Genomic DNA, 281,164 nt, shown 5'->3' with positions numbered 1-281,164 from the left:
AGACTATGCTTTTGAATCACCTGTCGGTTGCTAAATCCACAAAAAGGGGATTTATCAGATAGCTGTAGCATCCAGCTGCGAATGGCTATTCCCTGGATTGTATAAAGAGAGACATTCAAGTATTAGCAGTTCCAAGAGTACCTGAGCTTCACTACCCATACCCACTATTCCCTACTGAGAGACTGTGTTGTGTGTTCAACATTTTGCAAATAAAAATCCCTAAAGTGGATTTAAGTGTCGGTCTCTACAGTTTATTGGGCCATCAACCTCGGGAAACCCCTAGACGAGCACGAGGAGGAGAAGGTAACGGTAATCCCAAAAATAACCAGCCGCTCCTTCGGGGGTCAGTGCTACACTTGATATCCCTGGAAAGCATAAGTTAGCTGACTGGCGGAAATCCCAGCCCTATGTTTTCTGGAAGCAGTTGCCCAGATTGCCAGTATATCAGATTCGCTCAGAAGCAAGAAGGGGTCCGCTGAAGCTCTGGAACAGTAACCACCTCCTGCCACTAGCAAAAGCCATCTGTGTGCCTCCGCAGACCCACAACCCACTAAGACTGCTTCTCCAAAGCCAAGATTAGTGACTAGGTCTCAGTTTTCGCCACCAGACGCAGAAGAGAATAGTAGTGAAGAGGAAGGTATCTGCAAGGATTGGTTGTGGCCATCTACACTCTCAGATGTCACCCACCCCTTTCTCCTGGACACCAGAACCTTCAAGCCTGAGGCTCCAGAATTTTTACTCCAGAGTCACCAACTGGAAAGTCAGGAAAACCCTCCTTCTCCACTGAATGCTGAGGGCATTGAGACTGTTCAACCACCCCTAGAGTTAGAATGAGGGTCTGCTGAAAAAGGGACATCCAAGCCGAGACAGCAAAGAGCCAAACAGACAATCCAGCCTCCCAAGTGACAGACTTATGATACATTAGGTGAGAGACTCACCAAAGGACTCATGAGGTGCCAATCCCTCCCACTACAGCTTCAGTGGAGGGCTAATTTAACTCAGTGGTCGCCAACCTTTCAGACCTCATGGACCACTAAGCTCACAATTTTTAATCCCGCAGACCACTAACATGACTTTTACATGCCTTATACACACAATGCTCTGGCTGTCTGCCCCTCCCCCTGGATAAAACTGCTGCCTTACACCAGTCTTGCCAACCGTCAGTAATTTTACTGGCAGCCAGTAAAAAACAGCCACATTTCTCCTGCCAGTGACAGGAAAAGGTTGCCAGTAAAAAATACGGCTGTGACACTCGGCTCAGAACTACACATGTGCATTTCCGGTGTGGAGCCAGCCGAGACCATCCAAGTGCCTGCTACAGTGTGTTTGGGCTGGTCTGGCGTATGCGGTGCTAGAGTGTGTCATGTGATGTCATGGTGCAAGGGAGCGGGAGGAGCTTTGTGTGCGGGTTTGTGGGACTGTCAGTTCTGTTTAGACTGGAATGGACTGAAGGGACCATCTGGCATGAAGAGAGACTGTCACTGACTCAGGAGGGGACGTGTTGTGTTGCTGAGGTATCAACATCATCTGCAGAATGCTGTCAGTGTCACTGTGAGAGTCTATTTCATGTATATATGCCTGCCCATTTTAATTTCTTGGCCTCCTGTCCCTGTGCTACTTACTTACTATATCAAAAATAAAATAGGAAATCGTTTTTTTGCCTTAAAATATACCTTAAATCAAATCGCTAATTGCATATCGTACTTGTTTGTAGCCTAAATACTGAAATGTGTACATAAAACTGTAGTTTTGTAACTTTTTGAAATGTCACTAAAAACGTGGCTGTGCTAGTACATTTCTGGTCTTGCCAATGATGGTGAGGTTTGCATCAAAACTATATTAATAGTGTAGGCATGGGACTTTAAGGCACAGCATTTTTCGTAAAAAATAACATTTATTTAAATTTGGTTAAAATAAGACAATGTTTAGTCTATATGACAACAAACTACAATAAAATGTTCCCTTAGGGGCTACAATGCATGGGCCTATACAACCCCATAAGCACAGTGTAGCCAACCGTCAGTATTTTTAGCGGCAGCCAGTAAAAAACTGACACTTTTCTCCTGCAGTAAATGCCAGTGACAAAAAAAGGTTGCCAGTAAAAAAAATAATGCTGTGATACTCGGAGACCATCCGAGTGCATGCTACAGTGTGTTTGGGCGGAGCCATTGAGGGTCTGGCGGAGATGGTGCCTGAGCAGGTCATGTGATCTCATGATGCAAGGGAGCTGAGCGGAACAGCCAAAACCTCATGTGCGGGTCTGCAGGATAGAAGCGGGACTGTCAGTGCTGTTTGGACTGGAGTGGACTGAAGGGATCATCTGGCATAGAGAGAGACTGTCACTGTGATTCAGAAGGGGACGTGTTGTGTCGGTAAGGTGTCATCATCATCATCTGTGCTGCTGCACACTGCGACACTGTGTACAATTTCATGTATGTGTGCCTTCCCATTCTAATGTTTTTCCCTCCTGAGTCCTGTCCCTGAGCTACTGTATGTACTTACTATATTGAAAATAAAATAAGAAATCATTTTTTTGCCTTAAAATCTACCTTAAATTAAATTGCTAATAGCATATTGTACTTGTTTGTAGCCTAAATACGGAAATTTGCACATAAAACTGTAGTTTTGTAACTTTTTGAAATGTCAGTAAAAACTTGGCTGTGTCTGTAAATGTTTGGTGTTACGTCAGTAAATTTCAGTCTGATAGGTTGGCAACACTGGGTCTATGCTCTCTTCACCAGTATTCCCACAATGTTTTGACTTCTTTCTGTCAAATAAATCACCCACATGACCAGGGAAAACTCACCAGATGGCCATGACGCTCTTGCTAAATGTAGGTCATAAAGCGCTTGTTCCCCTTTAAGAGAAGGGGTTCCTGGATCACTGCTACTTTCTCCCTTCTTAATAGTCTACATTCATAGCCCTTGTACACATGGTCAGACATTCTGACAACCAAATCCGTTGGATTTTGTCTGACGGATTTTGTCCGAAACTGTTGCATACACACGGTCGGACAAAGTTGTTGGAAAATCCGAATGTACATAACGTGATGACGTTATTTCGACGGGACTACGTTCAGGCTAGTAGCCAATAGCTTTGGTCTAGGAATTTGATCTGAGCATGCGTGGCACTTTGCCCGTCGGAGTAGGCTACATATGATCGGAGTATGTCCGATCGGAGCATTTTGTCGGAAAATTTTACGGACAAGTTGGAAAACTTGGTCCGTTGGATACTCCGACAGAAACAGCCTGATGGAGACCACACACAGTCGGATTATCCGACAAAACGGTCAGATAGGACACATTCCGTCGGAATTTCCAACTTTGTGTACAAGGGCTCAGGCATTACCATAGAAAAGGAAGAGCTCATATAGTGTGAAAAAACATCCACCAAAAATAACATGTACACTAACATTTAAAAGTGTATAACCTTGCATCAGAAAAGCATTGCATAATCACATCAAAGCGCTGGCCCCATCATCCAAGTACTATCAGCGAAGATCTCAATTCCCTCTGGTTGTATCTCAACTTCTGGATGCATGTAGCAGGATTACATCACTTCCTGTGTGCCTAGATACAACAGATTTAGATAGCGATGCCTAACAAAATAAAATCAACTCCAGTTAACTTTTTTTAAAGAGGAAGTAAACCTTCCAGTATTGTCTGTACCTATAGATAAGCCTATAATTGGCCAACTTTTTAACCCAGGAAAATCTTCTCAAAAGTTGGGGGTCGTCTTATACGTCGGGTGTCATCTTATAGGGCGGACTGGAGAATCTGTGGTCGCCGTGGGGGGATCACCAAAACGCTGGGGCCGCCGTCGCATCCGCCCTGTATGCAAGCTACAAGAAGTGAACAAGCTGCAGGCGTCCGGGATCCCCATGAAAAAAAGAGAGGGAGCGGCCCAGAAAAACATGCCTCTTTCACCCATCTGGCCCGCCCTTGTATCCTATTACCATATCTCCTTCTCTGACTATCAGATATTTCTCTCCTGAGGACTGCAGTGAAGCGGCGCAGGCACGCATGTGCGAGATCTGAGAGGCAGAGAAGGTGGTATGGTACAGTAATAGGATACAAGGGTGGGCCAGACGGGTGAAAGGGGCATGTTTGCGCTAGTCTTGGAGACAGGGAGGGCTGGGCAGGCAGGGAGAGATGACAAATCCAAGCATGATTTGTTTACAACAACCAGCAAATTGCTGGTAAGGTGGCTGTTAGACTGGGTACCACATACAGTACAGCACCAGTATCTATATCTGTTCATACAGTATAGCACCAGTACTTACCATACAGTACAGTATACAAATGTCCAGAAGTCAAAACCCCACCATGGCTCCACCAGCAAGAAGAAAGAAATATGAAGCCAGTTTCAATCTTAAAGTTGTAAACTTTGCCATGGAACATAATAACTGCGCTGTTGCAAGACAATATGAAGTAACAGAAAAGATGGTTCGGGACTGGAAAGCAAATGAAAAAGCATTAAAGAGTATGCCAAGGGGTAAGTGTGCATTAAGAAGGGGCACCCCACATTGGCCAAAACTTGAAAAACATGTAGCAGACATGGTGACTGAGCATCGCCAAAACGGTTATGTAGTGACACGAAATAAAATACGTTTGTTTGCACTTCAGTGGGCCAAATCTAACCCAGATCACAGAAACAGATTTAACGCCACTGTATCCTGGTGTACTAAATTCATGGGCAGGCATAATATGGTACTGAGGCAAATGACGAAAATTGCCCAAAAATTGCCTGCAGATCTTGATAGCAAAGTAAATAGTTTCCTTCTATATGTTATACAACAGTGCACTAAAAATGGCTATGCGTTAAGTAGTATTGGAAATATGGATGAAACTCCAATGAATTTTGATATGGTTGGAAATAAAACTGTCCATCAAAAAGGTAAACAAAACTATTTTAATTAAAACAACAGGACATGAAAAGTCCAGTTTTACAGTGGTACTAGGATGCACAGCTGATGGCACCAAACTGAGACCAATGATTATTTTTAAAAGAGAAACAATGCCGAAACTCAAGTTCCCCGTTGGTTGTTTTGTACATGTGAATGAAAAAGGCTGGATGGATGAAGAAGGCAGGCGACCAGGGGGACTTTTTTTTAAAATGTAGTCTACTGGTGTGGGATATGTTCAGGGCTCATTTAACTCCCAGCACCAAGCAAAGGCTTGCAAGACTAAACACAGATGCGGCAGTTATTCCTGGAGGATTGACATCGTTGGTACAGCCACTGGATGTGTGCCTAAACAAGCCATTTAAAGACCGCAGAACAGTGGAATGAATGGATGGTTAGCACCGAAAAGGCATTAACAAAAGGAGGAAACATGCGTGCTCCACAGTTGGATGTTCTGTGTAAGTTTGTCATAAAAGCCTGGAATGATATTGATGCAGAAACAGTAATCAAGTCTTTCAAGAAGTGTGGCATATGAAATTCATTAGATGGTATGGAGGATGACTACTTGTGGCAAAATGAGGTAGAGGAAGCTGAAGCTGAGACCACTCCATCTGATACAGAATTCGATCCATATGATGACTGTCTTACAAATGTATCACAAGATGTCATTGATGTAATTATGATATCAGATGACGAACAGGAGGATTTTAAAGGCTTTTAAAGGGAAACTGTCATGCCAGCAAAACCTGTAAAAATATTGTAGCTTGCAGTTATGATAGGCTTTGCTAACTCGCCAGGGACTTGCCCGACACTTGCTTTCTCTCTATTGTTTGATATCTTTCTCCTATCATCATCAGTTCCAGTTTGGTTGACAGCTTAGAAAACAAACAGTATGGCAGCTCCCATGGGTTTATTGTCTTATCCTTCCTTTCAGCTTTAGAGTGAATTAGGAAAAGTTTCATCCACTTGCACTGTTTTATGTTTACATGTTTGATGACAAACAGCCTTATGTTTATATAATTTTCCTGCTAAGTACCTGCATGTCATAAGTATTTGAATACAAATTACCATATTGAAATCAAATCTGATGTTTTTTTTCATTTTTATTTTGTGTGCGTTGGAAGAGGGGTAGTTATATATGGCGAGTATATCCCAAACTCTATATTTTAACTGGAAAAGTTAGGGGTCGTCTTATACGCCGTAAAATACGGTATATATAATTATAATAAGGCTTACCTATAGGTACTGTAAATATCTCCTAACCTTGCACCATTTAGGAGATATCTACTGTATACTGTGGCAATTATGTCATCGGTGCATGCGCGGCCCCGTGCCGTTTCCTTTAGGGCCTGTGCCATGACACATGCTCGGGATAGACTTTTATCGTGGCTCCAGCCAATCACATCGCCATAGCCTGCGAACCTGGAAGAAACACTGGGGAAGATGTCGGCCGTCTCAGCGCAGGTGCGGCTGCAGGACTTTGTCCAAAGGTAAGTATTTCATTAAGTCTTTGTCTTGCATGTTTGCTTTTTTAGCACGGGTTTACAACCTCTTTAACCACTTGCCAACTGCTGCCGATATACATCAGCACAATGGCAGCTGTGGGCAAATGGATGTCCCTTTTAAGAGGTGGGGATAGCAGGTGCCGCGTACAGCGTGACCGTGCAGACTTTATGTCCGACAGTCTCCCGGCGATTCGAGCCGCAGAACAGTGAAGTGCCTATGTAAAGAAGACATTTCCCAGTTCTGGCTTGTGTCATGACAGAGATCACTGCTTTCTGTCATCGAGAGCAGTGATCGCTGTCATGTGAGTTGAAGCCCATCCCCCCACAGTTAGAATCACTCCCTAGGACACACTTAACCCCTTCATCGCCCCCTAGTGGTTAACCCCTTCCCTGCCAGTGTTATTTACACAGTAATCAGTGCATTTTTATAGCACTGATCGCTGTATAAATGCCAATGGTCCCAAAATAGTATCAAAAGTATCTAATGTGTCCGCCATAATGTCGCAGTCCCGATAAAAATTGCATATCACTGCCATTACTAATAAAAAAAAATATATAATAAAGATAGAAACTATTTGGTCCAAACTTCCCAGTGACACCTTAATGAAATAGGCACCTCATCCCCTAATATATCTGAGATTATGTAATTGAAAGGAAAGGGGAAAAGGGGGAATGGAACAGGGGATTTTTTAACGGTGCAACTTATAATAGAGTAATACCAAAATATAAAAAAATTCAAGTAGTTTTATTTAAATATATTAAAAATAAGTAAACATTAATATACAGTGCACAAGTATACACAAGACAATGAGTACATAGCTATTGAATTATGGGGATCCCAGAGGTATGTGTTTTTTAAAACGATCGCACTTCTTCCCAACATGTTTCGCAATGAGCTTCTTCAGGGGAATATGCAACTAGCAATAAAAAAATATTATTTAACGTTTGAAGAACAATTACTTTAGAGTACAATTCATAATATATTGGAGAAATATAATTTTTACAAAATCACAAATTATCCCAGTGTGCATGATTCAACACATCATTACATATAATAAAGATGCCATAAAACTATCCTCTATTTTGTAGACACTGTAACTTTTGCACAAACCAATCAATATACGTTTATTGCGATTTTTTTTTACCATAAATATGTAGAAGAATACATATTGGCCTAAACTGAGGAAAAAAACTTTTTATATATATATTTTTGAGGGATATTTATTATAGCAAAAAGTGAAAAATATTTAAAATATATAAAAACATTTTTTCAAATTTGTTGCTCTTATTTTGTTTATAGGGGCAAACAATAAAAACCGCAGCGGTGATCAAATACCACCAAAAGAAAGCTTGATTTGTGGGGAAAAGAGGACGTCAATTTTGTTTGGGTGTAACGCCGCACGACCACGCAATTGTCAGTTAAATCGACGCAGTGCCAAATCGCAGAAAGTGATCTGGTTAGGAAGGAGGTAAAATCTTCCGGGGCTGAAGTGGTTAAGCAATTGAAGCAAAACATTTTTTTGTTTTTCTCTTTTGAGATAAAGGTTTTACATGAATAAAAGCTGAACATTGTAAGCACCACTGTCAGTGTTAAAGGGTTTATCTCAACCCTCTAACTGCCATTTTTGCTGGACAGCTTGGTCTGTTAAAAAATAACAGACTTAATAGCCAGATCACCAGGTAAATAAAAGAAAAAACCCCAAAAAATTCAATTTAATACAGTCACCTCATCCAAGAACTGTTAAAGTGGTTGTAAACCCTTACAATCCACTGTTGACTACAGGTAAGCTTTATAATAGATCTTACCAGTAGCTACCCCGGATCTCTCCTAAACCTGCACGGTGTAGGCCTAACTTTCGACTTTTGTCAAACAGACATGCTGAAAAACAAGCAGCTGATCGGCATCCGATCAGCACTTTCAGCCAATGTCTGAACCCGTTCCCCCTGTCAGAACACAACAGCACAGTGGGGAGACTGCTGTATTAACATTGCATTGCTCTTCAGTTTTTTTGCTGGGCTGAACAAAAAAACTTACAGTGTGTACCAGGCTTTAGATTCATAGTTACGTCACTTCTCCCCACTTATTATACATATTATTATTATGAATATTCCAAGTCAGAAATGTTAAAATGATAAAAACAGAAATAACACTGGAGGTTAAAAACGATGGTGCATTAAAATAAGGCTGGGGCTTTAACTAAAATTTATAGAGGAGTTTCGAATGTAAGATTGTGAATTCTGCCTAAACACTTTCTACAGCATTTTGGCTTGGCAATAAATTTATAAGCAATGGCGTGTACACACGGCCGGACTTTTGGACAGGAACGAATCCGTTGGACAATTTGATTGTGTGTGGGCTTCATCGGACCTTTGCTGTCAAAAAATCAGACGGACTTTAGATTTAGAACATGTTTCAAATCTTTCAGACGGACTCGAGTCCGGTCGAAAAATTTATTCGTCTGTATGCAAGTCTGACGGACGAAAACCGACCCTAGGGCAGCTATTGGCTACTGGTTATGAACTTCCTTATTCTAATCCGGTCGTACGTCATCACGGTGGAATTCATCAGACTTTGGTGTGATCATATGTAGATAAGTTCGATTTGACAGAAGTCCGTCAAAAGTCCGTTGAAAAGTCAGTTGAAAAGTCCGGTTGTGTGTACACGGCATTAGATCTCAAGCATACTCAGTACATTGAATATTATCACTTTAAGGCCTCTTGCACACGATACTCCTGTTTGAGCATCTACTTTTTCAGCTGTTTTTTTTGTATGTATGTATTTGCATGCATTTTGGGCGCATATGCATTCATGCAATATTCTCACGTTTTTATTCTGCACAATATGTGAATGTTCATTTGTGGGCATTTGCATACATACGGCGTAAATTACTTACCAAAAATGCACATTTTTCAATTATTATTTTTTTACTGAAGAATGCACAGCGTTTGTTTGTGCGCCTGTGTGCCTAGGCATATTACAATTAATGGATTGTATTTTAGCTCACAAAAAAAAAAAAAGAAGCTGTACTGAGCTTTTTTCAAGCTGCAGCGTGCAAGAGGCCTAAATCCTAATCTTGAGTATTCATCCCCAATAAAAAATGTCAGAACAAATAATCTATTCAATTGTCTGCTCAGTTATTAAACATATGTTGAAATAAAATAATTTTGTAATAAATTTCTCAAGTTTACACATATATCCTGATTCCATTCTGGGTATGGGCCAAAAACATGGATAAAATCATCTGAAGTTCCTGATTTTATACACAGCCAAAAATGAGTTCCTCAAGATCGAGTGTATAGAGATGAGGTTCTCTGAGGTTTATATGATTATGTTTATGATACTGCCTTCATTTTCCCTAACACAATGGAACAATGTGCTGGATACTGCATGGAGATCAGACAATATAATAAAAAAAAATCATCTAAATGCCCTTATTTGTCAGTACAGAGTATTGTAAAATGATCTTGTTCCAGTGAATAAAGGCAGTTAAGTCTTCCAGTGTGCGGGGTGTTTAATGATCTCTGTCTGTCCCACATTACATTTTGGACTATTATGTTAACTGTTCTCTGAAGGTGACCATAGAATGGGGTATTCTTGGAAATACAAGCAATTAAAATCCTGCGAAAGCATGGAATCCATGCTGGTGAATAACTGCAAGACCTGATACTGGTTTTATTGGACTAGCCAACACTTATAATATACCCGACCTCCTTGTACAGGGCCTGTATTCTTCAGTACTTTTAGTCTATTGTGTACCTGTTTTCCCATTTTTTATATCTTTTAAATTTGTAACATTTTCACCATTTTTTATACTTACCAGAGCTCTGTGTAAAGTGTAGTGTTTAGAGCAGGAGTCTCAAACTGGCAGTTCTCCAGCTGTTGCACAGCTACAAGTCCCATCATGCCTCTGCCTGTAGGAGTCATGCTTGTAACTGCCAGCTTTGCAATGCCTCATGGGACTTGTAGTTTTGCAACAGCTGGAGGGCTGGCAGTTTGAGACCCCTGGTTATTAGTGTCATTATATCTAGGATAATAAAGCTAGAAAAAAAGCAAACAACCTGTCCCTATATATATATATATTGTGGCAGCACGCAGGTAAAATCACCTGGTTGTATTCAGGATGGGAAATATGTGTGTCCTAGATTCAGGCTTTATGCAGACTTTTACAATTAGAGGGGAAGAGTTAATGAGCCCAGCTGTAGTAAGTGGGCTCATTAAGACCTCTACAAAAAAACCCCAGCATGCATAGGGAGATGCTCCATCCTGGAACCAGTTTTGTGTGTATAGACTGGGGAGTCTGAGATCTGTTCTGTGCGGTGAGTTAATGCCTGTGTGGCAAACCCCTACAATAGGGACAGGGACTGGGGCAGCACAAGGCTGCACCCAGTTGTTAGACAGGGAGTCTACGTGTGTAGTTAGAGGTCAAGCTGACCAGGATTTATTTTCTTGTTTTATTTTGTTTGGCTGTTATATGTATCACTGCATGTAGCCTAAATAAACCGGATCTTTTGTTTTTTTCACCTACACCGCTGTCTGCTGTGCCTGACTTTGTGTTGTGAACCCATCCAGGGGGTCACAGTTGGTGGAGAATTTTGGCAGTTTTTTTTTTTTTTTTTTTTTTTTTGTTGTTAAGGTCAGCATGGAGGAGATACTGAGACAGCTGGCTCTAGCAAATGCAAACCAGCAGCAAACAAATGCAGCTTTACAAAAGAGCCTTGCAGCTTAACAACAAGCCCAGCAGCAGGCAAATGCAAATCAGCAGCAGAGTTTGGAAGCCCAGCAGCAGGTAAATGCAAATCAGCAGCAGACAAATGCAACTTTGCAGCAGAGTTTGGAAGCTCAGCAACAAGCCCAGCAGCGATCTGAAGCCCGCTTCATAGACCTGTTGCAGAAGCAAGAGCAGAATTTTCAACAGCAAATAGAGACATTGATACAGCAACGTCCGCAGACCAATGAAGCAAGTGGGTACAATAATACCGCAACCTTTGGTGTGAGCCGTTTACTGACAAAAATGACTGGAGAGGATGATCCGGAGGTGTTTTTGACCACATTTGAAAGGACTGCTGAAAGGGAAAAGTGGCCTAAGGAGCAATGGGCTGGACTGGTGGCCCCTCTGTTAACTGGGGAATCGCAGAAAGCTTATTATGACCTAGAGCCTGACCAAGCAAAAGACTATGTGGTGCTAAAAGCAGAAATATTGGCACGGCTGGGTGTCACCCTGGCAGTCCGGGCTCAGCGTGTGCATAACTGGACTTTTCAGGTTGGAAAACCTCCCAGGTCTCAAATGTATGATCTCATTCACCTGAGCAGGAAGTGGCTGCAGCCAGAGATTTTGATCGCACCAAACATTGTGGAACGTGTGGTTATGGATCGTTTCCTGAGAGCTCTTCCTACTGCCATCCAAAAATGGGTAAGCCATGGAGACCCAGAAAATGCAGATAAACTTGTGGATCTGGTTGAGAGGTACTTGGCTACAGAGAACTTGACCACCTCTTCCAGGGACTCACGGACTTTCCCCCCTAAGACCAGATCATCCCCAGTGGCGGGTAAGATGACTCCAAGGGGTGAGGGTGGAGAGAGTGAGAGGGTGGGAGTTCTACCTAAGGTCTGGCGGGAGCAGCCCAGGAAGCCCATGCTGCAAGAGGCAGCGAAAAAAATTATTTGCTACCGCTGCCGGCAAGAGGGACATATTGCAGCCAATTGCCCAGTTGTGGATGAGCCTATGCAATGTGACTTTATAAGGGAGAGACGTCAGTCGCTGTTTGCGACAGTTGCATGCACTGCCATTCAGGGACCTGAGAAACATTTATGTAAAATGTGTATTAATGGTAGACATGTTGATGTGTTGCTAGATTCAGGTAGCCTGGTAACATTGATAAAAGCTGAATTAGTTACTACAGAGGTCTCTGGGAAGAACAGGGTGGCTGTTATTTGTGTGCATGGGGACACCCGAGAGTATCCTGTAACTTCAGTGTTTTTTGAGACCCCCAAAGGTAACCTCTCTCATCAGGTGGGGTTAGTGTCTCATTTACCACATGATGCTATTGTGGGAAGGGATTTTCCAAAATTCTGGGAACTCTGGGATTGTCCTGAGGCCCCCATTGGTGCCCCTATAAACCAGGAAGATGACCAGAATTCCTCTGGGAGTGGTGAGGACTCTCCTGAATTTCCCTTGTCGGTATTGGCGGGGGAACTCGAGAAACTGGGGAGGAGCCAACATCCTCAGATGAAAACATGCCGTCTGTGGAGTTTTCGGATCTTGAGGTTCACAGGGAAAATTTTGCCACAGAACAGTTAAAAGACCCCACCCTAATAAAGGCACGGGAAAATGTGGTGAAAATAGATGGCGAGTTAGTGAACCCAGATAAGACTTGCCCTTATCCTTACTTCACTATGGAAAGGGACCTGCTATATCGAGTGGCTCAAAGGGCAGAAGAAACCATTGAGCAACTTGTAGTGCCCAAACCTTACAGGAAGTTGGTGTTAGAATTGGCTCATGGACACATTCTGGGAGGTCATCTGGGGACAGAGAAAACCAGAGAGAGGGTATTGCAGAGATTCTATTGGCCTGGGGTCATGAAGGAAATAGAAAAGTATTGTTCCTCCTGCCCTGTGTGTCAGAGGTCGGCACCTATGCCACATTTCCGTAACCCACTGGTACCTCTTCCTATCATTGAGGTCCCCTTTGAGAGGATCGCAATGGATTTGGTAGGTCCGATAATGAAGTCTGCTAGGGGGCATCAGTACATTTTGGTTATATTGGACTATGCCACCCGTTATCCGGAAGCAATTCCTCTCCGAAATACCTCGGCCAAAACCATAGCCAAAGAGCTATCCCTTGTTTTTAGCCGCGTGGGTATTTGTAAGGAACTGCTTACGGACCAAGGTACACCCTTTATGTCCCGGGTTATGAAAGAATTATGCAAGTTGTACAAAGTGAAGCAATTGCGTACATCTGTGTATCACCCCCAAACAGATGGGTTGGTTGAAAGATTCAACAAAACCCTAAAACAAATGTTAAAGAAGGTGGTGGATAGAGATGGAAAGAATTGGGATTGTCTAATACCCTATCTGATGTTTGCCATTAGGGAGGTACCCCAATCCTCTACGGGTTTCTCACCCTTCGAGTTGCTCTATGGGAGACACCCAAGAGGGCTGCTGGATATCGCCAAGGAAACTTGGGAAAATGAGAGTTCTCCTCACAGGAGTGTGATTGAGCATGTCGCCCTGATGCAAGATAGAATTGCACAGGTAATGCCAATTGTAAAGGAGCATTTAACCCAAGCGCAGTTAGCACAGCAGAGAGTGTACAACCGTGGGGCCAAGACACGTACTTTTTCTCCGGGGGATAGGGTCTTGGTGCTAGTCCCTACGGTTGAAAGCAAATTTCTGGCCAAATGGCAAGGTCCATATGAAGTAATTGAAAAAATTAGTGAGGTGAACTACAGGGTTAGACAGCCAGGAAGGCGAAAGCCGGAGCAGATCTATCACGTCAATCTGCTGAAAGCCTGGAGGGATAGGGAATCCCTAGTCGCAGAGACTTTGTCACAAGTACAGCCTGATTGCTTAGTTCCTGAGGTTGGAATAGCAGACACCTTATCGAAACCCCAACAACAGGAGGTTAAAGAGTTTGTACTTCGTAACAAAGAGATTTTCTCTGAGCTTCCGGGACAAACATCTGGCGTAGAGCATGACATTATCACCCCGCCAGGAGAAAGGGTAAAACTAAAACCTTATAGAATACCAGAGGCCCGACGGGAGGCAATACGTGGGGAGGTTCAAAGGATGCTGGAATTGGGTGTGATAGAGGAGTCCCAGAGTGACTGGTCCAGTCCTATTGTACTAGTGCCCAAACCTGATGGGAGCTGGCGGTTTTGTAACGATTTTAGACAATTAAATAAAGTTACAAAATTTGACACCTACCCCATGCCACGTATAGATGAGTTGGTTGACCGGCTGGGAACAGCCCGATAATGACAACTCTTGATCTCACCAAAGGGTATTGGCAAATTCCCCTGGCCAAGTCGGCCAAGGAGAAAACTGCGTTTGTAACCCCAGATGGGGCATTCCAATATAAGAGAATGCCGTTTGGGTTACAGAATGCACCGGCAACATTCCAGCGGAAAATGGATAAGATTCTGAGGCCCCATCATAAATATGCTGCAGCTTACCTGGATGATGTGATTATCCATAGCACAGACTGGGTCTCACATTTGCCAAAAGTACAAGCAGTCCTAGACTCTATCCGGGAAGCTGGGTTTACGGCCAATCCAAAGAAGTGTACCATTGGACAGGAGGAGGCCAAATATCTTGGGTACACTATTGGGAGGGGGGTGATAAAACCCCAAGTCAATAAAGTCGAGGCCATACAGAGTTGGCCACGTCCCAACAGCAAGAAACAGGTACGAGCCTTTCTGGGAATCGCTGGCTATTATCGACGATTCATTCCCCATTTTGCTTCTCAGGCTGTGCCCCTCACCAACCTGACAAAAGGGAAAGAGTCGGTTATGGTTAAATGATCCCCAGAGGCTGAGGAAGCATTTCAGTCCTTAAAAACAGCCTTATGTAGCCAGCCAGTGTTGTACTCACCAGACTTCTCTAAGGACTTTGTTGTACAAACTGATGCATCAGACGTTGGGTTAGGAGCAGTGTTATCCCAGGTCTGGAACGGGGAAGAGCACCCAGTCATTTACCTCAGCAGGAAGTTAAAGTCCCATGAGGTAAATTACTCCATGATTGAGAAGGAATGTTTAGCAGTGAAGTGGGCTCTAGATTCCCTTCGGTACTATCTGCTAGGTAGGCACTTTGACCTGGTGACTGATCACGCTCCTTTAAAGTGGATGGCTCAAAACAAGGAGACCAATAGAAGGGTAAATAGGTGGTTCCTGGCCCTACAGGAATTTAACTTTACAGTTAAGCATCGCCCTGGTGTTAAAATGGGGAATGTGGATGCTTTGTCTCGGATACATGCGTGTCTGGCTGCTTGTGTTACAACCCCAAGGTTGAAACAAGAGGGGGGGGGTATGTGGCAGCACGCAGGTAAAATCACCTGGTTGTATTCAGGATGGGAAATATGTGTGTCCTAGATTCAGGCTTTATGCAGACTTTTACAATTAGAGGGGAAGAGTTAATGAGCCCAGCTGTAGTAAGTGGGCTCATTAAGACCTCTACAAAAAAAACCCAGCATGCATAGGGAGATGCTCCATCCTGGAACCAGTTTTGTGTGTATAGACTGGGGAGTCTGAGATCTGTTCTGTGCGGTGAGTTAATGCCTGTGTGGCAAACCCCTACAATAGGGACAGGGACTGGGGCAGCACAAGGCTGCACCCAGTTGTTAGACAGGGAGTCTACGTGTGTAGTTAGAGGTCAAGCTGACCAGGATTTATTTTCTTGTTTTATTTTGTTTGGCTGTTATATGTATCACTGCATGTAGCCTAAATAAACCGGATCTTTTGTTTTTTGCACCTACACCGCTGTCTGCTGTGCCTGACTTTGTGTTGTGAACCCATCCAGGGGGTCACACACACCCGCTACCGAGCGAACCCCCTCACAATATATATATATATATATATATATATATATATATATATATATATATATATATATATATACCCATTACACATGCTCTGACTAGGTTCAGAATGGATTGTTAAGCAGAAGCATAGGTAAGAGGCCGGAGGGCCATAGGGTAGGTAAACTTTCTAGCCCATTTGCATTGTTTGAAATTTGATTTAAATGTATGAGATTAACAAATGTAAAAACATGCTGACAGGAACACAACCAAATGTTAGAGAGGCGAATCTCTAATGCACAAGGCTAACTATTATGCCGCGTACACACGGAAATTCGGGCCAGCAAAAGACCGATGAGAGCTTTTGGTCGGGAAAATGCGATCATGTGTATGCTCCATCGGAATTTCGGCCAGCAAAAGATTGAGAGCATGTTCTCAATTTTTCAGTCGGAAAAGGTTCCTATCTGAAAATGTGTTCATGTGTATGCAATTCCGATGCGCAAAAACTCACGCATGCTAAGATTCAACTACAAGACCGAAGCTATTGGCTACTGGCTATTGAACTTCCTTTTTCTAGTCCCGTGTTGTATGTGTTGTATGTCACCGCGTTCTTGGCGGTCGGAGTTTGGTGTGAAGATGTGTATGCAAGACAGCTTGAGGAAAATCCTGTCGGAATTCCATCGGCAAAACCATCAGAGCTTTTTCCAACCTAAATTCCGATCGCGTGTACGCGCCATTAGGAATCTAATTTTCTGGTCAGTCGCCCAAGAAAGAAAAAATAGACAACTCCCTGCTAATAATGGTGCCCATCTGTTAAAGCGCACCATCAGTCGTTTTTTCTTTCCATCTATTAAATCTTCTGCCCTTGTTGTTTTCAGTGCTCTCACATTTTGAATGACATTTACTCATTAATGCAACACTGTACCCATATGACATTTTTGTCATATTTCCCAACACAAAGAGAGCTTTCTTTTGGTGGTATTTAAATTGGAACTTCAGTCATTTTTTTCATCTCTGAATCTATTAAATCTTCTGCCTTTGTTGTTTTAAAGAGGAAGTAAACCCAGTAAGTTATATATATATATATATATATATATATATATATATATATATATATATATATATATGCTGTAATATTTGGGGGTTATTTTAGCTTAAAGGTAGAGCTTACCAGTGAGCTGGATCCACACCAGATGTCGTTTAAGGGCTCGTAGGCCCACTTTTATTAAAGAAAGAAAAGTCAGATAACAAAATAGTTGCCCACACAGGGGTTTCAGCTTTCCACAGCAGTAATGTATGTAGAACCAAAAATACCAAGCCACCTGGCTCTCTTTAGCAGCACTGCTGCTCAGACTTCTGCTGCAGCCCTCTTGGCTCTTTAACAGAGTTCCCGTACACCCAGTACCTCAGCACTCTTTAACAGCTTCTCTTTCAGCCCACAAGCTTGGACCCTCTGTCTACTCTGACAGACCGACCTGTGCAGACATGCACACTTCTTCTCCCTTACACGCCTGGACTCCTCGGGAGGGTGGAGCCCAGAACCATGGTGTTGGCTTTGTTTTAAGCCCAAGACCCACCTGTGCAATCATGCAGCCAGACTTCTGGCTGTTCCCAAAACCCGGTCCCAGGATTGGAGATTCCGTACTACCACAATGCTTTAAAGTATTGCAAAGCGATACACATCAAAATCAGCAAAAAACAAGCTTTGAAAATACCTTATTTCTCTTTTATATTATTTTGTGACTTCCGGGTATTGGCCGCACCATTTTAACTCCTGTATGTTGAATAGTTTGTGTATGTAATTTCCCCACTTCCTATTTTTCCTTGTCCAAATCTCGCGCATGCGCCATAGCGCCAAAACCGAGCCTCTAGCTCGATTGCCGTTACTACGGTAACATAGCTAGTCCACTGATGCATCGCGAGACTGACCTCTGTGCCATTCTCAGAGGAAGCTAATGACATGGCATGCAGGGGAGAGACATAATGTGCCATAAATCAATATACCTAATGCGCAAACACGTCTGGCGTCACTAAAAGCTGCAGGATGATTTTTATGGCAACTAAAACAGTGAGTGCACTTCAGCAGGCAGCGATCAGCTGTCTGTGCTATCAAAATTCAAAGAGCTTACGTTGTATTGGAGGGTTTACAACCACTTTGACTTTGGATAGTAAAACAGTTTTTTTCTGCCAGTAAACACCTTATACGGCCCACTTCCTGTTTCTTGTCTGGTAAAAAGCCTAGGCTTATGACATCATGCACAACTCTCTCTCTCACTCTCCTGACAGTAAGCCAGGAAGGGAGGGGGTGATAAGAGGGCCAATGAGAGCTGCAGAGCTGGAGGTGTGTCTGTGTAAATCCTGGAAGTGAACAGACAGCAGCTTCAGCTGCCCATAGTTAAAATGGATGCAGCCAGACTCCGTGGAGGAGATTTCTACAACATATTTGTCAAGTACAGAATCACAGTATATATAAAATAATATGCAAGGAGGGAAGGAAGCTTCAGAATGGCAAATATTTTTTATTACAAATTATGTGAGCAGACTGTAGTTCCTCTTTAACATTGCCTTGACACTTTAGGGGAGGTGAAGAGGCCAGGAATGACAAAAGCAATCTGGACATCCACAGTTGCACTGGTCTGGAACACTGTGAACCTGAATAGTGGAACCTGCGAAAATGTTCCACTATTCTCTGAGTTTACTCAAAGGGAAATAAATACAAAGTTATAAAAAACCTTTTGCCCTAATATACAGTTTGTTTATTGTAACCCTTATATGTTTCTCTCTTTCTCACTACGACCTAACTTCCTGCCAAAGTGGAGCTCTTAACACTTTATGGTGCAACCACAAACACAAGCTGATGCTTTTGTATGTGAAGTATATCCGTAGTACAGAGAGTTTAAAAGCCGAACTTCAGGAAAACCAATGAATACCAAGTTGAAATACATATTGTTCAGACAGTCAGTTGGCAGAAAACACAGCTAGGACATGGAGTGTAGGAGAGCGAGGTGGACTGGTCCAGAACACACTGCAGACCTTCTGGATGAACATCTGATCTAATTCTAAGGCACTGCGGACACCCTGGTTTGGGAGAAGAGCAAAACCCTAAGCACTTTTTGACCTTCTTAAGGCAATGAGGTCAAAGGGGTTGGTGAATTGCTGGCCATTTTGAGTTGGTGGTCACTTACACATATTGTACCAAGGTGGAGATGTTTTCAACAACAACCTATAAGGTTTCTTCTTTTATTTTTTGGATATATAAGACAAGACAGTTATGATTGGCCCTAATGGGGAAATACTCAGTTTTTCTTTTATTTTCTTTGCTACTGTTTTATTGAATCAGACCCAATATATATCTTGTTGTAAGGAAGATTGAGGCTAACACATTCAAAGCCCGAGTAGCTAATATAAAACTATATAAAAAGTTACTCACACTTTAAATTATCAATGAATCTCCTGTTTGAGGCCTTTTGCCACAGTAAGAAAAAGAGGTATATGGATGACCACCACCTTCTGTTCTTGATTATTGGGCTAGTTTTATAACAGTAACAATGTCCTCGCTACTGGATTCTCCTTTCTTGGAGTTTGCTATATAGTCAGGGGACAGAGGTTGCCTGTTCTTATAGTCAAATATTGTGGTATTTTCTATGTCATTTGCCTCGTGATTATACACTTATGTAATTTATTTTGTTCATTTGTTGTGACCATATGAATGTCAATGCATTCTCGCTGACTAAATAAAAATATGAAAAAATATTTATGCTGACTAGGATATTCTGTTAAAAAACAATGTGTTAAAACATTTTCTGTCATAAATATTATTTATTATGAATTTTCAATTTATTATAATTTTCATCAATAATGCAGTTGAACATAATGCCACTGTAAATATTCTTTATATGTTACCGATGCTTGAGTATAATATATGGCTTTATTATTGTTGAGCTTGCTTTCATCAGCGTGATAACTGAGTACAATTTGCTTAGTTCAGTAATTTAATTTTTTTTTGATATGTCATGTGACTGCTCCATCTATTACACCTTAGACCAGCCTCTCTCAACCTTTTCAACACAGAGGAACCCTTGAAATAGAAAATAGGATAATTAGAAATCTACAACTCGTGATATATTAGTATGATGATCAGTTGGAAGAATGGTCTTTACACCTGTGGTCATTGGGAAGAATTGCTTCCTTACACAAAGCTAAAAAGATCAATGGTGTCGGTGGGAACTTATCTGAGAGGCAGAAATTGCCCAATGCTGAAGGAACCCCTAGCAACCTTTGGAGGAACCCTAGGGTTTCACGGAACCCTGGTTGAGAATCACTGCCTTAGACCTTGACCCACTATTTAATGTGGCTCCAACAAATCTTACCTTTTAGTGTCGATATGTAGCATTTGTTCAAAAGGTGATGTTCAGCGGACCATGAATAAATAAAATAAAAATCTTTATTCCATCTTTTAAAAGCAAAAAAATCATACTGTTGTAAAGCATACTGGTGTCAGAAGACTGCATTCCTATGGACAGTCTTCTGACACCAGTATGCTAAACTTTATTTATTCATGGTGTGGTGATCATTCCTTTTTAAATGACCTTTGTACATGTGAAAGAGGATACTGATCTTGCATTTAGCTTGGATTTCTGAACGGAGTGTATGGAAGGTGATCTGGCTATGCTATGATGAAGGTTCTTTTCTATCATTCATTGAGGGGCACAGCCATTAACTGACGATCACTTGGAGCCAGTGGGTATAGTGCAATCCAGGACTGCTGTTAGAAATCATGGGATCCTGTAAAGCCTATCTGGCAGGGCCCCCTCTTGGGCACCCAATACAGAAATATGAGGTGACCATTGGGTGTGGCGAAATTGGGCTAACAGTGGGAAGGGCTCAAAACCTAAAGTGGTTGTAGCCTACAGGTAAGTCTATAATAAGGCTTACCTGTAGCTACCATAGATATCTCCTAAACCGTGTAGGTTTCGACACATTGAAGCACGTTTGTGCCGTTGCTTCAGCTTATGTGCCGTTACCAGCACTCCCGCATGCATGCGTGGGAGTGGCATCATCGCGGCTCCAGCCAATCACAGAGCCGGAGCCCTCGATACCTGGAGATAACGCTGTGAGAGATTTTGCCGGCTGGACCAGTGTGCAGAGACCGCAGCAGCGGCTTCAATCTGAGGTGAGTATTTCATAATGAGCTAGTATGCTATGTATACTAGCTCATTATGTTTTTGTCTTAAAAGGTTTTTTTTTGTTTGTAGTGGGTTTACAACCACTTTATACCTAGGTATAAAATGTGTGTCAGGTGTATGTACTATACATAGTGCAGATGTATATAATGTAGAGTGCAGGGCTCATGAATGGGTAACATACAGTCTGTACAAAGTGCAGGGGTCAGAAATGCATAAAACATGTGCTTTCAGACAGATAATTATTATTATTATAATTATTTTTCCCGTTTAAGACTTCTTTTCAAATGAGCGGTCAGGGGGTGGTATAAATAGGCAGCTGAGTTGAAGTTTTATGGTCCATGGAGGAGGCCATTCACATGTGCTGCAGCTGCCGTTCAGGTCAATGGTACTGTGCCACAATCATAAGCCAAACACTTTGCTTGCGGTTGTGGCTCATTAGTCCCATTTATAAACTGTCACTCAGCAAAAAAAAAAAAAAAAAACAGGCATTCAGGAGGTGGCAGAAATATCTACCTGGTGCCTCACAGCAGATGAATTCTCATAGCGATCCAACACAGATCACTTTTCAAAACATTGGCTAGTGTGAATCTAATGTAGTAACAGTCATTTTTGAACACAGCACAGTGTCATCTGCATCCCACACACAGTCATTTTAGACTCTAATTAACCACACCCCTTTAAGCCATGACCAATAATTAAGCATAATTTAAACCACATCTGTTTTTCAGCTCCGTGTGGTGCATCTTTTTAAATTAGCCACGTTAACAATTTAGCCTTTATGAGTATACCCTAGCCTCTCTGTATAGAGGCGGGCCAGGGTTGGGGCTGAAAGAGGGACCAGAGGTGGGGCTGAAAGAGGGACCAGGGGTGGGGCTGAAGGGCGCCCCGTCAGGTAGGCTGTACAGGGCCCCATGATTTCTATCAGTGGCCCTGTGCACAGGTATCAGGTTACTTTTACCCTTTTAGGGTGAATATAAGTGGCATTACAATGACTCATTAACCACTTTCCGCCCATGCTATAGCTGAAAGATGTCTACAGTGCAGGCTTCCAGTGCTGGGAGGGTTTCAATAGACATCCTCCCTTGACTGTGCTGCTTGCGCATCCCCCCCAGTCCTTTGGACTCAGCTGATCACAGAATAGGATAAAGGGCCATTCACATCATGGCCCTTTACCACGTGATCAGCTATCAGCCAATGACAGCTGATCACAGAAGTAAACAGAAGCCGGTTATCGGCTTTTTTTCTCCTCACGTTCAGCGTGAGAAGAGAAGACGGAAGCCGGTAATGGGCTTCTGTTACAGGGTCATCGGCCCCCACAGTGCCCATGAGTGCTGCTAAGGACAAACCAGTGCCCCCTATCAGTGTCCACCAGTGCCACCTATAAGTGCTCACCAGTGCTGCTAATCAGTTCCCACCAGTACTGCCTGTCAGTGCCTTATCATCAGTGTAACCTATCAGTGCTGCTTGTCAGCGCCACCTATCAGTGCCCATCAGTTCCACCTATCAGTGCCCATCAGTGCTGCCTATCAGTCAGGGCCGGACTGGGAATAAAAACCAGCCCTGGAAAAAAATTCATACCAGCCCCACAGCATTATTATACCAGCCCAACAGCATAACATCATTATTTTCTTGTTCATGAAAAGGAAAACCATACATTTTAAAGCACATTTGATGAAGAGTGTATTATATATAGATATGAAATCACATAGGGATATATATATATATATATATATATATATATATATATATATATGTGTGCAAATTCCAGTTAAAAGTGGTAAGTGGACAATCATCAAGGGGGACCCCAGGCACTCAGAATGTGGGGGGGGTGGGACCACCTTCCACAGAAAGAATACACTAAGGTAAGGGGGGTGGGTGCCCACCAAATGCAGCTTTACTCTGCCCGTGAATGCAGTCTCACTGTGCCCACAAATGCGGCCTCACTGTGCCCACCATTGCAGCCTCACTGTGCCCATCAAATGCAGCTTTACTGTGCCATGAATGCAGCCTCACTGTGCCCATGAATGCAGCCCCTCCTGTGCCCCATGTCCCAGTCTGCAGTCCCTGTCTGTGGGAAGGTGTGCTGTTGATGCTCGGTACGGTACCTTGCATGCCAGCAGGATATCCATGACGGGCAGAAGCAGGCAGGGTCTGTTCTTGTTTTGGATGGGGACGTTGCTCCTTTCAGATGATCTGTTTGCTGTGAGATGAAGTGGTCTCTGGCCACCTGCACCTTCAGCCGTCCTCATTTTCTGGCCCCAGTCAGCCTGTCCTCTGGTCCTGGGGAAGTGGAGAGCACTGGGTGGGAGCTGGAGAGAAGGGGGAGTAGAGAGTACTGGCGGGGTTGGAGAACACATGGGTGGGGACAAAGAGCAGGGGGAGTGGAGATCACAGGGGTGGGGAGCGGAGAGCGCTGGGGGGAACTTGAGAGTACTGGGGGGCCAAAAAGAACAGGGGTAGAGAGCATAGTAGGCTGAGAGCACTGAGGGGGCTAAGAGTTTGGGGTGGCGAAGAGCACTGGGGGGCAGAAAAACAGGGGTGGAGAGCACGGGGGCTGGAGAGTACTGGGGGGGTACAAAGAGTAGGGGAGAGTGGAGAGCAATGGGGGGGAGCTTGAGAGCACCAGTGGGGGCCAGTGTCATGGTTATGCAGTGATCTTCCTGTGTTCGATTACCTCCCCTCATGTGTTCAGACTAAGAGGCCAGCCACTTCCACCTGGTGGTTTTTATAACCTCTCCTCTAAGCATGGCTCCACCCCAGGCCCTATCAGGGAGCCCTATATTAACCTGTGCACTGCAGGCCATCAGTGCTGATCAACAATTGTGTATACCTTTGTGTGTTAGCTTCCTGTTTCCTGCCGTGTGCTCTACTGGTTTCCGTTACCGACTTTGGCGTGTTTTTGACTATCCCTGTTTGCCTGTGATCCTGACCTTTTGGCGTGTCCCCGAATATTCTTGTCTGCTTGTGGCCCTATCCTTGGCTTTGTCCCTCACCATCCCTATCCTCCTGTTGCCTACTGTGGGTGTGAGCTGGGGGACCCTGGGGGTCGTGACCTGGAGCCAGTTGCAGCCAAGTCCATCCTCACCACTAGAGGTGCTGGTGAACACCTGCTGGCTCTTAGACTCCGCGCCCCAGGGAATCTTACGCTCTAACCCAAGTGGGATCTGTCCCCCATCTGCAGCAGTCAGCCGTAGGGTCCACAACCTTGTGGTGCACTCCTGATCCCTACGATGTGCATCTGTCACCTCGCCTCAAGGTGACCTGACAGCCAGAAAGAACAGGGGGAAAAGCATGGGGGACTGGAGAGCATTATGGGAGATGGAGAGCATTGGCAGGGTTGGAGAGCACATGGGTGGGGGCAAAATGCAGGGGGAGTGGAGAGCACAGGGGTGGGGAGTGGAGAGTGCTGGGGAGAGCCAAAAAGAACAGGAGTGGAGAGCATGGGGGTAGAAAGCACTGGGGGAGGCTGGAGAGCGATGGGTGGAGCTTGAGAGCACCAGGGGGCCAGAAAGAACAGGGGTGGGGAGAATGGAGGGCAGGAGAGCACTGGGGTGGGGGCTGGAGAGTGATGGGGAGAGCTGGAGAGCACTGGGGGGTGAGAAAGAAAGGGAGAGCACTGGGGGGGAGTGGAGAGCACTGGGGGGGAGTGAAGAGCACTGGGGGGGAACGGGGGGAGCACTGGGGGGCATGGAGAACAGGGGGGGAGTGAAGAGCACGGGGGGAGGAGAGCACTGGGGGGAGTGGAGCGCACTGCAGGGGAAGAATGGGGGGAGCACTGGGGAGAGTGGAGAGTACTGAGGGGTGGGAGAAGAGCACTGGGGAGAGGGGGGAGAGCACTGGGGGGGTGAAGAGCACTGGTCGGGGGATAGCACTGGGGGGATAGCACTGGGGGGAGAACGGGGGGTGGAGAGCACTGGGGGGGGGAGAAGAGCACTGGGGGGAGCACTGGAGGGAGTGAAGAGCACGGGGGGAGGAGAGCACTGGGGGGAGTGGAGAACGGGGGGAGCATTGGGGAGAGTGGAGAGCACTGGGGGGGGTGGGAGAAGAGCACTGGGGGGAGGGGGGAGAGCACTGGGGGGGTGAAGAGCACTGGGGGGTTGAAAAGCACTGGGGGGGGGATAGCACTGGGAGATAGCGGGGGGTGGAGAGCACTGGGGGGGAGAAGAGCACTGGGGGGTGCACTGGAGAGGGTGAAGAGCACTGGGGGGGAGAGCAGGGGGGTAAAGAGCACTGGGATGGTGGCTAGAGAAGGCTGGGGAGAGCAGGTTGGGGGGGCAGAAAGAACAGAGGTGGAGAGAACTATGGGGGGGGGGGCTGGAGAGTGTGGTGGGGGAGGAGAGCGGGGGGGCAGGAGCACAAGGTGAACTGTGGGGGGCAGTAAAAGAAGTTGGATAGGAGGATCAGCAGGGGGGCTGCATATAGAGGAAATGATCTTTCTATATTCCTCCATGCAGCCGCTGAATACTTGGTTCTCCTCTCCCTCCTGCAAGCATTCAGCGACTGCATGGAGGAATATAGAAAGCTTATTTCCTCTATATGCAGCCCCCCTGCTGATCCTCCTATCCAGGCACACACGGCGGGCTGTATGGGCAGCATCTAAGCCTCTTGATGACAGCGTTGGCTGGCAGTGGCTCTGTGTTCGGCGGCCGCTCTGTAACATGGCCCCGCCCCCTCAGACCGGCTTGTGTGATAGGTGGAACATTCATTCTCTCTACTATCACACGAGCTGGTCTGGGGGGGCGGGGCTGTGTTACAGAGCGGCCGCCAAACACAGAGCCAGCGATGTGATGCGCAGTAAAGAGCGGGGGATGCAGCCGCAACTAAAAGTGGCCCCAGGGCAGGCGGCCTACCGGGAAATCTCCCTGTATCCTGGTAGGCCAGTCCGGCCCTGCTATCAGTGCCACCTATCAGTGCAGCTTCATCAGTGCCTCCTCATCAGTTCCCACCAGTGCAGCCTATCAGTGCCCATCAGTGCAGCGTCATCAGCGCTCATCAGTGAAGGAGAAAAATTAGCTGTTTGCAAAATTTTATAACAAACTATGAAAAATGTTTTTTGTTTTTGTTTTTTCAAAATGGTCGGTCTTTTTTTGTTTCTTTAGCAAAAAATAAAAATCCCAGTGGTGAATAAATACCACCAAAAGAAAGCTCTATTTGTGAAAAAAATAACAAAAATGTTGTTTGAGTACAGTGTTGCATGACCGCACAGTTGTCATTCAAAGTGCGACAGCCCTGAAAGCTGAAAATTGGCCTGGGCAGGAGAGGGATATAGGTGCCCAGTAAGCAAGCAGTTAAAAGGGGGAAAATAGTGATGAGGAGCATAGCCTGCACATGAACAGGTACTTCTAGCAACTCCCCAGTTTTTCTTTATTACTACTGGGCCCAAACACTCCCCTCGCCTGTTCCTCCCTCACCTCAGTCATGTGCAGGCTGCTCAGGAACTCCACTCAGAGCCGCTCCATCTCACACCTGCTCCAAGACAGGAAGACCGCAGGATGAAGATTTAAAGTATGTGATGGACAGCGCTCTCTGTCCATAGTTTACAGGCTGCACTGCCTTCTGCTACCTCCCCAGCCAATGGGTATTTGAGGTTCCCTCAGTCGCTCTCTCATGACATAACCTGTCACGGCTTGCTAGATTATTATGTGGGCGGGTGGGAGAACATGTAGTATATTTGAGGGGGTTGTGATGACACTCATGTACATCTTTCTTGCTGGGACCTTCTGCTGACCCAATGGGACCCGGCTCCCCTACAAGAGGGCCACATGTATCTCTTTATCAGTGGCCCTGGGACCATCTGCAGGTATAGGGTGCTAGGCAAAAACAACACACTGGTTCTGACTGATCTTTATTCAATTTCTGTGTCTCTCAATAAACAAAGAGAAAATAATTTTACAGTAAGGGTAACAGGACAGTCCCCATTTTGAGAGGGTTGTTTGCAGTGAATGCATAATAATCAAACAAGAAAAGCTGCTCCTCCAGGCTCCCACTACTAACTGCTTATTCAGTTCACTGTTCATAGAATGCAGAACTGTTGGTAATGGTGCCAACTCCTAAATTATTGAAAAGACACATATCCGAGAGATGTTATAGCTGCACACCCCGGAAAAAATATGGGAAGGTTCCCCCAATGGTTTTTTTAACAACAATGTAACAAAGTCAGAGAAGGGGATGACTATAGATTAAAAAAAAAATATTTATTTTGAGAAATATCCAATGTCATGTGCAATTAAAATATGAGCTCTGGTTAAACAGTACATATTCCATAGTGGACAATGCAAACACCCATATATACAGCATTACATTACATAATGTTAGCTGTGTGGATGCCCCGACGTCTTTCGACCTGTGCAGGCGTGGCCTTCTCCTGGGGGATAGTTTGCTCTAAGACAATACATTCAACATTTCAGATTACAATAACATTGCAGCATGCACCAAATTACATATACAGTATCTCACAAAAGTGAGTACACCCCTCACATATTTGTAAATATTTTTGTATACCTTTTCATGTGGCAACACTGATGAAATGACACTTTGCTGCAATGAAAAGTAGTGAGTGTACAGCTTGTATAGCAAAGTAAATGTGATGTCCCCTCAAAATAACTCAACACACATTGAAAGACTAAACCACTGGCAACAAAAGTGAGTACACCCCTAAGTGAAAACATCCAAATTGGGTCCAATAAGCCATTTTTCCTTTCCTGGTGTCATATGACTCGTTAGTGTTACAAGGTCCCAAATGTGAAAGGGAGCATGTGCTTTGAATTTGGTGTTACGGCTCTCACTCTCTCATACTGGTCACTGGAAGTTCAGCATGGCACCTCATGGCAAAGAACTCTCTGAGGATCTGAAAAAAAGAATTGTTTCTTTACATGAAGATGGTCTAGGCTATAAGAAGATTGCTAAGACCCAGAAACTGAGCTCCAGCATGGTGGCCAAGCCTATACAGTGGTTTAACAGGGCAGGTTCCATTCAGAACAAGCCTCTTCATGGTCAACCAAAGAAGTTGAGTGCACGTGCTCAGCGTCATATCCAGAGGTTTTCTTTGGGAAATAGATGTATGAGTGCTGGCAGCATTGCTACAGAGGTTGAAGGGGTAGGGGGTCAGCCTGTCAGTGCTCAGACCATACACCACACACTGCATCAAATTGATCTGCATGGCTGTCATCCCAGAAGGAAGCCTCTTCTAAAGTTGATGCACATAAAAGCCCCCAAACAGTTTGCTGAAGACAAGCAGACTAAGACATGGATTACTGAAACCACGTCCTGTAGTCTGATGAGACCAAGATAAACTTATTTGGTTCAGATGGTGTCAAGCGTGCGTGACGGCAACCAGGTGAGGAGCACAAAGATAAGTGTGAATGGCCTACAGTCAAGCATGGTGGTGAGAGTGTCATGGTCTGGGGCTGCATGGGTGCTAATGGCAATGGGGATCTACAATTCATTGAGCGAACCATGAATGCCAACATGTACTGTGACATACTGAAGCAAAGCATGATCCCCTCCCTATGGAGACTGGGTTGCACGGCAGTATTACAAAATAATAACGACCCCAAACACACCTCCAAGACAACCACTGCCTTGCTAAAGAAGCTGAGGGTGAAGGTGATGGACTGGCCAAGCATGTCTCCAGACCTAAACACTATTGAGCATCTGTGGGGGATCCTCAAATGGAAGGTGGAAGAGTGCAAGGTCTCTACCATCCACCAGCTCTGTTATGTCGTCATGGAGGAGTGGAAGAGGACTCCAGTGGCAGCCTGTGAAGGTTTGGTAAACTCCATGCCCAAGAGGGTTAAGGCAGTGCTGGAAAATAATGGTGGCCACACAAAATATTGACACTTTGGACCCAATTTGGACATTTTCACTTTGGGGCGTACTCACTTTTGTTGCCAGCAGTTTAAAGTGGAGGGCCGGTTATAAAAAAAAAAAAAAAAGTCAGCAGCTGCAAACACTGCAGCTGTTGACTTAATAAACACACTCACCTGTCCAGGGCGCCCGCGATGTCGGCCGGCCGAGGCCGACCCGTCCCTCGGCTCTCGGGTCCCGGCGCCGCCATCCCTTGTAAGGGAAACAGGCAGCGGAGCCTTATGGCTTCACTGCCCGTTTCCTACTGCGCATGCGCGAGTCCCGCAGCGCTTTCTGAATGGGACGCGCTGTGTTCTGGAACACACAGTTCCCAGAACACAGCGCGACTCATTACCCAGAAGACGCTGCGACGAAGACAGAAGACAGAAGATCTCCGCGGAGGAGGAAGAGGAAGATTAGGAGAAAGTGCCTAGCAACAGGCATTTCTGGTAAGTAAAAAAAAAAAATTTTTTTCATTTTTTTTTTTTTAGATTTTTTGTAATTTTAACATTTTTTTGTTTTTCAGGGTGGCCCTCCCCTTTAAACATTAATGGCTGTGCGTTGAGTTATTTTGAGGGGACAGCACATTTACTGTTATACAAGCTGTACACTCACTACTTTACATTGTAGCAAAGTGTAATTTCTTCAGTGTTGTCACATGAAAAGTTATAATAAAATATTTACAAAAATTTGAGATTTTGTGAGATACTGTACATAGTAGTGTTATATTTACTGCTGAAGAATGGAATGAAATGATCTGAGATTGTAGGCCACACAGCCTCCCACCTTAGCCACTTCCTGGCTACTGCTAAATAACCAAAGACAACACCACACCATTTTAGCAAAATATTTTTCCGCATCACCTTTATTGGTTTTTATAGATAAACACCAAATTGTATTTTCTTTTACTGCTAAAAATAACTTTGTCACAACTTTAATACCAAATTATTAAACAGCCCAGTTTTCAGAACTTGAACAGCAAGTCATCAACATTCTACAAATAGCAAACAGTCCCCCCCCCCCCGAAATCCAGGGTGACCCCACCACATAAGAGGTACATGCGACTGGGGGAGAGGGAGTTCTTCTGCTGCTTGCTTCAGTCCAGGGGAAAAGGAATAAGCCTCACCGCAGCTGCCCTTTATAGACTACTCCATACTTCCAGCACCTTCCCACTAATCCTTTTGGATCTTCCGAACCTGTAATACGGAACTCTTAAAAAGACAGTATCCTAACTCTGCCTAACTATAGACTCTACCTTACCTAATATAAATGCCTACCGTAGGTGTGCTGGCCACAATCTCACACAGATGGGCCCAGAATATGTGCCTCCCTTTTTCATTATAACCATAGATTTAAAAGCAGTTGGATGAAGGGCTCCACGATTGTCCCCATCTCCCCCAAGGATGGAACTCAGCTCAAGAAGGCTTGCAAGAAGCCACACAGGGGAAGAAGAGGAACAGCACCAACTCCTAGCACAGAAAAATATACTTGTGGCATTGGTACTGAAACAGATCCTATAATACTGAAGTCCAAGTTGCCAGCAACCCACTCAGACAGCTGAGATAGCATACCTTCTACTGACCAGTTTGATGGATGCCCCACAGAGAGTTTACCCACAGATGTACCCTTCCTTGTCTACCTAGATGTAAGTTACTATGTGTTTTTAATAATACACACTTTTACAGTCTAACTCAGAGGCGCCTATATTTGTTTTTCCCAGCACAGATCCTGGTCTGCTGGTTATTTTAGGTCCTCATAATTATCTTATTTTTAAGACTGAAGTTATTTCTAAGGTACTGGCTAAAGAGTACCCATGGCACACATCAAAAACAACATTTGAGGATTTAATAATAAGCTCTGCATAGATAGTAATTCTATATGTGTCTTCAAAAGCATGTGTTCTGCAGGCTAATTCCTACTGGCATTTATTTGGTGAGGATGCTGCTATATTGCTGGTTTCCAAAGATATAACTTCTACAGTCTTAGCAAAGGGAGAATCTTCGAGAGTTAATGTTCATTTTAGTTACTCCAATGTGCTTGAGGGGAGTAGAAAGGGAAAAAGCGGCCCTTGGAGGGATGTTGCAGAGCAAGTCAGAGTCCTCATCACAACCCTCTAGGTCAAATGTGGCATCATCCAACATCTCCTTATGTCTCTCACAGGTTTGCTCTATTTTCAGTTGTGACATTCGAGACCTGAGCAGCATCAGTTGGCGAGCTAATTGGTGGTCCACAGCCTGCATTTCGTGCTGTTGAAACAAACAAAACACAGTAAGTGCATGATATTAAATGCCTTTACTATAACATTGTGTAGCATAGCCCCTAAGGAGCCGAAAATAAACTGCACAGCCATGCACACCAAATTTTCACAGTCACTCAAGAGTCAGATAACAGTCTGACTTTGTTTTTGTTTTTTATTGAGGGATAATAACTTGGATAGGGATGGCTGGGAGATTATGGGATGCCCATTCGACTTTAACAACAACTTCAGGGATCAATATCCACCTGACTGCCCCTGCTGGCATGATTAATGTCTATTTATGAGATGGCCTGCCCCCATCCAGCCCCTTTTTGCTGGGGATTGGTCAAGGACTTCATGAATATGCATGCCAGCCCCTCCTTACTCCCATCCTCTAGTTTTTGAAGTTTCTACCAACTTCCAAACCAGGGGGAAGTGCCAGAGAGAGCTGTCTGATGAGCAGGGCCGGTGCAAGGATTTTTGACACCCTAGGCAAAAATCTAATTTTGCCCCCCTTGGCTCCACCCCTGACCCCACCCCTTTGTCCTGCCCATATATACCCCACCTTTTCAATAAAGTGCCCATCAAATGCAGCCTCACCAGTGCCCATCAATGCAGCCTCACCAGTGCCCATCAAATTCAGCCTACCAGCACCCATCAATGCAGCCTACCAGTATGCATCAATGTAGCCTACTAGGGCCCATCAATTCAGCCTCACCAGCGCCCATCAATGAATGTTTGCTTGCTTCCATTCATTTGGGAGTCGGGACACAGACACAGTCCTCTACTGCCGCTGCACCTCTGACACTATGTGCGAATAGAGCGGCAGCTTCCTGCTGATGCTGAGACATAGTTGCTTGCTGCAGAGAGAAGAGAGTAGGAACAGCAGTGGACAGGCGCCCTAGGCAGTAGTGCGTCCTAGGAGGCTGCCTAGTTTGCCTAGTGGTAGCACCGGCCTTGCTGATGAGTCATCAAGCCCCTGAGTCACTGAACCTTGACCAAGACTCACATCCCAAGCCTGGCCCTCAGCCAAGCTAAATTTGGCTAAAGCCAAACAACTACTTCTAGCACACACTGGAGCAGGGGTAGGCAACCTTAAAGAGCTGAAGGTCTACCTGAACAACCGGAACAAAGTGGGAGAAGACAAAGGTCACCGACACAGTGTCGTCTCCTCACACCTGATTTAAGGCCTCTAATAGCAGCACTACTGTGTCGCAAGCAGCAGACTTATACTACCCATACACCGCTCACATTCTCTTGTTCAGCCCCATGGACTGAATAAAAGAAAAACAGTAAATTCTCCCATCCACACTAAAACAGCTTGGATGGAGGAATCTCCACTGCTGGCTAATTGTAGTCCGGCAGTTGTGGCACTTGCAGTTGCGTGAATCCCTGCATCTGTTAGAATTCTGAATCTCAAACCTCAAATCTCCCAATGGACTCAATTATGTCTTCTGGCTGCCCGCTAAAATATACTTAAAGTGTGGACATCCTCTTCCCCACCAATGATTACTGCTGTAAAAAAAGATCTCACAACACGTCTTTATAAAAAAAAAAATAGATACAGAGCTATAGAACTATGTCCCTACTAATAATAGATTTTTTTTAAGATGGTGCTCCTTTAGTGAGCACACCTTCTCTCTGACCAAAGCAGAATCATTAATTAAAATATACCGAATGGTATCTCAAAGCCAGCTTGTCAAACACCCTAATGCCGCGTACACATGGGCGGACTGTATGGCGTACTTAGTCCGTCGAAACACATTTCGTGTGTGGGCTTCAGCTGACTTTTTCAGCGTGCAGTCTGGCGTACTAAGTATTTCGGATTTTTCGAAATTCTGTCCGTTGTACTTTGGTTTCAGCGGACAATCCGCTCGTCAGTAGGCTAGTTCGACGGACTAAGAATGGCGCATGCCCAGAAAGGATTTACACGGCGGAAGGGTGCTTTGCTGTGTATTGGACTTCCTATTTCTAGTCCCGTCGTACGTGCTGTACACGTCATCGCGCAAGCTTTCGACGGACTGTTTGGGTATCCGTGTGTGGTCAAGTCCGTTCAGTGGAAAGTATGACGGACTGTCCGTCGGATTGTATGACGGACTAAGTACGCCATACAGTCCGCTCGTGTGTACGCGGCATAAGAAAACCCATAGCTCAACTCAACAGTACTATAGCCCAGCTATCCCTCCTTTCTCTAGACAAAACCTGTGGTCCTATGAAGGACAAATCACTCCTTATTCAATATTCCCCCCTCCATCTCTTACACCCCCCCCCCAAAATTTATTGTGTTTAAGTTATTCTTCTTTATTTTGTTTAATTTTCCTAGTTTAGGAAAACGTTCAGAATCTTAGTATATTGCGTGGAAATCATCTCATGTGTAGTAGTTTATGATTATGGGTATCCAATATAACGCCGTTCACTGAGAGTCATCCACCCCTTGCATTGCTTTCTCTTCACGTACCATGCGAGAAAGCCTATTAGGATGTTTTGAAAAGCGTTAAGCGTTGATTTTTATTTAATTTCTTAAATTTGTTTACTATATGTACAGTATCTCACAGAAGTGAGTACACCCCTCACATTTTTGTAAATATAAAAAAAACAGGTGAAGTTGTTTCTTGTCCCCCTCGATCTTCCCTTTTTTCCTTCTCCATCCCTTTCCCATTGCACTATTTAAAGGGCCGGTTCACATCTGTGTTGTGTATTTTTGATGAGTTGTGTTTTAAGCCACGTACACACGTAGCCGTCTGTCCGACGTACTTAGTCTGGCGGACTTCCTGCCAGACTGTCCGCCTTCCATTCTTCTTCTTCTTCTTCTTCTCCTGGAGATGTTGACTCGACGTTCTCTCCGGCCGCAATGCCAGGGACACGCTAGTAAAAGAGCTACAAGAAGATAGCGGAGGATACTCCTCCGCTAGTAAAAGAGCTACAAGAAGATAGCGGAGGAGTCCGGCGAGAAGACCCCCGAAGACGGAAGACCCCCGGAGCTGTGCAATAAATTATTTTATCTTGTATGTTGTTTTTTTTTCTGTACTTTATTTTACAGGTGAATGGGTAGGGGTACATTGTACCCCATACTCATTCACATAGGGTGGGGGGCCGGTATCCGGGGGCCCCCTTATTAAAGGGGGCTCCCGGATTCCGATAAGCCCCCCGCCCGCAGACCCCGACAACCAATGGCCAGGGTTGTCGGGAAGAGGCCCTTGTCCTCATCAACATGGGAACAAGGTACTTTGGGGTGGGGGGATGCATGTTGAGGGCACGCAGCCTGGTGCGGCTCAGGAGGGGGGGCGTTCGCTCGCCCCACCTTTCCTGGCCGGCCGGGTAGCGCGCTCGGACAAGGGTCTGTTGTGGATTTTGGGGGGACCCCCACGCCGATTTTTTTCGGCGTTGGGGTTCCCCTTTAAGTCCATACCAGGCGGCGGGGCCTCCTTCGCGGGCCCCGCCTACCTGGAGACCCGCTCGAAATGAGCGGACTTTTCTCCGGGCGGGAAAAGTCAGTTCATTTCAAAAGTACGGCGGACTGGCATACACACGGCCGGATTGTCCGCCGAAATGCGAGTCCGGCGGGAAGATTGGAGTGTAAAACTACATTCTAAGTCTGCCGTACTTTCGGGTCAAAAAAGTATGCCGGAGGCTACACACGGGGGGATTGTTTGGCGGACTTGAGTTTGCCGGACTTTTCCACCCGCTTGTTTGATCGTGTGTAAGCGGCATTAGGAGCATTGAACTCTGTAGAACTTGTTTTTTCATGATCTTTTGAACAAAGATGCAGCATACAGGACTTTTTTTAATGCACAGTCTCTAAAATGCGCAGGAGTGAACAGGGCCTAAAACTGAACTGTAAGTGCTGACTCTTTGGCCTCGTCCACATGTGCTATACAATACCATACTCCCATGCATCCATGTGGGTGTAAGTGCATGCGGGTGCACACCCCAACCACTAATCAACAAAAGATTTCCAGTGTGCCCATTCAACAGATGTCGATCTAATGGAATTTCAGCCTGTCCCTGCTAAACCAGGCTGAATTTCAATCTCTCTTTACCCAACCATAGCTAATCAGGCCACATTGGGTCCTGGAGTTTAGCTTTAAAGGTAACCTGATTTTGTTTAAATTGTCTCAGTAATATCTGTGCTGTCACCTACAAGTGCATAGGTCTAGGAATCAAGGGGCTCCACAGTAAGTACTTGCAGGCGACAAAACAGTTATCAGTTTAAATATTTTTTTTTTATGCTAAGTTACTTTTAAATAGAATAAACAATATACAAACTGTTACATTACTCATTAATGCCCCAAACACATGGTCAGAAATTCCGACAGAAAAAGTCAGATCGGATTATGCTGTCAGAAAATCCGATCGTGTGTGAGCTCTATCTGACTTTTTCTGTCAGAATTTCCGACGGAAAAAGTTTGAGAGCTGGATCTAAAATTTTCCGACAACAAAATCCAATCTGACTTTTTCCGATCGTGTGTAGAAAATTCTGACGCACAAAGTGCCACGCATGCTCAGAAAAAATTTGGAGACAAAAGCTATTGGCTACTGGCCTCTACCTAGTCCCGTCATACATTTTGTACGTCACTTCGTTCCGAATGATCGGATTTTCCGACAACTTTGTGCGACCGTGTGTATGCAAGACAAATTTCGGCCAAAATTAGTCAGAAAAAATCCGATGGATTTTGTGGTCGGAATGTCCGACCGTGTGTATGGGGCATTATACAGGAGTCTCCAAACTACAGCCTGCAGACCACATTCAGCCCACTACAAGGTTTTATCTAGCCCACACCTAGGATCAGAGGCATATCCTTAAGGCTGGGTTCACACTGCTGCGGGGGGAGATCCGGATGTGATTCGCACCGCAAATCACATCCGATCTCCGTAGCGATGCGAGTTCAGCCATACAGATAGTATGGCTGAATTCGCATCGCTCCCGCAGCAAACTCGCACAGGACCCTTTTTTTGGTCCGCAACAGAATCGGATCGCATGGGTGTTCACACCATGCGATCCGATTCCTGTGCGAGTCGGCAGATCGCACTGCGATATGCGGACGGATCTGGGGGTGTCATTAACATATCATTGACACTCCCAGCCGTCCGCATAGGGCAGTGTGAACTGCCGGCGGGAGGTGTGCGATGCGGGAAAACGCCGCTGATTCGCGGCGTTCCCGCATTGCAGCGGTGTGAACCCGGCCTTAAGGATAAGTTCACATAAAAACATTTTTTTTTTAATGCACTTTTTATGCATTTATTCTTTTTATTCTAAGAAGCCTACAGAGCATTGCACCCATGATCAACAGATCAAGGGTGCAATTTCCAGCTCCTGCAGACTCTCAGGATAGCAGTCTGCTTATACGATGAACGAGCGGGATGCAACCTGGGAGTAGGAAGTCCAAAGGATTATGAGGATGCTCACCAGCACCCTCACAGCTCATTGAAAACTACAAGCCGTCAGCTGCAATGACTGACAGTACTTGTAGGCGTTTCCTGTGAATGAATGATGTGGCTGTGTGGTGCAGGGAGAAGATCCACGGCCCGCTGTCACAGGGAGGGGAGGGAGAGGGGAGAGAGGCTGCATATGCTGGAACATTTTACATGTTCCATCTTAAAAATGGATGGAACATGGATGGAACATGTAACACGTTCCAAAAGTGAAATTATCTTTTAATGTGTACAAATTGAGGATCACGGTCAGCAGAGGCTACCTATGGTCTCCACTTAAAACCACTTCCATGTAACGGGGGATTTTAATGGGAACCTTGATGTAAGGAGGAGTCTGGGGATGCTAATGTAATGGGGGGACACCGATATTTTTTGCTTCATAAATATTTATAAAATATACAACGTGGAGACCTTGGAGACCTCGTGCTCTAATAAATACAGTATGTTAAAGTTCTTCTCATATGAACAGTACATTTTTTTAGAGTTGGCTTCTACAGTGAGGGAAAAAAGTATTTGATCCCCTGCTGATTTTGAACGTTTGCCCAATGACCAGTCTGTAATTTTAATGGTAGGTTTATTTTAACAGTGAGAGACAGAATAACAACAAAAATATCCAGAAAAACACATTTCAAAAAAGTTGTAAATTGATTTTAATTTTAATAAGTAAAATGAGTATTTGATCCCCTATCACTCAACAAGATTTCTGACTCCCAGGTGTCTTCTATACAGGTAACAAGCTGAGATTAGGGAAACTCTCTTAAAGGGAGTGCTCCTAATCTCAGTTTGTTACCTGTATAAAAGACACCTGTCCACAGAAGTAATCAATCAATCAGATTCCAATCTCTCCATCATGGCAAAGACCAAAAAGCTGTCCAAGCATATCAGGGGTCAGGGACAAGATTGCAGACCTACACAAGACTGGAATGGGCTACAAGACCTTTGCCAAGCAGCTTGCTGAGAGAGTGACAACAGTTGGTACGATTATGCGCAAACAGAAGAAACACAAAATAACTGTCAATCTCCCTCGGCCTGGGGCTCCATGCAAGATCTCACCTCGTGGAGTTTCAATGATCATGAGAACGGTGAGGAATCAGCCCAGAACTACACAGGAGAATCTTGTCAATGATCTCAAGGCAGCTGGGACCTCTGAACAATTCAGAGGAGAACTCTATGGCATCAACTCAACTTGCCGTGTTTGGAGGAGGAGGAATACTGCCTATGACCCCAAGAACACCATCCCCACCGTCAAACATGGAGGTGGAAACATTATGCTTTGGGGGTGTTTTTCTGCTAAGGGGGCAGGACAACTTCACTGCATCAGCCCCAAAACCTTAATGACGGGGAGAGGATCTGAAAAGAGGAATGGGACAAAATCTCTCCTGAGATGTGTGCAGATCTAGTGGCCAACTACAAGAAACGTCCGACCTCTGTGATTGCCAGCAAGGATTTTGCCACAAAGTACTGTCATGTCATGTTTTGCAAAGGGGTCAAATACTTATTTCATTAATTAAAATACAAATACAAACGTATAACTTTTTTGAATGCGTTTTTCTGGATATTTTTCTTGTTATTCTGTCTATCACTATTAAGATAAACCTACCATTAAAATTATAGACTGACCATTTCTTTGTCAGTGGGCAAACATACAAAATCACCAGGGGATCAAATACCTATTTCCTTCGCTGTATTTATTCCTCCACATTCTGCCATTTCAGACAGGAAAGACAAGGTCCTCCAGGGACCAGGGACCTGGTAGGGATTCAACTTTGTGTACAAAAACAATAACATCAAGTTATATTAAGCATCTGAAATTTTCACTCACATATTATAAAATTTTTAGGTTTCCTTTCTGCTGCTGCCTTGCATTCCTACTTGTAAGGATCTTGAACCACTATCATTCAATCACTGCATTACCACCAAACCTGAATTATGATTTCAAGGAAACGAAATGTGTAACAACTGCACACAACATGGGCTTACAGTAACTTGTAAATAGTTGTGCAATAACCAGTCAAATTTAAACTTTTATCAGCCTGGAGTAGATGATCACATATAAGCGTATAACTGATTGGCTAATGGGCACTCTACCTACCACTTTTACACTATATTGTTAATTTAATGATTTATGGGGTTACATCCTGGAGTAAAATGGAAGATGGTCCTTCTCCATGAATCTTGTTTTACCAGAACATTAAAGTGGTACTGAAGGTAAACTAAAAAAAAATAACATATATAATGCAGTCTGTCGCCAGCATTATTTTAGCTGTTATTTTTCAACTTCCTTTAACAAACCAAGGTGTGCGGCAAAAGTGGAATTTAGAGAGTTGAGACAAACTATTTAACACTGACTAGGTTGCTTACAATTGTCAGCTTTTTTTTTTTTTTTAAATTTATTTTTATTGAAAGTTTTCAATACATTAACAACAGATAAACATACCCAACGGTCCAACAACCTCCCCAAACCCCCCCCCCCTCCCTTCCACCCTCCCCCCACCCAACCTACAATTGTCAGCTTTAATCCATTCAGCTAAAATCTTTATCCCAAAAGAAAAAAAAACTGTTTCTGTAATGGCTTAAAAAGTGTTACCTGGAAATAGACTTTAGATTTTAAAGCCTAGTACATGCACGCCGAATGTCGGGCAGCAGGCATGACATTCGACCCGTGTATACTGCAGACGGTCCAACAGAAGCCCGGCTGTTATGTTGAAGGGGTATGACCAAAAAAGGTCTGCTGATTGTCTCCCGATCAGCCTGGAATGTTCTGATTGGGAGGAGGGGGGGGGGGGGTCTGTCCCCCTGTCAGAAAACAATAGGACAGCAGGGGAGATCACTCTACTAATGTCAGATAGTTAGTACAGCGGCTGCTCTTGGCTGCTCTTGAGCAGGAAAGAATATCACACAATTCCCCCATCAACACAGACAGTACTGACAGGGAAATCCCTCCAGCCAAGCAATTGTCTAATCCCAGAGGGGGCGGGTGGGGAAGCCATCCCTACTGGGAGAAGACAATGATTATCGCTAGTGGCTGTAGCAGCCGCTAGTGATAATTGCAAGTGAATCAGACAGGCTGGTTGTTCCCAAGTTGATCGATTGATCAACTTCATACATTAAGGCTGCTCACACATTTTTTCGAACCTCGGCCAGTTCCTGCTGAACCAGCTGAGATTTGAACAGTGTATGGCCAGCCTAAGGTTGACTCCTTTGCTCCTGGTGAGCTGAAGGAAAAAAATAAATAAATAAAGTATTCCTCCATCCACACAAGTGAGCTGGATGAAGGAATCCCCCACACTGGGACTTGCTTAATCTGCTGTCATGCACTGTTGACAAATGTTTTCCAGCACTGTTTTTTGACAGAAGCCGATCATCAGATCGATTTCTGTTCAACAGGGAAGGCCACACAGAAATTAAAATTCGGCCAGTCCCTGCGGAAACCAGACACCTTTTTGATCCATTTATGCCCAGCTTCAGACGGGAAGTGAGTTACTGGTCAAATCCCTAGGTGAAAATAAAATAATAAAGAAAAAAAGCTTAAAAAGGAAAAGTAATGCATTTATGGATTTTAAATTGCAATATATATATATATATATATATATATATATATATATATATATATATATAAAATTTGGGGGGGGAGGTTTAATACTGCTTTGCGATAAAAATATAGAATTTGCTAGATGACTGCAGAAGGAAGGAATACGTGTAAAGGGTTTGAAGGGAAAATGAGTACACCCATTTGACAAATGATTCCATGTGAAAAAGCAAATCAAAACAGCATTATCTTTTAACAATCATTAACAGATAATGCAGAGAAACCAACAGTAAAATAGAACATATAATAGCTAAAATTCTATTAAAATAATCAACATGGTCAAGACCGGGACATCAGAAAAATCGTCAGTGAAAGGCGACTGCTTGTTACAGCTCCACTGCACTTTTCACATTAATGTTTTCCTTGTATACTTAAAATAATATCATATAATAATAAAATAATAATGTGCAATTTCACTGAAAAATAACAGCAATGTTATACTTTGTACTAAATATATTCAAATATAACGTAAAAATGTATAGGATTGCAGTATAACACAACAGCAAGAAAATATGTTAGACTGCAACTACTGACCTGGAATTGCTAGTTACCTGGCTACCATGTTATCTGACTTTAGCACTTTCTTAGGCACATACCTGGATCAGTGACTTTTGAAGCCAGAGACAGCTAAGCATCTATTATTTTTAGAAGGTGGTCAATAAAAAATCATGTATTTCGCTCAGTACGGATGTTTTTTAAGTAATTTTTTTTCCTTGGGATAATGCTGTCCCAAGTCTTCTCCCAGTCTTCACTCACCAATTCTTTCCTAAGCCATTCCAAGGCTTCTTCCACAGAGCTGAATCCACACACGCTGTTTTTAGGGGTGTCCCTCTTTTCCTGGGTAACTGTCTTCGTTTTAGCCCATGGCCGTGCTTGTACTCTTTGCGCCCATTCATGGTAGGATGGTCGACGGGTCTGCAGCTTTAGCCGGGCTGCCAAAGCCTTTACAGACTCCAAATCAGGAGCAACATCGTCTTCCCCGTCTTCACAAAGCTCATTGAATCTTACCGGGGTGAAAGACATAGCTGAAGAAAATTAGAAGCTAGAATGGTAATAAAAGGTGGTGTTAGTTGTAAGAATGGGAAGAAGTGCTTTGTTGCAAAATGAGCGTTAATGCCAAGTCATGTGAAGAATTAAGCATGAGAACAGCTAAAGAACTTAAAGACTTTTGTGAGTGCACAGACTGGCTCCAGTTTCATGTTTCCTAAAGCCACTTTGCTCTAGAAGTACGGCCTTTTACTTTTATAAGTCGCACTGTTTTATTATTATAACTGCATGAGCCTCCCACATTTGCAGGAAACTGCACCCTGTAGATAAGTTTATCCAAGGTTCAGGAGAACAATAACAGAATCTCCTGAGTGGCAGCATACAGAGGAAAGGTTATTAACACTCATCAACTATGATCTATTTAAAGATGACCCTGTTCTCCTTTATACACTTATACAGAGGAAAGGGAAGGGATGGGGTAGGATGATGTGTGTAGAACATTCCAAGGTTATCAGAATTTGGAATAGATGTTTAAAAGGCGGATAACCGAAACATAAAACTGTCTACCATTTTTATATGAAAGATACTGGAATACAAATGCTTGCTCAAGGGACAAACCAAACCAAGCTGGTACTATTTCTGGCAGGTGAGGTGGTTTCCAAATATGAATACAATAATACAAATGTTTATGTCTTTGAAAAATGATTGGTTATTCTAGCGGGCACGGCCCAGAGAGGGATGATCTCAGACATTTACAAAATACTTAATGCATTTCCTATGGGCTCCAAAGGCAAACATGCATACATGCTTAAATGGGAGGAGGCACTGGGTGAGGTGTTCACGGAGGAGCAATGGCGGACGATATGGTAACAGGCATCCAAAAGCTCCATGTGCACACTTTATCGGGAAAACGCATACAAAATGTTATTCTTCTGGTACATGACCCCGGACGTTCTTCACGCCATATACCCCTCTGCAACAGACAGGTGCTGGCGCTGCCGGGAGCACAAGGGCACCCTTCTACACATTTATTGGCAGTGCCCCCGTATAGTCCCTTTTTGGACGGAGGTCCTACATCTCCTGACCAGTATTCTGGACCGCCCGCTGGACTTGACTCCTAAAACTTTTTTACTTGGTGTCCCCATCCCCAAACTGTCAAAATCCCTGCAAAAACTAACTCGGCACATCCTGACGGCAGCGCAGTGTCTTGTGGCCCTGCACTGGAAAAAGACACAGCCCCCTACCCCGGACGCACTACATGCCAGAATCAGGGACGTGGAACTAATGGAAAAGATGACCGCCAGGATACAGGACCGGTTGGAGGCGCATGATGTGGTTTGGAGTCTCTGAAACCTCAGGGAAGGCCGGACCTGACAGACATACAGAATGTTTACGATGACTACCCTCCCCTACTTCTCTCTTTCCCCTCTTCTCTTTTCATTAACACTCTTTCAGTATCCCTCTCTTTTCCCAGCTTCTGGCTCTTCTCTCACTTCTCTCTTTCTTTCCAAACTCTCCCAGGAACATATGTTTAATAATGTTATATACTAGTATACAGCACTTTAAGTCGACACCTGCTGTCTCCGCAAGTAATTCTTCATTAGACAAAGAGTTTCGGGGATCAGTTTATTGTTGCTTGTTCTTTTTATTCACGGTTGAGGATGATCCTAATGTCTGCGGACAGCACTACCTGGCCTGGTTCGTACCTGCTCCAAGTGGCTATACCCCACAGGCCGGTGTGCACTTATTGTTTGTTAACTTTTTGTTTTTGGTTCCGCCACTGTCGCATTGAAGTGTATGACATGTACTGCTTGATACTATACAAATAAAATGTTATTTGACAGAAAAATGATTGGGCCTGGAAACCCATACGCCTGCATTTCTAAAACTGGAAATTTACATCTTGCCTACACTCAATATGTTAGCAAAGGGGGGTAGAGTGATGGGATGGCCATCACGTCTTCCATGTTTTCCCTCCTCGTTGGGCTCAAAACGAGGGTCACATGAAAGGCCTACCACAGGGTGGGTTCTTCTGGGCTATGCTAGGCACTTAGTACAGGTTCGCTGCCCTACACATGGAGTACCTTTACTTGAAGATGACTTCAGAGGACTGAATTTTAATAAACTATCTTGATGCTACTGTACATGACCACGGTCACTTGTGCATTTAAGAAGGACACACAGAACCAATGCACTCTCCACCTGTCCAGCGTATAACCACTACCTCACTCCCAGTAACGGTATGTAGCCCGCCATGCACCTGGCGCTGACTTAATGCGCGCACATTATTTAAACCTTCTTCTGCCGTACCTGTGTATAGCATGAGGGCCCCGGTGGTACAGCTCTGCTCCTGTTGCCATGGGAGACAGATCGCTGCAGAAGGAGTGCTGACAACATCTCCTAGGCAATTTCACCTGGCACATGTACACACTTACGGCAGGCCGCTAAAGAAACCTTTGTTATCCTTGGTAACCACTTGTGTCTTCACACTGTATGAACTCTTGTACCATTATCTTTATACCCCAATGTGATTAGTGCCGGTTTCTTGCATTACATCCAGTGATTTCTGACCGGGCAAAGGGAAAGTTTCAAATGCTTTACTTGAATAAATTAACATGGTGACATATACGGACAACAGTCCAAAATAAAGTGCAAACATTTCTTTACTGCTCCTAATCCCAGGCTTGTGGCTGCTCCAGCACACTTGCATAGGAAAGAGTCCATCTTTGGTAGCATCCATGGTTGGTGTATTCAGATGGGACTGCAAGTCCCAGCAATCTTCCTGTGTAGTTGGAACTCTGACTTTGGCGCATCACTGAAAATCCGAATCCGATCCGGACCGAACCAGCAGAACAGCAACAAGAACCCCCCAGCAACCATAGGTTCCGGGCCTCTATCCCCTTAATAGCACACAGGACCAGGGTTGTTGGACTCTGGAAAACCCGCTAAGAAAACCCGGGAAGCACAATTAACTCCTAACTTCCCAATTAGGGTAGCGCTAACCACTACCTGCCTACAAACATACAGCACACTCACTTCATGGGTGAAATGATTTACACATGTGATTTACACTTATTTTCTGGTCCTATCATGAACAGAATGTTAACTCAGATATCAGGCACACTTTCATGTGTAAGACATAACTATAGCCAGAGCAGCCCATGTGGCTGTCATGGGGCTTGGGGGACAGAGGGGGACTGGTCTGAAAAAAGGTTAGTAAAAAACTCCACCTCTTGGTATGTTCATTGTCTCCCATCTCATCTGCTTCTCACTTTTAAAGATACCATTCACATTTGATGACTTTGAAAAATGAGCACTAATTTATCTGCATCAGTCCACATACACAAAGCAGAAAGCTTAGCTGCATGAAACAAGAGGGGAGAGAGGGGCGCCAAACAGCCACATTGTGTAGTACAATTGTATTCAGTGGATTAAAAAAATATACAAAAGTATGGCACTCACAAACATGGCGAAAGCCATGTTTATCGCTATGCTATAAAGAGTCTGTCCTAATATGGGTGAAATCGTGTTGTATTTTTTTTAACTCATTGAATAAAATTGTACTACACTATGAGGCTGTCCCCTCTCTCATCTTGTTTCTTTTACAGAATTTGGTGTTCCTAGCCCAGTGAGGAGGCAGCACAGCACTTTGCTTTTATGCTTTTGAAGGGGTTGTAAACCCTCAAGGTTTTTTACCTTAATGAATTCTATTTATTAAGGTGAAAAACCTTCTGTAGTGCAGCACCCCCCCAGAGCCCCCCTTTTACTTGTCTGGACCTGATCACTCCAGCGACGGGGGCGAGCACAGCAGCTCCAGCCGCTGTCTCGGGTCCTTATTGGATAGATTGATAGCAGCAGGAGTGGTGGGCAGGGCCGCTGATAGAAATCATGGGACCTCGTACAGCCTACCTGACGGGGCCCCCTTGAGCTCCACCCTGGCCCCGCCCCTGGTCCCTCCTTCAGCCTCACCCCTGGTCCCACCCATTGCCCCTCCCCAGACCCCGCCTTGAAACAAAGTGTAGGTTTGTCTACAAGTGATATTTGTTTTTCTCCAGCCAGTTATAGGTTTGATTATCCAAAAGAAATACTGTTTCAGATGAGAATTGAGTATTGGCAGGGTATTTATTGCAGAGTATTGGCAGGGTATTTATTGCAGAGTATTGGCAGGGTAAGTATTGCAGAGTATTGCAGAGTATTGCCAGGGTATTGGCGGGGTATGTATTGCAGAGTATTGGCGGGGTAAGTATTGCAGAGTATTGGCAGGGTAAGTATTGCAGAGTATTGGCAGGGTAAGTATTGCAGAGTATTGGCAGAGTATTGGCAGGGTAAGTATTGCAGAGTATTGGCAGGGTAAGTATAAAGTATTGCAGAGTATTGGCAGAGTATGTATTGCATAGTATGTATTGCAGAGTATGTATTGCAGAGTATGTATTGCAGAGTATTGCAGAGTATTGCAGAGTATGTATTGCAGAGTATGTATTGCAGAGTATGTATTGCAGAGTATTGCAGAGTATGTATTACAGAGTATGTATTGCAGAGTATTGCAGAGTATGTATTGCAGAATATTGGCAGAATATGTATTTCAGAGTAGTAGTAGATGTTGAACTTCAAGCCCCCCCCCCTGCCCCCCCCCCCAAGCAAGCATACACCTCACCTGTGTAATTGTTAGCTCCAGCAGAGATCACTTAACTCCCTCTTCCTGAGTGTCCACAATAGCTTGATCGCCCGGCCCCTGCACTCTCTGCTCCTCTCACTCTGCTACTTCTTCTCACGTGGAGAGAGAGAGAGAGAGAGAGGAATATCACTCCGCAACACCATAGGATATGCTGGCCGGGACTTGTGTGGTGTGCGGAGCAGGAGGACGATGATCGGTGGAGGAGAATCTTTTTTTTTATTTTTTTTTATTTGCTTTGCAGTTCAGGTTGCCCGGGCCCCCCCCCCCTGCTGGTCAGGCCCGGTACAGCAGGGCCAGTTGTACTGGGCTATCAGCGGCCCTGGTGGTGGGCTTCTGCTGCTGTCAATCAAATCCAGTGAAACAGGAGCCGGGGGTGGGGTCCTGCTGTCTGTGTCAATGGACGCAGCAGTAAGACTTGGGAGCTCACCAACATGAGTGCCCCCATGGAATGCATCGCTCCATGGAGGCACTTGATGTGGGGAGGAGCTATGGGGGCCGCCCATGAGGGACCCCAGAAAAGGAGGATCGGGGCTGCTCTGTGCAAAAGGAGGAGCAGGTAAATATATGATGTTTTTTGTTTTTGTTTTTAATGAACCTTTACAACCCCTATAATTAATCTTTCCCATTTGTGCACAGTGTTTACAACTGTGGAATAGTTGGCAGGGTTGTCAACCCCATGACTTTTATTACTGACAAAACATGAAAAATATACTAATGGAGCACAGTTTTTACTGACACCCTAAAATATGACAGAAACTCCTATTATAAACGAAGACAGGATATATGATATGTAAACATTAACAATACTCGTAAAAAAGTACCCTGTCTAACTTCATAATTAAAAACTCAAATTAGAGTGGCAAAATGTGAGCATGACTAGGATAATGAATTGCCTGGGGCATTCTAGGACAAAACAGAATACCGGTAATAAGTTCTAGCAAATGGCCAGATTTTGCTGAACAGTAAAGGGGCTTAAAGGCAGATCGTTAAACAGAATTTGTACCTAGTCACTATTTACACTGCACACATATACTACAGTCCTTTTACCCCCCCCCCCCCCCAAAAAAAATACTCCTAATTACTGTACCATAACTGACAGCTTCACAGGCACATACATACGGCAGGAGAAATGATCATTCGAAAAAAATAAACGCCTCCATTACATATGCTTTTCTAAACACAAAAAGGAGCCTAAAGAACTGAATTAAAACCAGCAACTGTCGAGACAATGAACACCTTGGTCAGGATTATGTAAAGTACAACATAATATATACAGTGCAGGGGTCAGGAATAGGTAACCTACAAAACAGCATATAGTGTGCAGCAATCAGGATGAACTCTCTGTTCACAGTCTTCAGTATTCCCCTATAGGTCAGGGTTCACAAAGTCCTTCCTTTCATCAGAGTCCTCAGTTTTCCCCTTTACAACAGAGTGCCGCCTTTACATAAAAGTTTCCCTTTATATCAGAGTCCCAAGAGCCCCCTTTAGAGTCCAGAGAATTCCTGTTTACATTAGAGCCCCCTACCTAAATCAGGGTTCCCTTTTACGCCAGAGCCCCCACAGTTCCCCTTTATATCAGAGTCCACAGAGTTTCCCTATACAATGTAAGGAGGAACTCTGCAAACCTGTGATTTTGTGGACTCTGGTGTAAAAGGGAACTCTGTATGGGGGTCTGTGGTCACCATAGCTCCCCCTTGCATCAGAGTTCCTAACCTTGCCCCTTAAATCAGGGTTTCCAGAGTCTGCAGAGGTGGCCCTTACATCAGGGTTCACTGAGTTTCCCTTTACATAGGGCAGCACAGTGGTGTAGTGGTTAGCACTTTCACCTAGCAGCAATAGGGTCACTGGTTCAAATCCTGCCCACTAACACCATCTGACTGGAGTTTGCATGTTCTTCCTGTGCCTGCGTGGGTTTCCTCTGGGTACTCCGGTTTCCTCCCACACTCCAAAGACATGCTGGTAGGTTAATTAGACCTTGTCTAAAAAAAAATGGCCTTAATATGTGTATGTGTATGTCAATGTTGTATGTGTTTGTAAGCGTGTCAGGACCTTATGGGGTAAAGGACCACACAAAGCTGCAGATGGACTCTGGTGGCAAGAAAGCGCCCTGAGGCAATTCAGTTTGCATAGGTAGCACTATACAAGTCACTCACTCACTCACATAATAGTCTGCAGAGTTCCCCCTTAGCCCTTGTACACACAGTCGGAGATTCCGACGGAATGTGTCCTATCAGACTGTTTTGTCGGATATTCCGACTGTGTGTGGTCTGCATTGGACTGTTTCCGTCGGAATATCCGACGGACCAACTTTTCCAACTTGCCGGTAAAATTTTCTGACAAAATGCTCCGATCGGACATACTCCGATCATGTGTAGCCTACTCCGACGGACAAAGTGACACGCATGGTCAGATCAAATTCCTAGACCAAAGCTATTGGCTACTAGCCTGAACGTAGTCCCATCGTAACGAAATAACGTCATCACGTTATGTACAATCGGATTTTCCGACAACTGAGTCCGACCGTGTGTATGCAACATCACTTCCGGACCTCTTCCGGAATTAATTAGTCGGAATTAATCCGACGGATTTGGTTGCCAGAATCTCCGACCGTGTGTACGGGGACTTACACTGCCATTCCTCAGTCTCCTACAGAGGGCACAACAAGTCTCAACATAGCAGACTGTCATTCCTCAGTCCCCCACAGAGGGCACTACAAGTCCCAGCATAGTGGGCTGCCCTTCCTCAGTCCCCCACAGATGGCACTACAAATCCCTGCATAGCATGCTGCTATCAGTCCCCCACAAACAGCACAAGGAGGCATCACTGTTGTCACTACAGTCAGTGGTAACCACTTTAAGACCGGGCCTCTTTTTTTACACTTGGATTTTACAGGTTTTTTTTTTTTTTTTTTGCTAGAAAATTACTTAGAACCCTCAAACATTATACATTTTTTTCTAACATCCTAGAGAATAAAATGGCGGTCGTTGCAATACTTATTGTCACACTGTATTTGCACAGCGGTCTTACAAGCCCACTTAAAAAAAAAAAAAAAAACTTTTTTTGAATGAAAAAATAAGACAAAGTAGCTAAAAAAAATGTATTTTTCTTATTTATTTTACTGTTTATTTTTTTTTTTTACACTGTTTTAAAAAAAAAAAAAAATTGTGCATAACAGGACCTCTTAAATATGAGATCTGGGGTCAAAAAGACCTCAGATCTCATATTTACACTAAAATGCAATAATTAAAAAACAAAAAAATGGGGTCATTAACAAGAAAAAAAAAGGAAAAAATGGTCGTTTAAGAGCTTATGGGTGGAAGTGACGTTTTGACATTGCTTCCGCCCTGCAGTGTCATGGAGAAGGGTGTGGGCCATCTTCCCCTCACTTGTCTCCATTTCAGCCCAGGGAACACACCCGATTGCCTCCGTGGCTGCCTACGGCTTTGGTAAGCGGCAGAGGGCACCGGATCGCGGCAGGAGGGAGGAGGCCCTCTCCCACCGCCGATAAAGGTGATCTCGCAGCAATTCCGCCGCAGAGACCACTTTTATCTTGTACCGGACCACCAGCCAAACACAGGGATAACGGGGTTATGGCAGCGAGCTGCTGCCATAGCAACGATATCTGTCCTCAAAGTAGGGAAGTACATCGGCGTACGGCAATCCGGAAGTGGGTAATTTTGGCAGCAAATTTATTTTTAGTTTTTCTTTTGACTAAAACGCCATTTTAGTTTTAGTCCCATTTTAGTCATCTGCAATCGTTTTACTTTTATTTGTATTTAGTCAACTAAAATCTCCAGTAAATTTTAGTCGACTAATTTTAGTCGTTTAAAATATAATGGGTTTAGTTAAGTTGTGGTGCATTATTTAGGCATTTCTCTACAACTTTTAAACTCATTATATACTCCTGGAGTCAAAATAATCTAATATCATGGTATTATTTATGGTATTAAGATTTGAACAAGCTCACAGCCACAGATTTAGCTGCTCTGGATGGTCTGAGGAGGCCTGTAATGCACACAGTGCTCTGGGCAGTGGTCTGAGGAGGCCTGTAATGCTGCACAGTGCTCTTGATGGTGGTCTGAGGAAGCTTGTAATGCTACACAGTGCTCTGGACGGTGGTCCAAGGAGGCCTGTAATGCTGTGCAGTGCTCTGGCTGGTGGTATAAGAGGCCTGTAATGCTGCACTGTGCTCTGGATGGTGTTCTGGGGGAGGCCTGTAATGCACAGTGCTCTGGGATGGTGGTCTGACTCTGAGAGGCCTGTAATGCTGCACAGTGTTGGATGGTGGTCTCAGGTCTGAGGAATGGCCTGTAATGCACATTGCTCTGGATGCCAGTGGTCAGAGGAGGCATGTAATGCACACACAGTGCTCTGGACAGACGGTGGGTGAGGCCTGTAATTGTAATGTACAGTCTCACAGTGCTCTCTGCTCTGGATGGTCATCGTTGGGAGTGGGACTCTCGTCGGGAGGCCTGCAATGCACAGTGCTGCTCTGGATGGTCGTCGGGAGTGGGACTCTCGTCGGGAGGCCTGCAATGCACAGTGCTGCTCTGGATGGTCATCTGAGGACTCAGAGGCTTGTAATGCTGGATGCACATTTTGTTTTCTTTCATTAACAAAAACGGAAATGGTTTTCATCATGGTTTTTGTCAGTGGACAAAAATGTGGTGTACTCAGTGCCATCTTAATAGTGTAATAGGCTCCTGGGCAAACAAATACACTGGGGCCCTGGCCAGGCAGATTGCTGAGTTAGTGGCCATGGCAAACAGTGGGTGGGGCTAAATGATGCTACATGTTGGGCGTGGCTTTTTAGTCTGATTAGAAAATCTTAGAAATGTTTTACAAATTTTTTTCTATTTTTTTTCTAATACATTTTTTACATTTTTTTCATAATGCTGTTAGGGATCTTTGGTGAAATATCAGGGGTCTAAACACATTGAATGAACAGGAGACAGATGCCTTGTTTATTCATAAACTGAAGCATAGCAAACACAGTTTACTATGTTTAAGTTATGAATGAACACATTAAGTCACTGTGTTCATTCAGAAAAGGAGGGGACTAGTAAATTACATATTTACAGGCCCCTTCTCCTGCTCTCCATCATAAAGATTCCCACAGCTGCTGGCTGAGGAGGAGAGAAGGGAGGCCAGCAGCTCTGCGGGGGGGGGGGGGTGCACACAGGGGGCCTGGGCAGGGGAATCCACTAATGGACATAGTGGGTGATCAGTGCGGCAGGTGGGAGGAATAACATAAATTGATCTTTGTGGCTCTCCTTGCAGCAGCTGAAAGCTGGCATCTCCTACTTCCTCCTGCCGGCTTGCAGCTGCTGCAGGGAGAGCCACAAAAGATCAGTTCCAGTTATTTCTCCCATGCACCATACTGATTGTCCACTCTGTCCAGTGGCCACATGCGATTTCCCCTGCTGGGGGAAGAAACTACAGGAGCCCCCATGCACCTGGAGCCCCTGGGCACTGCCAAGGGGTGCCCGTGTGGTAACTCAGCCATGCTCATACCGTCACTCCCTCATTACCATACACTATGCCCCTCCCCTCTCTGCGGCAGGATTTCGGAGTGTAAGCTGCCCTTGAGACTATATTGGAAGCAAGCCACCATTTTTTTAAGGACATTTTGTTCCATCCACCGACATTTAAAGATGGGAGAAAAAAGGGTTGTTTTTATAAACTGTCTGAAAAATTAGGGATGGTTGGCAACCCTGATAGTTGGATACAATTTGTTTATTCTAACAACCTTATTGCTTACAAAGTATCCTTTGAATTGCAACATTTATTTGTTGGTCTGTTACTGAGTCCCCTCTGACACAACCCCACCTGCCCCCTAGTGGTTGGCAATAGTATTCTATTTTTGTGTGCACTAAGGGTTTGTGAATGTGTGCCACAAGCAAATCTTTTCTTTTTTTTCTAAGTTTAGCTGCATAAATTGTTTTAGTTAGTCAGTGGTCATTAATGGTTTTAGCTACTATATAGGCCACCAGACCCTAATGTTGAAGGGGTTTAATTTGCGATAAGGTGTTAAAGGGGGTTATAATAGATGTGAAATGGGGGCTGTGATGTGAAATGGGGGCTCTGATGTAATGATGGGGACTCTGATGGGAAATGGGGACTCTGATGTGATGGAGGGGGCTCTGATGTTAAATGGAGGCTCTGATGTGTTAATTGGGGTTCTGATGTGATGGAGGGGGCTCTGCTGTGATAATGGGGGCTCTGATGTGATCAGGGCCGCTGATAGAAATCATGGGGCCCCATACAGCCTACCTGATGGGGCCCCCTTCAGCTCCACCCTGGCCCCGCCCCTGTTCCCTCCTTCAGCCCCACCCATTGCCCCTCCCCAGACCCCGCCTTGAAACAAAGTGTAGGTTTGTCTACAAGTGATATTTGTTTTTCTCCAGCCAGTTATAGGTTTGATTATCCAAAAGAAATACTGTTTTCAGATGAGAACAAACCTTGTTAATATCTATATGTAATACAAACCATTAATGAATAAATAAAATGGTATTTTGAAAAAATTAGGGAGATTAAACAAATTACAAAGGTTGAAAAAAACAACAAGCCAGGTCTCGTTAAAGATTGTTTACTGTAGATAGTTTTTAGGGTATTGCAGAATATTGGCAGGATAAGTATTGGCAGGGTATTGCAGAATATTGCTGGGTATTGCAGAGTATTGCTGGGTATTGCAGAGTATTGGCAGGGTATGTATTGCAGAGTATTGGCAGGGTAAGTATTGCAGAGTATTGACAGGGTATGTATTGCAGAGTATTGGCAGGGTATGTATTGCAGAGTATTGGCAGGGTAAGTATTGCAGAGTATTGGCAGGGTAAGTATTTCAGAGTATTGGCAGGGTAAGTATTTCAGAGTATTGGCAGGGTATGTATTGCAGAGTATTGGCAGGGTAAGTATTGCAGAGTATTGGCAGGGTAAGTATTGCAGAGTATTGGCAGGATAAGTATTGCAGAGTATTGGCAGGGTAAGTATTGCAAAGTATTGGCAGGGTATGTATTGCAGAGTATTGGCAGGGTATTGGCAGGGTATGTATTGCAGTGTATTGGCAGGGTATGTTTGGCAGGGTAAGTATTACAGAGTATTGGCAGGGTAAGTATTGCAGAGTATTGACAGGGTAAGTATTGCAGAGTATTGGCAGGGTAAGTATTGCAGAGTATTGGCAGGGTAAGTATTGCAGAGTATTGGCAGGGTATTTATTGCAGAGTATTGGCAGGGTACGTATTGCAGAGTATTGGCAGGGTAAGTATTGCATAGTATTGGCAGGGTAAGTATTGCAGAGTATTGGCAGGATAAGTATTGCAGAGTATTGGCAGGGTAAGTATTGCAGAGTATTGGCAGGATATTGGCAGAGTATTGGCAGGGTAAGTATTGCAGAGTATTGGCAGGGTATTTATTGCAGAGTATTGGCAGGGTAAGTATTGCAGAGTATTGGCAGGGTACGTATTGCAGAGTATTGGCAGGGTATGTATTGCAGAGTATTGGCAAGGTGTTGCAGAGTATTGGCAGGGTACGTATTGCAGAGTATTGACAGGGTATTTATTGCAGAGTATTGGCAGGGTAAGTATTGCAGGGTATTGGCAGGGTATGTATTGCAGAGTATTGGCAGGGTAAGTATTGCAGAGTATTGGCAGGATATTTATTGCAGAGTAGTAGTAGATGTTGAACTTCAAGCCCCCGCAAGCACACACCTCACCTGTGTAATTGTTAGCTCAGCTGCCTTGGCCCCAGCAGAGATGACTTCCTCCCTCTTCCTGAGTGTCCACAATATCTTGATCGCCCGGCCCCTGCTCTCTCTGCTCGCCTCTCACTCTGCTACTTCTTCTCACGCGGAGAGAGAGAGAGGAATATCACTCCGCAACACCATAATAAGATATGCTGGCTAAGACTTGTGCGGTGTGCGGAGCATTAGGAGCGGGCGCAGAAGACGTATTCTTCCATGCCCGAAATATAGCAAATAGTCCCTCCCCTGCAGCCGCATACTGAAAAGATTAAAGCACATCTTTAAAAAAAAAAAACTTTACGGAGGGGGGCCGGGGGGGTTTAATGGCATACGATGATCGGTGGAGGAGAATAATTTTTTTTTTTTTTTTACATAAAAATTTACTTTGCAGTTCAGGTTGCCGGGCCCCCCTGCTGGTCAGGCCCGGTACAGCAGGGCCATTTGTACTGGCCTATCAGCGGCCCTGGATGTGATAGAGGGGGCTATGATGTGAAATAGGGACATTTGTTTTATTCTTTCTCTCAGACCCCTTTCTCACTGAAGACAGTTTTCAGGTGTTTTAACGCTAAAAATAGCGCCTGTAAAGCTCCTGAAAAGTGCCTCTCCTACCTCCCCAGTGAGGCGGTGCGCTTGCGGGATGGTGAAAAAAGTCCTGCAAGCAGCATCTTTGGGGCAGTTTGGGAGCGGTGTATACACCGCTCTCAAACCACCTCTGCCCATTGTATTGAATGGGCAGTGCTTCCGAAGTGCCTGAAAAGCACTTTGGATGCGCCGCAACACAGACATTTTTAACCCCTTCTTGGGGATTAAAAATGCCCGCTAGCGCCAAAAAGCGCAGCTAAAACAGCAGTTAAGCACAGCTAAAACAAGCAGCGGCCCCAGTGTGAAAGTAGCCGAAGTTTAACCTAATATTAGGTTGGGCCTTGCTGGTTAATTTCTTAAATAAGGATGCTGAACCCCTGGAGATCTTTGATAACATTCATATTATTCAGGCAGGTCTCCACTCCGCAGAGTTTGTCTGCTCCAGATTACACTGTGTCAATGGAGGAAAATGCTCGCTGTGTCACCTTGTGTAGGTAACTCAGTAAACGCAGGGGCCCGCCAAGGCCCATCCTGGGCACCATGAGTGTCCAGTTTCACCTAGATAGAGTGATGGGGCAAGCGTGATGTAAAAGCAGAAGATGGTAATGGGGGGGGGGGGCAGTTCAGCTTTTGCATCGGGGCCCACAAGCTTCAAGCTACAGTCTCTGGATGGGATTGGCCAGCCCCAAAAATAGTAACAGAACAGGATTTTAAATGCTTTTTCTCTATGTTTCTACAATAAAATGTATTTTTTTGTATATTATGCTTTGTCGTGCCTAATGCCGCCTACACACGATCAGACTTTCTGGCGGACTTAGTCTGGCGGACAAACCTCCGGACTGTCCGAACGAGCGGACCTGCCCACACACGGTACTTTTGCGGCGGACTAGGTACAGCTGACTTAGTCCGCCGGACTATCCGCCGTACTTTTGAAATGAGCGGACTCGCCCACACACACGGAGGAAAGTCCGTTCATTTTGAGCGCGGCTCCAGGTAGACGGGACTAGCGAATGAAGCGTCACTGGCCCCATCACCCGGTATGGACTTAAAGGGGAAGCCCTCCCCCTCTAGGTCCATATCAGACCTTTATCTGAGCACGCTACCCGGCTGGTCAGGAAAGGGGGTGGGGACGAGCAAGCACCCCCCCTCCTTAGCCGTACCAGGCTGCGCGCCCTCAACATGGTGGGGTGCTTTGGAGAAGGGGGGCCGCGGGCCCACCCTCACCCCAAACCACCTTGTCCCCATGTTGATGAGGACAAGGGCCTCTTCCCAACAACCCTGGCCGTTGGTTGTCAGGGTCTGCGGGCGGGGGGCTTATCGGAATCTGGGAGTCCCCTTTAATAAGGGGGCCCCCGGATCCTGGCCCCCACCCTATGTGAATGAGTATGGGGTACAATGTACCCCTACCCATTCACCTGTGATAAAAAAAATTTAAAAAAACACAACACACAAGGGTTAAAAATAGTTTATTGCACAGCTCTGGGGGTCTTCTTCCGTCTTCGGGGGTCTTCTCGCCGGACTCCTCCGCTATCTTCTGCTAGCTCTTTTACTAGTGGAGGGTCCCGGCTTTCTTCTTCATCACCGCCCTCTTCTTCCGACTTCGGGGGTCTTGTCCCCTTCTTCGGGGGTCTTGTCCCCCTCTTTGGTTCTTCTTGCCGGGCCTCCGCGCCTTCTTCTTGCTCTTTTACAAGCGGTGGCCCAGTCTTCTATCGCCGCTGTCTTCGTCGCCGGCTTCTGTTCTTCTCTTCTTGAGGTGTTGACTCGTCGCTGACTCGAGTCCGCCGGACTTTTCCACCGGATTGTTTGATCGTGTGTACGCGGCATAACACGTCCCAGCTCTATTTATACAATTTCCTCCTCAATCTGAATGGGATGTGGTAGAGCTTTATTCCCAAATTTGCCCAGATTGCCGCTCCTGTCACATACAGCGCCTTGAAAAAGTATTCATACCTCTTGAAATTTTCCACAATTTGTCATGTTACAATCAAAAACATATTACAGTATTTTATTGGGATTTTATGTGATAGACCAACACAAAGTGGCACATAATTATGAAGTGGAAGGAAAGTGATAAATGGTTTTCAATATTTTTTACAAATAAATATGTGAAAAGTGTAGCGTACATTTGTATTCAGCCCCCCCCCAATTTTCAAGTCTTCAAGATTCTCAATTGGATATAGATCTGGACTTTAACTGGGCCATTCTAACACATGAATATGCTTTAATCTAAACCAGGGATATGCAATTAGCGGACCTTCAGCTGTTGCAAAACTACAAGTCCCATCATGCCTCTGGGTATCATGCTTGTGGCTGTCAGTCTTGCTATGCCTCATGTGACTTGTAGTTCCGCAACAGCTGGAGGTCCGCTAATTGCATATCCCTGATCTAAACCATTCCATTGTAGCTCTGGCTGTATGTTTGGGGTCGTTGTCCTGCTGGAAGGTGAACCTTCACCCCAATCTCCAGTCTTTTGCCGACTCTAATAGGTTTTCTTCTAAGATTGCCCTGTATTTGACTCCATCCATCTTCCCATCTTCTTGACACTCTTCCATAAAGGCCAGATTTGTGAAGTGCCCAACTAATAGATCTGCTGTGGACACATTATCCCACCTGAGCTGTGGATTTCTGCAGCTCCTCCAGAATTACCATGGGCCTCTTGGCTGCTTCTCTGATTAATGCTCTCCTTGCCCGGCCCATCAGTTTAGGTGGACAGCCATGTCTTGGTAGGTTTGCGGTTGTGCTATACTCTTTCCATTTTCAGATGATAGATCGAACTGTGCTCCATGAGATGTTCAAAGCTTGGGATATTTTTTTAGAATCTAACCCTGCTTTAAACTTCTCCACGACTTTCCTGACCTGTCTGGTGTGTCCCTTGGCCTTTATGGGGCTGTTTGTTTACCAATGTTCTCTAACAAACCTCTGAGGGCTTCACAGAACAGCAGAATTTATTCTGAGATTAAATTACACACAGGTGGACTCTATTAACTAATTAAGTGAATTCTGAAGGCAATTGGCTTCACTAGATTTTAGTTAGGGGTAGCAGAGTAAAGGGGGCTGAATACAAAATGCACGCCACACTTTTCAGATATTTCTTTGTAAAAAAAATTGAAAACCATTTATAACTTTCCTTCCACTTCACAATTATGTGCCACTTTGTATTGGTCTATCACATAAAATCCCAATAATATACATTTATGCTTTTGATTGTAACATGACAAAAGGAGCGGCAATCTGGGCAAATTTGGGAATACGTCTCTGGTAGTACGTTACCAGTCCCAGAAAAGAGCAGGGTTCTGTTACTAGACAGATACTGTATCATCACAGAGTGGTACTGTGGATACTCCATAAAATAAAAGGTGCCACGTCCCATTCAGATTGAGGAGGAAATTGGATAAACAGAGCTTGGACTTTTTAGGCACAACAAAACATAATGTACACATTTTTTTTTATTTTTATTGTAGAAACATAGAGAAAAAGCATTTATAATCCTGATCTGTTACTATTTTTGAGGCTGGTCAATCCCACACTGCCATGTCAGAGGGCACCCTTCCAGCATCTATTAAATGCTCTAGATCATAGGCATGCACACAGGGTGTGCCAGGTGTGCCTGGGCGCACTCTAATCAACCCCCTGTGCATCGCTCTGCTCAGACCTGGCAATTCAACTCTGCTCTGCAGCTATTTAAAAAAAAAAACTTCCCAGGTCCCATTGTTTAGCTAAGGACCTGGAGGCAGAAAAAGGGACTATTTAACCACTTTTGGGTGCAGGCGGAGTGATCTACCGCACTATGGCTCCTGACAATTAAATTTAAGTCCTGGCCCCTTCTATATCAATTCGCTGAGGCAGGCTAGGACTTTTATTTAATTGTTGGGAGCCGCAGTGCATAGATCACTCCACCTGCACCCGAAAGTGGCATGCGGTAGGCACCTTTATGCCCTGGACCGCGTTGCCCAGCTCGGATGTTAAGAGGAAGGGACACCACCGGTCCCCGGCTCTCAGGGGATCCTGCAGAAGAAGCACTGCACCCAGTTCCTGGCCCCCAGGTAGGAGAAGTCAGCTGGACTGGGTGCGGAAGGAGACAGGGTGTCACCTGTCTTGATTCACCCTGTGATGACTCCCTGCAGCACTGATGGCTTCCCTCTGTCCTCTCCTGTCGGCTGAGGAAGTTTGTGAATGATTGGTAAGCTGCTCTTCACAGAGCACTTCCCATTCTTTCACTGTCCAGTGCAGCTGAGGAAGAGAAAGGGACTGGGGAATCTCTGTCCTCATCCCCTTCCTCTGTCTCAAAAGTGATATATTAGGGAGCTGTTAAGAGCCCTGATATTTCACCAAGGCCCCCCAAACAGGGCTGTTAAAAAAAAAGAAATGGTAAAAAAAGAAATAAAAAACAAAACAAAAATCTACTGGCACCGTCCACTGGCCTAGTGACATCATCAACTGCCCTACTGACATTGTCCACTGCTGTACTGACACCATCCTCTGCCCCTCTGAGACCAGCCACTGTCCTACTGACACTGTCCTTTGCCCTCATGATACTGCCCACTGCCCTACTGACACTGTCCACTGCCCTACTGACACTGTCCTTTGCCCTACTGACACCGTCCACTGCCCTGCTGACACTGTGCACTGTCCTACTGACACCATCCTCTGCCCTACTGACACCGTCCTCTTCCCTACTGACACCGTCCACTGCTCTACTGACACCATCCTTTGCCCTACTGACACTGTCCTCTGCCCTACTGACACTGTCCTCTGCCCTACTGACACCGTCCTCTGCCCTACTGACACCATCCACTGTCCTACTGAAAACATCCACTGCTCTACTGACACCGTCCACTGGCTTAGTGACATCGTCAACTGCCCTACTGACATCGTCCGCTGCCCTACTGACACCGTCCACTGCCCTACTGACACTGTCAACTGCCCTATTGACACCATCCTCTGTTCTACTGACACCATCCATGTTTTAACACATTTTAAAATGTTTGTTTATATTTATTTATAAGGGCCTGTTTACACTAGACTGTGGTGTGGGAGAGCCGCGTTGCCGTGCAGCTTCTCGTACCACATTCCACTTGCACTACCCTTTGCGATCTGCTGCGGGGATCAGTGCATTTGGCCACACTGAATTGCATGGTACAAAACTACCATGCGATGCAGTTGAGGTGCATTTCAAAAAGTAGTGCATGCACTACTTTTAGTGCAGTGCTGTTTCAGTCCATTCAAAATGAATGGGACTCAAATCACACTGCAGAGAACTGCATGTAATTCGCACAGGAACCACACAGTGTTCCTGTATGATTCACATGCATTAGTGTGAACGGGCGTGTGTGTGTGTGTGTGCATATATATATATATATATATATATATATATATATATATATATATATAGTATACAGTATCTCACAAAAGTGAGTAAACCCCTCACATTTTTGTAAATATTTTATGATATCTTTTCATGTGACAACACTGAATAAATGACACTTTGCTACAATGTAAAGTAGTGAGTGTACAGCTTGTATAATGGTGTAAACTTGCTGTCCCCTCTAAATAACTCAACAGACAGCCATTAATGTCTAAACCGCTGGTAACAAAAGTAAATACACCCCTAAGTGAAAATGCCCAAATTGGACCCAATTAGCTATTTTCCCTCCCTGATGTCATGTGACTAATTAGTGTTTCAAGGTCTCGGGTGTGAATGGGGAACACTTGTGTTAAATTTGGTGTTATCGCTCTTACTCTCTTATAATGGTCACTGGAAGTTCACCATGGCAACTCATGGCAAAGAACTCAGAGGATCTGAAAAAAAGAATTCATGCTCCACATAAAGATGGCCTAGGCTATAAGAAGATTGCCAAGACCCTGAAACTGAGCTGCAGATCATGCAGTGGTTTAACAGGACAGGTTCCACTCAGAACAGGCCTCGCCATAGTTGACCAAAGAAGTTGAGTGCACATGTTCAGCGTCATATCCAGAGGTTGTCTTTGTGAAATAGATGCATGAGTGTTTCCGGGGGGAGGGGGGGTTATGAATGCTTGAAGGGGTGGGGGGTCAGCCTGTCAGAGCTCAGACCAAACACCGCACACCATCAAATTGGTCTGCATGGCTGTCATGCCAGAAGGAAGCCTCTACTAAAGATGATGCGCAAGAAAGCCCACAAACTGTTTGCTGAAGACAAGCAGACTAAGTTCATGGATTAATGGAACCATGTCCTGTGGTCTGATGAGACCAAGATAAACTTATTTGGTTCAGATGGTGTCAGTGTCAGCTCCGTGATGTCATCATGGAGGAGTGGAAGAGGACTCCAGTGGCAACTTGTGAAGCTCTAGTGCCTTAACCCAAGAGGGTTAAGGCAGTGCTGTAAAATAATGATGACCACACAAAATATTGACACTTTGGTCCAATTTGGACATTTTCACTTAGGGGTGTACTCACTTTTGTTGCCAGCGGTTTAGACATGAATGGCTGTGTGTTGAGTTATTTTGTGGGGACATCAAATTTACACTGTTATGCAAGCTGTACACTCACTACTTTACATTATAGCAAAGTGTAATTTCTTCATTGTTGTCACATGAAAAGATATAATAAAATATTTACAAAAATGTGAGGGGGTGTACTTACTTTTGTGAGATACTGTGTGTGTGTGTGTGTATATATATATATATATATATACACGCACACACACACACACACACACACTTGTGTTTTTAAGCTGTGGGGTGCACACCCTAATGCAATAAGCTGCGCACACCTATGCTCTATATACTGTGTCAAAACTGCGGTCCCCCAGACACCTCCATCAGCCTGTGGAAGGTGCTAGGGGCATTGGTTAAGCTAAAGGGCATCTGACTGAATTCATACAGTCCCATGGGAGTGATAAAAACATTTTTTTCTGTATGCTCCTCTCTTACAGGCACTTGCCAGTAACCACTAGCTATGTCCAGTGTTGAGAAATAACAGGGACATCAAGGATTCCTCCACCTGGGATAAAGAGTAGGCATCCCTGTGGGTTCATACATTCAATTGCGATAGTCAACACAGCTCAAGCTCCCAGACCAAGGACATCATTCCGGACCAGGATGATAGGGACAAATCACAGACTCCTTTTCTCCTCAACAGCACCAGTCTATAGTTTATTGCAGATTAGAGGACGGAGTTATATACGATATCGCTCTTGAATAGGAACAGCATCTCCAGTAGGAAAAAGTACATTCATAGTCTTCTGGCCCCCCCACCCAGGGAACATCTGCACATGTTCCTCCAATAACTGAGGCAAAACCCTTTGTTGTTCGAACAAAAACTCATGCCTAGGCAAGACCAATTGTTCCAGCAACTGTCGGTACTGAAAGTCCTCTTGTGCAGTCAAAATAGTAAAATAAAGTCTGCGCTCTTTCAGTGAAATTTAAACAGCAATAAGTGTAAATATATAGTACACCAATAACCAATTATAACAAAAATGCAGTGCTAAAATTATAATAAATTGCACGAAAATGTGACCATAAACTGAAGCTTGTCAAAATGACAAAAATAAACAGTTCATATTGTTTTGGGTGTAAAACATATAAAAGCACTCCATTTCAGCCTTCACTCAACGCTTGGAAACACCCATAGTGCCAGTACTTCACCAATGGTAAAAATACACACTCACGAGAGGGATATGCTGTCTATTACTTTAACAGCATTAAGCGCTTTGTGTAAATGGCATCCAGCATCACCACTCTCGCTCCACAGATGGCAGGACCAGACTGCTCTATTCCACTCCACCAGGGGATGGTATCAGAGTTATCAGCATGCAGTCACCAACCAAAAACAATATTTTTGTTCATAGTGTAGTAGTTTAATATTTCCAAACATACATCATTTACATACATACCTCTTGTGCAGTCATTTCAGCAGTTAGGAAGGCACAAGCCCCCTCAACCCCAGGCAAGACATCTCAACACATTTTCTTTTGGATGTATAATCGTCTGTAACACCTAACTGAGCCTGTAGCATTACAGGTAAAGTTCAGAGATTGACCATTTAGAGCAGCATCTTACTGCAATGCACACTGGGCAGAGTCATAGCTACCAGCCAGTGAAACTTCACCTTTATGCCTCTTCTGGGTTCAACCATGACAGTGAACCCTGGTGACTTCTTTGTAGCTCCAACGGCAAGGGGACACACCACCTCTTGTCAGGGTAACAGCTGTATCCTATGCTGTGGGGGTAACTGCACTCTAACCACCTTTTCTGGCTGAAATTTATATTTTTGTATTGAGCCTAATAAGCACTAACCAGAAGCCAGGTTTGTTCCCTTGGAGAAACGACTGGTCGCATTGTGATGTTCCTGAGCAGTCTGGTCAAGTCTAACTCTCGCAGAGCATTCATACCCAGTACAAACCGAAACATCAGTTAGGGCAGAACACTCAGATGGAAATCCAGTTGACCCCTTCCACCGGCATGCAGAGATTATTTGCAGTCTTCAGTGCCAACCATGAAGGGTCCAGGATGGAAGTTTGTCCAAATTTCTGCTTTTAAAAGGCATAATCCATAGAAGTCACCTCAAACTCCATATCTAACAAACACTGGGCCCGATGGCTGTTCAACACTGTGGTTACTGTGGGTGATGAAGATTTTATCTTGGAGTCAAGCCTGAGACTTGTTGAGGTTATTCCCAATGGTTGTCTAGGACACCTGAGGGACACCTAGTTTAACATAAAAAAAAACAGAAGGGAAGCACACAGCTAGCGCAATAAAACACTTAATAAAATGTTTTACCGCACTAGTTGTGCGCTTCCCTTCTGTCTCCTTACGTTTTGAAGCCAGTGCATTCCTTTGTGCATGAACCCAAGGAGAGCTGCAAATCAACTAGTGTCAGCGTTTTGTGAAACTGATCATAATGACATTTCAAGTGCAATAAGTGAAAAATATTGTTCTTTGTTTGGTGAACACCTAGTTGAACAGCTTACGTGGATAGGCTCTGTCTTCCTTTGGGCCAAGGAAAACATATAATTTCACTGGCCATGTCCTTCCTGGCCACAGAGCCAGCACTTCCAGTCCGCATAGGAATCCCACTGAAGAGGGTTACCAACAGGCGAAGGCCTGCCCCATTCTCTCTTAACAGTAGATACAGTACTTCTCCCAACAAATCTCAAACAGATGTTTCTAATGCAGAGAGCAGGGAGGGGACAGCAGTTTCCTCCTTCAACAGTAGCTGTTTATCTCCCCCTTTAACTGCTACCTGAGCTTCCATCTCCTCCTGCTCTCATTCTACTGTGTCTACTAATATAACATCAAACTTCACATCCACCTTTGCTGTCAGCCTCTGAGCACCTCTTATGCATTCATCTGTGCAGATGAGAGAAAGGAACTGAGGAATCAATGTCCTCATTCCCTTTCCTTGTCTCAAAAGTGAGAGATCTGGGGTCTGTTTGGATATTTCACCAGCCCACTCACCCCAACAACAGGGCAGTTAAAAATGTAAATAAATTAATTAATTTAATTTAATTGAAAAAAAAATCTAAAGAATCATTTTTAAAAATGAAGGCTCTTTCACATGTGCTTTGCTTTTTAAAGAGCAGTCAGTTTGGATTGCTCTTGAGAGCACATGACAGGCAGTGAGGAGGTATATTGCCTTCTCACTGCCTGCTTTAACCCCACGCTAGTGGTTGCGTGGCGCTTGCAGGGCAGTGTGATTTATTTGAATAGGTCTTGTTCAACGGGGGAGTATAAGTTACTGTACTTAGCATTATTTAATGAAGAAGCCCGTATAGCTTGCGTGTAGTGCATTATAGGAAGGCTATTTAAAAAGCATCTCAAAGTGTTTTAATTTTTTTGGAGTTAAGTATTCATTTGTGCAGATATGCACTTTAAAACACTTGAATGTTTGACAAGTATTTACACAGGATTAAGAAATTCAAAGTCTGTACCACTTGTTCCTAACAAACTCAGTTCACATGACGAATTTGCAAGCAAATGGATAAGCAATGTTATATACTAGGAGACAGTGTACTGAAATTACATTCAGGACCTTGAATCAAAGCTTGTAGTTGGTCCCTGTCTTTAGGTCCCATGATCACCTCATGTGCGCAAAGTTCAGATCCTAAGCCAGGCCATAGACTAGGCATTTTTCTTTCAATCCACCACAGGTTGGTGGAAAATTGCTCAGAACACAATAATTTGTGTTTCCAGCAATAGCTGGCAGTACTAATCATTTGGGAAAAACCAGACAGGCTGGTTGTAGATTGACTTGTGTACAACCAGGGTGCCCATACTTGGATCTATCTAGGTTTGTGAGTTAAGTGCAAAGCTGTCTATAGCTATCAATAACAATTCACTTTACTGCAGTTAAATCATTACTTGTATTTGTTTTATTGGTTTAATTTGACCTAAAGTTCATCACATTCAGACATTAAGGCCCTGTAAAAAAAAAAATGGAAGTATCCCAGCACTGGAAGGCATATTGGAGATATTTATGAAGCAAATTAGCGATGCATTTAAACACAAATCTGGCAGTCTCTTGCTACCAAAGTCTATGCTACAGTTTTACTGTGTATTTGAAAAAAAAGCACTAAAACTGCATATATGTTAATCCAGCCTTAGTGGCCAGGGTCAGATTTTGCTCTTTCACAGTGCAGCCGAGAAAACCTAAAAAATCAGACATGCATCACTGTTCCTGTTTAGAACTGCCTTGCTGTATAAGGTTGTATTCACATAGGAATGGACAGCTGCTGGAGCGATTTACCGCTTCGGCAGCTGTGTACACTTCATTCATGTCACTGTACAGCAGCTCAGTGTGCCGCAATGCTGTGCAGTGACATGCGATTCTGTACAGTGTGTTTTGATAAAATACAGCATGCCTGCATTTTATTGCTCAGGCTGCTTTGCAGTGTGAATAGGACACACAGAAAACAATTGTACGTTCTAGGGGTGACTGGCGTTTTACAATGCAGTAAAACGCTGGTCGCCACACATGTGGGGGAATTACTAAAACTGGTGGACACAGAATCTGATGCAGCTGTACATAGTAACCAATCAGCTTCTAACTTCAGCTCGTTCAATTAATCTTTGACAATAAAACTTGGAAGCTGATTGGTCACTATGTACAGCTGTATGTACCAGATTCTGTATGTACCAGTTTTAGTAAATCTCCCTCGGTGCGAATGCAGCCTAAATAATGAATAGATGCCCCCCATTGAGCTTTGAACTGTATAATTGTTAGTGATATCAGAGAGTTTAAACTAACAGCTAAAGTAAAGTCACCACAATCACCATTTTTACACTTTTAAAGTAAAACGATGGTCAAAGGAAAAAACAACATACTGTATATGACGCAGTCTGTCAATTGTATTAACAAAGCATTTGATGTTTATCTGAGTCCTTCCTGTGACATAGTTTAACTCAGTTTTGAACCTACCAGTAGATCTGATAAGTTTCATCTTTGGCAGGGTAAGGCCTCATGCACACGAGACGCAGATGAAACCTCTGTTAAAAAAAAGCTTAAACGCACGTTTAGAAACGCGCGTTTTGCCGCGTTTGCATGTCGCGTTTAGACGCGTTTAGACGCGTTTAGACGCGTTTGCGTTTAGACGCGTTTATAAAGATAACATCATGTAGACCCTCCCCAAGCTCTCAAAGCATTTTTTTTAACTATTTCTGCTATTTTGATCAGAGTGAGCAGCAGCAGCATAGAGAGCAGTTGTACACTTGCATTTGCCATGTCACTTGCCACGGCACCTGCCACAAGTTGTGGATTGTCCACTTGCCACGTCACTTGCCACAAGTTGGGGATTGTCCACTTGCCACATCACCTGCCACGTCACCTGCCACAAATTGTGGATTGTCCACTTGCCACGTCACTTGCCACATCACCTGCCACGACACTTGCCACGAGATGTGGATTGTCCACTTTCCACGTCATCTGCCATGCCACCTGCCACAAGCTGTGGATTGTCCACTTGCCACGTCACCAGCCACATCACCTGCCACAAGTTGTGGATTGTCTACTTGCCGCGTCACTTGCCACATCACCTGCCACGTCACTTGCCACGTCACCTGCCACAAGTTGTGGATTGTTCACTTGCCACGTCACCTGCCACGTCACCTGCCACAAGTTGTGGATTGTCCACTTGCCACGTCACTTGCCACAAGCTGTGGATTGTCCACTTGCCACATCACTTGCCACGTCACCTGCCACATCACTTGCCACGTCACCTGCCACAAGTTTTGGATTGTCCACTTGCCACGTCAGCTGCCACGTCACTTGCCACAAGATGTGGATTGTCCACTTTCCACGTCATCTGCCATGCCACCTGCCACAAGCTGTGGATTGTCCACTTGACACGTCACCAGCCACATCACCTGCCACAAGTTGTGGATTGTCCACTTGCCACGTGACTTGCCACATCACCTGCCACGTCACTTGCCACATCACCTGCCACAAGTTGTGGATTGTCTACTTGCCGCGTCACTTGCCACTTCACCTGCCACGTCACTTGCCACGTCACCTGCCACAAGTTGTGGATTGTTCACTTGCCACGTCACCTGCCACGTCACCTGCCACAAGTTGTGGATTGTCCACTTGCCACGTCACTTGCCACATGCTGTGGATTGTCCACTTGCCACATCACTTGCCACGTCACCTGCCACGTCACTTGCCACATCACCTGCCACAAGTTTTGGATTGTCCACTTGCCACGTCAGCTGCCACGTCACTTGCCACATCACCTGCCACGTCACCTGCCACAAGTTGTGGATTGTCCACTTGCCACGTCACTTGCCACATCACCTGCCACGTCATTTGCCACGAGATGTGGATTGTCCACTTGCCATGTCACTTGCTACGTCACCTGCCACGTCACTTGCCACGTCAGCTGCCACGTCACTTGCCACAAGATGTGGATTGTCCACTTGTCACATCACCTGCCACATCACTTGCCACATCACCTGCCACAAGTTGTGGATTGTCCACTTGCCACGTCACTTGCCACATCACCTGCCACGTCACTTGCCACAAGATGTGGATTGTCCACTTTCCACGTCACCTGCCATGCCATCTGCCACAAGTTGTGGATTGTCCACTTACCACGTCACCAGCCACATCACCTGCCACAAGTTGTGGATTGTCCACTTGCCACACCACTTTCCACGTCACCTGCCACGTCACCTGCCACAAGATGTGGATTGTCCACTTGCCACGTCACCAGCCACATCACCTGCCACAAGTTGTGGATTGTCCACTTGCCACGTCCCTTGCCATGTCCCCTGCCACGTCACCTGCCACAAGTGGATTGTCCACTTGCCACATCACTTGCCACATCACCTGCCACAAGTTGTGGATTGTCCACTTGCCACGTCACCTGACACAAGTTGTGGATTGTCCACTCGCCACGTCACTTGCCACATCCCCTGCCACAAGTGGATTGTCCACTTGCCACATCACTTGCCCCATCACCTGCCACAAGTTGTGGATTGTCCACTTGCCACGTCACCTGACACAAGTCGTGGATTGTCCACTCGCCACGTCACTTGCCACATCACCTTCCACAAGTGGATTGTCCACTTGCCACGTCACTTGCCACGTCCCCTGCCACAAGTGGATTGTCCACTTGCCACGTCACTTGCCACGTCACCTGCCACAAGTTATGGATTGTCCACTTGCCACGTCACATGCCAGTCACCTGCCACAAGTTGTTGATTTTCCACTTGCCACGTCACCTGCCAAGTCACTTGCCGCGTCACCTGCCAGGTCACTTGCCACGTCACCTGCCACAAGTTGTCTATTGTCCACTTGCCACGTCACATGCCAGTCACCTGCCACAACTTGTTGATTTTCCACTTGCCACGTCACCTGCCAAGTCACTTGCCGCGTCACCTGCCAGGTCACTTGCCACGTCACCTGCCACAAGTTGTCTATTGTCCACTTTCCACGTCACTTGCCACTTCACCTGCCACGTCACTTGCCACAAGTTGTGGATTGTCCACTTGCCACATCACTTGCCACCTGCCATGTCACTTGCCACAAGTTGTGGATTGTCCACTTGCCACGTCACTTGCCACAAGTTGTGGATTGTCCACTTGCAATTGCAATTGTTTAAAATATTTTTCTAATGGTTTTTCATCATTTGCAATCATTTTTGAGATTTTTAATGTAAAAAAAAAGGTCACCTTTAAAAACGCATATAAACGCAAACGCGGCTAAACGCGGTAGCGGCGTTTTGCCGCGTTTTACCGCGTTTTGCCGCGTTTTGCGTCTGAAACGCAGAAATTTTTGTTTCTGAACGCATTTTTTTGCTTCTGGAAAAACGAGATTAAACGCAACTGCATATAAACGGAAAAAAACGAGACTGTGTGCATGGACACATAGGATAACATTGAATGAGTTCAGGTGCAGTTGAAAAAACTGTCCAACTGCATCTGAACGCGCGTTTAACTGCGTCTCGTGTGCATGAGGCTTAACACCTATGTTCATTCTACAGTGAAATTATTACAGTGTTGTCACCTTATGGATGTATTGTTTTAAATTAAATTGGATGTAAACCCTCACATATACCCAGTGAAGTGAACAGCCTCAGCTGATACACAGAGGTGAAACAAATCCTGCTACATACATTTTACATGTATATCTGCTGTCTTCAGCTTTATATATCCTTTAGAAAATGCTAATGGTGTTACAGATTTTCTCTTCCTGGTCAGCACTGGGAGTGGATTATTGGCATACAGCCAAGACAGCTGATTGGAGGAAAGGCACACACCCCCACTCCACATTGGCAAAGGAAGGATGGAATGCGCACAGCTCTGCTCTGAGACGGCAAGCTGTCTGCTAATCTATTTAAAGCAACCTCCTCCGACACACACTTCAGGCTGCCATCTCGGAGAACTTGTCAGAAGGTATCAGGCTGATAACAGAGCTACTGATCAGGAGAAAGCTACAAGACTTGGTGCTAAGAAGAGAGATAAGAAAACACTACAGATATATGTGCTCAGCTAAAATTTCATGACTAGGGTTTACATTCACTTTAAGTACAGTTACACTGCAGGTATCTGTAATCCCTGTATTGATGATGGCATTGTCAGCATTGTACTCCTTAGAAGGCCAATCAATGCATTGGCTTTAAGCCCTCTGAACCCAGCAATGGTAGTTCCCTGTGTAGCACCCTCTTATGTGTGCTACTAGAGTGAGAATATGCAAACTATACTCTGTGTCATGCTTAGCCTGTGAGTCTGTAAGTGGGTCAGGGTTACTAGAGATTACGCCAGCATGACTCATACAGACAGCTCTCTGGTGCTTCCCCCTGGATCCATAAAGTTGGAGAACATTCTAGATGCCAGTGGGTGGAGGTTAGGAGGGGCTGTTCTGCATATTCAGGGGCCCTGAGCTAATCCCCAGAAGTTGGACCTGGCAGGGACTAAGTGGGCCCTGTAATAGAAATGAGTCATGCTGGGGAGTTAGGTGGAGGATGGAGATGCAGTGCTAAGGGAGGCTGCCCATGGCCCTTGAGGGGCCCCTGCCAGGGGCTGGCCTGGAAGGATCCTACCACAAAAGAAGTTGTAAGGAGGCTTTCTGCAAAGGCAGAGGAAGCAAGGAAGGTCATTGTGAGTACTACAGCATGGTGCAGGGACAGACAAGGAGAAAGACTGCCACATACAGCAGGTCTCTCTTGAAGACAGCAGTGTGCTAAGTCTTCATCAAACCTTGCCCTGGGAGATCTCCAATTTCAGTTGGGTGAGAAGAAGCAAGCCAGATGGGCTGGTGAACAGGCAACCAGGTGGGCTAGAATTTCCTGCAATGGTGGAGCTGGGACCAGTGTCTACTGGGGAGTTGGAGGTGTTCCAGGATTCAGTTCATTCCACATTTGCTAATTTTCTAAGGGACTGAGAGTTCCTAGCCTGTAAGGGGCTTTTGCTGAGCTAACAAGAGACTGTTAGTTTCCAAAAAGAATACATCAGTTGGAGTTCTGCAGAGTAAGTTAAATGGAGCTTTACAGAGGCTCAAGTCAAGCTGTGCAGGAGGATCAAGTGGAGCTGTAAATAGGGAGGATGTTGTCTGGATGCAAGAAGGAAATGCTGTGTGACTGGTTGTGCAGCAGTGGGAAACTCTGATATTTGCAACTCCTACAAGGGTATTGCTACACCTGTGTGGGCTTTTCAGTTTTAAAAAGATAGTTAAAAACAGGCGTCCCCACATGACCTAAGTCCTAAACTTAGTGTACCTCTTAGACTGACTCTAAAATATAACCTTCCCCTCACCCAAACTCTAAAACCAAGCCTAAGGCCGCGTACACACGGGTGGACTGTTCGCCCAACTTTGTCCGCTGAACAGTGTTTCAGCGGACAGTCCGCTCGTGTGTGGGCTTCAGCGGACAGTTTCAGCGGACAGTCTGACGAACAAAGTTTTTCGGAATTCCCGTAAGACAGTCCGCTGAAACTTGGTTTGAGCGGACAGTCCGCTCGTGTGTAGGCTTGTTCGACAAACTAAGTTTCACGCATGCTCAGAAAGGATTTACACGGCGAAGGTTGCATTGCAGTGTATTGGACGTCGAATTTCTCGTCCCGTCGTACGTGCCGTTCACGTCATCGCGCACGCTTTCAGCGGACTGTTCGTTCATCGTGTGTGGTCAAGTCCGCTCATGCAAATTTTGAGCGGACTGTTTGTCGGATTGTTTGACAAACTAAGTTGGGCGAACAGTCCGCCCGTGTGTACGCGGCCTAAGACCTCAGATAAACATTTAGGCATTAAACTAACCTAGAAAAGTAAAACATTTAACTAAACTTTATCCTGACCTTAACCCAAACCTTAAAATGTAGCTTAACCCCATAAATCCTAATCCCAATTTTAACCCCTGACCCTATTATTAATCTTAGTTTAAACTTTAACACTAAATTAACCCTGGCAGATCCATACTTAAAAAATATGTCAAACCAACATATATTTCTGATATGTGCCTGCTGTACTGCGTACTTTTCCAAAAAAGCGTCCTATTCTATTTGTATTGCTTCCTTTGTGTGAAATACCTGGTGTTCCTGCCAGTCCCTCTGCTTTTCAATTAAAAACGCATGTGGTCAGTTTTCTAGCTGTGCTGGGAACTTGGCCTGCTCTCCTCCAATGATCAGCCATTCACTGGAAAGTTCAGTGTGCTGCTGTTTCTCCTCCCCTAGCTCTTTGAACTCCTTATGCAGCAGAGAACAGAGGTCGTGTGATCACATAAAAAAAGGAAAAAAATCTATTTATCATTTTTTTTTTATATCTGTACACAAATGTTTTGCCTTTAATTTCTGTTTTACACTGAATGGGTTGTATTAGAAGCTGTGGGTTTACATATAATTTTAATTATTAGGTGGCAAGAAGTATTGTGTCATCCTGCAAACAGATTTTTTTTGAAAAACCTCTGTTTTGAGCTCAGATTTTGCTGCAAATAACAACCAAATTGTCTAAAGGCCTGTGGTACTCATTGGGGCTCCTCTGCTTACTATAGGAAGGTCTGCCCTGTCTGCCAAACATTGATAAACTCAAAATAATTAATACTTGCAGCTCCTAGTAATGCTTACTTATAAACTTAAAACAAAAAAAAAAAATCAACAGTGGTCTGTGAGCTGTGTTCTGTTATTCTGTCAGTCATTTTCTGTCTGATCTGTTGTGCCGCGTACACACGATCGGAATTCTCATCAGAAAAAGCTCTGATGGTTTTTTCTCATCAGAAAAAGCTCTGATGGTTTTCCCATTGGAATTTCAACGGAATTCTGCTCAAACTTGCCTACACACGGTCACACGAAATGCTGACCGCCAAGAACGCAGTGACGTACAACACGTACGTCGGGACTAGAAAAAGGAAGTTCAATGCCTAGTAGCCAACAGCTTCTATCTCGTAGTTGAATCTGAGCATGCGTGAGTTTTTGCGTGTCGGAATTGCATACACACGATCGGATTTTACAATAGAAGGTTTTTCCATCGGGAAAATTGAAGAACATGCTCTCAAATTTTTGCTGCCGGGAATTCGGTCAGCTAAATTCCAACGTAGCATACACACGGTCGCATTTTCCGATGAAAAGCTCTCATCTGTCTTTTGCTGGCCGAAATTCCGATCGTGTGTACGAGGCATTAGAGTTGATGTAGACAAGACATTAGCTGGAAATTATGGGCACAGAAATGGCAAAGAAACACAATTTTTAGCAGACTGGGACAGGTAGATATTATCTATTAGTTTTTAATTGCCATTTGTGACTTCTTCTTCTGTAAATGTTGTTCCCTAAATTCTTCTTCCGGTTTGACAGGGATAAAAAAAGAAAGGGTGCGTTAAAAAAACAAGAGTGTCATAAACAACAAAAAAAACAGAAGTACCACACATTTTATGGTTTTGTAGAAAATGTTGTAGACCCTTCAAGGACAGAGATTTCACTCGTACAGTGACTTCGGTAAACCCAGGAGCCACACATCTCATACTTTGGAACCATCACTCCATTAGTCAATACAAACTCTCCCTTTCTGTATACCTACTCAGTGCTGTGATATCCTACATCCCTGCCAAATGGAATCAAACATCATCTTCTAAATCTACCTCTATGGCTCAACAAGGTCAATTAAATCATACATATGGAAGACCTCATTGCTAAGTCTTTATAAAAAGGAAGACAGCTTTAAATCTACGCGGCCATCTTGGATACAATAAATGTATTCCCTACAATAAAAAAAAAAACATTCTGACAAATGATGAAACATCCCCTTCTGGACAACGCAGCCTATACATGGAGCTAACTTCCAGGACTGTCCCTACTAGACCCATCAATATACCATGAGTTGACCCATATTATTTCCATATTGTGACAATACAACTGATCCACCACTCAAGTCATCCCAGCAACTCCACTTATCTTCCTCCTTTTTTCCTATTTTCCCTTTCCCCCTTGCATCTTTCCACTTTCCTTCAACCACAATCTTTTCTGTTTTTCATCACCCTTTCATTGATAAATCACCAAATGCATTACTTTATCCTTACCAGGACTACATTAGGTCTCCTGCTCTTGTTCCATCCAATAAAGATTCTACGATGGATCTCACCATCCTGTAACATAGTTTCACAACAAAATAGGTTCCAACGCTTGAATCTCAGATCTAGTTATACCTAGACACATCCCCTGAACAACATGGACAATTCTGAATATAATTCCTCTGTATCTGTCTTTGTATGTAAGATGGATATTATATAAAAAAATGAAACACTCCATGGAATGCTGTGTGAGAAAACAAAGCATTAAAAGAAAACGTTTTTTTTCCCCTTCCACAAGCTATACAAAGTAAAAACAAGTTTTAACTGGTGTTGGGCTTGAAAAAAAAAAGAATGTTTTATTTTTATTATTAAAGGGTAACTCCACTTTCGTGGGGAAAAAAATAACAAATAAAGAAAAAATAATATAGCACATATAATTGCGACACTAATCATATTGTAATTAAACGTTATTAAAAATTACCTTTCCTTTTCAATCTGCAGTCACTATAATTTTCAGAGAATACATTGTAATATGGCTACCTGGAGTTGTGCTGTACAGAGTGTGTACTAACCAGTCCCCAGAAACATAATTTCCTGCTTGTGTAATCACACCAATCACACCAAGGCTCACCAATTTTCTCAGAAGTCTCCTAAAATAGAAAGTCAGATTTCAGGCATCCCCTGCAACAAAAATATCATTTGTGGAGAGATACTTTCAATAGGAGCACGTCTGAAGGGATGCAGGCCCAGTAGATTTCCTCATTTAGTGCCTTGCAGCTGCACACCTGACAGTTAATTATGAATCCACTCCCATTAGACCCACTCGGTACAGAGGCACAGACAAACACACATGGATTTCTTCAGAAAAACGAAAGGTAGGAATCTGCAACAAAGGTTGTTATAATCCTTGCAATGCACATCGATCACCCAGAGGGGAATGTTTTTTTTTTTCTCAACAAAAGTGGAGTTATGCTTTAAGTAGGCTTTTGGCATCACTGGCTAGCAGGATTACCTGTGTACTTTCATAGGCAGCAGGAGGCAGAGCTAACATGAAATCTAATCTCAATATTACTCTGTCCATCTAGTAAAAACATGATTGTGCAAGGGTTAATTCGGAGGCTGTTTCCTTTACCATCTATGTCACAAGAACCACAGCTTCCTTCTTGCAACAAGTGACATTCCTCCCCCTTCTTATATGCAAGAGTTTATATGACAACTCTATGCTTTGCTTCAAATAAAATGTCCCTTATCTGCTAAAGGATATTCCAATGATTTACTTCACTATTAACTATTCCTGAGCCGTCTTTTGATTTTCCGAAGAGATTCACATTGAACAGGTTAGTAGGAACAAAAATTCCTTCTATGATTTTTCTGTTTCTGGATTCTCACATTTACACTAAGCTGTCTTTATTTAAAAGTGTACAGGTTTTGAACTATAGTTTGCAGGGGTCTTTTTTCCACCACCACTACATGGAGCTTTCACATCTTATTCAGTGTTCCCAAGTGGAAAATGTACGAATGTACTGCCCGCCACAACCTCCTGTCACTGGGACTTTGTGTGTGACCAGCCATCACCTGCTACTCTCTGCCCATCTTCTGGAGGGCACAAGATTGGAGAAATGTGAACTCTGGCTTCTGCACTGTGCTGTGGATTCTGTAGAGAAAAGGTACATATAGAACATAAGAGATTGTACATTACACAAGTAAGGAGAAATATCCATTTGTGCATTTTATTTAAATATTTCAGTGTGTATTATATGTATATGTTTATATACTGTGTGTGTATATGTATATATATATATATATATATATATATATATAGATAGATAGATAGATAGATAGATAGATAGATAGATATATACCGGTGTATATATATATATATGTGTGTGTGTGTGTGTATAGATATCCATATCTATATATATGTATAGATATATATGTATACAGTTTATATATATACTGTATATTTGACTATTTTCTACTATTATCAACATAATATGTAAAGCTCGGTCTCTGTAGTGATCCCTATTACAAAACATCATCCTTTTCATTGAAAAAGTGTCATTTGTGAACGTAACAAACAATAAATTTTTTTATGTAAATATAAAATTACTGTAGAGCTGATTTGGGTTCATGATGAGGTAGGACAGATTACAGCTTAAGCTTTATATTGTTTCCTTTTTTTTTTATAGTGGTGTTTATGATCAAATTACTTTCATTTACAACAACTCTATAAGATAGTTGGGTAGATTTACTAAAACTGGAGCACTCAGAATCTGGTGCCGCTGTGCAATGAGAGTCAACCAGCTGCTAACATCTGCTTGTTCAATTATGCTTTGGCAATTAAACCTGGAAGCTAATTGGGTTCTGTGCAGAGTTGCATGAGATTTTGCACTCTCCAGTTTTAGTAGATAACACCCAACACTTATTTCACTTCAAAGAGATTTCTTTTGACTTTCAGTTGTGTTTACTGAATAGGAAGTGAGCGAAGATCTCCCCAATAGGACACAGATGGTAGTAAGGAAAATATAACCAGGCAGAGTTTTTTTGCCATCCCCTACTCTATCCAAAATGAAAAAAGTTTATGTTTTAAACAAAGGTGTCTTAGCTTCTTGAGCAGGAGTCTCCAAACTCTCTAAACAGAGGGCCAATTTACTGTCCTTCGGCTTTAGGGGGACTGGACTGTGGCTGGTGGGAATAAAAAGGCCATTCGGTCAATGGGAGTAAGTAATACCCCATCATCAGTTTTAACGAGGGAAATAGCTCCCCATTGTTAGTATCGGTGGAAGGAATAGCGCCCCATTGTTGGTATTAGTGGGAGGAATAGCGCCCCATTGTTTTCTTCAATTCTGTATTTTAGATTCTATTATTATTAAATTTTGTAGTGTGCACAACATAGCAGTGTTAAAGAACAAGGAGAATGGCCAAGAAGGGGAAAGCAGCACCAGTTCAGGAATTGTCACTCTTAGGTGTAAAGACTTGAGGGTCATCCAGCTGGAGATACCTGGCATGGAGGAGACACTGAATGTTGCCCGCTCTGTGAAGGTCAGTAACATGGTGGCACTTAAAATACATTAATACATTTTACAATGTTGCACTATTATATTAATTACATTATATTATTTTCATATAACAATTCTAACAGTGGATACAATAAACAAATTTATTAAACCATCACTGAAATATAGTAGTGTTCCTCTTATCAACTATTCAACCTTTCTTTTTAAAGGTGCACTAGGAAAGCCACAACTGGTTTTTAAAAGTAGAATTGAAGGTATTTTTTTAAAATTTCGGATAAAGTAAAGGAAGTCTGTAACCAGTGGCATCGGGGGGGGGGGGGGGGGTGCATTGATGGGAACTGGTAGGCTGCATTGATGGGCACGGGCACTGGTAGGCTGTATTTGTGGGCACTGGTAGGCTGCAATGATGGGCACTGGAAGGCTACAATGATGGGCACTGATAGGCTGCATTGATGGGCACTGGTAGGCTGCATTTGTGGGCACTGGTAGGCTGTATTGATAGGCACTGGTAGGCTGCATTGGTGGGCACTGGTAGGCTGCATTTGTGGACACTGGTAGGCTGTATTGATGGGCACTGGTAGGCTGCATTGGTGGGCACTGGTAGGCTGCATTGGTGGTTACTGGTAGGCTTCATTTGATGGGCACTAGTGAGGCTGTATTGATGCATTGATCTCTTGTATCATGTCTGCAGTCTCTGACCATCTCTTGTATCATGTCTGCAGTCTCTGACCATCTCTTGTATCATGTCTGCAGTCTCTGACCATCTCTTGTATCATGTCTGCAGTCTCTGAGGGGGAGTCTGGAGAGGAGTCAAGAGTGGGAGTGCCGTCGGGATGGGGGTCATGGGAGAAGTCAGATGTGTGTGGACTGTGGAGAGGAGACTATAGGATAGAACCAGAGCCACCAACCTGGAGCTATCTGACTGAGCCCTGCACGGTGCACCTGAGAGGAGGTCAGTGACAACCCTGCCAGGCCAGTCTGAGGGGGGGGCACTGATGTAAGGGGGGAGTGAATAAAATAATGCAAGGGGGCACTCATATAAAGGTTTCCCCCTTATATCAATAACCAACCCCCCACTTACATTACTGCATTCTTTCTGCGGAAGGTGGTCTCTTGTCACCAGATTCCCCCTTCCCCTCATATTCCAAGAGTTCCTTGGAATATGGGGAACTCTTGCTCCTCTTTTACCACTTTTAACCGCTCTTATATATATATATGTGAAGCCCCATGTGCTTTCATATCCGTCCTATCTATATATATAAAATACACGCTTCAAAATGTGCTTTAAAATGCATGATTTTCCCTTTTATGAACAAGAAAATAATGACGTTATGCTGTTGGGCTGGTATGAAATTATTTCCAGGGCTGGTTTTTATTCCCAGTCCGGCCCTGCACACATCACCATTCACTCACCAGGCAGATCCCAGAACAAGAATGGCAGAAACCAATAATAATTTATTGAGGGGGGGGGGTGGTTACACCGGCTTTAGTGTGGCCTCCATATAGTTACGGTTACCCCTTCCAGGTCTGTTCTAAAGGCCACCACTCCCCTCCGCATCTGCTGTGTTGCGGTCTGCCGCCCGCGGGACAGCACAGAAACAGGCCGCAGCAGCACACAATCCACAGCCAGCTCAAGTGAGCCCTCAGCCCAGACTCAGTGTGCTTTTACTGAGGCATGCTGGACAGCACTGGAACAGACTGCAGCCCATTGGGCAGGTGTGGGGGGGGGGGGCATTGGGTGGAGCTTGGGCCGGACTTACTTTAAAATGTGGGGTTCTCAAATTTACCTTCGAGCTTAAGCCCCTGGTCTTTTTCACACCTAGCAACACCCCTCGCTATAACCCCTGTCAAGAAGTGGGAGGAAATCTTAGTAGTCAGAAAGGTCACCAGAACTAGTGTCTTCACTGGCAATTTTTCATTCTATTCCTGTTCTGGCGGCCACTGAAAATTTTGGCATTTCCTTTTACTTTTACTTTCACTTCCAGTAAAAGCGGTCCCCAGGACAAGTAGAGAGAGTGGATCACCCTAACAGGAACACAAACAGCAAAAAAAAAAAAAATCCCTGACAGGTCTATCCAAAACTAGAAAAAAAGTTTTACCTTTAGTTTTACTAAAGGACCTAGTGTTAGATATATTTTTGGACATATTTTTCATACAAATTATTGCAAATTTTTTTTCTGACGATGAGTTCTCTGTAATGAGAGGATTAGGAGGACTGCCATTGCTGACTTCTGTCAATTAAACAAAAACATTTGAGTACTGTCCTTGACGTTTTTTTTTTTTTTTTTGCATTAACACTCAAATTTTCAGGATAAGCTTTTGGGGTGTATCCCCTGTTCTAACACCCCTTTCACAATGAAGTGCTAAAACAGCCGCTAAAGCGCGGGTCATTTTTGCGATGCTTTAGTGGTGCTTTAGCAGCGTTTTAGCATCGCTTTTGTGGCGCTAGTGGGGCACTTTTTTTAGGTCACATGACAAAGTGACCTTACAAAAGAAAAACGAAAAAAAGACCAGGTTTGCGGCCCTTCCAAATCGCTTTCAAGGAGCTTTTGAATTGCTCGAAGTGATCAGACGCCGTGAGAACCGGAAGTGTTGTAAGAGGCGCCTGTAATGCCTTTGTTATTACAGATCTGCCGTTTTTTCATTATATAATTGTAAGCGCCCACTTGGCCTGTTTTTTTAATTAATAAACTTTCTTGTTCTTACGTTAGTATGCTATAAGAGATTATTTTTCATCCCCTACATATACCGGCTCTGTGTGAACATCCATGTTGATAAACTGGGAGCCAGCACTTGGAACACAGGACTAGGAAAGGCACCATTCATTATTATTGAACCTTGGAAGGCCCCCCAGTCGCATTAACCTTAAAGAGGAAGTAAAGACAAAAAAAATAAATAAATAAAAAACACACCCTGTGAGGCAAAGGCATAATGAGCTAGTATGCATAGCATACTAGCTCATTATGAATAACTTACCTGAGAACGAAGCCCCTGAAGCAGTCCTCCGTCTTCCTCCTCGCCGCTGCCATGTATCCCAGAGCGACTTCCGGGTCTCACTGCTCCGGCGCTGTGATTCGCCGGAGCCGCGATGACGTCACTCCTGCGCATGCGCACAGAAGCCGGCACGATCTGCAGCCTGCCCAGTGCACCTGCACGCCGCTGTCTACGGTGCATGCACCGTAGACAGCGGTGGCTGTCTTCGGGTAAATATCTCATAAACTGTATAGGTTTAGGAGATATTTCTTGGACCTACAGGTAAGCCTTAATTTATTCCCAAATAAGCTGCGCTATACTGATCCGATAAATGCTATGTGAAGCAAATGAGTGAATAAATAAAGCATGAAATCAAAAAATATTAACAAAGTGCAGACAGGGAAATGCATATACTAATGTTCAAATATTAGTCCATCATCCCATCAACAAAAAACGTTTTGCTTGTAATCTCCAACGTGTTTTAAACACACCACACCGATATAGGAAAAGTGTCATCAGAGTTTGCAGGAAAAAAGAGGACTTCCACCACCAACACTACTGCCGCTTACCAGCTACACTGATCCCATCTCAGAGACCAGATATCGCCAAATCAAAAACGCTTCCTCTGAGTCAGGACTGCATGGAGGGTGTATCCTCTTTAAGCGCTTGGTTCAAATGGTTAGAAGAATCCTACGGCCACACCGCTTATTCCAATGGTTAGAAAAATCCTACGGCCACACCGCTCATTGCCCAGCACATATAATAATGAAAGGAATCGCCATAGTGTGATATAGTCACGAAATTTAATATAATAAAAAATATTGCACTTACATCAAGTAGAAAAAACTTTGCTTTGTAAAACAAACAAATTCGCCGGCCGGCTTAGTAACGCTGCCCGTCGCTTCCGGGTCCAGCGTAGATCGCGGTGACGTCAGTACGTCGCTCCTCCCTACGCCGTTTCGTTATAGGTAACGTCTTCCAGGGGCTTACCTGTAGGTCAAAGTTGGTTGTAAGGGTTTACAACCACTTTAAAGCTTTATACCATATGCATGGAGGTAAGAGTGTAGAGACCACTGTGTGGGACACAAGTAGATCCCACATTGGAGATTATTCACTGAAGATATCGATTGAATGCACTTTATGCACTTTTTGCATGTTTGCACCTTTTCTCCTTTTTTCCACTTTTATGGATTAGCTGGCTACAATCCTAGCCATTTTGATAGTCTCTGATTTTGATTGTGATCATCTGGGACTGAATTGACTATCCATCTGTTATTGATTCACTCAGACAGATTATTCAGTAACAGTCATTTTATTTGTCATACACATTATAGTAATATGTGCACTGTTTAGAAATTTTGCACAGGATTATTGAATTAGATTTTTGCACAGGATCATTGGACACTGTTAAACATATTTAGTCACTTTATTATATTGTTCGCTAGCATTATTTGCACAGTGATTATATTTATACCTCATGATTGTAATTTAGTTTAGTTTAATTAGTTGTGCTGATCACTTTTTATATAATTTAGTTTTTGAATCTCTGCCCATTCATTTCAATGAAAAGGGGTGTTTTTGAAGCACTATTTATAGCACTCCAAACACGCCCCAAAGATGCTGCTTGCAGGACTTTTTCTACCGTCCCACAAGTGCACCACCCCAGTCTGAAAAAACTCATTCTAATGAATGGGAGCCAGTTTTCAGGAGCTGTTTTTAGCGCTAAAGCACCTGAAAACCGCCTTAGTGCAAAAGGGGTCTTAGGCCCAAGCAATACTTAGCCCTTGTACACACGGTCGGACATTCCGATGGAAAATGTCCGATCGGACCGTGTTGTCGGATAATCCGACTGTGTGTGGGCTCCATCGGACTGTTTCCGTCGGAATATCCGACGGACAAAGTTTTAGAGCTGGGCTATAAAACTTTCCGACAACATGATCCGATCGGACTTTGTCCGATTGTGTGTAGAGAATTCCGATCAGACAAAGTGCCACGCATGCTCAGATCAAATTCCTAGACCAAAGCTATTGGCTACTAGCCTGAATGTAGTCCCATCATAACGAAATAACGTCATCACGTTACATACGATCGGAAACACAAGTTTCGGACAAAATCCGTCAGACAAAATACTACTAAATTATCTGGCTGTTATGTTAACATTTTAAAATGTCCTGGGCCGGCTGCCACCATGAGCTTGGTGTCATTTTTATCAGCTGAAAATCGGCTGTTCAGTAAAAGTGATCTGGGCAGCTCTACAGCTGATCACTTTTGCGATAGTGAAAAGCTTCCTATTTTAGTGTATTTTAGCGTTTTGTTTCCTAAAAATATGTTTTTGATATATAGCTGTGAAAATATTGTTCAAAATAAAAAAAATGCAACTGCCACCATTTGTTTTTTACAGGGTCTCTGCTTTCAACAATATATAATTGTTTGGAGGTTCTAAGTTATTTTCTAGCAAAAAATAAAAAATAAGAAATAGCCCTGGGCGATGTTAAAATTGTTCCTGGTTAGTGATTCACAGTATTGGAGCAAGGAAACTACAATGACAGCCAGGGAACTTGCATCTTTGTATATAGAAGTCAGCAATGGTATCCTCCATTTTCATGATGAGTATCCTTTACAGGTTCACTAACATGTAATCACTATACCTTCATATACATCCACAGGCTCTTTCCTCCTTGGATTCTGTTACCCTCACCTACCCATTTTTCTTTAGACCTGCTGGATGCAAGTTGGGTAAAGGATGGCCAAGGGACACCATGGAAACATTTTACCAAAAGCTAAAAGCTGAGGTGACAAACTCTACATTTTTTCCTGCAAGCTGAAATTGTAAAAGTATGCTACTTACAGTATGTTTTTTTTTTGTATTTCTTTCCAGACAGACTCTTGGAGATTGAGTCATGTAAATGCTGGTTTTAGACTTTGTTCTAGTTACCCAGAAAAGGTTATTGTGCCTGTGTCGTGTTCTGATGATTCTCTGAGGAAGGCTGCATCTTTCAGGCAGGGACACAGGTTTCCCGTATTTAGTTACCGCCACCGGAGCAATAAAGCGGTATGTTAGGCATGGTATTATTCTTAACTATCTCTAGACTGCAGAAATTCTATCTTTTTCCAATGTTTTCCCTATCATTGTGTATTAGATGACAGGAATACTTGATGATTTGAATTATATTAGAATCCCAGCAAGCAGGTGCTCATCGTACTCTTTTGGGTTATGTAGTACTAGATGTCTTGTTTGTCTGCATCCTGAAATGGTATGTAGCGCTCACTCCCACAGGAGACCACAGTTTAAGGTCCCTAGTGTCTTTTCCCATAGTTGCACCCACAGCCAGGCACAGTCACAGTAACTCCTTTGACTCAATGAACACTAGGGGTATGTTTTTCAGATGCTTTATTGTGGAACTTGAACTTGGCTAGGAGTAGAGAAACTGTGGGACATTCCAGCAACTTTAGTAGCAACTTGAGGACACTAATCTTCCTTACATAAGTCCTTACACAAGCACTTCGTGGATTGAGCTATACCAGGACACCAAACACTTCCCTTTGAGCAGTGCTGACTTTAGCACCCAAGAGATAGCAGCAACATACAGTCTCAGGGATCTCTCACTCCAGTATGTACTGACTAATGTCCTTGGATAGTTGGACACCTCCTTCCAATATCTTCCAGACACATTTTCCAGTGATACTAGACCCCGATCCCCAGTCTGCTCTTCTAGCAGAATTGACCCCCAGTAAGTCTAACTGGAACCTCAATTAACTGCAGACACATGGCAAGTATGCCAGAAAAAGCAGCAGCCTTCCAGGCTGGTATCCTCTCTAGGACAAGAACCTCTCTGCTCCAGGTCTCATTGTATTTATACACTCTCCCAGCCACCATCTGGGCACTTCGCCCCAGGTATTGGCCAAGGCTGCATAAATATCCAGCTGCTTATTTGACTCTCCCAGCTCACTATCTTTCAGAACCTTTCCATGCAGATAGGGGGAAACAGTCACCCCTACAGCCAGTGAAACACAGAACAGACCAAAACAATCACATGCTCAACTGATTACAGTAACTAAATCTATGTAACCTAGCACCTATCTAACAAGGTGCTACGGGTATATTAGATATGTATTTCAACTGCACTGGTATTTCTTGGCGCTGTGCTTTATGCTCTCAAAATACTGCGTAATTCCTTATCTGTCAATAAATTAAGTGTCCCTAACGCTAGAGCAGCTCCTAAGGCTAGGTTCATGCTGTTGCGTGTAAATTAAACCTATTCCCGCACCCGCAACTGCTCGTAGCCAAAGCAAACACATAGGTGTAACCTAGTATAGCACTTAACTGTCCCCTATGTTTGAGCCCTTAACTGTTAACCCTTTTCCTCCAACATTTAAAGAACTATAGGCAAAACTTTTCTTTTTCATTTTGGATAGCGTAAGGCAGTGTTATAACCCCTGACAGTTTTTTGCAATCTTTATCCCATCAGGAAGATTTACCTTTACTTCTTTTCCCTTTGCCAAAACAGGAAGTGAGAGGAAATTCCCTGAAAACTAAGGGAATCGCTTGGGGCCCCCTAGGCCACCAGAACTAGTGTCTTCATTGGAAGATTTCCCCTCTATTACTTTTCTTGAGACAGCCCAAAATTTGACTTTCATAATGGTAAACATGACAAATAGAGAGGGGTGAACAAACAGCAATAAAAACCTAACAATTGTTGTAATCCTTGTCCACTCTATCCAAAACTAACAAAAACAAAGTTTTGCCTTTAGTTGTAGTTAAATCCTTCAAGCTGAATCCTCCCTTAAAGTGGAGCGGCCCATTTACTGCAAGAGATAAATGTATGTTAGGTCTAGGAGACAGGGAAAGGCAGGGAGACAGCCACACTTAAATCCTTTGTATCCAGGTCAATTTCCAGGTAAACTAGTAAACTAGATGGAGGGATGTGAGGTGACTGTATATGCAAGATATGATACTTGGGGTGTGTGGGTCTGAATTGCATATACCCTCATATAACGATACGCTGTCTAGAGACGTGTGTGTGTGATTGAGAAAAATTATCGATCAGAAGATGCCAAAAACACTCTTTGGGAGGGAGTTGTGCTTGCTCTTGAAAGGCAGGGAATGTTTTCAGGGTGCTGCTGGTGACAAGGTCACATATACGAATCAGTTCTGATGAGGACCAGGCTTGAAAAAAAGCTGGGTCATTAAAAGCAGGGTAAACGTTTGGGTGGTTGAAGAAGGAGAGCAGTGGAAAACGCTAGTTTAAAAGGGCCCCGTAATTTATCCCAAAGTTGAAGGGAATGTTGGGTTATAGGGTTGAATAAAGTCCCACAGTCAGAGCTAGACATCCACAAAAAAATAGTCACTGACGTGGTGAAGATCAATTGCTTCCAAACCCACCCACAAGGGTGTCTCGGCTTTCGCGTGGTATAATGTAAGCTGGGCTAGTTGGGTAGCGTGCTAACTGCAGATCACATTCTAAAATGATTGATAGCTGCCTTGCTTTCATGCTGGTCTAGTTTGTTTAATTCTTGTTTAAGTCAGTGGCCTAGAATAAAGATGCAGATCAAGACTTCTGATTTCACTTTGACTTTGCTCACTGTTGGATCAGTGATAGGAGTGAGTGGATGTTCTTTTTATAGTGATCTGTTCATCTTTGCTTGAAACATACCTCTGAGATGGGAACGAGGGACACCTATTAGCAAAAGTATGTAGGCATAGGACACACACCTTGCCACGCCACCTTAAAGGAGAATTATACAAAAAAAATATTAGTTTAACCCACAAGTGCTTTTCTACCACTACTATTCCTTGATACTGGCTTTTGAAATTTACAAATGCAGCAATTTAGAAATTGGATGAAAGGTTTAGTACTGGCAAACACTTTTTGAAAGATAAATAGTGCATTTTATACATAACTATATAGATCAGACCAAAATGGGGGACACATGAGGAGGAATGAGGGACAGAGGAACTTTGTTCCAAATCAGGGATAGTCCCTCAAAATCAGGGACAGTTGGGAGCTATGCTTTTAAGCTGAACTCCAGGCAAACATATATAAAATACATATATGAAAGTTCTTTTGGGATTTACAAAGCTCTGACACACAAAACAGACCTAGATGATAGGACAGGAAATTTGATTTTCTCTACTGTGGTTAAAGCGGATTTTCAGCCTGTACAAAAAAAAATTATTAAAAGTCAGCATCTACAAATACTGTAGCTGTTAACTTTTAATATAAGGACCCTTACCTGTCCAGGGATCCTACAATGACGGCACCCCAAGCCGATTTGTCCATCGGCTTCAGGTGCAGGCACTGGCAATGCAAGTAAGGGAAACCGGCAGTGAAGCCTTTAGGCTTCACTGCCTGTTTCCTACTGCGCAAGTCGCGCTGCGCTTTCTGAATGGTCCTGTAATCTACTGGGACACAGACAGGTCCCAGAAGGCAGCAGGGGAAGGAGGAGGGGCCAGACATGATGCAGATCACTGTACGGCATTCTTACCATGAAGGGGGTACCTGTCAAAACAAAGGTGCCCGCCCCCCCCCAAAAAGTCGCAAATGTGGCAGTGGGGGGGGGGGGGGGTCCCTTTTGGGTGGAGCTCCGCTTTAAGTAACACTTGCAGGTCTAGTCCCTCTCATAGGCTGTGAATGTATCATGAAAGGAGAAGCAGCAGACTAAGCTCTTCTCTTTCCTCCTATCAGCAAGCCTCTTGCATTGCAGCACAACTGATTGACTCATTGTGCCATTTCTCCCTGCTCCATTCTGAGCTCTGAGGAACTAAAAGAGGCTGATTTAAAGTCATATGCAGACTCTTACACTGCTTGCATTTGAAAATATACATTTATTTATATATTATTGAATAGGGAGCTGAATTATTCTGTGCCTTGTATATCTATCTGAAGTTAAGGCTACTATTTTATTTTATACAATTTGTACTTAGCTCTGGCTAAAATCAATTGAATTGAACCGGATGGTTTTGTATATTAAGGCAATTTTCCTCTTAAGTTAATGTATAATGGAAAACATTTGTTGAGAGTAATACAGAGACCACCATTGCTGGCTTTTCCGAACATGCTAGTCCTCTTGATGTAATGTTGAACGCTATAGTTACCCTTTTTTGCGCTCTGTCAAGTTAAATTACACTTTTTTTGTCAACTGGTGCAAAAAAATCAATAGCACTTTCAAGATGAGGTCAAGTACTGTGCATGTGCATAACATATCTACTGTTCTTTTTGCCTCTTCTTTATTCTCTTCTCAATCTTTAGGTTATGTTACGCTCTGCTCAGCCTCTGGTTGGTCCAACACATCGTAGGTGTGAAGAAGATGAGATGCTGCTGAATGTTACACTAGAAGGGCATTTATGTGGGTATATCATTGACATTCGCAGTGAGCATGATGCCAGACAAGCACGAAGCATGGGAGGTGGAACTGAGAACAAGAATAGGTACCCTGACTGGAAGGTGCTCTACCACCCATTGGAAAGGTGAGTCTAAGGATATACAGATACCTACCTACAAAGATGGGCAAGTAGACACCTGTCTATTGACTGTAGCATCATAACCCACCACTGTTTCTAGCATAATTCCCCTTACGGACTAATATGGCCTATACGCAGGTATCGTCTTTCTTCCTTCTCCAGATTCAGAGAAGGGAAAGACTGGCCAAGTTGCATATAGATCTAGAAAATCTCCTTGAACAGTAATGAGCACTTCCAATGATTGGTAGCTTTAGTAATTTCCCCTGAGGTAGTCCTAAACAGCCTGATTTTTGGACCATTGATGACCTCCCCAACAAAAGTAAGAACCTGTATATGAAATGAATACATTTTTGTACTTTTAGGGGACGTGCTTTGCAGACTAGCCTGACACGGCTCGTTGCTGCTTGTTATGAACCTTGTCTGGGGATAAACCGTTGGCTTACTAGGTTACTGACTTCCCGCTGGATGACCCACGTCAAAGAAGCTCTGGGCACTGCAGGTCTGGCTGTTGAATGTTTAGAGAGGTGAGGTGGTTGGTGCATGAAGTGTAAAGGGATAGATAAGGGATGAACATGGAATAGCTATGGTTAAAAAGACAGAAGTAGAATTTGGGAATAGAAACGGGCAATAAATGATCAAAACTTAGGCTTTAAGCTACTATGCTTGAAAAGTATATGTATACAATGATGTATGCATGTACCATAATTATAGCAAAGAAACAAAAATGTGTGCTTTAAATTGTTTTCTTTTATAATTCTACTGTATGGGATGGGCATTTAGGAACCTAAAGTGTGTCAGTTTCTAGCCAAGGCCTTGTATATTGGAAGTAATCGTTTTCTAATAATTGTGCTATGCTTCTGAATAACTAGAAAGAAAAACAATCTGTTTGCTATTGTAATTTATGAAAATATAATCTGTCATATTGTGTTTAATTTGTCAAGCAGGCATACTCTCTGAGATGAATAGTACACAAATACAGTAGAAGATATTATCATAGAGTTCTAGATGCAGAGCACATCTATATCGTCTACATCATTAAATCATATTTTTAATCTGCAAAGACAATAAAATGCATTATATCATAGATTGAATTTGGCTGCAAAATCAAACAGGTTGGATGATCTCCTTCTTACATTGATTCAATAGTTTACCTTTTAAAATATTTTTTATTGTCAAATAGTAAATATTTTAAATATTATTTTTTTATTTAAGACTTTTCAATAGATATACAGAAGAAGGGGAAAAAGCAACAGAGGGCATCAAATAACAACAGGGATCTTTGTCTCAGATAGAGTACATTTTAAAAACAACATTTTATATATCTATCCACTTATAGAAATTTGTGAAAGGGAATGCTAATATTTAATTTAGCTGACCAATACGGTTAGCTAGTGCTACTTTTTCTAAGAATTACCTATTTTGCTACAGAGTGGGTACCTGTGTACTTGTTCATGGTGATGAAGGTACTGACAATACCCTGCTGGTGACTTCCCTTGCTCAACTGATTCTGTCCCCTAACTGTCGAACCTTGGCTGGTTTCCAGGACCTTATCGAACGTGAATGGTTACAGGTAATATAGGCTGTATTCCTCCATATTTTATACTCATTAGGGTGGAATTTCAACCAAACTTATGGTTTTGAAAAGAGTGGGATAGAATTAGAGCCTCAATTTTTGGCTTTTATTGTTCTCTGTGTCTCTATTGGGCAGATCTTCCCTCATTTTTTGCAACACGCAGAGAAAATCTGATTTTTGGTTTCACTGTAAAATACTTTTCTTCTAATACATCACAGGAGGTATCCATTATGAGAGGGTCATGTTGCCACCTTTAGATCATTGGACACTGGCAAAAAATACAGAAAATTTCCTTAAAGGCATAACTCCTCCCAGCCAGGCAAAGTCTCAGTTATTTAGTAAGCCATTAACAATCAGGAAAAAGGAATGGAATCCATGTCTCCTGTGATGCAATCCATGAAAACATTTTTACTGGTAAACCAAAAATCCAATTTTTGTATTGTATATACCAGGAGAAAGGGTATCTTCCTATCCATTACAACAGTGTTGTCCCAAAGCACTGAATATAAGGGGATGGCAACATGCCAATAAATCAAAAGGCCCAAAGAAACCAAACCAGAGCAGGTTAGAACCTCAACAAGCAGACTAAATAACTCACTGACCAAATGTTGCATCCTCAGAGGCTCAGATATCCAGTGTATGAACCTAAGACAAGGTAGCAGCCTTACAAACTTGAGCTACCAAGGTCTGGTGTCAATTTTCCACAACACTCCTAGTATAATAAGCCATCCCTGAAAATGTGGAACCTTAACTTTTAGACCATAAGCCTGAAAATTAAGCTGATGTATCTATCAAGAAATAGTAGATTTGGAAGCTGCCTGACCCTTCCCTCAGGAAGCACAAAGAGGGAATCAGACTGTTCGATTGCAGCAGTAAACTTAAGGTAACATTAACAAGGTACAGTCAACAAGGTAAATCTTGACTAGACAAACCACATCCAAGGTATGTGGAGCCATACCCTTTGGCGTCTGAGGCTTAGGACAGAAAGGTGGTAACACAATTTCCTGGTTAACATGGATCAAAGAGACCACCGTAGGTAAAAAGGATGTCTGAGGCCGAAAAACCACCTTGTCACAGTGGAACACCAGAAACGGTTCCTTACATGCAAGAGTAGCCAATTCAGAAACTCTACAAGCCGAAGTAATGGCAATCAGAAATATAGCGTTCCGTGTCAGAAGGACTAAAGAGATATCCCAGATGGGTTCAAACTGAGATTTGACCAATACAGGAAGTACCAAGTTGAGGTCCCAAAGAGTCAAAATTGGTGGAACAGTACAAGTGATCCCTTGTACAAAAGCACACACCAAGGAATGCACTACACAACATCTCTGAAACAGGACTACCAAGGTCGAAACCTGACCTTTGATTGTAGGCCAGACCCTAGTCAACTCCAGATTGGAGAAATGCCAGGATGTAACCCACAACATATTTACGAGTATGAAATCTTCAAGCCTCATTCCTGTGATAAATCTCCCTTGAAGTCGCATTACTAGACTTCAGCAGGATAGGAATAACTGAATCAGAGACACCCCTTGCTCTCAGGGCCCTGGCTTCAACAGCCATACCGTTTAAAGCCAGCAACTGTAAAGAAGGGTGTCAGGAATGTGGACAACAGACAGGATGGGAACATGAAGTTTCAACCAAGACAGGATGAAATTCTGAGCAGTATGCCCTCTGGTGCTTCCCTGATGGTATATGAATGCCACATTGTGTTGTTGTCCAACTGAGCCCTTACAGGGAGGCCCTCCAGCTGCACCGACCAATAGTGCAGGTCCCCCTGTCCTATGGCGAATAAGTCCTGGGACCGAAATATTGTCCAGAACTCCACCCCCGCCCACCAGGCTGGCATCTGTCCTCAGGACTCTCCAGGACAAAAGGAGAAATTATTTTTCCATTTCCAGCATTCACGAGGAGATCCACCAATCCAGACACAGTCTAGTTCTGGGGTGTAACTGCATCAGGGGATCCTGAACTACTGTGTTCTCCTGTCCCAGGAGCAGTTTGGAATCAAACTGGGCAAAGAGGACTGCCTTGAAAGAAGCTAGAATCTTTCCTATGACCTTCATGCAAAGCCAAATTGAAGGATTTGCCAGAGTTTGAAGAAACTCCACCTAAGTTCTTAGAGCCAGACGCTTGTTCTGGGGTAGTATCACTCTCAAGTGAACCGTGTCCAACAGACCTAAATATTGCAGTCTTTGGGTTAGGACTAAGGCTGACTTCTGAAAATTCAGAACCTATGCAAACCACTCAAGAGTTTTCACCATTCGTGTCACATTGAGCTCCAGAAGTGAAGGAGACTGCTTCCTCAGAAGCAAGTCATCCATGTAACCTATGACAGGAGCACCATGAGTGTGTGGGAGGCCCAAAACCAGGGGCTAGCATCTTGGTGATTACACTGGAAGCAGTGGACAGAATAAATGACAGGGCCACAAACTAAGAGTGGCAGTATTCCCCCGCAAATCACAGGAACTGTTGATGAAAAGGGAATATTGGTATGTGTAGATAAGCATGCTTGATAGCCACAGATGGCAGAACATCTCCCTGCTGGAGGTAGGTAACCAATTACTGCCCCAATTCCATCTGGAACTTTTGCATCCAGAGAAACTTGTTGAATCTCTTGAGAGCCAGGATTTGGTGGACATTGATGTGAGCTTTGGGCTTTGGGAATCCTGAAAGTTTAAAGTAGAAACTCCCTGAGGTATCAGGTGATCAAGTGACCAAAAAAGGATAACCTTTTTTTGCAAATTCAAAGAAACATTTGAAAGTATAAAGTATGGAGGAGAAAGCTGTAAAATTCAATTTTGGAACTTCAAATGACTATGTTGTGGACTTAGTCATTCCCAATATCCACTTGCCAAACTTATGCGAACAGCCTGCACACGTTCCCCCCCCCCCACCTGAATGAGTAGAGGCGCCCCTTCATTACAAAGGGGACTTGGTCTAGAGGTCCTGGAAGTCCAGGTCTTCTTACGGAACTGGGATTGGGGCTTCGGCTTTGAACCCCAGGTTTGTGTTTGATGAAAGGAATGCTTTTTGGCAGTGGAAGGTGTAGCAGAATTTTGTACCGCAGGCTTCTTTTTTATGTGGCAGTGTACATTTTTGATGTAATAATAAAGAGCAGGACTAAATAAACACTCCACTTGAAAAAAATAAGTGCTCAACCTGTTTCTGCGCATATGCGCCAAGTCTGGTAAAGCATCCACTTAGAAAACTGGTATTGCTGAAGTTAGGGTCTCTGTCTCTTAACATCTGACAAGCCCAAAACTTGAGGCTTTAACGAACTCCCACAGCTGCAATTGCAGGTTGTAAGGCTGCTCCAACAAGAGCTTAAGAGGCTTTAAATAAAGCTTTCACACATTTTTTCCTAAGCATCCTTAAATATCGGGACCTCAAACACTATGTCTTTGAGGGTCTTGCAGAAGTAAAAACTGCTGAATCCACCACAGGCATACTCAATTTTTTAGTGCGCTCACCTTCCATGGGGTGTTGTTGAGCTAATAGTTTTGGTGGAAAGAACACCTTTATCAGGATGAACCCAGTCTGCCCATAACACATCCTTTAAGTGAGGATGTACAGGAAAAGATTGGGGATTGCCCTAATCCCGTGCAAAAGTTTTACGTTGGTCCAGACAACTTCTGTGACAAAGCCCACAAAGGCTTTTTGGATCTGGGATAACACCTAACCCTGGGTCAGGAGTAGATTTCACTGAAGAGGAATGCTCTCCAATTCCCTCTTCCATAAAAGTTGTTTCCCCTTTCACTCTTGTAGGTCCTTAGTAATCTCCTCTTCTGTTAAGAGGAAGGGAGGAGAAGAAAGGGAGCATTTCCATTTGCAACCAAGATGGTCCAATCTGCAAAGGATGCTAGAAAGCTGGTGATGTAACCCACTAATAGCAGACGAGAATTCCTTGCTTGACACAAAGGAACTGGAGGAAGATGCCCCAGAAATAGTAGAAAGACCAGATAGGTAAATGGAATCTGAGCTACAAGGAACTGACACCTAGGGGATTTAGTGCAAGGGGGGCTATATGGAGGTTCCTCTCTACCAGATAAAGAGATTTGGAAACCCTCTTCTTCCTGATACACCTCTCTGTTGTCACTGAGCCATGGCTGGGGCCCAGATACCATTCCTCTTAGCTGTTTTCTGTAGGCAACAGATCTGTGCAAGCCAGTCTCCTAATCCCATACAGATTCTTGAGAAAAACTAGCTGTTGTAAGTACCAATTTTTGTCCAGAGGCTGCACAGACATGACCATCACCTTGAGGCTTGCTGGAGGAGTTATGCATGTGAGGGGATTTACAGTCTTTTTTTTTGCCAGTGTCTGTTCATTTGAAGGTGGCAGCAAAACCATATTGTAATGGATATCAAGACCCTATATGTTGGGATATATGATAAAGAAATGCTGTTTTTAGCTTTAGTTTTCTTCTGCATTAGTCATAGATTTCTTTGAAAAATCCAAAAAGGACTTAAAGCATGGTCACTGGCTTCCTAGAGCATTCTGCATTGGAATAGATGGAAAATGCACTTCACAGAGGGAAAACAGAGGAGCTGACACCTGGAAGCTATGCCCAATAACAATCAGGCAGAGGGCAAAGTACTAGTGATTAGTACTGCATGTCCCCATTACTGACTTACAATACCTTGTTATGTACTGTGTCTTTGCGTAGAGGAAACTTTCTTGGTAGAGGCAGGACTTTCCTTTCTCATGTCAGAGCTTTTAGCAAGGACACCATTGGGCAGCACAGCAGTGACATAACAAAGTCTCACTCCAAATCTCCTGAGATTATCAGTCAAAGGCAACAGTGACCAAGATTCACAAAGTAGATATACAGCTCTGAGGCTGTAGGCACAGAAATGCTTAGGCACAGAAATGCTTAGGCACAGAAATGCTTAGGCACACTCACATACCAAGAAGTGTGCTGCTAGTGTTGGAGAGGATAGAAATTTGACCGAGGCGCTAACCTTCCCTAATCTATTCAAAACCTAAGGTATGGAGTAGCACCTTCAACTGTATTCCATTTGAATGCTGAATAATGTTGATTCACTTTTCTTGGTTTCAGGCAGGACACCCATTCCAGCTGCGTTGTGCCCGATCTGGGTGGTCACAGGAGCGGGCTCAGCAGGAGTCACCCACTTTTCTGCTTTTCCTGGACTGCTGCTGGCAACTTACTCGGCAATTTCCTAGGGCAATGGAATTTAATGAGACATTTTTGTGCGTGCTGGCAACCCATGCATACAGTTCAGAGTATGGAACTTTCTTGTGCAACAATGAAAAAGAAAGGTGGGTAAGGATTCATAGCTAATCGGTTTTTATTTTCTTCAGAAAAGCTCAGTTGACATCAATGTTTACCTACCACATCTGCTTTTCAGTAAAGTGGGGAAACCTCTTCCCAAGGCTTAAATTCAGTAAGGCTCTATTCACTTTAATAATAAAAGCATAGCATATGTTATTAAAATCAGTATGTTGTTATACTGCTGCTTTATAAGTCATGTCCTTAGTAATCACGTTACAGCGTTGTGTCTCCTGTAGTAAAATTAGCACTGGCTGTAACTGAGCTGTTTGGACACGACAGCAATCAATCTATTTTTGGCCAACAATGTACTGTACATCTAAACTCAAATACGTTTCTTTTTTTTGTGTGTGTGTTGAAACTCGTATCACATTTTTTATTGATGCCTGCCATAGAATAAGCCACCCTTTTTATCTGTCCTGGTGACCATTACCACTGGAACAGAAAGCGATGGGAAAGCCAAGATTTTAAAGTTGTCACTGGAAAAGAAACAGGGGGAACATTTTCTAACAGAGACATCTGCTCTATGAAACTGAGAGGGGACTTTCCTTAATTGTGGAAGGATTATACACCCACTGACAGGTTAAAGCGGTTGTATACTCAAATGTTGCACTTTTACCTACAGGTAAGCCTATAATAAGGCTCACCTGTAGGTAAAATTAATATCTCCTAAACCTGTAAGGTTTAGGAGATATTCCTTATGCATGCAGCCGTTGACATCAGCGGCGGCATGCCCTCTGAATGCCCCAGCTGAAGGTCCGGCAGCGTTGCTGGACCTTGCCGGGAAGAGAACTCCTGCGCACGTGCGCGGGAGTGACGTCATAGCGGCTCCAGCCACTCACACCGTCGGAGCCACGAACCCGGAAGACATGCTGAGAGCAAGATGTCAGCTCCCTCGGTGCGGACTGGGGACCGATATGGGGGTCTTCGTTCTGAGTATTTGAGAGTATTTGATAATGAGCTAGTATGCGCTGGATACTAGCTCATTATACCTTTGCCTTGCAGGGTTTTTTTTTCTTTTTTTTTAATGTGCGGGTTTACTACCGCTTTAAGTTAATAACATTGATTATCTCATTAAAATGACATATGAAAGTCGGTGGGATATAGCATGGCAGGGGCCCTAACTCTTCGCAATGCTAATTAAAGTGATTGTAAAGCTTTTTTTTTTTTAAATAACAAATATGTCACATACCTCCACTGTGCAGTTCATTTTGCACAGAGTGGCCCCGATCATCCTCTTCTGGGGTCCCTCAGCGGCGCTATCAGCTCCTCCCCGAATCGTATAACCCTTCTAGGAGAAGCACTCTCCTGCAGGGTTACCTTGCGGACACGCTCCTGAGTCCAGGATTTGTGTCCATAGACACAGAATGTAGGACACTGCCCCGCCCCCGCATCATTGGATTTGATTGACAGCAGCGGGAGCCAATTGCTGTGCAGCTATCAATCTATCCAACCAAGAGCTGAGAACCCCAGGCAAAGGAAGAGCGTGTCTCCGCCATCGGAAATACAGGGCGTAAATGAGTAAAACGGGGGGGGGGGGGCTAGGGGGCTCGTCACTGTCAGAAGGGTTTACCCCTTTATGTTTTGGTTGTAGATATACTTTAAGTATTCCAGCACTGTGCCTCAATCACAAACCCATATCAGAGGTGTTTTAAGCTTTTGAGACAATTCAAGTCTAACTGGTTGCTCTTCTGAAACTACAGTTTCAGAAACTACCATACTATGAAGGATGGCTTATCAGAAAGCTGTCATAGGAAAAAATTTGGAGACTGCCAGTTCTCCCTCTGAAAATGTTAGTTGACTTCCTATTGTGGTCCACGATTGTGCCAGGGTCATGACTCAGAATGTATTTATGCCCAACTCAAGAAAGGAGTATAACTTCTGTCAGGTTTTTATTGTAATCTGTGTCACTACTAAGAAGGTTTCACTTTTTTTTGATTTTCTGGTGACCAAACAGAAAGATGTCTCTATTGGAGGCACAGACAGCAAAAGAAGCTGAGAGGTTCTCGCCCGTTCTCAATCTTCTTTATAAAAAAAATGTTATTACTGTATGTGCCTCTGGTGAATGGATTTTGCTCACTTCATGTCTTAGAGCCCACACATAAGTGATGAAGAATCTCCCCAGTAGTTTCAGAAACAGTATTTTATTTATTACAGACATTGATGCAGCGCCCACAATTTACGCACCTCTGTACATACTCTACATTCAGATCAGTACCTGCCCATCGAGAATTAGCTCTCATTCACATTGGAGTGACTTGTCAAGAGATTTGACAGGTCTAATCACATGACAAGTCACACCCTATTGCCACTGCAACAGTTCTCATACTCTGTTTGATGGACATGAGGCACTTGGCAGCAAAAGCGGAGCATGCGGGAACGTCAAATACCCTTTTAAAAGAAGCCACAAACTCTGTGTAACTCAAGATAACAGGTTTTTGCGTCTCCCATAGACGGTTTGCCCAGGCCAAGGCTCTCTCTGAAAGCAAATATATCAGGAAACCTACTTTGCTTCTGTCTGTGGGAAACACCTGGGGCAGCATTTCAAAGTATATCTCAATCTGGCTGAAAAACCCTCTGCATTGAATGGTTTGCCCCCAAATCACTGGAGAAGCGGAGCGGACCAGACATACCTCTTATCGAGGTAATACTCGAGGCAGGTGCCTGCACAGAGACTAGAGAAGCAGCAGAGATGGCCTGCAACACAGGTTGTACCGGAGCAGCCACAGTGGGAGATTCCAGGTGGGACGTTCGATTCAGCAGCGTTTATAACACCATGGCAAACTGATCCATGCAGTGATCCTGCTCATCCAATCTAGAAAAAATATTACCAACAAATGGATTGACTGCATCTTCTGAATTCATGGCCTTCGCCTACTGGCAGAAACTATGAATCAGACTGAGATAAAAGCACAGTTACATCACACTTGTTTAATAATAATATAAAAGTAAACAGAGTAAACCTAGTCGAAACATAGCCAGAGTTCAGGAACCGGAACGGATAGTCAAACAAGCCAAAACATCAGGGAGCCAGAGATGAGCGTAGTAGAACAGCAAGCAGGATCTGGAGCCAGAAGGAATGTCAGCCAAGCAAGTCTTTAACAGAAAAACAGGAGAGCGTCTCTAGAGATGTGACCAAAGTGAAGGCAGAGATCTTCTGGGCTGGATGGCTTAAATAGGCAGGACTGACAAGCATGATATCATCAACAGGCGAGTTACTGTGGAGAGAAAGGAGCTGCCAATTAGCCGATAGCTGAGCAGCCAGCTTTGAGAAGAAAGGGCTGAGCCCAGCCCTGACACGTCTTGTATAATAAATTAAATATTTCCAGCACAATAGGGATCCTAATCATGAAACATTTTTAAGACTCTAGAAGTACCAATATATTTAGGTTGTTTCTGCTGTGCACCCAGCAATCTTCTCACTTGTTATGCCATTTCCTGTGCAGCACAAAAATCACCTAGTTGTACTTTTTTGTTCTTTAGACAGCACACCACAGAACGGTCTCCTCCCAAACCAGTCTGTGAACTCTTTTCATGGTACAATACTTGATGTCCAAAAACATTTTTTTTTTCCTTTCTTCAAACTTGCTGCAGCAGGGGAATACTATACAACATCCAAAGCTTTGCTTGGTAGCACGGTGCTCAAAGGATGATGGGAGGGTGTTTAGTAAAACAATTGCAAGGACTTTGCTAAATATATGCTCTTTGATTTCCTCAAAGGTATGACAAAAGTACAATTGTCAGGCATTTTGTAACACATCTCAGGTGACTGTAAGGCCTTAAAATGTCTTAGTTAAAATAATAAACATGTCATACTTACCTGCTCTGTGCAATGGTTTTGCATAGTGCAGTCCCGGTCCTCTTCTTCTGGGGTCCCCGGTCGGTGCTCCTGGCTCTTATACCACCTTCCGCAGAGTGCCTCCATAGAATAGGGGCACTCATACATATTAAATCCCACCTCCAGCTCTGTGTGTCCATTGACACACACAATGTGGCTTGGCCCCGTCCCTTGCTCGCTGCTCACAGGTTTTGACTGAAAGCAGCAGAAGCCAATGGCTCACCTTGCTGTCAGCCAAGCCTGTGAGAGTGGAGAGAGGGGTGTGGAGAGCTGCTGCAGACATGCACAGTGCTGGACCGAGATCAGGTGAGTATTTTGGAGGGGGAGGTGGTGAGCTACTATTAAAAGGTTTTTACCTTAATGCAAAGAATGCCTTTTACCTTTACAACCACTTCAACAATTAATGTTTGCAGCTTTTGTTCATGAAGTCCAACTAACGCTTAGTGATACAAGTGCAGTAACTTAAAACATACCTCTCTGCCCAGTTCTAAGATAACTACTTGAACACTGCCAGCATTAACTGGTTCTCACTGAACGTGCCCATTCATTTGCAAGCACTACTTTTGCAAATCCTGCTGCACCAAAACACCGGGTACTTCATTCCACGGCGGTTTGGTGGTGGCAAACGCAGCCTGTGGGGTGCCATTAACAGTTACTGGCATCAACTCAAGTCTCACAAGGGCATTGCGTTTGGTGCAGGAAAAGCACACAGAATGCGCCTTTTCCACACTGCATTCCAGTGTGAACTGGCCCTCAGTGTACATGAAGGCAGAATGGTTGCAGCACGGAATTAGGATGAAAATCTTGATATACACAACTGTTCTACAAAGAGTTAAATTGGTAGTAAATTCCACTTTTTATCTTGTACCTACAGCTAAGCCTATAATAAGGCTTACCCGTAGGTACAGTGAATATCTCCCAAACCTACACATTTAGGAGATATTCCAATGTGTAGCAGCTGGGGATGTCACTAGCGTATGCGCACTTCGCTCTACGTCATCGCAGGCTTGGCCATAAAAAACAGCCAGAGTCTGCGAACACGGAAGGAAGACCAGATGAAGGTAGAATCCCTGTAATCTGTGACAGGGCGCCACTGGAGGGATCTGTTTTATAGGCAAGTTTGACAATGTGCTAGTATGCGTTGCATACTAGCACATTATGGCTTTATGGCTTAAACCTACAGGGGGACTTTTTTTTTTTTTTTACAGTTTACTGCCACTTTAAATGGTTGATGATCTAACAGTTTGCAGTGGCATCATTTACTATCCATAGTTATCTGAAAATATGATCCCTCAAGAGACAATTTACACTTCTATATTTTGGTGTTCCCCTAATGGAAATGCTGTTTGAGTCACACTAGTGAACAGTTATTACAAACTTCCAAAGGAACAATTTTGTTACTATGTATTTGTTTGTATTGTTTCATTCACCTGCATTTTTAAGGGGTGAGCTTCTAGCTGCATATGATGTAACTTAAAGCAACATGACAAGCAAAAAAGCTTTTTAAAAAATATATATTTCTATCTAACCCATTCTTAACATTAGTTAAAGTTATACTAAAGCAGGGCTTGACAAATTTGCTTGGAAGCTAGGAGCCAGCTAAAAAAGTTAGGAGCCAGGTCCGTAAAGGTAATCCAGACCTGTCCCTGGCCTGACATGGAGACGAGTGAGGGGAAGATGCCCCCACCTGTCTCCAAGTCATTGCCCATAGCTCTTAGAGGGACTTTTTTTTTTTTTTTTTTCAAATGACAATTTTTTTTTAAATTGCATTTTAGTGCAAATATGAGATGTGAGGTCTCTCTGACCCTAGATCTCATATTTAAGAGGACCTGTCATGCCTTTTTCTATTACAAGGGATTTTTACATTCCTTGTAATAGGAATAAAAGTGACAATTTTTTTTTTTAAAAGAACAGTGAAAAAATTTAAAATAAAAGTTAAAATAAATAATAAGAAAAATAATTTTAAATGCGCTCCGTAACGCCAAGCTCGCGAGCAGAAACGACCGCATACGTGAGTAGCATATGAAAACGGTGTTCAAACCATGCATGTGAGGTATCGATGCGATCGGTAGAGCGAGAGCAATAATTCTAGCCCTAGACGCTCCTCTGTAACTTAAAACATGCAACCTGTAGAATTTTTTAAACGTTGCCTATGGAGATTTTAAAGGGTAAAAGTTTGTCGCCATTCCACGAGCGGACGCAATTTTGAAGCGTGACATGTTGGGTATCAATTTACTCGGTGTAACATTATCTTTCACAATATAAAAAATATTGGACTAACTTTACTGTTGTCTTATTTTTTAATTAAATAAAAAAAAAATTCCCCAAAAAGTGCACTTGTAAGTCCCCTGCGCAAATACGGTGTGACAGACAGTATTGCAACGACCGCCATTTTCTTCTCTAGGGTCTTAGAATAAAAAATATATATAATGTTTAGGGGATCTAAGTAAAGGGAAGGAGACGGGCAGGCAGTGAAAACAGGCAGGGGAAGCTCCATTAACATTGCTGGTTGTCATACCAACGGCCACCACAAGAGGGCACCAGATTTCAGAGGAAGCATAGGACCGCAGAAGGCCTCAAAGCCACGGCCTCAATTACCGGCCGGCGGTGGTGTGGCCCAACACGATCACGACGGAGGGGTGCACTGAGACAGGATACCCCCCAGCTGTGCCGCCCCAGGTGCCAGGTCGCTAATTCTAGTCGCAAATGCGACCTGACGCCCGGGGTTTGTTGAGCCCTGTACTAAAGCTTTGTTTTTTTTCCTTAAATAACAAACATGTCATACGTACCTCCAGTGTGCAGCTCGTTTTGCACAGAGTGGCCCCGAACATCCTCTTCTGGTGTCCCACGGAGGCTACATACATAGTTACATAGTAGGTGAGGTTGAAAAAAGACCATCAAGTCCAACCTATGTGTGTGATTATATGTCAGTATTACATTGCATATCCCTGTATGTTGCGGTCGTTCAGGTGCTTATCTAATAGTTTCTTGAAACTATCAATGCCCCTCGCTGAGACCACCGCCTGTGGAAGGGAATTCCACATCCTTGCCACTCTTACAGTAAAGAACCCTCTATCTAGTTTAAGGTTAAACCTCTTTTCTTCTAATTTTAATGAGTGGCCACGAGTCTTGTTAAACTCTCTTTTGCGAAAAAGTTTTATCGCTATTGTGGGGTCACCAGTATGTTATTTGTATATTGAAATTATATCCCCTCTCTTCTTAAGGTATGGGCCACGTGATGGTCCTTTGCACTCCCTAATCTAAATTTGACTAGTCTAGGTCTCAAGATTCAATTTGACCCTGCCTCCAGCCTGGGGGACCCCCCTTTCTCTTCCCCACTTTCTCTCTGTCTCTGGGCCTCTTGCTCGTCGCTCTGTTCTACACATATCATCCACCTTCCCCACTCCCCCTCCCTTTTACCTGTTGTTTTATTCCTTTTTTTGTTTATTTTTCATTGTTTTTCTCTTTCCCGTTCTGTGGACAACCCCGCAACCCCTTGTCTGCCTTAGCCCCTGGGTCTCAAGACTCGGGCATAACGCACTGGTCCCCGACTCCAGCTGGTGGGTTGGTGTCAGTCTATAATCTATACCCTCATAATATATATATATGTTTTATGTACTTTTAAGTGAATCTCTTTCTTATGTTTTATGTTCATATCCCCTGCGTGGGAATTTGTTACCTGGTTTTTCTTTTTTCATATTTCAATAAAAACATTGTACCAGAAATCATATCCCCTATCAAGCGTCTCTTCTCCCGAGAGAATAAGTTCAGTGGTCGCAACCTTTCCTCATAACTAATATCCTCCAGCCCCTTTATTAGCTTTGTTGCCCTTCTTTGTACTCGCTCCATTTCCAGTACATCCTTCCTGAGGACTGGTGCCCAGAACTGGACAGCATATTCCAGGTGCGGCCAGACCAGAGTCTTGTAGAGCGGGAGAATTATCGTTTTATCTCTGGAGTTGATCCCTTTTTAATGCATGCCAATATTCTGTTTGCTTTGTTAGCAGCAGCTTGGCATTGCTGCTACTAGGACCCCCAGGTCCTTTTTTCATCCTAGATTCCCCCAGAGGTTCTCCCCCCAGTGTATAGATTGCATTCATATTTTTGCCATTTGCCAGTGGCAAGGATTTGGCAACTCACCTCCTCATAGAAGGTTATTAGATTGTTTGGCAGGAACGATTCTTCATGAATCCATGTTGATTACTGCTAATGATACCGTTCTCATTACTAAAATCTTGAATATGATTGATGTTAGGCTAAGTGGTCTGTAATTCTCAGGGATGTATTTTGGGCCCTTTTTAAATATTGGTGCTACATTGGCTTTTCTCCAATCAGCTGGTACCATTCCAGTCAGTAGACTGTCAGTAAAAATTAGGAACAATGGTCTGGCAATTACTTGCCTGAGTTCCCTAAGTACCCTCGGGTGCAAGCCATCTGGTCCCGGTGATTTATTAATGTTAAGTTTACCAAGTTTAATTTTAATTCTGTCCTCTGTTAACCATGTAGGTGCTTCCTGTGATGTGTCTTGAGGATAAACACTGCAGTTTTGGTTACTGAAGCTCCCCTATTCCCTCGTGAAGACTGAGGAGAAGAATAAATTCAATATCTTCACCATCTCCCCATCTTTTGTAACCAGATGTCCTTCCTCATTCTTTATGGGGCCAATATGGTCTTTCCTCCCTTTTTTACTATTGGCATACTTTTTTTTGCTCTCCTCCGATCTGTGTCTTTCATGTTCTTTCTTAGCAATCCTTATTGCACCCTTACATTTCTTGTTGCATTCTTCATAAAGTCTGAATGCTGATGATGATCCCTCAACCCTGTATTTTTTGAAGGTCTTCTCCTTTGCTTTTATATGCAGTTTTACATTGGAGTTAAGCCATGCAGGACTTTTGTTCGCTCTTTTAAATTTATTACCGAAAACGATTCATTGGCTAATGCCCTTATTTAATATGCTCTTAAAGCAAACCCATCTCTCCTCCACGTTCTTTGTTCATTTGCTCTCGCGGCTCCTCCCCGCATTAGATAACCACCTAGGAGAAGCTCTCTCCCAAAGAGGTGACCTTGCAGGTGAGCTCCCGAGTCATTCATTCTGTGTCCTTAGAAGCCGAATGTATGACTCGGCCCTGCCCCGGGTCACTGGATTTGACTGACAGCAGTGGAAGCCAGTGGCTGCAGCTGGGTGCAGCCCTGCACAACTGAAGTTTTTTTTTTAATTGTGACAGCAGGTGTGGATAGAAGATTCCTGATCTACTGTCACAACAGTGGGGCTCAGGGAGGGGCGAGAGGCTGCCTGTTTTGTGACATGGTAAACCTTGGATACGGGTGTAACATGTTATGAAAGGTGAACTTAGCCATTCATTTTTTTTTTTTGTGTCCCAGTAGGAAACATTTTTTACAATACTGAAAAAAGCTTTAATTCACTTATACATGTCTTTATAATGATTTCTACTAGAAACATAATTGTGGTGTTAGGGAATGTAAAGTGAGTACTCCTGCGCTTAAATATATACATAATTGTGGTGTCATTATAAACTAGAAAAAAATAGAAAATGTATACATTTTAGCAACAGTAAGGGCCGGTTCACACTGCGGGCGATGCGAGGCGACACCGACTTGCCTCGCCGCGACCTGCCGCGACCTCAGCGGCGACTTGCAAATGACTTCTGTATAGAAGTCAATGCAAGTCGCCCAAAAGTAGTACAGGAACCTTTTTTCTGAGTCGGAGCGACTCGAGTTGCTCTTCTCAGAACGGTTCCATTGTACAGAACGGGGGCGACTTGTCAGATCGCGGCGAGGCAAGTCGTGTCGCCTCGCATCGCCCGCAGTGTGAACCGGCCCTAATACAATTTTTAAGTGGTTAAAGTAGAAAATGGCATAGTTATTTATAGTTAGAGAGAAAATATTTTTTCTTGCAAGGCAATATTATCAGAATTGTGCCTTATTTGTCCCGAAAAAAATAATAATGGGATTTTTGGTTTGCCTGTAAAATCCTTTTCTTGGCGTACATCACAGGACACTGAACATTGTTAGAATCATTACAATAGGGTATGCTGCCACCTTTAGGTGATTGGACACTGGCAAAAAAACAAGACAGAAAGTCCCCCCCCAGGCATAACCCCTCCTCGTTAGGCAATGCTTCAGCTTCTGTATCAAGCCATGAACTACAAGAAAGAGGAGAAGGGTCATTGTGTCCCGTGATGTACTCCAAGAAAAGGATTTTACAGGTAAACCAGAATCCAATTTTCTTTATCATACATTCTTAGAATCATTACGATAGGGATGTCCCAAAGCACTGAACATGAGGGGAGGGCAACATGGCAACTAGCCTACTGGCCCTACACAACTAAATCATAAACGGATTAGAACCTCATGCAACAGCCTACAAACACGCAGATGAAAGGTAGCATTTTCAGCAGTTTTTTTTTTCCAACTACAAATTTTGAACTACCAAAGCCTGATGTCCAAAAGCATAGGAAGCTCCCACATTCCTGGCAAAAGAACCATCACCAAAACAGAGGAACATTCTTTGTAGATTAAAAGCCTGAGAAATAAGACAACAGATGCTACAAGAAAAGGAAGACTTGAAAGCTGTATTGACACTTTCTTGGCCTTGAGTAAGCACAAAAAAGGGATATCTAACTAACAAATTGCAGCAGTCAACATGAAACAGCAGTCAACAGGAAACCCCCAATAGCATGTACCACATCCAGTATGTAAAAAAACTTGTCCCCCAGCATCTGCTGCTTAGGTCGAAAGAAGGCTACACACTGAGATGTTTGACATGGTATGAAAAAGAACAGTAAAACTGACAGCTGAGGCTGAAACACCACCTTGTCATGGAAAAGTGGCAAGGACCTTCCCACAGGAAAGAGCAGCAACATTCAGAACACTGTGAGTCAAAAGTAACAGGAATGAAAAATATAACCTTTCAGGTCGCAAGGATTAAAGGAATATCCCGGATGGGTTCAAATGGACAGAATCCTGACCAGCGGAACAATACATAGGACATGTGGCACAAGGACATACACAAACAAATGTGAAGCAATTACTCTTGAATAGGACCACCAAGGCTGAAATCTGACCCTGGAGTAAACTCAAAGCCAGAGAAAACTTCACATTGGAGAAAAGCCAAGAAGCAACCCCTGACTAACTAGCAAGGAAAAAACCTCTAGCCCCACATCCAACTAAACAAAATTTCAAGATATGTCCTAAATCATCCTTAGTAGTAATGCCCAGATCAGAAACTTCCCAGTCTCTCAAGACCAATGCCATTAGGCCAGCTACAGTAAACAAAGGAAGAAGTGGACCTTACAACAGAAGTTTGGGTCGATCTAGAGATTCAAGGGTTGTCTGCCGACATGTTCACAATGTTTGTGTACCTAGTTCTTCTGGGTTAGAGAGGAGATAGAAACATTGGAATTTATTACACTCTAATCCTGCAAAGCAGGCATGGTAGACGCTATAACGGCTGAAGACATAAAATAGGGAGAACTGGTCCCACGGCATCACCAGAGCATCCACCACCAAACATGATGATCCCTAGTCCTAGAGAAGAACCTGTCCAACATGCATAGAAACTGGACACCAGAAAGTCATGCAGTGTGGATGATGGACATCATGGTCATATGGAGATCTGCCCAAACAGGAAGATTCTCTGAACTAGAGATTCAACTCCAGCCCAGCCTGTAAGGCTAGTGTCAGTCATTACAGGATAAAGAGGAACAAGTTTCCCTTCTCCACATACGCATGGAAAACCACCAGTTCAAAGACAGGCTTGTGCTGGCATTTAATGACACAGAGGAATCACAACTGCATGCTCCTCTTCCATGCCACTTGGAGGGGTCTGAAATGAACACTGGGCAAAAGGCACTGTCTTGAAGGAAGATACTAACTTTATGCAAATATAAATGGAGGGAATTTTCAGAATCTTGAGCAAGACCACCAGGGAGGAAAACTGTAACCTGGAAGTATCCAGGGTCAGGTCTAAATATTTCAACCATTGCATTGGGACTAAGACAATCTGTTAAAGGGGCCTGGAATGAACACTGGGCAAAGGGCACTGTCTCGAAGGAGGCTACCAACTTTCCCAGACCTGTTCATGCAAATTAAATTGCGGAAATTGCGGGAGTCTTGAGCAAGACCGCCAGAGCCCTGAGTGCAAATCATTTGCCCTGATGGAGGAAAAATCTAACCTGGAAGTATCCGGGATCAGGTCTAATTATTCCAAGCATTGGGACCAAGCCAATTTCTGTGAATTCACATCCCAACCAAACCTCATCAGAGAGTGCTACTTTTGTCTCCAGTAGGGAAGCAGATTGCTCCTTTCAAAGTAGTGCAGGTACCCTATAACAGGAATTACTCCAGGCATGAACTAGCCCCAGAAACGGGGCCACAATGCTGGTTAATGCCCCGAGGGCAGAGGACAGTTTGAACATCCGGGTCATAAACTGAGGAAGCGATCCTCCCCTGTACCCACAGAACGTACGGATAAGGTATGTTTGAAATTCAAAGTCAGAAGACTGTTGGCTGTTGGCAAGTGGTCACCACAGATTCCATCTAGAACTTCTGCACTCTCAGAAAACTTGTTGAGTTTCTATAGATTGAAGATGAGATGAACATTTCCCCTTTGGTTGTAGAACTATCCAGGTACCATTTTCCTGAGCATCGATAAGCCATAGGATATGGCTCCATTAAAACGTAGTCTACTAACCCCAGATGGAATGGTTAAGAAGCTAGCTATTTTTGTGCAGAGGTGTGACCATCGCCTTCAGAAGAAAAAAACAGAAGCCTTGCCTAACGGGGAGGGGATTTTCTGTCTTGTTTTTTGCCTTTATCCAATCACCTAAAGGTTGCAGTATAGCCTATTATGATTTTAAGGATGCTCTGTATCTGATGATACACAACATTATTTAATTTGTGCTGGACTGACTGGATCAGCCGATGACAATGGTTGAGTGATTGTGTGGGCAAAGAGGAACAGATTCCTTGCAGAAGGTTGTGTCCAACAGTGAATGCTGGTGGTGGACCCACTTGGGGGCGAGGGCTGCCTTATGGTCTTTTCAGCAAAAAGTCTTGGGTAGGATAGAAGGAGCACCCAGTGTCCAGAAAACTGCAACTTTTATGTATGGTTCATGCGACATTTAAATAAAGTACATATTTATACTTTTAATAAACGTCTCATGAATCCTACATCAAAGTTGAAGTTTTCTGGATACTGGACACTCCTATCCTACTCCTTATATACCACAAACTATTACTTTATGTTATGTAATGAAGTTATAATCCAATAAACAAACCCTTACAGGTGTTAAGCCTCGTACACACGATTGGATTTTCAGCAGATAAAACCTCTGACTTTTGTCCGAAGGCGTTGGCCAGGAACCTATCTTGCATACAAATGGCAAGGAATTGTTGGCCAACAAACACGAAAGTAGTGATGTACTACATGGTTTTTCAGCTCTTTAGCGCCACCCTTTGGGCTCCTTCTGCTAATTTTGTGTTAGTAGAATTTTGGTGAGTGTTGAGTCTCGCTTTTCAGTTAGTTTCTGAACAGGCATTCGTCAACCAGCCATGTTACAGATTCGGAGGAGATAAGGTGTTATTTATTATTGGCCTTGGAGTTATTGCTTTGACCTAAGTCCAGTCCAGGAACAGGAGGGTTTCTTGGACCAAAAATTGGTTGCTTTATTAATCGTGACCAATTATGTCATATGCCTTTGCTGCGGGAGGTCCAGGAGAATAATCCAGATGATTTTTGGAATTATCTCAGGATGACAGACTACTTTCACCTACTCTTGGCATTGTTAACCCCCTATACTAAGAAGCAGGACACATGCATGAGGTTGTTATTTTATTTTTTGGTTGAATAATGATTTGATTTGGTATATTTTTGGATGCATAGAATGCACTTTTTGGTTAAGTTCTATTGGCAGATATAATTTTATTTGTTTTCTTTTTTTAATGCACAATAAAAAAACATGTGTTTTACTTCAAATGACAGTTTGTATTTTTTTAAATGTAACTGCCTACTCCCAATGTAAAATTAACAAGGGAAACCAACATAGTTGTATCTTTAATCTTAAAAATGACAGAATAATGGTGTTGTGGTAACTTGCACCAAAAAAAACAAAAAAAAAAAAAAACAAGCATAATAATATTATTCTTGATATCACTAGAAAATAAAAGCCTTTGAAAATGTGTTTACAATAACTCCATGAGTATCACCAGCAAAGCAGCTTCATTATTATCCCTTTCAATAAAGAAGAAGAGAATGTGCGCTGCATTTTGAGATTTCATAATTTGCCATGTCACGAATGTTAATTCTCCATTACGAACGCTAGTTTACAAGACCGACCGCTTCCAGCTCATCTTTGCTTCTGAGTATGAGTGTTTGTACCTTGAACTTTTGTCTGACTGACTTATGTGCACATGCTCGGAAAATCCAACAACAGACATTTGTCCATGGAAAATTTTAAAGCCTGCTATCCAAAATTTGTCTGCGTAAAATCCGCAATTGTCCGATGGAGTGTACAAACGGTCAGATTTTCCGCCAACAGCCTGTCATCACACAATTCCTGTTGGAAAATCCGATCGTGGGTACAAGGCTTTAAAACCAAAAGTATAACTGAAGGCAAAACTATTTTTTTGTGCTATATAGAGTCGAGAAATATTAAACACCTGTCAGATTTGTATTGCTGTTTGTGTCCCCATTGGGGAAATTCACCCTCTCTATTTGTCCTCGTGTCCCATATCACCACAGGTGAAAGAAAAATACATTGAGTGGTCACCAGAACAGTAATATTAGTGAATTCATCTAGTGGGGACAAGGGATTTCTTCTCACTTCCTGGCTATGGCACAGGAAGTAAAAGAAAATCTTTCCAATGGGACACGGATGTCCAAAATGGGGGCTATAACCCTCTATTATGTTATCCAAAATGAAAAAAACAAAGTCTTTTCTGGTTAATAAAGCTGAGCTGCAATAATGTGTATTTTACATCTGTCTGGTGTTCAGTTTTAAGTATCTATATAATAATTTTTAAAGCAACATGAACAAACGGTGCCTACACTGCACTGGCCAAACTGCAGTCTGGAGCCAAGTGGAAAACCTACGGGGTTACGCACCTTAAAGTGGAGGGCCACCCTGAAAACCCAAAAATGTTAAAAATGACAAAAAAATCTAAAAAAAATAAAATGAGAAAATTTTTTTTTTTTTACTTACCAGAAATGCCTGTTGCTAGGCACTTTATCATAATCTTCCTCTTCCTCCTCCGCGGAGATCTTCTGTCTTCGTCGCGGCGTCTTCTGGGTAATGGGTCGCGCTGTGTTCTGGGAACTGTGTGTTCCAGAACACAGCGCGTCCCATTCAGAAAGCGCTGCGGGACTCGCGCATGCGCAGTAGTTCCGGGACTCGCGCATGCGCAGTAGGAAACGGGCAGTGAAGCCGTAAGGCTCCGCTGCCTGTTTCCCTTATAGGGAATGGCAGCGCCGGGACCCGAGAGCCGAGGGACGGCTCGGCCTCGGGCGGCCGACATCGCGGGCGCCCTGGACAGGTAAGTGATTTTATTAAGTCAGCAGCTGCAGTGTTTGCAGCTGCTGACTTTTTTTTTTTTTTTTTTAAACTGGCCCTCCTCTTTAAGCTAATATTTCAGGGGTGCTCTGGACCTTCACAGCTCTACAGACTGAATATAATCTGCCGTCTTCAATGCACTTTTACTATATACATCTCCTGCATGCAGTTGCTGTGCAGAGTATGTCTTCGGAGTAGCATCTATCCGCAACCCCAGTATTTAGTCTTCTTAGGGGTGCTGACTCATCTAAGGGTTTTATTTTACAATGCTATGGCATAGTATTGCAATCCTATTTGAGGCAGCATCCACTAAATGTACGGTAAAAATGGGAGAGAGATGTGGGCCAGATAGATGGGGAGCAGGTATTTCAGCCGGTGGGAATTTGTTCACTGAACATATCACAAAGACTTACTCAGTTGTATATAATATTACGGGTATACTACACACCTCATAGACTCCAGTTGATGAAATTACAAGCTGAGTCCACATGCACACTTTGTAAACGTGATCATGGTGACCTTATTCATCTCTTGTGGTGGTGCACCAAATTGTACACATTGGGCTGGAGTGGTGAAGACTGTTACTTCAATATTTAAAGTGTCGCTACCTTTAGACAGGAGATCGTGTCTGCTGTGTGTACTAGAAGAACATGATTGGGAACCACATACTGAAGAGGCTATTCATAGAGTTATTTTCCAGGCCAGGAAACAGATTATGATTCATTGGAAATCGGAGGATCCTCCAACGACTAAGGAATGGATCCATAATATTGGGGAGGTATTATGAATGGAGAAACTTTTATATCAACATAGGAGAAGTGCACTTAAATATAAGAGGATATGGGCACTGTGGTTGGATGCCCTGGGGCTTGCCCCGGGGGATCTAATCATGGATAGTTTTCTGGGACTTAATGCGGTTTGAGAAAGATTTTAAGGGATATTATTGGGAAAACAGATGCTGTCTGGTATTTCTTACTGCTGTATACTTGTGCTATATGGATACAATGCAATGCACGTTATTGTAAAGATGAACCTGACTGTATATCAATCTTCCATAATAAAAACTTTTTGGATTAAAAAAAAAAAAAAAAAGCATCCTGAACAGGTGATTGTGTCACAATATCAGAAATTACTTAGGTGAGGAAATAATTTGCAATCTGGATACATGTATTTTTTTTATGAAGCATACAAATATCTAGATACTAATTTGACCAATCTTTGACGCATTGTATGATTAGGAAGCCTAAACTATTATTTTACACAAACCAGAAAATGTGCATTCACCTGCTCAAGAAAAGTTAAACTTTGTGAAACAGCAAAAAGGAGAGATTTGTCCATCTTTAACGAGAAACATTATTTTCAACAGGTCTCTGTGTAAAGTTCGAGAACAGACTCATTCTCTTTGGGGATATCTCAATAACTTTGCAGTGAGGCAAAACCTTTTGAATCCAGTCTACGAAGAAAATCCACTGGTCATCTGGCCATCGGTCGCACCACAAAGCTTACAGCTGTGGGAAGGTGAGAAGCAAAGCACAATGGCAACTATTTTATGAAAATATTCTTCATATGCACTGAATTATACTCTCCATTATGTTTATAGGTTTCTTCCTTCGCCATTTAATGCCTACAGAACACAAAGAAATGGCCTGGCAAAGAATTCAAGAGCTTTTAGGTGAACAACACAAATAGGTCATTTTCTCAGACCTAAGTTGTCAACTTTTGTTAAAGTTCTAAATTGACACTGATGCTGCTGACATTTCTAGGAAAAAAAAACAAACAGTACAAAAGATTGTGTTTACCGTTAAACTTCGTTGTTTTCTTTTTTTCTCCACACCAATGTAGATATGGTCACAAGAGTGAAATTTCTCTCAAAAATTTAAATGTATATATATATATATATATATATATTTTTTTTAACCTTGAACTGCGGTCAGTAATGGATGAAAACTGCTGTCTTTATAGGAAAAGAACACCAAAATGTATCTAAACTCAAAAACAAAAATGCAATATAGTCCAGCTTACCACTCTTCAGATGTATTAGCTGCATTCATTTTCTTTTTCAGGCTTTTTTTTCTCACGTTAACCTGTCAAGACTTTCTGTCCTAGTGTGACAAGGCTCACTCACTGTACCACTGGAGAAGCAGAGTTGTCATTTTAGGCCGCTCTCTTGATTTTGACAACAAACACCCCTCTCTCTATTAGAAAAGGGGCTTTGCAATTCACAGGGCATGGCTATAAAAGCTGGGAACATTGAGATCTTAGTTCAGTTCACAGGTAGTTACATGGACACTAGATATGTAATTGTATCAATCTGTATTTTTCATCTTGGGTGTTGATTTAATCTAAAGGAAACATAACCTGTGTTATAAAAAGCATTTGTACTATTAGTTGGAGGTAAAAGATTAATCTTCTGCTGCCCTTTGGGCCCAGTAAACAATAAAGCCATCTTGTCAATGTTAAATGGCTTTCAGGGTCCATGCCGAAAGAGCAGCAGTAAGATAATATTTTTGTTTTATAATGTTTTACCTGTAAGTTACCTATGGGTTTTTGTATGTCAACTACCTCATTTAGTTAAAGCATTTGTTACCCAAACGTTTTATATTCCAGATATGTGCCTTCTGTACCGTGTCCGTGTATGAAAAAGTATCCTGTTCAATATGCATTTCTTCCTTTTGTGAAATCTCCGGTGTTCCTATTGAAAACTACCACCACACAGTGGTCAGTTCTCTAGCAGCTTGGAGCTGACTGCTCCTTCTATTGGCCTCCAATAGAAGGAGCAGTCAGCTTCGAGTGCATAGCCTTTCATCAGTGCAGCCCTGATTGACGAGATTCCAGCCCTGCCTAGGTCCAATCAGATGCCGGTGACATCACTTCCTGTTCCATGGTCCATTCTGGTCTGTGTGGAGCTGCTTGGTTCCTTTGCTCCTGGAGAAACACTGTGATCCTTACCAGCTATCCAGAACAGCGGTGGGACCCACAGAGCCATGTGGAATGCCAGCACTGCACTTTACTTTGACAAGCATGCATCTTCTATCATCTTGTAAGTGTTTTTAATCTTATCCTATTAAAGTCATCATTTTAATACTACACTCAGGTCGGCGCCTCCCCCCTCCCTGTTTTTTTTTTTTTTTTTTTTTCTTACAAGTGCTGCCTTTCAGTACCTGCTCATCTGTGCACATCAGTTAAGGAGAAAAAATACTTAATTAGAAAATTTACTGAGAAACTAAGAAAAACTTTTTTTCAAAATGTTTTTTTTTAAAAAAAAATAAAAACCCAGCAGTGATTAAATGCCACCAAACGAAAGCGATTCAAAATTAATTTGGGTACAGTGTTGCATGACTGCGCAATTGTCATTCAAAGTGTGACAGCTGAAATAGGGCCTGGGTAGGAAGGTGGTGAAAGTGCCCCATATTGAAGTTGTTAAAGAAGCCATGTGTACAGTTGGCCATAGATGGATAAAATTTCAAATAAAAATGCTAAAGAAAAGTCTTTGGAAAATGAATGCAAAAAATTCTTAGAACATTCTCATAACATACCGTATAACACGCACTTTTTTAAAATCAAGGGAAAATTGCAGATGCGTGTTATACGCCGATCCTCCACCATTTTGGAGCCTCTGGGCGGCTTTTAGCCGCCTTCGGCCCTTCTCAGCGGCCGAAAACCTCCGAGAGCCGCCGAGAAGGGCCGAAGGCCGACGGAAAGGGCCGAAAGCCAACGAGAACGGCCGAAAACTACCGAGCGCCGCCGAGATAAACAGGACATCTCGGCGGTAGCATTTTTAAAAATAAAACTGACAAGGCTGAAAATGACACTGACAAGGGGACAAGGCTGCATATGACACTGACAAGGGTGCAATGATGGACAAGGAGACTGATAAGGTTGTATTGATGGGCATTTAAATGCAAGTTTTTTTTTCCTTAAAATTCCCTCCTAAACTTGGGGTGCGTGTTATACGCCGATAAATATGGTATGTTTGATCTTTTAACATTTGATTTTGGAATGAACGGACTTTAGCTCATGAAAACCACACACTGGTTACCACTTCAGTCCCGGAAGATTTTCCCCCTTAAAAGCGGAGTTCCACCCATAATATTTTTTAATTTTTTTTCCAATGTAATCTGTTCTCTTAAACTAGTTAAATAGTATTAACCAATGTTATGAATGCAATAGCAGCTCAATTCCTGTTTTTAGATCTTACTTTTGATTATGCTATGTAGAATACTTCCATCTCTACTTTCGGCATTTGAAGCCCACTAGCAGTCTCTTCCGGGATATGGTGATGCTGTATACCCAGCATGCACCTTCCGTTCTCGCATATGCACCGTATACACAGGGAAAGAAATCTTATCTTGTTGCCATAACAACGGTTGGCAAAGGAGGAAGTGCCCATCCCATTGTTATGGTTTCATAGATAAGCTATCTACAGAACACACAAAAAGCATGCAATGGAATCATTTGCAGCACTGGTTTGAGGTAAATATGCTTTGCTTTTTTTTATCGTACATTAGCTTGTAATATATATAGTAATGGCAAAAAGGGCTTTGTTTCCTTTTTAAAAACGGCGCTTAAATCCACCTTTGCTCACGCCACTTACGGTTTCTTAAAAAAAAAAAAAACACAATGCTAGCCCTCAGCACTGCCCACTGAGTCCTGGGAAAGGATGACACACATCTCCCAGGAGCACTAGCGAGCACAGACGCCAATGGAAATTACATCAATTGCCGTAGAGAGGAAGTGGCAGATTACAAGGGACCCATAGCAACAATGCAGAAGGGATGAGTAAAAAAAAAAAAAAAAAATTTCCAAATGTTGTTGCTGAAGGATAATGCTGTTTATTTCTGCAAAGCACATTTTATGGGTGGAACTCTGCTTTAAGGACCAGGCCATTTTTTGCAATACGGCACTGCGTCGCTTTAACTGAAAATTGTGCGGTCGTGCGACACTACCCAAATAAAATTGGCATCCTTTTTTTCCCACAAATGGTGCTCTCTTTTGGTGTCTGTGATCACCTCTGCAGTTTTTTTTTTTTTGCGCTATAAACAAAAAAAAGGCAGAAAATTAACCCCCCCCCCCCCCCCCAAAAAAAAAAGTAAAATAAAAATTCTTCATAAATTTTAGGCCAATATGTATTCTTCTACACATTTTTGGTAAAAAATAAAAAAAAGTTAGAGTCTACAAAATAGGGGATAGATTTATGGCATTTTTATTAATTTATAAAATTATAAATTTATTAAATTAACTTTTTTTTTTTACTAGTAATGGCAGTGATCAGCAATTTTTAGGGGAATTGCACCACTGTGGCGGACAGATCGGACATGTTTTTGGTACCATTGACATTTCTACAGCGCTTAGAGCTAAAAATAGCCACTGGTTACTGTACAAACGTCACTAGCAATGAAGGAGTTAACACTAGGGGAGATCAAGGGGGTTACATGCGTTTCTATCGGGGGGGGGCGACTGACTGGAGACATATCGCTGGGATTTGTGCGTTTATATACACAGATGCCTGTTCTGGCTCTCGTACCTGCTATTGCGGTTAGCCAGACATTGCACCCGCCAACCACGTGCATTGGGTCCCTGCCGTACATTGGGCAGGTGCCTGCTATGGCTCTTAAAGGAGCCAACGTACAGGTATAACGATTCGCGGGAACGAGCCAACCTGCCGCCGTAAATGTGCGTGAGCTGATCGGCAAGTGTTTAAATATGAATTCCTATCCCCACGAGAGAAGCTAGAGACAGCACAATTAAAGTGATGAATCTAATAAATGTCGCCAATCAGACCCATACACCCTCAGTCTTCATAAATACAGACGCAGAAAAAGCCTTTGACAGGGTTAATTGGGATTATATGTTCACAGTCCTTCAATATATAGGGCTAGGAGAAAAGATGATTAGATGGATCGCCCAAATATACACTACCCCTACGGCACAAATTAAAGTGAATGGAATTCTATCAGACCCCCTCCCAATCAAGAATGGGACTAGACAAGGCTGCCCATTACCCCCCTCCTTTTTGCACTATCATTGGAGCCATTTTTGTGTAAAATTAGGAATAATCCAGACATCCAAGGCCTAGTGGTTGGAGATACCCAGTACAAGGTGTCCGCATACGCGGAAGACCTACTATTTTTCCCTTTCAAATCCAGCAATCTCCCTCCCAAACCTTCTCCGGGAATTTGACGAATACGGGAAGATCTTCAATCTTGAAATTAACTACAATAAAAACGGAGGCCATGGGCATAGAGATCCCGCAAACCGCATTGCAAGAACTTTGCTCCAGTTTCAACTTTAAATGGACATCTTCAGCTTTGACATACCTGGGTACTTCCGTCCCAGCCAATATAAACCACACCTTTAAATTGAATTTCCCCCCCCCTTGCTAATCAACACCCGGACCCTACTGGAATCATGGCATAAAGGTCACCATTCCTGGTTCAGCAGATGTAATAAGATGTGCATTTTGCTCAAATTCCTCCATTTACTGCAGGCACTCCCAATTGCGATCTCCACATCATTCTTCAGACAGGTACACAGTCAGTTCAATAGATTAATTTGGGCAAATAAGAAACAGAGATTACACCGTACCCTACTCTCCTTACCCAAGATTAATGGGGGTCTAGCTGTCCCGGATATGAAGAAATGCTACCAAACTGTACATCTAGGTAGAATTATAGACTGGTGCCGTCTTCAAGACCTGAAACTGTGGACGCACCTGGAACAAGCTCAAGTGCAAGTACCCTTGCAAGGAGCCGTTCGGTGATATGAACATCTTACAGCAAATTTAGAGAGACACTTACTGATAGGGATGACACTTCACGTAGGGTCACAAACCTATTTCACGCAGTCACTATCCACACCTAACTCTCCGATATACTCCCAATATAGGGAACCAGCAATTTCCTCCAGGACTGGACCCCCAAATTAAGAACGCACCAACTACCATAAATTGCACTCAAGCACGACGCTTTCTGATAAAAGACTCTTGGCCCTCCGTAGAGACACTAAGTAACTGAAAAAAAAAATTGAATAGGTCCTTTTAAACTACCTTTCTGGTCTGCCGTTCAGCTAAGACATTTCCTTACATCTATACCTAATCTGCAAGGGTTTGCCAAACCCGTAACTATTTAAGACTACTGCTCCGAAAACGGTACATTCCGGCGAACACTGTCCATAATGTATAACCTCCTTATGGCCCCGACCGATAACACACACCTGACCTTCCAGAAAAAGTGGGAGATTTGAATTGTACATTTACTTCGAACCAGATTAAACCTATTATTATAACGTTTGCCCTAAAGTCCTCTATCTGTACCGAAAGTACAGGAAATCAATTATAAGCTCTTTACAAGGTGGTATTTAACCCCTCAAGCTTTACATACTTTTTACCCAAACGCCTCTGCACTTTGCTGGAGATGTCGGGCGGAAAGGGGCACGATGTTGAATATATTTTGGTCCTGTTCAAAACGATTCAATTTTTTGGTCTACAGTTAGGACAACTATCCAGAAGTTTACGGAATATAATATCCCGGATGACCCAGCCTTCTTCCTCTTGCATGTAAACACAATGTTCACTAAAAGATACAAAAAGTCGGTTATACGCCACTTAAATGCCGCTAGATCCTGTATCCCACTTCAATGGAAAAGCCAAACCCCACCATCGGTGGCGACCTGGATCCGGAGAGTAGAGGACATTAGTAAAATGGAAGACCTGGTGCTCACTGCGAGACAACAGGGAAAATATGAAAAGACATGGGCACTTTGGCGCCACTTAATTTTCTCTTTGGAGGGTATCACCCTTAGAACCTCTTGATGAGGCCAATTTTCCAGTGCACGCAGAAGCCAGGGCCATCCTGAATCAACCAGAACCCTTCAATCCCCTTCCATCCGTGTCCCCACACCCAGTCCACCCCTCCTTCTTAACCCGTATGAGTTCCCTTGCCTCCTGCCCACCCCCCCCCCCCAGCCTCAGGCAATGAGGTTTTGCCTGGGTGGGATGGGGGGTGATCGAGGGATGAAGGCAGGAGGTAGAGGATAACTGAGGCTTTTCTTCATTTACCACCTCCTATTGGAGGATTTTCTGTTCAGGAAGGCTTCGGCCTCTCAACGATTAGCTAGGAAGTAATTGCCACTTGACGTATATATCGATAATCAATTTGAAATGTATGTGAACGCTGCCTCTCCTTCCCTCCATATGATGAAGTCAAAACGTTCCTTCCCTCCCCAGTTGTTTCTAATATGTATATGTATTGTATTTCTAAGCCCATGATGGGCATTTATAAAATAAATAAAATGTATATTTGAAAAAAAAAATTGAATTCCTTCAAGAATTTTTTTTTTCATCCTGCTCCTTCGAATTTTCTCAGAACTGTTGTCGAAAGCAGATGTCGATTTGACCCACTAATAATTAGAAAAAAACAAAACAAATGAACTTTCTTAGGATCTTATTTTCCCCAAGAATTTTTATTCAATCAGCTTTATATAGAGCATGTAGAAACCTTGAGCTACTGTTCAGTATTTTTGTATGTTAAATAAAAGGCACATGACCAAGTCAATATTTGTTTTAATTAATCCATGCTATACCATTTGTCCTGTGTATTTTACATATGCGTTTTTCTTCTGATGTCACTTGGTTGTTATGTGTAAATATTTTATTTCACCAAGTTTTAAGATAAATAGTCATGGTGCATTAGAAGTCATGCTTGAACTGATCAAGAATCCCATTACATCATGAAAGGCAATTGCCTTCTGGTTCTCAACCCAAATTGTACATTTTATTTAGGACACAGTAAAATACAGATTTTATTGGAATAACCCATTTAGGATACCCTGTATGAATGGTCATTGTACAGGAAAAGATAACATAAGAAATCTTTCTGGTAGCTAGGTATACAATCCATATATTGAGAAATCATGAAAAAACGCTGATACAGCAAGGAATGATACAGAAATGTATTGCATGAAAACACTTTAGGGTCTATTTATCAATGTTTTCACTCAAAATGCACACACTATTCATTTGTGATCATAAATAGATACCTTCGAGAAAAACTGCACTTTCGGGGCAAATCCTTTATTTGCCCTTACTCCTGAAGTCTGCACAAAAACAAATAGGGAGGGGTATTTGTCTTGAACTTAACCTGGTGGGGAGGAGGCCACTCCAATCTGACAATGGAGGGTACTAATGAAGATGAGCCAATTAGAGCTTTTTCAGGATACTGTTTTTCATGCTTTCTCCAGGGAATAGGAAAAAAAAAAAAAAAGTGAGAGAGGTTCTGCACTGCTAGAGCAGTTATCCTATAAAGTGTATTTTCACTTTTTGCAGCCAAATTGATATAACCTACATTATATTTGTTCTCATTCACATAGCAAAATACCTAAAGCAGAACTTCAACCAAAAGGGTAAGTTCCACTTGTTTGCATCCTCCCCCTTTCCTCTTTAACAATTGGCAGTTTTTGGGGTGGGGGTTGTGAGCGGGTACCTGGTTTCGACAGGTAATGGCTACCATTAGATTGCAGCAAAAGTTCAGCCACCGCCTTCTGGGACACATCACAGGTACAAGACGACTGCGGGACCATTCACAATGTACAGTGCACCTCACGCATGCACAGTGGGAAGCCGGCCATGAAGTCGCAAGGTTAAGATGCCAGCAACTGGACTCAAAGCCGTTTGAAGAATTGGCTCAGGTGAGGACAGGGCGGGATCCCTGGACAGGTGAGTGTCCTCATATTAAAAATCAGCAGATACAGTATTTGCAGCTGCTGACTTAATTTTTTGGGGGAGACTGGAGTGCCCTCTTTTTTTTTTTTTTTTTAAATGCAGTTTTTTAGATGTTCCTTTTCAGAAACTCCAGCCTGAAAAATCCTACTAGTACTCTTTATGAGGGGACTGAACAGCCATATATGCCATAATTAATCATGTCTATAATGCACAGGCAGAACTTCATTATCTGTTAACTAGATTTGAACACTTTCTGTCCTAAAAAAAAAAAGGCTAAAAGGTTTAGAAGCTAGGCTAAGCATTATGTTAGGGAGGAAGTTCAACCAATCCTTGGGACAGACTTACTCCGACATGGTTCAGTGAAAGTCTTGTGGCTGACACTAAGGGTTTCTCTTGAGAAACATCTAAAAAAAAGGTAGGAAATATTTTTTCAATTTTTTTTTTTTTTTTTTTTTTTTAGGTATACTGTGTGATCGGCAACACAAACATATAGTGGCATTTTCTCAAAATTCACTATAAAAGTGGATATACACTTTAAGGAAGACCAACTTTTAAAGAAATTATTTTTTTTTTTAACCTGTCGAAAACATGATACGATCACTTTTTCATTGAACTGCTTTCACTTTTACATCTTCTCAAGATTCAAACTCAAAGTCAAAATAATTTTGATCGAAGTAATGTATTCTAACATATCCATCCTCTCCACCGCTGCTGTAACTGTGAAAAAGACAGACATTTACATATTAGTCTGCTGTTTAAAATATTTTGTTGTAATGAAATTTTTCCTGTAACAGATAAAAAGATAACATAAAAATAAAATGTTGGAGTAGTAGCTGTGCATCAATTCATATTAGTATCGGGTAGGCAGATGCCAATCCACTGGCCACTTCAGAATAGACCTTCAGCAGTCTGTCCCCCTACCTGTTCAGTGAAAGTTGAACTTCCTACAAGAATATGAACTGTATTGCTTAAGGCCCCATGCACACTTGTGCGACTTTGGACCCCAAAGTCACACCCCACGTTTCCTAATGAGTACTGTTCACATCTGAGCGACTTTAAAGTAGTTCCTGCACTGCTCTGGTCTGACTTGATGGCCATAGACTTCAGTGTAAACCCTAAAAAGTCACATGAAAATCGAACCTGCATATGCATACGAGTTGTGTGCCACTTTGTAGAGCACAAACAATCACATTGGTCAAAGCAAAAGTCGCACTCATCCAAAGTAGTATCAAGTTGCAATGAAAATCGCACAATTCTGAAGTCGCACAAGTGTGACGGGAGGCCAGTCAGATCTCTCCAAAACCTATAATAAACCTGGTTTCTGGCTGGCCAACCAAATTACATGTAGCGTAAATATCTGCTGCAAGGAGAACCAGCTCCAAAACCTCACGCTGCAATGTGCATCGTGGTTCTTGGACCTTGCTTGGTCCCACTTCAAAAAACATGCATAAATCAATAGGTTTATTTCACGAGCAGAAGGTATGGCACATAAAAATCAATAAATCACCTTAATGCATTTCGCATGTTACATGCTTATTAATAAGGCTTGGCCTTTTGAGTGGGTATCCAGCATGCACAACACGTTAAGGTAGTTTGTTAATGCTTTATTGATGTACTTTGTAAAATATACCCTATCAACTTATGTATGTGAGCAGTGTGGGCCTGTTCATATTATGTTGAATCCAAATTACATAATGACTCCTAATGAAACTCCATTAGTATATTGGCGCGTTATTAGCGCCTGAACTCTATTTTACCAAATTGTACAGATCATTACAAAAGCCAAATTATGTCAGGTAGGCATAAAATGTATAGTCTATAGAAGGCATTACAAGTTTTACTGTACGGCCTGCAAGTTTGAAGCAGATTCATCTGTGCATGTATGTGCTTCTATTCTGCTCTACCCTTAACTTTTACAGTAGTAGTTCTTCCTTTCCTTCTATATCGTGGATTAAGCACACCCACAACCTTACACAAAACTCAGCACTTAAGAACAAAAGCGCTTATAACAACATAACCCACCACCTATGGTGCTGTACCTATATACATAAAAAATTGGGTAAACCCACCACAGCATCTGATCCTCCCATAAACAGCACTTCCACTATTAGCAATGGATTTATGTCACTCACTGACACCAGTGTGCTACCACATCTCCTGCATACAGCAGCAGTACATATGTGCACCTGTACATGAGGGTACAGCTTGGAGACATGGCAGGCAGTCAGCGCCTTCTCACAAAATAGATCTGCGCCCATAGACCACCTATTGCAGACCTTGGCAGCCCCAGGGTCATTTGTCTCTTTGGCTGTCCCTATCCGACCCTCCATTCTCCCACCGTCAGCATGCCCCTCTGAGCCCGTCAGTTCAAATGGATGGCCAAGGTGAAGGCAAACCCGTGACTCAGCCACCCATTTTTACCACTTCTGTTTGCCCATCTAAGAGACCTATTGTATAACCTATTTCCTACCTATTATTGCCAGGTGTTTGTTTTCTATGTTTATGTACTTGCAGACCTTCCTAGGTCCAAATTTAATAATGAGCAGAATTAGGTTCTGCCCTCCACAATAGTTCCAGCTTCTCATGTGGCCCCTTGAGAAAATGAATTGCCCACCCCTGGTCTAATGGACCGATTCTCCATGTTACACCCATACAGCATCTCCAAAATGATAATACCAACTTTCCCTATCCCAGACAAAAGGTCTCATGAACACCCTTCCCAAATTGCCGACACCTGCAGATGACCTTACCCTTTAGATTTTTTTTATTTTTTTATGCTTACCTTTTACCATCTGGGTGGAAAGCTAAACTGTTGATAGGTCCAAAATGGCCCTTCACTCTCCCAAATTCCTCCTCAACAGCAACATGGAAAAACCTGTAAAAAAAAAAAAAAAAACTATTAGCCTCCACTTTAAGCAAAATTATCTATCTTCTCCTTCAAAAACTCTGCTTACCTAGCTTCAAATTTACCAATCCTGGTTGAGGTTGTTGTCACATCCATGGCTTCCTGTCCTCCTCCCAGAACAACCTGCAAAGATAACTAGATTGAAGACTCAAAAATGTATTTTAAACTTTATTAAATTCAACACTTAATAAAAGGGGATAAACAAAATGAAATAAAGATCAATTGTTAATACAAAAGTAGTATCATTTCATCTTAAAAATCTGTATCAAATACCCCAGGGTCCCACCTGTGGTTGCTGAGCAGCATGGTCGGAGCAGTATGCCCCTCTACTAGCACTTTTGTCCAACCATGCTATTAGCAAGGAGACAAATGCATAATGAAGGCTGAGTTGGAGATTATCACCAACATCCCAACACAAGCAAAAGATCAGTCAATGATGCAGGACATTGTGCTCTGATTGTAAGGCTGGGTTCACACTGCTGCGGCTAGGAGAACCGGATGTGATTCGCACCGCACTGCAGTGAAAATCACATCCGATCTCTGTGCGATGCGAGTTTAGCCATACAGATAGTATGGCTGAATTCGCATCGCACCCGCCACAAACTCGCACAGGACCCTTTTTTTGGTCCGCAGCAGAATCGGATCGCATGGGTGTTCACACCATGCGATCCGATTCCTGTCCGAGTTTGCAGATCGCACTGCGATATGCAAACTGATCTGGGGGTGTCATTAAGGTTTCACTGACACTCCCAGCAGTTCGCATAGGGCAGTGTGAACTGCCGGCGGGAGGCATGCGATGCGGGAACCCGCCGCGGATTCGCGGCATTCCCGCATCGCTTCAGTGTGAACCCAGCCTAAATGTTTACTAGTAGACAACATATCTATTAGGCTGGGTTCACACTGAAGCGATGCGGGAACGCCGCGAATCCGCGGCGGGTTCCCACATCGCATGCCTCCCGCCGGCAGTTCACACTGCCCTATGCGAACTGCTGGGAGTGTCAGTGAAACCTTAATGACACCCCCAGATCAGTTCGCATATCGCCTGTTCTGAGTGAACCTGTCCTGTTAAACACCTGTCCTGTTAAACCGCTGTATGGTCTTGGTCACCATGCTGCAGCTCAGTTTCAGAGAGTTTTTTGCCATGAGGGGCAATGTTGAACTTCCAGTGACCAGTATGAAAGAGTGAGAGCAATAACACCAAATTTAACACATCTGCTCCCCATTCACACGTGAGACCTTGTAACACTAACGAGTCTCATGACAACGGGGAGGGAAAATGGCTAATTGGGTAAAATTTGGACATATTCACTTAGAGGTGTACTCACTTCTCTTGTCAGCGGTTAAGACATTAATGGCTGTGTGTTGAGTTATTTTGAGGGGGCAGCAAATTTATTTATTTTATATAAACTGTACACTCACTACTTTACATTGTAGCAAAGTGTCATTTCTTCAGTGTTGTCACATGAAAAAGATGTAATAAAATATTTATAAAAATGTGAGGGCTGTACTCACTTGTGAGATAACGTATGTAATACATGATTATTTATGCAATCCTCCAACCATTAACACAAGCTCGGTTCATTAAAAGAGAAGCATGGAAAAAGGTTTTTTGGTCAAACTGCTTGTGGGTCACAGAAGTGCATTTACTTGTGCTCCCCTGTGACCTAGAATCAGCTAAAAACCCGCTGTTAGTTGATGTTACAGAGCCGCTCCAGGCTCTGGATAGATCAAGATCATATTGTCAGGATCCATCCAGCTGCCTGACTGGCAGCTGGCTCTCAGTGCTGAGGCCAGCTGCACCCGCCGCCTCTCCAGCCCAGTGAGCGCTGAAGGGGCAGAGAGGAGAACAACGACTGACAGTTACAGCTCTCTGTTCAGAGCAGTCTGAGAGCCAGTCAATCGGCAGTCATATGATTGCTTAGTTCTCAGTCTTCGAGCTGACGGGGGACAGCTCCAGCATTAAGGAGAGTATGGATGTTTATTGTAACCCAATACATATTTCCTTTAACCGATTCCCATCCAGACAGTAAATAAAGAGCCGGACAGGAGCAGCACCAATGCAGGTTGACATACCCATACATCCTTCTGCATTGGCAGGAGCAGATGACGGATCATTGTACTGGGCAGCTGTGAGCAGCCCTGGTACCATGCGATTGCTGTGGCCATACAGTACAGTAATAAACATAGCTGTCATTGTTTACTGTGCAAGCTCTGTGATTGGTCACAACTTTCTTATATACACACACATCATACGCTGTATATATAAAAATAAAATTACACTTTTTTTTTATATACATATTTTCATCAATGTCCCTGATCACTACACTAGTCATATTGTCTCCGTTCACCGCCACACCAGTTACAGCATCCCAGATCACATCAGTCATATAGTCCCTAATCACTGCCACACCAGTCAGTGTCCCTTATCACTGCCACACCAATTTCCTCTATTTGGAAAATGTCCTCCCAATACCATCACTGTGCAGTAGAGATCTTCTGTTCTGAAAACCTTCTATATCTGAATGTAAGCAGTCTAAAGTTAATGGAATGATGCTTGAAGAGATTGGGTTTCAGCATCAAAGATCTCTCTTCACCACTGAAAGGGTACCAAAGGATGCACCCCATAGAGTTTTGCCAAGTTTATAAAGATGGCAATGGAACAGGATTGGAACTGAAAAAAATCCTTTTAGCATGCCCCGCAATTTACTTGGGCCTTGGCAAGCGTCACGATACCCTAAAGGTCCAGGTGTCCACCTTGTCAGCATTGATCAAAACACGCTGGGCTTTATAAAAATTAAAAGTCAGCAGCTACAAAAACTGTAGCTGTTGACTTTTAATAAACAGACACTCATCTGTCCCAGGATCCAGTGTTGTGCTCACCTAGGTCGTTTTCTGCACAGGTCTTCAGTCCTCCACACTTTAACTGCAGGCACCTGGCTGTGACAGCTTGCTGCCTCACAGCCAGCTGCCCACTGTGTATTGTGTATGCTCCCGCAGTGTTCTGGAACCTGTGACCCCCCCCCCCAAAAGTCCAGCCAGCCACCAATGTCCTAACATCCGTTGATGTCACTGATTAATAAAGAGGTCATCAGGCACCTGTAAAGCATCCTTGTTTGATCCCTGCCTCTCTGTCAGCACTGGGGTCACGTTAGCTTTATGGGGGACAGAAAACGAGGAACAAGAAACCCTGGAACACTAGTCAGTACCCATGTGCAAAAGTGCATTTTCTTTGAAAGAACAAATCACCTTCAATGTTGGGTGTCTAACGCATAAGGATTCTGCTGCAGTACGTAAAACGATTGGTTTAGTTTTTACATTTTAGAGTGGGGTACCTTGATATTGACCATAATTTTAAAGGGGGACTTGACAGGAAAAATGTTGAGAAACACTGGGATAGCCTTTTTGGTCCTCTGACCAAAAGGAGAAGCTTCACCTTTTGCAAAAGATTACCTTGGGATGGATTGTAAAGGTGATTCAGGTTCTGTTAACATTACTACTAAATTGCCCTAAGTATGCTGACACAAGGTGATCAAATATAGTTGAAATGCTTATCCTTACATACTGTAATTTTGCTTTCTGGCCTGTTCCCATGTAAACAATGTCCCTCTCTGGCGCATGTAGCAAGTTTAGTTGTTGAACATTGGGAGGGGAGGGGATTGTAATTGCTAAAGGTTTGCAGAGAATGCCCTTTATGCGGCCCCCCTACTTACCCGAGCACGATCTCGATACAGCAATGTGCCCTCTCACAGGGGCCATTGGCTCCTGCTGCTGTCAATCAAATGCAGTAATGAGGGGTGGGGCTGAGCCAAACCATCAATAGATGCAAATAGTGTGGCTCGGCATCAAGCCCCCACGAGTGCCCCCCTAGCAAGTGGCTTGCTATGGGGCACTTGGAAGGCAGGAAGAACTAAGAGTGCGACCAGGGGACCCCAGAAGAGAAGAATCGGGGCTGCTCTGTGCAAAATAATTGCACAGGAGCAGGTAACGTATATGTTTTTTATTTTTTTATAAACAAAAAAGAGAGAGAAGAGAAAGAACCCTTACAATCACTTTAAGTACGGGTAACTAAACAGCAATAGGGAGAGCATAATACTAAATACATTTCACGTAAAACAAAGTTCTTCATTCCACAACTACATAAAAATGCAGATGTTTTAGATTTTGGAAATGTAGTTGGAAAATGAGGATAACCCACACTGGAAACATAAATTAATGGTAGACCCTTGTACTTCTCAGAATAAGAATGTAGACAAATACCGTATTTATCGGCGTATAATACGCACTGTTTTACCCTTAAAATCAGGGGGAAATCGGGGGTGCGTGTTATACGCCGTTCCCCCGCCATTCCTAACCTTCTCTGCCACTCCCGGCGGCTTTCAGGTATTTGCGGCCGTTCTCTTGTATATTTGGCCACATTCTGCGGCTTTCAGAAAGCCGAAAGCTGCCGAGAACGGCCGAAAATAAGAGAGAAGAGTCGAAAATAGCAGAGAACGAGCGCCGCCAAGATACACAGAACATCAGCTCTATCACGGCGGCGCCATTTTTAAAATGGCAAAGACACCGACAAGGCTGCATTCGACATGCAAGGCTGCAAATGCAAGGCTGCAAATGACTGACAAGGCTACAATGCAAGGCTGCAAATGACTGACAAGGCTGCAATGCAAGGCTGCAAATGACTGACAAGGCTGCAATGCAAGGCTGCAAATGACTGACAAGGCTGCAATGCAAGGCTGCAAATGACTGACAAGGCTGCAATGCAAGGCTGCAAATGACTGACACTTGGCTGATAAATACGGTAAAAAAATAAATAAATAAAAAATAAAAAAATTCCTTACATGGTCATATATTGGAGACACTGCTGCAGAGTTCACTGGTCTCTCAGTGCGAAAGCTCTTTTGGTGCTCCAATGTTGTGCTGTCAAACAGCTGTAAAGAGAACAAAAATTTTAAACATTAGCATTAGAAATATTTGTGTACCTATGTATACAGCATTGTTTATTCTTGTCTGTAGATAAAGGGCATTCAAAAGTCAGTTGAACTAAAAATTGGTTCAGGTGCAAAATTCATTAACTATATACACTTAATGAGCACTTTATTGGCAATACTAATACTAGGTAGAGCCTCCCTTGGCGTTCAACACGCATTCATGTTGCAAATCTCCTGTTCCACCAAATTTCAAAGGTGTACTATTATATACAGTGACTGGCCTATCATCTATGTGCCGCAGCAGAAATCAAAATTCAACAGTCTATTTATGGTGAACCTGTGCCCTATGAAGCCTCCGCTTTCTGTTCATGGATGACAGATGTAGAACCCAACATGGTCTTCTGCTGTTGAAGCCCATGGTTTCAAGGTTCAGCATCCTGTGAATTCTTTGATGATGTTCTTCTCACCAGGCTGTGAATTGGTAAGGCACCATTCACACCTTGGCGGTCCGTTTTGTGGGTGAAACAGCAGCGATTCTGCCTGTGATTCAGAAACGCCGCAAATCGCAGCCCTTGCGATCCCTGCTATTTTGAATAGCACCAAATTTTGCCACGATTGTCACCCAACGAATCCCAGTAAAATTGTGGTTAAAAAACATGCACACAGAATCGCAGGACACCCAAAAGAAGTTCTTTTGGTCTGCTGTCCGCATATGCATATCAGAAAGTCTTGGTATTGACGTACCTGTTCCCCCCTCTCTTACTATAAATGCAGCGCTCTCCCTTACCTTCTCAATGCTGCAAAGCACCTTATACCACTTCATTGGAAGAGCCCGCAAGCTCTGACCGAGCAGGACTGGCTTGGGAAGGTTACAGAGATAATGGAAGCAGAGGAATTGGTGGCCACTTGCAAGGAAAATCGTGAGCGCTTCGACTCAATCTGGGCCTCATGTCAGTCATACCTCTGGACAGGCCCCAGTTTCCTCTAGTCTAGATATTTCTTTGTGAACCTTGGCAGATCCTGCATTCGGGCAACTTGTCCAAGCTGGCTGGAACCTGAATCAGGTTCAGAATCAGATATAGATCTAAAACTGGTGTTCCTAGTTTAGTCCTACCCCATCAGCCAATGAACCAGGTGTGTTTGTGTCTGCAGATTCATAGGGTCCTTAGTAGTACTTGTATACTTTTCATGTTTTATATGCTCCTACTTAATTTTTTGAGCTCTTAGGATACAGATTTTTTTTCCCAGTGATTTATTATGCAAGCCCTTTCCCCTTCCCCCAAAGTTTGAGGGGAATGTCCACTTAGATCAAAAAAATCACAGGTTTAGGCTCATAATGGTTATGGTGTACTGACTTAGTGCACTACTTATATCGGTGTTTGTTCTTGAGGCGAATTCTGCCTTTCCTTATCTCTTTTTCTTTCCATTATTTTGTATGGCTTTAAAAATTTAAAATAAAAGATTATATAAAAAAATAAAAAATAAAGCAACATGGAAAAAATCCAAGATAAAGTCATAGCACTATAACAACAAAAATAACCAAAGAAAAAGCATATGCTTACCTTTGCGCTACAATCCTTGGATGCTGTGACAAACATGGTCATATCCCTGGAAACCTGAATATCATTGATCTGCTTTGTGTGCTCTTTGACATTGCTGACTATCTCACCAGACTGCAAAACAAATATATTAAAACCACTTTAAAATAAATCTATTTTTCTCTCCAATATGATCAATATTAGCCCATTTGTACAGAAACATCATACTGTGGTGGATTTTTTGTTCACCATCTGACATTGTACAGACTTCAGACACAGTGGACGGAACTTTAAAGGACAATTAAAAATTTAAGTAAACAGGAAAGTTTTTTACAAGTTATCTACTAATATATATATATATATATATATATATATATATATATATATATATATATATATATATATATATAGACACCAAATATACAGTACATGATAGTAATATGTATACTAAGCAGAGCTTTATGGGCTATTTTACAATAAGTAATGCCAGAACAAGCACATAAAAATTCATCCCAGAAAATGATATACAAACTGATTTGTGTTCAACAATAAATACATTTGGCTCACCTTTGCACTGTACAGATTCAATTCCCCATTTTCATGGCCAGCGATGACGTTCTCACCCAACGGCCCCCAGACAGCACTGGTAATCTTGGACTCACTGCAGCTGATCTTCATGTATGGTTCATTATCATCTGCCAAAGTAAAATAAATTACTAAAAACGTAAAAACAGAAAAATGCTGTGAAAAATAACTTGCTCTGTGAGAATTGAAAAGGATTACCAAAGGTAAACATGCAATACTCACATGCTCTGTGCAATGTTACGAGAACGAAAAAAAAAAATTCCCTGCATTGCATACTAGCACATTTTGAGATACTTGCCTTAAAATAAAGCCCTCTATTGGCACACTGTCACCGCTAAGAGGGGTTCCATCTTCCCCCAGTCTACCTTCCAGCTATACAAGTGGCCAGGATTGCGATGACGTCATGTGTGCGGGAGCCGCCGTTTACGGAACGGGCTCTGAAGGTCCGACACTGTATGCCAAACTTTCAGAGTGCACGCAATGGTGCACACACTCTGAATATCCCCTAAACAGTGCAAGTTTAAGAGATATTCACAGTACCTACAGGTAAGCTTTATTATAGGCTTACCTGTAGGTACAAGTGATAGAACAGAGAGTTTAATACCACTTTAAAGGTAAAAAAATATTTTGGCTTTGGAACCACTTTTTAATAAAGAGAAAATATTTTAGTAATATGGTATTTTAGCTACCTTTGTTTTTAAAACAAAACCTGACACCCATTTGGTAAATATTGCAGGCATTATACAAATTCTAACATAAGATCCAATTCAAACAAACCACTTAAAGATGCAATACCATACTATAATGGAGCGGAAGGTGAATATAGGGGTGGAGAGGGTACATGTGCTGGCTCTGCAGGCCACCAATGGCAGCCAAGGTTCAGCTACAAACTTATGCTATAGAGTGCTTTACAAAATAAATATCTTCAGGATTTCCCACTCCAGCAACAGGTCACTGTAAATACGATCACTGCTTGCACATAATGAGCAAGTATAGTTGACCCATTTCCAGAGATGTATACACTTTACCAGTCTGCTACTCAATATAAAATTATATTCCTGCAATAATCTAGTAATCAGATGATTGGCAATTGTGTAGCTAAGGGAAATATAAAAAAAAAAATACAGTAATTTCTTCCTAACTAAAAACACAATTACAATATAACCATACATATGTATTTAAACCTGCTAACATATTAAAGCCCTTTTTGTATTTCTGAACCCTTTCTGTACCTGCACAAAAAATAATAATATTTGAAAGCACTGCTAAAACTGTTGGTGCTATATAAATCCTGTATAATATTATTTTAGGGCTGGTCAAAAAAAAGGGAAAGTCACAAAAGGACACCTCTGAGATAAAGGATGATAAATTCTTGCACCACATCTTACAATCTACTTAATCAACTAAGTACCAATACTTATTTAAAGAGGGATTCCACCAAAAAAAAAAAAAAAATATTAAAAGCCAGCAGCTATAAATACTACAGCTGCTGACTTTTAATAAATGGACACTCACCTGTCCCGGGTTCCAGCGATGCCGGCAGCCGAGGCCGATCGATCGCTCGGCCCTCGGCTGCTGCCGCCGCCACCATTCTAGGTGAGGGAATCAGGAAGTGAAGCGAATCGGCTTCACTTCCCGGTTCCTTACTGCGCATGCGCGAGTCACGCAGCGCAATAGGAATTCTCTGCGCTGTCACTGGGACCCGTGTGTGTCCCAGCAGACAGCGCGGCAGGACAGGAAATGGCGTAGACTCCCACGGGAGTCTATGCCCGGAAGTGGGTGTAAATACCTGTGTCTTTGACAGGTATCTCCACCCCCTTCCCCCCTGAAAGGTGCCAATTGTGACAACGGAGGGGGGGGAGGGATCCGATCAGCGGAGGTTCCACTTTAGGGTGGAACCCCGCTTTAAGCTCTTCTTTACTAGCTTATATTGTTGTAAGCAAATAAGGATCCCCTTGATCCCCATAATTATAGGCTAATCTCATTACTCAACATCACTTTTAAGATATTATCTGAAATATTACCTACTACAGGTTTATCCCTAATAGGCAAGCCTCGGATAACACCTGCAAAGTGATTTACCTGATGCATTAGAAGAACATTCAAGGGCATGGTATTGGGACTTGATATACATAAAATCTTTTATTCTCGGTCGTGGACACTACTGTATACACAATATATATAGTGCAAAAATGAGGGTTCCCACCCCACTTTCTTTCCTGGATAAAATATATTCTATTGCAATTTCCATTGCTTTAATTTTTCCCTTACAGCTTTCAGAGTTTGTAAACCATATATGTTCTGAAAGCACATGACCAGTAGAATAAAAAGAAGGCGCTACTGATTTTTAAGGCCCCGTGAGATTTGCAAACGTTTGCAAAAATTTTGCAAAAAAAACAAAACCCCTCATTAAAATCATTGTTAGCAGATACAAACAGCAAATTTTACAAAATTCCTGCTAAATTCATACTAAATATAAAAGCTTAACCTGTACTGGAGTAAATACACTCGTACATTCAAAATTGTGGCTTTTTGCAAAATGGTGAAAATCAAATGTACAAAAAAAATGTAAATAACCAAAATTTATCTAAAAATCTGGAGGTTTTAATTTTCCCTTACAGCTTTCACAGTTTGTAAAAGACCATCCAAACCATATATTTTCTAAAAGCACATGACCAGAAAAATAAAAAGTAGGTGGTACTGATATTTAAAGCAGAGTTCCGCCCAAAAATGGAACTTCCGCTGTAAGTGCAGGTGACCCCTGACATGCCACATTTAGCATGTCAATTGGGGTGGGGTGGGGGAGAGCAGGTACCCAAGCTCCCACTTCCTTCACTCACGCTGGAAGGAAGATCACCTCTCCCCTCTCCCCCCTCCCTCCCTGCAATCTTCTGGGACACATCACAGATCCCAGAAGATTATCCGGCCATTCACGGCATAGCTCACGCATGCACAGCGTATGCCCGGCTGTGAAGCCACAGCTGGGCGCCCACAGTTAGAATGTCAGCGAGGCTTCCTGCACCTGCATCGCTGGACTGTGGGACAGGCGAGTCTCTGATTATTAAAAAAGTCAGCAGCTACACTTTTTTTTAGCTGCTGACTTTTAAATGGGTGGAACTCCGCTTTAAGGCCCTGCGATATTTGACCAAATGTTTATCAAAAAATACACTAAAATCATTATTAGCAGATACCAACACAGCACATTTTAATAAATTCCTACTAAATATAAAGTTTGAACCTGTATTGAGTTAATAAATATTTGTCAATTTTAAACCTTCTTACGAAAATGGTAAAAATCGAACGTACACAAATATTTCTCTAAAAATCTGTTTTTAATTTTTAACTTACAGCTTTCAGAGTTGTTAAAATACCCATCAATCATATATTTTCTAAAAGTGCATGACCAGTAAAATAAAAAAGGTGCTCCGTTTTTTTTTTTAGGCCCCACAAAAGTTGCGCAAATGTTTATCAAATAGCCATTTTAACAACAAAAAAAAAAACCCTAAGGCTACTTTAACACTGAGGCGGGCGGGCGTTGGCGGTAAAGCAGCGCTATTCGGCCGCTAGCAGGGTGGTTTTAACCCCCACTAGCGGCCAAACTGCCCACAAAGCGTCGCTTTGCCGACTGGTTTGCAGCGCTGCCCCATTATTTTCAATGGGAAGGTGGCGCTTTAGGAGCGATGAATACAATGCTCCTTCAGTGCTCCAAAGATGCGGCTTGCGGGACTTTTTTGACCGTCCTGCAAGTGCACTGCTCTAGTGTGTAAGCCCTCGGGGCTTTCACATTGGAGTGAATTGAGCGGCTGTTTTAGGGCACTTTGCAGGCGCTATTTTTAACACTTTAGCGCCTGCAAAGCAGCCTTATTTGCACACAATGCCACAAGATAATGTGCTAAACAGTATGTTTATGGAGAGCTGTATTTACCCCCGCAGATGTTCTGTGCATCCCTGTGCAGGTAGACCTATTCATGTCAACTGGAATGCAGCAGCCGCAAGGGCTGATCTAACATCCGTGAGGGGGTAGGCGATGGCCCCAAATTTAAACATTGTGAGTTCATGGACATAGACCCACGTGGATGTCAAGTTGGGAGCAGTGGCTGTGTTGATGCAGCCACTGTATCCCAACTGATATGGATGGGCCTGCCTGCACAGGAATGCACAAAACACCTGTGCGTTCCTGTGTAGCGGCTGTGTCCCAATTGACATCAATGGGATTGCCATTGTAACCTGCAATATATTACATTTCTGGTTTTGAGTTTATTACCGCTTTAACCATTCTTGTTAGAACAAAATTTGATAGAGTCAAATTGGAGCCTAAAACATAAAATTTGCCTTTTCGCTGATGATTAGTCTTCCTAACCAAATTCTCTAGAACATGCCTGTGTCAAAAAAAAGAAATCATCAGCTCCTAATATAAATTATATTAAGCTAATTAGATTTCAACCTTTAGAATTCTCCAACACTTACTTTTTATGTAATCAAAATTTACAATTTGATTTGGCAGAATCAATGCTATTAAGATGACTATTCCCACAAAAATTCTTTGCTTATTGTGCATGCTACCTAGTTCTTTGTCGGTCAAACTCAAACATTTTCAAAACTGCATTACAAAATTTATACCATCACGAAACACATCAGGCAGCACAACTTAACCCACCAAATTCTCTTTTTACTTACAGCAAAGCTCCCCTGTGGGTAAACCTGGAAACATTTTGCTGCTCACCTGTCAAGCTCTCCCTTGGTTTCTGGCACCATTAAGACCTCAATCTATGAGTCCCTTTACAAAAGCTCACCATGATGATATAGGACTCTAAATTAATTTGCTAAAAACTTTTTTGTTAATCAATTTACCTTTTCTCCCAATATAAGTAACCCGTTATTTATACTTGGCATAGAATCACCTAGGACGATTAATTTGTGGAACGCAAACTTTTTATATATATATATATATATATATATATATATATATATATATATATATATATATATATATATAATAGACACACACACAAAATTGTGCTCATAAGTTTACATACCCCGGCAGAATTTATGATTTCTTGGCCATTTTTCAGAGAATATGACTGATAACACAAACATTTCTTTCGCTCATGGTTCGTGTTTGGCTGAAGCCATTTATTATCAATCAACCGTGTTTACTCTTTTAAAATCATAACGACATTAGAAACTACCCAAATGACCCTTGTCAAAAGTTTACATACCCCAGATCTTAATACTGTGTATTGCCCTCTTTAACATCAATGACAGCTTGAAGTCTTTTGTGGTATTTGTGGATGAGGCTCTTTATTTTCTCAGATGGTAAAGCTGCTCATTCCTCTTGGCAAAAAGCCTCCAGTTCCTTAAAGAAAACCTTCACTTGGCCTTGTTTTTTGGATAATCGTCATGTTGGAATGTCCAAGTTCATCCCATGCACAGCTTCCTGGCTGATGAATGCAAATGTTCCTCCAGAATTTTTTGATAACATACTGCATTCATCTTGCCATCAATTTTGAGCAAATGTCCTGTGCCTTTGTAGTTCACACATCCCCAAAACATCAGCGATCTACCTCTGTGTTTCACAGTAGGAATGGTGTACCTTTCATCATATGCCTCGTTGACTCCTCTCCAAAATCCAAATGTAGCGTTTATGGTTGTGGCCAAAAAGCTACATTTTGGTCTCATCACTCCAAATGACTTTGTGCTGTTTGGTGTATTGTAAGCGGGATACTATGTGGCATTTGCGTAGTAATGGCTTTCTTCTGGCAACTCGACTAGGGCTGAAACAACGAATCGATTAATCAACTAAACAATTATGAAAATAGTTGTCAACTATTTTCATAATCGACTAGTCAGCCAGAGGATTAGTTGGTCTGCATACAGAAATGCATTGCTTACATATCAGGAAATACAGTGCAGCATACATACAGTCCAGTACACCATCCATACATGTCAGTAAGTGCGGGAGAACTTGTGAATGTGTGAGGAGCAATGCCTCATGAAACATGTAGTCCTGGGCAGGAAGTGAGTGGATCTAAAGGCAGAAGTTTTTTTACCTTGCTATAGGGGCACGCTATGCTAGAATTTGCAGCTTGCCATCGGGGCACTCTGAAGGCAGGAGGAGCCAGAAGTATCTGTGGGGGACCCAGAAGAGAAGAATCGGGGCTGCTCTATGCAAAACCATTACACCGTACAGGTAAGTATAACATGTACTTTAAAGACTGTGCAGGGAAGATCAGCATCTGAACCCAGAGAAGGTGGAGGCCGATAGACTGGAGGTAACAGAAGGCATTACAATTACATTTAAAGTAAACTTTTACATGGAGGCAAGTCACATTATGTGGGAGCAGGGCACATCACAAGGAGGAAGGGCACATTACATGCACCTCAGCGTGAAAGGGGTCTAAATAAAAAATGTGATCTCCAAGTCTGATGATATTTACCATATTCAACCTCCAATAGTATATACAGTATCTCTCTTCTGTCTGTTATTCTCAGAATGGATTAGAGATTTTGCTCCTAACCATATAGTTGGTTATTTATGTTTACCACTGCATATAGATTTTTAAGAATAAATTGCCCTTTTTTTATTAACTTTACATATTAAATTATATACCACACTTTAGGTTATTATCGGATCAAAACAATAAATCGGCCAACTAATCGATTATGAAAATAATCGTTCGTTGCAGCCCTAGACTTGACCATGCAGCCAATCTTTCTTCAAGTGCCTCCTAATGCCGCGTACACACGATCAAACAATCGAGTGGAAAAGTCCGGCAAACTCAAGTCCGCCGCACAATCCCCCCCATGTGTAGCCTCCAAGAGGATGCTGGGACTGTGACATCATAATAGGCGGGGACATCATCCAGTGATGTCCCTATATAAGTCGCCGCGCGTCGGTGCCATTGTGAGTGGAGGATGCGACGAGGCAACATCTGAAGAGAAGAAGAAGAACAGAAGGCGGCGGCGGCGACAGAAGACCGGGCCACCGCCTGTAAAAGAGCTAGAAGAAGGTGCAGTGGCCCGGCAGAAGAACCGAAGAGGGGGACAAGACCCCCGAAGTCGGAAGAAGAGGGCGACGGCGAGGAAGAAAGCTCCTCCGCTAGTAAAAGAGCTAGAAGATAGCGGAGGAGCCTGGCGAGAAGACCCCCGAAGACGGAAGACCCCCGGAGCTGTGCAATGAACTATTTTAACCCTTGTGTGTTGTTTTTTTTGTACTTTATTTTACAGGTGAATGGGTAGGGGTACATTGTACCCCATACTCATTCACATAGGGTGGGGGGCTGGTATCCGGGGGCCCCCTTATTAAAGGGGGCTCCCGGATTCCGATAAGACCCCCGCCCGCAGACCCCGACAACCAACGGCCAGGGTTGTGGGGAAGAGGCCCTTGTCCTCATCAACATGGGGACAAGGTGCTTTGGGGTGGGGGGGGCTGCGCGGCCCCCCTTCCCCAAGGCACCCCCCATGTTGAGGGCACGCGGCCTGGTACGGCTCGGGGGGGGGGGGGGGGGGGGGCTCGCTCGTTCCCCCCCCTTCCCTGGCCGGCCGGGTAGCGTGCTCGGACAAGGGTCAGATGTGGACCTGGGGGGGACCCCCACGCCAATTTTTTCGGCGTTGGGGTTCCCCTTTAAGTACATACCAGGTGGCGGGGCCAGCGACACATCCTTCGCGGGCCCCGCCTACCTGGAGACGCGCTCAAAATGAGCGGACTTTCCTCCGTGTGTGTGGGCGAGTCCGTTCATTTCAAAAGTACGGCGGATAGTCCGGCGGACTTAGTACGCCGTATTAGTCCGCTGAAAAAGTGCCATGTGTGGGCAAGTAGCCCGTTCGGAAAGTCCGCTGGTGCATCTTGAAACAACCACACCACATGTTTTCAGAGAAGTTATTTGTGGGTTTTTCTTTGCATCCCGAACAATTTTCCTGGCAGTTGTGGCTGAAAAGAAAAACGGCCGATAATGGAGCCGAAAATGGGGCGTGGCCAGGGTGGGGGAAGTGAGTGGTTTTTGAGTGGTCAGAAATTTTTTTTACCTTGCAATGGGGCACACTATACTACACTTTGTAGCTTGCTATAGGGGCACTCTGAAGACGGGAAGAGCCAGAAGCGCCAGTGGAGGACCCTAGAAGAGGAGGCTGCTCTGTGCAAAACCTCTTGTTCGTCCAGCTTCAAGATAAAAGTGGTCTCTGCGGCGGATTCACCGCAAGATCACTTATCGACGTCAGGAGAGCCCCCCCTGCCAGTGCCCGCCACCCATCTCCGGGAGCAGCAGTAGGGGTGCAAAGGATCGCCACCGATCCGTAATCCGAACGGGTCACCCTGCTCGGATCGGCACATGCCGCGATCCGCTCCGCGGTATTGGCCTTAGGAAAGGCCGCGGCCATCTTTCTACACCCAGGCTGTTTACACTGTGATCGCTCCGACGGATCGATCACTTGTAAACAAATCGGCGCCATGTCATGACGCTGGTTCCCCTCTCCGCTCTCTGTACAGTGGAGGGGAGAGATCCAGTGATGGAAGCAGCCATCCCTCCATACCCTGCAGTACCTAGCCAATACTCTAGCGGTACCCAGCCGCACCCAGCCATGCTCAGCCAATATTACAGTGGGGAAGATTGTGGATATTACAGTGGGGACTATATGCTGGTGGAATTTTTACAGGTTTTTGCAAATTAAATTATTATTGCTGATCCGAAAAATTATCCGATTCGTGAGTTTTTTGATCTGTTGCACCCCTACACAGCAGGGTGGAAGCGACATCAAAACATCACTTCCACTCATTACTCTTAAAATGCCTTTTTTTTTTTTATTGCATTTTAGTGTAAATATGGGATCTGAGGTCTTGACCCCAGATCTCATTTTTAAGAGGTCCTGTCATGCTTTTTTTTTCCCTATGAGATTATATATATATATATATATATATATATATATATATATATATATACACATACACACACACACGGTAGGAAAAGCACATTAGAAACTCTGGAGCCTTCTCAGTTTCCCTCTAAATCTTTACTCTTCTCTCATTACCCCCAAGGGGCATTCCCTCTTTTTGGCTTATACATAATACCCCTCAATATCCTTGCTCCTCCTCCCTTTAAGAACAGTAAGAATTGTGCGCTGCACAGTCTCTCTGAAATAATGCTCATTAGGGTTGTCGACTGTGATACTTTACAAATACTCTTTTCTTATGTAAACTTATTAATAGCGACAATGATCAAAAGTTAGGATTTGGGGAAACCTTTCAAATAAAAATTATTGAAAGGGAAAAGGGGGTTGGAGTTTACAGTCCTGAAGTGGTTTATTTATATGTCTAAAATAATAACTTAGTGAAGAAACAGTGCTGACAGGAGAGGGAACCATTTCCAATCAAAATCTGTACACAAGAATAAAAAAATAAAAAATAAAAAAATCACTGCAAGCATTTATATATTTTATATATTTTTCCTCAGGCTCTCAGTGGTTCCTAAATTCTCACCAATTTGGGATGGATCTCTTAGGTCAAAGAAGTTGACAAAGCACTGATAACCCATTTGCTTGTCTGTGGAAAACATGATGATGTTGCCTCCGAAGTCAAATCCACAGGTCCTGACAGCTGAATTAGTCTCTAGGAGGGCTAGCTGCTTTCCTAAAGTACAAAAAAAACAAAAAAAAAAAAGGCGATGAAGATGACAAGCAGACAAAAAAGTAGGCAGGTTTAGTCATATTAGTAATTAAAAATAAACAAAAATATAATCAGAACTGAGCACATCTCCTTTCTTAAAATGATGGCTGTACTTTGTGAAATCAAATATTCTATTGTGTTGCAAGTCCTCACTTAATATCTGTAAATATACAATTGTGGTAAGTAAGAAAGAAAAAAAATAAAAATAAAAATAAAATAAAATAATATAATAATATATATATATATATATATATATATATATATATATATATATATATATATAGTTTTTTTTTTTTATATACGCATGCACACACAGTAAGGTCCATATATATTTGGACACGGGTACAAATTTGAATACCGTATATACTCGAGTATAGGCCGACCCGAGTATAAGCCGAGGCCCCCAATTTACCCCCAAAAAACTGGGAAACCTATTGACTCGTGTATAAGCCGAGGGTGAGATATGCCTGTCCATCCCTGTGTGTGTGTCCATCCATCCATCCATCCCTGTGTGTGTGTGTCCATCCGTGTGTGTGTGTGTGTGTGTGTGTGTGTGTGGCCTTGTGTGTCCAGCCTACCTGTGTCCCCAGCCTCCGTCCGGTCCCGAGCCTCCGTCCGGTCCCGTCCCGTCCCGAGCCGAGCCTCCGTCCGGTCCGGTCCGGTCCCGTCCCGAGACTCCGTCCGGTCCCGTCCCGTCCCGAGCCGAGCCTCCGTCCGGTCCCGTCCCAGGATCACCGCTCTTCGTCGGCGCCCATTTTCCTGTTCAAATGCCGCGCCTCCCTGTCTGTGATAGGCGGAACACAATTTCCCAGCAGTCTGTGTTCCGCCTATCACGGCCATCCTTTCATCCTCGTCCGTAGTACGAGGATGAGCGGATGTCCGTGATAGGCGGAACACAGGCTGCTGGGAAATTCAGTGTTCCGCCTATCACAGGCGAAGGCGGAGCCGGAGGCGCGGCTTTTGAATTAGAATAGAATGGCCGCTGTCTGTCTGCTCGACACGCTGATCGAGCAGGCAGACAGCGATGACTCGAGTATAAGCCGAGGGGGGCACTTTCAGCCTCAAAAAAGAGGCTGAAAATCTCGGCTTATACTCGAGTATATACGGTACATTTGGCTCTGTATGCCACCAGAATAAAAATTAAAACAAAACGATCCAAATTAATTAGAAGTGCAAACGTTCAGCTTGAATTCAAGGGGTTGAACATGGATATCAAAAAAAAAATTTTAGGAACTGCAAGTGCAATTATTTTTATACACAGACACCCCCCCCCCCCCCATTTTTCAGGGGCTCAAATATAAAATTGGACAAATGAATATCATAAAATAAAATGTTAAGTTTTAATATTTTGTTAATCATTACTGGCAATGACTGCTTGAAGTCTGGAACCCATAGAAAATAGCAAAGAGTTTTCTCCTTTCTGATGCTTTGCCAGGCTCTAACTGCAGCAGTCATTTGTTGTTTGTTTGTGGGTCTTCCTGACTTTAGCTTTGCCTTCAACACGTGAAATGCATGCTCAATAGGGTTGAGATCAGGTGATTTACTCGGCCATTGCAGAATATTCCACTTTTCCTCCAAGAGCTCCTGGGTTGCTTTTGCAGTGCGTTTTGGATCATTGTCCATCTGTACTGTGAAGCACCGTCCAATCAACTTTGCTGCATTTGGCTGAATCTTGGCTGACAGTATAACTCTAAACACTGCAGAATTCATCTGGCTGCTTATGTCACATGAAAAAAATAAAAATAAATGAACCAGTGCCACTGGGAGCCATGCATGCCAATGCCATCACTTTGACTCCACTGTTTTACAGATGATGTTGTGTGCTTTGGATCATGAGCTGTTCCGAAACCTTCTCCACATTTTTCTTCCAGTCATTCTGGTACAGGTTAATCTTTGTTTCATTTGTCCAAAGAATGCTTTTCCAGAACTGGTCTGGCTTTTTTTTTTTTTTTATGTTTTTTGGCAAAGGCTAATGTGGCTTTTCTGTTCTTCAGGCTTATGAATGATTTGCACCTTGTGGTGAACCCTCTGTATTTGCTCTCGTGAAGCCTTCTCTTGATTGTAGACTTTGATAATGATACGCCCACCTCCTGGAGAGTGTCCTTCACTTGCCTGGCTGTTGTGAATGGGTTTTTCTTTACCACAGAGAGGATCCTGTGATCATCCACTACTGTTATCTTCCGTAGATGTCCAGGCCTTTTTATGTTGCTGAAGTTCACCAGTGCGTTCTACTTTCCTCAGAATTTACCAAAACTATTGATTTGGTCACTCCTAATGTTGGTGCTATCTCCCTGATGGATTTGTTTCATTTTTTTGAAGCCTTACAATGGTCCGTTTCACTTTTTATGGACAGCTCCTTTGAACACATGATGTAGGTTCACAGCACTAGATTCCAAATGCAAATACCACACTTAGAATCAACTCCAGACCTTTTACCTGCTTAACTGATGAAGAAATAAGGAAGGAGTAGCCCATACCTGGCCATGAAACAGCTTTTGATACAATTGTCCAATTAGCTTTGGTCCCTTGAAAAAAAAAGGGGGGGGGGGGCTATTCTTAAGAGTTGTAATTCTTAAACCCTTCCTCGGATTTGGATTTACATACCCTCAAATTAAACCTGAGAGTGTGCACTTTCAGCCCATATTCATTATAGAACTATAGCTGGAATATGTTTTGGTAAATCCCTGAAAAAAAAACAGATGTAGGCTATCCTCCACTCTTGGCTACTTAGCCTGACGTTGCAGAACTTTCCCTACTTGCGCTGCTCCTCACTACTCTTGTAAGTGCATTTATTCACATTTAATAAATCCTTATTTTTAACTATTACACTATGGGGGCCCATACGCCTGTCTTTTCCTCACCTTTGCATGCATTTTAGATGAAGCATTCACACAGGACTACAGGCTGCAGTGTCCACCTAGTCAATTTAGTAGTTATTTGTCTAGAACTCAGCTACTCACTCATCATGGTGATATAGTTCATTATTTGGTTCCTTTGCTTATGGCACATGATGTGATACAGAGCTACCATGCGTAATCCATTTTCCCTTGCCTAACCATCCAGGTCCTGTTCAGCTGTGCGCTGTGTCTCACAGTGGGCACCCAACTGGGATTTTTTTATCTTAAGGTTATGCACATGCGCCTGGTCACTCACATGAAGTAAAAGAAAACATGATTCATCAGATCAGGCCACTTTCTTAAATTGCTGCGATGCACCGTGTGTCCTGACACCTTTCTATTGAAACCAGCATTCGCTTTTCAGCAATTTGAGCTATACTGGGTCTTCTATTAGATCAGACAGCAGGTCAGCATTCTCTCCCCATGTGCATCAATGAGCCTTAGTTGCCCATAACCCTGTTGCTGGTTTTCCTTCCTTGGACTATTTTTGATAGGTCCGGACCACTGCAGACTAGGAATATTCCAAAAGAGCTGCAGTTTTGGAGCTGCTCTGACCCAGGTCTTCTAACCATTACATTTTGGCCCTAATCATAGTCACTCAAATCCTTACACTGGGCCTTTTTTCTGCTTTCAGCACATCAGCTTCAGGGATAACATGTTAACTCCCTGACTACTATATCACACGTTTTCAGGTGCCACTGTAATGAGATGGTCAAAGTTATTCACTTTACCTGTAATGGTCATAATGTTATGACTGATCGGTGTACAAATTTCTTATTATATTGCAGTCCCTCCCCCATAATTCCTAGCTCTAATTTTACTGTTTAACTTTCTTGGGGGACAGCAAACCCCCCTCCAGGTCCCCTGGCACCCAGCCTCTCCATGATGAGAGTCTTCCTCCTCCTGCACTCACCCCTCCGCGGTGACGGTCTCCCCCTCCCACACTCACCCCTCTACTGTGATGGTCTCCCCCTCCCGCAATCAACCCTCCACAGTGACGACCCCCCCCCCCCTCCTGCACTCAACCCTCCGCAGTGACAATCCCCACCTCCCGCACTTACTCCTCAATGGTGACGGTCTTCCCCTCCCGCACTCACCCCTCTGCGACTTTCTCAGGACAAGCCAGAAGACAATAGCGAATACTAATTCGCTATTGTCACAAGTGGGTGGTTTTGGGGCACAATACCACCAAAAAAACTTATAAAAATGTTGTTATTGTAGAGCAATGCATGACCGCGCAATTGTCAAAATGTGACGGCACTGAAGGCTGAAAATTGGCCTGGGCAGATAAGGGGTAAAAGTGCTCTGTAGGCAAATGGTTAAATAAGGAAAGCTCTGTCTCAAAAAAAATGCATAAAATTCATTAGTTTCATTAATGTTGTGTGACAGAGTTTTTGTCAGTCAAACTATCACAACACAGAAAAATGAGCCGATAATTAATAGTTATTACAGGCTGGAAATTAAGTGCTTAATACTGCTATATCTTATAGATGCTGGGCATGCCTGTAATGAATACATTCTTCCCCACACATACAGCCCCTTATGCCTTTTAATCATAGGACAGCAAAGTCACATAACAGGAAATAGGAAGCCGTGTGTGCAGTAACTCAGGTCGCCCATCTAGAAATCTAAGTGAAGGGGCTTAGGAGCATAAAGTCTCTATCACCAAATGGCTTTTTCCTAATTGCCATGGTGGATGGGATCTGCACAGCCTTGCCCTTTAGTTAACGTAATCATGCAAGATGGCTGCATGTTTGCATACTGGATACTGTTTGGATACTGTTGGCATATGACACACTGAGGGTTATTTACTAAAGGCAAATCCACTTTGCACTGCAAGTGCACTTGGAAGTGCAGTTGCTGTAGATCTGAGGGGGGTCATTCAAGGGAAATAAAGAACAGCATTTTTGCTTGTACATGATTGGATGATAAAATCAGCAGAGCTTCCCTCATTTTAGAGCTTCCCCTAAGATCTACAGCGACTGTACTTATAGTGCAAAGTGGATTTGCCTTTAGTAAACAGACCCCAATGTTACAATCAGTCACCACAATGATTAGTAAACTAAAGCAGCAGTCATCAAATTAGGACTAAAGCAGGTCAAAATTGCAATGGCTGCCATGCTTGTAGACAATTGACCAGACAACAATTACTTTTAAAGAGTTACTGCAAGAATGTATTCACTCATACTGTTTGAAGGATTGATGATATCAGCAGCATCAGCTTTACTTTAGGGGACAACATTATGGAAGCTTAGAAAAGTCAACAATGTCTGCTGGCACCCACAAGCACTATTAATGATTGATTGATCATCTTACATATGGGTACCTAATAGTGCAAACACATTCTAACAGCTAAATCATGATATGCTCAAAGTATATTGACTGAAAAGACAACAGATTTGAGTGTTCACCATTCAGAATAAGCAAAAGGACTGTCCCTTCAGTAGGTTAGTACTGCTGCTTGCTCATCGCCCCTCTCATCACTGGGCTGCTACTACCTCACCAACATTGTACTAGCTATTTTTTTTTTTCACAGACATCCCTTATATCATTACAATACATTGCGATGGTGAAATATTGTAAATGCCAATTCTTCTAAATAATAATAAAAAAAATAAAAAAAAACAATGACCAGAAATAAGTCACTCTCAACAAGATGCCCAGAAGCACTTACCTGTTTCACAGTCCCACAATCTGCAGGAGTTATCTGCTGATCCGGAGAGTACATGACGTGTATCCCCTGAACAAGCAATTAAAGAATTCAACATACAAAGATGTAGAGCTCATTTCATACAAAAAACAAAGTGGTAGTAAACTCTGTTATACCACTTATACCTACATGCAAGTCTTAAATAAGGCTTACCTGTAGGTAAAGAGCACATCTCCTAAACTTGCACCGTTTAGGAAATATTCGTCTCCAGCGCATGAGCTCTGAAGGTCTGGTATACTGTGCCAGACCTTTAGCACCCATGCGTAGGAGTAAAGTTATCGCACCCCCAGCCAGTCAAGTAGCTGGAGGCCATGTACCTGGAAGGAGGACCAGTTGATAATGGAAGCCCTCTCAGTGGTGACAGTGTGTTGCTGGAGGGCTTCGTTTTAAGGCAAATCTCTCATAATGTGCTAGTTAGCAATGCATTCTAGCACATTATGACATTTCCTTGCAGGGGATTTTTTTTTTTCTTCAACTGCAGGTTAATACAGATTTAAAGAACATGTACACCCTAAATGAATGACATTTACTATGCTAAAGCAATTTATACAACATTGCACTGCTGAACTCCTGTAGCCTCTTATGAGCCACTTCCTTACTATATATACACACCAACAACTTCTGCATGTCCCTTCCCAGGGAAGGTTTCCTGATGGGGACAACAGTGAAACATGTCTGTGCAATGTGTATTTCTCATTTTGGATAGAGAAAGGGAGGATTATAACCCCTATAAGGATTATTTTTCCATCTTTGTCCCATTGCGGAGATGTACCTTCACTTCCTGTCCCATAGCCAAACAGAAAGTGAGAGGAAATCCCTGCAAATTAAGGGAATTCCTCTGGGACCCCGGGTAACCAAACCCAACGTTCCCATTGGAAAATTTCCCCACTATTACTTTTAATAAATAAAGAGGGTGAATCCCTCTAAAGGGGGCACAGACAGACAGCAATAAAAACTGACTGGTTCTAATCCATCTCCACTCTATCCAAAGCAAAAAAAAAAAAAAAAGTTTGCCTTTAGTTATAGTCCACCTTACCACAGCTGGTTGGATCTTAACTTTTACTTTTCACTTAGGGTGCTCATTGATGCATTGCAACATATTTGAATGGCCTGCCAAAAAACTAGAATGAACTAGGAAAAAAAACAAAACAAAAAAACAACAACTTACCAGCACCTTTTTCAGATACAGAGCACATCATCACAGGTTGATTTACTAAAGACAAAAATACTATGCACTGTAAGTGCAGCTGGCTGCACTAGATCCAAGTGGAAACTAAACTGAGGGAAAGCTCTGCTGATTTCGATCTTTTTTTAATCATGTGCAAGGAAAATACTTTTTTTTTTTTTTTTACTTGCATGTTCCCCTCAGATCTAGAGCAGGTGCACTTGCAGTGCACAGACTATTTGCCTTTAGTAAATCAACCCCATAGTGTTGTTGAGGAGGTGCTTTTGTGTGCTATTCAAAATGAATGGCACCGCAATGCACAAAAAGGTGTGTTTCGTGCGATGTACTGCAATGCTTAGGTTTGACTCTAGCCTAATCAATTTTTAAAACTCCAATGATCTCATTCCTACTCAAGCATTGCAAACAATGTATTAGACCCCTTGCACATTGCGGTGCTTTTCAGGCGTTTTATCACTAAAAATAGCATCTCTAAAGCGCCTCTGAAGCCACCTCAGTGTGAAAGCCCAAGTGCTTTCAAACTGGGCGCACCACTTGCAGGATGGGAAAAAAAAGTCCTGCAAGCAGCATCTTTGGGGCGGTGTGGGAGCGGTGTAAACACTGCTCCTTCACCTCCCCTGCCATTGAAATGAATGGGCAGTGGCGCAAAAATGAACCCTTTCCTCGGCCGCTAGCGGGGGTTAAATGCGACACACTAGCAGCGCTTTACCACTAATGCCCGCACTGCCACAGTGTGAAAGGGGTCCTAAAGTGAACCTGTGTTGACAGCCAGCAAATTAAAAAAGAAGCTGTACAGGAAGGTGCCCATTTTGACAGCACTGTCTTCATGCCCTCTTCTGCAGAAGATTCCTCAGGCAATATACTTAAAGCACACAGCTAAGCACACAGGTATATTGCATTTGTGAGCTGTGGTAAGTGTGTGTGTATACACACACACAGTTTTGAGTTTGGGATGATCTATACCAGTGATGGCGAACCTTGGCACCCCAGATGTTTTGGAACTACATTTCCCATGATGCTCATCTACACTGCAGAGTACATGAGCATCATGGGAAATGTAGTTCCAAAACATCTGGGGTGCCAAGGTTCGCCATCACTGATCTATACACATGAATAAGGTTTTTTTTTTTTTTTTTTACTATTCACATTTTATTTATTTCTTTGCCATGGAAACATTCTATCCAACCAAAATATTCGGATGGGCCTTCAGTAATTTAAAGGATACAGTCAACATCAACACACCACACTGCTCCAGTGTGGCCATTGTAGGTACCAAGTCGCTCTCCATTCAGAGAATAAAAAGCGTTTACAACCTAGAAGTAAAAACACAAATATTAAACATGAGAAGTAGTCTTTGAAGGAGAACTCTAAATTATATGCAAAATGTGTGTATTATTAAGTACAGACCTTAAGTTCAGATTTGTGGCCTAGCCAGCTCATTTCTGGCAGAGGCGCAACTAAACTTCAGGGCCCCAGTGCAGGAAACCATGAAGGGCCACCCTGGCCCCGCTCCGGGGGCCCTTGTCACTGATCCAGGCCCTTTACTCCCCATTGCAGGGCACTTTATTGCAGCAGGACTTTCACATGTTCTGCAGTTGGACCCCTTCCTGCATGATTTCCTACCTTCCCAAAAAACATCAGGTAGACTTTTTTCCCCCCATGTGTTCAGCCAGCCATGGACGTGGTTCTACAAGAACCTTCTATTGCCATACCCCTTTGCACATCTCTATACCCCCCAGAATGCCTCCATACCCCCTGCACATGCCTGTACCTCCAAAATAAGCCCTGTACCCCAGTACACTGCTGCACCTTCTACACACCTGCATCTCCCAGCATCCTCCATACCCCCCCTAGCACAACTCTGCACCCACAAACAGCTCTGCACCTCCTAGAATCCTCTTTATCCCTCACAGTATGCCACTATAAGCCCAGCAAGCCATTGTAACCCCCAGTACACCTCCGTACCCCCCCCCCCCCCCTACACACACACACACCTCTGCATTCCTCAGGACACCCCCCCTCCCCACACCTCTGTACCCACCCCCCACATACACACACCTGCACCTCTGTATCCCTCCATCACACCATTTCACGCTGCAGCAAATTAACTTTGCACCCTGAACACCCCTTGGCACCCTGAACACCCCTAGGGCCCCTTTCACAAGGGGCAGACCTGTCCTGATGCAGAGCCGACATGGACACGGCACACTGCTCTCTATGGGGATTTTGGATGGAAACAGACCACCTGTCTATTTCCATCTGTTATCCAATCTGATCCACCAGATGGATAGAGAATGGATCTTCCCATCTGTTTTTAGCAGACAGGATCGAATGGCAGCGGGTGTCCGCTGACATTCACGGCTCCATAAAGTGCTATGGATGGTCTGATCGGGTCTGCCTGGAAACGGACAGGTGGACCCAATCAGTCTGCTAGTGTGAAGGGGGTCAAACACATCTGTGCTCTGTACCCAAATTAATGTGCACCTCCAATGTCGAGCACATCTCTGTACCCCCACCCCACTTTCATCCCATGGTCACTTACCCCAATGATGCCAGTCTGTAGTCAGCATCTCCCCCTGCAGCTCAGATTACTAATGTTGCAGTTTACTTTAGAAGTTTTCCCCTTAAAGAAGGCGGGACTTTTTAGGCATAGACTGTGACACCAATTGATTTGGTAAAAATATATAAAAAAATAATTTTATTTCAACATAGAAAGAAAAAACAAAGAATAATATATTAACATACATTTCCGAACAGGAGAAAGGGACACATTACTTCCTCCATGTGCATATATTTATAGAACCAGAAAACATTTGCTTCCTACATCTTATTCCAAAGGAACAGACTTCTATGACATTGTATATAGGCGTATTCAAAGCATTCTACAAACAAGGTCAGATTGCGTTAATATTGTGCATCCAATGTAACCTACGCGTTACGGAGTTATCTTACTCCTTCTTCAGGGATGATCCATTTTAGCACACTTAAATTTACAAAATAGTAGAATCTATAAAAACATAATTATTTCTTATGTTTTTATAGATTCTACTATTTTGTAAATTTAAGTGTGCTAAAATGGATCATCCCTGAAGAAGGAGTAAGATAACTCCGTAACGCGTAGGTTACATTGGATGCACAATATTAACGCAATCTGACCTTGTTTGTAGAATGCTTTGAATACGCCTATATACAATGTCATAGAAGTCTGTTCCTTTGGAATAAGATGTAGGAAGCAAATGTTTTCTGGTTCTATAAATATATGCACATGGAGGAAGTAATGTGTCCCTTTCTCCTGTTCGGAAATGTATGTTAATATATTATTCTTTGTTTTTTCTTTCTATGTTGAAATAAAATTATTTTTTTATATATTTTTACCAAATCAATTGGTGTCACAGTCTATGCCTAAAAAGTCCCGCCTTCTTTAAGGGGAAAACTTCTATAGTATTTCATGTTGGGATGTTGGCTACTATTAAGCGGATCTTAATTTATACCTCGCACAATTCTGATTTTTAATGTTGCAGTTTAGTATGCAGTGGGGGAGGTGGAGGGGGTGATCAGCAGCTCTATGGTGGCCACAGCCTCTTTCTGGGGCTAGTAGTTCTCTTCCCAAGTGTGTGTAGTGCTGAGTGAAGCCGATACATGCCTGGGTCTGAGGCCCCTCCCCTCTCCACTGTATACACTCGGGAGAACTACTAGCCCCAGGGAGATCCCGTGGCCACCATAGAGGTGACAATCACCCCCTCCCACCTCCCCCCCACTGCATACTAAAGTGACAACCAGAGATGCAGGGGGAGATTCCGGGTCTTAGGGGCCCCCCACAGTAGCATAATACCTGGGCCCAGTAACAAGCATGACTGCTGCGACCCTGGTAGTTCCGACAACTGATTTCTGAGCAAATCAATTTTTGATTTTGTAGAAAAAAAAAATGTTTAAAGCTGAGCTACAGGCAGATAAAAAGGTATTCATTAATATATAATTTTTAGATGCAAGAAATACTTGAATTTGACCTCCTGTAATCGCATGTACAGCAGAGCTCAAACTGTGAGAGGGAGAAGTTCTGTAGCAGTGTTCATGTGCTAACAAGGATCATGATAATAAGAGGAGACTGCAGAATGCGAGAGATAAGCTCATCAGTCTGCTACTTTTCCTTTCACTGCCCAATCAAAGGCCGAGGATAGAGACCTGCAAATGTTGGTGAATAGCAGAAAAAAATAAAAAAACACCACACACACACACAACAGTTGCCCTGCCGAACAAGACAGGGCCGTGCTGTGTGGCAGGGTTGTATAAATATCAGGACAGGATGAACAGAAATAGAATGCCTTTGGCAGGTAAATCAACTCCCTTATATGTGTGTATTTAACCATTGGCCTGACGTCCAGCTTACACTTCTGCTCAAGCGGAAACTTCTTGTGCCCTTCAACAGAATATGGGAAAACAAATTCTCCTAGTTTACTTCCCATATTTTGGATTTCAAACATACAATTACAATCCAGGGAATTTACCCATGTCAATATACATGAAAAGCCATGCAATTTAATCAAGCCCGTGCTCCTTTATGCCATAAGCAGCTGTAGAGAAACCCATATGAATGGCACTTCATTCTTATCAGCCCTTGAAAGTTGTAACTGTCCTAAATAAAAAATAAAAAAAAACACAGCTAAACCTGACACTTTAAAGCATGAGACTGTAAACCTTATGAAAGGGATGGCGCTACTTTTTAACCAACAGTGAATAAACAGTCCAAATGAATATAAAATATCATAAAAATGTGTTTATAACTTATAAGTCCTTCACAGCTTTTTCAAGCATCATGCTTCAAAAAGAACGTGACTTGTAGATTCTTTCAAGTGCCCCACCACAGCGAGGAAAAAATGCACTAACTGCAAATGGCCTTTAAGGCTGGATTCACACCTATGCATTTTTAGTGCTTTTTGCATTTTTCAGATTTGCACAACAGAACGTGTTCCATAGGAAACCATGGTGAATGGACTGTAGTACAAATCTGCAAAAAGCACTAAAAATGCATAGGTGTGAATCCAGCCTAAAGGCCTAAGTCGCTTTTCACACTATTACAACATAGTTTTCCTTTATCACCTCCAACAGCAATAATGGATTCAGCACACAGGTACCCCAAAGAAGTTCTCTCACTTGATGACAATGAGCCAGTCCCAAATAGATTAATAGGTAATATAGTGTAGCATTTTATAAAAAAAATTGCCAGGAAAAAAAAAAAGTATATATTGCACTTACAGTGCCTTGCAAAAGTATTCGCCTTGCCCCCCCCCCCCCCCCCCTTACCCATTTTGTTACATTACAGCCTTTGTTTTTTTTAAATCTGAATTATATGTGATGGATAGGGATGAGCTTCGTGTTCGAGTCAAACATACGTTCGACTCGAACATCGGCTGTTCGCCCGTTCGGTGAATTCCGAACGTTATGGGCCGTTCGCGCCAAATTCGTGTGACGCTCACGGCCCACAATGCACTGCGCCATCGCAGTGCACTGCTGGCTCACGATTGGCCAAGCATGCACTGTGACCCCGCATGCTTGGCCAATCACAGCGCCGGCAGTGAGGAGAGCCATGATTGGCCACAGGCAGGATGCCTGTGGCCAAGCATAGCTCAGGCTGTGTAGTACACGCCCCACACTATATAAGGCCGCCAGCGCGGCGGCCTTGTGTAGTGTGTTGGCGTCTGTAGGAGTTAGTGGGTGTTCTGTGTACCTTCAACACAGTATACACCGATCGTTATCGGCCGATTTTGCATTCTTGCTCTTCTGTAGTGGTTGTTGTCTGCGTGCCCTGACCGCAGTATACACCGCTATATACACCTATATTTCAGTTTTTTAATAGAGCTTGCAGTCAGTTGTAGGAGATTGTGCGTGCTGTCCGCGTGCCCTGAACCCAGTATACACCGCTATATCCACCTATATAGCTAACTATCTTGCTCTTTTTAAATAGAGCTTGCAGTCAGTTGTAGGAGATTGTGCGTGCTGTCTGCGTGCTCTGAACCCAGTATACACCGTTATATCCACCTACATAGCTCTTCTCTAATTGAGCCATCTGCCAGAGTTAGTGGATGTTGTGTGTGCCTCCAGCACAATATACACTACCCAATTGCTGGTTTTCCCATCTCCCTTCAGGCCATTACCATGTCTGGAAGGCCAGCAAGGAGAGGCAGAAAGGCGTGAGTTGATAAAAGAGGGCAAGCAGGCTCTGTGTCTAGAGACAACAGTGCTGGTCATGGACGCGGTGCATCGTCATCGGCACGTGGCCATGGGACACGCTTGTCCTTTTCGGCAGCTGGACATGTTGAGCCGCAACATGCCAACGACTTGGTAAAGTGGATGACCAAGCCCTCTTCATCCTTTCTCACCCAGGCTCAGGGTACTAGCAAAGCAGCTGCCAACGCATCGTCTTCCCTCCTCTCAATGTCATCATCAGTGACTCCTTCCCTAGACCCACCACGTCCTCCTGAGGAGTCTCCTGAACTCTTTGAGCACAGTGTTGGGTACATGCTCCAGGAGGATGCCCAGTGTTTTGTAGGCTCTGATGATGATACTCAGCTAGAGGAAGGCAGTAGCGTGAATGCAGAGAGAGGGGATGCTCAAGAAGGACAGCAATCTGTCAGTCATGTTCCACAAGCTGCAGCATACTGCCAGGTTTGCTCTAGCGATGAAGAGGGAGGGGATGATGAGGGCACTGACTTCACGTGGGTGCCTGGTAGGAGGAGGAGGAGGAGGAGGCACATGTCCAACGAGGCAGGATGCCCTCCGGGGGCCAGCTTAGGGGCAGCACACCGACTGAATCACACCGCAGAGCTCCGCCTGTGCAGGGCGCTGCTGCCTCTGCACGTTATTCTAAAAGTTCTTTGGTGTGGGCCTTTTTTGAGACGAGTGCATCAGATCGCACCGCTGCTATTTGCAACATATGTCTCAAGCGTATCTCGCGTGGCCAAAACATCAGCCGCTTGGGCACCACATGCTTGACCAGACATATGTTGACCTGCCATGCAGCTCGTTGGCAAGTGTACCTCAAAGACCCACACCAAAGAATAAAGCAGACCTCTCCTTGCTCCTCATCAGCTGGGATCTCCAACCCCACTAGACCTTCAGTCCTCTCTGAAACCTGCTCTGAGAGGAATGAAGGTGTAGAATTAGGTGTGTTACAGCCAAGCGCTTCCGGGCACTCTGCTAGCAGTACACCCACGTCCGATTATAGCAGGCAAATGTCCCTGCCCCAGCTGCTGGACCGGCGAAAGAAGTTCACTCCCAGCCATCCACATGCCCAGCGGTTGAATGCTAGCTTGGCTGAATTGCTAGCACTTCAACTGCTGCCTTTTCAGTTGGTAGACTCGGCCCCCTTCCGTGAGTTTGTACAATGTGCGGTTCCTCAGTGGCAGGTCCCCAAACGCCACTTTTTCTCACGGAAGGCGATTCCGGCTCTCTACCAGCATGTGGAAGGCAATGTCCTTGCCTCACTGGACAGGGCGATCAGCGGTAAGGTGCATATTACCGCTGACTCATGGTCCAGCAGGCATGGACAGGGACGTTACCTGTCTTTCACGGCCCATTGGGTCACTCTTCTGGCAGCTGGGAAGGATGCAGGACAAGGTGCAGTAGTGTTGGAGGTTGTTCCGCCACCACGCCTCCAAAATGCTACTATTGGTTGTGACACACCTCTCTCCTCCACCCCCTCCTCTTCTTCCTCCATGGCCTCTTCCAGTGCTCTGTCCTCAGAACCAGCGGTGCCCTGTAGGCGTTCCAGGGGCTACGCAAGTACGCAGGCAAAACGATGCCATGCCGTGCTTGCGCTGGTTTGTTTGGGGGACAGGAGCCACACTGGGGCGGATGTTTTGTCAGCTCTGCAGGGGCAGGCCGAGAGGTGATTGACGCCATGCCAGCTTAAGCCAGGAATGGTGGTTTGCGACAATGGCACCAACCTCCTCTCCGCCCTCCGACAGGGACAACTGACCCATGTGCCCTGTGTGGCTCACGTCCTTAACCTGGTGGTGCAGCGGTTCTTGGGCAGGTACCCGGGCTTACAGGATGTCCTGAAGCAGGCCAGGAAAGTCTGTGTGCATTTCCGCCGATCATTTAATGCCTGTGTTCGGCTGGCTGAGCTCCAAAAGGAGTTGAACCTGCCCAAGAACCGCCTTATATGTGACATGCCCACCAGGTGGAACCCATGTTGGCCATGCTGCAGCGGCTGCACACGCAGCAGAGGGCCATCAATGAGTACCTGTGCGACTACTGCACCAGGACAGGGTCAGGGGAGCTCGGTTTTTTCTCACCACGCCAGTGGGGCATGATCAGGGATGCATGCACTGTCCTGTCACCGTTTGAGGAGGCCACAAGGATGGTGAGCAGTGACAATGCATGCATCAGTGACACTGTACCTCTTGTCCACCTCTTGGAGCATACGCTGCGTGGAATAATGGACAGGGCACTTGAGGCAGAACAGAGGCAGGAAGAGGAGGACTTCCTTGCCTCTCAAAGCCCCCTTTATCCAGACAGTGTTCCTGCTGTGCCACCCATCACACAGGAAGAGGATGAGGAGGAGGAGGAGGAGGATGATTGTGTCAGCATGGAGGTGGAGGCTGGCACTCAGCATCAGCAGCAGTCTTGTAGGGATGATTTACAGTCCCAAGAAACCCGTGGACTTGTACGTGGCTGGGAGGAGGTAGCTGAGGATCATGTTGTCCTTAGTGACCCAGAGGACTCCGGACCGAATGCCTCAGCTAACCTACGCTGCATGGCCTCCCTGATCCTGCAAAGCCTGCGGAAGGATCCTCGTATTCTTCGAATCAAGGAGAGGGACCATTACTGGCTGGCCACTCTCCTTGATCCACGGTACAAGGGTAAGGTTGCCAACCTTATCTTGCCGTTGCAGAGGATGAGACATGTCCGGGAGGCCTTGCAGAAAGGTCTGTGCAACGCGTTCCCAGAGACTGGGAGGTTACAAACTCCTGGTCCTGGACAACGTGTTGCTGAGGCATCGGTCAGAAGGAGCGGTGGAGAAGGTGGCCGTCTGACCGATGCTTTCAGACAATTTAGTCCGCAGCCCCAAGGTATGATCGGTTCCAGCAACCATCGCCAGCGTCTGATTTACATGGTGCAGGAATACCTAGGGGCAAGGTCAGACTTGGACACCTTTCCCACCGCAAATCATATGGCTTACTGGGTCTTGAGGATGGATCACTGGCCAGAGCTTGCACAGTATGCAATTGAGCTACTGGCCTGTCCTGCATCCAGCGTTCTTTCGGAACGCACCTTCCGTGCTGCTGGTGGCTTTGTTTCCGATCACAGGGTGTGCCTGTCCACCGACTCAGTTGATCGACTGACCTTCATCAAGATGAATCAGTCTTGGATCACCCACAGCTACCAAGCACCTGAAGCTGATGTAACCGAATAATTTTTTTAGAAATATCACATCCCTTCAAGACTGCCTATGCTGATGCTGAGTGACTGACCTGTTATGTTGATTGTCTATCCTCTTCCTCCTCCGCTGATGAGAACATTTTTGGTTCTGGGTGATGCCACCAGCCCAATTTTTCTGCCCCTGTTTAACAAGGGCGTTTAATTACAATTTTTGATGCAATGCTTTGCAGCAGGGCTCATTCCTGCACTACAACTAGAGTATATGGGAGAGGTTGCAGTATCGTGGCACCAGTGCCAGCAGCCCAATTTTTCAGCCCCTGTTTAACAGGGGCATGTAATTACAATTCTTGATATAATATTTCACAGGAGGGCCCCTTCCTGTGCCCACCCAGAGTAACTGTGAGGACTTATAGTGTTGTGGCACCAGCACCACAACCACCAAAAGGTAAAATTTTTCTACCACTGTTCAACAATGGCATGTAATTACAATTCTTGATATAATCGTTCACAGCAGGGCGTTCCAGCGCCCACCAAAAGTCACTTTGAGGGCTTACAATGTTGTGGCAAAACCAACACCTTGTTCGGCCATTTCTGCAGAGCATATAGGGCAGGCCCCTACTTTCAAACATCCAATTTACAAACATCTCCTACTTGCAAACGGAAGGAGACAACAGCAAGTGAGAAGAAAAAAGACGGATGGCAAAACAAATTATACAGGGGTGATAACCCTTCCCTATGTTTTCCAAAAAGCTTAAAAATAGATTTTTTGACTGGAGCTACACTTTAAAAATGTACCAGTTGAAAATTACAAACAGATTCTACTTAACACAACAAACCTACACAGTCCCTGTCTTGTTTGCACCGCCTGTATACTGCTGTTCTGAGTATATAGGGCCTGGGGGCCACACGTATTTCCTTTTTTTTAATATGGGTACGGGGTTCCCCTTAATATCCGTACAAGACCCAAAGGGGATGGTAATGGGCAGGGAGGGCTACCCATGCCATTTTTCTCAATGATTTTCAACCATATTGCAGATACAACATTAAAACCGCAAGCAGTTTTAAATGACGTTATTTACGTTAAATGTCATTTTGTGCAGGGACTGTTCTAAACACAGGAAACACATGGCACTTCACAGGCATACTATAGACACCCCCCAGGCACGATAGTTAAAGGAATATTTCACTTTTTTTTTTTCACTTTAATCGTCATTAAAATCAGTGCTCCCGCCAAAACTGACATTTTTAAAAACATTTTAGGCATTGACCCATGTCCCCTGGGGCAGGAGCTAGGTCCTCAAACCCTTTTTAGGACAGTATCTTGCATATTAGCCGTTAAAATTAGCACTTTTAATTTCAAACGTTCGAGTCCCATAGACTTCAATGGGGTTCTAACGTTCGTACGAATTTGGGGTCCGTTCGAAAGTTCTGGTGCGAACCGAACCGGGGGATGTTCGGCTCATCCCTAGTGATGGATCAGAACACAATAGTCTAAGTTGGTGAAGTAAAATTAGTAAAATATATACATAAAACTAATTTTCAGAAATAAAAAAATGATAATTGGCATGTGCGCATGTATTCACCCCCTTTGTTATGAAGCCCATAAAAAGCTCTGGTGCAACCAATTACCTTCAGAAGTCACATAATTAGTGAAATGATGTCCACCTGTGTGCAATCTAAGTGTCGCATGATCTGTCATTACATATGCACACCTTTTTGAAAGGCCCACTAACCAAACACTGCCATGAAGACCAAGGAACCCTCCAAACAAGTAAGGGACAATGTTGAGAAGTACAAGTCAAGGTTAGGTTATAAAAAAATATCCAAAATCTTTGATGATCCCTAGGAGCACCATCAAATCTATCATAATCAAATGGAAAGAACGTGGCACAACAGCAAACCTGCCAAGAGATGGCCGCACACAAAAACTCACAGGCCGGGCAAGGAGGGCATTAATCAGAGAGGCAGCACAGAGACCTAAGGTAACCCTGGAGGAGCTGCAGAGTTCCACAGCCGAGACTGGAGCATCTATCTGTACATAGGACGACAATAAGCTGTACGCTCCATAGAGTTGGGCTTTATGGCAGAGTGGCCAGAAGAAAGCCATTACTTTCAGCAAAAAACAAAATGGCACTTTTTGAGTTTGCGAAAAGGCATGTGGGAGACTGCCAAAATGTACGGAGATAGGTGCTCTGGTCTGATGAGACTAAAATTTAACTTTTTGGCCATCCTAGAAAACGCTATGTCTGGCGCAAACCAAACACATAACATCACCCAAAGAACAGATGGTGGTGGCAGCATCATGCTGTGGGGATGTTTTTCAGCAGTCGGGACTGGGAAACTGGTCAGAGTTGAAGGAAAGATGGATGGTGTTAAATACAGGGATATTCTTGAGCAAAACCTGTACCACTCTGTGTGTGATTTGAGGCTAGGACAGAGGTTCACCTTCCAGCAGGACAATGACCAGAAACACACTACTAAAGCAACACTTGAGTGGTTTAAGGGAAACATGTAAATGTGTTGGAATGGCCTAGTCAAAGCCCAGACCTCAATCCAATAGAAAACATGTGGTCAGACTTCCAAAATTGCTGTTCACAAGCACAAACTATCCAACTTGAAGGAGTTGGAGCAGTTTTGCAAGGAGGAATGGCCAAAAATCCCAGTGGTAAGATGTGGCAAGCTCATAGAGACTTATCTAAAGCAACTTGGAGCTGTGATAGCTGCAAAAGTTGGCTCTACAAGGTATTGACTTTAGGGGGGTGAATAGTTATGCACATTGACTCTCTTTCTGTTATTTTGTCCTATCTGTTGTTTGCTTCACAATAATAAAAATAAATACATCTTCCAAGTTCAAAAACAATCCATGTTAATTCCAGGTTATGAGGCAACAAAAAACATGAAAAATGCTAAGGGGGTGAATTCTTTTGCAAGTTACGGTACATTATAAGGTGCTTTTAGGTAAGCACAGAAAGCCTCTACGTAAAGCTGCTCCGCCACTTGCACTGAGCCAGGGTGCATTCCAATAGCCGGAAGTGATGCAGGTTCCCCACTGGATGTGACGTCAGATGTGGCAACTGCGCAGCCACAATGCATTTCGCAGAAAGTGCGCCATTAGGAAGCTTGTTCTTCTTGGGGTAGGCTGGGGAGCTCGATATGGTTCTTTCCATTCCCCCTGTTGCTGTCGATAGGGTCTAAATGAGGTCCCGTCCCTATTGTGCCCCCTAAACCTTCCTCTTTGTGGCCTAAAAGGGGGATTCTCTCTATACCTATACTGAGTGTAACTTGGGGGTGATCTCTCTCATAGTGGGAAAAACCTATTGTAAGTTGGAACCCCATAACCATATGTAGGATCACTCCTTCTATAGTTCTGGCAATTACCTACATTTCTTCCATTTGTAGGGGGTTAAGCCTCCACCTCTCTCCGGTAAAATTGTGCCTGTTCTTGATATGCACTCGTGTTTCTAACACTAAGGTTCTGCCTTCAAGTAACATTAGGGGTATTCACGTTTCAAGAGATTCTCTCCTTACCCTTTTGTAGTACTGGTTCTTTTCAACTGACGTTTCTCTAGACATAAGAGCATATTATTCTCAATCATTGATAAACTTTCCCTTTACACTCCTTAGAATCTTGTTGATATTTCTTAATTTTCTTCTATTTGATCTCATTGCAAAATTGAAATAGCTGTGAAGGAGTTATAAGTTATACACACATTTTCTGACTGTTTATTCACTGTTGGTTAAAAAGTAGCACCATACCTTTCATATGGTTATTGTTTAAAAGAGATGTATGTTTTTTTTTGGATTCATACTTACCTAGGTGGGTGCAGCATCTGTCCTCTGGCGTCTCTACACTGAGAACCGAGCGATCGAACACCGATCGCTCGGTTCAGACAGTTCTCTGCCCCCCCCCCCAAACACACTGGCGCGCTAGATTGTGGCGGGGGCAGGAGCAGCCAGCTCAGGCTCTCAGTGTTTAGCCGGGTGCCAGGCAAGGGATCTGGGTAGATCCCAACTCTATGGCCGTGATGATGCCAGTGCATGGGCCGACACTGTGATGTCAGCAGAGAGCGGACTTCAGCTTGCTCTCTGCTGAAACCGGGTCACAGAAGTGCAAAACGAACTGCACTCCTGTGATACAAATTAGCTTTGGCTGTACTTCTCCTTTAATTGAAGTGACCCTCTCACTTAAAGGGGCAGCTTTTATTTTCATGTTCATAAAAAAAACTGTTTATTTCTATATAACTTTTTCACTGAAGAGTTGATTGTTTGGCGTCAATGTTATCACTTTTTTTGGATGACTGTAACAGTTTATCTCATTGTGCCCATACTAACACTGCATACTAACATATAAAAGGCAGCCACGTGTAAGTGGCTCACAGAGATAAACTTTAGCATGTATATCGAGCTGTATACTTACTGGGTCCTTAGCAACTGTAAACAGCAAGTCCCCATCACGATTGTACTTTATCTGAGTAATAGATCTCTCATGGCCCTGAAGCAAGATTGGTCTCTGGTAATGAAGAAAGGATTAATAAATTATACTTTTCAAATATCAAAATAAACTTTGGTTAATGCATAAAAGTATTTCTGTGTAGGACTTGTACCTATCTAAAGTAGCGCAAGAGTGCATTATAACCACATGAGCATCGAACCATTTTATTTAATGGTATACATTAAATGTGCACACCCAACCTCTTGCATGCAGCAGGCAGGATGTGCTTTAAATGCAATGGTATGTGTCTCCTTAAAGTGACACTGGAAAGAAAGAAAAGAAAAGAAAAGATTACCTTCTACCTGACTTATTCCTTCCTTTCCCCCCCCTTTTCTCTTTTTGCAATACTCAATGCTTTCATTGCTCTCAGCCTCCTCAACATCTCAAGTTTTGTTTTCTTTGCTTCTCAATCCAACTTCCTGTTAAGAGGGTGGCTACATTTGGGTTCCATGGTCCCACTGTATTTGGAATCAAAGCCCACCTCTCTTGCTCCTACCGGCATTTTATACCCTAATGCAGGGAATGCAATAAGGTAAAAAGAGGTTTGGGTTTAGAGGTAATTTAAAGAGGAGCTTCAGGCTCCTTCATAGAAAATCAAAAGTCAGCAGCTACAAGTTCTCCCTGGCTGTCTCTACAATCTCCTCTGTACCTGTTGTCTTTTTTCAGGCATTAGCCCAATAATGCAACTCCTGTACATGCGCACAAGAGTGTATCCTGCACTGCATGTGCCACTGCTGAAAGATTCCCCCTCTGTTCTTATTTTGGTGAGAGCTTACAATCTCCATTTACATCACTGCAATGACTTAGCAAGTTAACATGCGCTGCATTAAGGCTAATGGCATCCACAGATGGAGAGAGAACTTCTTTCCTGCAATCATGGGAATCCCTCCCACCACGCCATTATATTCTCCGTGCGGGGGAAGCCCATGATTGTAAGTGGCTATATCAGCCACTTGCAATAATTGCATGTAAAATACAGCAGGCTGGTTGTATCCAAGTTGATTGATCGATATACTTGGGCTCATTTAGCCTGTCCATACATGATTCGAATTTCTGCCGGTTCCTCCTGAACCAGTACCAGTGAACAATCCATTCGCTAATCTCCCCTACCTAGTAAGAACTCGGAAGTAATGTGCAAGTCACTTCTGGGTTCTGCTGCTGCCATCTTATCTGGCTGTTGTGGCCAGGGTAGAAACGAATGAAGGGCAGGCGAGACATCAGGGGTCAAAAACCTCTTCTATTTCAATAAAGAAAGCCTGTTACAACAATATACCAGACAGGGAATTTCTGGTCCCTGATGTGATAAAAAACAAATCTTAGTGGAAATAAATGTTACACCTACACACAAATGTATGCATCAGGATGCCCATGTATTAAACGATTGATTGCACTATACATTACATATCGCCACACACACTGGCTTAAAAATTGTATCTTCTACAGGAGTTTTGTGTTCTGCTTGTAGAAGCAGCTTAATGTTATTCTGTGTCCATGCAATTAGGACATTTACAGGCAGATTTTGAGCTTAGTGTTTACAGGCAGAAAAAAAAAAAAAAAACCCTTCGGGGCTTGTGCTCCCGATTGGAGCCTGCTGGCAGAAAAAGCGCAAAACTTTGTACAAAAATTAGCATTTTTTTCTGCCAAGGGAACTGGCGGTTTTTAAGACCAATGTGCATGGAGCCTTAGAGCAATAATTCCAGGGCCACTGTTCACATTCAACTCTAAACTGATGACCTATAAAAGCGTCACCTATGGAAAATAATGTTGCTCTTTCACAGGCACACAAGTTTTTGGCTATCAGCACAATCTCGTGTTTTATAATTTTACAAAACATTGAGAAATGCATTACACCTATATTTCCTAACATGAACTTTATTGTATTTTTTTTTTTTACTATTTTGCGCTTGATAAACTGTTGCACTAATACTGTACAATATAAAAAAATGGAACTACCACCATTTTATTCTCCAGTATGTATGCTTTCATAAAATGTAATGTTTTTAGGGGTTTTAAGTAACCTTCAGGTCTAAAATGTTTTAAATGCATGTGCAAAAAGGCTCTGGTAGCCAAAGTACTATTCCTAATCCAGTTTGTAGCAATCTGAGGTCAGGAAGGTGAATTTGGTCCCTCTAAATTACTGCACTATTCTGATTAAGAAGGTAAGGGAAAATACTAAGAGTGGTGCTGGCACTTAACTTCTCCAGGCCGCCTGGGCACTCCAATAGGAAAGCTCATATATATATGTGGCATGCTTGGTCGCTTTTAAAAGAGCGTCCTGCTAAAACAACAATTAAAGGGTGCTGGTCTGAAGCCAGAGAGCCAGCCATCACGGTATTTCCAACTACAGTGAAAACTATGGCTCGTCTTCTTCCGGTCTATCAATCGTGCCACTGCCGCCGTAGTACACCGCGCCCAAAACCCCGATCCCCTTTACCCACCATGTTGAGATCAGCTGTCGGCCAGGCTTAGCGCGTGTAGAAGGAGGCCGGAAGTCAGAACAATAGAGTATAGGAAGGCCGCTCTCTATGGTTCCAGGTAGCGGAAGTGCTGGGAGTCAGGAAGTGTGTGTAGAGCGCTGTGACTGGTGTGTCTGAGAAGTGGAGGGAGTTGGATTTGTTAGTTGTGATGTCTATGGCCGTAGTAGATGTGTGCTCGCTTCTGCTGGTGGCACTACTGTGGGGAGTTACCAACCCATTCCTGCGAAAGGGAGCAGAGGGGGTAGAGAGAGTGAGAGAAGACAGGACAGTGTGGAGGCTGCTGTCTGAGGCCAAGTTCCTTATCTCCAATTACAGGGTGAGAGAGAAGACAAACTCTTTACTGTGGACTTACCCACACATTGTGTCTTATAAAACCAAATCTCAGCCCATTCTTTATTTAAATTTGCACAAGGGATAGTACTTTCATTGAATAAGGATTGCACCTTGTGCTGGTGGTTGCATTCATTGTTTACAACTTTGGTCCCCTGCCCCCTATTCCCCTTCAGCAGTAATCTTCTAGCTGCCCACCCTTTCTGCTCCCTCCTCCATTCATGGAAATTGTACTATAGCTTCCAGCTATGAAAAGCACTTTATGAATGGAGGACAGGTGGATGAATGAAAGGTGTGCCTCTCTCATTCATAGATTGATTTTTAGTAAGGGTGAGCTCCAGCGTGGTCTCAAAACCCACATGCAGAGCCTGCCAGTAAGTCGGCGCTGCGCTAATTGCAAGCAGTGAGACATTGTCCCAATGCGCAGCTGCAGAGATCAGGAAATGTCTCACTGCCTGTGATTAGCGCAGCCCTGGCAGGCTCTGCATGTGGGCTTTGCGAACACACCGGAGCTCATCCTTACTTTTCAATGATGACAGCTATAGTATTCTTTTATTTATTTCAGGTACTTTTATATAGCGCCGTCAATTTACATTGGGGGTCAGCAAACTGTAGATCGTGATCTACCAGTAGATCTTGGACAGGTGACTGGCAGATCACAGTTTGGGCTTGCTGACCCACCATTGTAGAGCATCAAACAGAGTGCAATGCAGAGGCACTACTTATAAAGTTAAAGCTGTGGAAGAGAGCAAAACCGATGCCCCTCTGTAGTGTTGGCTCCTGTTCCATGCAGAGGGATACCAACTGCACTCCACTTCTTATCCCGGCTAGCGCTCTCCAGAGTGGAGCCAGCAGCAGGAAAGAAAAGATCTTCTTCAGGTCAGTGTGAAGCAATACATCAGGCATAATATTACAGGGTTGCTTTCACACTGATGGGCTGTGGTGTACCTGCAGCTTTCCTGCAGGTTTGCTGCGCTTGGCCATAGACTTCTATTATAATCTGCTGCTTTACCACCCCCTAACTTTACGTGTGAACAAGCCCTAAGGGTGCCACTGCCAAATGCAACCAAGGGCTCGTTCACAAGTGCAGCAGGCATGTTGCTCCCCTGAAAAGCAATGTGAATGTGTGTTGACAGGTGTTGAGGTGATTTGTTGCCTCCCTGTAACCTTATTTAAACCCGTGATTGTTGTGCAATGCACGTTACTGCGACAAAGTAGTACAGCAATTAGAGGTTTAAATCGGGTGTGAGGAAGCGACACTGCCTGGGGATCTTTGACTTCTCCCATGTTGTTCAGGTAGATCTCCACCTCTTCTGGATTCTGTAAGGTGAGCCAACAGAGGTCCCCCTCCTCGCCCTCGAGTAAAGGTGAACTTACACTTTAAGGTTGCCTACCCCTGATTTACACAATAGCTTTACATATACATTGTACGTTCACATCAGTCCCTGCTCTCAAGGAGCTTACAGTCTAAGCTCTCTAATGCACATTCATACATACACTGGGGCCCATTTAGACAGGTACCAATTAACCTACCAGCATGTCTTTGAAGTGTGGGATGAAACCCACACAGGCACAAAGAGAACATGCAAACTGCAGGCAGGTAGTGTTGTGGTCGGGATTCTAAACAGCAACCCTTTTTCTTCTAGGCAAAAGTGCTAACCACTACATCACTGTGCTACCTGTACAATTTCTGTGGATGGTGGAGGAATGAGACATCCACCTCCCATAGATAATTTTTCATTGATGGAAGTTATAGTACCGCCTCTATGAATGGAGGATGGGTGGATAAATGAAAGGTCTTCCTCCCCCACTCATAGACTGCATTTCAATGATGGCAACTAACAGTACAGCTGGTGGTGAATGGTGGATGAATGAAAGGTCTGCCTCTCCTATTCATATATTGCATTTCAATGATAGCAGCTATAGTACAGCTTCTATGAATGGTGGATGAATTAGAGGTCTGCCTCCTCCAGTCATAGATCATTTTTCATTGATGGAAGTTATAGTACAGTTTCTATAAATGGGAAATGGGTGGATGAATGAAAGGTCTGCCTCCCCCATTCATAGATCGACTTTTAATGATGGCAGCTATAGTACAGCTTCTATGAATGGAGGATGGGTGGAGTAATGAAAGGTTGGCCTCCTCCTATTTATAGATAATTTTTCATTGATGAAAGTTATAGTTCCCCCTCTATGAATGGAGGATGGGTGGATAAATGAAAGGTCTTCCTCATACATCCATAGATCGCATTTCAATGATGGCAGCTATAGTACAGCTTGGAGGATAGGTGACCGAAAAGAAAGGTCTGCCTCCTCCATTCATAGATAATTTTTCATTGCTGTAAGTTATAGTACTGCCTCTATGAATGGTGGACAAATTAAAGTCTGCCTCCCCATTCATAGATTGCATTACAATGATGGCAGCTATAGTACAGCTTCTAAGAATGGAGGATAGGTGGTCTAATGAAAGGTCTGCCTCCTCTATTCATAGATCACTTTTAATTGATGTAAATTCTAATACCGCCTGTATGAATGGAGGACGAATAAAAGGTCTGCCTCCTCCATTCATAGATAATTGTTTGTTGATGGAAGTTATAGTACAGCATCTATGAATGAGGATGGCTGGATAAATGAAAGGTGTGCCTCTTCCATTCATATGTTGCATTTCAATGATAGCAGCTACAGTGCAGCTTATAAGAGTGGAGGATGGGTGGACAAAGGAAAGGTACGGTATGTCTCCTCCATTCATAGATCATTTTTTGTTGATGGCAGCTATAGTACAGCTTTTATAAATGGAATGTCTGCCTCCCCCATTCATAGATTGCATTTCAATGATTTATGTTCTAGTGTAGCTTCTATGACTGGAGGATGGGTAGACAAAGGAAAGGTCCGCCGCCTCTATTCATAGATCATTTTTGGTTGATGGAAGATATAGTACAGCTTCTATGAATGGAGGACAGGTGGATGAATGAAAGGTAAAGGACTGAAGATTTCAACTAAGACAGCAGCCACCAGCACAGGGAATGCTTTGTATTCAAAGTACCATCTCTTGTTCAATAATAAAAAAAAAAAAGTGAAATTAACACAGGCTTTAAGTTGTGTTTACAGTGGAGGAGGTTAGAACATCTGTCAGGTTTTTATTGCTGTCTTGGCCCCCATTGGTTCTACCCCTCCATAATCTATTCCAGAAAAAAAAAAAAAGCTGAAGCACAGCTCAGCTTGAGTGAGAGCAGCAACTACAGATCTTAAATTACAACTAAAGGTAAGACTTTTTTATTTTACATATAGATACAGCCCTGGCCAAAAGTTTTGCGAATGACACAAATATTATTTTCACAGAGTCTGCTGCTTCAGTGTTTTTAGATCTTTTTTGTCAGATGTTACTATGGTATACTAAAGTATAATTACAAGCATTTCATAAGTGTCAAGGACTTTAATTCACAATTACATTACGTTTATGCAAGAGGCAATATTTGCAGTGTCGACCCCTTCTTTTTCAAGAACTCTGCAAATCGCCCTAGCATGCTGTCAATCAACTTCTGGGCCACATCCTGACTGATTGCAGCCCATTCTTGCATAATAAATAGTTGGAGTTTGTCAGAATTGGTGGGGTTTTTTGTTCACCCGCCTCTTGAGGATTGACCAGTGGCGGCTCGTTCATAGGGGGCACTCAGGCGCCGCCACCCAATCTGTTAAAAAAAAAAAATTGTCACGTTAGGAGTGACCAGGTGCTGGACAAGTAGCGGTCTGTGGGAAGCTTCCCAGCCTGCAATCAGCTGATTGCAAGCTGGAAAGTTGATTTGCCCATGTTTAGGGAGTGTCCGGGGCGCAAGCGATGAGCTCACAAACACTCCCCCAATCTCTATTGATTTGCCATTGCAGCTCCTCTTTTATTTTAATGGCTGAGAGCGGAGGTCGTTGGGTGGTTCTTTTCGTGGAACTTGCGGTGTCTCGGCTTGCTGTGTGGAGTGAGTGGACTGAGTCGGACCGGTGGCGTGTGGTGACTCGAGTGAAGAAGGCCTGACTGACTCCTGAGCTCTCTCTCCCCCTCTCCCTCTCCCTCTATCTCCTCGCTAGCTTCTAGCTGACTCAGTCAGTTTGTCTGTGGCCCGCGAGCTGCCCCTCTGCTCCGAAGTCCACACACTAATCCCTGGAGGCCTGGACCCTTACCTCACTGTCAGTTGGTTCCCTTCCCTGTGCTTCTCTGCAGTGCCCTGCACCCTCTCATTCTCTCCACTGACTCAGTGAGTGACTGGGGGGGTCTGTGCTGATGATGGGGGGGGGGTAATTGTGCAGACTGGGGAGGGGGTAATTGTGCAGGATTTGTGAGACATGCTATAGACCAGGCTTTGTGCGACATGCTATAGACCAGGCTTTGTGCGACATGCTATAGACCAGGCTTTGTGCGACATGCTATAGACCAGGCTTTGTGCGACATGCTATAGACCAGGCTTTGTGCGACATGCTATAGACCAGGCTTTGTGCGACATGCTATAGACCAGGCTTTGTGAGAAATGATGGGGCAGGAATTGGGACTGATCTCAGGGGTAAAAGGACAGGAATTGGATTGATGGGCACAGTGAGACTGCAATTGATGAGGTTTTTTTTTTTTCAGAATTTTTCAGTTTGTTTGAGCCTCCCCCCAAAAATTTTGAGCACCAGCCACCACAAGTTCTCAATGGGGTTAAGGTCTGGTCATGGACCCAAAAGTAATGCCGCATACGCATGACAGGACTTTCCGTCAGAAAAAGTCAGATGGAATCATTTCATTTGATATTCTGACTTTTTTTTTTTAATTCTGACGGACCTAGAAATAGAACATGTTTTAAATCTTTCCGACGGAATCAATTTCTATCTGGAAAACCATTAGTCTGTATTAGGGCTGCATCTAACGATTATTGTTTTGATTAATCTGTTAACATCCTTAAAAAAATAAATAAAAAAAAAAGTGGGTGAAATTGACGCTCATTTTCAACCACAGTGATGGGAAAATTTTGGAAATAATAGAAAACTTCTTGGTCAAAGGAATTTGCAGACAGTGTATGTGGTTTTTGTTCAGAAATGAAGTGAAAATTTTAAACAGAATTCTTTCATTCATTGTACAAAGATTTTTCATTGGAATATTCTCACCTGAAAATTGATCGGTGAGGCCAGCGTAAGGCTCGGTACACACCTATGCAGTTTTTGCTTTTGATCTGTTTCTGCAAGGCTTTTTGCTGTGCGTTTTGATTTGTGCGTACGTGATTTTACTGCAATTTGAGTTTTTTACATTTTTTTGGGGCAGATTGAAAAACACAAATTGCTGCAAAAACACATTACATTCTTTTCTGCAGCTTCTCCATTGAAGTCTATTGAACCAAAAAAGCACCCTTTTGGATTAAAAGTCCCTGACCCTTTCCAAATATTGCGCAGCTGAAAAAAAGCACAGATATGAACGTGTCCCATAGGAAACCATGCAAATGAACTGTAGTACATTTCTGCAAAAAGCACCAACAAACATATAGATGTGAACCAGGCCTAGGACATTTAGTAGCATTATGGGGTTAAAAAGACTAAAATTAGCCCTTTATAGTACAAAAAAGCAGATAATCACTACTGATTAATCGATTATAAAAATAGTAATAGAATAATTTCACAATTTATTAGTTGTCGATTAATCGATTAGTTGTTTCGGCCCTAGTCTGTATACTATTCCGATGGACCAAAAACGACACAAGGGCAGCTATTGGCTACTGGCTATTGAACTTCCTTTTCTAGTCCCATTGTACGTCATCGCGTTCTAAACAAACTGACTTTGGTGTGATTGTGTGTAAGCAAGTCCGTTTCAGCGGAACTCCGTCAGAAAGACCATCAGAGTTTATTCTGTAGGAAAGTCTGGTCGTGTGTGTGTGTGTGTGTAACATTAGAGGCTTTGTTCCCTAAGCCACTTGGTTATCACTTTTGCTTCATGGCAAGGTGCTCCATCATGCTGGAAAAGGTATTGTTCCTCACCAAACTGTTCTTGGACAGTTGGGAGAAGTTGCACTCAGAGAAAGTTTTTGTACCATTCTTTATTCATGGCTGTGTTCTTAGGCAAAATTGTGAGTGAGCTTACTTCCTTCAGTTGAGAAGCAACCCTACACACGAATGGTCTCAGGATGCTTTACTGTTGGCATGACACAGGACTGATGGTAGTGCTCACCTTTTCTTCTCCGGACAACATTTTTTCTGGATGCCCCAAACAAACAAACGGAAAGGCGATTCATCAGAGAAAATGACTTGTACCTTTTGCAGAATATTGATCTTTCCCTGATGTTTTTCCTGGAGAGAAGTGGCTTCTTTGCTGTCCTTTGTGACACCGGGCCATCCTCCAAAAGTTTTTGCCTCGCTGTGCCGGTGTTCTGCCTAATAGAGTCCGGCCATCCATATGTGTCCGCTCCGTACTGCGCATGCGCAGTACGGAGCAGACGAAGCTTCGGAAAATCTCCGAAGCTGAACGGCGCCTGCGCCGTGAGTGGAGGAGGTAGCCCCACTATCCAAGCGGACATAGGGTTTAGAATTTTAGAGGGCCCCTCGCGGGCGAGCTTCGCTCGCCACGCTTCGGGCTCGGCCTCGCTGCGCTCGGCTCTTTTTTATTCTAACTCTATGCCCACTTGGATAGTGGGGATAGAACCTGGACTCACGGCGCAGGCGCCGTTCGTCCTCGGCAATTTTCGGAATCTGTGCTCCTGTGTACTGCGCATGCGCAGTACGCAGAGGACAGCATCTGATGGAGGACCCTATTTGACAAGACACCGGCAGATGCACTCACACCTGCCTACTGCCATTCCTGAGCAAGCTCTGCACTGATGGTGCCCCGGTCCTGCAGCTGAATCAACTGTTGGAGACAGTCCTGGTGCTTGCTAGACTTTCTTGAGTGCCTTGAAGGCTTCTTCACAACAATTGAACCTCTCTCCTTGAAGTTCTTGATGATCCGATAAATAGTTGATTTAGGTGCAATCTTAATAGCAGCAATAGCCTTGCCTGTGAATCCCTTTTGTGCAAAGCAATGACTGCATGTGTTTCCTTGCAGGTAAACATGGTTAACAGAGGAAGAACAATGATTTAAAGTACCACCCTCCTTTTAAAGCTTCCAGTCTGTTATTCGATCTCAATCAGCATTACAGATTGATTTCCAGCCTTGTCCTTGTCAACACTGACACCTGTGTTAATGAGAGAAACGCTTAGATGATGTCAGCTGGTCCTTTTGTGGCATGGCTGAAATGCAGTGGAAATGTTTTTTTTGGGAGGGATTTAAGTTCATTTTCGTGGCAAAGAGGGACTTAATTGCAATTTACCTGATCACTCTTCATTACGTTCTGGAGTATATGCAAATTGTCATAATTAATACTGAGGCAGCAGACGTGAACATTAATATTTGTGTCATTCTCAAAACTTTTGGAAAGGGCTGTAGAGTCACCAATGTCACCAGGAACAAACATGAGTAAATCCACCAGAACAGCAATAGAGGGAAAATGTTCCAAGTCTGACACTTGTTCAGTGACGGCTATGAAAGGGGGGATATTCCTCACACTGGAAAAATATCCTCTCACTTCTTGTTGCGTCTATAGGACAAGAGGTGAAAGAAAATCTCCCTAATGAGAAACAAATGGCAGAAGTACAGCCGTTTTACCTATTGTATTAAAAGTGAAAAAAAAAGTCTTGGCTTTAGATACACTTTAAACCAATAAGCCCCCGTTCATACTGGGGTGACTTGCCATGCAATTTGACAGATTAAATCACATCAGAAGTCTCACCCTATTGTCGGCAATGAAACCAAAATCAAATTGGTGCGACGCTGACTTTACAGTGCCACTACGATTTGAAAAGGAAGTTCCTACACTACTTTTGGCAATTTCAGGTGCGACTTGCATAAACATCTGTGCATAAAGTCGCACAGATGTCAGTCAATTCACAGCTGAAGTCGCACTCACATGTGGCTTTGAAATAATGCGATTTCAAATCCGCATTCAGTGTGAACCTAGACTTAAGAGGGGCGACCCCTCCCACTGTTTCTAAAAATGATCTCACATGGAGTAGATCTGCTGGATGGACTCCGCTAGCTTAGCGGGGGATCACTCCGTTGGTGACCGCTCCATCTCTGCTCACTGTACAGGGACAGACTGTCAGAGACCCACTGTTCTCTATGGAAGATAAGATGAAAAAGGATCGGGCTTTCTGTTTTCATCTGATTTTGGATCGAATGGCAGGCGGGTGTCAGCAGACACATCTTTGCTGATCTCCACCTGCCCATAGAAGTCAATAGGTGGCCCACTCAGATCCACCTGAAAAATGGACAGGTGGATCAGAGCGGGCCGATTGTGTGAAAGGGGCCTTAAGTAGGAATACACACATGCCTCTATTATTTAGACAATATTTGCTTTTGATGGAGATTATCTTTAACAGTATGTAAATACGTCATGGTCCATAGACAGCACTAGTGCCTATCTGTCGTTCTGATACAGTGGTGTTCTGACTACTTTGATACTTTGCATCCTTGTACCCCAAAAAAAGTACTCAGATAAGATTTTTTGTTCTCAATGGTTTTTATGCTATTTTCCTGAACTGAAAATATAATAGCTCCAAGTGATGCTTCATTCACACAGAATTGGATGCACAAGATCACTCTCATAGCTTAACAGTAGGCAGCCACAGAAGATGGAATTCGGTTTACTACAGCACCCCAAGCCCACAGGCTGTAAGGCATGAATTGAGGCTCAGAACCCAACTATAAGACCTACATTTTTCAGGGTGCTTAGCAGAGGCTCACGACTACCTGGCAAGCATCTGCAAAACAACCACAATAAAAGACAGGATAAATGAGCCCTATCGTTCACCTGGATGAAGGTAAACATTATGGCAAATAAAAAGTGCATTGTAGTTGTAAATTGACCTTCATATTCCCATCTTTTATTTTTCAGTATATCATACCCTTTCTTCTTAACCAGAGTGGTTCAGTGTTTTTTTACCTTACATTGGCATCAACAGGTATGTGCTCATTTTTAAATCTGTACTGTTATAGGACATGTTTATTTTCTTTCATTGCTGACATCCCAAAATGCTACTTTGTCTGTCTACCAAGCTAAAATACATGTAAACTCTAACTGAATGACATTTAGTTTGATAAAACACTGCTTATATCCTAAACAATTTGCATGTTTAAAATACTTGTTGCCTTATAACCGGAAGTGCTGGAACATTTTTTAGCAGGAACAGCAGGTATTGATGGTTAAATAAAAATGGAAAATTTCAAAACATTGATTTTGCTTATTTTTTTTATTTTACATTAGCATGGTAAAGTTTATAAGAGATTGTTGTGGCAGCAAGTGAAGCCAGAACTGTGGATCTGTATACCTTTTCTGGGTCAGTTACACAAACTATTGAAGCCACTGGTTCAGCATAGCAGCAAAGCATTTAGAGGAGGAGGTCAGCAATGGCAGCCCACAAATTTCTCAAGTTTCCTTAAGCCCACTTTCACATTGGGCTGTTTTGCCATGTGATTTGACATGTCAAATCACATGCCAAATCGGGCGGCTATTGCCGACAATAGCACTGTCCGACTTTGCGGCACCACACTGATTCCCAAAAGTAGTTCCTGCACTACTTTTGGCGACTTTGGGGGTGGTTTCAATAGACATCTGTGCAGGAACCCACACAGATGTCTCTGAAATCACTCCTGAAGTCGGGCTGACATGCGGGTATGAAATCGTACGAGTTGAGCTGAACGATTTCTGACCCACAGTCGGTGTGAACCTAGGCTACATAAAAGATTCATCCAGTCTCATTTCTTTTCTTTTTGTTTTTGCAGAGCTGTCCTTGGCTGTCCCAGTGTGTAACTCTCTTGCACTGGTTTTCACAGTGGTGACTGGATGGCTTTTGGGAGAGGACATTGGTGGGAAAGGTAAGTCAGTGGAGTTTAGTGAGAGGTATACTATATTGGTCAATAAAAGAATGTACTATTAGTACCAAAAATCGTACAGTGATTTTATTTTTATTTTTTTTAAACTGGGTTAACAAACAGGTTTATACTTGCCTGCTCAACCCAATTTTGTATCCCAAATACAGGGCTTCTTCAAAGCCTGTTGTGCATTTTTATTTGGCTGTTAACCTGGCCTTACAAATGGAATATAGAGTCAGATGCAGATGCAGTAATTGTGTGGATATTCAAGTAGCTGCAGGTGTCACAGCTGCTTGAATACAATAGTTTGCTGCAGAGAGTACACCATCCTTGCTGTTTACTGTGGATGGAGAAATCTATGTATTTATACATAGCTCCCACCCGTCACTGATTTCGAGGCACTGTGCCTGATTTGGAACAAAGTCCCTCTTTCCCACATTCCTCCTCATTTGTCCCTCATTTTGGTCTGATCTATATAGTTGTATATAAAATGCACGTTTTATCTTTCAAAAGGTGTTTCCTAGTGCAACACCTTTTAGCCAATTTCTAAATTGCTGCATTTGTAAATTTCAAAACCAAAATAAAGGAATAGTAGTGGCTAAAAACTTGTGGGTTTAACTAATCGTTTTTTTGTATAATTCTCCTTTAAGGGGGCGTGGCAGGGGTGTGTGTCCCATTCCTACATACGTTTGCTAATAGGTGTCCCTCATTACCATCTCAAAGAGTTGGGAGGCATGTGTATAGCTAGCCTAAAAACAACAACATGATCCAGGTATGCAGAAGTATATGCTTTGTATTGCCTGAGAATGCTGTCCATTGTTCTTTGGAACAAAGCTAGGGCCCTATGTAAGCCGAAAGGGAGGATCATGTGCTGGTGCATCTCATCTGGTGTCGCAAAGGCCATCTTTTCCTTTGTCCTGCCTGTTCAGGGAAACTGTTCATACCCTTTATTAAGATCCAGGGGGATCCCAACATTTCTATTAAACCCAACCTTTCTTTCATCCCCTAGCATTTTTTTTGTTAACCCTTTCTTAGCTGTTATGTAGGTAGCGTTGAAAGGAATTTACATACCTGCCCAGCAGATTCAGTGGTGTCCTGCTGTAGCCCATTGCTCAGGTGTCACAGCCAGGTCTTGTGCCACCATCTTGGTTCTCCCTGGCTGGTTGCCTCTTCCAGGTGTAGGCAGCCAGCCCATATTGACGTGTGAAAGTTCAACCCACAGTGAGCGCGAGTCCGTACTTCTACCTCCTGAGATGATTGACGAGGTAATCCCATTAGTCTGTGGTAGCAGTATACATCATTCTCGCTTGAGAGAGAATGGCAATGGAAGGTGGGGCTGGCAAAACATATAGAGAGGGAAAGCAAAAAAAAAGGCAATTTTGCATTGCATTGGGGGCAGAGTGCAGGAACCTTAAGTCAAGCAGGAGAGTAAGGCCCCTTTCACACTGAGGCGTTTTTCAGGTGCTACAGCGCTAAAAATAGCGCCTGAAAAAAACGACTCCTTTCACTCCAGTGTGAAAGCCGGAGGTGCAGTAGCAGGACAGTAGCGGCATCTTTGGAGCGGTGAAGGAGCGGTATATTCACCACTAGTAACCGCACCTACCCATTGAAATCAATAGGGCAGCACGGCTGTACCGCTGGCAAAGCGCCACTACAGCGGCGCTTTGCCAGCGGTTTTAACCCTTTTTCGGCTGCTAGCGGGGGTTAAAACTGCCCCGTTAGCGGTCGAATACCGCCGCTAAAACTATGGTAAAGCGGCGCTAAAAATACCGCCGGCTTTAGCACCGATGCCTGCACCACCCCAGTGTGAAAGGGGCCTTAAGGTCCATGTTAACTCTTCCACCTGGGGCATGGCATAGGCATCAAATTTAGATATTTTGTTTTGTTTCCTTTAGTTGTTTCTGAACCTCAGGCTGCCATCTGACCTATGGATGAGCACTATGGGACTTGACCACTTGCTTTTAGGTTCCTCTTTGACCCAAGGTCTTATATTTTCTGCACCTTTTCTGAAATTGCTTTTCTGTGAGCCTCAGGTACCCAATAAGTTCTTAAGTTTACTTTGATATTAGGGTTAGTCACAATTTCATGATAAATAATTATGTTAGTTCGGCCAGATAATTCTGAAAACCTCTATATTTTTCTGCAAGAACTCTCTCACCAACTTAATCTGAGATAGGGTCTTTGACTTCCTAACCTCTATGCAAGGAAAAAGCATGCAGTAGAAGTGCAGTTTCTAGTGTGGATAGGGTTACTTTCTGCAGAAGGTGTGTCATGATTCTTCCAGTGTTTTATTAGGTTAACATTAGGTTAACATGATATATTTAGAGGGACTTTCTTTTTCCGGGGTGGTATATTTGGTAGTTAACTTAATTCACTTTCCCGAGTTGTACTCTCTCTAAATTAAGCATTTTACAAGACTATGCTTCCTGCGTAAAGATAATAATTTTGGCAGACCTGTTATAAACTCTGGTTTCCACCTTTTGAGATTGCTGCATACATTCCTGAACTATGGGCATGACTATCGCTTTCATATCCTTCCCGTTAGCAATGTGAATGATTTATACTTTTGTGAGGTGCAATCTTACTGTCTTGTTTGTCAAGAAAGTCCCCAAGGTCATCTACCTTACAAAAGTTCATATTGGGAAGACCCTGTGGAAGCCTGTGACACTTGCTTTATTGAAAACATTGAAGTAGAACTAAAGGTAAAAGGATTATAACCCTTGTTAATGTTTTTGCAATCTATAGCCTATTGTGGAAATTTCCAAATAAGTTCCTGACCTATAGCCAAAACAAGAAGTGAGAGGAAATCCTCCAAATTGAACCATGTATCGTGTTTTTTTTTTTTTTTTTTTTTTTTTTTTTTTTTAGCCGGTGTTCGGCTTTACTGTAAAAGTGATCAGAATGGCTTTACAGCCGCCCACTGCCATTCTTTGGGTCTCCCAATGCACTGTGGTGCCCAGGACGACTGCACACTGCAAACATCCATTCCACTATCACTAAAGAAACTGTAAGCGATGAAGATTTTGTCACATTTTCGGTGCTGTTTCCCTGGACAGTACAACCAGGGAAACAGCCGATCAAATAGAGGAGGGATCAAGTGTCTAATAGACCCCCTGATCTCTTCATAAAGAGTTAATTCCTTGAGATAACAAAATTAATTGAAAAAAAAAGTGTAACAAAAATAAAATAAATAATAATAACCTTAGTCCCACCTCGCACACAGCAATAATTATTGCACCAGAGCCCATGTTTAACTCTAAGAGCTCTTTCATGCTGAAAGCGCGGGAGCGTCGGCGTAAAACGCTGCTAGTTTTACCACCGCTTTACTGTCATTTTAGAGGTGCTTTTCGGCCGAATAAAGGGTTAAAAGTGCCGCTGCCAAGGTGTTTTGGGCAGGGGCGCTTTAGGAGTGGTGTATACACCGCTCCTAAAGCACCTCAAAGAAGCTACTTGCAGGACTTTTTTTGACGTCCTGCCAGCCCAGTGCCCTAGTGTGAAAGCACTCAGGGTTTCACACTGGGATTGCAGATGAGGCATTTTTCAGGCGCTTTACAGGCGCTATTTTTAGCGCTAAGGGCCTGAAAAACGCCTCCAGTGTGAAAGAGGTCTAAACTGATAATCCTGTAAAGGCTTTTAAAACATCGCCTGTGGACAATTTTAAGTACTGTTTTCCCAAGAATCTTGACATGTTTGGTATCTATTTACTTGACACAGCATCATCATCTTTTATGTTATATTTATATTACCAAAAAAAAAAAAATTTGAGTATTATATTGTGTTGTGCACTAAACTTCATTAACCACTTACCAACTTTATAACTTGCATATACAGTGGCAAGGTGGCTCTGCTTCGCCAGATCATGTACTTAGTACGTGATCCGACACTTCTGGATAGGGGGCGCACATGTGATTATACACAGAAGGAGCTGATCTGCAGGTACCGTGGACGCTATGGCAGCCGGCACCCATTTATCATTAGACAGAGAGCCAGAATGGCGGTTTGCCTATGTAAGCAAGTCAGATCGTCATTCTAACAGGAGGGAAAGCATGGATCCTGTGTCTCTGCAAAGCAGGGACTAGGATCCATGTCTTCCCCTAGTAAAAGCACCTCCCGCAGTACACGAAAACACTGGCTATGAACACCTTTTGATTGCCCCTGATGTTTAAACCCTTCCCAGCCAGTGTCATTAGTACAGTGACAGTGCATATTTTTAGCACTGATCACTGTCAGTTGGTGTCCGACTGTATCGCAGTCCCGATATCAGGGGCAATCAAAGGGTTAACTGTGTTCCTAGCCAGTTTGTTAGTATACTGTGGGTACTTTTACTAGGAGAAGATATGGATCCTAGTCCTTGCTTTGCAGAGACACAGGATCCATGCCTTCCTTCCCGTCAGAACGGCAACCTGCCTTGTTTACATAGGCAGACCTCCGTTCGTGCTCTTTGCCTAATGATTGCCGGGTGCCACGGACATCGAGTCCACGATACCCGCAGATCAGCCTCTGCTGGGTATAATCACAGCAGGTGTGGGCCAACGGCAACACGCATGCGTGCCCGCCACCCGGAAGTGTTGGATCACGTAGTAAGAGCCATCTTGCTGCTGTTTATGTAAGTTATACAGTCGGCAAGTGGTTAATGAAGATTAGTGCACAGTACAATATAATACCAAATTTTTTGGGTAAAATATAAAAGATGATGTTGTGGCAAGTAAATATATACCAAACATGTCAAGATTTAAAATTGTGCACACTTGGGGAAAATGGTACTTCAAAATTCCATCCCTTCCCTCCTGTCAGAACGGCGATCTGCCTTGTTAGTTACATAGGCAGATCGCCATTCTGTCTCTCTGCCTAACGATGGGCAGGTGCATGGTACACAATGTCTGCCAGCACCCGGGGATCGTTGGACAGAGAGACAGAACGGGGAACACGGCGGAAGCGAGCCCTTGGCAGTGTGCATGCACGCCCCCTACCCGGAAGAGTCGGATCACGTATACATAAGACCCCTTTCACACCAGGGCGTTTTTCAGGCGCTATAGTGTTAGAAATAGCGCCTGCAATTCGCCCTAAAAAAGCTGCACCATTGTCTGCACCATTGTCTGCAGTGTAAAAGCCCGAGGGCTTTCTCACTACAGTGGTGCGCTGGCAGGATGTCAGGGAAAAGTCCTGCCAACAGCTTCTTTGGAGCGGTGTGTTTACCGCTCCTCCACCGCTGCTCCCCATTGAAATCAATGGGGCAGCGCTGTAATACTGCCGGCAAAACGCCGCTATTTCGGCGTATTTCTGGTGGTTTTAACCCTTTCTCGGCCGCTAGTGGGGGTAAAAGCTCCCTGCTAGCGGCCGAAATGCGCCGCAAATCCGGCGGTAAAACGCAGCTAAAAATATCAGCATTTTACCACCGACGCTATGGGCGGTGTGGTGTGAAAGGGGTCTTAGTGATCCGGCACACAAGTGCCACCCTGTAGCAATAAAACTGCTATAGGGCAGACCTTGAGTAAGTAAAGCTATTCTAAAGACTGACGTTTTTTTACCTTCATGCATTCTATGCATGAAGGTAAAAGACCTTCAATATGCATCTAAATGCAGCTACCCGCACCACCCCTAATACTTACCTGAGCATTGATGTGAACAAGAGTAGCTGCTCTCCTGGCTCTCTCTCTCCAAACGGATTGCTATGGGAGCATTCAGCAGAGGGGAGGAGCCAGGAGTGTTGGCAGGGGAACCTAGAAAAAAGGATCTGGCTGCTCTGTGCAAAACCATTGCACAGAGCAGGTAAGTGAAATATTTGTTGTTTAGAAAAAAAAAAGACATTTTAGTATCACAAGCTCCTCCATTTTGTACAATTTTATACAATAGGTGTGTTTTTCTAAAGCACTGATCTCATCTGAGCACCAGATTGCAAGGGGAAAAGATTCAACTTTTAGTGGCAGCAGTAAACTATGCATGAGACAGGAACACCCAGGATCCATCCATTTAGGTTTTCTGCACTTTAATTCAGCAAACGGTTTAATTGTAGGAGGGCTTTGTACAGCAAAGCTAAAGATTAAAACAAACTAAACATCTGCTTGTCTGAGACACTAAACCAATATTAGTTCCTGACTAGAGCTGCACGATTCTGGCTAAAATGAGAATCACAATTTTTTTGCTTAGAATACAAAATCACGATTCTCATGGTGTAACATCTTCTTTCACATTATACAACAAAATTGGGCTAACTTTGCTGTTTAATTTTTTGTTTGTTTTTTATTAATTAATGTAAAAAATAAATTTAGGGACCCAGGCGCTACCTACAGTGGATGTATTTGTAAACAAAAAGATCCTTGCTAAATAGGGTGATCTAGGTTTTGTTAACTACTTAAAGAGGAAGTAAACCCTAATGAGTTTACTTCCTCTTTTATTCCCTGCAAAGGCAAAGCATAATGGACTACTATGCATCGCATAGTAGTCCATTATGTGTCACTTACCTGACACAGGAGCCAGCGAAGTCACCGCTGTCCCCTGTAGTCCGCCGCATCCATCTTCTTGGTGGGGTCTCGCAGCTTCGCCGCTGTCATTCGGCGAAGCCGCGATGACCTCACTCCCGCGCATGCGCATGGGAGCCGACACGCGCGGCAGCTCCATCGTTGAAAATGCCACGCTCAGTGCGCCTGCGCGCCGCTGTCTACGGCGCATGCGCCGTAGACAGCAGTGCCTGTTTTCGGGCAAATATCTCCTAAACCATATAGGTTTAGGAGATATTTCTTGGACCTACAGGTAAGCCTTAATCTAGGCTTACCTGTAGGTCAAAGTGGTTTGTAAGGGTTTACAACCACTTTAATGTTCCATAAGGGAGCGAGAGAAGAATATGCCGCAAACAAGTGACAGAGAGACAAACAAGAAGAGGTGGTCCTACCATATATATATATATATATAATATATGCCACTAGGGGGTCCCTATGTTTAGATTATGTATTCCCAAACCCTAGATAGGTTATCTGCTACCCCCTACTTAGAATATAGTATATATTCCAGCTGTTGATTGCAGGCGTGCTATATGAAGATAAGAGGATCAGGCTTGATACAATATCACATTATAAAGCCATGGTCAGTAGCTAACAGCCAGTAAGAGTCCAATCTAGAAACAAACTTAAAAGACAACAATATATAAACTATATACTAATAAATAATTAGAAGTGACAGTTGTCACTATCTAGCTATATTGTAGGACACTGACCCAACTGCAAAAAAATCTCCACCACAATATCATAAATACACCAACTAAAGTATTATACAGTACCGTATATACTCGAGTATAAGCCGAGATTTTCAGCCTCTTTTTTGAGGCTGAAAGTGCCCCCCTCGGCTTATACTCGAGTCACCGCTGTCTGACTGCTCGATCAGCGTGTCGAGCAGACAGACAGCGGACATTCTACCCTTCAAAAGCCGCGCCTCCGCCTCCGCCTTCGCCTGTGATAGGCGGAACACTGAATTTCCCAGCAGTCAGTGTTCCGCCTATCACGGACATCCGCTCATCCTCGTACTACGGACGAGGATGAGACGATGTCCGTGATAGGCGGAACACAGGCTGCTGGGAAATTCAGTGTTCCGCCTATCACAGGCGAAGGCGGAGGCGCGGCTTTTGAATTTTAGAATGGCCGCCGAGGCGCCGACGAAGAGCGGCGATCCTGGCAAGGCACGGGACGGAGGCAAGGCAAGGCACGGCACGGGACGGGACGGAGGCAAGGCACGGCACGGGACGGAGGCAAGGAGGCAAGGCACGGCACGGGACGGAGGCAAGGAGGCAAGGCACGGGACGGGACGGAGGCAAGGAGGCAAGGCACGGGACGGAGGCTCGGGACACAGGCTCGGGACACAGGTAGGCTGGACACACACACACACACACACCACACACACACACACCACACACCACACACCACACACCACACACCACACACCACACACCACACACCACACACACACACGGACACACACACACACAGGGATGGATGGATGGATGGAGACACACACACACAGGGATGGATGGATGGATGGAGACACACACACACAGGGATGGATGGATGGATGGACACACACACACACAGGGATGGATGGATGGATGGATGGACACACACACACACAGGGATGGATGGACGGACACACAGGGATGGACGGACACACAGGGATGGACGGACACACAGGGATGGACGGACACACAGGGATGGACGGACACACACACAGGGATGGACAGGCATGTCTCACCCTCGGCTTATACACGAGTCAATAAGTTTGCCAGTTTTTTTGGGGGTAAATTGGGGGCCTCGGCTTATATTCGGGTCGGCCTATACTCGAGTATATACGGTATATGATATGTGTAAACACATAAATATCGTCCACAAGGGGAGACCTAATGTGCAAAAATTCAAAGAAATAAATTATGTGCAATAATAGGAACATGTGCAAAATCTTGTGCAATAGTGCAAAAAATATATATATAATATATATATTATGTGTGTGTGCGTGCAAAATATGCAAAAGATATATATATATATATATATATATATATATATATATATATATATATATATATATATATATATATATATATATATATATATATATATATATATACAAAGAAAACAAAAAATATGTATAATAATATTAGCCAAAAAAAGGTAGCCAATAAAGATAGATGCAAAAATTACAAAAATAGCAAAGAATCCACAAAAACCTCAAGATACACGTGAAAAAACACTAAGTGTGCAATAAATCTATAGCTCTCATGTAGAGTCCTGAAAAAATAAGTCCACTTGACAGAAATTGTTATATATGTATTAAATCTTCAGGCAGGTAGATCATAGGATCGTTAGTGCTCATGCAGACAATCCGTGACTTCTGTGCTCACAGTTAACAAAACCTAGATCACCCTATTTAGCAAGGATCTTTTTGTTTACAAATACATCCACTGTAGGTAGCGCCTGGGTCCCTAAATTTATTTTTTACAACAGTTGCAGTTCACAATCTCTTCCGGGAGTTGTGAAGCATAGGGACGGCAGGAACCTAGTATAGTAGAGTATATCAATTACCAAAGCGCGGTTTGGTCTCTTTCTATTTTTTTTATTAATTAAAGTGTATTTTTTATTTTTTTTTAACCACTTGGCGCCCAAGCTACGTCATATGACGTCGTGGGCTTTGTGGTGTTATATCTGAATGATGCCTGAGGCTACAGACATCATTCAGATATCGGCATTTTCAGCCGGCGATTCCCTGCACCATAAGAATGATCATAGCGGCTGTTCCACCGCTTGATCGTTTTTACGGGCGGCGGGAGGGGACGCCTCCCCCCTCCCGTCGCCCTCCAGTGCTTCTGCTGACTCACCGCTTAAATCGCCAAGTCAGTCACAGGACTCCCTGATGGAAGCGGCGAGCCTAGGAATGGTATCAGAGATTTCCGGTGGACCAGATGGTCCCAGGAGTCTCTATGATCGTTTGGAGGCCGGGCGAGATGTTATTGCGTCACGCCCCGGCCTCTGCATTCAAAATAACTGCGCCACCTTGGCTGGGAAGCCATGATCAGTTTTTTTTGTTTTGTTTTTATTTTAGGCTTCCTCTGTAACTCAAAACATGTAACCGGTAAAAAAAAATTAAGTGTCACCTATGGGGATTTTTAAATAACAAAGTTTGGTGCCATTCCACGAACGTGTGCAATTTTGAAGCGTGACATGTTGGGTATCTATTTACTCGGCGTATCTTCATCTTTCACATTATGCAAAAAAATTTTTAAAGCATGAAACAGTTTTTTTCTGAAAAAAACGTGTTCGAAAAATTTCTGTGCAAATACCATGCGAGATGCAACGACCGCCATTGTATTCTCTAGGGTCTATGTTAAAAAACATATATAATGTTTGGGGGTTCTATGTAATTTACCAGCAAAAAAAGTTATGAATTTTACATGTAGGAGAGAAATGTCAGAATTGGCCTGGATGCGAAGTGGTTAAAAGAAAATATTGCGTTAGAAAAACTGGGTCCACCCTGGGTGCCTCACATTAGGGGGGTGTCAGTCGGAATGTGCAGTGTGATCTGGAAAGGAGATCGCAGCAGGGCCGTCATAATAAGTGGGCACCCCTGCACTTTCCCACATCAGAAATTCATCAAGTCTGCAGGGGACCCAGTGGTGCGAGGGAGGGTGGCTGCCTGTTACCCCAGTCATCCAATCAGGCAGGCTGTCACTCGACAAACTTCAATGTCTCCCGAGGCAGGTGGAGTTAGTAGGCGGATCTGGGGTTGTGGCTGCCTCCTCCACTCCTGCCAAAGACTCATTCACTGGCTGATCCTGCAGCTGAAGGAAGAGAAAGAGGAGAGCACACAGGAGCCACGAGTGTCTTCATCTGCAGCACCAGTTATGCTGTAAGTGAGCACATTGTCACTGTATACAGCCCTAACCTGCCCCCATGATACCCTATCTGTCCCTAACCTGCCCCCATGATACCCTATCTGTCCCTAACCTGCCCCCATGATACCCTATCTGTCCCTAACCTGCCCCCATAGTACCCTATACGGCCCTAACCTGCCCCCATAGTACCCTATACGGCCCTAACCGGCCCCCATAATACCCTATACGGCCCTAACCGGCCCCCATAATACCCTATACGGCCCTAACCGGCCCCCATAATACCCTATACGGCCCTAACCTGCCCTCATAATACCCTATATGGCCCTAACCTGCCCCCATAATACCCTATATGGCCCTAACCTGCCCCCATAATACCCTATACAGCCCTAACCTGCCACCCCTATAATACCCTATACAGCCCTAACCTGCCGCCCCTATAATACCCTACACAGTACTAACCTACCACCATAATACTCCTATACTGCCCAGACCTGCCATTATAATACCCTATACAGCCCTAGCCTGCCACTATATACCCTATACTGCCCAGACCTGCCACTATATACCATATACTGCCCAGACCTGCCACTATATACCCTATACTGCCCAGACCTGCCACTATATACCCTATACTGCCCAGACCTGCCACTATATACCCTATACTGCCCAGACCTGCCACTATATACCCTATACTGCCCAGACCTGCCACCATAATACCCTATACTGCTCAGACCTGCCACCATAATACCCTGTACTGCCCAGACCTGCCACTATAATACCCTATACTACCCAACCTGCAACCATAATACCTCCTACAGCCCTAGCTTGCCACCATAATACCCTATACTGCCCTAACCTGCCACTATACTATGCTAACCTTCTTAAATTGAGCTGCTGTTGCTCAAAAGAAGCTCCTGCTCCTTTAAGCTACGAGCTTTGCATGCTGCGATTTTTGTCGGGTGGGGATGCCATAAATAGGATCCGCCCCGGGTGTAAATTACACTGCGTACGCCCCTGGACATAAAATATTGCAACAACCACCATTTTATTCTCTAGGGTCTCTGGTCTCTAAAAAAAAAAAAAAAAAAAAAAAAAATATACACACATACACACAGTGCCTTGCGAAAGTATTCGGCCCCCTTGAACTTTTCAACCTTTTGCCACATTTCAGGCTTCCATAAAGATATAAAATTTTTATTTTTTGTGAAGAATCACCAACAAGTGGACACAATTGTGAAGTGGAACAAAATCTATTGGATTTTTGAAACTTTTTAAACTAATAACAAAATGAAAAGTGGGGCGTGCAAAATTATTTGGCCCCCTTGCGTTAATACTTTGTAGAGCCACCTTTTGCTGCGATTACAGCTGCAAGTCGCTTGGGGTATGTCTCTATCAGTTTTGCACATCGAGAGACTGAAATTCTTGCCCATTCTTCCTTGCAAAATCGCTCGAGCTCAGTGAGGTTGGATGGAGAGCATTTGTGAACAGCAGTTTTCAGCTCTTTCCACAGATTCTCGATTGGATTCAGGTCTGGACTTTGACTTGGTCATTCTAACACCTGGATACGTTTATTTGTAAACCATTCCTTTGTAGATTTTGCTGTATGTTTGGGATCATTGTCTTGTTTGAAGATAAATCTCCGTCCCAGTTTCAGGTCTTTTGCAGACTCCAACAGATTTTTTCATCCAGAATGGTCCTGTATTTGGCTGCATCCATCTTCCCCTCAATTTTTATTTTTTTTGTATAATCTTTATTTTAGTTTCGTAAAACATATCAAAACATACAGTGCACAATACAATCGACAATGTATCACTATCCTGAGTAATTGACCTTGTCAAGGGGATTTAACATTTGTGCAGAACACCTAAGTAAAATCAAGGCAAAAGGAGGAAAACAGTAACCATATAACTGGATAAAACATTTGAGGGGGAAGGGGAAATAAGGCCCTACCGATGCGGTTTACATCATGGGGGGGGGGGAACCCCCTCCAGAGGCCTAACACAAGGCCCACACCCCCCAACAGCTGTCGGTACCCGTAATGGGGCAAAACGCCCACAGTCCTCGGCAGGGTCCCGGCCGATGCCCCCCCCCCCCCCCGCAGTGGGGCCTAAAGCCTCCAGCATAACTCTGTCTGGGGGGGAAGCATCCTCCGGAACCCAGCCTCAGCCCCCCAGGGCACCGGTCAACCATCGGAATGCCCAGGAGACAGCAGCCAAAGGTGTGGGCCCCAGCCACAGGTTACAAAGGCTGTGTCACCCCTAGGGGTAAATCCCCCCCCCGGGCCCTGAGAATCTTAGAGGAAGGGAGGGTACAGGTCATCTCACTGCGATTAGGTCGGCAAAACGCCATGATCAGGTATGTACGTCACCATTCACTGGCCTCTTCAGCTTCAGTGAGGGCTCTGCTAGCTCCAACAGCGCAACATCCAGGCTAGATGACATAGGCCCATGTCGGCAGTATGTTGCCGCCACTGGGCCCAGGTCCTACTGAAACGGTCACTCCTGTTCCTGCACCGTGCCACCCACTCCTCCGCCTCCCTAATATCTTCCACCTTCTTGAGCCACTCAGTAATGGTAGGAGTCTGTAAGTGTTTCCAGTAGATAGGTACTAGACGCTTAGTGGCATTTAAGAGGTGGGGGAGTACACTCTTCGTGTAGAAGCTCAGAGGAAGGGTGGGGAGGTGCAGGAGAAAAAGCGATGGGGTGAAAGGGATCTCGATCTGCAAAGCATTTTTTATAATGGTGTGAATGTCGACCCAAAATGTGTGTATTACAGGGCAATCCCACCAAATATGTAAGAGAGTGCCTTTCTGGCCACAACCCCGCCAACAAAGGTCCATGACCGAGGGGTAGATGCGGGCCAGCGCTGCCGGCACCCGATACAAACGAGTCAAAAGTTTGCAGTTGGTTTCCTGTGTCCAGGAATCAATGGAGCTGGAGTGCATCAGTCGATACACTTGCAATCGTTGGCTTGGTGTAAATTCGACCCCCAGATCACGTTGCCACTCCCTCATAAAGACTGGTCGGAGGGCGCCAGAGACTGCCCCTAGGAGCCGGTAAAGTTCAGAAACTAAGTGGGGAGTGGGTTCCTCTTCTATGAACACTTTTTCGAACGACGTAAGAGACTATGTCTCTTAACGTAGCTCCTAGGTTCGCAATGAAGTGGTGAAGCTGCTTGTATCTCCACCAGTCCATTGGAAAGCGTCCGTATCTATCCCTCAAGGTATCTAGGGGTATCAACTTACCCCTATCTATAAATTTGCCACAGCTATAGTTACCATTAGTGGCCCATGTCCCAAAAAAGGCTACCTGCTCTCCAGGGGGAAACCATCTGAACCCTCCCAGAGGAGCCAATGGAGATCCCGGGGGCGCCAGGGCATACAGAGCATTGGATCGATCCCATACCCTGAGGGCATGGGTGGTCAGCGGGGAAGTTGTCTGCGAAAGTCCCCTATGTTCCCGCAGAAGCCAAGGGGCATATGCTAGGTTGCGACCAGCTAGGCTTTTTTTCAGAGGGACCCACAGTTTGGTGGCAGAGTGGTGGCGCCAGTTTAGTATATGTTGAAGCGCAATGGCCCTGTAGTAGCGACGAATGTCTGGGAGGCCCAGCCCGCCCCTCTCCTTAGATCTCTGCAGCAAGGACATGGCGAGCCTAGGTTTTTTGTTATGCCATATGAACCCTATCATGAGGCTTTGGAGTTGCGAGAAAAAGCTTTTGGGGAGGGGAATAGGTAGCATCTGCAAGTAGAAAAGTTCTCTGGGCAGGATATTCATTTTAAGTATATTTACTTTGCCTAGCCACGTGAAGGAGGTTTTGTTACAATTCTGCAAGTCTCTAGACACCGTGCTCAACAGGGAAGGGAAGTTAGCGGAGTATAGTGTATGGAATTGGTCTGTGAGCTGGATCCCTAGGTATTTAATGCATGCCTTGGCCCACTGGAATGGGAAAGCTTGCTGTAAGCCGACGGCCATCGTCTCGGGTATAGTGACGGGTAGGACTTCAGATTTAGTGTAGTTAATCTTGAAGTTGGATATTTGTCCAAAAATGTTGAGTTCCTTCATAAGATTAGGGAGCAAGATGAGGGGGTTGGTCAGGTGGAAAAGCACGTCATCAGCATACGCTGAAAGTTTGTGCTCCGTGGGCCCCACCTGCACCCCATTGATATCCCTACTCGCCCTCACTGTTCTGATTAGGGGCTCCGTAGCCAGAGCGAACAGGAGGGGAGATAGGGGGCACCCCTGTCTAGTGCCGTTCCGAATAGGGAATCCTGGAGACAGATGGCAGTTAACCTTAACTTGCGCGCTGGGGGACGTGTATAGGGCCATGATCCAGTGTAGCAAACGGGTGCCCAGTCCTAAGGCTTCTAGAACCGCCTTTAGGTAAGACCAATCTATTCTGTCAAAGGCCTTTTCGGCATCTGTGGACAGAATGAGGTAGGGAGTGGAGTCATTGTGGAGATGTGCCCAGTGAATGAGTTGTACGGTCCGGATGGAATTATCTCTGGCCTCCCTACCTGATATAAACCCTGTCTGATCAGGGTGAATGATAGAGGGAATGATATACTTAAGTCGGTTTGCCATAATTTTTGAGAAATTTTTTATATCTACATTAAGTAGCGATATAGGGCGCCTTGGGCCCTGGCCAGCATTCTGCAGCACTTGTTGCCATGCTTGTAGTATTTATGGGATAAGTAGCGTAGTTGTCTGTGGGCGCGGCGGTCAAGGAGGCGTGAGAATAACTCCCTCAGCTCTGTTAGTCGCTTACGAGCCTCAACATCCCCCTGGCGTTTATGTCTAAGTTCTTCCTGTTGCAGAGCTGACAGGACCCTTTGAAAAATCAATCTGTCTTTCCCTTTTGAGTCTAGAGCCCAGTGAGATCAGTTCCCCCCCCTAAGTACTGCCTTATGACCCTCCCACACTGCTCCCTCAGCCACTTCCTCAGATACATTCTCCGCAAAGTAGTGTGTTATAGTTTCGGATACCTCCAGGCGGAGGAACACCCCTGGTGGGAGCTATGATCTCTCATGTCTTTTCTGGGAGACGAAAGGTCATCAACAGTTTTCTAGGAGAGTGATCCTACCACTTGCTTCTTGCCGGATGGTCCCGTGGGCTCCCTCTCCCCCTTCTGTGCTCGGGGAGAGCCTGTATTGCCTGGGAGTGCTGCCCTTTTTTCTTGCAGATGGGCGGTTAGCTGTGATCCCCTGCTAGCTACCTGCATCGCGGGATGGCAGCAGTGCAAGGCTGAGCAGCCATCATTTGTTCTGGTGGCTGAGGAGAGTCCTTGGCCACATCCTGTACAGGAAGAGGCAGCACCTCCGGGTCAGGTGTGCAGCGTCATTTCCGACCGCAAGAGCAGGGGGAGAGGTCAGGGTCACCTGGTGCCTTCTTAAACTTATGGTTCCGGATCATCGCTGCAGCGTTTTTGAATCCAGGAACCTGGCTACTCTGCAAACCATGCGACCACAGTGCACTCTGCTATGGAGGGCAATGCAGCGGATAAGGGGGCAACCCAATCACCAGCAAGGCGAAGGTAAGGGACTGTGTCCTATTGTTACTCTGGGCCGTTTTTCTCCTGTGTGATTTTTTTTTTTCATCACGCCCCCCTCTCCAGTGAAAGATCTCTCTGGGAATGTATAGTGCAGTGGCTAGTGGGTTAGCACTTCTGCCTAGCAGTAGGGGACTCCACAAAAGGTGGTGGTGGCTTATTTGGGCACAGGGAAGTAAGGAGCTTTTCTTTCTTAGTGCACCTGGGTGTTTTACTTGTGCTGTGCAGCAGCCTTTTTAGCTTGATCCTTTTGGGGTTTTTTCTTCTGTTTGTCCATACCAAAAGCTTTGTTCACCCAGTCAAGAGAAGGTGCCCTGTCTGCAAAGAAAAATTAAGCGAAGCTTGGACTAAATCTTTGTTCAGATTGCATTTCAGATTTAGTCTCCATCCATTTGTGGCGATCTGGTTACAACCATTAAGGATGAGCTCTGCGCCACCTTTCAAGCCTTCAGGTCAAAAGAGAAGAACCAGGTTCCTTAGGGGAACCTAGGGCTCTGCAGCCATCCCAAGGGGGTTCCCTAATACTGGCAGGGGGTCTGATCTTCCAGGATACTTCCCAAGAACCTGCTTCCCTCGCTCCAGATGGAACAGATTCTGAGGAGGAAAATTAAGCAGATACCGCCTCTAAGTACAAGATGTCACTAGAAGAGGTTGGAGGATTCTTGAAAGTAATCCATGCTAACGTGGGGATAGAGGAGGAAAAGGAGCTTTCCCTACACGACTGCATGTACACAGGTCTGGGAGTCTCAAAAGGCTGTACTTTTCTGGTCCATTCAATAATCAGACATGATAATAAAAGAATGGCTGGAACCTGAGAAGAAGCCTTTTTTTTTTCTCAGGCTCACAAGAGAAGATTCCTGTTTGAGGAAAATCATCAATACTCTATCTAGAAGAAGATTCCAAAACTGGATCCCTCCTTCTCACAGGTCTCAAAGTCAACTGACCTCGCCTTTGAAGATATGAGCACACTAAAGGAGCCCATGGATAAGAGGATGGAGCTGCTTCTTAAAAGAGCCTGGCAATCAGTGATAAACAATCTGAAGCCAGCAATGGCAACAACATGTGTTGCTAGGAATTTAGAACACTGGATTAACCAGATGAAGGCCCATGTTACTGGGGATTCCCCAAAACAGGGGATTTTGGACTCCTTTACAACTTTATCTGCAGCACTATCATATATTGCGGATGCCTCAGCAGAATTGATACGCATGTCAGCCAGGTCCGCAGCATTAATGTACTCTGCTAGGAGGGCCTTATGGCTAAAAACCTGGCTCGGGGACACTGCATCAAAAAACAGGCTGTGTAGCATTCCCTTTGCAGGGAATTTGCTGTTTGGTTCTGAACTAGAATCCATTCTTGACTGAACGGCTGATGAAAAGGAATAATTTCTGGCCAAGAAGAAGCAGGTGCAGACCCGTAAGTGGTTTTTTTTCGGCCTAAAAAAGGATAGCAGGAAGGAAAAACGCAGAGCGAAAGGAAATCATGGTCTTTCCAGAAGCCCAAAGGTAGGAGTGGAGTGCTCTTCAATCCTCCTGTGACTTCCAGAAAACCACAGTGACTCCTCCCTCCCGGTCAGGGGAAGACTTCAGGAGTTTCTTCCACAGTACATCATACCAGTTTATTGTAAACATGCTCTCCCTGGGTTACGTTATCAAATTCACGGAAGAACATCCAAAAAGATTCTTGGTGACAAACATCCCAAGGAATCAGCCAAGGCTCTTGTCATGAAGTCTCTAATCCAGGAACTGAAATCCCATCGAGTCATTGTTTACGATCCCTACAGGGGAGTTCTTCCAGGCGTTCTACTCGCACGTATTCCTCGTTCGGAAACCCTCAAGAAAGTTTTGTCTCATCCTAAATCTCAAGATGCTAAATCGATTGGTAGAGTACAGAAGATTTTAGATGTATACCATTTTCTCAGTAAAATGAAACCTCCTGAACCAAGGGTACTACATGGCATCAATAGATTTACAGGTTGCCTACCTCCACATACCCGTTGCCGCCAGGTCCCAGAAATTTCTGAGGTTAGCATTGAAAGTAGGGAAGAAGGGGGCGTGGCCTGGCTATGGAGGTGTAAGGACGCAGCGTGCCTGACCTCCATCCGGTCCGCGGAAATAATAGCAGCTAAAGGGGTGACGATTCCCCCATTTCTCACCCAGGGTATGCCACAACGCCGCCGGACATCCTCACAGCCCCAGAAAATGTCCCAGCACGGGCAGGGCTCGCTGGATTCGTTCCTCGCTGACACTCCCCGCCAGCAGAGAGGGAAATCCAAGATGGCACCAGAACGAACGGCCTCGCAGCAGCAGCAGCACGAGGCACAGCTCACACCGCCAGCGCTGTCTCCTATCCCCTCTCCCAGGGAGGTAAGCAAATCCATCCCTCCTGCATCCCCTCACTCTAACACCTCCCAGGACCAGGGCGCGGAGATAGCGGACCTGGCTAGGGACAGGGATATAAGGAAGCATCTGTGGTCCCTCCCCACTAAGGAAGACTTGAAACATTTTACCAGCAGGATTGAAAGGGCTTTCAAGCAGGACATTGAGCAGTTAAAGACGGACACCACTGAGCTGGAACACAGGGTGGAGACCCTAGAGCAGAAATTTGATGACACTGTGCCCGCTATCGCTCAGCTCAGAGAGCAGTCCCTGACCCACGGCCATCAAATTGAAGCCCTTCTTTGCCAATTAGACAACATGGAAAACCGCAGCAGACGGGCGAAAATTCGCATACGCGGCTTACCTGAGGCCACGGCGCCCAAAGACATTATACCAATGCTGCAGGGGGTGTTCAGAGAAATTCTAAGCCTTCCACCCTCAACACCGATTGAAATAGACAGGGTCCACAGGGCTCTTAAACCCCCATCTGAGGACCCAGGCAACCCCAGGGACATCATTTGCAAACTCCATAAATATACTTTGAAGGAGCGAATTATGCACAAGATGCGCAACAGACCGGTCTTTGACTTCGATAGAGCGTTGGACTGGGGGCCCACTCTATCACCCACTGTTTGGATGCCGTCTCCCTTCCCCCCCCCCTTTTTTTTTATATTCCTAGTCGTCAGTTTTTTGCACTATTGGGGAGCACAAGTTATAGTACTCTGTTTTCACACCCTGTTCATTTGGACTCTTGGACCGGACGGGGCGCTGGACCCCGTGTCCCCTTGGTGGTTGTATACGTTCCCCACTTAGGCCCCACCTAACTTGGTGTTTGTCCCGACTGGGGCTTCTAGCTAACGCCCAGGAGGTGGATGCTCCCCCTCTCTCCCTGGGCGGGTTGTTTAGTTGTTAGTTTATTTACTGTACCATGTTCCAGGCCCGCTAGACGGGGTCTGGCCATTATTTACCCCCCCTTTTTTTTTTTTTTCTCTCTCCTCCTCTTTCTTTTCCCTTCTGTGAGCTACCTCCTCTCTATTCTCCTCCCCCTCCATCCTGTCCCACCTGCTTCCCCTACCTACATCATTGTCTCTTACACCACTTCTGCCAACTAATGGTTTGCCGCTTTGTTCTTGAGGTTACTTTTCTCAAGTACAGGGGAACTTGGAGAGGAACAAACCGATTGATCATCAGCGACTTCAAGTATGTCGTCACTAAAAATACTGTCCTATAATGTTAGGGGGAACTGCTCTCCACAAAAGCGCAACAAGCTATGGCTCGAACTGAAACGTCTCCGGGCCCAGGTGGTGTTCTTGCAAGAGACTCACTTTAGACAGCCAGCACCTCCTAAGGTCCCGGTGCATCTTTACAACCAGTGGTTCTTTAGCAACTCCCCGGTAGCGAAATCTCGAGGCAATGCCATCGCATTCCACAAATCCTGCCCTTTCCGGCCCTCAGAGAGCTCCGTAGATCCACAAGGCCGGTATGTCTTTGTGAAGGGGACTTTGGCCAATACAAAATTCATGTTTGCAACTCTCTATGCACCCAATACCCAGCAACTTTCCTTCATAGATGTGGTATTAGATAAACTGATGGAGTTTAGGGAGGGCCACCTAATACTTGGAGGCGACTTTAATGTTAGCCCGGACCCGCTACTGGATACATCTCATGGCCGGCCTACGCACTCCCAGGCCTTCCTCAGGCATTTTCGTAGATCACTACAAAATAGTTTCCTTATAGACACATGGAGGGCACTGCACGCATCAGACAGGGACTATAGCTACTACTCGGGGGTACACGATGTATACACACACGCATTGATCTCATGTGTGTGGATCACGGTACCCTGGAGTTGTTGCAGTCAGCTGAAATAGAGAATATCACCATATCGGATCATGCCCCCATTCTGGCCGTGATCCAGGTCCCCGATGGGTCACTGGGGGCCTGGTTTTGGCGTCTCAATGAAAATCTTCTGGACGATGCCTCAGTGGTGGCCAAGGTATCCGAAACTATCACACACTACTTTGCGGAGAATGTATCTGAGGAAGTGGCTGAGGGAGCAGTGTGGGAGGGTCATAAGGCAGTACTTAGGGGGGAACTGATCTCACTGGGCTCTAGACTCAAAAGGGAAAGACAGATTGATTTTCAAAGGGTCCTGTCAGCTCTGCAAAAGGAAGAACTTAGACATAAACGCTAGGGCGATGTTGAGGCTCGTAAGCGACTAACAGAGCTGAGGGAGTTATTCTCACGCCTCCTTGACCGCTGCGCCCACAGACAACTACGCTACTTATCCCATAAATACTACGAGCATGGCAACAAGTGTGGCAGAATGCTGGCCAGGGCCCTTAGGCAGCGTAGATTAGCCTCTCACGTACACAAGCTTTGTTCCCCGGACGGTACGATATCCCTACACTCTTCAAAGATCACATCTATTTTTAGAGATTATTATGCAGACTTGTACCACCTGGACGGGGGCATCTCCCAGACGGCACAGACTGCTAAACAACGACTCATTGGTAGCTATCTTGCCTCGGCAGGGCTCCCCTCCCTGACGCTAGAGCAGAAGACGGAACTTGAATTACCCATTTCCCTGCAGGAGGTTATAGGGACGGTGAAGGCCTTGCCTAGTGGGAAGAGTCCTGGCCCAGATGGATACACTAAAGCGTATTATGCCAAATTTCTGCATATGCCCCTTGGCTTCTGCGGGAACATAGGGGACTTTCGCAGACAACTTCCCCGCTGACCACCCATGCCCTCAGGGTATGGGATCGATCCAATGCTCTGTATGCCCTGGCGCCCCCGGGATCTCCATTGGCTCCTCTGGGAGGGTTCAGATGGTTCCCCCCTGGAGAGCAGGTATCCTTTTTTGGGACATGGGCCACTGATGGTAACTATAGCTGTGGCAAATTTATAGATAGGGGTAAGTTGATACCCCTAGATACCTTGAGGGATAGATACGGACACTTTCCAATGGACTGGTGGAGATACAAGCAGCTTCACCACTTCATTGCGAACCTAGGAGCTACGTTAAGAGACATAGTCTCTTACGTCGCTCGAAAAAGTGTTCATAGAAGAGGAACCCACTCCCCACTTAGTTTCTGAACTTTACCGGCTCCTAGGGGCAGTCTCTGGCGCCCTCCGACCAGTCTTTATGAGGGAGTGGCAACGTGATCTGGGGGTCGAATTTACACCAAGCCAACGATTGCAAGTGTATCGACTGATGCACTCCAGCTCCATTGATTCCTGGACACAGGAAACCAACTGCAAACTTTTGACTCGTTTGTATCGGGTGCCGGCAGCGCTGGCCCGCATCTACCCCTCGGTCACGGACCTTTGTTGGCGGGGTTGTGGCCAGAAAGTCACTCTCTTACATATTTGGTGGGATTGCCCTGTAATACACACATTTTGGGTCGACATTCACACCTTTATAAAAAATGCTTTGCAGATCGAGATCCCTTTCACCCCATTGCTTTTTCTTCTGCACCTCCCCACCCTTCCTCTGAGCCTCTACACAAAGAGTGTACTCCCCCACCTCTTAAATGCCACTAAGCGTCTAGTACCTATCTACTGGAAACGCTTACAGACTCCTACCATTACTGAGTGGCTCAAGAAGGTGGAAGATATTAGGGAGGCGGAGGAGTGGGTGGCGCGGTGCAGGAACAGGAGTGACCGTTTCAGTAGGACCTGAGCCCAGTGGCGGCAACATATTGCCGACATGGGCCCTATGTCATCTAGCCTGGATGTTGCGCTGTTGGAGCTAGCAGAGCCCTCACTGAAGCTGAAGAGGCCAGTGAATGGTGACGCCATGATCAGGTATGTACGTTTTGCCGACCTAATCGCAGTGAGATGACCTGTACCCTCCCTTCCTCTAAGATTCTCAGGGCCCGGGGGGGGGGGGATTTTCCCCTAGGGGTGACACAGCCTTTGTAACCTGTTGCTGGGGGGCTGAGGCTGGGTTCCGGAGGATGCTTCCCCCCCCCCCCCAGATGGAGTTATGCTGGAGGCTTTAGGCCCCACTCCGGGGGGGGGGGGGCATTGGCCGGGACCCTGCCGAGGGCTGTGGGTGTTTTGTCCCATTACGGGTACCGACAGCTGTTGGGGGGTGTGGGTCTTGTGTTAGGCCTCTAGAGGGGCCCTCCCCCCCCCCATGATGTAAACCGCATCGGTAGGGCCTTTTTCCCCTTCCCCCTCAAATGTTTTATCCAGTTATATGGTTACTGTTTTCCCCCTTTTGCCTTGATTTTACTTAGGTGTTCTGCACAATGTTAAATCCCCTTGACAAGGTCAATTACTCAGGATAGTGATACATTGTCGATTGTATTGTGCACTGTATGTTTTGATATGTTTTACGAAACTAAAATAAAGATTATACAAGAAAGTAGGGAAGAAGGTTATACACTGGCAGTTCAGAGCACTCCCATTTGGCCTGTGATAGTCCCCAAGAGTGTTCACGAAGGTAATGGCCGAAGCGTTGGCACCTTTTGCGTCTAGAAGGAATCTCGGTGATTCCTTATCTGGACGACCTGCAGTTTTTCGCTCAAACCAGAGAAGTGCTTCAGAAGATCTTGGTCAGAGCTTATGCTCACCTAGAATCCATAGGATGGATCCTTAACCTCCAAAAGTCAAATCTGATTCTCTCGCAGGAAGTGTTATTCTTGGGTTTCCCTATCAACTCAGTGGAGCATAAGATTTTTCTTCCAGAAGAAAAAACAGAAAAAGTTGGTGGAAGTGGTGTTATTGTTAAAGTCCAATCAGCTCCTATCCATTAGGATGATCATGTCAGCATTGGGAACCCTGACCTCTTCCATACCGGCAATTCAGTGGGCAAGGCTCCATTTCAGACCTCTACAAAGTTTTTTGTTAAAAACCTGGGATCACCAGCACCACAAGATTCACTGGACTCGCTAGTAAAGGTCCCCACCCGGGTGAAAAGGAGTCTTTGGTGGAAGAACCAGACAAGGTATTCAGCAGGTCTGTTATGGTCCTTCCCAATCCAAGTAAGATTAACAACGGATGCCAGCTCCTGGGGTTGGGGAGCTCACGTGAGTGGTCGGTGGGCTAAGGGCTCATGGTCCACAAGAGAAGCAGTAAGGCCCTCAAATTGGAGGGAACTAAAGGCAATCGAAATGGCCTTGCTGACGTTTGAAGAAGTTCAGGGACTGCATATACAGATCCTGTCAGACAACGCTAGGGCGGTGGCCTACATAAACAGATAGGGGGGCACCAGAAGCAGAGTCCTACAGTGCCTAGCAGGAAGCATTCTAAGCTGTGCAGTGCTCCATATTCTATCCTTGTCCGCGGTCCACCTAAAGGGGACTCTAAACAGTGTAGCGGACTTCCTTAGCAGAAACCAGGTATACGAAGCTGAGTGGCGATTGAAACAAGATATCTTCCATATGATCAAGAAGAAATGGGGGTGGCCAAGAGTGGATATTTTTGCGACTCAGGATAATACACAGGTGTCTTTCTTCTTCTCCCTGAACAGAAATGAGTCATCCCTGGGGGGCTAGATGCTCTGGCGCACAGTTGTAAATTTCACCTCTGCTATGCCTTTCCCCCTTTTCAGCTTATCCCTCAGGTCATAACAAAAATCTGGAAAGAGGATACAACAGCATCACTTCCTTCTGGCCCAAGAGGGCTTGGTTTTCATCCCTTCTACAGATGCAACTCGAACCATATTATACCTTCCGTGGAGACGAGACCTGCTGATACAAGGTCCCCTGCAGGAGGTAGCAAAGCTAAAACTCAAAGTAGTAATGGTAGGTTATCCTCGCGCTATAGTGGTAAAGTTAGAGCAGGTTGGTGTGGTTGCAGCAAAAAACACCGACAGAGGTGCAAACCCTCCCCTCAAAGTGACAGTAAATAGTAAATAGATGGTGTTGCGCTCCACATAAAATAAATTAAGTCTAATAACACAATTAATAAATAATCTCATAAAATCTTGAAAACGCACTCATGTGATTAAAATTAAAATCACTAAATAATCGCATAAAATCTTGAAAATGTGCTCATGCGATTAAAAATTCCATTAATTCTAAAATAAATACCAAGTGAATAATACAGTGCTTGAAGCTATTTCCTACTAATATTCATAAAATGAAGAAGCTAAAATAATCTATATACTCGTGATAAAGTGACAAGAAAAAAAAAATCGCAAGTCTTAAAATTATCAACAGAATCGTGACATCAAACAAATCTGTGTCAGTCCATGAAAGTGCATACAAGTGCCAGCATATGTGCAAAAAAGAGTATATATAAAAATATAAAAAACGGTGTATGAAAAAATTATTATCACAAAATGCAAAAGATAGTAGTCCAGCAAACGTGATAAAAAATGTCTCTAAATAAGTGTACAAAGGCTAAATCATAAAGTTCATGCAGAAGATGAAATAAATCCACGCTGTGCTATGTGAAGAAATGAATCCTATGAACAACCCCGGGATGATTCCACCAGTGATTTTTCAGCTCCTTAAACGTGGGTGCTCACACACTGAGTGCAGTGGGTACCTTACCTCACTGCTGTCAGTAAGACAGCAAAATACTCCAGTGCAGCAGTTGTGTCCTCAAATGGGGTGTATATCCTCAGTAGGTATAGGGGAACTTCAACACTTTGCGGTGTATATCCTAAATGTAGTATGGGCGCCCCCAAAACCTTTTCCTCCAGATATTCCGCAAGGGATCGCAAATCAGACCCAAGAAAGAAAGAGGGGTGCTCCAATAGTGAAGTACGTTCACACAAATGCTTTATTATAAAAAGGAACTAAGTCCTGGGTACTCACACTTATACAGTAACAATCAAGCGGTTTTTTCACTAACAAACAACGAACGGCTTCCTCGTTCGTACCCCGGACGTCACTTCCGGTATCCTCCTAGGCCAATCCTACGCGTATCGTCATTGATCACGTGACTTCATCAGGGACTCCCTGATGAAGTCACGTGATCAATGACGATACGCGTAGGATTGGCCTAGGAGGATACCGGAAGTGACGTCCGGGGTACGAACGAGGAAGCCGTTCGTTGTTTGTTAGTGAAAAAACCGCTTGATTGTTACTGTATAAGTGTGAGTACCCAGGACTTAGTTCCTTTTTATAATAAAGCATTTGTGTGAACGTACTTCACTATTGGAGCACCCCTCTTTCTTTCTTGGGTCTGATTTGCGATCCCTTGCGGAATATCTGGAGGAAAAGGTTTTGGGGGCGCCCATACTACATTTAGGATATACACCGCAAAGTGTTGAAGTTCCCCTATACCTACTGAGGATATACACCCCATTTGAGGACACAACTGCTGCACTGGAGTATTTTGCTGTCTTACTGACAGCAGTGAGGTAAGGTACCCACTGCACTCAGTGTGTGAGCACCCACGTTTAAGGAGCTGAAAAATCACTGGTGGAATCATCCCGGGGTTGTTCATAGGATTCATTTCTTCACATAGCACAGCGTGGATTTATTTCATCTTCTGCATGAACTTTATGATTTAGCCTTTGTACACTTATTTAGAGACATTTTTTATCACGTTTGCTGGACTACTATCTTTTGCATTTTGTGATAATAATTTTTTCATACACCGTTTTTTATATTTTTATTGTATATTTTTATATATACTCTTTTTTGCACATATGCTGGCACTTGTATGCACTTTCATGGACTGACACAGATTTGTTTGATGTCACGATTCTGTTGATAATTTTAAGACTTGCGATTTTTTTTTTTTCTTGTCACTTTATCACGAGTATATAGATTATTTTAGCTTCTTCATTTTATGAATATTAGTAGGAAATAGCTTCAAGCACTGTATTATTCACTTGGTATTTATTTTAGAATTAATGGAATTTTTAATCGCATGAGCACATTTTCAAGATTTTATGCGATTATTTAGTGATTTTAATTTTAATCACATGAGTGCGTTTTCAAGATTTTATGAGATTATTTATTAATTGTGTTATTAGACTTAATTTATTTTATGTGGAGCGCAACACCATCTATTTACTATTTAAAGCTAAAACTCACAGCCTGGCTTCTGAGGAGCAGCTTTTGAGGAGAAAGGGATTTTCGGATTGGTTGATTGCTACCCTCCTATCTAGCAGAGTGTTACCAGAGCAATTTATTCCAAAGTCTGGAAAGTTTACAACTCCTGGTGCACCACATCTGGCAGATCCTTAAGAGATTTCTTATATCTTGGAGTTCCTGCAAGAAGGCGTGGACAAGGGCCCAGCTGTCGGTACCTTAAAAGTTCAAGTTGCCGCACTGGGGGTATTTTTGGAAAAATCTCTCATCAACCCCTAGTGATCAGATTATTTAAAGTCCTCACCCGGTCCAGACCGGTAGTGATCAGAAGCTGTCCAAAGTGGGACTTTTCAGTTGTTTTACAGGCCCTGACCAGGGAACGTTTCAAACTCATTAATTTAACCTCCCTGAAACTGACTACTTTGAAAACAGTTTTTTTTTTTTTTTTTTGTGGCTATAACGACAGCTTGAAGAATTAGTGAGCTGCAAGCCCTTTCAATCACAGAGCCATTATTTTTTCTATTTTTTCAGACCGAATTGTTCTGAAGATGGATCCTAAATTTTTTTGCTGAAGTTCCCTTCGGTCCAAAATTGAGCTCAGGTGATGATTCTTCCTATGTTTTTTGCTCTAATCCAATGGGTAAGACAGAAGAAGAATTCCATACCTTGGATGTTAAAAGAGCATTCTTAAGTTACCTGGAAACCACTAAGGATTTTAGGCATTCAGAAACATTATTTGTTTCATTTGCTGGTAGTAAAAAAGGAAGACAAGCTACCAGAGGAACCATTGCCAGATTGTTGGGAATGGCTATCTCAGAGGCCTATTCCCTTACAGGTCAGGAGAGTCCAGTTGGTATTCGGGCTCATTCTACAAGAGTTTTGGTGGTGAGTTGAGCAGAAAAACCTGGTGCAACCCCCCAAACAAATCTGTAAGGCAGCTACATGGACAAGTCTGATGACCTTTGCCCATCATAGGTTAGACCACCTGACTGCTGGGGACCAGCCTTTCGGAAGGAAAGTCTTACAGGCTGTTGCCCCACCCTAAATGGACTAAATCTCGATGATCCTCTTGGGTGCTGTCCTGAAAGACATTTTGGGAAAATTCAAGTTAGACTTACCGGTAACTTGTTTTTCAATAGTCTTTGAGGGCAGCAGGAACCCACCCTTTTATTCTGTTGCTGTAATACTATGATATAACTGTCGCTTGCTTATGGGGGCTGGAGGTTCTCTACAAACAACTGATGGAAGCAACGTGGAGGCCTCCTGATAAAGATTTAATTGATAAAATGTTTCCTGTGGGAGGAGGAGCCATGACCTGTCAGGTGCTGTCCTGAAAGACTATTGGAAAACAAGTTACAGATAAGTCTAACTTGAATATTTTGTTGCAGGGGATGCCTGAAATCTGACTTGTATCTTAGTGCAGCCTTCTGGGAAAATTGAGCCAATCACACAAGCAGGAGATTATGTTTATGGGGGGCATTCTGTACATATTCTGTGTACAGAACACCTCCAGGTAGCCATATTGCATTTTCCGAAAAGTTGCAGATTAAAGAGACTTGTGTTGCAATTGTATACGCTATATCCTTTTTCTTTATGTGCAATTTTTTTCCCCCACGGAAGTGGAGTTACCCTTTAAGGTAACATAGGTGCAGTTCAACCAGACAACTCCAATACATTTCCCCGACAAAGTTTATTCTCTAATTGCCCCTTTGAAAGTGCCCCATGAGGTAGTCATACCTTGTTTAGATGGTAAAGTCCAATAAAAGTCCTTTGTAAAGGCAAGAGTCCATTATTTGCAGTAAATCCATAATTGGCATCAATAATCTGGAAAAGTCCATGAAAATCCCAGCCCTTCGGGGATCCTGACTGGGTTCCCACAAGGGGCTCGGAGGGGCAGAGTCACAGCTACATCTTGACTTCTCAGATTCCCCAGGATTCAGGGAGCCTCTTGTTTACAGTATATGATGTAACCAAGAGGGGGGCAGTTCCCCGAAAAAGCACAGTAAAACCTGTCTAGCAGCGTTAACCTTTGCCTTTCAACAAAATACCCATCTTAGATTGTTTTGCACCAACAAGAAATTATAAAGTGTTTAGAACTCAAACAAACAGTAGAACATTTTAACACAGGAAATCCCCTTTTAGAACCACCAGATTACATGCCTACCAAGTAAGATGTGAATCACATCACAGGTCCCAGTTCGCTTTGGGGCCACTCAAAGGGAAAAGCTGGCTGTGAAGCTACAAGGAGTCACAGCTGGCTTCCCACAGTTAACATGACAGCACCTGGGATCTGAAGACTGACAAAAAAACAGCCCAGGTGAGGACACCGCTAGATCCCTGGACAGGGGAGTGTCTGTCTGTTTTAAATTCTCATTCAAAACGTTTTTATTAAACAATTTACATATACAACCTAGTCTTGCATGTTTCTTTATGGCAATATAGTGATCACATGTGTGAATATGGTTACAGCATTAGACACAAATCAGTTTGAGTATGCATTTTGCAGATAAAGAGTGTGAATGGCAATACCTGTCTAGAGTCAACTTGGCATTTTAAATATTACATTGTTTCGGGTCTAGGGTGAGTGGAGAGCCCATTGTCTCGTTTAGGAAGTCCACAACCTGCTTCCAGAATCCTTGTATTAGGCAGCATGCCCATATGAGGTGGAAGAATGTGCCTGTCTCTTTATGGCACAGGAGGCAAGTGGCAGTGCAATCTCTTGTATTTAGCTACTCTGAGAGGGGTGAGGTATGCACGGTGTAGGATAAAAATTTGAGATGGCCTATCGGATAGCTATGGGGATACTGCTTTATAAGAATCTAGGGCTTCATTCCACTTTTCGTCTTCCAACTGGCCCACCTCCTGCTCCTATCCTGATATGACATTGTATGCTAATTTAGTGGAGGACGGTGTGATGAGCATGTTATAGAACAGTGATGGCAAACCTTGGCACCCCAGATGTTTTGGAACTACATTTCCCATGATGCTCCACATGATGCAGAGTGCCAGAGCATCATGGGAAATGTCATCACTGTTATAGAAAGTGGAGATAATCTTTTGTGGGTCTGTGCTTTTCACCACTGCCATGATAAAATTGGAGGCGGGCTGTGGGCAGGACCGAAGAAATTGGGAAACATAAAAAACTTAAAGTTTCAGCGCGTGAATTCATGAGTAGGATCTCAAAATGTTTCAGTTTCCGTAGGTGATGTAAGTAGATGATTCCTCGGGAGCCCCAGATCTGTGGGTTTGGGATCCGTAGGAATTCAGGGAGTATCCTGTTATGCCAGATAGGAGTGAATTCATTGATTGGGGGAATCCCCAGTTTATAGGTGGCAATGTTCCATATTCATCTATATTGATACAGTAAGGTCTTGCCATCTTCCCCGGGCCTGGCACCTCCAGATCCCACCGCGATTGCGCAAAGAGGGTCTGAGGTCTGTTGCACCCAATTCGGGCACAAAAAGGTGCAGAATCTCTCCCTGTCTGTCTTGTCTATGTGGTATAGTTGGGATAACTGTGAGGCAATATAGTAGAAATTTAAATCTGGTAGGGCCATACTGCCTAAGTCAGTAGGATTCTGTACAATCCACCAGGTTAGTTTGTGTCTGGCAGGTCCCCAGACAAATAGTTTAAGCAGGGCCTCCAGAATCTTAAAGTATTTCAAAGGTAAATAAACCGGGGCGTGCCAGAGGATATACAATATTTTAGGTAGCAGAATCATTTTTATTGAGTTAATGCGGCCCCAGACACAGAGGGGTAGGCGAGTCCAAGTTTGTATTTTGGATTTGATTAGGCGAATAAAGGTTCCACATTAAGATGGGTATACTCTGTTGGGGACCTAGATACATGTACACCTAGGTATTTAATGAGGGACACTCTGTAGTGGGAGATGGGCCTGGGCCTCATGTGGTGGGAAGCTATCTAGGGGTAGGATTTGTGACTTTTCCCAGTTGATTTTAAGCCCATTGTTCTTAGTTCAGTTTGGAGAGAGGGGCCAGAGTCAGCCAAGTACAACAAGGTGTCATCAGCATACATACTGTTTTTTTTTCAGGCAAGCCACACGCACATAGACCTTGTATCTCTGGGTTCTCCCGAATGGAAATCGCGAGGGGTTCCGCTGCCAATGCATATAACAGCGGGGATAGCGGGCAGCCCTGCCTCGTACCTCGTGTCAGGCTAAACGCCGGGGAAGGCCATCCATTGGCCACCACCTTAGCCTGTGGGTCCTGATACAACAATTGAATCCATTTGATAGTCTTAGGCCCAAAGCGTAACATTCCAAGCATCTCCACAAATATCTCTACTCCGAATCAAATGCTTATACAATAATATACAATCTCCTTAAGTTGAATGACCTGTTGCGTCCTGGCATAAAACCTATCAGCCATTTAGTTCCCCCGCTCGTGCAGGGACATCTTGCCTCTCCAGCCAGTTTATAATTTCCTCAGGGTCCTCAAAAAAGAGGACTCGGCCGTCGTCCTCTAAGCAGGGAATAACATGGAGTATTTCAGGTGTTTGATTCTCAGGCGTCTCTTGGCTTCCGTAAAACTCTGGCGGTGACGCTGAACCTCCCCCGAAAAATCGGGGGGAAAATGGCCACCTTCCTGTTGCCAAGCAGGATATTGCCCTTCTCCCTAGTGAGGCGCAGGGCAGCATCCCGGTCCCGGTTCCTTGCTATGAACATGCGGGGGGGGGGGGGCGCTACCTGGGAAGGTAGCTTTGCAGGTATGTGGTGTGCTCTCTCCACAGTCAGTGTTGGGGAGAAGGCCTCACGACCATAGGTATTAATGAGCAGCTGCTACAGGAATGTTGTGGGGTCTCTACCTTCCGCCCCCTCAGGGAGACCAATGAAGTCTGTTTTCCATGTCGTCCTGCTTTATGAATAGCTGGTTAAACTGCAGTTGCATGCGGTCGGTCCCCATCTGCAGCAGTGGGGTGGCATCCTCCACAGTTCCCAGGTGATTCTCCGCCGTATTTACTCGGTCACAGAGCTTCTGGAAATCTTGCAGGAGTAGTGAAATATCTACCTTCGCCTCCTGTATTTGAGCGGTGAGGGAAGTTCTGCAGAATGTGCTCGCCTTGTGGAGTCTGTCTGTGTCTCCAGCCAGGTCTCTCTCCTCATGTGCAGTGCCGCCATCTTCCTCAGGGCCATCTTTTTCCTGTCGGTGGTATTGCTCGAGCTTTGCCGTGGCGGCTTTCTGAGCTTTGGTTGGGGACACGTCTGTGGACATGTCTCGCAGGTGTCCAAAGTGCTTTCTGGGTGTCACAGGATTAGCTAACTTACAGGAGTAATGGACAGAGCTCTGTGAAAGTGCATCTTACTCCATGTCTTGTCAGGCCACGCCCCAGGTGAGTATTTATTAAAAGTCAGCAGCTACAATTTTTTTAGCTGCTGACTTTTACATTTTTCGGAACCTGGCTAAAGCTCCTATTTAAAGCTGAGTTCCACCCAAAAATGGAACTTCCGCTTTAAGGACTGGTGACCCCCTGACATGCCACATTTGGTATGTCATTTTTTTGGAGGGAGGAGCGGGTACCCTGTTTTTACAGGCACCCAGCTCCCATTTCCTCCCCTGGCTCCGTGGTGGCAAAAGGGAGACCACCTCTCCCCCCCCCCCCCCCCCCCCGTAATCTTCTGGGACACGTCACAGGTCCTAGAAGATTGCCCGGCCATTCGCAGCATGGCTCGCACATGAGCAGTGCGCCCACATTTAGAATGCTGGTGCCTCAGAGGAGGGGGAGAGGACCACGGGACAGGTGAGTGTCTGATTATTAAAAGTCAGCAGCTACACTTTTTGTAGCTGCTGACTTTTAAATGGGTGGAACTCCTCTTTAAGTTTCTGAGGACACAGTTTGTTTTCTCTTTCTCAATCTGAAACCCCTCCCCATGTGTAGGTGAGAAACCTAGATGACGCATGTCTACAATCCTGCCAGACAGGGCCACACACACACACACACACACACACACTATATATATATATATATAATTTGCACACACAGTGCCTTGCGAAAGTATTCGGCCCCCTTGAACTTTTCAACCATTTGCCACATTTCAGGCTTCAAACATAAAGATATAAAATTTTAATTTTTTGCGAATCACCAACAAGTGGGACAAAATTGTGAAGTGGAACGAAATCTATTGGATATTTTAAACTTTTTTAGCAAATAAAAAACTGAAAAGTGGTGCGTGCAAAATTATTCGGCCCCTTTACTTTCAGTGTAGCAAACTCACTCCAGAAGTTCAGCGAGGATCTCTGAATGATCCAGTGTTGTCCTAAATGACTGATGGTGATAAATAGAATCCACCTGTGTGTAATCAAGTCTCTGTATAAATGCACCTTCTCTGTGATAGTCTCAGGGTTCTGTTGAAAGCACAGAGAGCATCATGAAGACCAAGGAACACACCAGGCAGGTCCGTAATACTGTTGTGGAGAAGTTTAAAGCCGGATTTGGATACAAAAAGATTTTCCAAGCTTTAAACATCCCAAGGAGCACTGTGCAAGCGATCATTTAGAAATGGAAGGAGTATCAGACCACTGCAAATCTGCCAAGACATGGCCGTCCCTCTAAACTTTTCGCTCAGACAAGGAGAAGACTGATCAGAGATGCAGCCAAGAGGCCCATGATCACTCTGGATGAACTGCAGAGAACTACAGCTGAGGTGGGAGAGTCTGTCCATAGGACAACAATCAGTCGTACACTGCACAAATCTGGCCTTTATGGAAGAGTGGCAAGAAGAAAGCCATTTCTCAAAGATATCCATAAAAAGTCTCGTCTAAAGTTTGCCACAAGCCACCTGGGAGACACACCAAACATGTGGAAGAAGGTGCTCTGGTCAGATGAAACCAAAATCCAACTTTTTGCCCACAATGCAAAACAATATGTTTGGTGTAAAAGCAACACAGCTCATCACCCTCAACACACCATCCCCACTGTCAAACATGGTGGTGGCAGCATCATGGTTTGGGCCTGCTTTTCTTCAGCAGGAACAGGGAAGATGGTTAAAATTGAGGGGAAGATGGATGCAGCCAAATACAGGACCATTCAAGATGAAAACCTGTTGGAGTCTTCAAAAGACCTGAAACTGGGACGGAGATTTATCTTCCAACAAGACAATGATCCCAAACATACAGCAAAATCTACAAAGGAATGGTTCACAAATAAACGTATCCAGGTGTTAGAATGGCCAAGTCAAAGTCCAGATCTGAATCCAATCGAGAATCTGTGGAAAGAGCTGAAAACTGCTGTTCACAAACGCTCTCCATCCAACCTCACTGAGCTCGAGCTGTTTTGCAAGGAAGAATGGGCAAGAATTTCAGTCTCTCGATGTGCAAAACTGATAGAGACATACCCCAAGCGACTTGCAGCTGTAATCGCAGCAAAAGGTGGCTCTCAAGTATTAACGCAAGGGGGCCGAATAATTTTGCATGCCCCACTTATCATTTTTTTTTATTAGTTAAAAAAGTTTCAAAAATCCAATAGATTTCATTCCACTTCACAATTGTGTCCCACTTGTTGGTGATTCTTCACAAAAAATAAAAATTTTATATCTTTTATGTTTGAAGCCTGAAATGTGGCAAAAGGTTGAAAAGTTCAAGGGGGCCGAATACTTTCGCAAGGCACTGTGTATATGTGTGTGTGTGTGTGTGTGTGTGTGTGTGTGTATATATGTATGTATGTATGTATGTATGTATATGTATATATATATATATATATATAATATATATTACACAGTGCCTTGTGAAAGTATTCGGCCCCCTTGAACTATATATATATATATATATATATATATATATATATATATATATATATATATATATATATATATATATACAGTATATAGTGAGGCACTTAAGTCACAGGAGAGTTGCACGTTCAGTTATTTTGTTCTGTATATCTGTTAATTATATTTAAGATTATTAATACTTTGCTTTTGGGCCTTTTTTTTTTTTGCAGGAGCCGTGCTTGGGCTGCTTATCATGATTTTTGGGATTTCAATCTGTGTGGCAAGTTCTGTGAACGACTGAGGACAGTTACAGGAGACTTTTAAAATAATATTTGAAACACAGTTAACCGTGTGATAAAAAAAAAAATATTTGAAATAAAGAAAAGACACATTGAACCTCATGCACACAGGATGTAAAAATGGCATTTTTAAAGGCGTTTGACTTTTTTTTTTCCTAGCCTTTAATATTTTCACTGCTAGAGCCGTTTTTGCAATTTTTGCACAAATGTTTAAAATATAATTTTATGACTTAAGATTACACAAAACCCACAAACATTATATATTTTTTGAAAGCAGAAACGTTAGAGAATATAAAATAGTGGCAATTCCAATTTTTTATGTCACTTGACATTACCGCATGGGTTTCAGTAAAAATTTCAAAACATAGGCAAGCGCACAGGGTGTGCCCAGGTGTACCTGGGCACACCCTGATCACCCTGTGCTGCACAAATTCCCCCTGTTGCTTGGCTGCAGAGAAAGGGACTGGGGAATCTCTGTTTAGACCCCTGATACTTCACCAAAGCGCCCAAATGCGGCTCCTAAAAAAAACTATTAAAAAAATTACATTGTAAAAAGGCAAAATAATAAAAATAGACACAATCTCTTCTCTACTGACACTGTCCATCGCCCTACTGCTAAATGTGTTTCAGCTTTGTGTGTACATCCTAATGTAATAGGCTTCGCACACCTATGGTCAGAAAAAACACACTAAAGTGGATTTTAAACCCAATAAACTGCCAACATTTTTGGTAAAATATAAAAGACGGGGTTGCACTGAATAAATATATACCCAACATGTCAAACCTTAAATTTGTGTGCACCCATGAAATGGTGACAAACTTTAGTACCTCATATATTCTATAGACAACGCTTCAAAAGCCCCTAAAGGTTATCAGTTTAGTGTTACGGAGGAGTTATTGTGCTAGAATTATTGCTCTGACTCTGGCGTGTGTGGTGATATGTAACGTGTATCGCAATAATTGTTTCCACGCGTAGGGGCCCCGACATGTGCGTTTACATTTGTAGGTGTGTATGTGTAGGGCTGGAGGGGGCCTCAGAATTTTTTTGTGGGGGGGTTATGTTCTTGGGTGTATCTTTTTTTATTTTTATTTTTTTTTGCTTTTTCCTTTTTAGGTGACTGGTTCTCTTTAATGAGACGTGCAGAGTCTAAAAGGCTCTGCATATCTCCTCTGGGCTCCACTGAATGTGTTGCAATGCACATTGCCTTGCAATACATCCCTTCCTGGCTATGCTAGTCAAACCCCCCCCCCCCCGCTGTCAGGTCCATAAGACGTACGGACCTGGCAGCGAAAGGGTTAAACACATCACTATGTGGCCACGCACACAACTGTTTACAGGCATATTAGAAAAAGAGCATTTAGAGTAATAAAAAAAATCACCTGCACGTTCAGGGGAGAAGCGTTTGAGCAGAAAAAAAACGCTTCACGTGTCTAAATTCCTGTAAACGCTAGGCACAGTTAGCGCTTGTGCGTTCATCATTCCAATGGCCAGATAAAATTAACCACTTGCCGACTGCCGCACTCCAGTATACGTTGGCACAATGGCAGCGGTGGACAAATGGGCGTACCTGTACATCCCCTTTAATTTGCGGGGCTAGTGGGCGTACAGCATGACCGTGCCCACGGGTCCCGCTGACTCGATGTCCGCTGGTGTCCCACGATCGTGTCACGGAGTGGCAAAATGGAGAGATGCCTATGTAAACAAGGCATTTCCCCATTCTGCCTAGTGACATGACAGGGATCTAGTGCTCCCTGTCATCGGGAGCAGTGATCGCTTTCATGTCAGTGGTGACCCATCCCCCCCACAATTAGAATCACTTCCTAGGACACACTTAACCCCTTGATTGCCACCTAGTATTTAACCCCATTCCCTGTCTATCATTTACAAAGTAATCAGTGAATTTTTATAGCACTGATCGCTGTATAAATGACTGGTTCCAAAAACGTGTCAAAGGTGTCTGTAATGTCGCAGTCACGATTAAAAATCGCAGATCGGCATCATTATTAATAATAAAGATGCCATAAATCTATCCCCTATTTTGTAAACGCTATAACTTTTGCGCAAACCAATCTATATACGCTTATTGCAATTTTTTTTTTTTTTTTTTTTAACAAAAATATGTAGAAGAAAACATATTGGCTTAAACTGAGGAAAAAAATTGTTTTTTATATATTTTTTGGGGATATTTATTATAGCAAAAAGTAACAAATATTGTTTTTTTTTATTCAAAATTTGACGCTTTTTTTTTTGTTTATAGCTCAAAAAATAAAAACAACATAGGTGATCAAATGCCACCAAAAGAAAGCTCTGTGGGAAAAAAAGGACATCAATTTTGTTTTGGTGTAACGTCGCACGACCACGCAATATTTGCAAAATGTGGCTTTAGGCATGTTTTTTCAGCTGCCTTTTTCCTGCCAGGAGCAAAGGCGTCTAGGGGAGGAATAAAAAAAAAAAAAGTTCTATGTGCATGAGGCCTTATCTTGAATGAACATACAAGTTGCAATGTACATTCTATCAAATGTGTATGAAAATGTAATAATGTTTTGTCTCTGATTGGCCAAATTTTTCTGTACTGGCATGTATAAATTATATTTATTATAAAGGAAACCTGTTAAAATATGAGCTGTCATATATAGTTGCTTTACATAGTCTGTTTGAAAAAAGACATAAGTCTATCTAGTTCAACCAATAAAATAATAAAAAAAGAAAAAAAAAAAATCATACAATGCTATACCCACAATTGATCCACAGGAAGGCAAAAAAAAACAGCAAAGCATGATCCAAATTTGCTACAGCAGGGAAATATATTCCTTCCTGATTCCCACAGAGGCAATCAGATTTTCCCTGGATCAACTTTACCTATAAATGTTAGTACCCAGTTATATTATGTACATTAGGGAAAGAATCCAGGCCTTTTTTAAAGCAATCTACTGAGCTGGACAGAACCACCTCTGGAGGGAGTCTATTCCACTATTTCACAGCTTAGCCCACGTACACACGGTCGGAGATTCTGCCAACCAAATCCGTTGGATTTTGTCCGTCAGATTTAGTCTGACGGATTGTGTCCGAAACTGTTGCATACACACGGTCGGTGTTCAGAACGTGATGATGTAATTTCGTTACGATGGGACTAGATTCAGGCTAGTAGCCAATAGCTTTGATGTAGGAATTTGATCTGAGCATGCGTGTCACTTGGTCCGATCAAAATTCTCTGCACATGATCGGATTACGTCCGACCGGCCCAGTTGGTCGGGAAATATTTCCAACATGTTGGAAAATTGGGTCGGATGGAGATTCGGACGGAATCAGTCCGATGCATACCACACACAGTCGGATTATCTGACGACACGGTCCGATAAGACGCATTCCGACGGATTCTCCGACCGTGTGTACGTGGCTTTACTGTGAAGAAACCTTTCCGTATTTGGACATAAAGAGTGCCCCCTTGTCCTCTGTGATGACCTTAAAGTGAATAACTCAACACCAAGTTCACGATATGGACCCCTTGTTGGTCATACTCCCTTTAATTTCCTCTTCTCAAGGGAGAATAAATTCAGTTCCTCTAATCTTTCCTCATAGCGGAGCCATGCCTATTATCACTTTGGTTGCCCTTCTCTGCACTTTCTCCAGTTCCCTGATATCCTTTTTGAGAACCTGGTGCTCAAAACTTAACTGCATATTCCAGATGAGGTCTTACTAATGATTTGTACAGAGGCAAATGTCTCTCTCTGGAGTTCATACTTTTCTTAATACAAGAGAGGACTTTGCTCGCTTTGGAAACCACAGCTTGGCATTGCATGCTATTATTAAGCTTATGATCTACCAAAACACCCCAGATCCTTCTTCACTATGGATTGCCCCAGTTGTACTCCCCTAGTATGTATGATGCATGTATATTCTTAGCCCCCAAGTGCATAACTTTACATTTAGCAACAGTAAACGTTATTTGCCACATAGTTGCCCCGTTAAACAGAGCATTGATGTCGGCTCGTAAGGTGGAGACATCCTGTAAGGACGTTATTCCACTGCATAGCTTGTTGTCCTCTGCAAAGACTGTTCCCTTATGAGAATTCTAGTTGAATAGTTATCATGCTGATTAAATGGATTTAGTACTTTTTAAGTCACTGGCTTGAAACAAGTTTGCAGAGCAAGTTTTCTGACTTCACTTTTTGCATAATTTAAGAAAGTGAGGAAATTGCCTTTTTAGGAAGAAGCTCAGCAGTGTCATTTATTTCTCCATGTACATACAGATTTCTGTTAACTGTATATCAGCTTAATGTAAATGCCGCTATACTTTTTTCTGTGTATAGTTTGTTATTAAATACTGTTCAATTACATTATGTACACATGGATTGGCTACATGTGCTTAAAGTGGTTGTTAACCCACTTCTATTTCATGCTCCCATCCTCTCTGCACCATTATAATTGTCCCTGTGCCTGTGTAATGTAAAAAATCTGCACGATTGTACCAGTATAAGCTCCGATTCCTCTCCTTTCTTCTGTCTCCGGCTCACAGCTGCAGTGGGCGGGGCCGGGCACATTGTACAAGCAGAGACAGAGAGAAGAGGGGGAAGAAGGACACAGGCGACAGCAGGCTGCGGATAACAGAGGCACACAAACGGACCATGTCAGGGCTCAGTAGCCATGATTATCATGGTCTGTTTGCAGAGGGGAGGTTATAGCCAGGGGTGCAAATGACACAGCACAAGGACTGTGCTGTATAACAGGCTTTAAGTGAACAGGATCTGTATTTTTTTTTTTTGGGGGGGGGGTTAAACACTTTAAAAGAGAAGTATTTATTTTTTATAGATTCATACTTACCTAGGTGAATGCAGCATCAGACCATTGCTGAATCTGTTCCCTGCTGCCTTTGCACTGAGAACCGAGCCACTGAACAGCGCCAATGACTCGGTTCTCTCAGCTCCCAGAAAGGAGAGATGCTGACTGTCTCTCAGTCAGCAATGTCGCAGTCTCGCTAAAAATCACAGATCACTGCCATTACTAGTAAAAAAAATAATAATAATAAAATGCCATAAATCTATCCCCTATTTTGTAGACACTATAACTTTTGCACAAACCAATCAATATATGTTTATTGCTTTTCTTTTTTTTTTAACAAAAATAAGAATACATAATGGCCTACACTGCTGAAGAAATTTTTGTTTTATTTTTTGGGGGGATACTTATTATAGCAAAAATAGTATAATATAATAGTATAGAAAAAATATATTTTTTTTTTTTTTTTTGGCGCAAAAAATAAAAACCGCAGGGGTGATCAAATGCCACCAAACGAAAGCTCTATTTGGTGAAAAAGGGATGTCAATTTTGTTTGGGTACAGCATCGCACGACCGCGCAATTGTCAGTTAAAGCAACGCATTGCCGTATCGCAAAAAATGTCCTTGTCATTAAGGGGGAAAATCTTCCGGTCTGTTAAAGAGCCGCATCATCCGCTCTTTATGGTGATCAGGGTCACGCCGTGTCCTAGGAATGAGGCTCGGATGCAATCACCGCGCTGCGTCCCCCCCACGGGCGCGTGAGAGAGCGGCCGTTCTATGGCAACATCGTATGACGTCCACCCAGAATGAGAGCCGCACCGCTCCTCTGTCATTTGACGGTGGGCGGGTGGCAAATGGTTAAAGGGAACACAACCCAAATATGGGTGCCGCATAGCACACATATATACACACAGTACTATGCAGAAGTTTTAGGCAGGTGTGAACCAATCCTGTAAATTAAGAATGTTTTAGGAAATATAAGTGTATATAGTTTATTTTTCTAAATTAACAAAATGTAAAGTAGATGAACAGAAGAGACATTAAAATCAATATTTCGTGTGACCACTCTTTGCATCATTTCTTCTAGGTACACTTGCACATAGTTTTTGAGGGAACATTGCGGGTAGGTTGTTCCAAACATCTTGGGGAACTTGGCACTGGTCTTCTGTGGATGTAGGCTGCCTCAAATCCTTTTGTCTCTTCATATAATTGGAAAGGCTGTCCACAAGGTTTAGGAGTGTGTCTATGGGAATGTTTGACTGTTCCTCCAGAAGTGCATTTGTGAGATGAGGTACTGATGTGGATGAGAAGGCCTGGCTCAGTCTCCGCTCTAATTCATCCCAAAGATGTTCTGTCGGGTTGAGCTCAGGATTATTATACAGGATTTTATATAGCACCAACAGTTTATGCAGTGCTTTACAATGTAGAGGGGGGACGGTACAATTACAATACAGGAATACAATTACAATACTGCTCATGAAGCTTACAATCTAAGGAGAGAGGTAAGTAGTGCAAAGGGTAATATCTGCGGGGGATGATCTGATAGAGGTGACTCAGATACAGTTCTTAGATGGAGGTGGGGGTAGTCTTCCCTGAATAAGTGAGTTTTCAGAGATTGCCTAAAGGCGGACAGGGTAGAAACTAACCCGACATACTGGGGCAGGGAGTTCCAGAGGATGGTAGAGGCTCTGAAGTCCTGGAGGGGAGCATGGGAGGAGGTGACAAGTGAGCAAAAGAGTAGGAAGTTTTGGAAGGAGCGATGAGGGTGATATCTGCATATGAGGTTGGTGATGTATCTGGAGGCAATGTTGTGGATGGCCTTGTATATTGTGGTTAGTTTTTTAAATTTTATAAGGTGATGTAGGGGAAGCCAGTAAAGGGGTTGGCAGAGAGGAGCAGCTGTCACAAATCAGTTATTAAGGTGTATTCGTCTAGCAGCAGCAGCATTCTTAATAGTCTGAAGGGGGGGATAGCCTGTAAAAAGTTAGACCAGTGAGGAGGGAGTTGCAGTAGTAAAAGCGGGAAATAACCAAGGAGTGAATAAGTTGTTTTCTTGTGTTGTTAGGAAGGGACGAATTCTGGAAATGTTACGGAGGTTAAGGTGGCAAGAGGTAGCCAGTGATTGTGTGTGGGGGGTATAGGAGAGGTCAGAGTCTAGGACAATGATGGCGAACCTTGGCACCCCAGATGTTTTGGAACTAAATTTCCCACGATGCTCTTCTACACTGCAGAGTGCATGAGCATCCTGGGAAATGTAGTTCTAAAACATCTGGGGTGCCAAGGTTTGCCATAACTGGTCTAGGATTACACCCAGCACCATGGTGTGTGTGGAAGGACCAATGGTGATCTCAATCTTAAGGAAATATTACAAACTCAGTTTTAGAAAGATTGAGTTTGAGGAAGTGGTGTGACATCCATACTGATATGTCCCTCATTAAGTTTTTGTGATACATGAGGAGATTGAGGTGGTGAGTTGAGGAGTGGAGAGATAGATCTGTGTATCATCAGCATAGAGGTGGTATTGGAAGCCATGGGAGGTTATCAACTGGCCCAGGGAAGAGGTATAGAGCGAAAGAGAATAGGAGGGGCTCAATGATAGAGCCTTGGGCTACCCCCAAAAAAAGAGGAAGAGAAGCAGGAGAGATGGTGTTGAATGTGACACAGAAGGTGCGCTAAGATAGGTAGGAGGAGAACCAGGAAAGAGCAGATTCACGGAGGCCGAGGGAGTGGAGTTTGTTGAGGAGGAGTGGGTGGTTAACAGTGTTGAAAGCTGAAGAAATGTCCAGGAGTAGGAGTATGGAGTACTGGCCACTGGTTTTAGCAGTTAGTAGGTCGTTGGTGAGTTTTAGTTGGGCAGTTTCAGAGAGAGCTAAGGCCCTGTTATTGGCAGGCAAGCGGTAGTTTGGTTAGCCCTGCTATTAGTGGGTGGCCATGAAATGCCCAGGATGGATGCAGCACTCTCCCTATACCAGGCAGAGGTCGCCTGAGTGCCATCATTTAGTAATTTACATTCGTATTGTCCTCTATGGCAGCTGTTTTTGTGATTAAATTTGTCCTTTCTCCTTTGTCTTTCCTCCCTGACTCTCATGGGCACTGGAGAGCCTGTGCTTTCCAAGCCACCGATCTCTTCCAGCCCAGTGTCCATGGGTTACTCCTGCCCATGGACTCAGCGCATGCACATTGTGGGCAGCGTTACCCTCTTACGGCAGATACATTTAATCTCTGCAGCAGCTTCCCCGGGAGGACATGCTGCCTCCCCCAGAGGCAGTGTTCCACACAAACACCTCTTTGGACTTCAGTGTGGCAGATTAAAAACAAGTAGGCCTAAATGGGACACAGTACCAGCTCACACACGTCTGGTCTTTTATGCAGGATTTGCAGTGAAAAAGCTTAGAAGGAACTAGAAAATGCATTTCCTGGAGAAAATGTGTGGGAATGCTGAATTGCTAAAGCTAACTGGATAAATAGCTTAAATCCGTAAGAGAAAGTTGAAGAAGTGAGAATAGTTGGAAAAGTAGGAATGGTTTTAAAATAAACATGAATTTCATAAAAAATGTTTAACAACACCACTAATGTATGAAAGATGTGGAATGTGTAAAGATTTTTTGAAAAGCTTTTTGATCATTAATCCCCACACCTAATGAGTGACAGAACCCTTCAAACAAACCTTAATAAATCCACAACAGTACATGCTATGGAAACAGTGACTTCACCGTTGGAGACACGCAGCCTTTGTGAACGTATCGGTATAAAATTTATGTAGATAAACTTAAAAATGTGGGCGATTTAAAAAAGAAGTTGGCTGTGGTTTCGCTGGGAAATGTTAAGAATTTTATACAGGACAGTCAATGGAAGAAAGTGTAGAACTTTTGTCATTTGGAAGCTCAACCAGCCCAAAGTAAAAGGCGTATCACAAAACTGATGTATGACAAGTAGATCTTGTGGGCGTGAGAGAAATTTATAGAGAAGGAACTAAGATCAATGTTTATAAGGCTCTGTGCTTTAGCTATGACATCATCCACACTCTGTTTAATCAATTAAAGTTTAGTGATCATTTAAGGAAATTTTAACAGCTTTTTCATGAAAACTGAAAAGATATATCCAGATAGCTGAATATTTTGTGAACATTTTAAAGTTTGTTTAGCGTCTGTAGGTGAAAGTATGAAGGAGCTGAAACTTGGGAGCGAAATAAGTTTTTAAGGATTTGAAGCATGCTCTCATTCACTTCAAAAAAAAAAATGGTGAAAAAGTTGAAAAAGTCCCATCATTAGCTGAATGTTTTTAATAGCTGAAAGTATGCAGAAGTTACACAGAGCCAAAAAACTTACGGAATAATAATAACTTAAAAATAAATAAAAATGAATAACAATAGTGGGACTGCTAAAGCATTCCCACTAATGATGAATTCATCACAGGGAATTGCAATTGATGGTGGTGGTTATTATTATGATGATTGTGTACATTAAAATACAGAGCTTGACTGTAGATATCTTCCTGATGAAGCTGGCATGGACCCGTGAAACGAGTTTTTTTTTTTTTTTTTTACTTTAATACTTTTTTTTAATTAATTTATAGAGTAATATTACATAAGTGGCCTAACAATGACAAAAATTACAATATAAAAAGTAACAGATACCTTTCTACTTATTATAAATATTGCAAGACTTATATAATATAGCAATACTCTTTCCTCAGCTACCCAAACCCTCCCCACCCTCACCCCTGCACCATCTTAATGTACATATATCAACTAATTATATATTACAAAAGCTATCCGATAAGAAAAAAGGCAGGGAAAAAGAAGTGAGAAAAAAAAAAAAAGGACCAAAGTACAACTCCACCCCCCTTAGGGGGAATACCCCATCTCATCCAGCCAGGGTTGCCACATTCTGATAAATTTCCCGTAGTTGCCCTGTAGAGTATACATCACTCTCTTTCCCCACAACTGAGTTAACTGTTTCAACCCAACTCTGCACTATCGGGGAGGTATGAGCCTGCCATTTCTGCATGATCATTTTTCTTGCCTGAAAGAGGCATCTCAGTACTGGCTCTAAAGTATCTTTCAGAACTCTACCCCTCTCCACACTTCCCAATAGGCCAATCTTGGCCGTTGGTTCTATTGTTGCGCTAAAATTTTTATTTATGCTATCTACTATTTCTTTCCAATACTTGCATAGCTTTGGGCATTTCCACAACATGTGGATAAAATCACCCGATGCACCGCATCTGGGGCAGTGGTCATTTTGTTTCCATCCAAGCTGAAACATTTTTACCCGAGTGTAATATACCCTATGCAGCAAAAATAAGTGGGACACCTTCTGCGCGGGGGAGATTGAGACCAACATTCCCCTTTCCAGAATTTCTTCCCAGTCCTCTATTGCTATTACCCCCAGGTTGCTTTCCCATTTCACTCTGCTCTTAGAGGGTCCTGTTCTGGTTATTGTTACGGCTTCCAAGTTGGTATATATTTTAGAAATGAAACCTTTAGATATATTCGAGTTAATTATGCTGACCAAGAACGGGAGCTGGGCCTATTCAATTATTTGTGACCTAAACTGTATCTGAGTTGCATGTCTGAGTTGTAAATACTTATAGAAAGTTTTATTTGATATATTAAATTCTTGCTTTAAGTCTGAAAATGCTTTCATGTTGCTGACCTAAACGTCTGATGCCCTGCCGCTCCCATTCTACTGATTTCTCTATATTGCTTAATTTTGTCAGATATCCGTTGTCCCATAAGGGCGCATATATTGATACCCCCTTATACCCTAGTAACAACTTCGCTGTCTGCCAGATTTTTTTAAATCAATTTAAGTGTCGGGCATCTATAAGAGAATGAATCTGCCTCTAGGACCTCAAGCAAGGAATTATGTACTGACCCTGTTAGCAACAGGCTCCTGTTGGGGTTTCCACCCTCAGAATCTCTACAACCCCCTAAGTGTTGGAGCTGGGCTACCAGGAAGTATGTCCTTGGATGTGGAACCGCCATACCCCCCCTCTTTTAATGGTAGCTGCATAGTTTGTAGGCCTATCCTGGGTTGGCCCTTTTTCCATATCAAGTCTCTAAACAGAGATTCTATTTGTTTAAACCATTTCTGGCCTATCCAAACTGGAGAGTTGTGAAAGAAATATAATATCTGGGGCAGCCATATCATCTTTATTAAATTGCAGCAACCTGCTACTAACAGGGGGAGGCGGCACCAAATATCCCCCTTTTGCTTTAATTTCAGTAGCAATGGGCTTAAATTATACATAGGGTATTGGCCTAAGTCCCTATCTATCCAAACGCCCAGATACTTTAATTTTCCCACTATTTTTAATTTGGGGATATATACACAGGTCTGGTTGCCAAGAGGGTCGATCGGTAACAAGGGGGACTTGTCCCAGTTGACAACCAGACCAGAAACGCATCCGAACTGTCCAACCATTTGAATCACAGACTTCAGAGAGGACTGAACATCGCCAAGAAAAAAAAAGAACATCATCTGCAAACAGTGATATTCTGTCCTCCTGCGTCTGTCTCGGAAAACCTTGTATCTGTAGCATTGATCTAGTCCTTATTGCTAGCGGCTAAATTGCAAGGGCAAATAATAGTGGAGACAGGGGACACCCCTGCCTTGTTCCTCTCTCAAGCCAAAAGGGGTTTGAGTATTCATTGTTAATCTTTACCCTTGCACTTGGTTCCGTATAGAGAATTTTCACCCATCTGATAAATAAAGGACCCAAGCCAAAACTCTCTTAAACGTGTCTAAGTTACAGCAGACGATCCATCGCCCAATAGAATGGGGATGATGACTAGCAACATATTAATATAAATGTATGTGCTTGTAATATTGCCATGCACATTTTGTTTCTTTTTTATGCGTCATATATGTCTTTTAACATTTGTAAAATTAAAATATTGACGTGTGTATATATATATATATATATATAATGTGTATATGTATGTGTGTGTGGTACCTGTTAACCATTTCCCGACCAGCGCACGACGATGTACGTCGACAGAATGGCACGGGCAGGCATATTGGCGTACATGTACGTCCAATCTTCAATGCCGCCCTGCCATCGGGAGCGCGCCGCCGGCGGCAGGCTCCCGCGCTGGTCGGGACCCCCGTGAGTCCGGTCGCGGGACCCGTGGACTCGATCGCCGCGGGCATGCCCGCGATCGTCTCGCGGAACGGCTGAATGAAGGAAATGCAGTGTAAACAGCATTTCTCCATTCTGCCTAGCAACTAGTGACGCTGATCTCTGCTCCATGTGATTGGAGCAGAGATCAGTGTTCACTAAATGAAAGCCCAACCCCCCCACAGTTAGTAACACACCCCTAGGAACACTTAACCCCTACACTACCACCCACTGGTTAACCCTTTCACTGCCAGTGTCATTTACACAGGAATCACTGCATTTATATAGCAGTGATTACTGTATAAATGACAATGGTCCCAAAAATGTCCAATGGGTCCCCCACAATGTCGCAGTCACAATAAAAATCGCTGATCGCCACCATTACTAGTAAAAAAAAAAATAATAATAAAAAATTATTAATAAAATGCTATAAAACTATCCCTATTTTGTAAACGCTATAACTTTTGCGCAAACCAATCAATAATCGCTTATTGCGATTTTTTTTTTTTACCAAAAATACGTAGAAGAATGCGGCCTAAACTGAGGGAAAAAATTTTTTTGATATATTTTGGGGGATATTTATTATAACAAAAAGTAAAAAATAATGCGTTTTTTTTCAAAATTGTCGCTCTATTTCTGTTTATAGCGCAAAAAATAAAAACCGCAGGGGTGATCAAATACCACCAAAAGAAAGCTCTATTTGTGGGAAAAAAGGATGTCAATTTTGTTTGGGAGCCACGTCGCACGACCGCGCAATTGTCAGTTAAAGCGACGCAGTGCCGAATCGCAAAAAGTGGTCTGGTCTTTAACCAGCAAACTGGTCCGGTCTGTAAGTGGTTAAAGTCCTCCATTTTCTAGTTAGGGCCTTTTTTTAGGTTAAATTTAATCAGCTGTCAGTACTGTTGATATTAGGATTTTCCTGCAGGCAGCTTGCAGCAGCTTCCCTAAACACTGTGTAAGCATCACAGGTACATATATGCTCTGTATTAAGGCCCTTGGTGCATCCTAATTCTGCTCTATGGCTCTACCACCTGTGTAGGTTGGCTGACTGTGCAGTTCCACACTTTGATTGTTCCACACCCCCCCCCCCTCCCCTTGTTGCCAGCCCTTGCATAGCAGCTGTGAGAGGGTGTTGCCAGCCCTTGCATAGCGGGTATAAGAGGGTATGCCTAACCCTTTCCTAGCTTGTCTGGGCACTCTTTTCGGTTTCAAATTCTTACCTATCTTTACCCTATTTTTTTTTTGTCAGTCCTTCCAGGTCAGATCGTCACGGCACGAGATGATAGCGAGCTCATTAGGTCACAGCATGGACATTCCAGATCTAGACACCATAGGTCAACCGTCAAGGCCCAGGAATCACAGGAGAAGCTCCGAATCCTCCTCAAGGCACCGCAATGTCAGCCGCTATGAGGAAGAAGCTTGCTGTTGATGCGGGACTTAGGTCCCAGAGGGCAAGTCTCTGTGTGAGCCCTGCTGTGCCTGGGTGGTTGGAGAAAGGGATAGTGATAACCAGTAAAAGGAATCTCTGGTAAGGCACGTGGTGCAGGAGTCCCTTAAAGGGTGAATTACAAGCCACACACAAAGTGCGACAGCCGTTATGGTGTGTTCTACCCCTAAGGATGGCCAGGAAGAACTGAAACCGTCCCAACCAAACCATACATCTATGAAGTCCTCAGTCAGTGGCGCAGAGGGAGGCTAGATTTACTTTGCCCTTGTGATGCCTTTGGTCAAGACAATTAAAGTGGTTGTAAAGCTTCTTTTCTTTTCATAAAAATAATAAACATATTATACTTACCGGCTCTTTGCAATGGTTTTGCACAGAACAGCACTGATTCTCTTTTTCTGCCGGCGATCCAGGCCCCTCCTCTTTATCGGGTGCCGCGTGTGCTCACCACATTGGCATAGACATCAGGACTCGACCCCACCCCCCGTGTCACCGGATTTGATTGATAGCAGCGGATGCCAATCGCTCCCACTGTTTATCAATCTGTCCAACAAGGAGAGAGAGACAGTGGTGGGAGCCACTGCACTTGTACGCTTTCGCTGGATTGCATAGGCTCAGGTAAGGAAAAGAGAGAGTCTGGGGGGCAGCTGCAGCAGTATATAGTATAGTATGCATTAAGGTGAAAAACCTTAAGGCTTTAGAAACACTTTAAGATTGCATTCAAATGGGTAGAGTTTGTAGAGTCTCCTGCAAACCAAAAGGAAGTTCTTTAAGCACCTTGAGAGAGCTCTCTAATTTCCCGTTCCTAACAAAACTAAGGGAAAACATTTTGGGTGAGAGAAGCAAGGTTGTGAGATAGACCTCCCTTCTGAGCAAGATGGGTATGTGAAGCATCTAAAGGCTGCCTTAATAGTTGATGAGGTGCTAGAAAAGTATGTCACTTAGGGATGAGCCGAACACCCCCCTGGTTCGATTCCCACCAGAACTTGTGAACAGACGAAAAAATTTTGCGAACATGCAAACACCATTAAAGTCTATGGGACACGAACGTGAAAAATCAAAAGTGCTGATTTTTAAAGGCTTATGTTTAAGTTATTTCCATAAAAAGTGTACAGGGACCTGGGCACTACCCCAGGGGATAGCAGTGCTTTTAATGATGCTTAAAGTAAAACAATAAAAATGAAATATTCCTTTAAATATCTTGCCTGGGGGGTACCCTTAGTCTGCCTGTAAAGTAGCACATATTTCCGATGTTTATTACAATTCCTTTATTTTAAAAAAAGTGTTCCACGATGTCCATCCACCTTTAATCACGACGCCCGACGGACCCGAAAAATAAAAGCTCCACAATGATGGGATGCGTCCTGCCAACTGCTGTCTCTTGGCTGACTTTTGTCTCGTGATAGCAGTCGGCAGGATGCCTCCCATCGAGGCGGATCTTCTTTTTTCTTTTTCGTGTCCGTCAGGTGCCGTGATTGAAGATGGATGGACATTGCGGGGCAGTTTATTTTTTATTTATTTATTTTAATAAAGGAATTGTCAAACTGTCTCCAGTCATTTTTTATTTTTTCTGACACTTTTTTTTAGTGAATGGGTAGAAGTACAATGTACCCCATACCTATTCACATAGGGAGGGTGGGATCCTGGGGCCCCCTTGTTAAAGGGGGCTTCCTGATTCCGATAAGCCCACTGCCCGTAGACCCCACAGCCACCAGGCAATGGTTGTGGGGATGAGGCCCTTGTCCCCATCAACATGGGAACAAGGTGCTTTGGAGGCAGGAACTGATGGCCGGACATTCTCATTTAGGATTTTCTGGTAGAGCTCAGATTTCATCAGTTATGGTAAGTCGTCCAGGTCCTGAGCTGCAAAGAAGCCCCAGACCATCACGCTACCACCACCATGTCTGACTGTTGGTAGGATGTTCTTGTTATGAAATGCTGTATTTGGTTTATGCCAGATGTAACAGGATGCACACCTTCCAAAAAGGTCTTGGGGATAATCAAGGTGGTTTTTGGTAAATGTGAGATGAGCCTTTGTGTTCTTTTTGGTCAGCAGTGGCTTTGGCCTTGGAACTTTCCCATGGATGCCATTTTTGCCCAGCTTCTTTCTTATTGTTGAATCATGAACACTAATCTTACCTGAGGCAAGTGAGGCTTGCAGTTCTTTTAGTTATGGGTTCTTTTATGACCTGGATGAGTCGTCGTTGTGCTCTTGGAGTAATTTTTGTAGGCCGGCCACTCCTGGGAAGGTTCACCACTGTTCCAAGTTATCTCCATTTGTGGATAATGGCTCTCCCTGTGGTTCGCTGGTGTTCCAAAGCCTTAAAAATGATTTTGAAACCTTTCCTAGACCAATACATGTTTATTTCTAATATGTTCTTGTTTTATTTTAGATTGTGGCACGATGGATGGCATATTGTGACCTGTTGGCATGCTTCTCTTTGTCAGACAGCTCCTATTTATATGATTTCTTGATTCAACTGGTCTGGCAGTAATCATGCCTGGGTGTGGCAAGTGAAATTGAACTCTGCTTTCCAAAAAATTGTGGTTAATCACAGTTCAGTCATGATTCAACATGGGAGGGGGCATTTACTTTTTCACATAGGGCCAGGCAGGTTTGAACAGCTTTTTTCCTTTAATAAATGAAATAATAGTTTAAAAACTGCATCTTGGATTTACTCGGGTTATCTTTGTGAAATATTAAAATTTGTTTAATTATCTGAATTATTTAAGTGTGAGAAATATATGCAAAAAAAATTAAAATCAGGAAGTGGTCTACACTGAATATCTAGTCTACACTAAATGCAGAGTGTGTGTGTGTGTATGTGTGTGTGTGTGTGTATGTATATATATATATATATATATATATATATATATATATATATATATATATATATATATATATATATATATATATATATACAGTGGTGTGAAAAAGTGTTTGCCCCCTTCCTCATTTCCTGTTCCTTTGCATGTTTGTCACACTTAAGTGTTTCGGAACATCAAACCAATTTAAACAATAGTCAAGGACAACACAAGTAAACACAAAATGCAATTTGTAAATGAAGGTGTTTATTATTAAAGGTGAAAAAAAATCCAAACCATCATGGCCCTGTGTGAAAAAGTGATTGCCCCCTAAACCTAATAACTGGTTGGGCCACCCTTAGCAGCAACAACTGGAACCAAGGGTTTGCGATAACGTGCAATGAGGCTTTTACAGCGTCCTGGAGGAATTTTGGCCCACTCATCTTTGCAGAATTGTCCTAATTCAGTTACATTAGAGGGTTTTCGAGCATGAACGGCCTTTTTAAGGTCATACCACAACATTTCAATAGGATTCAGGTCAGGACTTTGGCTAGGCCACTCCAAAGTCTTCATTTTGTTTTTCTTCAGCCATTCGGTGGTGGACTTGCTGGTGTGTTTAGGATCATTGTCCTGCTGCAGAACCCAAGTTCGTTTCAGCTTGAGTACACGAACAGATGGTCGGACATTCTCCTTCAGGATCTCTTAGTAGACAGCAGAATTCATAGTTCCTTTTATCACGGCAAGTCTTCCAGGTCCTGAGGCAGCAAAACAGCCCCAGACCATCACACTACCACCACCATATTTTACTGTTGGTATAATGTTCTTTTTATGAAATGCAGTGTTCCTTCTACGCCAGATATACTTGGACACACACCTTCCAAAGAGTTCCACTTTTGTCTCATCGGTCCACAGAATGTTGTCCCAAAAGTCTTGGGGATCATCAAGATGTGTTGTGGAGAAATTGAGACGAGCTTTGATGTTCTTTTTGCTCAGCAGTGGTTTTCTCCTTGGAACTCTGCCATGCAGGCCATTTTTGCCCAGTCTTTTCCTGATGGTGGAGGCATGAACGCTGACCTTAACTGAGGCAAGTGAGGCCTGCAGTTCCTTGGACGTTGTTGTGGGGTCTTTTGTGACCTCTTGGATGAGTCGTCGCTGCGCTCTTGGGGTAATTTTGGGCGGCCGGCCACTCCTGGGAAGGTTCACCACTGTTCCATGTCTTCGCCATTTGTGGATAATGGCTCTCACTGTGGTTCGCTGGATTCCCAAAGCTTTGGAAATGGCTTTATAACCCTTTCCAGACTGATAGATCTCAATTACTTTCTTTCTCAATTGTTCCTGAATTTCTTTGGGTCTCGGCATGATGTGTAGCTTTTAAGGATCTTCTGGTGGACCTTACTGTGTCAAGCAGCTCCTATTTAAGTGATGCCTTGATTGTGAACAGGTGTGGTAATAATCAGGCCTGGGTGTGGCTAGAGAAATTGAACTCAGGTGTGGACAACCACAGTTATAGTATGTTTTAACAAGGGGGGCAATCACTTTTTCACACAGGGCCATGATGGTTTGGATTTTTTTTCACCTTTAATAATAAACACCTTCATTTACAAATTGCATTTTGTGTTTACTTGTGTTGTCCTTGACTATTGTTTAAATTGGTTTGATGTTCCGAAACACTTAAGTGTGACAAACATGCAAAGGAACAGGAAATGAGGAAGGGGGCAAACACTTTTTCACACCACTGTATATATATATATATATATGTGTGTAAAAAATCTATTACTGCACTGTCTTAGTATCACTCATAGAGTGATGTCAATATGTGAGAAAAACTGCTGCAACTTAATGTGAGACACACACAATAAACATAATAAGAAGTAAAAAGGCTGCACTAAATAGATACTGTGGGAAAAAACAACTATTGTGACATATAAGCATTAACTGTACATCAAAAAAAAAATAATTAAGCTTATGAATAGTCCATGTGACCCAAAGCTATGTCAATATGAAGACGCAACACTATTAAAGCGTGCATAAAACAAAACAAAGTGCCCCTGGAAGACGTCGTCTGTGACAAAACGGCATAGGGAGGAGCGGCGTGCTGACGACACCACGAACCACGCTTGTCCCGGAAGCAACAGCAGCGATTTGAGAACGCTTTTATACCCACGGCAAAATTTTAAGTGCAATATTTTTGTTTTTTAAATGTTTATTTTCTTACATCAGGGGACACAGAGGTATCGGGTGCAGGACACCGGCACATCCCTCAAGGTGTGAACTTCCCCCATATAACCCCTCCCAATACTGGGAGTCCTCAGTTTTTTTGCCAGTGTCTAAGGTGTTGGGCATGTGTAAGGTTGTGTTGTACTGAGCTCCACGGGCAGTAATCCTTTGATGAGAGCCAGCCATCCTGACCGGATCCATTCTGATGTCTCCGTAATGGACTAAATGCTTTTAAAGCTGGGCCCTGGGATCCAGTACTTTTTGGTAGTAAGGCCAATAAAAGTTTACTGGCAGGGTCTTCTCGCAGGTCCAGGATTGCGGGATTACCTGAGAGTACCCCTGTTCCTGAAGGCTTCCTTTCAAGGTCTCGGAGCCTACCGTGGAGGGCGAAGATTGTTTTTTTTATCCCTGATAAAACCCTGCGGCGAGGAAAGGTAGGGGAGATTTTCAGCAAGGAATCTCTCCTTCCATGTATTGTGTTGTCATGTCATGTCATGTCTATGTGTCACCACTGGAGGCTGTATTGAGCACTCACCATTCTGACACTGGAAACAGCAGAAGCTTTCACTCTCCTCTCCGTTCAAGCCAGCTCAGGCCCTCAGGTATGAAGGAGGTTTCTCATCACTTCCTGGGCCCCAAGATTGGCGGTTTTTGACTCCTTGAATGGCAGCCAGCTGCCTCATTTTTCTTTAAAAAATTAAAAAATAAGTTTAGGCAAATCGCGGCGGTTTTAAACCCCCGCTGCCGGCCGCCAGAAGGGGGGGGGGGGCATTTTTGCGTGGGGGGGCATGGCTAAGCAGCGTCAGACGCCGGCCACACGTGGAGGAAGTAATCTAAGCTATACAGGAAAAGCTGCAGTCTGGCAGTGGAGGGACAGAGCAAAGTGGTTGCTGGTCTGATTTGGTGACATAGGCATCCCCTTTTGTTGACATCATTGTACTGTATAGCTAGGACTAATAGCAACTTTTGTACTGTACTATAGCCTAGCAAGTGTAAAATTATTTTGCTGGTACTGCCTCTGCTTTGTACTGTAAGCTATGAGTAACAAAGGGACCAGGAACTCCTCAAAGGGTTCTAAGGGGTTAATGGTATACAACAAACTAAAAACCCTTCCAAAAGAATGTCTGTCTTCCTCCCCTGAGAGGTAAAAAGAAAAATACGGCCAGTCAGATGAGCCGTCTAGGGTTGAACACTTCTGTCCCTGTGTATTTCATACAGACAGGTTTTTTTTCTTCTACCATTTAAAAGATTATTGCTATGATGTCTCTCCATAGTAGGACTAAACATAGTAGATTCCCATCTAGTCCTCTGGGCCCTTTTGTTGAGGTGCAGGAGGCTGGGGATCAGGTAGATAAAAAAAAAAAAAGGGGGTAAAGAACGACTCCCTGTGGGTTTTTTTAGCAGCAATTTGAGAGAGACATACAAAATCTAAAAGTTTTTATTAACACTAGATGATATACATCATGAAAAAATTAACATGGTTAAAATATGAGCTCTGGTGTATACAAAAAATCTGCAAGCATTGATGAGTTAGCGCACCCCCACCCCAGGAGGCTCTTTATGGACACGTTTAGTGGTGCGGAGGAGTCCAAGATCACCTCTGAGGGAGATTAATGGTTTTATTGAAAGTCTCTGGTTCAAACGCATGTATTTGATGGAAAGGGTAAATATATATATATATTTCAGTGTAGATGCCTATAAATCGATGTTCTTATGGCATTCAATATTTAAATCATCCATTTGCTGTATCAACAGAAATAAAAGAACCCCCTGAAGAAGACCGCTATTAGTCCCAGGTTGAAATGCATTGGGGTATTTAATACGTCAAATGGTTCTCTAAATTATGAATATGGGAACTATCAGTTAAAATCATTGGTTAAAGTGTAGATATTGTTATGAGAGATTGTGTATATATATTTTCTCATCAATGCTTTTTGCAGCAATCAAATCAAATCTGCATCAATGTTCATTTTTTTCATGATGTATTTGTAGTGTTAATAAAAACTTTTTGATTTTTTATGAAATTTTGTGTCTCTCAAATTGCTGCTAAAAAAAAAACCACGGGGTGTCTTTCTTTACCCTTTTTTTTTTCTAACCTATATCAGGGTGTGCAGCTTTTCCAGACCCACTTTGTATGTCCATTTCCCCCCCTTCTCTTTGTAATGGGATCAGGTAGATCTGCCCAAATATTGGAAGATACTTATTTTTAGGGATGGCCGAACTGTTCGCGGCAAATTTTGCTTGTTCGCGATTCGCCCGATCAGCAGACTATTGGCGCTGTTCGCCCGGCGGACATATGTGTTTACAGTGTGAAAGAACTTTGACCCATGATGACACATTCGTCATGGGGTACAGCACAGCCAACTGAGACATTTCAGCACATGGACAATTGGACATTCCCCCTAACTTATAAATAGACCTGATCTGGCGGCCATTTTACATTCTTTCTTGTGTCATTATAGGGAGAGGTTGCTGTGTGGAGCAGGGAGAGACTGCAGTGACACAAATCGCTAGAGTACTAGCGATTTGTGGACTGGTATGGTATAGGTGTAGTACAGGATATAGGGTTGAGTGCACTGCTGTGCTAGTGATTGTTGCAGCAGCCTGTCTTTTGTCAGTGCAGAGAGGGACAGGACGCTGTGTGCAGCAGGAACAGTCAGTTTAATCACTAGCTGTTACTATTAGGTCCACAAAGGTCCTTTTAAGGGCTGTGTAAAGTTTGGGGATACTAGCTCCGCGGGACTAAGTGCATAAACCGGTATAAGGTGAAACCAAAATATATTTATTTATAATTAAATCAAAAATAAAGCTTTTCTTCAGCATACAAAAAACGTAAATTAAAGTCCGCTTATCTTCAGCACAAATAATACGAAAATAAAGCACCTACAGTTCTGTAGTCAGGTCTTCACCAAAAGTTTCTTGTAGAGATCACCAAAAGTCCTTGCAGAGATCTTTTTGCAGCCTCCAAAGCAACAAAACAGCAAGACAACAATACAGCCAGACAGCTCCTCAGACAGGTGTTCATCTCCTTCTCCTCCTCACCAACACCTCTCTACTACTTCCTGTCTTGTAGGCTGTCTTCTTGTAGGCCGTTAACCTCCTGTGGGCAGAATCCCTGTGGTCAGGGAGGGAGGCTCTTTCCCACCCAAATGTCACTTCAGAGCCTCCCAAATTCCGGGTCCCAACTATCTCTCTTAATATAGAGAGGACCTCGAATCAGTCCTCTCCTAAAACTATCCCCGGAATTTGTCACCCATTTTTGGGTGACCCCCTGAGGCCTACCAGGATTCCCTTAAAGGAACCACAACCCGAAAATAGGCGCTACATAGCACCCGTCCAGGACCCAACCTTGGCATCCTGTACAGCTGGTATTGGTGTACAGTATATAGGGTTCAGTGCACTGCTGTGCTTTTGATTGGAGCAGCCTGTCTTTTGTCAGTGCAGCAGGGACAGTCAGTTTAATCACTAGCTGTTACTATTAGGTCCACAAAGGTCCTTTTAAGGACTGGAATGGTATAGGTGTAGTACAGTATATAGGGTTGTACACGTATAATATACTTTCTTCCAAATATAGAAAGAATCTTATACTTGACTGCTGCCCTATTCTACAGCAGTCCTTTATCAGTGTAGAGACTGAGGTACAGTCTGCACATCACTAGCTACTCGGTTCACAAAGGTCCTTGTAAGGACTGGTATAGCTGTACAATATATAGGGTGCTGGTGCAGTGCTGCAGATTGCTGCCCTATTCTGCAGCAGTCCTTTATCAGTGTAGGGACTGAGGTACAGTCTGCACATCACTAGCTACTCGGTTCACAAAGGTCCTTGTAAGGACTGGTATAGCTGCACAATATATAGGGTGCTGGTGCACTGCTGCAGATTGCTGCCCTATTCTGCAGCAGTCTTTTATCAGTGTAGGGACTGAGGTACAGTCTGCACATCACTAGCTACTCGGTTCACAAAGGTCCTTGTAAGGACTGGTATAGGTGTACTATTTGGTGTGCAGTATATAGGTGTGTAATACACGTATAAAATACTTGCGCATATAGAAAGCATAGTATAGTGCGTTTCCACTGTGCAGCATTGTCACTGCTGAGCGTTTCTGCAGCGATACTACAAAGAGTGACAAACGCATTCCAAAAAAAAGTATTATAACTGGTGTGATAGACCAGTGGCCCCCAAAATGACATATTGAAGCGGGGTGTTATATACCTTCTTCCACATACATACTGCACTTCTCTAGAGACTTTTGTCACAGGGTCATTTAAAAAATGACAGGCAAAGGAAGAGGCAGGCCCTTCCGGAGGGGTGGTAGGGGTAGGGCAGGAGCAACAAACTTGAGCCAAAGTGGCAAATTGCAGAAGGTGCATGCGATTACGTCAAAGGATGCACCAGACTTAGATGAGTGGCTCACTCAGCCTTACTCTTCTGCACCCTCCTCATCCTCTCGATCTGAACCCTCTTCTGCAGCGAGTTGCTGGTATCAGTGCTGCTGTCAGTGTTCTATATCACGGTGCTGGTGTCAGTGCACTCTATCACGGTGCTGGTGTCAGTGCTCTATATGACGGTGCTGGTGTCAGTGCTCTATATCACTGTGCTGGTGTCTGTGCTCTATATCACTGTGCTGGTGTCAGTGCACTCTATCACGGTGCTGGTGTCAGTGCACTCTATCACGGTGCTGGTCTCAGTGCTCTATATCACTGTGCTGGTGTCAGTGCTCTATATCACTGTGCTGGTGTCAGTGCTCTATATCACTGTGCTGGTGTCAGTGCTCTATATCGCGGTGCTGGGGTCAGTGCTCTATATCGCGGTGCTGGGGTCAGTGCTCTATATCATGGTGCTGGTGTCAGTGTTCTATATCACGGTGCTGGTGATCATCTTCTGCACCCTCTTCATAGCCTACCCTGACCTTTCCTCTCCTCTATTGCCTTCATGCGCTCCTGAGTCCTGAATTGTCAAAATTTCACATATAAAAAAATAATGCCTGTAGTTGTTGATCCCAGATTCACTTCATACATGTGTTATGTCAGTGGCCATGTGGTGGAACTATGTGTGCACAGCTAGTAATTATTTTGTGGCTGGAAATATGACCTGTAGGTTTTCAAAGTTTGCCTGCCATTGAAGTCAATGGGGCCCGCCGCGAACTTTGCGGTTCGCGAACTTCCGGCCGCATTCGCAGTTCGCGAAACGCCCTGTCGGAAGTTCGTCCATCTCTACTTGTTTTTCCTCTTCAGAGGATCCTAACAGGGAGGGAGTAGCCGCACAAGTCAGGTGTTTGTCTACTCCCTTACTTAACCCCTTTGTTGCCTGCAGCACAGGCTCTTGAGGTATCTACCTCTAATAGGTTCATTTGAACTTCCCCCACCTGGGGATGTTTTGCCCATTCATGCATAGCTATGTATTCTGAATGGGAACATTTCTATGAAAGAAATAAGGGGGTTCCAGCTATTAATGCTGCAATCACCTCAGTAAGCAGAGTCTCACATGTACAGTGGATAATGCACTGATGTTAAAGGATCCAGCAAGTTAAGGTTGGATTTTCCTTTTAAAGACGAGATGTCTTTGCAGTTCTGGCTGCAATTGGAGTAGCTCAGTCCATTAACCCTTTAACGTCTGCTCCACTATTTTGGTGGAGCACATTTTGAGTCACGCCAATGCATTGGAATATGGACTCCAAGGGGTTAAGGAACAGGTGTCAGATACCTGAAAGTTCTGCCTGATCAGCAGGCCCAGCAAGGGGCTGGTGTATTTGACACACTGTGTCTCACAGATGCTATGAAGGACTCGGTCGTTTAAGCCCTATGGCTTATACTTGGACTAGTGCATTTTTGCAGAGGTCCGTGTCTGAAATATTAATCAGCCGAAGCACCAGGTGAAAACCTTTAGCCAGTCTGTGTCCCTTTTTGGGGTACGACTATTTAGAATGGATAAGTACATCCAAGAGGGGTAAAGCTCTCTTAACCAGTAAAAGTAGGTTCAGACAGTTCTCCTTTTAATCGTGCAGCCTCTCCTATGCCTTATTTCCCAGGGGCAGCACCAGGATCTTGGGGGCAGAAAGCCCATAAAGCAGAATGCTTAGGCCTTCTCATGAAGGAGCACCCCCACTCATTCGGGTGAGGGGAAAGGTCCTGCGATTCTCAAAGTCTGGCAGGAACAATGAGCAGAGGGATTTCTGCGATTTTCTTCTCTAGGTTACATCTAGAGTTTCAAGAGCCCAGATGGCCCAGTTGGCTTTCGATCTGAGGGTCCGGGGTTCAGGTCCTGTTTGGGTGCTGCCTGTGGGGTCCTTGGGGCTGCTGATGCGGCAGTCTTTATGCAAGAGTGTCCGTCTCCTCAAAGAATGCTCCTAAGGTTCCAGAGAAAAAGAAAAGGAAAGAAGAAAAGTCTCTCTTTCTGGCCACTGGATCAGCTGTTATCCCAGTCAGTGATATCAGAGATTCCCTTAGTGGAACAGGTTTTTTTTTGGCGCAAACCTTTCAAGGTCTCAGAGCCAAACAGAGAGGTAAGACCCATCTCGGAGATCTGAATCGGCACTTGAACATCCGATCCTTACATAATTTGATCGGCTGTGTCCATCCTGCAAGGAGGGGAGTTGCATATCTCCATGTGCCAAAGTTTCCCGCTTACCGGAAATTTCTGCGGTTTGAAATATAAAATTATTTTTTCAATTGTGACACTGCCATCCAGCTTAGCCACAGCACTATGAGTGTTCTGAAAGATTCTGGCACCTCCTTTTAGCCAGGTTAAGGGCTCTAGGCATAACGGTCCTAGCCTATTAAAAGGATCTACTTTTAATAGATCATTCAGTCTCAGGTCTAAAAACAGTCTGATCTCAACCGTAGATTTCTGAAATCTCTAGGTTGGATTCTCAGCCTAGGAAGATTCTCCTTAAGACCATTAAGGAGGTTACTTGGGGGCTGGTTATAGATACCATACAGAAGGTATTCTTACCCCAGAAGTGAATCAGTTCCATTGTAGGACTAATTCAACTTATCAGGATAAAGGAAAAGGAGATTTTTAGGGGAAATGGTGATCTCCTTCAGGGGGCCGTCCCTTACGCGCAGTTTTATTCAAAGACTGCTTCAAGACACCATCCTGTCGGTCTGGAATAAAGAGGATTCAGGCCTTGTTTGTTTCCAATACCCTTGGCTCCCAACATAGGTCAGAGCCTAAATTTGGTGGTTGTTGTCCAACAAATCTTTATCCTGCAAGGTGTTAACAGATGCCAGCCTTCTAGAAGAAGATTCTGTCCAGGGGAGATGGTCCAGGTTAGAGGACCTTGCCTATCAACTTTGTTGGAAGTTTCAGACAGTACATCTGGCCATAGAATCTTGGCGGTCAGATTATGGGACTGTCCTGACACGATCCCGTCTGACAGCCACGGCGGTGGCTTACATCGATCACCAGGGGAGGCACGAGAAGTCGTGCAGCCCAAAAAAGAGGTGAATAATGTTCTAGCTTTGGCAGAACACAACACTCCTTGCTTATCAGCAATTTTAATATTTCAGGCGTACTACTTGAGATGCCAACAATTATTTCCAGGAGAATGATCTCTTCACACCATCTTCGTAGCAATATGTCAGATGGGGTACTCCAGACATGGACCTATTCGCGTCCAGATTCATTAATAAGGTCGACAACTTGGTGAAACAAGGGGTCCGCTAGCAGGCGATACAGACGCATTCGTCGTCGCAGGGGAGGATCAGTTATCACTGATCTATGCATTTCCTCCAGCTCTGCTACTTCCACGCCTTCTCTGCAGGATTAAGCAGGAACAGAAGGAGGTGAGTCTGGTGGCCCCAGCTGGGTCCCAGAAGATCTTAATTTATCGAGATCACAAAGAGGGCAGTAAAAGTCCTTTGGACTCTGCCTTTATAGCCAGACCTTCTTGCACAAGGTGCGGTATTTCATCTTATTTTACAGACAAGGAGTTTAACAGGTTTGACTGTTGAATTCTACTCTATAAAAGATCATGGGTGATCTCCTTCAGTAGTGTCTACTTTGACTAATGCCAGGAAGCCAGCTTCCAGAATCATTTACTATAGAATCTGGAAGGCATAGGTTTCTTGGTATGGATCCAGGGGATGGCACCCCAGGAAGTATGTCAATAGGCAGGATTCCTGCATATGGGATATGAAATTAAGCTGGCCTTGACTTTTATCAAGAGCCAGATCCAGGCCTTGTCAATGTCTTTTCCTATGGCCTCTTGCTTCCCACTCTTGGTGCGTAGCTTATTCAGGGGGTAACTCGGTTTATCCCCCTATCAAGGCACCTTTAAATACTTAGGATTTAAAATTGGTCTTTTCAGCTTTGCTGAATCAGCCATTTGAACCTTATGAGAAATTCTCTTGGTTCTTTGACAAGAAAGATAATCTTTTTTGCTTTCTATTTCTTTTGATAGAAGAGTATCGGAACTAACAGCTCTGTCTTGCAAGAGCCATATTTCATCATGCATAAGGATGAGGTGATTTTATGTCCCCATCCTGAATTCTTACCAAAAGTGGTAACGGGTTTTCATTTAAACCAAGATATTATTCTTCCTTCTTTCTCCCCAGAAGCCTTAATCTGGGGAAAAGAAAGCACTACAGTCTCTTGATGTAGTAAGAGCGATCAGAATCTGTTTAAAGGCGACTGCGCAGGTTTGAAAAACAGGGTTTGTTTGTACTGCCAGAGGGTCTAAGCTATGGACAGGCAGCGTCAAGATCCACTATTTTCCAAGTGGGTTTGTCAAGTGATTGATCAAGCTTCAGCTTAAAGAAGAAAATTCTTCCTTCTCATATTAAGAGCACACTCATCCAATGTGATTAGTGCCTCTTGGGTGGTGCATCATCAGGCCTCTATGGCTCAGATCTGTAAGACTGCAACTTGGTCTTCGGTGCAGACGTTTATCCGATTTTAACAAATCGATATTAAAGGTCCTGGGAGTATTGCCTTTGAGCACAGCATACACTGAAGGCTGCAGAATGAGTCCTCTGGCCTCCTGTTTCCTTGATTCTGTCTCCCCCTTCAGTTGCTATTGCTATGGGACATCCCACATAGGTATTACTATGGCTCTGTGTCCCCTGATATAAGAAAAGAAAATAGGATTTTTAAAATGGCTTACCTGTAAAATCCTTTTCTTTGATGTACATCAGGGGACACCTGGGTCCCTTCCTTCTTCTTCTTATACACTTTGATTGCTTGGCTACAAAACTGAGGACTCCCAGTAATGGGAGGGGTTATATGGGGGAAGTTCACACCTTAAGGGGAATGCCAGTGTCCAGCACCTGATACGCCGATATAACCCACATAGTTATTACTATGGCTCTGTGTCCCCTCATGTACATCAAAGAAAAGGATTTTACAGGTAAGCTGTTTTAAAAATCTTATTTTTTAAAGAATTACGTTATGGAAGCCTTTCTATCCCTACATGGGGAATGAGTGAACACCATTCATACTGTGGATATCTTGAGTGCAGTATCTGGAAACATCTTGCTATCTAAGCATGGAGACCCGGGACTAGGGAACAAGCCACAGGCATATGTGATCTCCCTAACAAGAGATCTAGCAAGCCTATCATTGGTGGAGGATTTTTCCTGTTGTACCCTGTCACATCTTCTTGGGTGTCATGGTTTTATATCACTATGGAATAGAGGGATGAGGAATCATTTTCAGTTTTAGTGCATGCATTAATAGTGTTGTGTCTTCATATTGACATAGCATTGGGTCACATGGAGTATTCATAACCTACATTTTTTTTTGATGCACAGTTAATGCTTATATGTCAAAATAGTTTTTTTCACAGTATTTAGAGCAGCCCTTTTACTTCTTATTTTATAATATATATATATATATATATAAAAATAAATATGAGCTGCACAATTAATCGTTAAAGAATCGTGATCTCAATTCACCCCCACCCCCCTCACGACCTCTGCAGAGGTTGCCGATTCTTTCATAAAAACAAGTGGAGAAACTATCTGCTTACTCAACTGTCAAAAGAAAGCATCCGGGCAGTCAGCCAAGTTTTCAACAACGTGTAAATGCAGGAAGTTTAAACACTTAGTCTAAATCTTTTTCTGACACTTCTTTCTTAAGTTAAAAACAATATTTTTTTGCTAGAAAATTACTTAGAATCCCCAAACATTATATATATATATTTTAGCAGAGACCCAAGGGAATAAAATGGCAATTGCTGCAATATTTTATGTCACACTGTATTTGTCCAGTGGTCTTTCAAATGCAATTTTTTGGGAAAAAAATACACTTCAATGAATAAAAAAAAAAAAAACTAAACAGTAAAATTAGCCCAATTTTTTTTTTTTTAATCAAATAGGTTTTTATTGAATATTAAAGTGTTACAAGCCATACATAGACAAAGAGTGTAATAGTACAATAAGGCTGAATCCTCGGCCAAACATTTTCCAATAGTCCACTTGGGACAATTATACAGAAGATCAATTCAGTGTTAATGGCAATGCATCTCATATGATATATCCAATGTTTGGTGAAACAAAAACAAAGAGTGAAAGCTCAACAAGAAAAAAACAAAACAAAAAAAGACAGCAATCCTCCAGAACACACATCATCCGAGGATCATAGGATCAGAAATATCCCCCGACTATAAAATACCAAACTATGCCAAACTCTGCTCTACTCATGTTCAATCATTGGGTTAAAAAAAAGAATAAAAATACTTTTTATTTTCCCCAGAGCATGGGGCTGGTTACCTGTGTTCTATCCCTGTAGCAATCTATATTTTATTAGTTGAGGTGCTAGCCCTGGAACATCAAGCCAATTCTGCCACATAGTATAGAATTTGTGAGGTGCATTCCTATGCTGGTAAGTCAGTTTTTCCCTGATTAGCATATTGTTCACTTGATCAATCAACTGCTGCCGAGTGGGGACCCTATGTGTAATCCACAATCGTGTTATTAGTTTTCTGGCTACATAGAGTAAACATTGGAATGGTGACCGAAAACACTTGAGAGATAGTCTCAAGGATCCCATTCCAGTACCGTACCAGTTTTGGGCACCTCCAGAACATATACAGGAGGTCGCCATGGTCCCTCATGCATTTAGGACATAAGGGTGTGTCACGGATATCCCAGCTATGCAACTTGGCTGGTGTCCTGTAGACCCTATGTAGTAAATAGAGGTGTGACAGTTTGTGGGAGGCCAAGACTGAAACCAGGGGGGCGGGGGTCAGGCAAAGATTCCATGTCTCCACATCCATCGGTCCCAGATCTGCCTCCCATTTCCGTCGAAACGGAAGACCTACCGAGTCTTGTATTGCATTAAGGAGAATGCATACCCTCTAGAGATCATACCCTTTTTTTTCTTTCTCCATTAGGATCCCTTGCACCACGGTATGGTCCGTCGGGTGACGTGGCATACATCGAGATTGCAATTGTATCGCATGTCGCAACTGTAAATATTTGAAAAAGTCTCTGCGTGGTATGCCAAATTCTGCCTGCAGTTCCATAAAGGACTTCAGCACCTGTCCACTGTATAATTGTGGAAAGTAATTAAGACCTCTCTCCCTCCATGTGCCAAAGCCCCTGAGTTTGAAAAGTTCGCCATAGTTAGCATTCCTCCAGATAGGGGTGAGCTTTAGAAAACCACGTATCTGTAGCAACCGTTTAACATGTGACCACAGGGTATTTAACAGGGTGAGGGTTGGGGAGCCCCTGTCCATGTGTGTGAAACCTGCCTCTAGCTTAGATAATGCTATGTCTGGATCATCAAAGGTGCCAAGCATCCTGTGCACTGGGTCCAGGGGATCATCCAATCCCCAGCCACCCAGTTGCTGTAGTGCGAGGCCAGAAAATACGTTCTGGCATGAAGTGCTGCCAAATCCTTCTTATATTGCAACGTATGTAGGCTAAGCCTGGCTGTCTTTCTGCACCATATTAATTCCCTTAACTGAGAGTCAATTTTGTCAAACCAACGTTTAGGAATCCATATCGGGGAGTTATGACAAATATAAAGTAGTTGCAGAGCCCACACCATTTTTATAAGGTTCGCCCTTCCCACAACAGATAGCGGTAGTTTGCACCAGGTTTTACATTTCTCCCTGAATTAAAGTAAGAGAGGTAAGAGATTCAGGGTGGCATAGTCTGTGACCTCGGGAGATACTAGCAGCCCTAGATATTGAAAGGACGTGACTGTTTGAATCATGGTCGCGCATGTAGGGAGAGGTACTGTCAACGGGGTCAAGGGCAATAGTACCGACTTGTCCCAGTTTATTGAGAAGCCGGACAACGTGCCAAACAGTTTAATCAGGTGCATGGTCGCCGTCAGGGAGCCCTGAGTGTCTCCTAAATATATTAGTGTGTCATCTGCATATAATGACACCACATCTGTGCCGGTGTGCCTTCTAAATCCAACTTTCTCCCGATTCATTCTCATTCTAGCCGCAAGTGGTACTAGTGCCAAGGCAAAAATCAGGGATGACAATGGGCACCCCTGCCGTGTGTCCCTAAACAGCAAGAATGATTCGGACAGTTCTGCAGTAGCCCGGATTCGGGCTGTCGGTTTGGCGTACAGTAGTTTAACCCATTGAATAAATGCATTACCTAGCCCCATTCTCTCCATGACCCTCCACAGGTAAGGCCACTCGACACTATCGAAGGCCTTAGCTGCGCCCAGCGAGAGGATGGCCTGATTACCGGGGTTTTCCCCTGGGATTTGGATATTTAGAAATAAACGTTGAATGTTTTGGGTCGGTAGATCGTGTGGGTATAAAGCCAGATTGATCCCTGTGGATCAATTTTTGTATAACCTGGGACAGTCACGTTGCCAATACTTTCGCTAGCAGCTTAACATCCGTCGTGAGTAAGGAGATGGGTCTATAGGAGTCAGGGGATGTCGCTATTTTGCCTGGTTTTAGAATTACTATTATAACCGCTTCATTCTTGGAGTCAGGTAGGGCCCCTTTCTCTAAGGCATTATTAAATACTTTTAAAAGAGTGGGCAGCAAGATGGCAGTGTATCGCTTATAGACCTCGGATGGAAGCCCATCCGCCCCTGGGGCTTTGTTATTACGGGTTTGTTCCAACGCCAAGGCTAGTTCGTCCTCTGTTATTGGGGCATTCAACATTGCCCCATCCGAGGCAGACAAGCAAGGAAGTTCACAGCCATCAAGGAAGTTTGCTATATCCTCGTCACTAGGATGTACCTTAGAGGAGTATAAGTCTGCCTAAAAGGACCTAAAAATGTGTAAAATCTCAGACGTGTCCATATGGGCCATCCCCTGCGAGTCACACAAGGAAGAGACCATAGGGGCAGATCCCTGAGCCCTTGCTAGCAGGGCCAGCATGTGTCCAGTAGACTCCCCCTCCTCAAAGTGCGTTTGCTGCAAGAAAAACCTCTTATTCTCTGCTAGTTGAAGCGCTAATTGACTAGACATAGATTGTGCCCCTAGCCAGGCTTTTTTGGTATCTTCCGAGGGGTTGACGATATAGGCAGTCTCCGACTCTCTAAGCACTCTGCACACCTCGTCTTCCCATGCCTTAGTGTTTGTTTTTATACCGTTAATGGCCGTGATAAACTGCTCCCTTAGAAATGCCTTAGCCGCATCCCAGACCGTACCTATCGGGGCCGAGTCTATGTTATGTTGTATAAAAAGTTTAAGGCTGTCACCTATGGGGTCAGGCCGTGGAAGGAGTGCAAGCCAGAAAAGCTTCCAACTCCTAGGTTTAATTTTATCGGGTATGGTCATCTCAACCCACAAAGAAGAATGGTCAGATATGTGTCTATCCCCATACCCAGAGTCTGCTACCAGTGGGAGTAGGGCGGAGTTCCCCAACCCCAGGTCAATCCTAGACAAGCTCCCAAAAGCAGTGGAGCAACATGAATACAGTCTGGTTTGGGGGTGGGCTCTCCTCCACACATCTGTCAGGCCGAGCTCAGCGAGTAATGCTGCAAAGGGAGTGTCGCCACCTGGCCGGGAGGGTACTAGGGGGGGCATGGGTACCTTATCCCATTTGTAGTTTAAATAATTGTTAAAGTCCCCCATTGCCAGCAGAGGTACATCGGGGAACTGTGCCATAAACCCAGCAAGGCGTTTGAGCACTTCAGCGGAATACGGGGGTGGTATATATATGTTGGCGATAATGCAAGTCACATGGCTACTTTACACAGTAAGAAAATGTACCTTCCACCAGGGTCAATAACTTGTTGGGAGAAAAAATGGTGTATTCTGACGGATCATGACGCTCACTCCCCTGGCGTATACAGAGTATGTAGAGTGGAATTGAGTAGTATATGCTCTAGGGCCAAAACTAGGCATGCAATCAGGAGCGAAATGAGTCTCCTGTAGGCAAACAATTCCAGCCTTCATATCCCTAAGGTGTCCCAACACTGCCAGTCTTTTTACCGGGCTGCCCAGCCCCCTAACGTTCCATGAAATGAATCTAACCTTCGCCAACATTGGTAGGGAGTACACATAAGAACAGGAGTAGCATGGACACCAACATAAGTAGACTAGGGCAGGCAAACGCACTTAATTTGACCGTAACAGCTATCCGCGACTTACGTACAGCAATACCTGAGGCTCCCCAATACATAAGTAGTAAGGCCACAGAGAAGTCGCAGAGGCAATTTCAGATGCTCGGGTAGAAAGTCAATGTCCTGCCTGGATCTGAAGGAGAAAAAAGAAAAAAAAAAAAGAAAAAAAGACCAATCAAAAAATATAAAACTGTAACAGCGTCATCTACGGAGCGAACAGAGCTCTCTACCATTAAGACCAAAATAGAAGTAGCCCCCAACAGGAACTCGGGGGGGGGGGGGGAAGGCCATGAAAACACCCATAGAAAGTATTTCTAGTTGACAAATAGGGTTTCACATGTGCAGATAACATGGAGCACTGGTGGACCGGTAACTGATACTAAGTCCTTCGCCCTCCTCCGGGCCTGTGTAAATGTGATTCCAGTTGACTTGTCTTGATCAAGTTTCATTACGATGGAGGAGGCCTTTGCTGGTTTGCAGCCTTGAATGCATTGCCTTCTTGGTCTAGCCACTGCGCCACCGCCGCGGGATGGTCAAAAAAGTGCATCGAGCCCAGGGCAGTGACACGGAGTCGGGCTGGGTATAGCATGCCATATTGAACATTAAGATCTCGAAGTCTCCGTTTGACGTCAGTAAATGTTGCTCTCCTCTTTTGCAGCTCCGCTGAAAAATCCGGAAACAGCGAGATTCTAGAGTTTTTAATTTCCATTTTGTCAGGCAGTCCCCTTGCTTTGGACAGAATTGTGTCCCTGTCTCTGTAGTTAAGTAGTTTAAACAAAAAGGGTCTGGGGCGGTTGCCCGGAGGAAAAAGGGCAAGAGGGCACTCTGTGAGCATGTTCCACTGCAAAAAGTGGCGAGAGGGAGTCTCTACCAAACGTGGAGATCAACCAGGTTTCAATAAAGTCAACCGGATTTTTACCCTCTGCGCGTTTCGGGATTCCCAAGGCGCGTATATTATTTCACCTTTTCCATTTCATCAAGTCGCACAGCGTGCTGTTCAGTAAGATGGCAATTATACTTTAGGTCCCTCTGCATGGGCGCCAGATCATCCTCCACTGTACTCAGCCTGCCTTCAAGGGCAGATGTCCTCTCTATAAATTTTTGCATATCATGGCGGACAAAAGTGATTTCAGCTTTAACTTCTTTGATATCCTCTGAGAGAGCAGCAATGGATTGATTACAAGATGTTACAGCAGTAAATATGTCCCTTAATGTGGGCTCTACTTCAGCTGCAGTAGGGATGATGATCTGTGTCTCAAGCATGTTATTATCTTGAGGGGTACTCACTGTGCGCCATGCCGCTGACAATCCATCTTCATCCTCCAAGGGGACTGTGTCATCCGCCTCTGGAGAGCTTCCAGGAGTGCCCCTGGGTGAGGGCTGGCCAGCCAGGGCATCTTTATATGTTTTTCCCCCATACAGGAGCTTCTGTGTGGCCTCCTTATAGTGATCCCTGGCTGCATGCCTCGCGCCGGCGCTATCTTGGCCTGGGGGGTCTGTCTGCCCTCTGCCTCCGGTATGGCGTATGGACATGGCAGCGGGACTCTCGGTGCGCACCGCGGTGATCCGGGGGTCTCCCTGTATTCAGCAGAGCGGAATGGCTCCAAAATCAGGTGTGTGTGGACAAGCCTGGAAGGATGTTGGCACGGATGGCCAGCGGAGCTCTAGGCACACACGTCCTCCTACATCAGCCGCTAAGCCACGCCCCCAATTTTTTTTTGTTTTAATGTGAAAAATGTTACACCGTGAGAATCGTGAGAGAATCGTTATCTATCTTCTAAGCAAAAAAATTGCGATTCTCATTTTAGCCAGAATCGTGCAGCTCTAAAAAAAATAAATATAAATATATATATATATATATATATATATATATATATATATAGCTCAATCTATCTCCGTCCACAGTCGCACACTATACACGGCCACTATGTAAGCAGCCTTGTATAGTGTGGGGCATGAACTTAGTCCCTTTGAGCCATGCTTAGCCAAAGGTCTTTGGCCAATTATGGCTCTCGCAGCATAGTGCGCTGTGATTGGCCAAAGCATACAGGTCAGGCGCATAATTTGGCCAATCATCAGACATCAATGCACTGCGATCTCGCAGTTCATTATGGGGAGTTCTGTGGCACTTGAAGTTGCCGGGAACCCCCTATAATATTTGCTGTTCTGTGAATGGGCAAACACCGATGTTCAAGTCAAACTTACGTTCAACTCAAACATCAAGCTTATCCCTAATGTTACTCTTCCTGTGGATGACTTAGTGAATGGCCTGTAAACTGGCCTTGGCTCTCGGGCCATGTTTACAGAAATAAAAATTTGGAATAAGAATGTGGACACAGTATTTAAGCGCGTTTTCAGATGAAGCAGCCAGAAATGCCATAGTTCAGGAGCCTGAGCTGGTGTCAATTTTCCATAGTGAGGCTTCAATTGACATCATCTGCATGGTGATGTGGGCTACGCTCTCGTCAGTTACGGCGACACGGATATGCATGGTCCTTCAGAAGTCCTCCTCTTCTCAGATTAGTTTGCATAGATTTGTGTAATGCCGCGTACACACGGTCGGATTTTCTGATGGGAAATGTTCGATGTGAGCTTGTTGTCAGAAAGTCCGACCGTGTGTATGCTCCATCGGATATTTGCTGTCTGATTTTCCACCCAAAAATGTTTGATGGCAGGCTCTCAAATTTTCCACCAACAAAACTTTGTTGTCGGAAATGTCCGATCGTGTGTCCGCACACAAAAGTTCATGCATACTCGGAATAAGTACGAGCCGGAAGCGCTTGGTCTTGTAAAACTAGCGTTCATAATGGAGATATCACATGACTATTGAACTATTGAACTTCCTTTTTATCGGCTCTTGTACGCCACCGCGTTCTCACGTTTGGAATTGTTGGCCTACATTTGTGTGACCATGTGTATGCAAGACAAGTTTGAGCCAACAACCTTTGGACAAAAATCCACGGTTTTATTGTTAGAAAGTCCAATCGTGTGTACGGGGCATAACTCAGAGGAAGAGAAGCATATACTTTTATATTACATAAAGTCACTGGTGTTACAAGGTGCTGCCGTGCCAGTTCCAGAATGAGACAGATTTCAGGGCATGTACTCGCCCCTCTTTATGGTCATAAAGAGGAATGGCTAATGGAGGCCTGTTATAGACCTCTCACACCTAAAACAATTTCATCATACAGGGGAAGTTCAAGATGGAGACACTGCCCACGATTCACAGGGGGTCCAGCCAGGTGCCTGGTTTGTTTCCATAGAGCTAAAGATGCTTTCTTTCATGTGCCTATTGCAGAAGACTTCCACAAGTTCCTTCAGTTTGCTGTAGGTCAAGACCAGCTCCAGCTCACTTGTCTCCAATTCAGGCTTTCACCATCGCCTTGTGTGTTTTTCATAGTCTTATTAGCTGTTACAGCTTTATTCAGAACAAGGGGCATATGCCTGCATCGTTATGTGGATGACCTTCTCCTACTGTCCCAAGACAGAGGGCAGCTGCTGGAGCACAGAGCTCAGGTCTGTTCAATGCTCCTTGAATTCATCTGGCTGCTGAATCTAGAAAAGAACCACCTGGAGTGCACTTTACTCTTGTGTAACTCAGAGCTCAGTTCAATACAATCAAGAGCACCATTGCTTTGTCTCTGGATTCCGGTGATTTGGAACAGAATACTCCTGGCCCTGTTATCTTACCACCTGTGAGCCTCTTGGTTTCTAAGATTATCGGTACTATGGTGTCTATGGTTCCCATGGTGAAGTGGGAGGAGGATGCAGACTTTCCAGAAAAGATTTCTCTAGCAGTGGGAGCCAGGAAGCAGAATTCAAGTCACCTACATAACCTCAGTCCTGAGAGAGAGTCTCTCTTGGTGGCTACAATGGAGAAACTTACTAAATTGCCAATCCATTGCCCCCACTTCCTGGATCACAAACATGTCCAAAGCCAACAACACGGGATGGGAGGCTTCCCCGACATCCCCGATTTTTGGGAACAGTCCCCTGACTGAGGACACTGTCCCTGGTTTTGTCCCTGGCAGGGGCGGCACCAGGCAGGGCTGCTGATAAGCCAGTACAGCTGGTCCTGAGCTCAGCAGAGGGGGCATGGGTAGCCTCACAGGTGATTGGTATGGCAGTGAGTCACAATCACCAATATTCCTGTGTGGCTTTCAATAAAGCACTGACAGCCGCTTCTCCTCCTCTCCCTTCTGTGGCTGCCAGCTGCTTTATCGAAAGCTATACAGGGAGACTGGTGCTTGTAACTCCGGCACCGATCATCCCCCGCTGCCCATCAGATGTCCCTAATCTCTGGGCTCTGTGCCCTCCTCCAGCTCCCTGCCTCCAGTGGCTCCCGAGGCCCTCCTGCAGCTCCCTGTGTCTTCATCAGGCTCCGTGTGTTTTACTCCAGCTCCCCACCACCTCCTACTGCGGCTCCTAGTGCTCTCCTGCAGCTTCCCATGTCTTCCCCCAGCTCCCCACCTTCTCCTACAGCTCCCTGTGTCCTCCTCTGGCTCCTGGGTCCAGTTCTGGTCCCTCTCTGTGCACCTCTGGTGACCCCCCTCGTCCTGGATCTGTCAGGATGGAGATTGGAGGAAGGAGACAGTAAATATGTTTCACCGACTGTCTATTGATAACTGAGTATAGTAAACTGTTTACAATGCCTTAGTTTGTGAATGGAGAAGAGTTTCTGTCTCCTTTCCATTCATCTTTAGTGCAGCTGAGGCTACTGAGAAAGAGACTGGGGAATCTCTGTCCTCAGTCCCTTTCCCTGTCTCAAAGGGAGATGTCGGGGGTCTGTTTAGACTCCTGATATTCCACCAAAATGTAATTGTAAAAATCATAAAGAAATTCAATAAAAATAAAAAAAAACACTGACCCCCACCCAAAAAAATAAATACAAAAATAAAGCATTGTAAAAAAAAAATAACAAAGGAAAAAAATGTAAAAATAATTAAATAAAAAAGAAATACATTTTAAAATACTGGCACTGACCACTTCTCTACTACCACCATCCACTGCCTTACTAATATGATCCACTACCAACCTCTTCCTCCCAAAAAAGAATTGTGAAAAAAAAAATGAAAGAAATTAAATAAAAAAAAAAAAAATACATACAGTTAAAAAAAAAAAAACTACTGACACCATCCATCCATAACCATCAGCAGCCCACCCCCAAAAGAAGCACTGTGAAAAAAATTATAAAAAAAAAGTAAAATTGTAAAAAATAAAATAATACAAATAAAAAAAACTACTGATGACATACATTCCTCTACTGACACTGTCCACCACCCTCACAAAATGTATATAAAAAATATATATATATATATACAAAAATAAAATTGTAAAAGATAATGAAAAATTAATAAACAAAAAAAAATGACACTGTCTATTGCTTTACTGCCCTACTGACACCATCCTATTACCGACTGCCATATACTCTGCACTCCTCTCCCTTAGCCGATCATTATATTAGTGTCACTAAAAACATATAAAGGCAGCGCTACAAAGCACAAAACAGTCCAATTACTCCAAGTGTGCTATCATATGTAGTGCAACACAGTCCAAATAATCTAAGTGTGCTGTCATACAGGAATGCAGGCATATATATAAAGTCAAAATTGAATTGCAAACATGCTATATCGGCCCCACAATAGTGCATGAAAGTCCAAACGGTGCTCAATTCACACGCTGAGATGCTATTGCTATTACCAACACCTCCACATGTGAAAAAATGGGGGATAAGCTGGACCCCATTTGAATCAGATTATGCCTGTTATCCAGTTAATTCTGGCAAGAAACAACAGAACTCTACATGAGCACTCTCTCTGGAGGATTTTCTTCCCAGATCCTGTTGCATCCTTATATAATCTTCAGGTTTACATTTTCAGGTATTGTTTATAAAGTAATCATCTGCCCATGCTCCCGGCACTGCAGTGGGCCCAGCTTCCTCATACAGCACCCTGAGGAGAGATGACACAAGTCTGGATTGCGCTTGGACAGGTCGAAAATCAAGGCAAAGCGGTTCAAATGAAGGTGGTCATCGTGGGATTTCCCGTCAGGGCTGGTGCAAGGATTTTTGACACCCTAGGCAAAACCTAATTTTGCCACCCCCCCATTGGCTCCACCCCTGACTCCACCCCTTTTTCCCCTGCCCATGTAAACCCCACCTTTTTAATGAAATGCCCATCAAATGCAGCCCACCAGCGCCCATCAAATGCAGCATACCAGCACCCATCAATGAATGTTTGCTTGCGTCCATTCATTCGGGAGTCAGGATACAGACACTGTCCTCCACCGCTGACAATATGTGCGAACGGAGCGGAGGCTGCCTGCTGATGCTGAGACTTGGTTGCTTGCTGCAGAGAGAAGAGAGTAGGAACACCAGTGACTAGGCGCCCTAGGCGGCTGCCTAGTTTGCCTAGTGGTAGCACCAGCCCTGCTTCCCGTCAGACACTGTGCATGAAAGCCACCAGTGTGATCACATCAATGGAAGTGTAATGGGGGACATCTTGGTACAGGCGGAAGTGATAAAGTTAAAGCTAATGAGCAATGTGATTTGCCATGAGGAAAAAAAATGTCCGGGAGCTTGACCAGTCCCAGTTCCCAGGTTAGTTCTGTCCCTTAGCAGAAGAAAGACTTCCAGCGACAAAAATGGTGGCTTAATTCTGAATTCACTGCTTTGGCTCTGAGGAAGAGGGTCCTCCCTTGAAACGCGTTAGCCGTTTGAGATGCTATCTGGTCCCCTCCAATATCTGGTCCAGGTTGCAGGTGTCTAGAGACACAGTTCAATTTGCTGGTGTACTGACAAGCCATTTTTTTAACACGTTTGTGAGTATGACTACTGCTGTTACAGTTTTTAATACATTTTAGCGTTGGTAATGCACAAGGTCGGTGCGCCCTCCTTTCCTCTTTTTATGTTTCAGTTCTAAGGATACCCATTGGTCTGAGGAGGGCAGCAAGACCACAGGCATTCCACCTTTTATCCAGAGGGTTGGCTGCACCACCTACCTATAGACTAAACCCCCAAGCACATTTGATTGTGTTGTGTCACCTTAGCTTACTACATTTCTAAGATAGCTCAAGGCAGGTGAGACTTTCACTCTCACAAGATTGTGTTGAGCATTCTGAAGCTATGGGCAGCCTTCTGCATCCTACAGGCCTTTCACCATCTTATGTAGGGAGCGTCAGTGCTCTTAGACTAGACAACACTATGGCGCTCTCCTACATAAAGAGATAAGGGGGGCTTGCAGTCTTTCTCTATTACAGCAAGTTGAGCCAATTATGTCTTGGGTTTTAGATTAATCTGGCTGACCTCTCAGCAGCTTATATCCCTGTAGTCCAGAATATTCTAGCAGACTTTCCAGAGTCCAATTGGGCAACAACGAATGATCTCTCTGTGGAAGTTTGCAGCTGGATTCTGTCCCTGGGAGTCAGCCCAAAAATAGATCTGTTTGCCTCCCTGTGCAACAAGCTTGAGAAGTATTATTCAAGGAGTCGGTATCTCCAGGTCTTTGGGACATATGCCCTGGAAATTCAGCGTGGCCTGTGCGTTTCCTCCAGTTCCAGTCATCCTTAGGTTTCTGTGAAGACTCAGCACAAGCAGATATGGAGGTAGTGGCAGTGATGCTATATTGGGCAAAAAAGCTGTGGTTCCCCTTGCTGGTATAGCTCAGCTACCGGGACCCAGAGCCCCTTCCTCTCAGGCCGGACCTTCTGTTGCAGGGTGCTATTCTACATTCAAGTCAAGAACAGTTGTGTCTGTGTCAGGGCTGGCTTAGCCCTTCCTCCTCTGGGCTGGCCGCTCAGCTGTCGGCTAATTGCCAGCTCTCTTCTCTTTCCACAGTTACCAGCTGTTCCCGATGATGCTCGTCTGACCTGCCTATTTAAAGCCTTCCAGCTCACTCTTTCCTTTGCCTTTGCGTTGGTCACATCAATAGGAACCATCTCCTGCTGTTTGTTCATGACTGGCTTGCTGACATCCCTCCTGCCTTCTATCCTGCTTGCAGTTGCTCTCCTTGGATCCCTGACGTCTGGACTGGCTGATTAACCGATCTGGTTTATGAACTTCTCTGGCTACTGGACTATGGCTATGCTGGACTACGGTTTTTTCTATTTACCTTTTTATTTTTATTAATAAACAAGTGTGATTTGATTGTACTTCTGTCTCTGTCTGTTTAATGGATCCTGACAGTCTGGTGGTCTGGAGGCCCTCGGCTGCTCCTCCAGAGCCATCTCAGCTCTCATGGAATACTAGGAGAGTGAGCATAAAGTTTATGGGAGAATCTGGTCAAAGTTTGTTGAGAGCTTGTCTGCAGCTGATGGGTCGTGTGATGATCCAGAAGTTCAAAATATTCTGGGTTTCCTCTAGTCTGATTCGGATCTGTCCCTATCTGTCAATTCCCTCAGAGTACAAATGTCAGCCTTATTGCTGCCATCTGGCAAACGGTTCAGAAATATTAGGGTGAGGACAACTTGTTTCAGGGAAAGTTCCTTCCCAAGAGCCATTAGGTGTATGAATTATGTCTTCCATAAAAATAAATAGATAGTAATGAAGATTGGGCATCTGCTGAGATAACTGCTCCTGTTTTTGGGGGGAATGGGGTGATATGGGGATTAGGTGTGTGTACATTGTTACTGTTGCATGTTTTTATTTATTCTTTTACATAATGTGAGTGTTTTATATGAAGAAATCTCATTGTGACTAGTCGTAATGACAATAAAGAAATTATTTTATCTGCCTTCACGGGTGTTACCTGGGCTAGGCATCCTCTTGTCCGACAATTCTTCCAGGGAGAAACTATGGTCAGACCTCAGAGAAAGCTAAGGTTTCCCAAATGGGACCTCTCTCTTGTCCGATTCCCTTTTGGAGTAGAGTATGTTAGGTCTGTCTCCGTTAAAGACCTCTCTATCAAATCCTCCTTGCTTGTGGCCATCGCATTTGTGTAAAGACCCTCGGAAATCTGAGCCATCGGTCATAAAGAACCTTTCTTAACGCTCTTCCCAGATTGAAGAAATTGTTCTGCCAACCTTTAGAGTGCCTGAGAGTACTAAAATGTGTCCTTTAAACGTGGGAGAGGTCACACTGTGGCTTAGTTGGTTAAAGCTCCTGTCTAGTAAACAGGGAATCGTGAGTTTGACTCTCTTTGGTTCAGTTTGAAGAGGCTAAAGGTTCTATGAATTGCTCAGAGAAGTTATATCTACAAGCTACAGCTTCCTTCAGTCTTTCATATCACCTGTAAACTCTTTTTGCCAGAAAGGACAAGGGGAAACATGCCTCATCTAGGACGATTGTGGCATGGGTGTCCTGGCAATCCGCCAGACTCACAGAGCTAAGGGCTTGGCTTCTCAGCTAACTTGTCCAGAAGTGTGTCTATGTCTCTGGCAGCTTTGCAGCTTGTGGCTCCTGATGTAATTTTTAAGGCGGCCTTGTGGTCCTCGATCAATACCTTTATGGTTTGTTATTGGGTAGAGCCTGCTTCTTTATCCTCCGTCAATTTTTGGTTTTAAAGTCCTCTCTGTTGACAGTACGAATTTAAGTGTTCAGGGTTTCCCACCCATGGTGTGAATGGCTAGTTATTTCCCATACGTTTGCTGCCATGGAGTCTGTCAGAAAAACTGAAAATGTCTATAAAATACTTACCATAATTTTCCTTTCCTGATGGACTCCATGGCAGCAGGAGTCCCCTCCCAGTGTCATGACTTATGGAATGTGGCCTCTAGCTCTGAGACAGAATTTATGGGGATAGATGGGATCCTATGGGATAGAAGACGGGGTTAACCCATACATATGCTGCCATGGAGTCTAACAAGAAAGAAAAATTATGGTAAGTGTTTGATAGGAAATTTTCCATTTTACTAAGCTCTGGAGCAACTGCACTTTCAAAATACACTTTCTTTTTCCATTTAGTAAATCAACCTCTACTGTGTATATATATCTGAAGGCTGTAGAAGACCCCTATTTTTAAATTTCACTTTTACACTGATGTGTAAGTGGATTATTTCAACACGCGATCACTGATCTGGACCTGGAGAATTAAATCATGCAGTGGACTTTAATAAATGTAACTCTAAAGTGCACTTTATTTTCATACATCAGGGGCCACAGAGCCATAGTAGTTACTATGTTGGTTATAGACCACCTTCAGGTGATGGACACTGGCATGCCCTAAATTAAAAAGTGCACTCTCTATATAACCCCTCCCACTGGTGGGAGTACCTCAGTTTTTTCATCAGTGTCTAAGGTGTTAGTCCTGTCAGCTTTACAAAAACAGCCTTTTTGAGCCAATACAGGATTTTTCCCCTAGTCCTCTTGACAGGGAACATAATTTTCTTGGTTGCCATATCTTCTACAAGACGAGTATCAGGGTTGGCTGCCCTTTCTTGTAAAGAGTCACATTTGATTATTTTTAAGGATAAGGTTGTATTGCGGCCTCATCCTAATTTCCTTCTGAAGGTAGTGTCAGGTTTTTTCACTTAAACCGGGATATTGTTCTGCCTTCATTTTTTTTTCAGAACCTCGTTCTCTGAAAGAAAGGTCAGTACATTCTATAGATGTGGTGAGAGCGGTCACGGTGTATTTAAAGGTGACCGCTCAGATTCATAAAGACTGATGTTTTTTGTTTGTGTTGCCTCACGGTCCTAGAAGAGGACAGGCAGCAACGGAAACTATGAATTCTAGGTGGATTTGTCAAGTGATTGTTCAAGCTTTTGGCTTAAAAAAAAAGAGAATTCCTCCTTATTCATTTTAAAGGTACTCCACCAGGGCCGTTTGTGCTTCTTGGGCAGTGCATCACCAAGCCTCCATGGCTCAGATCTGCAAGGCCACAACCTGGTCTTCAGTCCATACATTTACCAAAGTCTGTCAAGTAGATGCAAAAGATTGTGAGGATATCGACTTTGGGCGCAGTGTACTGCAGGCTGCAGTATGAGTCCTCTAGTCTCTTGGTGCCCTACTATTGTTGTGTCTCCCTCCCTTCAGTTGGCATTGGTACGGGACAGCCCACATAGTAATTACTATGGCTCTGTGTCCTGTGATGTATGAAAAGAAAACAGGATTTTTAAAAACAGCTTACCTGTAAAATCCTTTTCTAAGTACATCAGGGGACACAGAGGTCGCTCCTTTCTTTGGTATACACCTATATTGCTTTGCTACAAAACTGAGGTACTCCCACCAGTGAGAGGGGTTATATAGGGAGTGCACTTTTTAATTCAGGGCGTGTCCATCACCTGAAGGTGGCCTATAACCCACATAGTAACTACAATGGCTTTGTGTCCCTGATGTACTTCAAAGAAAAGGATTTTACAGGTAAGCTGTTTTTAAAAATCCTGTTTTTCTGTTGTCACCAATGCACTTTCAGTATATTGTTATGGGTAGTTTTTTTTACATAGGTCTTTTTTTTTTTTTTAACACTGCACTTTTAAAGAGATATACGTTTTTGTTAAATTATTGTTCAAATTATATGCCATCCACATTAGGTGTAGGTTATAGCAGAAAAGTTTTGTTGTGTATATACATTCATCAATTTCCACCATTTCTGCTAACGCTCACACTCCAAAGACGTGCTTGTATGCTACTTGGATCTTGTCTACATTGTTCCTAGTATGTGGATGTATGAATGCATACCTCCCAACTTTTTGAGATGGGAACAAGGGACATCTATCAGCAAAAGTATGCAGGCATAGGACATACCTCTTGCCATGCCCCCTTAAAGGAGAATTGTACTAAAAAACAAGATTGGTTAAACCCACAAGTGATTTTTTTTACCACTACTATTCCTTTATATTGGCTTTTGGAACTTGCAAATTCAACAATTTAGAAATCAGATGAAAGGTTTAGCGCAGGAAAACACCTTTTGATAGATAAAAAGCACTTTTATTGGCAATGCATACTAGCACAGTATGCTTGTCTTGCAGCTACATCTTGTACATTCACGTCAGTCCCTGCCTCCAGAGAACTTACACTCTAGTATCCCTACTTCACATTCACATAGCTCCCAACTGTCCCTGATTTTGAGGGACTGTCCCTGATTTGCAGGGACTAGTACTTCATATTCCCATTGCACCCCATTCCCATGTGACTGTGCCTGACCAAGGGGTCCTGCTCGGCTCTGAAACATTGCACTATCCTTGTTTTGTGATCATGCAATAGATCATCAGTTTGGACGCTAATTATTTCGTTCCATCTTGTGCTGGCAAATATCTTCACTGTGATTTGCAGGAACTGTCCCTGATTTGGAGCAATGTCCCTCTTTCCGGTCTGATCTATATAGTTGTGTATAAAATGCACTTTTAATGCTAGGATAATACCTATATATTCATTTGTGGATCCCTACTCCTTTCCCACCTAACAAAGAGGGAAAAGATAACAAAATGGATTCCAGGTTGTGTGTGGGTGGGAAAGGGACAATTTTCTATACACAACACAGATCGTCCTTTAGGCATTTTGGTACGGAGGTAAATTACATAGTTTACATCTTTTTTTCCCTAAGAGCTTCTTGTTCTATATGGAATACAAAGTCTTAGCACGTGGTACAACCCCCAGTCTCCATTGTGAATGGAGCCGGAAGTGTGCGCACTTCTTCCAGTGCAGTCACTAGAGACACTTTGTTCACAAAGATGTCTTTGGCGGGTTTCTCGGGACTGAAGCGAGAACATGCACGCTTCACACATAGAGGGCGCTCATAAAATGGCTCCTCAAAGCGAGACAGGAAAAGCCCAAAGTCTTTGTCTGAGCACAAGGCTCTCGCCAACTCGCCTCTGGGCGGGTCCCGACGTCACTTCCGCTGGGCGGGCTTTAGCCGTTTCTTTTTATCTAGGGAGTCGGATCCGTTTGGTCTGAGAACGAGTCGGTGAGAGCTGTAGGACGTACGTTAGAGGACAGAGAGGAACAAAAAATTACTTTCAACATGGAGTCTGAGACCAAGTATTTACCCGAGCTGATGGCGGAGAAGGACAGCCTGGACCCGTCCTTTACACACGCCATGAGCCTGCTCTCTAGCGGTGAGTATCTCGGGGAGCTGGGGAGAGGGTGTCGCTACGGGGCAGAAATATGTATCGGGAGTCTTAGTCGTCGTGTATAGGGGAGAGCAGAGCGGGGTTATTATTGGGTGCGGCTCGGGGTTTGTGAGTGTAAAAAAAAAAAAAAAAATGGCGCCTTCTATGGCGTGCATTGTGTGATGTGGGAATCCATGTGGAGGAGGGCGGCATTGTGTTCCCGGGGTCTGCTCTGCCCTATAGCGCCGCCATGTCTTACTCAATGAGGGAAGCAAACAAAGAAAGCGGCTCCTTATCACCCGCCTCGGGGCTCGCCGCATGGCTTACAGCACGCCTACGCTGCTCTATGGGCCTGAGACTATACAATCTACACAAAGCATACAATCCAGTCCGCACTACGTACTAAATAGTAGGACTAGAAGATTGGATAGTGTAGGGTCATTTTAGATCTCATCGGCGTGTTACATGCCAGTCAGATCCGCTACCAATTAAAGGCTGCTTTCCCACCGCGAAAACCGATTCCAGACCCCTTTCCTGTGCATTTCTGCATGTGCGTTTTCGTGTGTTCCTGTGCGTTTCGTGCGCTTTTGCTTCCCTGCTTTTTTTCTCACTATACTTGGGTCTTTTTGCACTTTTCGTTCAATTTTTACTGCGTTCCAGTGCTGGGAAAATGCAGCATGTTCTACTGTTTTTACTAGATTTGATTGCTGTGGGGCAAAAAATAAAATAAAATTATATATACTTTTTTTTTTTTTTTTTTTTTTTATGCACTGGACTGCATGTGGTGTGATCTAAGCTAAATGCTAATGATGTGTTTTCCAGCTTTATTTTTTTCCCCTCCTATACTAGGGCCTGGTGCAATTTAGTGTGTTCCAGTGCAGGAAAAATGCAGCACCCCCCCCCCCTTTTTTTTTTTTTTAATGCAGTAATAAAACACACTGGACTCCATGCAGTGTGAACTGGTCCTAGAATGGATTTCTTGATCCGAAGTGGAGCAGTAATCTCCTGATCTGTTCGGCATGCATGTTTTTGGAGCATTCCAGTGTCTGATGCATTCCCACCCCCCATTATTTTTTTTCACTGTACTGGGGTTCTGTGTGGTTTTTGATGCCCTTTGCTGTGTTCCAGTGCAGGAAAAATGCAGTATGTTCTACTGTGGTCTGTGGGGTTTTTTTTGTAACGGACTGCACTGGTGTGAACTATGCCTTTGGAGACCATTTAACCTACTTTCCATGTGTGTTTTTTTTTTTTTTTTTTTTTTTTTTTTTTTAATGGGGGTGAGGCGGGGGTGAATGAACTGACTCTTGAGACCTCATTCACACCACACATGCATAAGAACTAATAGGGGGATCAGGTTTGCCTTGCATAAACTTATTTGGAGATAGGCATATTAATGTACATCTTTGCAAGGGCACAAAACGGTTGGTTATTGTCCTGTTAACACTATAGCACTGGTCAGATATATAGCATAAATTCTCTGCACTGGCACATAAAAACCCTAATTCTTCTCCCTGTTCACACCACAATGTTGCTGTCGGATGAGTTTTTTTTTTTTTTCTCTCCACGCTTAAAACATTTTATATTTCTGAGCGAAAAAATCTCAATGTGATATAAGTGTTGTGTGAACAGGGCATATAGGGAATTATTGTTTTCTTTATACCCTTGCAGAAAAACTCATGTCTCGGCACATGGTGTTGATGAGGCCTGAATGGGGGGGGGGGGGGGAATTGCCTGATTCTCCCATCCACACATCAGTGTCGATGTGGATATTGCTCCCACCAAGTTATTGTGTTCTGATGGTGGGAAGACTTCCCTGTTTATCAGAGTACACTGATCAGCCCTGGCCGTGGAACAGATGCCCATCTGTGGATCAAGATTCAGTCCCCGATTTTCGATCAATATATGGCCGGCTTAATGCTTGTTGGCCAACAAATCGCGGGACTCTTGGGACCCAAAATAATTTTTGGTCAACAGGTGTCCTGGGATTCTGTAACGTGATTTGGGTGCCATTCAGAGTAATGGATCGCAGGGGCATCCCCACAATTTGCTGCGATTCCACCCACAACATGTTGCCATAGTGTAAAAAATATATATATCTTTTTTTTTTTTTGCTTTGCCAAGTGTATAGCAGCTGCAACACATGTTTTGTTCACAATTTTTCACTTCTAGTGTGTATATAGAGAATATATTCCTTCCACTAATGATCCTGCCAGTTCCACTCTTCCTGGTCTTGCATGACACCATGAAGTCCCTGTTCTGGATCTATGTAACTGTACCGTATCTACGGCAGAGCAGCGTTGTCCCTCTAAGCTGCTCACTTCTGATTTGAGACATAGCCTGGCAGGGCTGATAACATTGCTTGTGATTTCAGTACATTATAGACACGGTTTGCCCAAACAGATGGTTAGGTGGTGGTGGGGGGTGGTTATATTCCAAGGACCCCTATAAAATAAAATGTGTAGACCTATATATGGTCATGTGCATGTTGTCATGGTTTGTACTCCACAAGACTCCTTTTGTTCTGTGTGGAAAGCTGGTCTGTCCTCAATCTCCCTCTCATAGCAGCTGTTCTGTCTTTGTATTGGAACGTTTTTCTTTCCCTAGTTTGATGCCTACTTTATTGATCTAACCACACGTGGGTGTTTTTTTTTTTTTTTTTAGAGCGGTTTCTGAATGCAGGTTTCAAAAATGTAGTTTATCTTTTGGATATGACTGGTTTTTAAGATTTGCGGCAAGCATGTTTGTGGTTTCCATACAGCATGTTATTTTTATGGTGTTTTATCACTTTGATAGCAGTGTTACTTCTCATCCGTGATCGATGTGAAGCAGTTGGTGCCTGGTTTCAGAAACAGGATAGACAAGGATTCTTTTTTTCAGTGTGGCAGGAACACTGGGAGAATTTTTTTTTTTTTTTTTTTTTTTTTCAGTGAGGTGAAGTTGATTCAAGAGAACACACAACCTTTTTTAATTTTGTTCCATGACAAATACAGTGACGTTAACTTCTTGACGTCCGCGCTATAACCAAATGATTACCTTGCTGTCATGTTGACTCGGAGCATGTATGCAAATAATGACTTCTCAAATGGGTACTTGGTCCACTCCTGTATGAGAGCCAGGCAATTAGAATTTTCAGACGAAAGTCGTTACCTGTGTTTCTGTAATGAAGTTTAGTGATTGGTGGGGGTGAGAATTATAAATGGACTACAAATGCATTGACATAATTACCCTTTTCTATTGCAAAGTTCTACTTTGCTTATCCTTACAACTGTAATATATGGTCTGTTGATTCCAGGTGTGCTGGGGGCTTTCATTTGGCAGGAGTTAGTGATGTGTGGTGGTATAGATTAAAGGGTTTTGACACAACAGTTCCTACTGGTCCTCTGTGTGCACTGTTCTTTTCCTGCAGTAGTTTCGCATCTACCTACAAGTCAGAAGCTTTAAAGGATAAGTTCACCTGTTAGAACGGGTCAACATTTTTGGGACCATTGCCATTTATACAGCAATCGGTGCTATACAAATGCACTGATTCCAGTGTAAATGACACTGGCAGTGAAAGGGGTTAACCATTGGTTTGTCAAAAATAACAAAATATTGGTGCTTAAAAGGGAAGTAAACCCTTCCAAACAACTTGGACCTATAGGTAAGCCTAGATTAAGGCTTACCTGTAGGTCCAAGAAATATCTCCTAAACCTATATGGTTTAGGAGATATTTGGCCGAAAATGGGCACCGCTGTCTACGGCGCATGCGCCGTAGACAGCGGCGCGCATGCGCACTAAATGCGGCAAGTCCAAGAATGGATTTGCCAAATTTGTCGACTCCCGTGCGCATGCGCGGGAGTGACGTCATCGCGGCCTCGCCGTATGACAGCGGCGGAGCTGCGAGGCGCGACTCCCGTGCGCATGCGCGGGAGTGACGTCATCGCGGCTTCGCCGCTGTCATTGGTCGGAGCTGCGAGACGCCACCAGCAAGATGGACGCGGCGGACTACAGGGATCAGCGGCGACTTCGCTGGCTCCTGTGTCAGGTAAGTGAAACATAATGAGCTACTATGCGATGCATAGTAGTCCATTATGCTTTACCTTTGCAGGGAAAAAAAGAGGAAGTAAACCCATCAGGGTTTACTTCCTCTTTAAAACTCATATTTTTGGTGTGTGATTTGCAATTATCTGTGAACATTGGGGGAACACATTTGCTCATGTGTGCTTTTTTTTGCCTGGCTAATATTGCCGTTTAACCTCCCTGGCGGTACGATTATTTCGGATTTTAGGTGCTAAAAGCAGTACCATTATTTTGCATGAAAATTTGGCGTTTTATATTGTAGTCCTGCAATTCTTAGGAATAACTCTCTTAAATCTGTCCAAACCAGAGTCTAGCAGACATCCCGGGTATGATAAAGTTTGAAAAATTAAATCATAAATTATAATATAATAAATATAAATAATTGTACCAAATAATAATATAACAATAATAAAAATTATTCAATAATGTAATCAAATCAAAAACACTGAAATTTGCTCAGTTGCAGAATTGTCACTGTCATTACTTTTCAGTATTTGATGACGGATCTCCCCACAAATTGCTATCGCTCAATTCTGCGAGTGATTCTAATTTATTATCGCTGTTTTCTAGCTGGTCTAAAATCATTTTTGATGTACAGTGACAGTTTTGGTTGCTATGGGCAATCTCCAGTTTCCAGGCATAAAGAACAGTTTTTATTACCGTATATACTCGAGTATAGGCCGACCCGAATATAAGCCGAGGCCCCCAATTTACCCCCAAAAAAACTGGCAAACTTATTGACTCGTGTATAAGCCGAGGGTGAGACATGCCCGTCCATCCCTGTGTGTGTGTCCGTCCATCCCTGTGTGTCCGTCCATCCCTGTGTGTCCGTCCATCCCTGTGTGTCCGTCCATCCCTGTGTGTCCGTCCATCCATCCCTGTGTGTGTGTGTCTCCATCCATCCATCCATCCATCCATCCCTGTGTGTGTGTGTGTCTCCATCCATCCATCCATCCATCCCTGTGTGTGTGTGTCTCCATCCATCCATCCATCCATCCCTGTGTGTGTCTCCATCCATGTGTGTGTGTGTGTGTGTGTGTCCAGCCTACCTTTGTCCCGAGCCTCCGTCCCGTGCCTTGCCTCCTTGCCTCCGTCCCGTGCCGTGCCTTGCCTCCTTGCATCCGTCCCGTGTCGTGCCTTGCCTTGCCCCCGTCCCGTCCCGTGCCGTGCCGTCCCGTGCCCTCTTCGTCGGCGGCCATTGTAAAGTTCAAAAGCTGCGCCGCCGCCTTCGCCTGTGATAGGCGGAACACTGAATTTCCCAGCAGCCTGTGTTCCGCCTATCACAGACGTCGTATCATCCTCGTCCGTAGTACGAGGATGATACGATGTCCGTGATAGGCGGAACACAGGCTGCTGGGAAATTCAGTGTTCCGCCTATCACAGGCGAAGGCGGAGCCGGAGGCGCGGCTTTTGAATAGAATGGCCGCTGTCTGTCTGCTCGACACGCTGATCGAGCGGGCAGACAGCGATGACTCGAGTATAAGCCGAGGGGGGCACTTTCAGCCTCAAAAAAGAGGCTGAAAATCTCGGCTTATACTCGAGTATATACGGTATATAAAACTGCATGCAGGACACTGGGCAGACCACTAGGGACAACGGGGATGTGAAATATTTACATACAGCAATGTAATCTGTAAGATTACATTATACTGTATGTTTACTGTTTGTTTCACTTTTTGAATTTGGCGCCGATCTCCGTGCCCGTGCGTCACAACGCTCGCAGGGCACGGAGATCGGCGATGTAATGCATCGAGCGAGACACGGCTCGCTCGTACAGCGGGGAGACAACGCTGGATCCGAGGGAGAAGGTAAGTAAACCTCCTCCTGGATCCAGCGATGCAGTCCCGAGTCTGACTCGGGGATACCGCTCTTGGTATAAAAAATCCACCCCGAGTCAGACTCGGGAATACCGTCAGGGGGGTTAAGTACGATTTTTCTCTTGTTCTTCATATATGGCTCTGAGAATACCTGAACACTGATTGCAGCTGATTGGCTGCAGTCTGTTTGACTTATCTGCCTGGCCCTTTCTCAGTTTGAACTAGATAGTGTTGACAGGACTACCCATGGCTTAAATTTATGCCCATGCACAGGAATGATCCAAAATTCAAGCTGTTTATTACCAGCTAAAGTGTACTACATGGTCTGTCTGAAACGGTAAACTTGGCAGTCTATAGGAGCCAAAAATTATATGCTCAAGCTTGTTGGCATCTACCAGACTAAGCAGTTACTCATGGAAGACAAGAGATTATATGTAGACCTTTTACAAATTGTGGTTTTATGATGCTGAGACCTGCATTTTAACAATGGTTCACTTTACATTTTTAATGTAGAAATTGAAAGGCTGAAGAAGGGAGGTGATGTGAAGGGAAAGGAAGATGGAGACCCTTACCTAGACTTGTTCTCCCATAAGAACATGAAGCTGAAGGAGCGTGTTTTGATTCCAGTTAAATTGTATCCCAAGGTAAGTGTTGCTTTGTGTTACCCTCGCATTCTTTTTTTTTTTTTTTTTTTTTTTTTTTTTTTTTTTTTCAGGTTCCAGAAGATTGGATGTTTATCATCTTTATAGGCAACACAGGGCTGGGGAAATAAAATTGATGTGAAATCGAGTTGAGAGGTTAAATCTATTAAAATTTTCAGCAAATATAATTCCCCCCCACCCCACCGAGACCGGCGCTGGTCCTGAGGAGTTGCAGGCAGGAGTTTAGGCGGCAGCATAATAGTTTGGATTAATTCCTTTTTAGTTATTTATATTGCTTTTTGTATTCCCCCCCCGCCCTGCTTTGCCAAGGAGTTCAGTCTAATTTTCATACACTTGTAAATGTAGATTGCAAAAATATAAAGTAGAAAAATATTGCATTAATTTGTATTTTCTCCATAGTTTAATTTTGTTGGAAAGATCCTGGGACCACAAGGAAACACAATCAAGAGGCTGCAAGAGGAGACTGGAGCTAAAATTTCAGTGCTGGGGAAAGGATCAATGAGGGACAAAGCAAAGGTAAGACGTGTACTTGGAAGTATGAGCATTTTGGTGGAGCGAGGATAGTGTTGCGTTTTGTGGTTGGGGTTTTTTTTTTTTTTTTTAACTAGTAATGGTGGCGATCTGTGACATTATGGCGGGCACCTTTGACATTTTGGGACCATTCTCATTTATACAGCGATCAGTGCTATAAAAATGCACTGATTACTGTGTAAATGACACTGGCATGGAATGGGTTAACCACCAGGGGGCAATCAGTTAATTTTGTCCTAGGGAGTGATTCTAACTGAGGGGCGGGGGGTGGGCTTCAACTCGCCGATCACTTCTCCCGATGACTGAGCAGTTATCTGTCATGTCACAAGGCAGAACAGGGACATGCCTTCCTTGACATCGAGTTCACTGGTTCCATTGGCACACTCTACGCGGTGTGCACCTGCTAGTCCTGCCAATTAAAGGGGCTATACAGGTTTGCCCATCGCTACCATTGTGCCGATGTGTATCAGCGGTCAGCAAATGGTTAAAGTGAATCGGCACTCCCATTAGGATAACGTTCTTTAAAGGCTTCAACAAAACGTCTCGGAGCTGTAAGTGTTGCTCTTGTACCAGCTAATGCCCATGTCTGTTAAAGGTTTTTAAAAGAAAAGGCAACCTTGCCAACTCGAGTAACGGGTGTATCGACTCGCCTGATCCAGGGTGTGGAGTCTCCTTGAACAGAATGGCAAAATTAGGAAGAGGTGTGAAAGGGAACACCCTAAAAGATGCAATTTTTATTTATTTTTTCTATTTGACACTGCACTACTTTGTTAATTTTTATGACTGCACAATTATCAATTTGTCCTTTTTTCACACATAGAGCTTTGTTTTGGTGGTATTTGATCACCCCTGGAGATATATAATCTCCAAATTTTATATATACATACCAAAATGATTTCTGCTGCATATTTTTGCCAAGGGAAATTTTATTTTATACTAGGAATGGCAGTGGTCAGCGACTTCTATCAGGACTGCGATAGTACAGTGGGCAACCCTGACACTGGGAACTTATTAACTGACATCACTGGTGACACAAGTGCTAATATATGCTGCCACTGGCTGAGGAGGAATTGACCTCTAGGGACAATCAAAGGGTTAAATTGATATAGGCCATGCTGATTAAAAAAAAAAAATCAAACATGTCATAACTGCTGTGTCCCTGAAGAGATGAGGCTTTCATGCACATTGCTGGCTCGAGGTGGGGCTCAAGTAAGTATTGGGATGGCTGGAGAGAGCTGCACACTTTATTTTTTATTTTTTTTTTCCCCTAATTTTACACATTGATTTAAAAAAAAAAAAACTTGGCACACAGTTAAAGTGGTTCTAAAACAATGCGTGTGTGTGGTGAGCTAACTTTAAGGAATGTAACAGCGTTTTATTAACTTGTGGAATGGCTTGTGCTGTAACTGACGCACCAACTTGGAGCTGGATCACTTATCTGATATACAGCACTTCTAAGTGAGATGATTAGGCACCAACTTATTTTTTCCCATGTGCCTGAGTGCTACCAGCTTTATTTAACAGTGGTATTGGCACAGTAAGTCAGTTTGGAAGGCATATTGTCTGGACTGTTAACTAATGTCTTGATATTCTAAATGTTCTGCTTTAGGAGGAAGAACTCCGGAAAGGAGGTGATCCAAAATACAGCCACTTGAACATGGATCTGCATGTTTTCATTGAAGTTTTTGGCCCACCTTGTGAGGCATATACCCGGATGGCACATGCCATGGAGGAGGTCAAGAAGTTTTTAGTTCCAGTATGTATTTATTTTTTGTTGGTTTATTCTTTCATTGGTGCAGATTGTAAATGGCATGTGGAGCAGTTGTATGTCAAGTTGTAGTTTTAGAGTCCGATTTTATAAAATTTCTATAATGTTCTATAAATCACTGTGGAACAGAAGTCCTCTTATAGGGAGTCCTTTTCTGTTGTCTTTAGCCTCTCTTGGCTGAAATGGCAGATCTCTAGATTTTGAGATTTGGTGCTGTGGGTTCAGCAGAGTACTCTTTGCTTGCTTTTAACTCCAGTGAAACGTAGGTCAGAAGTATTGCCTTAATGTGTTTGTTGTCGTGCTAATTAATAAATCTCGCTCTGTGCCTTTTTATTTTTTAAGCAGGATATGATGGATGACATTTGTCAAGAGCAATTTTTGGAGTTGTCCTACCTGAATGGAGCTCCTCCAGAACAAGCTCGTGGTGGTGGGAGAGGAGGACCTTCCCGTGGCAGAGGTGGTCCACCCCCTTCTGCTTCAGCTCCACCAGCAAGGTAGCAATCATGTTTTCTTTAAATATTTTTTTATGTGAAGTGGTCATTTTCAGCTTGGTGTCCAGTGTTTAATTTCGTTGACTAAAACGGCATTTTAGCCAGGACTAAAACGCCATTTTAGTCATAAGACTAAAACTAACTTGAAATTTGTTGCCAAAATTAACACTGTTGGTGTCTTGTATGGAAAGATGAACCTGAAATTTTACATGTTGTTGGAAATAACTAGTTCTCGCTTTATTTTTCAAATTGAGTATAGGCACTTCTACATGTTATGGTCGGTAAAAATGTTTCTTTTAGGCTTTCTTGGCAATTAATGCTGCAAGTATATCTTAAATGTTTTACATGTTCAAATTTGGTTGCTAGTGTTACTTTTCCTTTATTTGATTGTAATATACTAAGCAGTAGATTTCTCTGAACTCCTGGAATATGCATATAAAGTATTAAGGCTGTTACTGTATGTTTAGCCTTGTCCACAAGGAAGGGATATGGAGCTAGGAATATAATTTGCCAGCTTATGAGTAACATCTCTTCACAGTTATCTTGTATTTGAAGCTGAACTATTGCAAATTATTTTTCCTAGTGTGGTTAATTGTCCACTTGTATTACGGAACGGTAATTTATTTATTTTTTATTTATACAGAGGCAGAGCTGGTCCTCTGCGATCTCTTGTTCCTAGGGGAGCGCCTGGGCGTGGCGCTATAACTCGTGGTGGAAGTGTAACCCGAAGTGTGGCTCCCACACCTGCAAGCAGAGGTGCACCTTCTGGAAGAGCTCGTGGTGGATCTCTTCAGAGGATTACTTTACCACCTCCAGCCCCGGAACCCTATGATGACTATGTAAGTAGTGTGTGTGTGTGTGTGTGTGTGTGTGTGTGTGTTTTCATGAAAAAAATTGAAACCCAGAATGTGATCATCTTTGCTTCACCTTGTGAGTGTTTTTTTTGCTTCTACTCCTTTCACTTTCAGATTGCCTAAGCAGCAGCTCCAGTCATATCTGTTTTTAGTGAGTCAGCAGCTACAAAACCTGTAGCTGCTGACTTATTTTAATGAACGCACAGCCCCTGTCCCAGGTTCCAGCCATGTGCTCATCTAAACTGTTTGTTCCATCTGTCTTCTGTCCCCAGCGCTGACGCAAACTGTGGGTACCCAGATTTGACGGCTTGCAGCCTCGGTCGGGTGCTCCTTTTACGAGCCATGCTACAGGTTCTGAATAGTCCCCATTAGTCTTGAGACCTGTGACATGTTCTAGAAGACTGCTGGTGTGGGGGAGGAATTGCATGGTGTCCCTGACAACCTCTCCCCCCACCAGTGCTTCTGGCTACTCCTCTTGTTTTGCCACCATAGGAAACTGCTTCCTATCATGGCACACCTGCCCGACCCTGAGCCACGCTACCTGTGTGCATAGACAGACCGCATGGCTCTGCTTTAGCCTGTGGCAGCAGGAGCCAATGGCTTCTATTGCTCTCAGCCAAGCCAGTGATAACAGGGAGGAGACAGCTGCTACATATGAGCACAGCACTGGATTGAGTGAGGGCTTGAATATGTATTTGGGGGGGGGGGGGGGGTGTTAATGGGTTTAAATTGTTTAGGCTGTAGAACCACTTCAAACAATTGGACTACAAAGAACTTTGGGTGTGCTCATTTGGCCTAACTTAGCATGCATAGGACAAGTAATTTTAAAGTAAGGAGTTGTGTGGGGTTTTTTTTTTCTTTTCTCCATCACATCGCACAGGGCACATAATCTTTTTGGTTTTGTCTTATGAAACATTTTCTTTTCAGGGTTATGAAGACACCTATGGGGAACAAAGCTATGAAGGTTATGAGGGTTATTACAACCCGAGCCAGGGGTATGTATAATTTTTTTACATCTAAGACAGTATTGAACCCAAAAAACCTTTTTTTTTTTTTTTTTTTTTATTTATGCAGTTTAACAAGCCGAAGATGTGGTGATTGAATAAGACTTCTCTTTTAAGGATCTATTTTGACTTGGTCATCTGGCCAGCAAGCCTTCTATTTAACAGGACAAGCCACCCTGCATATGTAGCCATTAGAGGGTTCAGGCAAACCACTTACCTCTGACAGGGTGCTTGCAATGATTGGGTTTTATGCAATTCCTTCAGCCCAATAGAACAAAAAAATTATTGCGCATAAACGTGAGCTGGCATTTGACTTAAATTTGTTAGTGTATCTAAATCTGCTAGTGCAGCTAACACTGCAGACTAACAGGGAGTAGGCTCCTAAGGCTGGCAAGATCACTAAATGAAAAAGTGAAGAAAAAATTGTGCATCTGATTGGTAAGCTGCAATATATGTAACACTTTTGGGTTACCCTAACTATGTTGTAGTTGTGTAATGTAAGCAAATTGGGTCCTGTGGCGCATTTAGTATGAGATTATATCCTCTGGAAATCATCCCCTTTTTTACCTTCATCATAATCATTTGCACAATAGTATGGTCAGTCAGTAAAAGTGGTGTAATCCTAGATTGCATTTGCAGGGCATGTTAATTGCAGATATTCCCTACGTGGGATGCCATATTCTGCTTGGATGTCCGTAAATGATTTAAGAACCTGTCCTCTATACAAGTGCATCATATGTAGTTGTGTAATTAAGCTAACTTCTTTAATTTTCTGCTGCAGAGAAACAGAGTATTATGATTATGCGCATGGTGAGAGCCTAGAATCATATGACGGCTATGGTAAGTGTTCGACTTGAATAAAAGCCAGTTCAGTTAGGTGTGTGTGTGTGTTCCATAATGCAGTACCCGAGGAGAGATTTATAAGCGGCAATGTGTTTAGTTTGTGCAAATGGTGACTTTAGGAAATTGGTTGCATTCCTGACTTTTTGGAAGGCCACTAACATTGTTTAACATTAGCAGCAGGGTGTGCAGATGTCTTAACACATCAGTTACCCTGTACTGCTGTCAGTTTTTCATTTTTATTATGTCTTGTAGTTCTTATTGGCAGTTTAATGGGGTTTTCTGTTTTTAGAGCGCGTGTATTTTATATATTATACATGCACATCTAGGCTGCTTTAAATATATGCAGCCTGCTTTGCAGTTCCACGTAATTGTCCTTTTTACTGAGGGGTGTAATATGGTTAGTCACATTGTGTAAATGTAGAGAATATTTTTAGTTTAAATGTAAAATGTGTATGATGAATATTCATCAATACATGGGATTTACCATATGCAATTACCAGAATACAGAATTTGTATAGGGCCACATCCACTTTCAGTTAGCGCAGCACTTTACAATCAAACTTTTTTATTTATTTTTCCACTGGAAACCTATTCTGTAATATGGCAGCCACTGACTGATTTTAGTGTGCAATAACTGGCATAGCACACAGCAATTAAAGTCTGAACTTTTTTTTATTTTTTTCTGCAGGTTTTGTTTTGGGTTAGTGACTTGGACCCCTTTCACACTGCCTCGGTGGTAAAGCGGCACAATTTTTAGCGGCACTTTGCTTTTTAACCCTGCTAGCGGGCGAAAGGCGTTAAATTCATCCGCAAACTGCAGTTGCCTTTTGTTGGCGGTATGACAGCCCTGCCCTATTGATTTCAATGTGGTGAACTCGCCACTCTAAAGAAGCTGCTGGCAGGACTTTTTCTGACACCCTGCCAGTGCAATGCTCCAGTGTGAAAGCCCTTGGGCTTCTACACTGGAATGAATAGAACAGCTGTTTCAGGGTGGTTTGCAGGTGCTATTTTTAACGCTAGAGCGCCTGCAAAAAAACGCCCCAGTGTGAAAGGGTTCTTGGGCTTAGCATGACTCTTGGGCAGATTACATGTATTAAAAGCATTATTTTTCCCAGGGTTTTTTTTTTTTTTTTTTTTTTTTTTCCCCCTTCAACAATTCATTAGCTTTTAAAGAATGTTTACTGTTAACATTTGACACATTTGCCTGCTTTTCACACCCGGAGCAGGGATCCATATTTTGTAGTGCATTGTTTATAACTAAAAGCCTATACATAGTAGAGCTGCACGATTAAGAGTAGGCGATTCTTTCATATAAACAAGTGGAGAGATTATCTGCTCACTCAGCTGTCAAAAGAAAACATCTCAGGCAATCTGCCAAGTGTAGAACTTGAAACCTTGTAACTAACCTTACTTGGATCAAAGGGAAAGAACTTCTAGTGTAAACAATCTGGGCAGTCTGCCAAGCTTCTAACCACTTCAGCCGGGACCATTTTGCTGGTCAAAGACCAGACCACTCCCGTGGCTCCCAAACAAAATTGGCGTCTTCCCCCCCCCCCCCCACAAATAGAGCTTTCTTTTGGTGGTATTTGATCACCTCTGCGGTTTTTATTTTTTGCGCTATAAACAAAAATGGTGACAATTTTGGAAAAAACGCGTTTTTTTTCTCCTAAATATCCCCCCCCTCCAAAAAAAATATATATATATATATATATATATATATATATATATATATTTATATATTCCCTCAGTTTAAGCCAATACGTATTCTACATATTTTTGGTACAAAAAAAACGCAGTAAGCGATTGGTTTGTGCAAAAGTTAGTTTACAAAATAGGGGATTGTTTTATGTGGTTTTTTTTTTTTTTTTTTTTGACTGCAACATTATTGCGGACATTTGACACATTTTTGGGACCATTGTCATTTATGCAGCAATCACTGCTATATAAATGCAGTGATTCCTGTGTAAATGGCAGTGAAGGGGTTAACCAGTGGGTGGCAGTGTAGGGGTTAAGTGTTCCTAGGGGTGTATTACTAACTGATGGGCTGGGCTTTCATTTAGTGAACACTGATCTCTGCTCCAATCACATGGAGCAGAGATCAACGTCACTAGTTGCTAGGCAGAATGGGGACATGCTGTTTACAATGGCATTTTTCCATTCGGCCACCCTGTGAGACGATCGTGGGTATGCCCGCGGTGATCCAGTCCACGGGACCCGCAACCAGACTCACGGGGGGGGGGGGTCCAGACTGGCACGTGAGTGCGGCGTGATGGCAGGGCGGCAGTAAAGATTAGATGTACCTGTATGCCAATATGCCTGCCCGTGCCATTCTGCTGACGTACATCGGCGTGCGCCGGTCGGGAACCGGTTAAAGTCTAAATCTATTTCTGACACTTTTCTTATTGATTTTAACTTATTTTTGCTAGAAAATTACTTGGGATATCTTTTTTTTTTTTTTTTTTTTTTTTTTTTTTTTTTTAAATTTTAGAGACCCTAGGGAATATGGCAATTGCTGCAATGTTTTATTTCACTGTATTTGCCCAGCAGTCTTTTAAATGCAATTTTTTGGGAAAAAATACACTTCAATAAACAGTAAAGTTAGCACAACTTTTATTTTATTTTTTGTGAAAGATATGCCGCGAGAATCGTGATTCTCATTTTAAGATGAATCGTGCAGCTCGAATACATAGGTGTTACAAAATGTGTGGGTTTTTATTTATTTTTTTTTTATTTTATGTCTGAACAAATTTTGTTGTTGTAGGGCAAGACAACTGGAATGGGTCCCGGCCATCCCTGAAGGTTCCTCCTGCTGCTAAAGGCAGTAGCTACAGAGATCATCCATACAGACGCTTCTAAGACTGCTACTCTTCCAAACAATTATTACTGATATGTTGTGTCCCAGGACTTCTGTTCCTTAACCCACAACACAAGTAAATTCTCTGTACTCTGTGACTCCTTTCCCTCCTCCCCTTTTGATCCCTTAACCCATCCCAAAATCCTCCTTATAGGATCGATCTTTAAAATAGGAGGAAAATAAAAACTATCCACCTGTGAATATTTAGAACCATTTTACGTTCATTGTTTAAAAATAAACAAAAACCCTTAAAAACATAAATGCTTTTCATGCAAAAAAGAGCAAGTAAAATAGTATTTTAAGTGACTTTTGTTACAAACTGAGGATTTCTAACAAAACGTTCGTTCAATGTTAGCTGTAGATTCTGTCCTGAAGCAAGCTGCATTTCAATATTCCATTTTTTTTATTATGAGTTAGCGCAATTAGCTGTAATATTGTATGCTGTTTAAAAACCCAAGCTTTGACTTTGTAATTAAAATCCGCTTTGTTTTATGTTATTAAACCTTATGGACAAATCCTTTTGTTAATGTTGTCTTAATTCACCTGTGCTCAAATAGGATTATAAAAATGTGAATAAAAGTCAGTTGATCATGGCACTTTTCATAAACCAGCAAACTGCACACATTTGCATCCTAAGCAGTTTCTAATACATAGTATTGAGGATTATTTATACGCCCAAGGAGATACACATTTGATCTTGCGCATCCATTACAGTGGTGCGTGTGACCAGGTGGTCTGCTGTATATAGAGTTCAGTGCAGGCCTGTTTTTCCCATTGCACTTGCTGAATACAGCTGAGAGCAAATGTGTAGGCCCTGAAAGTCTTAATGTGAATCTTTCAAACTGAAACCTTGTAATGCTCACAGGTTCTTCAAAAACCATAAAAATAAAACTACATCGATTATGTAAAATATTTTGACCAAAAGGCCTTAAATGTGTTTAAGCTTTTAATGCAGTTTCTTTTTACCTTTAGCTGATATATGTACAATACGTTTCTGTAGAAGAGTTTAGTGTTGCTGGTCTACATTAAACTGTGGTAACTGCATACATCTATGGGTTATATTAAGGTTGTGTTATTTTTCTATTAAATCTAATTTATGTAAAGTCAGTGGCATGTGCTATAGACCAGGTTTACCAAGCCTTCCCAAATGGAAAACCAAAGCTAAAAGGTCTTAAGGGGGTTCAGCAGTCATTCTTAGCAATATCCCCCCCCCCTTTTTTTTTTTTTTTTTTTTTTTCTTACAGATTTAAAATCTATAAACCATTTACTGGTGACTCACTTAACAATTTATCAGTAAAATACCTTTATGTATTTTACATGTAGGCAAAATGCACACTAAATATTATGCGCTCATAGCGAGTAGCTGACTTCAGAGTGTACCTTTTTTTTAAACTTTGTCACTAAAGTCTTTCATATCTTAGTATTTTTTGAATAGCAAAAAAATGTTTAATCAACCAGTGACTAGTCCATTTGTTTAATAAAACTTCCCTTTTGCTGCATACTGCACTGTGAGTTTGTCATCTACTTTTTACATTCTGTGCCCTTTTGTGGGGAAAAAAATATATAAATATATGGGCCCATTTTTTTTTTTTTTTTTTCTATAAAGCAAGTTGCTGCTGGACAGCTTCAAAGTAATTTGGTACCTAAGGCACGTGTGCACAATTTTTAATTTCTACATTATTTTTATTCCCCCCCACTCCCAATGTAGGAGCTGCTTTTGCTTTTTTTTTTTTTTTTTTTTTTTTTTTTTTTTTTTTTATCATTTTTTATTTAATTTTTTTAAATACTGGTAAAATGCTTTCCATCTTGATTTGAGGTCAGTTCTATCCTTCCTAGGAGTGTGCCAATTCCTATGGTAGGGTTGATGTTTGGCTGCATGGTGAAAGCCTTGTACAAACTCTCAAAAATAGAGAGGCAAAATTAAACTTGTTATTTGTAGTCTAACGGGATAAAGACTGGACAGTTTCCATGGGCTGTGGACATCGTACAAATGCCAAACCTTAAAAAAGAAAAGAAAAATCTCGCAAGACACTCAGGATGAGTAAATCATGCTTCGCCAACCAGGTAACAGAATTCCCTAATACCGATCTCCACTAATTTGTTTCTGTGCATTCTAACCAGCCTTCACCAAAGATGTCAGGGGATTTCTGACTATTTGCTGGTGTCTGGGTAAACTGCATATTCTGAGTATTAAATATTAATAGACATAAACTGATAGCAGATTGTAAACTATTCAAAGACATTGCCAAAAAAAAGCTTAAAAAGCCATTATGTAAAAAGTTAATTGTAAAAGTTGCAACATTTTAATGGAAGTTGACATAAAAAGGTTTCCAACTTGCAATTACAATAAATCTGCTACCATTAAAATATATTAAAATTGCCTAGTTATGTAGATTTGAAAAAACAAAACAAAAAACTTGTGTTTGTTTTTTTTTGTTTTTTTTTTTTTTTTTAATACCCTTCCCCTATTGTTAGTTTTCCCATTTGGTGTGATTTTTCTCCAGTCCTGACTTTTTTTTTTCTTTTCTTCTTGCTTTGCAGGCAGTGGTTACTGGCATTCACAGGAAGTCAGAGGTGGGTTGTTACAAGAGCGGCTCCTCTAATATGTCACTGAAAACATTGCTAATCAGTTGTCTGCAAGGGAGCTATACTTTTGCTGTTATGTGTAAAAGATCAAAGATGGGTCTGTGTGGTGGAATTGAAAGGGGCATCTATATATTGAATTTTTCAGGATAAGTGGGAGCTGTACCCTAGGTTACCATCTTGTGGTTTAATACACCACACTTTTTTGGGAATCGGATAGTTTGATGGATTTTTGCATTAAAATGTTGCGTACAACTTCTCAATTCCCTTCCACTCCCAACCCTATGGGGGTTCTTTACGAAAGGCAAATATACTTTGCACTACAAGTGCAGTTGCTGTAGATCCGAGCGGGACATGCAATGAAAATAAACAGCATTTTAGCTTGCACATGATTGATAAAATCAGCAGAGCTTCCACTCATTTCAGATCTACCCCTCAGATTTACAGCGACTGCACTTCCAACTGCAATTGATAAGAACTTCAATCTAGTTTACGGTTATCTGCTGCTGTTTCTAATTAAAGTGTGTACATGCATGCATTCTAGAAGCAAAACTCAGACACAGCGTTCAGATCGGTTACTTTTTACACTTCTAATTTATTCCTGTGCGGCGTTAATATTTTATACACAAAGATGCGTCATTGCTATGTCAGTCTAATAGGTACATCTCTGGTTGAAATACAAGAGAATTGGAGAAACTTGATGCTTGAAGGTTGATTGAAGCTGGTTTTGTCGCATATGCGTGGGAAGCGGGGTATAGATGGCATCTTTATTTCCAAACAGTCAATCTGTATACTACATAATTAAGGAGTTGCATAGAAACATGTATACACATAATCAGAAAATTGTCTTTTTGCTTATCAGTATGTACATTGCATTCCTTCACATTTGCACAGGTAGTGGGTTTGACTTTTGTAAATAACCCCCTGTGTACATAATGTTTAGTGTATTAACCAAAAAGAAGCTAAAAAACATACTAGCATAGACACTAGCTCTTATGGAATACTTAAGGCAAGTTAACCTACCACTAATCATTAACAGGCATACTGGGGTATTGCCTACAGCTTGTCTACCTTCCAATATCAGTACATTTATTAAAGAGGAACTGCAGTCTGCTGACATAATTTGTAATAAAAACATCTTCTGAAGCTTCCCTTGACCACTTTGCATATTTTCTTTATACTGTGTTTCAGTACTTGCCAAATATGCTGCAGAAATCTCCCTCCACTAATGTTTGTGGAGGGGGGTTATATCCATAACCTCAAAGTTGGGCATTTGGAGCATCCAATCATCTGCTCCCGAGTAACAAATTTGGGTGCTACAGTCTTGCCACTCTTGTAGCTGGTGGTTATTCTTTATCTAGTGCACCAAGCAAACTTGTTACAGGGTCCAGTGCTATAGCATCTTGTAAGACAATAGACATTTTAATAGCCTCTGACCAGTTTTGCGTTTGCATCTCTGCAGCATTTGGATAAGATCTCCCTTGTCACAGGGATATTTAGGGTAAATTGTATTCTTATCCACCCAACTGAAATAGTTTAACAGCTGTCCTTTTCTACTTGTTTTTTTTCTGTCTGAGGGGTGAATCTGCAGTCATGCTCATTTTAACATTATTATATAGTGCCAACAGTTTACGCAGTGCTTTACAATGTATAGGGGGACAACACAATTACAGTGCAATACAAAAGGTACAGGAGGGCCCTGCTTGTAGAGCTTACATTCTAAAGACATAAATTTGGGTACATTGTGCAATTGTCAGTTAAAGCAATGTTGTGCTGCAAAAAGTGGCCTGGTCAATAGGGAGGCAAATACTAATTAAGTGGATAATATTTTTGTCTCGCCAAAATAAAGCTCCCGTCTATTGAGTGACACAAAAATTAAGATAGTTGCTGCTACTTAGTGGAGCATTGGACGACAAACCGAAAAAAACATAAGCCAGGTCCCTTACTCTTAGTGGGCAGTGCAGCAGGAGCTTTCTAGTGTCTGTACCAGGGCAGATTTTGCAGAATTCTTTCTCTAACGCAAAACATAGTGTGATCATTGCTAGGATGTGCCATCCCTAATGGTATCTTGAGAGAACCAGACTGAGACCCACACAAGCCACACCCTTACAAAGCCCCAAGTATATATCATGCTGTTACATTACATGCATTGGTCACAGAATTTCTCTACTATATGTTCAAAATGTAGCCCCTGGAGAGCTCCCCCCATATAAATCGGTGTCCCAGCATGGTGGAAGGGGGTGATCTCGGCTCTATGGCACATGTGGACTGTGGGTTCTTTCTGGGGCTGGTATTTCTTTCAGTGTATAGAGGGGAGGGGCTTCTGACCCAGCTAGCAGTTGGCAACAGTGTGCAAGTCGCAGAATAGTGAAACTTTGTAGCTGCCTGGGTCAGAGGGCCCTCCCCTCTCTACACTGTGAAGGAGAAATACAAGCCCCAGTGCACTGCCACTCACCGCCTCCCATCTCCCCCCACTGCACTAAAAGCCAGAGATGTGTGTGTACAGAACATCGCCACTGCAGCATTGCCCCCCTTACTGGCCCTCTGATGGTGTCCAAATGCTCAGTCTGCCCCTGGTTGTGAACCATCGCCATCTATTGCTTGTTCACCTGCTAGTGCCCAACTGGATGTACTCTCCCCAAATACCCATGATCTCTTTAACGAGAAAGCTCTGAAATCGCCAGTATTGGTAAGGCTCCTTCCAGATCTTACACCTGTTGCAACTCTTACACCTAAGCAACTCTCCACCATAATACCATGTAATGAAAACAATCTAGGGCACAGTTCAGTAAGTGATATTTTACCACATTGAGTATGTAGTAATTTAACGTACAAAGTTTAGAAAATGAATTCATAAAAACACTCCTTTTTAAAATCTTGAATGTGTTCTTTGCAAGCTGCCTTAAATACTGCATGAAACCATGCAGTAAGTTATCACAAGCATCTGATATGCTTTTTCAAAAAAGTGTAAGGCAGGCAGCAGTTTTAGCCATGGCTGATGTGACTTGTGTGAGCTCAAGCTACTCAGAGTTGGGTCTCAAACTCCTTAAGTGGACTGTATACCCTGAACTTCTGCAGGTTATCAGCATCTTTGACTTGATTCAGCAGTATGCACTCCTTCCTTTTTAAAAAATGACCACTTGATCATCTTCTCCTGCATTCCTTTAAATTGCAGAAGACTTCATTCAGCGGGCTTCTTTGCTATGCTGTCTGCCAACCTCCAGAAATAAATCCTGACTAAAATCTAGCAGACACCTGCTGCAACTTAAGCTTGGACCAGTACTTGCCACATGCATTTTTTATTTTTGTGAATTTACTAATTGCTTTCCCCCCCCCCCCCCCCCCAGTATTTAAAGTGGTTGCAAAGGCAGAAGTTTATTTTTTATTGCATTAAGATAAATAGCTTTCTGCTTACAGAAGGATTTCTAAACATCTGTTTGAGCACTGTTGGGGCCATAATCCAGCAGTTAAAGAAACATTTCACCATAAAATGGCCATGACCAGGTGCTCCTTGCCAGATTTCTGACGGTAGTGAAAAGAATTTCAGAGTGTAAGAGCCAAAGACCAGTTGTGGAGAGCTTCAGAAAGACCTTGAATTCTGCTGCCATCTACTAGGATGAAACAAGGGTGGACATTTCCGCAGGACAATGACCCAAAAGACAAAGCCAAGGAAGCTCGTAATTGGTTTCAAAGAAATAGCTACTACAGTGGCCTAGCCATTCGTCTGACTTGAATCCAATAGAAAATCTATTAAAATGGAACCTTAAAGATTTGAAAACTGGAATAATAACCCAAAATCGCACCCAAGCAATGCATGCGACTAGTTTCTGCAAACGGCAGGTATCTTGAAGCTGGCACTACCAACAAAGGATTTTGTACAAAGTTATTACATTTAAGTTAGCGTATTCAATACTTTTTTTTTTTTTTTTTTCTCCTGGTCATTCCATTTTATTACACACATATTATAAATGCACACACATTCATAATTTTACATACCCTGGCAGAATTTGATTTATTTATATTTTTTTGGCCATTTTTCAAACATTTCTTTCACTTATGGTTAGTGTTTGGCTGAAGCCATATATTACTCACAAACTGTTTTAAAAACAAACAAAAATAAAATAAAAAACGTAATCACAACAGAAATTAACCTGATCAAACTTCACATACCCTGGTGATTTTGGCCTGATTAAACATGCGCAGAAGTTGACACAAAGGTGTTTGGCTAGTAAAGGTAACCATCCTCATCTGTTTTCTTGTAATTTTAGTGTGTGTGTATATGTATATGTGTATATATATGTGTGTGTGTGTATGTCAATGAGTTTCTGGACTTCTGACAGGCCAGTGCAGCACTGATGTGGGAAATGCAAAAGAACTGCCAATGGATCTGCAGAAATTGGTAGTTGAACTGTATAAAACGGGAAAGGGATATAAAGAGATCCAAGGCATTGAGACTGCCAATCAGCAGTGTTCAAACTAATGAAGAAGTGGGGAAAATGAGTGGTTCTGTTGAAACCAAACCACGGTCAGGTAGATAACTTAACATTTCAGCCACAACTGCCAGGAAAATTGTTCGGGATGCAAAGAAAAACCCACATAACTACAAGTGAAATGCAGGACTCTCTGAAATCGTGGTGTGGCTGTTTCAAGATGCACAATAAGGAGGCACATGAAGAAAGATGGGCTGCATGGTCAAGTCGCCAGAAGAAAGCCATTACTAAGTAAATGCCACAAACTATCCCGCTTAAAATGCTCTAAACAGCAAGCCTCAAACCTTCTAGCACAAAGTCATTTGTAGTGATGAGTCCAAAATTGAGCTTTTTGGCCACAACCATAAAAGCTACATTTGGAGAGGAGTCTACAAGGCCAATGATAGGTACGCCATTCCTACTGTGAAACACAGAGGTGTATCGCTGATGTTTTGGGGATGTGAGCTACAAAGGCACGAGAAATTGTTGACAAGATGAATGCAGCATGTTATCAAAAAATACTGGAAGGAACATTTTGCATTAATCAACCAGGAAGCTGCGCATGGGGACGTATTTGGGATCATTGTCGTGTTGGAATGACCAAACACAAGGCCAAGTCGACCTGTCATTGGCTATAGCAGAATAAAGTGAAGGTTCTGGAGTGGCAGTCTGTCTCCTGACCTCAATATCATTGAGCCACTCTGGGGAGATCTCAAACGTGCAGTTCATGCAAGACAGCCCAAGAATTTACAGGAAATGGAGGCTTTTTGCCAAGAGGAACGGATAGTTTTATCTGAGAAGATAGAGCCTCATCCACACATGCCACAAAAGGCCTCAAGCTGTCATTGATGTTTAAGGGGGCAATACACGGCATTAAGAACTGGGGTATGTAATCTTTTGATCAGGGTCATTTGGCTAGTTTCTGTTGTGAATATGACTTTGAGTAAACACAGTTGGTAATAAATGGCTTCAGCAAAGCACTAACCGCGAGTGAAAGAAAAAAGTTTTTGTTATTCATATTCTCTAAAAAATGGCCAAGAAATCATAAATTCTGCCATGGTATGTCAACTTATGAGCTGTGTATGGATAGAGGTGTGTGTGTGTGTTATGTCAGAATCAAGCATGTTGCTGTACTTTTTAAAGGATAAGTTAATCTTTCATAATGCTGAATTCACATTTGGAAATGAAGAGGCTGCACCCCCACCCAAAAATAAAATAAAGAGTTCTATACCAATGAAAGGGGATTGAATTGATCAAAAAAAGGGAGGTAACTAAAATGATTTTTTTTTTTTGTTCATTGACGGACCCAGCTCCTTTTTTAAATCTTGACCTTTTTTAGGGTTATATCCCCACCTTCAGAAGAGGATTAGGCAGAACATGTAAAAATAGCAAAGACTGCACAGCACCGCCCAGGGGGCGGTTCCACTGGCTATAACTCCTCTCTGCTTCCTGCAGCTCAGTGTTTTATTTTTTTTTTGTGTGTGTGCTGTTGTTTTCCTGCCTAGTGGGAGGGGGCTGTCAGGGTCTGCTCCTTCTTTCTGTTTTTTCTAGCCACAGTGAGGTGTTCAGGCTGTTTTGCCATGAGGGGAGACGGTCCGCGGCCATTTTCCTGTAGCCTTAGTGTATTACTTTCACCCATTTTCTCAGGTTTTTTTCTACAGTGGCCTTTTTCTTGTAGCCTCAGCATAGTTTACCTCTAGCACTGGTGACTATGCTTCCAGAACAGAGCGGTTTTCAATCGGAACACCTCGTGACTGACACAGGGCAGAGTGGACGGTGGCAGCGCTGTACTCGGTCAGGGTGGTGGATCCTGTGGGCGGGGGGGGACCTCCAGTCTGCGAGCAGCTAGGAGGGTGGGATTTTGTGTACCTTGCCATAAGTCCCTGAGTAGTGACAGGCGAGTGAGGGTCAACATGGCATCAGAAGCTGGCGCTTCTTCCCCAGACATCCTTGCTATTGCAACCGGCTCACCTGCACAAAATGCGGTGCCTATGGACGCTTTTTGGTGGTCCTTTGTTGCCAGGGTGGAGGTGGCGTGCGGGCGCAAGGGAGGTAAATACACACACACACACACACACACCCCCCCCCCTGCTGATGGTAAGTGTATGCCCCACCCCCTTCCCTCTGGGTATTAGTGGGCACCATATTCCGCTTCTGTATCTTTCTCCTGGTGCTGTTGCTCCTTCAAATAGATCCAAATGAACGGTGAGGCATGCTTGGCTCTGCTTGACTCTGTTTCTCATTCCAGCAAGGAGCTATGTCATAAGCAGGTTCTCTAATGTGATGTGGTGTGTGTGTGCGAGCACCTTTGCCAGCTTATAGGCACCATGAACATGGGCTTAAAGGCCCCCCTTCTGGTTGTCCTGAGCAACACAAAGCCAATAAGCTGCAGATAAGTCTTCCTCCACCTAAAAGTTTGTCCCCACCTTATTCACACCGGGGGGGGGAGTGAATGCAGTAGTTTGCTTTGATTTTTCACTCCTCCAAAAGTTGAGTGCAGGACCAAATTGTGTTGTCTACAAGATAATTTTTGTTTCTTATCCATCAGACAAGTTCTCTTTCAATATCAATATCTCACTGTCTTGTGTCTGATCTATATCTGGCAGTCAAGTTCCTTTACCCTCTCTGGTTTTTAATGGCTTGCCCATTGAAAGCTAGTCCCTGAAGGAAAGACGTTTTCAGTCTGTGGTCCCCATCATCATTCCGAAGTCATGCAATCCACAGCTCGGTATCAATAATAGTACTGGAAGGCCTACATCTGGTGGTGCGAGTTCCTCTGTTTTTTCTGTTATGAAAACTAGCTTTTCTCCAGTGGGGCATTTATTGAAAACTTGCCTTGTCTTATATAATTATTATTATTTTTTTTTCTTCTCTTCCTTCCTGTTGTTTTATTGAAGGAGACAGCTTCCACCCTCTATTACTTGTACTGCTTTGCTTTGTGAGCTGCCTATAGCAGGTGTTGTGTGGGGTGTTTTTTTTTTTTTTTTTTTTTCTTCTTCTTCCTGTTTCAATGGACTAAGAAATAGATTTTATGTAAAATACTATTAATTTTGCATTGGTTAATGAGCATATTTATTTCTCCAAGGTCTGTATTAAACCTTAATGTTTTTGCTTTATAAAAAAAGCTGAGAGATGACCAATGTGCATTGGGGGGGGGGGGGGGGGGGGAAATTGTGGCCCTTATGATTGGCTGTTATGAACAAATGCCGTTTTCTCTGAACTAGGGGCATGCATAGGTGTCTGATCCAGGTTCACAGCTGCAACTTAGATTTTAACCTTCTTGGATCTGTGCATTAAGTCTAACTTTTTTTTTTTTTTTTTTTTTTGCAGAATGTTTCATTTGGAAGCAGCCGTGGGAGGTGACCACAGATCTGGCTTAATGTGTACAGCATATAGTTAGTGAGGCTTACAGTTAAACCGTGTTATTGATTGATAATGGAGATGGCAGTCAAAACATTAAATTCCAAACATCTGCCACTAGGCAAACATTCATACTTCTCCTCATAGCACATGTTCTCCAGGAAAATTATACTGTTGGAATCTGCACGCTACATTTATTCATTTAGTGAGTTTAGTCTTTAATGTCATTTAGTGTTTTAAAATGTTCTTCTAGATAGGTTTTTATGTGGTGGGGGTTTTTAATTTTTACAAAGTTTGAAGTTGAGTGCTTCTAAATAAAGCTATTTTTTGAAATATGGCGTGTTTATTCTTGAATTGTTCCAAAATTGAGCCAAGATACTGGAGCTCATTATAAAATAGGTAAAGCATGTGTCAGTTGCCGTTAGTAACCACGCATGTTTTCTCTGCTCATCTTCATAAAGCCCTTTTTTTCTTTTCTTAGCTATTTTCTTCTTTGTTCATTTAGGACACAGAGGATCTTTTAACCTCTTCAATCCTTTTTCTGATACATGTTGGTTGGTAAAATGTGTATTTTACGCGAAAATATTTAGAACCCCAAAACGTGTGTGTAAAAAAAAAAAAAGGTGTGTGTGTGTGTGTGTGTGTGTGTGTGTGTGTATATATATATATATATATATATATATATATGTATATGTGTGTGTGTGTGTGTGTGTGTGTGTGTGTGTATATATATATATATATATATATATATGTATATGTGTGTGTGTGTGTGTGTGTGTGTGTGTGTGTGTGTATATATGTATGTATATGTATATGTATATATATATATATATATATAATGTGTGTGTGTGTGTGTGTGTATTTTACAGTGGGGACAGAAATTATTAATTATTCAGACCCCCTTACATTTTTCACTTTGTTATATTGCAGCCATTTGCTAAAATCATTTAAGACACCCCATATTGACAGGAAAACACAGAATTGTTGACATTTTTGCAGATTTATTAAAAAAGAAAAACGAACTGTAGTGTGGCCTAGTTCTTAGGTTACCACTCCAAAATGTTATGTTCAGTTTTGGGTATAGACCGGTTTCCGGTCCACCCCCAGTGTTTTTGGGGTGTACCGGTAGGAGAAGCACCCAGTGCTTGGGAAGTTGTATTGTTTTCTATGGTTATGTTATGTACGGTTGGCTTTTGCTCTAAAAATACTCATCGGGTGAGACTCTGATGGGACTTAATCACCCTGAAGTTAGCAATTCTCCCCTGGAATCATGGCGTCACGTGATCAGGGAACAATGTCGGTGATATCCTGGAATGTCGGGGGCCTCAACTCAAAGTTTAAAAGGGCACTGATGTTCCAGTATGTCAGTACGCACAACCCACAAATACTTATCCTACAGGAGACCCACCTGATGGGGGGCAAACTGATGGCTTTGAATAAGCACTGGATTCAGAAAACTTTTCATGCCACGTATTCCTCATATGCCAGGGGGGTCTCAATACTGATAAACAAATCCTATCTGTGTACAGTTGAGGCAGTCCACACAGACCCCCATGGCAGATTTGTAATTGTGGTATTAACGGCCTGGCAACAAAGGTATATTATAGTAGGAGTTTATATCCCACCACCTTTCAAGCCGGAAGTGTTGTACACTATTTTGGAGAGGATTACCCCGTACTGTCCAGCTAAATTGCTAATCCTAGGACTTCAACAACACCCTCTCCCCTGATCTTGATAGGCCCACGCCATCACAGTCCTCTAGGGGGGACCTGCTGGGGTGGACACACTCGGCAGAGGTGTGGAGGTGGCTACATCCACACACTAAGGCTTACTCATGCTTCTCTACATCATATAAAACCTCCTCTAGAATTGATTATGCGTTTGCAACTCAACTTGTGTTAACTGACATAGTGGAGGCAACATACCTGCCTAGTGGGCTGTCCGATCATTCCCCCCTAGAGATCACTATGTGGACACAAGAAAGGTGCAGTGGCACTGGATCTCCCATGACGAGATAGCGGGGTAGACCCCACAAACATTGCGTGAATATTGAGAACATAACGCGGGGTCATCCTCTTCCCACAGTCTGGGACGCCTTCAAGGCATTCACTAGAGGACGCTATATGTCAGTAATTAAGGCAGTGAAGTTAAATCAACAGGTCAATACAAAGCTGAAAATTGGTCTGGGCAGGAGGGGGGTTTACCTACCTGATACCTACGTAATCATGTGTATAAAAACCTTCAAATGCGTCATAATAAAGAACGGTTATTTGGAAAGATGCTGAGCGTATCTTATGTGTCTGTTCCCTACTGCAGTAGTTATTATTAATTTGGAACCACTAATCAATATGAGGATAGGAGTTGCCTATCTATAAAATATCCATTTCAGTTCCTAAGGATCCAGAGAAAAAAAGAAGTCTCTCTTTCTGGCCTCTGGATCAGATGTTATCCCAGTCGGTGATATCAGAGGTTTCCTTAATGGAACAGGGTTTTTTCGGCTCAAACATTTTAAGGTTCCAGAACCAGAGAGGTAAGACCCATTCTAGATCTCGAGGATCTGAATCAGCACTTAAACATCAGATCCTTTCATAATTCGATCGGCTATGTCCATCCTGCAAGGAGGGGAGTTGCATATCTCCATGTGCCAAAGTTTCCCGCTTACCAGAAATGTCTGCGGTTTAAAATATAAAATTATTTTTTTCAGTTGTGGCCCTGCCATTCGGTTTAGCCACAGAACCAGGAGTGTTCTGAAAGATTCTGGCGCCTCCTTTAGCCAGATTAAGGGCTCAAGGCATAACGGCCCTAGCCTATTAGAAGATCTACTTTTAATAGATCTTTCAGTCTCAGGTCTAAAACCAGAGTCTGATCTCAGCCATAAATATCTGAAATCTCTAGGTTGGAGTCTTAACCTAGAAAGATTCTCCTTAAAACCATCACAAGGACAAGGCCACGGTAGTGGCTTACATCAATCACCAGGGGGCCACAAGAGGTCGTGCAGCCCAAATGTGGTGAATAATGTTCTAGCTTGGGCAGAACTCAACACTCCTTGCCTGTCGGCAAATCTAATTTTTCAGGCGTACTACTTGATTCACCAACAATTATTTCCGGGAGAATGATCTCTTCACCCCGACATCTTCCTTGCGATATGTCAGAAGATGGGGTATTCCGGACATGTACCTATTCACGTCCAGATTCATTAACAAGGTCAACAACTTTATGTTGAGAACAAGGGGTCTGCTAGCAGGCGGAAAATTATTAAGAGCACACTCATCCAGGGAGATTAGTGCCTCTTGGGTGGTACATTATGAAGCCTCTATGGCTCAGATCTGTAAGACCACGACTTGGTCTTCGGTTCATACATTTATCAGATTTTATCAAATCGATATTAAAGGTCATGAGGATATTGCCTTTAGGCACAGTATACTGCAGGCTGCAGTATGAGTCCTCTGGCCTCCTGTTTTTTATTCTGTCTCCCCGCTTTAGTTGCCATTGCTATGGGACATCCCACATAGTAATTACTATGGCTCTGTGTCCCCTGATGTAAGAAAAGAAAATAGGATTTTTATAACAGCTTACCTGTAAAATCCTTTTCTTTGATGTACATTAGGGGACACAGGTCCCTCCCTTCTTATTATACACTTGTATTGCTTGGCTACAAAACCAAGGACTCCCAGTAATGGGAGGGGTTATATGGGGGATGTACACGCCTTAGGGATGTGCCAGTGTCCAGCACCTGCCTTTCCGATATATAACCCACATATTAATTACTATGGCTCTGTGTCCTCTCATTCATAAAAAACAAGAAAAAACAGTAAAGTTAGACCAATTTTTTTTGTATAATGTGAAAGATGTTATGCCTAGTAAATAAATACATAACATGTCATGCTTTAAAATTGCTCACACTCAAAGAATGGCAGCAAACTATGTACTTGGTAAAAAAAAATCTCCATCGTCAGTGACAGGTACTTTTATGGAGGGATCTGGGGTCTAGAAGCCCCCAAATCCCTCAATTGCATTTAAAAGCATTGAAAATGGCAAGTTTGTTTTGAATACGGTTTGTTTTTTATATACTCTTTATTTTCATTATAAACCAGTGATACAAATTCCTCTTATCCACTAT

At 43.5% G+C, this 281,164-nt stretch overlaps 5 protein-coding genes across 13 annotated transcripts; 3 read left to right on the top strand and 2 right to left on the bottom strand.

Annotated features, from left to right (window-relative positions):
- Positions 1 to 29,798: 29,798 nt before the first annotated feature.
- On the bottom strand, positions 29,799 to 41,444 carry FAM167B (family with sequence similarity 167 member B). Its single transcript, XM_077482000.1, has 2 exons — positions 40,966 to 41,444; positions 29,799 to 31,197 (listed from the first exon to the last, which is right to left on the bottom strand). The coding sequence occupies exons 1-2, from the start codon at positions 41,230 to 41,232 to the stop codon at positions 30,934 to 30,936; spliced, it is 531 nt and encodes a 176-aa protein (XP_077338126.1). The 5' UTR covers positions 41,233 to 41,444; the 3' UTR covers positions 29,799 to 30,933.
- A 30,964-nt stretch (positions 41,445 to 72,408) lies between these two features.
- LOC143982891 (myotubularin-related protein 9-like) lies at positions 72,409 to 113,928 on the top strand. Of its 3 annotated transcripts, XM_077481991.1 has the most exons (11): positions 72,413 to 74,492; positions 74,574 to 74,822; positions 76,038 to 76,197; positions 81,812 to 81,937; positions 82,024 to 82,197; positions 86,396 to 86,613; positions 86,970 to 87,131; positions 88,036 to 88,177; positions 93,241 to 93,461; positions 110,245 to 110,396; positions 110,479 to 113,928. In XM_077481991.1, the coding sequence occupies exons 2-11, from the start codon at positions 74,626 to 74,628 to the stop codon at positions 110,565 to 110,567; spliced, it is 1,641 nt and encodes a 546-aa protein (XP_077338117.1). In that variant the 5' UTR covers positions 72,413 to 74,492; positions 74,574 to 74,625; the 3' UTR covers positions 110,568 to 113,928. The 3 variants fall into 3 exon arrangements, with proteins under 3 accessions (XP_077338118.1, XP_077338117.1, XP_077338116.1); XM_077481990.1 differs by having other exon boundaries at positions 72,413 to 74,822; XM_077481992.1 differs by lacking the exon at positions 86,970 to 87,131 and having other exon boundaries at positions 72,409 to 74,822.
- Positions 113,929 to 117,420: 3,492 nt separating this feature from the next.
- Positions 117,421 to 161,446, bottom strand: EIF3I (eukaryotic translation initiation factor 3 subunit I). The gene is made up of 11 exons (XM_077481994.1): positions 161,309 to 161,446; positions 158,796 to 158,888; positions 146,223 to 146,310; positions 143,779 to 143,844; positions 138,022 to 138,171; positions 128,532 to 128,659; positions 127,989 to 128,099; positions 126,337 to 126,426; positions 121,551 to 121,624; positions 121,379 to 121,471; positions 117,421 to 119,313 (listed from the first exon to the last, which is right to left on the bottom strand). The coding sequence occupies exons 1-11, from the start codon at positions 161,309 to 161,311 to the stop codon at positions 119,232 to 119,234; spliced, it is 978 nt and encodes a 325-aa protein (XP_077338120.1). The 5' UTR covers positions 161,312 to 161,446; the 3' UTR covers positions 117,421 to 119,231.
- Positions 161,447 to 161,495: 49 nt separating this feature from the next.
- TMEM234 (transmembrane protein 234) lies at positions 161,496 to 219,605 on the top strand. 6 transcript variants are annotated; one of them, XR_013274529.1, is made up of 5 exons: positions 161,496 to 161,663; positions 170,617 to 170,683; positions 171,504 to 171,596; positions 205,841 to 206,044; positions 206,093 to 208,014. XR_013274529.1 is itself a non-coding variant. In XM_077481999.1 (5 exons), exons 2-5 carry the CDS (start codon positions 170,537 to 170,539, stop codon positions 219,219 to 219,221), a joined length of 327 nt encoding a protein of 108 aa, XP_077338125.1. In that variant the 5' UTR covers positions 161,527 to 161,663; positions 170,446 to 170,536; the 3' UTR covers positions 219,222 to 219,605. The 6 variants fall into 6 exon arrangements, 5 of the variants coding, with proteins under 5 accessions (XP_077338121.1, XP_077338123.1, XP_077338122.1 ...); XM_077481999.1 differs by lacking the exons at positions 205,841 to 206,044; positions 206,093 to 208,014 and adding exons at positions 170,446 to 170,542; positions 219,061 to 219,605 and having other exon boundaries at positions 161,527 to 161,663; XM_077481995.1 differs by lacking the exons at positions 205,841 to 206,044; positions 206,093 to 208,014 and adding an exon at positions 219,061 to 219,605.
- Positions 219,606 to 251,534: 31,929 nt separating this feature from the next.
- KHDRBS1 (KH RNA binding domain containing, signal transduction associated 1) lies at positions 251,535 to 267,147 on the top strand. Of its 2 annotated transcripts, none has more exons than XM_077481989.1 (9): positions 251,535 to 251,755; positions 258,139 to 258,269; positions 258,687 to 258,803; positions 260,428 to 260,574; positions 260,932 to 261,080; positions 261,721 to 261,916; positions 262,859 to 262,926; positions 263,717 to 263,775; positions 266,540 to 267,147. In XM_077481989.1, the coding sequence occupies exons 1-9, from the start codon at positions 251,662 to 251,664 to the stop codon at positions 266,632 to 266,634; spliced, it is 1,056 nt and encodes a 351-aa protein (XP_077338115.1). In that variant the 5' UTR covers positions 251,535 to 251,661; the 3' UTR covers positions 266,635 to 267,147. The 2 variants fall into 2 exon arrangements, with proteins under 2 accessions (XP_077338115.1, XP_077338114.1); XM_077481988.1 differs by having other exon boundaries at positions 251,537 to 251,755; positions 260,929 to 261,080.
- The last annotated feature ends 14,017 nt before the right edge of the window (positions 267,148 to 281,164 follow it).

The sequence above is a fragment of the Lithobates pipiens genome, unplaced genomic scaffold, assembly GCF_037356315.1.
Source record: "Lithobates pipiens isolate NorthernLeopardFrog02 unplaced genomic scaffold, aLitPip1_a1.2 Scaffold_16, whole genome shotgun sequence".
Taxonomy (NCBI): Eukaryota; Metazoa; Chordata; class Amphibia; order Anura; family Ranidae; genus Lithobates; species Lithobates pipiens.
Note: the sequence above shows the minus strand (reverse complement) of the source record. Positions and strands in the feature narration are given on the sequence as shown.

Excerpts from the sequence above, each read along its gene's own strand:
- FAM167B (XM_077482000.1), bottom strand. The coding sequence starts at position 41,232 with ATGTCTTTCACCCCGGTAAGATTCAATGAGCTTTGTGAAGACGGGGAA. Across the intron at positions 31,198-40,965 it reads AATGGCTTAGGAAAGAATTG|CACGAAATGCAGGCTGTGGA; the intron begins GTGAGTGAAGAC and ends TTGTTTCAACAG.
- LOC143982891 (XM_077481990.1), top strand. The coding sequence starts at position 74,518 with ATGATTTTTCTGTTTCTGGATTCTCACATTTACACTAAGCTGTCTTTA. Across the intron at positions 82,198-86,395 it reads GCCACCGGAGCAATAAAGCG|GTTATGTTACGCTCTGCTCA; the intron begins GTATGTTAGGCA and ends CTCAATCTTTAG. Across the intron at positions 110,397-110,478 it reads AAGCTTACAGCTGTGGGAAG|GTTTCTTCCTTCGCCATTTA; the intron begins GTGAGAAGCAAA and ends TTATGTTTATAG.
- EIF3I (XM_077481994.1), bottom strand. Across the intron at positions 143,845-146,222 it reads GTGGTGTGTTGATGTTGACT|GGGATACACGTCATGTACTC; the intron begins GTATCCTTTAAA and ends TTGCTTGTTCAG. Across the intron at positions 126,427-127,988 it reads CCAAGGATTGTAGCGCAAAG|CTGTTTGACAGCACAACATT; the intron begins GTAAGCATATGC and ends TTCTCTTTACAG.
- TMEM234 (XM_077481995.1), top strand. The coding sequence starts at position 161,496 with ATGTCTATGGCCGTAGTAGATGTGTGCTCGCTTCTGCTGGTGGCACTA. Across the intron at positions 161,664-170,616 it reads TCCTTATCTCCAATTACAGG|TATATCATACCCTTTCTTCT; the intron begins GTGAGAGAGAAG and ends TTTATTTTTCAG. Across the intron at positions 170,684-171,503 it reads CCTTACATTGGCATCAACAG|AGCTGTCCTTGGCTGTCCCA; the intron begins GTATGTGCTCAT and ends TTGTTTTTGCAG.
- KHDRBS1 (XM_077481988.1), top strand. The coding sequence starts at position 251,662 with ATGGAGTCTGAGACCAAGTATTTACCCGAGCTGATGGCGGAGAAGGAC. Across the intron at positions 258,804-260,427 it reads CAATGAGGGACAAAGCAAAG|GAGGAAGAACTCCGGAAAGG; the intron begins GTAAGACGTGTA and ends GTTCTGCTTTAG. Across the intron at positions 261,917-262,858 it reads CGGAACCCTATGATGACTAT|GGTTATGAAGACACCTATGG; the intron begins GTAAGTAGTGTG and ends TTTTCTTTTCAG.